This window comes from Eschrichtius robustus, chromosome 12, assembly GCF_028021215.1.
Source record: "Eschrichtius robustus isolate mEscRob2 chromosome 12, mEscRob2.pri, whole genome shotgun sequence".
Taxonomy (NCBI): domain Eukaryota; kingdom Metazoa; phylum Chordata; class Mammalia; order Artiodactyla; family Eschrichtiidae; genus Eschrichtius; species Eschrichtius robustus.
Window position 1 is genome coordinate 52,486,041 of NC_090835.1, and position 271,387 is coordinate 52,757,427.

The window sequence follows — 271,387 nt, forward strand, 5'->3', positions numbered from 1 at the left end:
CCTCCACTGATGGGGTCCTGGGGCAGGGCACCCAAGCACGGGCCCCGCCTGCCTTGCAGTCCCGCCCTGGGACCCACTCCCCACAGGATCCCTGACTTGGGCTCCGCTAATGACCTCACCTGAGAAAACGCTCCAATTTGATTTGCAGCCTGAACCTGGCATCCCAGCCTCAGACAGCTGCTTGGCACCGAATGCCTTACTTACCCACCCAGACATCTTCCCCATCTCAGGAAATGGCAACTCCATCCTTTCCGTGCTTCAGGCCCAAAACCTCGAGGTCACCTCGAGCCTCTCTCTTTTTCCCTCTTATGCTCTACGGCCAATCTGTTAGCAAATCCTATCGGCCCTGCTTTCAAAAAAAATCCGCAATCTGACCACTCCTCACCATGTCTCTCCTGCTACCGCCCGGGGCCGAGCCCGCATCCCCCTTGCCTGGATTTTTGCAGCCATCCCCTAATTGGTATTCCTGCTTCTAGCCTTGCTCGCTTCCAGGTTTCTCACAGGATGGCAGCTGGCGTGCTCCCTGTAAAACGCAAGTCAGCGCAGGCTCCGCTCTGCTCCATAGCTCCCACCCCACTCAGGGCAGAAGCCAGTGGCCTTATGCTGGCCGGCAAGGCTGAGCCATCCACCCTCCCACCCACACACTTATCCTCACCTCCTTCCATTCTGCCCCTGGCCCACGCCTCCCCTGGGCCTCCTTACTGTCCCCGGACCACACAAGCGCATCCCCACAGTTGGGCACTGCACGCTCTGCCCCCTCTGGCCTGGAATGCTCTGCCCTGAGACCCACTTCCCTAGGTCTCTGCTCTGCTGTCACCTTGCTGAGGCTTTCCCTGACCACTCTATTTAAAACTGCAGCCTTGGGACTTCCCTGGCGGTCCAGTGGTGAAGACTCCATGCTTCCACTGCAGGGGGCCCGGGTTTGATCCCTGGTCGGGGAACTGAGATCCCACATGCGCTGCGGCCAAAAAATTCAAAAAACAAAACAAAAACTGCAGCCTCATCTCCAGGCCTCCTTACCCCCTTCCCTGCTTAATTTTTCTCCATAGCAATGATCACCCTCTGATGCCTTGTACGTATTTATTTTTGTTTATCTGTTGTCTGTCTTTCCCTGAAGAATGTAGGCCCCGTGAGGGCAGGGACTTTTTTTTTTCTGTTTTTCTGTGCAGTATCTCCAGTGCCCAGGTAAAAGCCTAGCACGTAGTAGGTGCTCAGTAAATATTTGTTGAAAGAGTGAATGAAACTAGCTTCCCTCTGCTTCCTTCCATTCCCAACTCTGAGACTAACGGCTGAGCACTGTCCTCAGATGGGATCTACCAACCATTGTAAGACTTTGGACATGTGAAAGTGTTGGGCAAAAGCCACATTTCTGTACTCGACCCTGTCTACCCAACTTCTTTTTCAATGGGCGCCAGAGAAAATGCAGGTCAGACCGTGTACAGACCATCATGAGGAGAAGTTTAACCTTTGTCCTCACCATCTTTGCTGGATCAGGGGATGGGGAGAAACAAAACCAAAATGTGGAAAAGCAGAAAGGCTAGAGTAGGTTTTTATAATTATCACCTTTTAGGAGTATTTTTCTTATTTAAAAAATAATACTGATTTTCTGGGAAAAGAAAAAAACTATCCATGGAAAACTGTCCTTCTAACCAAAATGGTGAGAAGGCAGGTATAAAAATGGAGAAGGCAGGTGTGAAGATGGGGGGCAGGTGTGAAGATGGGGAGACAGGTGTGAAGAGGGGGAGACAGGTGTGAAGGGGGGCAGGTGTGAAGGGGGAAGGTGTGAAGATGGGGGGCAGGTGTGAAGGGGGGCAGGTGTGAAGATGGGGGGCAGGTGTGAAGGGGGCAGGTGTGAAGGGGGAAGGTGTGAAGGGGAAAGGTGTGAAGATGGGGGGCAGGTGTGAAGGGGGCAGGTGTGAAGATGGGAAGCAGGTGTGAAGAGGGGGGGCAGGTGTGAAGATGGGGGTCAGGTGTGAAGAGCAGGGGCAGGTGTGAAGGGGGGGGCAGGTATGGACACGTGGAAGGCAGGCTCACCCCTGGTTAGCTGTAGTGAGAGATGGGGGTTTCTCTTTCACTTCACAGAGTAAAGAGAAGGCTCCGAGGTATCAACAACTTGTACTATTAGGAAAAGGAAGACAAAGAATCTGTGTTTCCTGAACATCAAGAGGAAGTCTCTCTGGCTGCTGGGGGCTAGCTGGTCTCCTCCAGCTCCAAGAGGTCATCCACATACTCCACAACCTCTCCCTGTAAGAGACAATAAGACACCTCTGTTAAGCAGGTACCTGACCTTCAAAGTGCTGGTGAGCAGAGACCGTTTCCAAGAGGCAATTGCCAGCCACCCCTAGGCTGGAGCAGCCTTTCTTCCCTCGTGCCCAGAGGATCTGACTTCTCCCTGGGAGGGACCTGGCTTCCACACCATGTGAACTTGGAGTCAAGTGCTCCAAGACCCCCAGATGGCCTGTGTGAACTGGCGGTCCAGCCCCTTCTAAAAGACCCTGTTTAGTGCCCCTTCCTCTGTGCATCCGTCCCCCAGCCCTACTCCCCTCCCATTAGCAGTTACCCCACAGGAAGACTTTCTGTCTGTTCCCTTTCTGCCTTGATCACCAGACCATGAGCTTCTCAAGGACCAGGACCTTCTTCTGCAGAAACTGGCACACACAGGTCTCAGTAAACCTGCTAGGGGATGGCTGACTGCGTGTAGGCGTGTTACTGCTGGTGCAACTGAAGCAATCAGGCCACTCAAACAAGAGATGCTTGGGTGGTACAGGAGCCCACCTGCTCCCTCCTTTTGCAATGAGCCTTAAGCCTCTACCTGAAACAGCCCAGCATACTTTCTGATTTCCTTCTCTGTGTTGATTCCACTCCCACGACACACCTGACCCACCAGCTGATGACACCCATTCCCTTTACTGCAGAGAATGAGTGAATCACCAAGAAGGCCAAGCCCCTTCCCTGAGGTCAGTACAGGCAGCCCCACCGATGGTGACCACCCCCTGCTACAGCCTGGCCCCCCTCACGGAGGCCTCCTTCCCAGGCCAAGAGCCAATTTGCTCCTTTTGATATTTTAACACAGAGAGAGTCATAAAATCTCTCAGCATTTGAGAATAGTTAGAAAATCTATCAAGTACATGAGACACAAAAAGGGGTCTTATTATTTTTATCAAATGCTTCTACACGTAATGCCTGCAATTAGGAACTCAAGTGATGGGAGTGGAAGACCACTGCTTGAATAAACAACATTCTTCAGTTGCTTTCTGGACCCCAAAAGGAAAACAGGGTATGGCAGAGGATTACATATATGGCCATGACATCTGTTCCCAGGGTTACTGTCTCCTGCTGTGTGGCTACTGTGAGGTGGGGATGATAGTATTGTTTGCTTTTAGCTCACTACTAAGTGTCCCCGGCAATAGAGATGAAAGAAACACATCCTCCTATAAGGTCACTGGTGTCGCGCTCAGATCTATCGATATTTTCCAGGCACCCATCCCCCAGCTGCTGGGAGTGTCGTTGCTAATGGCTTATACCTGTCCCTTCTCTGCATGACTGATCTTGGCCAAAATGAGCAGCCCTGCCAGGGAGCTTATACACCACCCCCTCCGGGCTGCCAACAACTAGTGAGGTACTGAGAAAGGGGATGACAAAAGGCAGAAGGAGCTCTGTGATACAATGCATGCTCCAGAGCTCCCCGCAGGATCAGGATAACCTGACTGCAGGTGAGACCACATGTGTGCGTAGCTCCTTCCCCTGCCCCGCACCTCCTTTCCTACCCAAGAGCATCTATTTCAGCTTGCTTTATAAACATTCTGAAACTGTAACAGGGCCTCTGCAAAATTTTTAACCAGTGTGCAAACTTTCAGGAGTTCTTACACACATTTCAAGCCCAGAAAGATATAGGGGCTTCCCTGGTGGCGCAGTGGTTGAGAATCTGCCTGCCAATGCAGGGGACATGGGTTCAAGCCCTGGTCTGGGAAGGTACCACATGCCGCGGAGCAACTAGGCCCGTGAGCCACAATTACTGAGCCTGCGCATCTGGAGCCTGTGCTCCGCAACAAGAGAGGCTGCGATAATGAGAGGCCCGCGCACCGCGATGAAGAGTGGCCCCCACTTGCCACAACTAGAGAAAGCCCTCGCACAGAAACGAAGACCCAACACAGCCATAAAATAAATAAATTAAATAAATAAATAACCCCCCCCAAAAAAATGTTAAAAAAAAAAAGATATAAAGAAGAATACCACAAATATCAGGAGACTGTATTGACGCTTTGTTTCAAAGTAGCATTTTATCCTTTGGAAATTTTTAAGGATTAACTAAGAATTTTATTGTGTTGGTTACAGTTTATTTCAAATTATTACTTGCCATAATTTGATATATAATTTAAAAAATAGCTCATTCTTTAGAAATTCTTTTATAATTCTAAAGCTTTGATTAATAACCTAACTACTTTGGGAACTTCAATGGAGTCCTGTTATCTTGACAGGTCCAAGTCTAAGAATCCTAGGAATTTTAAAGCCTGGAATAAGCTTGGTCTATTCACTAGATGATTACTAAGCAGCCGTGTGACTTTGAGTAAGTCACTCTACCTTTCTGAGTGTGTTTCCTCATCTGTGACATGAGAGAGCTTTACTAAAATCTCATAAAGGGTCTCTTCTTGTTCTAATATTTATGATTTTTTTCTAAATGCATTGCTCTTGTATGTTAAAAGTCTTCAAAGGGTTCATAGCCAGGAATTCCACCTCTGGGAATTTATCCTAAGGAAATGATCAGAGAAGAGGTAAAAGATTTAGTAACTGCTGTGTTATTTATAAAAGCAAAAAGTTGGAAGCAACCTAAATGCCTATAAAAAGAGCTTTATTTAAAAAATCCACACCATGGAATATTAGTCATTACAAAATTGTCTTTATAATGAACATTAACTAACAAGGTTAACAAAAACCACAAAATCATCTCAATAGGTGCAGAAAAAACATTTGGCAAAATTCAACACCAAAGCATTTGAAAAAATTCCTAGTTTGTTGAATGATAAAAAACATTCAACTAAATAGGAATAGAAGAGGAACCTCCTCAACCTGATAAAGGGCCCTACCACAGCTAAGAATGTACTTAATGATGAAACAGAAGGCTTTCCTTCTAAGATTAGGAACAAGACAAGGATTTCCACTCTCTCCATTTCTATTCAACATTGTACTAGAGGTTTTTAGCCAGGGCAATTAGCCAGAAAAATAAACAAAAGACATCCAGACTGGAAAAGAAGTAAAACCATGTCTATTCACAGGTAACATGATCTTGTATACAGAGACTCCTTAGGAATCCATACACATCAAAAAAAAGTTTAGAACTGATAGACAAGTTCAATAAGTTTGCAAGATTACAATATCAACATACAAAAATCAACTGTATTTCTATACACCAGCAACGCACAACTAGAAAATCAAAATAAGAAAAACAATTCCATTTCCAATAGCAGCAAGAATAACAAAACTTGGGAAAATATTATTGAAGGAAGTTAAAGAAGACCTAAATAAGTAGAAAGGTATCCCATATTCATGGATCGGAATATTTAATATTGTTAAGATGTCAGTCAATCTTCAGATTCAGCACAATTCCTATAAAAATCCCAGCTGCCTTTTGCAGAATTTGGCAAGCTGATCCCATATTTCATATGGAAATGCAAGGGGCCCAGAATAGCCAAAACAATCTAGAAGAAGAAGAAAGAAGTTGGAAGACTCACACTTCCCAATCTCAAAATGTAGTACAAAGCTACAGTGTTCAAGACAATGCAGTACTGGCATAAGGATAGAAATCTAGATCAATGGAATAGAATTGAGAGTCCAGAGATAAACCTTCACATTTAAGGTCAATTGATTTCTTACAAGGGTACCCAGACAATTGAATAGGGAAAGAAAGTCTTTTCAACAAATGATGCTGGACAACAGTATTTCCACACACAAAAGAATGAAATTGGATCACTACCTCACATCATATGTTAAATTAACAAAAAAAAAAGATTGTAGACCTAAATGTAAGTGTATAACACTATAAAAACCTTAGAAAAAACCAGTAAATTTTAGTGATCTTGGATTAGACAATATTTTCTTTGATATGACACCAAAAACACAAGCAACAACAGGAAAAATAGATAAGTTGGATTTCATCAAAATTTAAAACTTTTGAGCTTCAAGACACCATTAACATGGCTTCCCTGGTGGCGCAGTGGTTGGGAGTGCCTGCCAATGCAGGGGACACGGGTTCAAGCCCTGGTCTGGGAAGATCCCGCAGGCCACGGAGCAACTAGGCCCGTGAGCCACAACTACTGAGCCTGCGCGTCTGGAGCCTGTGCTCCACAACAAGAGAGGCCGTGATAGTGAGAGGCCCGCGCACCGCGATGAAGAGTGGCCCCCACTTGCCGCAACTAGAGAAAGCCCTTGCACAGAAACGAAGACCCAACACAGCCAAAAATAAATAAATAAATAATAAAAATAAAGGAATTCCTTTAAAAAAAAAAAGTAAAATAAATACCCTTCTTTTAAAAAAAAAAAAAGACACCATTAACAAAGTGAAAAGATAATGCACAGATTGGGAGAAAATTTTTACAATTCATATATCTGACAGGGGACTTATAACCATAATATATAAAGAACTCTTACAACTCAACAATGAAAAGACAAGCAACCCAATTTAAAAATGGGCAAAGGACTTGAATAGAATCAACATTTCTCCAAAGAAGATATACAAATGGCTAATAGCCATATGAAAAGATGCTCAACACCATTAGTCAATAGGGAAATGCAAGTCAAAACCATAATTAGGTACCACTTCACACCCACTAGGATGGCTATAATAAAAAAGACAGACACACACACATACACACACACAAAAAGAAAGACAGACACTATAAGTGTTGAGGAAGATGAAACAGATTAGAACTCTCATACATTGCTGGTGGGAATGTAAAATGATTCAGCCACTCTGGAAAACAGTCTGGCAGTTCTTTAACAAGTTAAACATAGAGTAATAGGACCGAGAAATTCTACTCCTAAATATATACTCCTAGGTATAAGAGAATTAAAAACTTTTGTCCAAACAAAAATTTGTACCCAAATGTCCATAGTATAATTATTCAAAGTAGCCAAAAAGCGGAAACAACCCAAATGTCCATCAACCAAGGAATAAACAACAGGTGGTATATCCATACAGTGGAGTATTATTCAGCAATGAAAAGGAATTTTTACATGTAACGTGATGCATGTTACAACATGGCTAAACCCGGAAAACATTACGCTCAGTGAAAGAAACTAGTCACAAAGACCAAAAACCATGATTCCATTCACATGAAACATCCAGAACAGGCAAATCCAGAGACAGAAAGTAGGTCAGTGGTTGCCAGGGGCTGGGGGAAAGGGTCGGGGTGGGCAGAGGGGAAGGAATGGAAAGTGACTACTAATAGGTTTGGGCTTTCATTTGGTTTTTCTTTTTTTTTTGGCTGCACTGTGCAGCTCGCGGGACCTTAGTTCCCCGACCAGGGATGGAACCCCGGCCCTCGGCAGTGAAAGCACGGAGTTCTAACCACCAGACTGCCAGGGAAGTCCCTGGGCTTTCATTTGGGTGAAGAAAATGTTCTCAAATTTGAATGCACAACTTTATGAATATACTAAAAAAACCCCACTGAATTGTATACTTTAGAAAGGAGAATTGTACAATATGTGAATAATATCTCAATCAAACTGTTCTAGAAAAACATAACCAGGGAAATTGCTCATACTACAGTGTTACATGGAAAAGCCATGATATATAATTACAGTCAAGTTTATAGTGAATATATATTGGAAATATATAGAAAAAACTGGAGACATAAATACCAAAATATCAATAGTAGTTTGCCTCTAGATAATCAGGAACTCTACTGTCCCATTTTTCCTAAATACTTTTTTCTCAGGAATTCCCTGGCGGTCCAGTGGTTAAGACTCCATGCTTCCACTGCCTGGGACATGGGTTCGATCCCTGGTCAGGGAACTAAGATCCCGCATGCCGTGCTGTGCAGCCAATAAATAAATAAGTAAATAAATATATTTTTCTCCACTTTTCAAACCATAGCGGTCAACCTTGTTTGTGTCTGGTCAGCATTCCTTCCTTTTCAGCATCCTTGTAGTCATATCACAGGCTCTGCTTCAAGAGAACCCAAGCCAAGACATATGGCACATGGGTCACTTCCTAGTTTGTAAAGCACTTCGACGTGCAAAGTGGTATTTCATTCTTCCAACCCTGTGAGGTCAATGTTATTAGCCCCATTTTACAGACGAAGGACTGAGGCTCAGGGGAGCTAAATGCATGCTAGTGGTCGATCCATCTCATGCAAATTCATGCACAGAAAACAAATTCCATGATGATGTCTCATTTACAGGTGCTTCACCGAAAACTGGGGCAGTGGAAAGAGCAGACATGGAGGCTCAGGGCTCCCAGGTCTGGCCTAGCAGCTCCCAGAACCTTCCTGTTCCCCAAGCTCCTCAGCTATAAAGTGAAGGGTCAGACGAGAACAAACCCGCAGCTCTCTCCCAGCTCCGATGGCTGGCAAGGCCCCAGCTGTCTTAGAAAGAGTTTGACGGTTTGTTCCAAACACATCTCTCTAAACACTACCCCTAATGATGGCTTTTCTGTGACTAAGCTGCCCCACCACAGAATGACAGCTCCATAACCAGCAGAGTCTCCGCCGTCAATAAAGAAGTCAGCTAAGTAAGACTTAATCAGGAATTTCAAGCAACCCCGGAGAAGGATAAAATGCCTAATTTACAGAAAACAAAACAAAACAAAAAAGCCCAAACTGACAGAAAAATTGGGATGTGGGCTTCCCAGTGTCTTCAGAGTGCTAAAATTCAGTGTGTTTTTATAATGTTAAAAAATGGGGCTTCCCTGGTGGCGCAGTGGTTGAGAATCTGCCTGCCAATGCAGGGCACACGGGTTCGAGCCCTGGTCTGGGAAGATCCCACATGCCACGGAGCAACTGGGCCCGTGAGCCACAACTACTGAGCCTGCGCGTCTGGAGCCTGTGCTCCGCAAAAAGAGAGGCCGCGATAGTGAGAGGCCCGCGCACCGCGATGAAGAGTGGACCCCGCTTGCCGCAACTAAAGAAAGCCCTCGCACAGAAACGAAGACCCAACACAGCCATAAATAAATAAAATAAATAAATTTAAAAAAAAAAACAAAAACAACCATTAAAAAAAAAAAAAATGATGTTGATGCCACACGGTGCAGGAAAAGAAAAAAAAAAAGATGCTCGGACGGCTCCTGTGATGGGTTCCTGGAGGACGGCTCCGTACTCTGTCAGGAAACGTGGTGCTTCAGCCTGGGTTTCCTAGAAAACCCTTCTTGCCCAGGCCAGTGCTCTGACACGTTAAAACGCCCACAGAAACTCTGTTTCCCAAGGCCCCTTCTGTTTCTCATTTCAGGGACGACTCGGCCTTCCAGTGATTTTTAACAAAGCTGTGAGTAATATTTTCTCTTAGCCAGACGTGTGCTAAACAGAAAAACTTACCTCATCATCATCCATTATGTTTTCCTTAGCAAAGTCATGCAGCTCTTTCTGGAGTGTCGTCACGTTAAAGAACTGAACTGCTTCCTGTTCAGACACAAACAGAGAACAGTTTATATGACCAACCTTTTAACGGGAGAACTGGGCTGGTGGCAGGCGGGGGAAGGGTATGAGCTTTCTTTGGGGGGTGATGAAAATGTTTAAAATTAAATAGTTGTAACGGTCACACAGCTCTGTGACTATACTAAGACCACTGAATTGTGCACTTTGAAAGCATGAATTTGACAGTATATGAATTATATCTCAATTTGAAAAAAAGAGTAGCCAATCCTGAGTGAATGAAAGAGAAAGTGTGTGTGTGTGTGTGTGTGTGTGTGTGTGTGTGTGTGTGTGTGTTGGCTGGACAGTGAAGTTGAAGGAAGATGCATGTATGGCAAACCAGGACAGCATGCACAAATCTCAATGAAAATACAAGTTAAGGGCAAATTAGAAAAGATCTTCTGAAAGTGATATATAATCCATAGGTTTCCCTGAACACATGCAAAGCTGAGTGCATCCATCAAGGGAATTAAATGATGATTCATCCATAAACAAGCCTGCCATGGAGTTGTTAAAAAAAAAAAAAAAAAGTAGGTGGTATGGGTGCGACATGGGAAGTGTTCATGATGAAACTGTTAGAAAGACAAAGCAAGTTGCAAAACAGTATGTAAGATCCCATTTTTGTAAAAATTAACAGTTACATGCTGCATATACAGTAAATGCATAGCTATAGGGCAGGATGAGAAAGAGAAAATATGGGATTAAGAAGCAGTCTCAATTCCTAAGTGAATCATTTCTGTAATGTTTAAAATCTGTAGAGTGCTTACTAATTTAGAAATGAGAACAAAGAAGTAAAATGTTAAAAGATAAAAATGCTACCAAAAAAACTGAGTTTCCCTTCATTTCTGAAATAAACCATCTCTTAAGATGCAAAGTTGCTTCCTGAAAGTGGGATGAAGAAGAGAACAGGAAACGCAATGCCTGGTGCACTGGCACGTACTGGTCTGGGCTGGAAATGCTCCTCCAAGAGCCCCCACTTGTCCCTGTGGTACTGATAATACACCAGGTTCTGCTGCATGACCTTATCGTCCTGGTCAAAGAGCAGGTAGCTGACCGCACAGGGGGCTGCGTTCTTCAAGTCGTTCACTGAAGGCGAAGGAAACAAGAACAGGAAATCAGCAAACCTCTCACGACCCACCCTCCATTGAATAACACCTTCAAAAAGAAAAAGATCACCAACAAGCCCCTTCTCCACAGACCCTCCTTCGGAATACCTGCAAAGACAAAAGAAATCTTCCCAGGGTGAAAAGGTCACAGATAGGGTATCCATGGGAATGTGGAGGCCAGTTTGGAAAACAGAAGCAGTTCCTCTTTAGGCAGAGACCTATGCAGAAATGCCTACTATATTCCCCTCACGCCTTGGAGACCTGGGCTGGTGTCACATCCCTGGAACCTAAGCAGGCTTGGGTCCCAAGGCTGGACTGTCCTGAAGCTGAGGGAGCTGGTGAGGACATGCCAGCAAATGAGCCCTCCTTGGACCTGCAGTGCCTGGTCTCCTCTGCATGTGAACCATAATCTCCAAGTCCAGGTAGGCCCTTCAAATGCTAAACCAAGCCTAGTTCACCCAAAAAAGGGTCCACCCTCTGGGCTGGAAGAGTTTTGAAAAGTCACCTGGTCTCCATGTCTCCTGGTGGTGGGGTTCCCACCTCCAACCTCCTGCCTTAGAGTCACCCCACCTATGGACGACAGCGCCCTCAGTGCAGCGGTTTTGCTGGGGCTGGGATTTCTCCGTGGGGTGAAGGGTAAGGGGGAAGAAGGAACGAGACACAAGCCCTTGGGCCTTTCTTCTGGCACACTCCGCTCTCCTTGACAACCCAGGAACACGACTTTCCTAAGGCTCTGGTTGCCCAAGTATCCAAGTTGGGCATGAAGAAATGCTGCCGCCTTGTGGCCGTTTCCCATAACAACGACTTTAAAACCACTGCTGATGGGCACTTCCTAGTCACAAGGCCTGTGGGGTTGGAAATGACACCTGTCCTCAAGAAACGTCCTGGGGTAAGTGATTGAAAAAGAATTCAAAACGGGGCCAAGAGGATTCAAGAGGCCAATTTCAAGATGTAAATTTTACTCACACTGTTTACCTGTAATCCAGAAAGCAAAGATTTCTTGGGGAGCAGCAAGAAAAGCTGAAAGTTTTGGTTTTTTATCCATTATGTCTTTGCCACAGTTTCTGATATTCTGGTTGGTTTTTAGAGTTAGGATTTCAGAGGACCGACCAGTGAGCTTCCAGGGCCTGGAAGTGTCCGGAACACCTCTAAACTCCAGTGTTCTCACGTGTTCCCACTGAACCAAGCCTACTTAGTGGCTGGAAGATCCATGTTTCAATGTCAATTCATGGGGTAGTTTAGTGAAGTGTCAGCACAGCATCTCAGGAAAATGAAAGAGAAACACGGGCTATATTTTCCTCCAACAGAACATCTATAAACTGAATCCAAGATCAGCAATGTGTTGATAAAAGTTGAAAATGGGTGATAGGCACCCTACTGTTCATTATACCAACCTCTCCAACACATGTGTTGTTTTTTTTTATTACCTTGGTTTGTTTTTTTTTAATTTATTTATTTTATTTATTTATTTTTGGCTGTGTTGGGTCTTCACTGCTGCACACATGCTTTTTCTACTTGCGGCCAACCGGGGGCTACTTTTCGTTGAGGTGCACAGGCTTCTCATTGCAGTGGCCTCTCTTGTTGCGGAGCACGGGCTCTAGGTGCGTGGGCTTCGGTAGTTGCGGCACGCGGGTTCCGTAGTTGTGGCTCGTGGGCTCTAGAGCGCAGGCTCAGTAGTTGCGGCGCACGGCCCTAGTTGCTCCGCGGCATGTGGGATCTTCCCGGACCAGGGCTTGAACCCGTGTCCCCTAGCATTGGCAGGTGGATTCTTAACCACTGCGCCACCAGGGAAGCCCCCAATATATGTTTTTAAATTTCCAGAAGTTAAATAAAACATGTACGTAATTTTTTTACAATTCTCATTAAAACAGGGTCCTTCCACGTGTGGCTGAATAAAAGTCAACAGTTAACACTGGGGTTGGGGGGAGAGCAGGGAGGGGGATGGAGATAGGTTGTTTGCTTTTGATGTTTCTCTGTACATCTCTGAGATGTTTGGTTCACTGCAATAAGCTTCTCCTGTAAGCCTTTTTGAAAAAAAGCACTTACATTAAATCAGTTACTTATATTAGAAAAGAGGGCTCTTCATAAGCAAAGACACTGCCTAGTGGAAAACTGTCCCCTCCACACTAGAATGTGGTCAATAAGTATTTGCTGGCACCGTGCTGTGAGCTCAGTGCTGCCTCATAGGAAAGCATGTTCACACATTACATAGAACTAGACTCTTGTCCTCTATGCTGAATAATCCTTTACCAGACAGCTCACGCTGGGGTGACAGTGGCAAATAAAATCTCATCCTTCCCTCCATGAAAGGGGACTTCTGGGAAGGACACCTGTTAAAAACACACCTCAACCTCTTCTTGATCTCAGAAATGTCCCAACCAAGGGACATTTCAGGACATTTCATTGCATCCTTAGATGAGGTTCCGGCCGTTCTAAGATCAGGTTCACTGCTGAGAGAGGCCAGTTACCTCCCTCAGAAAAACATGGTATAAATGTCAGTATCAGAGACTTTTCAGGAACAAAGGAGCCATCTTGATTAACAGCAAAAGTTTAAATATTTTTAATTTAAAAACTAAAAAGAGAGAGAGACGGAGAGAAGGAAAATATTTTTCTTTTCTTTTTTTCCCTTTTTTAACCTTCAGCAGGCAAGGCTTTCAGTGTGTCCTGGAGAGGAGATGAGATGGGATTAAAAGGTAGGCAGGTTAGGTGGCTGCTGGAGCAGAGGGAACCCAACAAAGAACAGGATGAACACAGCAGGGAAGGGGGGCTGTGGAAGACAAGGTCACCTGGCACTCCTCCAGGACATCCCTGAGTCCCCAAGACCAGCTGCCCCTGAGTTTGAAGAGCAGCCTTGGGGAAGCTAGCCAGACACCTGCCAGTGGACCCAGACATTTCATCAGGAGGGTAGAGTTGTTGCTGCTGCAAATGACCCTAGTAACTTCCCGTGCTTGTCACTGAACTGCCAAGGTACATGCTGCTCCCGCGAGTGGCACCCAGCAATCTTGGCTACAGGGAGAGGGGGGAAAGCCAGGAAATTCAGGCTCTGAAGTCTGAACTCCAAGTTCCTTTCTTTCTCCCATGTGTCCCCTTTGTCCACTTGGAAGGTTCTGATTGATAAACTCCAATTTCAGGCCAAGGTAGGACCAACTGCAATGACATTCTAAGACTCTGAAAAGTAAAGCCAATGACGTGGAAGAAGGGAAATAATGATATTTTTTAAAAAAAAGAAAAAAGAAAAAAGGGACTTGCCTGGCGGTCCATTGGTTAGGACTCCGCGCCTCCACTGCAAGGGGGCATGGGTTCGATCCCTGGTCGGGGAACTAAGATCCCGCATGCCATGCAGAGCGGCCAAAAGAACAACAACAACAACAACCAAAAAAACAGTTATATAGAGTTTGCCATGTGCCAGTGTGTGAATTTCCTAAGCATTCCACGTCTATCAACTCATTTAATCCTCAACAATCTTAGGAGGTTAGTACTCTCTACAGATGTGGAAGTTAAGTGTTAGTACCTTGCTCAGATCTCCTAGAAAATGATTACTTACATTTATAATAAGCAAACTGCAAATAATGATACATGGTAGCCACAAATTTCTCGACTGGATATCCTCCTATAACTGGGGTGAGGTTTTCTTCACACTGTATTTTGCATTCCAGAACTTCCACATAATGATCTGAAAGAACACACAAATTTTCAGGCAGTGTATCCATTATTTTCTTAATGCTGCTTCTGCCCCACTGCCCCAAAAGATCAAGGTAAAAGGTAAAAATGATAAATGATAAAATGATAAAAGTAAAATATTCACAACACTTATGATAAAGGGCTAAAATCTTTCATGCACAGTTTCCTAAATCAATAAGAAAAAGACAAATGTCCACTATAAAAATAGCCAAAGGATGTTAATAGAAATTATAAAAAGGGCTAATAAACATTGTGAAAAGATCTTAACCACATTTGAAATTAAGAAATACAATTCTACCTAAAATAATGTAAGCTATTACATTGGCAAAATGTTTAAAATTTGATGATGTCCAGTGATAGGAAAAGAATAGTGAGACTCATGCTCTCATGATCTGTTGGTAGGAGCAAAATAGGAACAAATGTTTTGGAGTACAATTTGGCAAAGTTTATCAAAGTTTAAAATACACATATTCTCGGTAATTCCCAAGCGGTCCAGTGGTTAGGACTCTGCGCTTCCACTGCAGGGGACACAGGTTCGACCCCTTGTCAGGGAACTAGATCCCATATGCATGCCGCAACTAAGAGTTCTCATGCCACAACTAAAGATCCCGAGTGCCGCAACTAAGACCTGGTGCAGCCAAATAAATAAATAAAATAAAATAAAATAAAATTTAAAAAATACCTAAATACAGTCACATAGAAAGATGTCAAAGACTACATTTCCCAGCCTCCTTTGCAGTTAGGTTGGGGCCATGTGACTAAGTGAGCCATGAAATGTGGATGGTAACAACTGATGAATACTACTTCTGGGGCTGGTCCCTAACAACCTCCCAGGTGACCCTTGGCCCCTCCCTTTTCTCCTTTCATGCAGCCAGAAGCGAAAGACTCCAGCATGATGATACACATTTTGCCAGCAAGACTGTGGAGGAACAGGCACTCTCCTACATTGCTGGTAGGAATGCAAAATGGTACCTTAAAATACTAAATAATTTATGTAAACCTTTACTCTGAACTATCAATCCCACTGATGTTGACTTTGCAAACACACTTCCATACTTAGCAAACAACAACAACCCACTAAAATTCCCCATTGCAGTATTAGATGTAAAAGCAAAAGATTGGAACAGGCCAAATATCTATCAGATAGTTGAATAAACTGTAGTACATCACTCCCCCAACCCTCAGTGGAGCACTCGGCAGTAATAAAAAGAATGACACAATCTCTGCGCACTAGTTAGGATATATTGTTAAGTGGAAAAAGCATAAAATAGAATAGTGTTTAACGTATGGTACCTATTCTGTATGAAAGAAGCAGACACAAAAATAAAGGGAAAGTAGTTTTTTTTTTTTTCTTTTTCTTTTTTTTTTTTGGCCGCATTGCGCAGCATGTGGGATCTTAGTTCCCCAACCAGGGATCAAACCCCCGCCCAGTGCAGTGGAAGCGCGAAGTCTTAACCACTGGAACACCAGGGAAATCCCTAGGGAAAGTAGTTTTATATTCACACAACCTTTATAGAAAAAAATGATTCAGGCAAGAATTCTCAACAGTGTGCTAAATCAGTGGGGGTAGGCTGGGGAGGGGGGCAGAGTTTGATGGACAGCAAGTTGTCCTAGTCTGGAAGCACCTGTCCACAAATTATTAATTTAAAAAGGAAAAACAGTAATTATATCGTGGAGAAACTGGAAAGCACCTCAACCAAATGTTTAAAACTTAATGTCACCACTTCCCTGGTGGTCCAGTGGTAAAAAATCCGCCTTCCAATGCAGGGGACGCGGGTTTGATCCCTGGTCGGGGAAGTAAAGATCCCACGTGCCGCGGGGCAACTAAGCCCGTGCGCCACAACTACTGAGCTCACGCACCTCAACAAGAGAGCCCGTGTGCTGCAACTACAGAGCCCACACGCTCTAGAGCCCGGGTGCCACAACTAGAGAGAGAAAACCCGCACGCCACAACTAGAGAGAAGCCCGAATGCCACAACGAAGAGCCCGCTCTCCACAACGAAAGATCCCGCATTCCTCAACGAAGATCCCGTGTGCTACAACTAAGACCTGATGCCACCAAAACAAAAAAGAAATATGACAAATAAATAGGAAATGTGATCCTGGACAAGATCTTAAACCAGGGAAAAAAGTTGCTAGAAAGGACATTATTGTGACAATTGACAAAATTGGAATATGGACTGTAGATTGGATAAAAGTATTGTATTGATGTTGGGACTTCCCTGGCAGTCCAGTGGTTAGGACTCCAAGCTTCCACTGCAGGGTGCCCAGGTTCGATCCCTGGTCTGGGAACTAAGATCCCACATGCCATACGGCCAAAAAAAAGTATTGTATCGATGTTAAGTTGCCTGAATTTAATAACTATCCTGTGGATATGTAGAGAATATTGTTCTTAGGAAATACACTGAAGGATTACGGGGTAAAGTGTCGTGATGTCCGCAACCTACTCTCAAAATGTCCTGAAATAAAAATAACTATATACACACATATACAGAGACAATGATAGTAAATGTGCACAAGGTCAAAAATTGGTGAATCTGGGTAAGGAGTATGTGAGAGTTCTTTGTACTACTTTTGGAACTTCTCTACAGTTTTGAAATTACAGTTGACCCTTGAAAAACACGGGTTTGAACTGCACAGATCCACTTACATGCAGATTTTTTTCAATAGTAAATACTACTGTACCATACAATTCTCGGTTGGTTGAATCCCTGGATGTAGAACCACTAATTTGGAGGAATTATGGATACAGAGGAACAAAGGACATGGTGGACAAACTATTAAGTCATACTCGGATCTCCAACAGCACTGAGGGTCAGTGCCCCTCACAAGCTTAGTTGCCCTGCAGCATGTGGGATCTTATTTCCCCGACCAGGGATCGAACCCGCATCCCCTGCATTGGAAGGTGGATTCTTAACCACTGGACCACCAGGGAAGTCCTGGTGACATTAATTTTTAAGCATTTGGTTAAGGTGCTTTCCAGTGTTCAAAGGTCAACTGTATTTTAAAATAAAACTAAAAAAAATCCCTAAATATCTATCTATCTAAGGTATATCAAAGAAACGAATAAAGAAAGGTTACCTTTGGGGGTAGGTGAGATGAATAGGAGAGATGTGGATGGAAGCAAGATTTCTCTGAGTGTGATTTTTTTAAATAGTTTTCACTCAAACATATGAATATTATATATATTCAAAAAAAAACTAAACAATAAAAAGGAAAAATCAAGCAAGCCTCCAGAACACAACTAAAATAAACCTAGATGTATATCCAATTGGTACCACACAGAGAAAAGAACAGATCACAGTAACTGAATATTCTTATTGGGATACAGTGTAAGGCAGCACAGTCTAACAGAAATACAATGTGAGCCACATATGTAATTGTTAATTTTCTAGTGCAACATTAAAAAAAAAACTAAAAAGAAACAAGTGACATTAATATTAATAACATATTTTTTAACCCAGAAATGTCCAAAATATTATCATTTCAACATGTAATCAATATAAAAAAATTGTTAATGAGATATTCATTATCCTTTTTTTTGTACTAATTCTGCAAAATCCAGTATCTACATCATACTCAGAGCACATCTCAGATTGGACCAGTCACCATTCAAGTGTTCAGTAGCCACAATCAGTTGGTGGCTACCATGCTGGACGGCACAGATCTAAGGACTAAAAGAACTTCAAAGACATCGCAAATGTCACTCAGAAGTTTTATTGTTAATATTTATCTTGCTGTGATACATTTGAAACCATATTATGTTCATTGTAAGAAAAGCAAATAAATATTCTACGTTATAGAGAAGTAAGATTTTCACTGTAAGAAAAAAGTATACAAATACAAAGTGAAAGAGGGAATTCCCCAGTGGTTCAGTGGTTAGGACTCCTCACTTTCACTGCTGAGGGCGTGGGTTCAATCCCTGGTCAGGAAACTAAGATTCCCCAAGCCGCGTGGAGGGGTTAAAAAAAAAAAAAAATTGGGCTTAAAAAAAAAAAAAATACAGAGGACAGAGGACTACGGGATACAACCAGCAAAATCCAGACTGTGGGAATCTCTATAGGACAAACAACACAGTTTCTGCAATAACAAGGAGAAAAAAAAGAATTGGCAGGAGGATTTATAGATTAAGAGATTTAAAAGATAACCAGGGGCTTCCCTGGTGGCGCAGTGGTTAAGAATCCGCCTGCCAATGCAGGGGAAACAGGTTTGAGCCCTGGTCCAGGAAGATCCCACATGCCATGGAGCAACTAAGCTTGTGCGCCACAACTACTGAAGCCCACGTGCCTACAGCCCATGCTCCTCAGCAAGAGAAGCCACTGCAATGAGAAGCCCGCGCACTGCAACGAAGAGCAGCCCCTGCTCGCCGCAACTAGAGAAAGCCCACGCGAAGCGACGAAGACCCAACACAGCCAAAAATAAATAAATAAATAATAATTTTTTTTAAATTAAAAAGATAAAAACCAATTTGCTAGAATATGGATGAACCTTGAGGACATTATGCTAAGTGAAACAGGCCAGTCATAAGAGGACTAATACTGTATGATTCTGCTTATATGAGGTACCCAGAGTAATCAAATTCATAGAGACAGAAAGAAGAATGGTGGTCGCTAGGGACTGGGAAGGAGGAGGATGGGGAGTTAGTGTTTAATGGGTACAGAGTTTCAGTTTGGGAAGATGAAAAGGTTCTGGAGATGGATGGTGGTGATGGCTGCACAACAATGTGAATATACTTACTGCCATGGAACTGTACACTTACACACGGTTAAAATAGTAAAGTTTTGTTCAAAATAAAAATTTAAGAAGATAACCAAATGCAATGTGTGGGACTTATTTTGAACCTGATTCAAACGAATAAACTGGGAATTCCCTGGCAGTCCAGTGGTTAGGACTCCACACTTTCACTGTTGGGGGCCCGGGTTCAATCCCTGGTCGGGTAACTAAGATCCCACAAGTCGCGCAGTGGGACCAAAAAGAAAAAAAGAAAGAAAGAAAACACACAAAAAACCCAACAAATTGTAAATTTAAGGAACACACATTTATGACATTTCTGAGATGACTGGGACACTGGATATTTGATGATGAGATCAAGGAACTGTTGTTAAAATTCTTTTAGGTGTAATGGTTCAGTGGTTGAAAAAAAAAGAGTTCTTATCTTTTAGAGGTGCCTACTGAAACGTTACAAACGAAGTGACACAACATCTGGGATTTGCTTCAAAATAACATGAGGGACTTCCCTGGTGGTCCAGTGGTTAAGACTCCGAGCTCCTGATGCAGGCGCCCCGGATTCGATCCCTGGTCAGGGAACTAAATCCCGCATGCTGCAGCGAAGATCCCGCATGCCACAACTAAGACCTGGCACAGCCAAATAAATAAATAAATATTTTTTAAAAATAATAATAATAATATGAGAGGTAAGTGGGTGGGAATTAGATGACACCCAGTTGACCTTGAGTTGACAATAGTGAAGCTGCATCATGGTGACATGGGGTTTCTTTACACTCTTCTATTTTTTGTATATGTTTGAAATTTTCCACAATAAAAAGGTTTTGTTAAGAGAAATAAAGGTACTCTGTGGAAAAAGAGATCCATGAGCAAAAAAGTGATTAAAAAACAAAAACAAAAACTGTACTGGATTCAATAACTGTAAAAGAGCTGCCTACCCCAGGGTTTCTGGGAGCCATTAACCATCACAGCACACAGAGACTCCAAGAGGCAGACGGTGCTCAGGCCAATCTCAGACCTATCTGACCTGGGTCCCCTTCCTGCAAGGTGCAGTTTGGATGTCCCAAACCACTTAGGGACATCTCTTGGCCATTTCCCATTCTCTGAAGCATCGCTGCCCACTACTGGTTAAGGAGAAACCCTAGGGCTATTTATGTGTTTTCAATTTTTCTCTTCTTTCTTTTTTTTTTTTTTTTTTTGGCCGCACCGTGAGGCATGTGGGAATCTTAGTTCCCCGACCGGGGATTGAACCCACGACCCCTGCAGTGAAAGCACAGAGTCTTAACCGCTGGACCACCAGGGAAGTCCTCAATTTTCTTCGTTCTTTCCTGTGTTTTCTAAACTTCCTATAATAAGCATGAATTATTTTATAGTCAGAAAATTTTTTTCCCGAAAGTTATCTTAGTGATGACTAATTAGAGGTTCATTATACTCTTCATTTTACCTTGATGTGTGCTGAAAAATTGCCATAATCAAAGTTATCTCCCTAAGGTGAGGCATGAGTTGCTTTGGGGCCCATTTTTATTTTTCCAAAAGCCCGTGGGAACCTGTAATCAAGTAGGGCTGATGAGGCAGACCTTCTCTGCTGGCCTGTATCTAGACACCATACTCACTGTTTCTCCAGAAGCTCCCACCAAATCAGAGGCTGATCTATGCATGTGTCAGCCACCCCAGTTACCCTCTCTTATTTAAGCTCAAAAGTTCCTCAGAGGCCACTCAAGTACCTAGAAGGCATGTAGAACCCACAGGGGCAGCTATGCCATTTATGTCGAGGACACAACCCACCACTAACCTGCTATGGAAAGATAGAAATCCTTGAAGTCCTTGATCTCCCGGGAGCCCTCGCAGGCAGCGAGACACTCATAAAAGGCCTTGAAAAAGTCAGGAAGGGCCAGCTCCATGTCCGTGATGCATGTCCTCCAGTTCTCACCGTTGTACCCCCGCACGGCTCGGATGAACAGGCTCTGGAATCATCAGAAAGTCTACAAATAATAAATGCTGGAGAGGGTGTGGAGAAAAGGGAATCCTCCTACACTGTCGGTGGGAATGTAAATTTGTACAGCCACTATGGAGAACAGTAATGAGGTTCCTCAGAAAACTAAAACTAGAGCTACCATATGACCCAGCAACCCCACTCCTGGGCATATATCCAGAGAAAACTCTAATTCAAAAAGATACATGCACCCCTATGTTCATAGCAGCACTATTTACAATAGCCAAGACATGGAAGCAACCTAAGTGTCCATCAACAGGTTGCATGGATAAAGAAGATGGAATATTACTCAGCCATAAAAAAGAGTGAAATAATGCCATTTGCAGCAACATAGATGGACCTAGAGATTATCATACTAAGTGAAGTAAGCCAGACAGAGAAAGACAAATACCATATGATATCACTTATATGTGGAATCTAAAAAATGATGCAAATGAACTTGTATACAAAACAGAAATAGACTCACAAAGTAGGAAAACAAACTTATGGTTACCAAAGGGGAAAGGGGTAGGGGAGGGATAAACTGGGAATTTGGGATTAACAGATACACACTACTATATATAAAATAGATAAGCAACAAGGACCTACTGTATAGCACAGGGAACTATATTTAATAGCTTGTAACAACCTATAATAGAAAAGAATCTGAAAAATAATACATATATATATATATATATATTCTATGTGTAATTGAATCACTCTGCTATACACCTGAAACACTGTAAATCCACTATACTTCAATTAAAAAAACAAACAAACAAACAAACAAACAAACAAAAAGCAGGCTCTGGAAAGCAGAGAGAAGCCAAGGAAGGTCCAGACATGAAGGGAGAGAGATCTGTCCTCCTGAAAGGAATCAGACCATCGTCAAGCTCTACTCTCATTAGCTCTGGAGAAACCATGCTCACTCTTAATTACAAATAGGAAACCAATCAGTAACTTACCTATATCTAGATTTTTCTACCCTGTTCACAGTGGTACACTTATTTTATTTAATTCAAAAAGTAGCAGGTGCAATCCACCAGAGGGCAGACAGCAGAAGCAAGAAGAACTACAATCCTGCAGCCTGTGGAACGAAAACCACATTCACAGAAAGATAGACAAAATGAAAAGGCAGAGGACTATGCACCAGATAAAGGAACAAGATAAAACCGCAGAAAAACAATTAAATGAAGTGGAGATAGGCAACATTCCAGAAAAAGAATTCAGAATAATGATAGTGAAGATGATCCAGGACTTCAGAAAAAGAATGGAGACTGGACTTCCCTGGTGGCGCAGTGGTTAAGAATCCGCCTGCCAATGCAGAGGACACGGGTTTGAGCCCTGGTCCAGGAAGATCCCACATGCTGTGGAGCAACTAAGCCAGTGAGCCACAACTACTGAGCCTGCGTGCCACAACTACTGAAGCCCACGCGCCTAGAGCCCAGGCTCCGCAACAAGAGAAGCCACTGCAGTGAGAAGCCCGCACACCACAACGAAGAGTAGCCCCCACTCGCAGCAACTAGAGAAAGCCCATGCAGCAAGGAAGACCCAATGCAGACAAAAATAAAATAAATAATAAATAAATAAATTTTAACAAACAAACAAACAAAAAAAAGAATGGAGACAAAGATCAAGAAGATGTAAGAAATGTTTAACAAAAATCTAGAAGAATTAAAGAACAAACAGATGAACAATACAATAACTGAAATGAAAAATACACTAGAAGGAATCAATAGCAGAATAACTGAGGCAGAAGAACGGATAAGTGACCTGGAAGACAGAATGGTGGAATTCACTGCTGCAGAACAGAATAAAGAAAAAAGAATGAAAAGAAATGAAGACAGCCTAAGAGACCTCTGGGACAACATTAAACGCACCAACATTCACGTTATAGGGATCCCAGAAGGAGAAGAGAGAGAGAAAGGACCTGAGAAAATGTTTGAAAAGATTATAGTTGAAAACTTCCTTAACATGGGAAAGGAAATAGCCACCCAAGTCCAGGAAGCACAGAGAGCCCCAGGCAGGATAAACCCAGGGAGAAACATGCCAAGACACATAGTAACCAAATTGACAAAAGGTAAAGACAAAGAAAAGTTATTAAAGGCAACAAGGGGAAAATGACAAATAACATTCAAGGAAACTCCCATAATGTTAACAGCTGATTTCTCAGCAGAAACTCTATAAGCCAGAAGGGAGTGACATGATATATTTAAAGTGATGAAAGGGAAGAACCTACAACCAAGATTACTCTACCCGGCAAGGATCTCATTTAGATTTGATGGAGAAATCAAAAGCTTTACAGACAAGCAAAAGCTAAGAGAATTCAGCACCACCAAACCAGCTCTACAACAAATGCTAAAGGAACTTCTCTAAGTGGGAAACACAAGAGAAGAAAAGGACCTATGAAAACAAACCCAAAACAATGAAGAAAATGGTAATAGGAACATACATATTGATAATTACCTTAAATGTGAATGGATTAAATGCTCCAGTCAAAAGACACAGGCTTGCTGAATGGATACAAAAACAAGACCCATATATATGCTGTCTACAAGAGACCCACTTCAGACCTAAGGACACATACAGACTGAAAGTGAGGGGATGGAAAAAGATATTCCATGCAAATGGAAATCAAAAGAAAGCTGGAGTAGCAATACTCATCTCAGATAAAATAGGCTTTAAAATAAAGAATGTTACAAGAGAGAAAGAAGGACACTACCTAAGGATTAATGGATCAATCCAAGAAGAAGATATAACAATTATAAATATATATGCACCCAACATAGGAGCACCTCAATACATAAGGCAAATGTTAACAGCTATAAAAGAGGAAATCGACAGTAACACAATAATTGTGGGGGACTTTAACACCTCACTTACACCAGTGGACAGATAATCCAGAGAGAAAATTAATAAGGAAACACAAGCTTTAAATGACACAATAGACCAGATAGATTTAATTGATATTTATAGGACATTCCATCCGAAAACAGCAGATTACACTTTCTTCTCAAGTGCACACGGGACATTCTCCAGGATAGATCACATCTTGGGTCACACATCAAGCCTTGGTAAACTTAAGAAAATTGAAATCATATCAAGCATCTTTTCCAACCACAATGCTATGAGATTAGAAATAAATTACAGGGGAAGAAATGTAAAAAACACAAACACATGGAGGCTAAACAGTATGTTACTAAATAACCAAGAGATCACTGAAGAAATCAAAGAGGAAATCAAAAAATACCTAGAGACAAATGACAATGAAAACACAACGATCCAAAACCTATGGGATGCTTCTAGCAATACAATCCTACCTTAAGAAACTTGAAAAATCTCAAATAAACAATCTAACCTTACACCTAAAGGAACTAGATAAAGAAGAACAAACAAAACCAAAGTTAGTTGAAGGAAAGAAATCATAAAGATCACAGCAGAAATAAATGAAATAGAAACAAAGAAAACAATAGCAAAGATCAATAAAACTAAAAGCTGGTTCTTTGAGAAGATAAATGAGATTGATAAACCTTTAGCCAGAGTCATCAAGAAAAAGAGGGAGAGGACTCAAATCAATAAAATCAGAAATGAAAAAGGAGAAGTTACAACGGACACCGTAGAAATACAAAGCATCATAAGAGACTACTACAAGCAACTCTATGCCAATAAAATAGACAAGCTGGAAGAAATGGACAAATTCTTAGAAAGATATAACCTTCCAAGACTGAACCAGGAAGAAATAGAAAATATGAACAGACCAATCACAAGTTACGAAATTGAAATTGTGATTAAAAATCTTCAAACAAACAAAAGTCCAGGACCAGATGGATTCACAGGTGAATTCTATCAAACATTTAGAGAAGAGCTAACACCCCATCCTTCTCAAACTCTTCCAAAAAATTGCAGAGGAAGGAAGACTCCCAAACTCATTCCACGAGGCCACCATCACCCTGATACAAAAACCAGACAAAGATACTACAAAAAAAGAAAATTACAGACCAATATCACTGATGAATACAGATGCAAAAATCCCCAACAAAATACTAGCAGACAGAATCCAACAACACATTAAAAGGATCATACAACATGATCAAGTGGGATTTATCCCAGGGATGCAAGGATTCTTCAATATATGCAAATCAATCAATGTGATACACCATATTAACAAACTGAAGAATAAAAACCATATGATCATCTCAATAGATGCAGAAAAAGCTTTTGACAAAATTCAACACCCATTTATGATAAAAACTCTCCAGAAAGTGGGCATAGAGGGAACCTACCTCAACATAATAAAGGCCATATATGACAAACCCACCGCAAACAACATTCTCAATGGTGAAAAACTGAAAGCATTTCCTCTAAGATCAGGAACAAGACAAGATGTCCACTCTCGCCACTATTATTCAACATAGTTTCGGAAGTCGTAGCCACGGCAATCAGAGAAGAAAAAGAAATAAAAGGAATACAAATTGGAAAAGAAGAAGTAAAACTGTCACTGTTTGCAGATGACATGATACTACACATAGAGAATCCTAAAGATGCCACCAGAAAACTACTAGAGCTAATCAATGAATTTGGTAAAGTTGCAGGATACAAAATTAATGCACAGAAATCTCTTGCATTCCTATACACTAATGATGAAAAATCAGAAAGAGAAACTAAGGAAACAATCTCATTCACCACTGCAACAAAAAGAATAAAATACCTCGGAATAAACCTACCTAAAGAGGTAAAACACCTGTACTCAGAAAACTATAAGACACTGATGAAAGAAATCAAAGATGACACAAACAGATGGAGAGATATACTATGTTCTCTCTTTCATTCAGATTATTTTCAAATCACTATTTAGTATTGTGTGTCTTATCTTAATTTAAAAAAAAAAAAAAGTAACAGGCACTTGATAAAAAATCAAGTTTGAATAAAGGAAAAAGAGAAAACTCTAGTGACAGAAACCAGAGCAGTGGCTGTCAGGAGTCAGGGGGTGGGGCAAAGCCTGGACTGCACAGGGGTACAAGGGAACTTTTTAGGGGAGAAGAAAACATTCTACATCATGATTGTGGTGGTACCTTTGACAAAACTCATCGAATTACACACTTAAAATTAGTAAATAAGTTTTAAATAAATTATACCTCAGTAAAGCTGATTCTAAAAATCGATTCAAGGAAAAGATAAAGCTTAAGCAAGTGTCAGATACCCCTCCCCCTAACAGTGAAGTATGAACTAGCAGTGCCATACATCAGTATAAGTTCCTGGGGAGGGCAGCCGCGTGCCAGATAGTGGAAACGTCAAGGACTTTCTGCTAACTGTTGCCTGGAGCAGGTAAAAGAAATGACTAGGGCTGAGGAAGCAGCCTGGTTTCACAAGAAATAAGTAGAGATCTTGGACGCATGCGGAAACCTGCTAAATTGGAGGGGCCAAGACAGGCCTTGAAATACGCATGGGGCTCTCTATTTGTAGTTTTGTTTTCAGTTGCTCTGGAATGGGGGTATTTGAGGGTCACCCCTGGGACCTGAAATTTTCACCCAACTTAAGGCCTCAGGTTAAGAAGGTGGGTCTCCTTATACCTCCTGGGCAGGCAGCATCCCCTGGAAACAAGACAGACAGAGAGCTGAAGGGGCTTTGCCTGGAGATTGGGTAAAAGAGCAGCAACACCAGGCCGCTGGCTCTGCAGAAATGGCAGGGCGGCAGCAGCAAGAAAGCCCTGCAGAGAGAGGAAGTCCCTGGGCACGGTGGGGATGGTGGGGAGGGGGGAGCCCGCCACACCCAGCAGGACTCCAAAGAGGGCAAGAAGGGTGCAGCTGCTTGCAGTGAAGCCCAGTGCACTGGCCGCATGCACTCCGCTCTGCTCCCCAAACCCTACCCAAAAAATGACAGGGAAGGAAGTAAAAAGACTTCAGTCCTTTTATGGGAGAATGGGAAAGGAGCAAGCAGCAGACAAGAGATTTCAACAACTTTTGGAAAGGCAAAAAACCGAATTATCAGAGAGGAGGGACCTCAGAGCAGGTGAGCTATACACTCGTAGGCACCTGCAGGCACCAGGGACCACAGAGGCTGGCACAAGGCATGGGACAGAAAGCAGGGCTGAAAGTCTGAACAGAGCTGTTGGAACCCTGGGTTCCCCCACCAGCGCCCACCTGCTCACCTAAGGGACCACACTTCCCAAAGCCACTCCTTGCCAGAGACTGGTGGTCTATTCTAGAGACTCTACCCATAAAGGCTGAGGGGCCAGGGAGCAGGCATAGCAGAGCCGAGTCGAGGCATGGGCTGAAAACCAGGAAGCAGGTAAGGTCTCCGACTCAGCTGTGAGACCCCCATCCCTCTCCCCAGACTGGCTCTCAGACACCAGTAGAGAAGCACGGACACCCCACCAGCCCTGCAGAAGGCTGGAGAATTCTTCCCTGGAAAACTGAAGGGCTCCAGGAAAGAGACTTCGCCCACTACGTTTGAGGGTCACCACCCGTGAAAAAGTGAGCCTGAGATCTGGTCCCACGATAGGAAACCCTGGAGTCAGACCTTAGGATCTAACGGCTCCCATGGGTACTTTCAACACATCCCTCTGTTTTCAACCCTGCCCACCCTCCACTGGTACCCACACCTCCAGAGCCCGAGCTCGACAGGGCCGGACAACAGTAAGTGCTCAAAGGGCTTAGATTCTTCCTCTTCTGATTGTCCTCATTCATTCTCATCAGAATTCCCCTCTGCAGATGCAGAGACTTAAGTAGCCTCCAATCTGTCAAGTCAGTCCTCCTAGAGCCTCTATTTCCTTTGCAACTTAAGATATAAAGTTGTGTGTGTGTGTGTGTGTATAAATATATATGTTTCCTAGCTTCATCAGAAATGGAGAATTATATTTCTGTTTCTCCTATTCTTGGTCATTTTCAGATGATTTCCAAGACACGTCTTTATTCTACCATCTTATTCTACCGTCACATGACCATATTTCTAAAATGTAGCATTTAAAAAAAAGTGGCTTTAAAATCATCATGGAAAGTAAAATTGCATTCTTAAATGGATCAACTAGGTGTTAAAAAGGCAATCATTTCTATTGTCATAATATTCATTAAATGTCATCAAAAATCACTAGCGGTCCTTTGATGTCAATAGATGTTCACTGAGATACGCTTCTTTGACAACTCGCACTGCAACTAACCACTGTGTAAAAATGCAAATATACCTCATACGACTTGGTTTCCAAGTCTTTAATGTAGTCCTCGGCATCGGGCAGGCTCTTGTAATAAGCCATGTTTCTCTTCATCATTTCATCATCAGGATGCTTCAGTAGAAAGGTGTGAGCAGCTGCAATGGCTTTTGGAAGATTATTTGCCTAAAGTACAAAGAAGAAAGAGAAAAGCTACTCAATGGGTGGTGAGTGTGAACGTCTGTTCTGTCCTTCGGCAACTTTGTGTTTCTACACAGTGTTGGAAGCTAAGGGTTCAGTGATTTCCAAGCCCCAGCAAGACCTGGTCCAGCCACTCTGGAAGAGTGTTCATTCCCTTCAGGTGAGTAGATGGCCTCTGTGTGCCTGTCCCGATCTACGCCCTGCAGTCTCCACCCTACCCTGCCCTGCCCAGGAGGCTGGTGTACAGGCTGTCACAGCGGACTCCCTTGCCCCCTAGCTTCCAGTGGGTTCATCAATGAGGAGCTCCAACAGGAGCCCAACAGGAACCCAACAGGAGACTGAAGGAAGGGAAGAGAATAAGGCTGGGCCGTTAGTGTCCTGGCTCCCTCCCTGCAAGGTCGCTCCCTTAACTGAAGGTCACAGCCCCTCTCAAAGGGGGCCTCTCCTTCCGGTATCTCTCCTTCTGGCTACCAGCAATTGGTCTCTCCCTCGCCCCTTCTGGCCTGGGTGGGGGAGTGTCACACCTCACTGTCACTAGCCCTTGTAAATAACTGCTTTATTAAATGTTCCTCCAATTACCCAGTATGACTATATCACATCTTTTCTGCCAGAACCTTGACAGATGTATCAGTACTCTCCTGAGTCTCTCACAGAATCTCCGCTTCACTGTTCTCAGTGACTCCCACCACCTCCTCACTTACTCATCCATTCACTCAGCAAATACTTGTTGCAAGCCTCCTACATGCCAGGCACTGTTCTAGGAAATGGGTCTGTAACAATGAGCAAAACAGGGGGAAAGAATCCCTGCCTTTACGTACTGGACATGCAGGTGAGCCCCCCCTATTCCCGTAACCTTGATCAAGAGACTCTTTTTTTTTGGTGGGGGGATGTGCCTCCTTATGACCTGTTTATTTCAAGTAATTGACCCAACCTGTAGCAAATGGATTCATTTCCTCTCTCTCTCCTCTATCTATACATATAGATACACACACAAACACACACACACACATCATATACATGGGTCTACAGGTGAATACTTGCAGATAGACATGTTGACATGTAACTTTACTATTTCATGGATATATGTGTACTAATATATTTTATACACTATATAATATATAATGTAATATATGTAATACATTATATTTAAAATGTATATAATTATTTTTGTAAATAAGTTCATTTGTATCTTTTTTCTTAGATTCTGCATATAAGCAATATCATACGATATTTCTCTTTGTCTGACTTACTTCACTCAGTATGACAATCTCTAGGTGCATCCATGTTGCTGCAAATGGCATTATTTCATTCTTTTTTATGGCTGAGTAATATTCCATTGTATATATGTACCACATCTTCTTTATCCATTCATCTGTCAATGGACATTTAGGTTGCTTCCATGTCACAGCTATTGTAAACAATGCTGCAATGAACATTGAGGTGCATGCATCCTTTCGGACCATGTTTTTCTCCAGATATATGCCCAGGAGTGGATTTGTTGGGTCATATGGTAGCTCTATTTTTGGTTTTTTAAGGAACCTCCGTACTGTTCTCCACAGTGGCTCTACCAATTTACATTCCCACTAACAGTATAGGAGGGCTCCCTTCTCTCCACACCCTCTCCAGCATTTATTGTTTGTGAATTTTTTGATGATAGCATCTTTTGTGTCATCCTGTGTTCTGTCTCCCTGCTTTTCACACCTCTTTGTGGTCTCAGCTAATGTGTCTGTCTCCCCCTCCAGACTCTGAGCCTTGAAGGACCCCGCAGTGTCATTCATGTCTGCACTCCTGGTGCCTGGCACAGTTCCTGGGACAAAGCAGGACTTGGTAAGTACCAGTGATTTGGATGTAACATCACCACTGCATAATATTTTCATGAAATTAATTCATGTTTCCCTCTATTTTCCCCTCTCTCTCTTCTCCCCATTAGGTGGTGGTCAGCTGATTCTGAGTTTCACTGCCTCATGGGAGGTAGCTGTCTGGTCAGGACACAGAAACATGACAAAAGCCCCTGTACTCTTTTTTTTTTTTTTTTTTTTTATAAATTTATTTATTTTATTTATATATTTTTGGCTGTATTGGGTCTCCGTTGCTGCGCGCGGGCTTTTTCTAGTTGTGGTGAGAGGGGGCTACTCTTCGTTGCGGTGCACGGGCTTCTCATTGCGGTGGCTTCTCTCGTTGTGGAGCACGGGCTCTAGGCACACGAGCTTCAGTAGTTGTGGCACGCGGGCTCAGTAGTTGTGGCTCGTGGGCTCTAGAGCGCAGCCTCAGGAGTTGTGGCGCACGGGCTTAGTTGCTCCGCGGCATATGGGATCTTCCCGGGCCAGGGCTTGAACCCGTGTCCCCTGCATTGGCAGGCAGATTCTTAACCACTGCGCCACCAGGGAAGCCCAGCGCCTGTACTCTTGAGAGAACTTGGCAAGTATGGGAAGAGGAGGAAATCAGGAGAGGGAGCTGCAGGAAGAAGCTAACTGGCCTGGAAGAAGAAGAGGGAGGAAGAGGAATCCTCTAGGCCAGAAGAAAGTCCCCCTTCGGGTCTGCAGGGGCAGCAAGGTCTGTGGCCCTTGACCTTCAGGTTTGGCACCTGCAGGCGGAGCCCAGTAGAGCAGAAGTCCTTAGAGAGGAATGGGATGCTCTGGGGGCGGGAGGCTCAAGAGGTGGGCAGCCGAGGACAGGGACACTTCCCTGTGTGGACACACGAGCAGCAAACAGAGGGCCCCCCGCGATGTCCTGGCTCCTCGGTCCCCTGGTATCACAGCACAACCTGGTGGGGCGGGGGAGGAGGCCCCCGGATCTCGTGCACAGAGACTCCTTTAGCCAATCTAGAGGGACACTCGGGGGCAAGAATTAGGGAATTCAGTTTGGAGAGAGAAAAATAAAGGGATACTTGGCACACTCTGGATTTCCGAGAAGCAAAGGATAGCACATACCTGTGCAAAATTGCCCCAGAATGGGAGCCCAGTCATTTGAAGACAATGGCAGTGGCTGCCCTGGAGGAGTGATGGGTGGTGATAAGGACAGACTCCCAGAAGTCAGTGCTGATATTTGGGGAATGCCAGGACCTGGAGTGTGACTGCCTTTTTTTTTTTTTTTTGGCTTTGCTGCCGGCTGCTTGTGGGATCTTAGCTCATGGACCAGGGATGGAACTCTGGGCGGGTGGGGGGGGGGGGCCGGATGGGGGATGGGGAAGCACAGAGCCCTAACCACTGGACCACCAGGGAATTCCCAGAACTGCCTCTGAAAGAGTTCTACAGACAGCTTTATTATACTCCTGGCTGGAAAAAGGCCAGTCTGGCAGCCAGAAGGAAGGGAAGAGTATGAATGCAGTCCTTTTTAAAGCATGTGCCAATGAAATTAGATTCTCTGATTCTCAGAAGAGCAGTTAGAAAGAGTGGCACAGAGTGGGATTTTTAAGGCCTCTCACTCAGGACCTGAGTTTTACAGAATGGAATCCCTTCCTGAAGGATGATTTTATTCATTTTTAACTCCAGCTCTGTCAGCTGGAGCATGGGGCCACATCTTGACAGCTAAACCTCTGACAGACCCCAGGCAGGTTTTAGAGAAGGAGGGGGTGGGGGAACCTACCCTGCCATGGGCTCCTGAGAGACAGCCACCTGCACGAGAGGCTCCCAGTCACCTGCCAAACCAGCCACCCCTCAACCAGGTGAGGACAGAGTCCAGGTCCAGGCAAAGAGGGGGTAAGCATGCCTGCGAGGCAGCCAGCTCTGTCAGCTCAGAGTTCAACAGTCATCAAGGATTTGATAAAGCGCTGGGGCCCACCTGTTCCTCGGCCTGTGGGGAAGATGAGCATTTCATGGAGATGGCGGCCACAGAGAGAACCCACAGCTCATGACGTGAACCTAAGTCAGGCTGGGGGCATGAAACCTACCGTGGTTTCAGATCCTGCTAGAGCAGGAAGCACCATCCATCTCCAGTACCTGTCACCAGCCGTCAGGTGCCAGGTAGAATGAATGTGCCTGTCACCAATTATTTCCTCTCTACCCAGAAACAGAGTTTGAAAATATAAACACCATTATGGAAAAAAAAAAAAAATCAGCCATACAATATCATCACCCCAAATCACTTTTTCAGTGATTTTCAGTTGAAGCAATTAAGGGAAGGTTCTGGTTTATTTATAAAATTCTAAACTTCTCCCTGCCCTGTAAGTGATCTCAAAATACTAAGACGGATGGTATTATACTGACTTTTTTTTTTTTTTTTTGGCTGCACCCCGCAGCTTGCAGGATCCTAATTCCCTGACCTGGGATCGAACCCATGCCCCCTGCAGTGGAAGTGCGGAGCCTCCTTAACCACTGGACCGCCAGGGAATTCCCTATACTGACTTTTTTTTTTTTTTTTTTTTTTAATTTATTTTTGGCTGTGTTGGGTCTTCGTTTCTGTGCAAGGGCTTTCTCCAGTTGCGGTGAGCGGGGGCCACTCTTCATCGCGGTGCGCGGGCCTCTCACTGTCGCGGCCTCTCTTGTTGCGGAGCACAGGCTCCAGACGCGCAGGCTCAGTAATTGTGGCTCACGGGCTTAGTTGCTCCGCGGCATGTGGGATCTTCCCAGACCAGGGCTCGAACCTGTGTCCCCTGCATTGGCAGGCAGATTCTCAACCACTGCGCCACCAGGGAAGCCCCCTATACTGACTTTTAAGTAAGTGATTGTTACAAGACCTACAAAGGGTTTTGAGAGAAGCTATGAACTTGCTAACCTTTGAGGATGCCAGGATGGAGGAAACCCCTGCCTTCTGGTCATGTTGTAGCACTGCAGTCCCCTCCTCCCTACAGCACTTGTTTCAAAGTCATCTGTATATTAAAGAAATCAGAGCTTCCACTATTCTCCAGGTTTAAAAATAAAACGTTTTCCCCTTGATTATGTGACTCAAATTTGGCTCAGACTGTATTTGTATTTTGTAGAGCTGTAAAGCTCTACAAAAAAGAGAGGATTAAACGAGTCCTTTTTAGCGTAAAAAATACCGCTTGTATGAGTCAGCCATCACTTCTACATTTCATACATTCTGGAAATGTATTAATCTTATCCCCGTTCTATTTTAAAATTTTTTTTTATTGCCAGGACAAACATTCACAAATCTGATACTTATATAAAGCTGTAACCAGGCATAGAAATAACCCAGTTTTTCTCCTATTTAGGGTTTCTGCTATTTTATGGCTCATATGAATGCAACAGACTCGCAGCTCCGTTTCAGGGAAATATGAAAAACAGATCTTGCAGCGCAAAGACTGAAAGCAAAGTTTAAAAAATCGTTTTCGGTTAGAGAAAGTAGAAACTGGACTTTGAGAGGTCTCTATTGGCAAAACCCGGTGAAGACCCACCAAGCTAAAACCTGTTTATCCAGTAACAGGGAATTCAGCCCTCTTAAAACTTGTGGGTCCCCAGAGTAAGGACTTAAAGGATAGAGACTGCAATTTGTGGCTATTTTTAGCCAGCAATCACAGGCAGAATGTAAGCAGCCACAAAAAGAAGGAAGACAACTGTGTTACATTCTAGATGAAGGACAGCCAGCCCAGAGCGCCAGCCCTGATGAATCACAGCGCTCAGCTTCTTCTCCTCCAGGCAGGGAAGTGTCCTTCCAAGGAGCCCTGCCCTTTCCTGGCCTTAATTTCCTCTTTAAAAGGGACTGGCCGGCTCATCAGGTCCTCTTCAGCCCTATTACTGAAAGGCACCACTCACTTGAGAAATGGGATTTTAATGGCATATACCAAAAAAGGAGTCTGTCTTCAAATAACATTGTGCTAGGCGTTCTATGTACGTTCTCAGCCTCAGAACAACCCTTCAAGAAAAGTATTTTCATCTCTATTGAAGATGAAGAATAGGGGGAACAGGATTTGAAGGCGTCCTTTGGCAGCGCGGGGTGGGAAAGAACTAACTCAAGAAAGAGCGGTGGGACGCGGCCCAGGACCGATGGACACAGCCTGGGCCTAGGGGCGGGGCCTAGGCTTGGGGGCGGGGCGGGGCCTAGGCTTGGGGGCGGGGCGGGGCGGGGCGAGGCGGACTTGCCTTGAAGTAGGCGAACTGCAGGAACTTGTAGGGCTCTCGGCGCTGGAAGTCGGCCAGCACTTCGCGGCTGGGCTGCGACTGGCGGAAGGCCGGCAGGCCCTGCTTGCAGCGTTTGAGGCAGTGCGCGCGGCGCAGCAGGCCCCCGAAGAGGCGCAGCTCCGGGTAGCGCGCGAGGCCGGCGGCGGGCTCGGGCTGCGGCGCCGCGCTGCAGTTGCGGTGGCAGAAGGCCTCGCTGTCGCGTAGCAGGCGGTGCAGCCGCAGGCTGATCTCCAGATAGCCCACGCTCTCCGCCCAGTGCTCGCCGCTGTATTGGTCCAGCGCGTGCCGGTAGGCCGACTCGAGCGGCATCAGCTCGTCCCGAGGGAAGCTGCGGAAGCTGTAGCGCTCGTACTGGGCGCGCCCTGAGCGCAGCGCGCAGCCAGCGCACAGCAGCGCCAGCAGCGCCGCGGCCGCCCGGCGCCCCGGCTCCATAGCTCCCGGCGGAAGGAAGGAAGGAAGGAAGGAGGGGTGCGAGAAGGAAAGGAAGCGGGAGGACTGAGCGACGCGGCGAGCCGAATGCTGGGGAGGCGGGGACGCCAGCCTCCGGCCCGCCCCGTCCGGCTGCCCCTCCCCACCCAATCCGGGGGTCCGGGCGAAGCTGCCAGCGCGGAGCGGGTGTCCTGGGGAGAGGCGCTGCCCTCTAGTTCCTGCACGATCTAACCCGTCATCCCGGGCTCCACTGTTCGCTCCTTTATAGAGGGCGGTCTGCAAGCCAGACGCGGCCCTAATGGATCACAGATCAGCGCTGCTTACACTTCAGAATCTCTTAGAGGACTTGTGAAAACGCAGATTCCTGGACCGTGACCCCAGAGTTTCTCATTCAGCAAGTCTGGTTGAGATGGGGGTCTGAGGATCTGCGACTCTAACCAGCACCCTGATGAGACTGATCCTGCGGGTCCACGGCCTACACTTTGATGGCACTGCGACGACCTTACATTTCAATGAGAAAGACAATGCATTAATAAAATTAATAAGGATGTCAGTGGCGCTTTGTAAACTATTAAGCTAATCAAGTTGGAGATGCACACACCTTATGACTGCCATTCCACTCCTCAGAATACGCTGGCGAGGGAATTCCCTGGCGGTCCAGTGGTTAGCACTTGGCGCTTTCACTACTGAGGGCGCGGGTTCAATCCCTGGTGGGGGAACTAAGATCCCAGGAGCGGTGCGGCCAAAATTTTTTTAAAATTAAAAAAAACCCAATAAATAAAAGAATACCCTCGAGAAACTTGTATGTGTGCATCAAAAGATGCGGATAGAGGGGCTTCCCTGTGGTCCAGTGGCTAAGACTCCGCACGCCCAATGCAGGGAGCCTGGGTTCATTCCCTGGTCAGGGAAATAGATCCCATATGCCGCGACTGAGAGTTCACATGCTGCAACTTAAGATCCTGCACGCTGCAACGAAGATCCTGTGGGCCGCAACTAAGAGCCGGTGCAGCCAAATAAATTAATATTTTTAAAAATAAATAAATAATTTACAGAAAAATTAAAAGGATAGTGGAAACAATTCCTGTATAGCCCTCATCCACATTCACAAATTGCTAAGTTATGCCACATTTCCTTTCTCTATATTTATCTCTATGTTTTTTTCTGAATCATTTGAGAGTACATTGCATACATGAGGTCACTTACCCCTTAATCTTTTAGCATTGATATGTATGTCCTAAGAACTAAACTACAGACAATGATCAAATTCAGGAAACTTAGCATTGATGGAAGACTAATCTATATTCCCTATTCCTGTTTTGTCAACTGTCCTAATAATGTCTTTTACAGCACTTTATCCCCCTGGGCGGTCCAATATCCGGTGTTGAATCTAGCTGTCTCTTTTACCTAGTGTTCTGGAATCTGAACCTTCAGCTTTTCTTGTCATACCATTGACACTGTATAAGAATACAGGCTGAAACAACAATGAGATCCACTACACACCTATTAGAATGGCCAAAATTCAAAATACTGACAACGCCAAATGCTGACAAGGATGTAGAACAACAGGAACTCTTCATTCATTGCTAGTGGGAATACAAAATGATACAGCCACTTTGGAAGACAGTTAGGCAGTTTCTTACCAAACTAAACATACTCTGCCATACCATCCAGCAATTACATTCATTGGTATTTACTGAAATAAATTGAAAACTTATGTCCACACAGAAACCTGCACACAAATATTTATAGCAGCTTTTTACATAATTGCCAAAACTTGGAAGGAAACAAGATGTCTTTCAATAGACGAATGAATAAATAAACTGTGGTACATCCAGACAATGGAATATTACTCAGCACTAAAAATAAATGAGCTATCAAGCTGCAAAAAAGACATAGAGGAAACAAATACATTTTACTAACTAAAAGAAGCCAATATAAAAAGGCTATATACTGTATGATTCCAACTATATGGCATTCTGGAAAAGGCAAAATTTTGAAGACAGTAAAAGGATCAGTGGCTGCCAGGTGTTGGGGGGAGAGAGGGATAAACAGGCACAGCACAGAGGATTTTTAGGGCAGTGAGACTATTCCGTGTGATACTATAATGGTGGATAAATGTCATTATACATTTGTCAAAACCCACAGACTGTGAAATACCAAGAGTGAACCCTAATGTAAGCCATGGATTTTGGGTGATTATGATGTGTCAAAGTAGCCTCATTGGTTGTACTCAATATACCACTCTGGTATGGGATTCTGATAGCGGGGGAGGCTGTGTGTATGTAGTGGTGGAAGGTATGTGGAAAATCTCTGTACCTTTCACTCAGTCTTGCTGCAAACCTAAAACTGCTTTAAAAATTAAAGTCTATTTTAAAAAAGAACACAGTCCAGTTATTTTATAAAAAGCCCTTCACTGGGGTTTCTCTGATGTTTCCTCATGATTAGATTCAGATTAAGCTCTTTGGACTAGAATACCATCCTTCTCGGCTGTCACAGGAGGAACACACTGTCTTACCTTATCACCTTATCGGTGACATTAATTTTGATTACCTTGTTAAGGTCGTATCCATTTTCTCCACTTCATTTTTTTTCTTTTGTAATTAATAAGTGCTTTGGGTATGATACAGCAGCACAGTTCCTAATAGCAGAAAGCAGAAATAACCTGTCTAAAAACAGAAGAGTGGATTTTTTTTTTTTTTTAGAGAGAGAGGATGTGTGCAGAGGAGAATATTTTACAGCAGAGGATAATAAAAGAATTACAGGTACACATAACAACACAGTTCAACCTTAAAAAGAAAAAAAGAATGATTCCACTTGTCTAAAAGTTTAAAAATATGCTAAAGTACACAAAATATTATTTAGGAATGCAAGTAATACAGTCTTATTTCATACAAACACGCAGGGTAAAACTGTAATGAAAAAGGAGCCATAAACAAAAACTTTGGAGAGTGGTTTCCTGTAAGGTGGAAGGAAGGACATGGAATTGGCAGAGGGTCACAGGAGGGAGAGGGGATGCGAGTGAGTATGGGAACATTCACTGCATCATTTTTTTATGCCATACATATATTTTAAAGATATTATTTTACAGTTCTTTGTTATTTTAAAAACAATTTTTAAGGGAAAAAATTGCAATGGTGATGTAAAGAGAATGAAACAAGTGGATGGGATGGGGGAGGGTGGGAGATTGCATGAGGAGGTGATGTCTGAGCAGAGACCTGAATGGGGTCGTGGAGGTGGTGGGGGGAGGTGGGAGTTGGGGGAAGCCTGTGGAGAGAGCTGAGCTGGGACGGGAGTTTACCTGGTCCCCTGGAAACTCCTGCCCAATCTGTGACCATCTTGCTTGGGGCTTGATATCCTTAATGTACGGAGAACATGAAAAAGTCAATACCCCAATTCCAAAACAGACACACAAAGGGGCCAATAAACAGAAAAGAGTTCAGTCCCACTAACAAGAAGTGTACCCTCTTTTTTTCTTCTCATCTGGCTTCCTCTCTTGTCCTTGACGTCAGTTTAAGTCAACCTGGTGTGGTTAATGGAGAGAAACTGTCATACGTGCACTGTGTCCTCTGCTGAAATATCATCTGGTGTTGGTCACCACTAAGGAGTCAACCTCATTATCTTGGCCCAGCCCCTCCAAGTCCATCAGCTCTATGCCACTTCCCGGGCATTCTGCTTTGAGAGTGGGGTTTGGGAAATCTCTGGGAGCTCCCTGAAGCCCAGGCTACCTCCACATATCACAAGCCGGTGGCCCACAGAAGATGGCTCTGGAGGAGGAGACAAGAAGGGTACAAGAGACAGAGAGAAGGCTACTGTGGCCAGAGTATAAAGAGTGGGGGAGGGACTTCCCTGGCGGTCCAGTGGTTAGGACTCTGTGCTTCCATTTCAGGGGGCCCGGGTTCCATCCCTGGCCTGGGAACTAAGACCCCACAAGCCACACGGCACAGCTCCCTGCCACTAAAAAAAAAGAGTTGGGGAGAGACTGTGGGGCAGCAAAGGTTAACTGGAATTGCCTTTGAGGAGACGGTCGTGGGTGAGCAGGTGGAGGTGGAGGGAACAGTTGCTTCCCATGATAATTCAACACAATTTATAAATGGAAGTGAAACCAGACAATGTCTACAGTGGCTGACCCGTGCTTCCGGGGTCTGTTCAGCTTCACTAGAGCTGTGTCCAAGAGTGTCTCCTCCCTAAAAGGAGCCAGCGTCCCCCAGGTGACTTTAATGACAAATTCTCTTTCACATCATGAATTTATTCATTCTTTCAATACACTGTTCAGCATCTACCTTATACCAGGTCCTGCCCTTGCCACTGGAATGCAAACACGAATCAGACATATATCCTCGACTGAAAGGAACTTCCAGTCGAGTAGAGATAAGACATCTATATTTTTTTCATTTGTTCCATTAACCTATAGTGAACCTATAGGCACTGTATTAAATAAATATCACCTCTTTCCTAAGGGAACTCAAAGTCTGGAGAAGACATAAGTAAACCTTCAATTACCCACCACCAGAGCTGGAAAGAGTGCTGTGTGGTTCCAGTGGTTATGACTCCACGCTTCCACTGCTGGGGGCCTGGGTTCAATCCCTGGTCAGGGAACTAAGATCCCACAAGCTGTATGGCGTGCCCCCCCACAAAAAAATTAAATAAATAAAATAAATTAATTAATTAAATAAAATAAAGAAAGATGAGGGCCTGAGTTAAGGCACAGACCATAAAGGGCCATAACACAGAGAAAGATAAATGTCATAAGTTAGATGTAGGTAGAGCGGTGTGGAAATTGTTAGAAGGAAAGAACTCCTTCAGCTAGTGCAAGCACTGATTACTTCATTACAAAAGAGGTATTAAATCTGGGACTTGAATTGGGAATGAGTTGTGACCTATGGTCCTAAAAGCAAAATCTAAGAGGACATCCCCAAAACCCACGGTTAGAGAAAGTTCAAGAAATACATACAGGCAACGGTAGGCTGCAGAGCAATTTCTTCATGTTCAACAAATAATTATCTTATCCTGGGCTAGAAAACGGAGGCTGAGGCAAGAATTAAGTGCTCATTCTTTATTTGGGAGGTAAACCCATGACAGTGGGAGAGAGAGGAGAGGCAAAGAGGGAAAGGAAGGATGAGATGCAACACAAAGTAATGTGTTACCACACTGGCTACGGCTTCAGAACAGCCTTGGCATGTGGACCCACTAGACTACTGGAATGTCTCTGAACAGGCTATACAGAGAAACCACTCCTTGAAATAGTTGATCCGAGGGAAGAAGGGAGAGGTCATCTATTTACTGGCTCTTTTCCTCCTCTGATTTCTGTTGCACTATGGTTCTCTACGGGGGAGTGAACTTGCCTACCCCTCTGGGTTGCACCACCCAGCCTCTGGCAGCCACGTAGGAAGCATGGTGCTTTGTTCCAGTGAGTGCAGAGGTGTGTAGAGGAGCCAGAAACTCCAGACAGTTGGTTTGGGGCAGAAGATGTGCTGCCAGGGCAGCTGGGGGGAACAGGAAGCCTAGAGCTCTGGAGACAAGTGACTAGGGAATCTGAGGCATCACACAGATCATGTTTGATATAGCAGTTAGAGAGGTTGTGATCAAATTACCATGGAAACTCTCTGACCCAGAAGTTGCAAACTTAAATCTCTCATGGGGCCTGCAGGCCATGTCAAAAGAACAGTGGACCAGATGGAGATCGTTGCCAACTGGAAGAACCTACCTGCCTAAAGAATGTCCCAATGCATATCTCTGATCTACTGTTACCCTGGTATGGCCAGACCTTCTGATCTTTGAAGAGAAACTGGAAATCCAGATTATGTAAATTCCCCTGATTAAATATTGACAATTCCATTGATTATATAAAATTTAAGACACCGATGGGCCAACATGGTGACTGTCAAAACAAATAGCCCTCCGGCCATATCTAGTTGTAACCTTCGATTGAGCTAGAAAACTACTGTGATCATTCAGAGACATGAACCACGGCTGCAGATGTGGATATAAAGACAGAGAGGGCTAAATCCGGGGGCCCACACGAAGAAGAAACAACAGGCCTAGATCAAACACGAAGGGGAAAAAAACAACACTGCAAAGAAGCAGCTGGGAGACCCTAGGGAAGCAGATGCTTTTGCCAGATAGTGAAGGCGAAAGAAGATAGGAGAGAGAGTGTTTAAAACAAAGTCATTTTTCCCCCCCACTAAGGCCGGCCTCACTTGGGGCATTTGTTTTTAGATCTCAGACTCCTGAAAGGGATTTCGAGGACATGGTGACAAAGGCATCCTAATGCTCATGACTGTCAAGAGGGATGGGCCAGTCCTGGGACACAGCTGTTAACTTTTATTGGGATTGTGGGGAAACTGTTGTCCAATGATTTCACAATTTTATCTTTTTATTGTTTCATAACCATACCCATCAGTTGGTTGCACAATTTAACCCCAGGATACAGGTCTTGGGACTTACTGTATCAGAAAACTCAAAGACTCGTGAGAAGCATGAGGAATTGCTGCACATCAGAATTGTCCACATCTGTTGGCAGGAGGCTTTATTATTTATTTTTTAAATAACTTTTAATTTTCATATAAGAATTGCTATATGCCCTTTACCTAATTCATCAATTGTTAACATTTTGCCTTATTGCCCTTATTTGCTCCATAATCATGCACATCTAATAATATGTATATTATGTATTATGTATAATTTTATATATAAACATATACATATGATCATTTGAGAGGAAGTTGCAGACATTATGCCCCTTTACCCCTAAATGTTTCAGAGTGTATTACCTTTTTTTGTGTGTGTGTGATTTTTTTTAACAATTTTTTTTTTTTTTTTTTTTTTTTTTTGGCTGTGTTGGGTCGTCGTTGCTGCACGTGGGCTTTCTCTAGTTGCAGTGAACAGGGGCTACTCTTCGTTGTGGTGCACGGGCTTCTCATTGCGGTGTCTTCTCTTGTTGCGGAGCACAGGTACTAGGCGCGCAGGCTTCAGTAGTTGTGGCGCACAGGCTTAGTTGCTCCGTGACATGTGGGATCTTCCCGGACCAGGGATCGAACTGGTGTCCCCTGCATTGGCAGGCGGATTCTTAACCATTGCACCACCAGGGAAGTCCCAGAGTGTATTTTCTAGGAACATAACCACCGTATTGTTATCAAAATTAGAAAATTTAATCTTGATACAATATTATTTTCTAATCCATAGTCTATATTCAACTTTTGTTAATTGTCCCAATAATGTCTCTTGTAGCAATTTTTTTTCCTGGTTCACGATACAATCTGGGATCATGCACTGCATTTAGTTGTCATTTCTTTTTAGTGGAGGCCTTGTTTTTTCCTTGCTTTTAACATCTATCATTTAGTATTCCTAAAACCTATTGCAAATTACAATCATTTTAATAGAACTTTAAAAATATTAGAAATGTAAAGTTAGCTAAATTTTTACACTGAAATACAGATCATAACTGACACTGGGGGACTTCCCTGGAGGTCCAGTGGTTAAGACTCTGAGCTTCCAGTGCAGAAGGCTCGGGTTCGTTCCGTGGTCAGGGAACTAAGATCCCACATGCCAAGCGGTGCAGGCCAGAAAAATAAAAAAAAGAAAGAAAAGAAAAGAACTGACACTGGAACCTGAGGAAAGCTCTGTTAGGACCACAGTGGAAAACAGGTCATTCAAAGGGAGATTGATTCTTGTTCTAAAACTTTATTTACTTATTTATTTTTAATTTTTGTTGGAGTATAGTTGATGTACAATGTTCTGTTAGTTTCTGCTGTACAGCAAAGTGAATCGGTTATACATACACATATATCCACTCTTTTTTTTAGATTCTATTCCCATATAGGTCATAACAGAGTATTGAGTAGAGTTCCCTGGGCTATACAGTAGGTCCTTATTAGTTATCTATTTTATATATAGTATTGTGCATATGTCAATCCCAATCTCCCAATTTATCCTAACTTGTGCAAAGCCCTGTTAGGATAGAAAAACAAAGTTTTTACCTGTTATTGGGCCGCATATGTCTCTTCCGTTCATTGTTCTTAGGCTACTGATGAGGCCTCTGTGCTTCTCAAGCCACCTTTGGTGAAGGATCACTTTTGTTTCTGCGATTATCAGTGCTCTTTCCCATCTTTCAAGGACTGATCTGGTTGTACAAATTTATAACAAAAAATTACTAGAAAAAAGAAATAAAAATAGACATAAAATTCACATCTAATTTTTTCATTATTAGATGCAACAGACAAACTTTCTCAAATTGCTATAAGTTTCCAAATACCTACTCTGAATTTCTGTACTTACCTTATGTCACTGGTCCTCGGACCACACTTAGAGTAGCACTGGTCTATATCAGAGCATGCCGCATATATAGTTGTGTATGTGGACATCTTTCTACTGGAAGTGATTCCCTATGGGGTGATAGCCTTCTCAAGGTCATTTCATATTCCCCACAACCTGGAGCAGGAGGTTTACACACCAGCACACACTCTATATGCACACTTGGACAGGAACTAGAAATAAAGTAGGCACAGAAGCATGGCCTTGTAAAAGTAATTCGGGCTCTAATAAACTATAGTGGAAAAGAATATGAAAAAGAATATATTTTGCTGTACACCGGAAACTAACACAACATTATAAATCAACTATACTTCAATTAAAAGATAAAAATAAAAAATAATTCGGGCTCTAAAGTCAGGCAATGAGGGACTTCCCTGGCTGTCCAGTGGTTAAGACTCCGTGCTCCCAGTGAAGGGGGCTCGGGTTTGATCCCTGGTTGGGGAACTAAGATCCCACATGCTGCACAGCAAGGCCAGAAAAAACCAGAAAGCAACAGAAAACAAGTAAAGGACTAAATGGCGAATATCCTTGTAACCACCCTCTAGTTCAAGAAACAAAACTTTGTTGCCCTTCCATGGGGCCCCTCCCAATCTCAGGCCCTCACCCCCACAAGTAACCACTATTCTTGACTTTTATAATCGTCACTCACAGTGTTAAAATCCAGACTAAGTTTTAAAACGATGCACAAGTTGTAAAAAATAGTGCTAAAGAAAAAAATTATTCTGACACTTGCTAAAATGGTAAGGAAGACTTCCTTCAAGACTTTTTTGTAATAAGGGTCAACTCTACTGCCATAGGTGGGGAGGGATGGGTCTCAATTCTAAGTACAGCAAAGATAGCTGGGGATTTACAGCCAGCAGAGAGAAGGGCTTGTTGGTGAAAAATTATAAGAGGAGATCTCAAGGGATTCTTGCTAAGGGGAGGTCAAGGACTTAGATGTCAAAGAGAGGTGGGGTGGGAATGAGGACCTTGATCAGATAACAAGAATTGGGGGATTGTTCCTAAACTGACTTAGCAGGATTCTTTGCTAAGGCTGGACAATGCAGGGCCGGCAAGGACAGGACAGGCACAGAAGGCCAAGGTCCAGGTCTAGAAGAGTCTAAAAGAGTCTCTAGTCAGAGGAGCCTAATTAAAGTTTAGTCTAGGAGTCTGTCAATAGACTGCATAATTTAACCGTACATTTGTTTTTTTGTTTTGTTTCTGGCTGCGCCCTGAGACTTGTGGGACCTTAGTTCCCCCACCAGGGATCAAACCCAGGCCACCACAGTGAAAGCGCCGAGTCCTAACCACTGGACCACCAGGGAATCCCCTAACCCTACATTTTTATTTTCAAAACTAAGTTAACAATATAAAAGTCGAAAATATTTAAAATGAGTGAATTTTGTGGAATGTTAATTATAACTCAATAAAGCTGGAAAAATACATATATTTGACATCGATTTCCCTAAAGGCTCCTTCCTCTGAGAAAGGGGGGATTTTCAGAGAGTTCGGGGAACTAGGTAGGAAAGACTTAACTTCAGACTCATATCTAGTGGTTAACCAGCGGTCCTGGACACGTTAACTCACAGAGTAGAGACTTCGTTTTCACGAGTGTAAAACTTGGATAAAACTTGTATTTTATGCTCAATTGACAGATCTGCGTCATCGTAGGGATGTTGAGAGGCTCAAGTGCAAAACTGAAAGATGGGAGGTGTTGCTACTCTTATCTCTCAAAACCCAACGATGAGATAAAAATTCCGCAGCCCCTGGTGCTTTGAGGGTTGGCATTCGGAAAGATTTCGCCACAGTTGAAACACACCTCTAAATGTATCAATAACCTGGAAAAGTGGTTCTCAAACTTTAGCATGCATCGGAACTACCGGGAGGGTTTGTAAAAATACAGATTTCTGGATCCCACCCCTAGAATTTCTTGGGCGAGGACCTGCTATTTCCATTTCTAACACGTATCAGAGACAGGATTGGTCTAGGGAACCACACTTTCCAGGCCCCTGGTTTAGTCTTCCGGACAGCCCCGTAGGCAGGGCTGGGAGTCCATCTAGGCCACTTAGGTTTATCTGGCCTCAACTTCCCTTTTCTGTCCTGTCAAGGGAACCAGGGAGCAAGGAGACCCCTGTTAAAGGCCAACCCCGAGGCGCGTTATCAAGCTGCTGACAGCCAGGCCTCCTGAGGGTCTTTGCAAAAGGCCCCTCCCTCCGGCGGAGGCCTGCCGGGGCCAGATAACACCATCCTGTTGTCACGCGGCTGCGCTGGGCCCCAGGCTCCCGCCTCCCTGCGCTCAGGGCTCGGCGGCCGCTGGGCGGGGCGCGGGGCGGAGCCGGCGCGGGGCGGTGCCAGGCCGCGGGTCCTCAGTCAAGTGACACCCGGCGGCTGCCCGGGCGCTGACTGTGGAGCCAGGAGGCCGGAGGGTGGATATGCCGGGGGTTGTTCGCATCCTCTCCCTGCTGCTGGTGCCGCTGCTGCTGGGCTCTGCGCGTGGCTTGCACGTAAGTCCACAGGACCCCCGCGCAGGAATGATGGATAGGGGACAGGCTGGCGGGGGACCGGGCTGGTGCTGCGGCCACCTGGGGTCCCAAAGGGCGGAGGTCCTGGGACCCCAAGGCGCGCCCGGGCCCGCAAGGCAACCGGGGGAGCTCAGGCAGGGGGCTGAGCCGGCAGAGGGCCGGCCGGGCGGGGCGAGCTTCCTTACCGGTAGCTCTGTCGCTCGTGTGTTCCGCCCCTGCCGCCTCTTTTCGCTGGGACCTACTTCCTTATTGGTGCAATGAGGGGCTGAGATGAGGTGCTTTCCAGCTTTGCGGGTTTCCGGGAGGGGGATTCCAAGTAGCGCGCGTTCTTGGAGGGCGCCTTGGGCTCTGGCTTGGCGCGCCCTCCCTTGCCAGCGGTCTGCGGAGCGCTCCGGAAGGAGAAAAATGGGGTCATGAGAGGCCCCCGCAATGGGAACATTGGATTAATTACCTTCGAGGTGTTCTCTTTTCGGACATTTCGTGCCCTTCTCGGCCCTTCCCGCCGCCTACTTTTAAGGCTTGGATTTTACAAACCTTCAGGGTTTGGCGGTGGGCAAGAGGCAGGCTGCAGGTAGCCGCCAGCGTTGCTGGAGGGAGGTCTGGCGGGGCGAGGTGCTGGGCGGTGCGGGGCGTTCACGATTGCGGGAGAAGAACTACAGCCTCAGTCCACCCGGCAGAGCTAAGGCAGGGGCCGAGGGAACTCCGAATCGCTCCTGGGAAGGTCAGCATCACGGCCTTGGAAAGGTGGGGTGGATCTGAGGGGGGAGGGACCGGGGGATTGAAACGGGCGCCTGTCTCTCTACACGTTCAGGGAACCAACTTTGGTTCCTCCAGAGTTCGGGTGGGCTGAGTCTGGGACTTGTTTTATAAGTGGAAAATGGTGAACTTTGACTTGCAAATTACACCTTTGATAAAAGGCTTTCAGTAAAGTGCGTAGGGCAGGGGAAAAAAAAAAAAATATATATATATATATATATACACATATTTATCTTAAACCGAGGTTGAGAATCTTATTTGGAAAACAACTGTTGAAAATATTTTCATTTGGGGTTCTTCTTGGGAAAAGGTCACCTCAAATGACTATTTGCTAACCTTTGTCTACCTGGATCTGTGCTTCCCCTGCCCCAGTTTTTTGTCTGGGAGCCCTGGAGTGGGAACTAGCCAGCTATGAGGGCCACAAGAGAATAGTTCAAGGGTTCAGTGGCAGAGAAAGATGGGGAGAAGGCAGAGCTTAACCAATATCTAGGAGGGTTGTGAGACGGGAGGGTTAAGGATTTATGGAGGAGGAGCTGGGGGACAAGGCAGCCTGCCGTGTCGTGGTTGCTCATTATCCTTGAGCAGCATCAGTCACAGGGGCTGCCCTGTGACTGCCAGGAGGCTGTCTTCACCCCAGGAATCCTTATGTCAGGTGTCTAGGTGTCCCTCCTGGGCCTAGAGCTGAAAAAGATACCAGCCGACTAGCTTTCCATGATTTCCTTCTTTACATTTATTTACAACAGCGGTTCTCAAACATTAACTGTCCTAGAAATTAAAACCGAACATTTAAAAATATTTATTAACTTTTAAGAAATCATAAAATCATTATATGTTAATAAACTTTATATATTTCTTGAAAAATAATATTTCTTCCCAAATTTTAGGGCGAAGAGTGACATTGTACATTTTTTTTTTTTTGACATTGTACATTTTTGCAAATCTCTTTCATGTCTGTCTTAATAGATGATAGTTGGATTCTCATAGCTACTTCTGCATTCAGTCTTGCTATATCACATGTCATGTAGCCTCTGGAAAACTTCACTGTACACTCATGAGAGAATGATTATGGCTTAGTACTGTTTTTGAAAATAGTTTTGACTTAATGGACCCCCTGAAAGGGTCTCCCTGGACCACACTTTGAGAACCGCTGGTTTAGAATAATGTTTTTCTTATTATAAAAGTTCATATGCATTATGGAAATACCTTAAACATACAGAAAACTGTAAGAAAATGAAACTGCCCATCCTGTTATAATCCAGCGTGTTTGTATTTCAATAATAAAATGTAGCAACTGACTGGTATTTGAGTGGCTTGGATTCAAGGTGGGTTGGGCAGGTGTAAGTGGCCTTCAGGTTTTGACTGGGGACAAGGAAGCTCTCATATCCCACAAAGCTGACGCCGGTTCCTGGTTGCAGGCGGAGCTGACCTGGAAACCTGTCCTTGGCCACTGTCCTATCTAAGGAGCTCACCTTCCAGAGCCCGCCTGCACAGAACTGGCAGGGGACCCTCTTAGGAGCAGAGGTGATGGCGATCTTCAGGCAGCTGTCCCTGGGCGCAAAGGCCGCCCTGGCAGCCGGCACTGTCTTCGTGTCCATGGTCATCTCCCGCTCCTACCTGGCGGAGAGCCTCGAGCTCAGGGCCTGGCGGTGGCTGTTCTGCCTGCAGCTCGCCCTGTTTGCCAACTCGCTCATGCTCCTCGGTTCCCTCTACATCTGGCGAAGCACCGTCAGCAACCTCAGCCACTCCCCTGCTGCAGAGTCGGCCTGTTTCCAGCTTTGGAAGATGGCCATTGTGGCCTTCCTGGCCCTGGCCCATTCCAGTTTCTTCACCATGCTCTTTCTAGTGGCCGAGGAGCCCTATCTCTTTTCCCTGGCGGCCTACTCCTGCCTCGGGGCATACATCATCATGGTCTGCTTCCTCTGTACCCTCAGTGGCATGGAGCAGGCCTACCAGCTCCTGGCCTTGCGCGCCGGCAGGGTGGTGGGCAGCCTTGACAAGACAAGGAAGCTGGCACTCAGGCCAGCGCTGGCGGTGCTGGTGACCGCCGTGCTCAGCGTGGTAGGGCTGCTGAACGCTGCCCAGCCCCCAGCTGTGAAAACCGTGGAGGTGCCCATCCATTGGCTGCCCGCCTCCATGGACAACCTCAAGATCGCGCTGCTCTCGGACATCCACTTGGGCCCCACGGTGGGCAGGACCAAGATGGAGATGTTCGTGAAGATGGTGAACACGCTGGAACCGGATGTCACAGTGATTGTGGGTGACCTGTGCGATGCCGAAGCCTCTGTCCTCCGGACGGCCGTCGCTCCTCTGGGCCAGCTTCGTTCACGCCTCGGCACCTACTTCGTCACGGGGAATCACGAGTACTACACATCAGATGTCAGCAACTGGTTTGCGCTGCTGGAATCCCTGAACGTCAAGCCCCTTCACAATCAGAACGTGAAGATTTCTGCCACCCAGGCCCAGCCTGGCGGGGGTGAGGATGATGACTGGATCTGCTTGGCCGGGGTGGACGACATCGAAGCAGACATCCTGCACTACTCTGGCCACGGCATGGATCTCGAGAAGGCTCTGGGGGGCTGCAGCCCAGACCACACCACCATCTTGCTAGCTCATCAGCCCCTGGCTGCCAAGAGAGCTCTCCAGGCTCGGCCAGATATCAACTTGATCCTTTCTGGGCACACTCACGCTGGGCAGATCTTCCCCTTGAATGTGGCAGCCTATCTCCTGAACCCCTTCTTTGCTGGTCTGTACCAAGTGGCCCAGACTACATTTGTTTATGTGAGCCCAGGCACGGCCTACTATGGGATACCCATGCGACTGGGCAGCAGGGCGGAGATTACAGAGCTCATCCTGCAGCGGGTTCCCTGAACCCACCTCTGCCCCGTGCGCCTCCTCATTGCCCTTGCCCTCCGTCCCCGACCCTCTGCAGAGCAGGCTGCCTGCTTTATCCCCTCCAGTCTCTCCTGCCAGCACACGCTTGTCACAAGACTGGCTTGCACCGTGATCAGTGGTGGGGCTGCCTGGCAAGTAAAGTCCAGGCGACTTAACTCTATAGATGGCCATCTGCTTCTTTCTGTGCATTTGTGAGGCCACTAAAATCACATGTGTAGGAACAGGCATCTATTTTCCAGATGATGTGGAGTAAGCCCTCCTCCTCTGCAGAACTCATGGGGATGAACTGAATCAGGGTGTTGCTTGAAGGGGATGCCTGTGGAAAGTGGAGTAGGGAGGGGACTCTTGGTATTTTAAAAGCCTCTTTAGGACTTAAGCAGTTTTCAAAAGCATTGATCCAGAGCTTTCTGGGGAAGGGGCAGAGTGGCTAGGTAATCTGGGAGAACTGGTGAGATGGAGGCCCCTCTGGCTGCTGGAGAAGAAGGTTTTCTTTTCCCCCCTTGGTTCTATCAGAGTCACCTTTACTGAGAGCATCAGCCAAATCGGCTGGAATATAGGGCTCATCCTGTTGCGGGCCTTGAGTGATGCTGTCTGATTGGCTGTGCTCCTGGGCCTTTGGGGTTGGGGGTGGGGTGGAAGGATGGGAACACTGGTAGGTGAATGAAGGTCATAGTGCTGCTGCCTAGGAATTCAGAGGGTGTTTGCCAAACTTGGCTCCTTTTATACAACACCTGGATGAGGTGATTAGGGACAGGCGACTTTCCCCAGCTGCGAGATGAGGGAACCGAGGCAAAGGGAGGTAGAGCACTGACAGCAGCACAAGGGTTATGGGAGATGCCCGCTGGAAGCCAGGTTTTCTGCCTCCCAGGACCAGTGTTCTTCCCACTGCCTGATGGTAAGTAGCTGTACCCTGACAGGCGAGGACAGTGTTCAAACACGAGTAACACTGTAACGAGAACAAGCGAGGGCCTATAACCTGATGCCCTTTTGAAGTGGTCTGCTTGAGGCCGATTTCGGTTCACAGTAACTACGTGAGCCAGACGCGGAAGGGGGTCAGCCAGTTTCAGTGTAGGATGGCTGTTAGCCTGGAGGGACAGTCAGGAAACTGGAGCGCACACCCTCCACCCCAGGTTTGGGTCAGAAACGGAGGTTCGCTCTCTACCGGTAGGGAGGTTGAGGCTTGCATGGCGAGTGTCAGGGCACTGAGCTCCCGCGGGCCCCAAGGCCTTCCCTCCCTGGGACCCCTGGCTCTGGGATGCTGGGCTGTCCTTCCTGCTGGTGGCTCACTGCCCCCTTCCCCCCCACCAGCCTGACCCCATCAGAGCTGTCCTAGCGCTCTGGCCACAGAACCAGATGGCCCTCCCTGAGCTGGACCCTCAGAAAAAGAGGCAGGGGTTACCGTGCCTGGAGCAGGCCCACCCTCGCTGGCCGGCCTCTGTGCCAGAGGTAGGATACCCTTTGACCCTGGGGTAGCAATAAGGCCTGATAGACAAGGCCTCACTGAGAATCTTTCTGCAACAGGGAACTCTGACTGGAGGGCCTCACCCTCCTGTTCTCTTGTCAGGCAGCATCGGGCAAATGACCTCACTGAGCCTCGGTTTCCCTCACCCTGAAGTGGGGATAATTATCTACCTCAAGATTGTTTTGCAGGGAGGGTATTAAGATATGGCGCAGAAGTTGCTTGTGGCTCAGTCACAAGGAAGCACTTGATGTTGCTAATTTTTAAACATCCCGTGGGGCCTGCAAAGGGGCTGCGTTGGTCCCAGGTGCACAGAGAATTTATGGAGCAGCCAATCCTGGGGAACAGGAGTGGGTACCATGCTGCCTGCCGCTGGGGCCCAGTGATTTGTCACAGCAGCAACTGCTGGGGTTGCTTTCCTCTGTCTCTTGCCTGTGTTATTGTCTCCCTGTGCACACTCAGCCTGGCCAGGGTGAGTCTCTCCATTTTCCCCCTTGTCCTCTTGGTTAGTGGAACCCTGGGGGCTCCTGGAGACCACCTTTCTTGTTTCCAGGCAACCAAAATATTGACAGCGGGTCTTCCAGTCAAGTTTAAAATGTATCTTTGAGTTGAGATTTCAGTGGGTTCCTTATTATTTACCCCCTCGTGTTTAGTCATCCTTACAGCCAGGAATAAGTTTGCAGAAAAACTTATCCAGAACCAAGGAAAGGACTCTGGAGAGCCTTTCTTTTAACACATTTTGCGGATGGTGGGGTTATAGGAGGGGGAAGTGCTTTGCCAAGGGCAGCGCCCAGCTCAGCTCAAGTTTCCTGACTGCCTTCTCGGTGGCATCACTCAAGCTCCCCACCTCAGGAAGGTCACTCTTCCAGACCCTCTCACTTTCTCATGCCCTGACCCCAGTTGGAATCACCCCCAGTCTACACTTGTTCTGCCATTTGTCTTCCACCTTTTGGTGCAACAGGTCGTGTGTGTCTCCTGCTCTACCAAGTATTATTTCACTGGTTTCTTGATTTGGGATCTTTCTCATCAGTGCCCTGAGCTGGATGGAATTCGCTTCCATCAGTCCTGCTTTTCATCTTGCACCTTCTTGTCTCTTCTCTTTCCCTGAGTGCCAGCATTTTTCGGTCTTGAGCACCTGTCATCCCTGCTCTGAAGTCCTTGCTTGACTGATTCCTCTCTTAACAGAAACAAGACAGGTCCATCTTCTGTGCCCAAGGAATAGTCAGCAGCACCTTCTCACACTTGGTTTGTGTTCCGTGACGTGGCGGAAGTTTTCCCAGCACAAATTTCTCCATTTGTGTCCAGATATGGTCCTGGTAGGCTGCTCTCCACGGCCCCCTTGGTACCTCTGTTCCCTGTTCTTCACTCATTTACCTTCTTTGATTTGTTTATTTATTGCCGGGGGAGGTGGTGAGAAACATTTACTTGAAGCTTGAAAATGCTTTCAATTTCATTCTAGTTTCTTTTTAAAAATCTGTTAAATGCAAGCTAAAATGAAACATAAAGCTTTCTAAAAATTAACAATAGCCTGTGTACTGTGATACTATTGTTATAAAACCTCAATACATTAATCCTACTGCCATTCATTCCAAACATCCATCCGTCCAACCATCCTTTTTTCCCCTTATTTTGTTTGTTCTTTTGAAAAGCTTTTTATTGTGAAAATTGGGAAGTATTCACAAACTAGAGAGAGCAGCAACAGAATCCCCATCACCCAGCTTCAACATTTGTGACTATTCTACTGTTCTTTCTCATCTACCCCAGCCCTACACTCTTTCTTTTTTGTCTGGAGTATATTAAGGCAAATCTTAGAAAATATAATTTCACCCTCAAATGCTTCAGTATGAATCCTTTTAAAGAAAGCATATCCATAATGCTGTTATAGCCGATGAAATTCACAGTAATTCTTTAATATCATCTTATACCTAGTTAGGAGACTTGGGGCTAGAAGTTAGGTTTTCTACCTCTTAATAAAAGTATTTTTTCCACTGTCTGAGGATTAGGTGGCTGTATCGATTACAGGTAAGTATAGGATTCAAATGCAGTTAACTGTGTAAAGAGTTAGTTTTCAGTTTTTCCTGATTATCTCAATTGTCTTTTTTGTGTGTGTGATAGAAAAACACATAGCATGGAATTTATCATCTTAGTGCTTTTTAAAAAATTAATTATTTATTTATTTATGGCTGTGTTGGGTCTTCGTTTCTGTGCGAGGGCTTTCTCTAGTTGCGGCAAGTGGGGGCCACTCTTGATTGTGGTGCACGGGCCTCTCACTATTGCAGCCTCTCGTTGAGGAGCACAGGCTCCAGACGCGCAGGCTCAGTAATTGTGGCTCGCGGGCCTAGTTGCTCCGCGGCATGTGGGATCTTCCCAGACCAGGGCTCGAACCCATGTCCCCTGCATTGGCAGGCAGATTCTCAACCACTGCGCCACCAGGGAAGCCCATCTTAGTGATTTTTAAGTGTACAGTTCAATGGCGTTAAGTGTATTCACATTGATGTACAACAGATCTCCAGAGCTTTTTCATCTTGCAAATGTAAAACTCTATACCCATTAAACAACAACTCCCCTACCCACCCCCAGCCCCTGGTAACCACTACTTTACATTCTGTTTCTATGAAACTCTGGGTACTTCATACAAGTGGAATTATACTCTGGGTACTCTGGGTACTTCATACAAGTGGAATTATATATTATTTGCCTTTTGTGGCTTATTTCACTTAGCATAATGTCCTCAGTGTTCATCCACATTGTAGCATGTAACAAGACTTCCTTCCTTTTTAAGGCTGAATAATATTCCATTGCATGTATATACCACATTCTGTTTATTCATTCATCCATCAGTGGACATTTGGGTTGCTTTCACCTCTTGCCTATTGTGAATAGTGCTGCTGTGAACATGGGTGTGCAAATATCTCTTTGAGACCCTGCTGTCTATTCTTTTGCATATATACCCAGAAGTGGGATTGCTGGATCATATAGTAGTTCTATTTTTCATTTTTTGAGGAAACTGTATACTGTTTTCCATAGCAGTTGGACCACTTCATAATCCCACCAGCAGTACAGAAGTGTTCCAGTTTCTCTATATCCTCACCAAATCTTACCTTCCATTTTTTTGTTTGTTTTAATAAATTTATTTATTTATTTATTTATTTATTTATTTATTTATTTATGGCTACACTGGGTCTCTGCTCTGTGCGGGCTTTCTCTAGTTGCGGCGAGTGGTGGCTACTCTTCGTTGCGGTGCACGGGCTTCTCACTGCAGTGGCTTCTCTTGTTGCGGAGCACGGGCTCTAGGCGCGCGGCTCAGTAGTTGTGGCTCATGGGCTGTAGAGTACAGGCTCAGTAGTTGTGGCGTATGGGCTTAGTTGCTCCGTGGCATGTGGGATCTTCCCAGACTGGGGATCGAACCCGTGTCCCCTGTATTGACAGGCAGATTCTTTTTTTTTTTTTTTAATTTATTTTTGGCTTCATTGGGTCTTTGTTGCTATGCGCGGGCTTTCTCTAGTTGCGGCAAGTGGGGCTTCTCTTGTTGCGGAGCACGAGCTCTAGGCACTCAGGCTTCAGTAGTTGTGGCACGCGGGCTCAGTAGTTGTGGCTCCCAGGCTCTAGAGCACAGGCTCAGTAGTTGTGGTGCATGGGCTTAGTTGCTCCGCGGCATGTGGGATCTTCCCGGACCAGGGCTCAAACCCGTGTCCCCTGCGTTGGCAGGCAGATTCTTAACCACTGCACCACCAGGGAAGTCCCTGTTTGTTTTTGATAGTCGTGTAGGATGATAAGTTATTGTGGTGTCGATTTGCATTTCTGTGATGATTAGTGATGTTGAGCATCTTTTCATATGCTTGTTGGCTATTTGTATACCATCTTTGGAAGAATGTCTATTCAGGTCTTTTGCCCATTTTAAAATCGTATTATGTGATTTTTTTTGTTGTTGAGTTGTAGGTCTTTATTATTCTGGATATTAACCGCTTATCAGATATATGATTTGCAATTATTATCTGCCATTCCATAGATTGACTTTTCACTGTATTGATTGTATCCCTTGATGCGAAAAAGTTTTTTATATTGATTGTATCCCTTGATGCGAAAAAGTTTTTTAAGTTTTATGTTCCATTTGTCTATTTTTGCTTTTGTTGCCTGTGCTTTTGGTGTCATATCCAAGCAGTCACTGCCAAGCCCAATATCATAAAGCTTTCCCCCTATGTTTTCTTCAAGGAGTTTTAAATTTTGGGTTTTATGTTTTGGTCTTTGATCCATTTTGAGTTATTTTTGTATGTGGTGTAAAGTAAGGATCCAACTTCATTCTTCTGCATGTGGATATCCAGTTTTCCCAACACTTTTTGTTTAAGAGACTGTCCTTTCCCCATTGAGTGGTCTTGGCACCCTTATTGATGACCATGTGAGCATTTGCGTGACAGTTTATTTTCAGGCCCCTCTATTCTATTCCATTGGTGTATTTGTCTGTCTTTATGTCAGTAACTCATTGTTTTTATTACAGTAGTTTTGAAATCAGGAAGTGTGAGTCTCCCAACTTTGTTCTTCTTTTCCAAAATTGTTTTAGCTACTGAGGGTTCCTTGAAATTCTGTATGAATTTTAGGATGAATTTTTCTATTTCTGTAAAGAATGCTGTTGGGGTTTTGATAGAGATTACATTGACTCTGTAGATCACATTGGGTAATATGGACATCTTAACAATACTAAGTATTTCGATCCATTAACATGGGATGTCTTTCCATTTATTTGTGTCTTTTTAAATCTCAGCAGTGTTTTGTAGTTTTCAGTGTATGAGTCTTTCACCTCCTTGGTTAGGTTTATTCCCAAGTATTTTATTCTTTTTGATGCAATTATAATTGGAATTGCTTAATTCCCTTTTTGGATTGTTCATTGTCAGTGTTATAGAAATGCAACTGATTTTTGTATGTTGATTTTGTATCCTGCAACTTTGTTGAATTCATTTATTAGTTCTAACAATTTTGCATGTGCGTGTGTGTGTGTGTGCGTGTGATATCTTTAGTGTGTTCTACATATAAGATCATGTCATCTGTGAATAGAGATAATTTTACTTCTTCCTTTCAAATTGAATGTCTTTTGTTTCTTTTTCTTGCTTGTTGCTCTGGCTAGGACTTCCAATAGTATGTTGAATAGAAGTGGTGAGAGCGAGCATCCTTGCCTTGTTCCTGATCATGGAAGAAAAGCTTGCAGTCTTTCACATTGAGTATGATGTTAACTGTTGGTTTTCATATATGGCCTTCATTGTGTTGAGGTAATTTTCTTCTATTCATAGTTTGTTAAGTGTTTTATCATAAAAAGTTGTGGAATCTTACCAAATAAATTTCTGCCTCAATTGAAATGATCATGTTTTTGTCCTTCATTCTGTTAATGTGCATTCCATTGATTGATTTTCATACGTTGAATCATTCTTGCATTCCGAATCTCACTTGGTCATGGTGTATAATCCTCTTAAAGAGTTGTTGAGGGAATTCCCTGGTGGTCTAGTGGTTAAGACTCAGTGCTTTTACTGCCAAGGGCGCGGGTTCCATCCCTTGTCAAGGAACTAAGATCCCACAAGCCATGCAGCGTGGCCAAAAAAAAAAAAAAGTTGTTGAATTTAGTTTGCTGATATTTGTTGAGGATTTCTGCATCAGTATTAATCAGGAATATTGATATTGGCTTGCAGTTTTCTTTTTTTGTTGTGTCCTGTCTGGCGTTGGTGTTAGGGTTATGTTGTTCTCATAGGATGAGCTTAGAAGTGTTCCCTCCTCTTTAATTTTTTGGAAGAGTTTCAGGAGGATTGGTGTTAGTTCTTCTTTAAATGTTCGGTAGAATTCTCTAGCTAAAGCCATCTGGTCCTTTGTTTTTCTTTGAGATTTTCAATTACTGATTCAATCTTCTTACTAGTTATTGGTCTGTTGAAATTTTCTATTTCTTCATGATTCAGTCTTGGTAGGTTGTATGTTTCTAGACATTTATCTGTTTCTTTAGGTTTCACTATTTATAGGTATACAATTGTTCATAGTAGTCTCATAATCCTTTTTTTGTGTGTGTGCCATCAGTTGTAATATCTTCTCTTTCATTTCTGATTTTGAGTCTTCTCTCTTTTTTTCTTAGTTAATCTAGCTAAAGATTTATCAGTTTTGTTGATCTTTTCAAAAAATGAACTCTTACTCTCATTGATTTTTTTTCTATTCTCTATTTCACTTAATCCCTGCTCTAATTTTCATTACTTCCTCCCTTCTGCTAGCTTTAGGTTTAGTTTTTTTCTTTGATTTCTTGAGGAATTGTGTCACTTCACAGTTCTTTTGTTTGAATCAGGATCTAAAAACAAGGTCCATATATTGCATGTGATATATTTCTTAAGTCTCTCTAAGTCTATAAGATACCCTCTCTTCTTATTTTGTGCCATTTATTTGTTCAAGTTATCTGGATATTATATCTTGGTATTTCCTACATTTTGGATTTATGGTGGTGTTTGACATGTACTATCCTTCATATTTTCTGTAAACTGGTAGAGGTGGACATCTGTTAAAGTTAGAGCTAGAAGCTAGACAGATTCATGTTCAACTTTTCTCCTTTTTTGGTAGGAAGACTTCATTGCTTTCAGTGATGCTGAGATTGACCAGGTGTTGTCAGCTTGGCTCCTCCATTAGAAAGTTCCACATCATCTTTTCATCTAATGTTTCAGCAGTCATTGATGATTGTTGCCTAAAGTCATTAGTCCAGTAGGGATTGTAAAATGGTGATTTTTTTAAAGTTTGATACATTTAATACAGAATTTAGTAGGCCAGAGTACTAAATAGACTTTCTGGGAGTAATTAGTTGGCTTTTATCTATTCAAGAGACAATGGAAACTTCTTCTACCTCAGTTCTGAATTTTGAAGGAGTTTTTGTGGCACTTAGAAGTATAATCCTGGGAATTCACTGGCGGTCCAGTGGTTAAGACTCTGCACTCTTGCTGCCGAGGGCCTGGGTTCAATCCCTGCTTGGGGAACTAAGATCCCACAAGCCACACGGTGTGGCGAAAAAAGAAAAAGAAGTGTAATTCTGCCTTCAGCCCCCAAAACGATGATTTTTAATCTCATTTCTTCTGCATTTACTAGCTGTGGTTCTTCTACAAAGAATTCTCTTCATCAATTGTTTGGTTATTCTGAAAAAGTCTGTAGCAAAGGCAAGATGGATGCTGGATTCTTCCTCTTTATTCATCAGTTTTCAGAATAATGAGTTGATACCCCAGCAAACTTCAGGGATGACCAATAAGCTTTTCTTTTAGGTGGGAAGGAGTATTATGAATTTGGCTATTTTTGCATATCTGACGTGTTTCAATCTAACGAAATGATAAATCTTTTAATGCTCAAAATATCCCATTTTGAGCCAGTTGGAACTCCTTCAGATTGGCTTCTACGTCATTTTGTGTGGCCCTAATAGTTGTTGATTGTTTTAGGCTTATTTTGTATATATTCTGCCCCAGACTTGGATTAAGTAATTTCTTAAGGAGCCCTGGTTCCTTTTTGTGGGAAATATTTAGACACCATAATTTAAGTGCTAGAGGAGCTAAGTGCTACTGGCTAGTGTCATTTCTTAGCTGTTTCTGTGGCTATTGCAGGGAAATAAATATTTTTTTAGAAAGAGAAAAAATTTTAAGTTACATTATTTTTTGGAGCAGTTTTAGGTTCATAGCAAAATTGAGTGGACGGTAGAGATTTCCTGATTGCAGGGCTTTTACTTAACTTTCTTTGATTTTATGTTTGTTTCTATTTTATACTGAAATTTTTGGTTCCTAACAACCCGATGTAATTACTTATTTATCCTGTTATGTATTTTATAGATTCAGAATAGTAATGAAATATTATTAATAGGATGAAATCTACCGGATGCAGGTTTATTTGTTTTAATGCAGTTCAAGATGTATTTTTATCCTTAGTCTAAATATAGTCAAAATACTATTTCAAATTCACTTGAAATGATTCTTTCCTCTATGGACAGTTAGGTCTATTTTTCACTTTTAAGAATTATTTTATATTTTTAAATTTATTTTTTTAAAACTGTGTACTTACCTTTTCTCTGAGATGAGGGAGCAGAATTAAATCTGTAAATGTCTGTGAGTCCTGGAGGATAGGGAACTGATCCTCAACTGTGCTCATTTCTCCTCCATTCTGCCATTTCCCCTTCCTCTTCCATTGAAAGTTGTACTCTTTATCCACAGTCTTTTGGAATGCTGAACAAAAATCTTCTTGGAACAAGGCAGGCATAAGTAAATAAAATTAATAAATCTATAAGCCATAGCAGATCATTCACAAATTCCTCCAGATCCATATTGATTATCACCATTCTTTCCCTGTGGTGGTTTTTCTTCTACAGCCTGTCTGATGTAATGGTGCTTCCATGACATTTGATGTTTGAAAGCCTCTAGCTCTGGCATTATCAATGTGTGTTTTATAGTTGTCTGCAGTATTCCTTCTCTTTCTCTTTGTTCTGTGAACTGAGGGATCTGGGAAGCCCATGTGTGTAAACACCCCTCCACCCCTGTCTTCTCCCCTTCTCTTAATCCCTTTTCCCTCAACACTGGGGTGCTAGCAGCCTGGGATGGTTGGGTCTCTGTCACCCTGGAGCTGAGCAGCTCATGTCAGGAGTTCTCCAGGCTCTTGGGCCTCTGGGGTGAGTTGAGAAGGTATGTAGGGTGCTGGGGATGGAGATCCATGGAATAGGTGCTTACCTGAGTTATTATGAGAGACTTGAAGACGTTAGCATCTTCACGTACTCGGCATGACACATAACCTGTGATAGCACTGAGCTCCTTTTATTTCTTTATTCAGGTTGAGGAATGTGCACAAATAATGCAAATATAATTATTTTTAGTCCTGAGGATTAGGCAACTTGAGGCATGTTCACATTACCTGGTGATGTAAATACCAATGTTACATTGGATTTTTTTTAAAGAAAGGCTTATTCACCACTGAAATAATCTAAACAGTATCATTAACTTTAAAAATGTTGTATTGGACAGCATTAGTTACCTGGTATGTATTTGGTCTGGGGTTATTTCATTTGTACTGTGGTCTTTTTTCTCCAGTGTTATATGCATTATGTATAATACATTGGTTGGGGGTGGGGGCACGGCTTGGAAAGCTGTGGGCTTTGACTTGTTTGGAATTGCTTTTTATTCTGTAAGTTCTGTGACCTCATGCACTGTAAATATTAATGCTAACACACCCGAGCCCATGTGAAATAAAACTGTGGCTCTTCAGTATTTGGTTCCAATGCAAATTAATTAAAAAGGGGTTGGGGGAGTAGGTGTCCAGTAGTTAAGAATCCGCCTGCCAATGCAGAGGACATGGGTTCCATCCCTGGTTGGGGAAGATCCCACAAGAGAAGCCACCGCAATGAGAAGTCCGCACACTGCAATGAAGAGTAGCCCCCGCTCGCCACAACTGGAGAAAGCCCGCGTGCAGCAACGAAGACCCAGTGCAGCCAGAAAAAAGGGGGTGGAATTTGCACACAGGACAAATTTTCCATTATACGTATTTGGGGGAATAAACTCTGAAGGCAGCTTTCCCTCTTTTCTCCTCCCCCCACATTTCTCGATGGCCCTACTTCCATGAGTGGTGCCACAGCTCGGAGATTAAGGAAGCTGGCTCTTTTAGGCTGGGTCCTCTCAGGTCCTTCAACATTGAAAGGGGTCACTTTGGAGCCATGAAGTGGATTTTCCCTGTTTACCTTGGCCATCACAGTCACCCATTAGAGGCTGTCTCTTAGGTGATCCTGCTTCTGCATCTTCTGTTATCATCCCCTCTGCTGCTTTTCTAAGCTTCCGTTTCAGAGACTTGTCACCGCTCCCCAGGTCCAAATAACATGCTGTTGTTTGTATATCAGACCAGTGTGACAGCTCAGGGAGTGTCCTGACAGTCGAGGTGTCTCATGGGAGAGAGCGGGGCAGTTACCAGGTCCCTGGAGCAGGACAAAGAATGTGTCCTGCTGTCCTGACCACTTACAAACCAACTGCTTTTGACCCTTTTTATTGATAGTTTTGAAAAGATTAGCCACAGACCAAATGCCAGAGGCTGTGTTGACTGTCCCACAGCTGCCACTGGGGCTACCACTTGGTTAAACAAGTGGTCCACCATCATCCAGCACGATCTGTTTTTGGCAGGGGCTCACCGGTGATCTGAATGGGGATGTGATGAGGATGTCCACTGAGTCTTTGTGGTGGGGGCACCAGTATCTGCAATTCCAGGAGGAACTGTGGGCTTGTTCAGATGTATCTTGGGTGGAGGTGGGCAGTGGGCAGCTCCAGGACATCTGTTTGGCCCTTCCCTCCACAGTGGCTGTTACTCATGGGGAGGCTTCTGGGGGCTGTTAAGTAAAACCATCCCAGTTTGCACTCAGAAACAGGGACATCACCATAGGGTAGGTCCTCTGACTAGTGAGAAGGACGTGGGCCCTTTCCCGTGGCAACAAGGTGGGGATGGTGGCATTCAGGAGCCCTGGTATACATACCAGCCCAGACTGCATCCAACAGTCCTCACGAGGTCTGGAGGTGTGCTTTCCTTAGGACACAGGTGTCCTAAGTCCCGTTGGGGAAGGAATATTTATTGTGTGTACTTAGGGTGGCATCACAGGGCCCTTCCTCAAGGGGATCCATCCAATCCTTCCTTCCATCAGTTGGCTGTTTGTTGTAGAACCGCCTCAGAGCTGGGAACCAGATGAAGGAGTCATGATTTTCCACTGCAGGGGCTGACCTCAGCCTTTTGCTCACGAGTGATTGATTTTTTTCTTGCGAGACACATCAAGCAGCACCCTCACTGGTTGGCCAACCATCTCACCCTCTAGGAATGCTGTGGTTTCTGAGCCCTTGCCTGAGGTCACCTCTGTCAACACGCCCCAGCTGCCACTCTGGCCTAGCTGGTTGTGGTGGTGATTATGTCCATCTGCGTCTGGCAGTTAAGTGGTACCTCTTTGGTTATGCCAGGATCTCATCACCCTCGAAGACACGAGGGAGCATCTTCTGTCATCCCCTGCCCACAGAGCACAGCCCTCAGGGGACTTCTGGAGGACACCAGGACCCTCTCACTGCTGTGTTCCTTACTGAAGGGTGTGTTCTCTGGCCAGTCCTGGGGAGTGTAGTCAGATGTTGGGGTGTCTGGTCACCATTTTTACTTCCTCACTTCTTGGAGCCATCTCATACCTTCCTCAGGATTCCATGGCAGTCCAGGCACCTCCATCTCATTTTGCTGTAAGTCAATATCATGTCCAAGTTCCTAGGAACTGGGTTCCAACAGCACAGGGACTGGGATGGGCACCTTTACCAAGATGATAGTTCACACATGGGAGAACGCACCATGTCCATACACTCCCCTCTATCTGCCTTGTGTTCTGCCCCCTCAAGATCCCCTCCCAGTGTCCCCCCCCCTCCCCAATTAAGTCCTGGCCTTATCTTTCTGGCAGGAGATGTAGGTCTCTTTAAACATTGCCATGGAAGCCTCTGGCATTCACAGAATGCCCTGAGTGGATGGCTGATTTGAGCCTGTCAACCGGTCTCTTTCTTCAAAGCTTCCAATCTGTTAGTAAAAACCAGCCAACCTCACAGTCCTTATAATTACCAGCACCCATCCCTCAGCCCCATTCCATGGGTAGAGCTAATGCAGATGCCAACTCCCCCCCTCTGCCCGTGCCCCCTCCCAGTCCTGCACAGGTGAGGGCCTTATCGTGTGTGTTTGCATACCATGGGCCGTCACCACCCACTTAGCACCAGCTGTAGGGTTCTTACTGCTGTTTGACGCACAGGAAATGAGAAATCTGGGTATTGACTCACATCCTGAGTAGCTGCTGTTTAGGACAGTTCTGGTACCAAGTGTCTTAATTTGGGTTCCTCTAGAAGTAAAACATGAAACCGGGGCTGGAGTGCAGGTGATCTGGGAAGCGGTCCAAGAGGGACAGATTCTCACTCTGGGCAACAGGATCGTGATTCTGCCAAGGTCTCCTGGAGAGCAGACGCAACGTCTCCCGAATTGCCTGCCTAAAAGAGGAGGGTGCAGTTATCCACTCCCACTGGTTGAGGGCTGCTCCGAGGTGCGTGGACTCCCCCCGACACCTGGGTTCCTGGGTGAGCAGGTGCCCGTGGCGTGTGGGTGGGAAGACACAAAGACTTGACGGGTGAGCTTGAGATGAGACGCTGTCAGCACACTGTACACTGAACTCGCACGAGACTATCCGCAGGAGCGAGACTATCCGCAGGAGCGAGACTATCCACAGGAGCTGACATAGGTGTGTTTTTTTGAGGTTTCGTTTTTTTGTTTGTCTGTTTTTTTAATATTTTGGCCGCACCTCGCGGCATGCGGGATCTTAGTTCCCCGACTGGGGATGGAACCCGCGCCCCCTGCAGTGAAAGTAAGGAGTCTTAACCACTGGACCACCAGGAAGTCCCCAGGTGTGTTTTAAAAAACACCTCTTGACCTTCTCTTTATTCTCTCAGAGATCTTACCACAGTGGCAAGAATAAGTCATTACTCTCAGGATGTACATAATATTTCATCATGTGTGTGTATGTACATTCACATGCAATACACATACCATAGAAACCGTAATTTATTTCATCAGTCCACTTTTTTTTTTAATTAATTTATTATTTATTTATTATTTATTTTTGGCTGTGTTGGGCCCTCGCTTCTGTGCGAGGGCTTTCCCCATTTGCAGCAAGCGGGGGCCGCTCCTCATGGCGATGCGCGGGCCTCTCACTGTCGCGGCCTCTCTTGTTGCGGAGCACAGGCTCCAGACGCGCAGGCTCAGTAGTTGTGGCTCACGGGCCTAGTTGCTCCGCGGCATGTGGGATCTTCCCAGACCAGGGCTCGAACCCGTGTCCCCTGCATTAGCAGGCAGATTCTCAACCACTGCGCCACCAGGGAAGCCCCATCAGTCCACTTTTTAAGTTTAATCTTTTTCCAGTTTTATTGAGAAATAATTGGCATACCTCACTGGATAAATTTAAGGCAAACAGCGTGATTTATTTACATTTTGTGAAATGATTACCACAATAGGTTCAGCTAACACCCATCTTCTCATACAGGTAAAATAAAAAGGAAAGAAAGAAGAAAGGAAAAAATTTTTTTCTCCTTATGGTGAGAACTCTTAGGATCTACTCTCTTAACAGCTTTCCTGTATATCCTATAGCAGTGTTAGCTATAGTCGTCATGTTGTACATTACATCCCTGGTATTTATTTATCTGATAACCGGAAGTTTGTGCCTCTGTTTGTTTGTTTTTTTGGCCGTGCCACGCAGCATGTGCTATCTTAGTGCCCCCACCAGGGATTGAACCTGCACCCCCTGCAGTGGGAGCGCAGAGTCTTAACCACTAGACTGTCAGGGAAGTCCCTGGAAGTTTGTGCCTTTTGACCACCTTTCTCCAATTCTCCCTGCCCCTGACTTTTTAATTTGTGTCAACATTTTACTAGGAAAAATTTTCACACATAAAAATTGAGAGTTGAAAACATTTTATACTCACCTTTCAAATTCTACCATTAACAATTAATTACTATTAATCCATCCTTCCATCCATCAATCCATCTTATTTTTGGGATGTGTTTCAGAGTAAGTTGCAGACATCAGTGTACTTCCCCTCAAATACATCAGCATATAAATCATTAATTAGAGGTCAATATTTGTTTATATGCCTTTTTTTCCCTCTTAAGGTTAACTTTACATACAATGAAATGCACAAATCTTAAGTGCACCGTTTGATGAGTTTTGGCAAATGCATATATCTGGTAATCCAAAACCCTGATTCAGCCCTAGAACATTACCCTTGCCCCCAGAAAGTTCCCTCATATTCCTTCCCAAGCATTGTTATTTTCTAACAATACCCTATTTTGTTTTAATACCATCAGCTTTTCAGAGAAACTCCATCACTGGACTTCTAGAATGTCCCCCATTTCAGGCTTGGCTTATTGCTTCCTTGTGTTGTAGTTAGATTTGGGTTCAGCAGAGATTTAAGTTCCACAATGAGCACTGCTTCGAGGAGAGGCTGTGTCCTTCCTCCTGAATCAAAACATGGGAGTGACGTCTGCTTGCTCCATTTTTATGAGGTTGACACTGAGCAGGGATCACGGAGAATCTGCCTGATCCCTTCTTTATAAAATTCCATCAACCTTGCTGATGGTTTTAGCATCCATTGATGATTATAGCTTAAATCCATTATTTCACTAAGTGTTCAGAAAAGGGTGTTTTTCAGATTCTGTTATTCCATCTGCATTTATTAGCTGGAATTCTGTGAAGAGTTTTCCATTGTCAGCTTTTTGGTTACCCCAAAATACAGTTTTCATGTGAAAGGGAAAGAACCTTTTAGAGTATGGGCAATCTCCAAAGGTGACCAATTAATTCTTTTTTCCCCCTCTGTGTATCATTATTAACTCAGGTGTTAATAGCTTTGCAGCCTTCCCCCACCCCCGCCCCCAGGTCATATGTCTCTTAGGTTTCTCTCTCTTTAAAAAAAAAAAAAAATGCTCAAATTTTTCTACCTGAGGCCAATGGGAGCCTCTTCAGGTTAGTCCCCGTGTTCATCCTGCATCTAACCAACCCCTCCCCCAACCCCCCGCCCCCTGGTCCTGGGGGTTCCATCTCCTGCCCGATGCCCACCTTGCTGCCACCCACCATCGTCCATGACTCTGCTTCCTTTATTGCCATTTCAGGAAAAGACCACAGTGCCAAATATTTGAAAACATGTCTGATCCTATCATTCTTCTGTTTAAGTTGCTCTCTATAGCTCTTGGCATAAAGTCCAGGCCCTTGAACATGGACTTCAGGGCTCATTCAGTCTGGCCCCTGCCTGTCTCCCCTGTTTCAGCTGCCACCATGCTTTATCTGTGTTGAGGTTCCATTGCTCCTTCCCTGCATCCTGTGCCCCCCCCTACCAGGGCTCACAGTTTCCTCTGCCTGTGTCGCCCATCCCCTTGGCTAACTCTTCCTCATCCTGGGGCTCAGCTTAGACCGATTATTCTTAACCCTGGCTGTACATTACACCCTCTGGGCAGTTTTAAGAAATACCAATGCTTGGGCTCCACCCAAGATCAATTAACATCTGAATGTCTGGGCAATGAGGCTTGACTTTGCTATTTTTAAAAGCCTTCGCAGGGGCTTCCCTGGTGGCGCAGTGGTTGAGAATCTGCCTGCCAATGCAGGGGACACGGGTTCAAGCCCTGGTCCGGGAAGATCCCACATGCCGCGGAGCAACTAAGCCCGTGAGCCACAACGAAGACCCAACACAGCCATAAATAAATTAAAAAAAAAAAAGCCTGCTCAGGTGATTCTGATGTGTGGCCAAGGTTGAGAACCACAGTTTGGGGTGTTCCTTCCTCTGGGAAACTTGTCCCCCAGGCCTGGGTTACATGCCATTTATTACTGCTGCAGCTTTCTGCTCTAATCCTGTCCCCCCATCCCCCCAGCTTTACTCAGATATAATTGATGGATAATGCTGTGTACGTTGAAGGTGTACAACCTGGTGGTTTTATCCTCATTTTACTATGTAGGCCTCACTATGTCGACTCTTGGGTTTCTTCCTCGCTAGACAGAAGCTTCATGTGGTCTGTGGCTGCATCTGTGTGGTTCCCCTCTGTTATTACCCAGCACATAGTAGGTGTTTGTAATATTTGCAAGTGCTTGTTAGGTTGATGTTTGGGCTGGATTTTGAGATTGTTTGAATGCAGGGGTGCTCTGCTCTGTGGGACAAAGGCCATATTCCACCATCTGCCCAGATCGTTTCTCTCCAACCTCATCTCCTGCTTCTCCAAATCCCTTCCCTTAGACAAGAGAACTCCAAACAGCCCTTTCCTTTTCCCAGTTCTGCCCGAAGTTGCTCACTCCCTTTCTACCTGTACAAACAATTTTCCCAACATATGGGCCACCTTTGAACTCAAAGAACTTGTGGGAAACCCTTATTTGACATTTAACCATATACATGCTGTGCGATGTTTTTCAAGTCATCCATTGGAGCACCTGGTATAAGAAATCATGTGAGTTTCTTGCTTTTGAGTAGCAATTAAAGCGTTGTTTGGAAATATTAAATTGACACTCTGGCCTTTTGAAAAATGATTCTTAAATTATTTGTTTATTTTTGGTTAGCTTTATTAACTCACATACAGTAAAGGTTTCCAGTTGCCCCTAAGCAGTCTCCTGGCAGCATGCAAGATCTTTAGTTCCCCGACCAGAGACTGAACCCAGGCCCCCTGCAGTGGAAGCTTGGAGTCCTAACCACTGGACCGCCAGGGAATTCCCACAGTCACAATACTTTATATTTGGATTTCAGGCCAAGTGTGATCTAGGACCCTTGCTCTCATGGATGTTTCCAGATATGGCTTCATGGGCAACCCCCAAAGCTCTCATGGACTGTGATGCTGCTATGAAAAAAAGATTAAAAAAAAAAAAAAGCCTAAAGATGCACAAGGAATCTTACCAACAGTGGAGGACACTAATTAAATGGTCTCTTGTAGCCCTTGTCCTGTTGGAACCTGAGATCTATTGCTGCCTTTTTATATCCACCAGGGGGCAGTGTTCTATTCTACCTCACAGTCGGCCTCCCCTTTCAGGTCTCCCCTTTCTTTTCTTTTTCTTTTTTTTTTTTTTTTAATTAAAAAAATTTTTTTGGCCACGCTGCACGGCATGTGGGATTTTAGTTCCCCGACCAGGGATCCAACCCAAGCCCCTGCACTGGAAGCACAGAGTCTTAACCACTGGACCACCAGGGAAGTCCCAGAGGTCTTCCCTTTCAAATCCTAGCATTTCAGCTCCTGAAGTGATCCCCAAACTATGTTTCTCAAACTTTGATTTGACTTCTAGAAATACATCTTACATCTCAACCCCACAGAGACATACATCCGTATGCAACTCTCTATATGTATATATGACAAAATTTCATAAAATGGCACTTGTTTTCATAGAGAACAGACCTGTGGTTGCCAAGGGGGAGGGGGGTTGGGAGAGGGATGGATTGGGAGTCTGAGATTAGCAGATGCAAACTATTATATATAGAATGGATAAACAACAAGGTCCTACTGTGTAACACAGGGAACTATATTCAATATCCTGTGATAAACCATAATGGAAAAGAATATGAAAAAGAATGTATATATGTGTATAACTGAATCACTTTGCTGTACAGCAGAAATTAAGACAACATTGTAAATCAACTATACTTCAATAAAATAAATTTTTAAAAAAACACTTGTCTTTACTATGTGCAATACACTGATATTTCTATTCTCTTTCATTAAGAAAAGTGCCAATCATCACCAAATTGAGTTCATGACCTACAAATTGGGTCGCACATATTGCCTTAGTGTTCATTTAGTCTGGCATCCTGCATATTTATGGATGAGGAGATGCAGGGTTAGAGAGGGATGCTCAGTCACTGTGGGACCCAGAGCAGCACCTAGGATACGGCTTCAGGGCTTCGGACTTCTGATCTGTTGCTTTCAGCACAGCGACATTCCTGTTGAGGGACACCCAGAGCTCCGGCAGGTCACAGCCATGGGGGGCAGGGTGCGTATGTGTGTGTTCCAGCCCCAGCACACTGAGCTTTGCCACACCTTGTGAAGAGTCCCCTGCAGCAGGGTTTTCTCTTTGGGCATGTAACTTCTGCAGCTCACCCACTGATTGTCACATTGGTGCCGGCCTCTGGAATCCTGCACGTGGCTCCTCCTTGCCCTGACTTAGCAGTGGTTTGCTTTATAGCCCAGAATCAAGAACGTACACAAACTAAAAGGGTAGGGAGTCAGTTGCCACTGTTGAAGCGTCTGCTTCTGAAATGCGGAAGGCGGAAGTTCTCATGTGGTTCCGTCCTTGCTCTGTAGAACGCCTCCCAGAGGACTTTCAAGATCGATTACGGCCACAACTGCTTCCTCAAGGATGGCCAGCCCTTCCGCTACATCTCGGGAAGCATTCACTATTTCCGTGTGCCCCGTTTCTACTGGAAGGACCGGCTGCTGAAGATGAAGATGGCTGGGCTGAATGCCATCCAGACGTAAGTAGGAGGGCACTGGCCTCTCACCTGGGCCTGGACACCCACACCTGGAGGGAGGGTCCAGCTGCATCTCTCGGTGCAGCTGTTTCATTGCTCAGAACGGGGAATAGCATGGTCTGGGGTCCCGGGAGAGGCTAGTCATGGGCTTGAGTGTCCCTTCTTTAGACAATTAACTACTTCTTCCAACCTTGAACTTTGTCACCAGAAATCATAAAATGGATATCAGCTTGAAAGGGCAAAGGGAAGTAACAATGGTTGAGCGTTTACTGTGTGCAGGGCACATTACATGGATGATGCCATTTCTCCAAGGTCACCCTTCTTGTTTGCAGCTGGCGAAACTGAAATTTGCCCAGGCACATGTTTTTGGACAGAGGTCCCGCTGAGATTTGAAGATAAGGGTGTTGGTAGGCAACCACAGCTCCTCTCAGCTCCTAGAGGGATATGCCTTGTTGGGTAGATTCCTGAAACCTAGTTTGTCTTTGTGGTTCTGCTGGGGTGATTCTATGGCCCAAGGTTACAGAATTTTACCCCCAAAACTATCTCTCCTTATCTCTTCTGCTGTTGTAAAGTGACTAATTGAGAAGGAAGTTGGGGTGGCTGGCCACTTTGGTTTTTGCATTGCCTATGTGGATTGCTGATAACTCTTCAAAGATAAAGGGTGAGAAAACCCAGCAGCAGATTCCTGGGACAGATAGTTAGGAAGAATCCCACTTGTTATTTTGGTTCTAGGGCCACTGGGACATGTCTGTAGTTTCAACACTAAGTTCTGGGGGACCAAGACTGTTCCAGGGGACCCTGAAACCATGGGATTGTGGGAAAAAAACACAAGCCAGGGGTCATCAAAGACACCTTTGTGATGGCAGTGGGTGACTTCATATTTAAAGTTGTGTCCCAGGGCTTCCCTGGTGGCTCAGTGGTTAAGAATCCACCTGCCAATGCAGGGGATATAGGTTCGAGCCCTGGTCCAGGAAGATCCCACATGCCGCGGAGCAACTAAGCCCGTGTGCCACAACTACTGAGCCTGCGCTCCAGAGCCCACGAGCCACAACTAGTGAAGCCTGCGTGCCTAGAGCCCGTGCTCCACAACAAGAGAAGCCACCGCAAGGAGAAGCCCATGCACCACAATGCAGAGTAACCCCCACTCGCCGCAACTAGAGAAAGCCCGCGCGCATTAATGAAGACCGAACGCAGCCAAAAATTTAATTTAAAAAAATAAAATTTTAAAAATAAATAAATAAATAAGTTTGTGTCCCATGCTGCAGGCAGCCCGAGGAGCTGGTCGGAATTTTATTTTATTTTTTATAAATTTATTTATTTATTTATTTATTTATTTTTGGCTGCATTGGGTCTTCATTGGTGCACGCGGGCTTTCTCTAGTTGTGGCGAGCGGGGGCTACTCTTCATTGTGGTGCGTGTGCTTCTCATTGCAGTGGCTTCTCTTGTTGCGGAGCGTGGGCTCTAGGCACGGGGGCTTCAGTAGCTGTGGCATGCGGGCTCAGTAATTGTGTCACGCAGGCTCTAGAGCGCAGGCTCAGTAGTTGTCGCGCACGGGCTTAGTTGCTCCGCGGCATATGGGATCTTTCCGGACCGGGGCTTGAACCCGTGTCCCCTGCATTGGCAGGCAGATTCTTAACCACTGCGCCACCAGGGAAGTCCCGGAATTTTTGTTATTTTACCTCCTTCGGGCTATTCCTGACAAAATCTTTTGTTAGGAGGACGCAGGGCTTGGAGGTTTTCCCATTTTTATTGAAAAATATTTTTCAAAAAATAAGTATGCCTCTTATTACTTTAGCACAGATATTTTCATTTTTCCTAAGCCCTTACATAGGCATAAGTAATTTTTCCATAGTAGTAATTTGTGTCCATGAACTCTGTATTTTTTTTTAAGTCAAGCATTAAATAGGAATGGGCGTTCTTTGAGGGTCATACACTTAAAAGTGTTCCCCACAAGTTTGATTCTCTTGGTAGCTGCTGTGGAAACTCAAAAGAAGGCTGCTTTTCTGCGAGTCTGCCTTAGGAAGATGTCTGTGTGTCCTGCGGGTTTATAGTTCTGCAGACTGTTCAGAAATTCATGTAGGACACCTAGATTTTTGAGCTATTTCCAGGAAGGGGCTGTGTGTGTCTTGGCAGGTACGTGGCCTGGAACTTCCACGAGCCCCAGCCAGGACGGTACGAGTTCACTGGGGACCATGACGTGGAGCATTTTATTCAGCTGGCACATGAGCTGGGACTGCTGGTCATCCTGAGGCCTGGACCTTATATCTGTGCGGAGTGGGACATGGTGAGTGCGGCTAGACCTGCCCTGCCTGCCTGGTGTGTGGGCAGGTAAGGATCTGGGGGAAAGTGAATTAAAGCAGCGTTGGTAAGTCTCTAATTCCAGGTAACACGGGCCTGTGACTGAGCAAACCCAGTTGTCTTTTACCTTGGGCAGTGCCCAGACAGAGAGGAGCAGGGAGGGGTCAGAAGGCATGGGTCCTCCTCTTGGTGGTCACGTACAGAAGTCAGTTTCCTCATCTGTAAAAAGAAGTTCATGGTGTGGCCTCTGTCTGCCTCACAGGGTAGTTGTGAGGTTAAGTGGAGTAATCTGTAGAAAAGGCTTTGGTTCTCAAAACATTGCATTCATGCAGAGTGATCTTATTTTTATTATGTTTACAATTTCTAATTGCCCTGAAAGTTACAACCCAGAAAGCCCAGCTCAAATACCCCTTCTCCATGACACTTTTCTTCTTTCCCCTCACTGCTAATAGTAATTTCTATCTCTCCTAAGACCTTATCATGGCCTCTTCTTCCTTTTTTTTTTTTTTTTTTTTTTTCCCTCTCCTAGGGAGGATTACCTGCTTGGCTACTAGAGAAAGAATCCATTGTTCTCCGTTCTTGTGATCCAGGTAAGTTGTTACAGATGTCATAAGAGAATTTAAGAAAGCTTAGATAATTTATATCAAAAGAGTTAGGTATTTCGAAGGCTGGGGTACTCCTGGGCAAATGCTTCTGAAAGTTCAGCGGAAGTGTGAGTGTTCGTCACCCTCCTCCAGATACTGAATGTTTTAGGAAAGAAGGATTATTCGAACAACTTGACCAGATCTCGCTGATACCCTGGTAACTCTTTGAATTGGCACTGGGCCCTGTTTGCGGTTGACTGGCTGATTTTAATGCTTTCTCTGCCTCTGTTCTTAGAATACGACATGGCTGGTGATGACTCCCAGCTAATCAGAATGGCAGATGTAGTTTCTGCGGTGGTGTTACTGGATTTCTCAGTGGCTGCAGTGTCTTCAGTTCCTTTGTCTACTTTTACAGAGTTATCTGTAAATGATAGGTATTTTTTCTTGTCTAGCTGTAAACCCTGATCAATCTGCAGGTCCCATTTAGCTGCTATTCTTTTTTTTTTTTTAATTTTTATTGGAGTATAGTTGATTTACAATGTTGTGTTACTTTCTGCTGTACAGCAAAGTGAATCAGCTATACATATACATATCTCAACTCTTTTTTTAGATTCTTTTCCCATATAGGTCATTACAGAGAATTGAGTAGAGTTCTTAGCTGCATTTCTGTCTTCTGAAGGCTTCAGTTTCTCTTGGTGATGAAGCTGGTCATAAGAGCAGCTAACACTGATTAAATTTGCTGTGTAAAAGGCTAGTATATTATGTTCTATATGCATTTCCTTCTTAGTGTACTACCCTCACATTTTACGCTCTTAGTATATTAGTGTTTTTCCACGTTTTATCTCAATTAATCCTTACAGCAACTTTATGACCTATGTACTCTGTTATCCCCATTTGACAATGTAAATGTAGAATTGATTAGAACTTAACTTTAAGAAAACTCAACTGTGACAGAGAGGACACATCACTCAGTCATTCAACAAACATTGGTGGATGCCTCCTACGCTGCAGGCTTTTTGTCCTAATGGCAGGGGCAGATACCAGGCATACTGGTCCTTGTCCTCTCAGAGCTCCGCTGAGGAGACAACTCTGGGCAGGACAACTTTTAGCAGACTTTTAGTGCATGTAGCGCCCCCCATTTCAGAAGGTGGTTGTTGAATCCAGTCTGTTCAATCTCTGCTGCCAGCCCCAGGGTAATAGGCTGCGTTGTGTCTCTTTGTAGAAAAAGGCGTGTGATGGTGTTAAACCTGGTTGTCTTCCAGATTACCTTGCAGCTGTGGACAAGTGGTTGGGAGTCCTTCTGCCCAAGATGAGGCCCCTCCTCTATCAGAATGGAGGGCCAATTATAACAGTGCAGGTAACCGCAGAGAGGAGCCTGGCCGGGTCAGGGGAGGTTTCCATCCATCCACATTATATATGGGAACGAAGCCGACATGAGCCTCATATGTCTATTTCTTTTTTTTTTTTTTCTTTTTAATTTTTAAAATTGAAGTATAATTGATTTGCCATGTTGTGTTAGTTTCAGGTGTACAGCAAAGTGATTCAGTCATATACATATATACGTGTATATATTCTTTTCCAGATTCTTTTCCACTATAAGTTATTACAAGATATTGAATATAGTTCCCTGTGCTATACAGTAGGTCCTTGCTGTTTATCTTCATATGTCTGTTTCTTTAAGAGGCAATGCCACAGATGGTGCTTTGATTTAAATTGCATTTTGGGGAGGCATTACCATTTTTGAATGCTTGCTGCGTGAGACTCTCTGCTGGATGCCCTACAAATGCTATTCAGTTATTCCAACCACCATCTTCAAAGAGGTTAAGTGACTTGGCCAAGGTCACGCAGCTGGCAGATGTTGCAGCCTGGCTCCTCTCCAGTGCCACATTGCCTTCTGGCCACAGGGATGCAGCATGGACTGACCCACTTTGGTGTCTGCACTGCCTAGGCCGTCAGTTTCCATGGGTGTGGAAAGAGGATGCAGTGAATTGGGGCCACTGTGTTTTCTCTCCCACTTCCTGCCCTCACTTTCCTTCTTCCATGTGTTTTTCACTTTGCAGTGACTGGTAGATTGTGAGGTATATCACGTGGCAAGAATTTTCCAAGTGAAAAATCGGTACACTTGACCTGCGATGATTTTTGATGTTTGCAAAAGTACTTAGGTAAAACAAAACCATGTCTGTTGGTCATTTACCAAGGATGCTCTTATTGCAAAGAATACGTTATGTAAAACTGGCTGCATCCCAGACCAGCAAGGGGGTGCGTGCGGCGCTCCCTAGGGGAGCGTGGGCCAGATTTCCTTCTTGTGAACGGCACTGTGGAGTGTTTGCAAGGGACGGTCATTGTGGGGAGGGAGCCTGGCCATTTCCATGCCCTTCAGATATGAGAGGGCTGGGCTGGCCAGGGTGCCCTGCGTGTTGGAGAGAGGCCAGGCTGCTACTCCCAGAGAGGTGTACTGATAGCACTCACTGCCCCTCACCTGTCCTGAGTCTGTACCAGTTAAGCTTACAGGAGCCCATTTTCCTGTATGAAGATTTCAAGGCTGAAACTGGATGTATCTGCATAGCTGGGTCTTCTTCCTTTCTCTTGATCTCAAGTTTTCCTCAATTTCCCTTGCTTTTCAGTCTCTGCTTCTGCCAAAATCACTTTCAATTTTTGCTGACGGCTTTTCTGTACCTTTTGGTTATTGAAATGCACCACAATGTCAACCAATATGAACTGTGCAGGGGAGAGCAAAGTTGACTGTCTTGGGGGGCATTTCCTCCTATGTCCATCCCTGGCAACCTCAGATGACTTGAACTTGACCGTGGATCCTGCCGGAGGACTCAGCTTCCTCCTCTCCCTTACCCGCCTCACATCTCCACCTGCTCAAATCCCACCTAATCCTTTTGCCCTTTGATAATTAGGAGTGGGGGCCTTCCACCCACAAATTTGCTTCATACAATTCATGAGGGATTAGCCCTGTTTATACCTGCTGTTTTGGAAGAGTAACAACTGAAAACGTCTGCAGTGTTTTGTTGCTGTATTAAGGAGCTTACAGGGTGAGATAATTATTCTAGAACAAAGACCTGCAACCTGCAAACCTGGCCCTCTGCCTGTGTTTGTAAATAAAGGCCACTGGCACATGGCCACGCCTGACCATTTATATATTGTCTGGGGCTGCTTGTGAACTGCAATAGCAGAGTTCAGTAGTTGAGACAGAGACATATGGCCAAAAAGCTCCAAATATTTACTCTCTGGCCCTTTATAGAAAAAGTTGGCAAACTCCTACTCTGGAAAAATCAGCGTTCCTCTGAGGCTAACTGCAACTTCGTCTATGAGTCTCAAAGCCCTTTTCTGTGTGTTTCTTCTCTCACCTCCCCCGCCTCCACACACACCTCTTCTTTCCTCTCGTTGGCAATGATAGAGAACTTGACTATACGCTTTATTGCCAGCTTTCTGAGCACTTACCAGGTGCCAGGTATTGTGCAAAAGCCCTATTCGTGTATTGGCTCAGTGAATCCTCATACAACCCAGTGAGGTAGGTACACTCACCTCGTACAGACAAAGAGACATTTTACGGGTGGAGCCACCTGGATAAGAAGAGGCAGAGCTGAGGTTTGCACAGGGACTCTTGGGCCTCTGATGTCTGTGCCTGTGACCGCAGCACTAAACTGTCTTGCGAATGTTGAGCTTTTCTCTTTCTCTAAAAACCTAACCAAATTAGGTATATGCATTTATTACAATCCTGTTTAAAATACAGTCCTGTATTTTATCTTAATACAATGATGATAATGGATAAATAAGATTTGAAAGAGTAAGTGAAAATCAATGACATTGGCTTGGGGCGTGGCCAGAAAAGAACGAGAGGTACAGAGGCTCTGGGCCCTCTTAGTTGCTAAAGCTGACCCTTAAATTTAGCTCTGAACTTCTTGGCAGCCAGATGATGAAGGAAGACACAGCCATTTAAGTAGCTCTTAATTAAAGAGGAGAAAAAAGAAAATGAGGGGGACAGTACCTTGCCAGTATTTGCAAAGCTTTTCTTAAGATTTATTTCAATTATTTCCAAAGGGACTTCTGAGGCACTAATCAGAGTATCAGGATCAGTCATCCAAGGGGAGTTTCCTTTTCTGTGTGAGTGGCAAACACCTATTGCAGGATGGCTTCATGACCTGTGAAGCCCTTGATACTGGCCTACCATTACCTGTTTTGCTGCTTTTTTTTTTAAATTTAATTTATTATTATTATTTTTTTGGCTGCACCTCGCAGCATATGGGATCCTAGTTCCCCGACCAGGGATGGAACCCGCGTCCCCTGCACTGGAAGCGCAGAGTCTTTATCACTGGACCTCCAGAGAAGTCCTTGTTTTGCTTCTTTTTTTTTTTTTTTTTTAATTAATTAATTAATTTAATTTATTTTATTTTTGGTTGTGTTGGGTCTTCGTTGCTGCACATGGGCTTTCTCTAGTTGCGGCGAGCAGGGGCTACTCTTCGTTGCAGAGCATAGGCTCTAGGTGCACAGGCTTCAGTAGTTGTGGCTCGCGGGTTCTAGAGTGCAGGCTCAGTGGTTGTGGCACATGGGCTTAGTTGCTCCGTGACACGTGGGATCTTCCCGGACCAGGGCTTGAACCTGTGTCCCCTGCATTGGTGGGTGGATTCTTAACCACTGCGCCACCAGGGAAGCCCTGTTTTGCTTCTTGAACCCATAACATGAAAGTATAGTCAGAGGGATTCTCGCTGAGAAAACCATCGTGCACTAAACCATTTGGGAGGAGGTGCTTTGCAGATGATGATGATGGTGTCTAGTTCTTCTACATCACTCCCTACTCCCTTCCCACTCCCCGACTCTGTCCATAGGCTTCATGGAGCTACTAGCAATTTTGCCAACAGCATACTCCTTGCAGGAACACTCTCTACCTCTCCCGCTTCCTTGACCAGCGAGTGCCTTTCTGTCTAGAGCTGCCTCGGGTAACCGCTCCGGGGAAGCTTCCTTAGCCATCTCTTCCAGCCACTCTCAGACTGGACACCTCTTTTCTGGGGGCTCACAGTTTCTTATGCTCATGTTCGAAGGCCACGTATCCCTAGGATCACAAAAATTTGTTTGCGTTGTGTGCAGGTAGAAATTGTTATGTGTGGGAAATTTTTAAATTTTTGTAAAATTGTGAAGTATACCACACACACATTAATGTGCAATAATGAAGCATTATGATGAGAACAGCCACAGAATCACCACCCAAGATGGAAAATGGTACGTGGCCAGGACCCTGGAAGCTTCCCAGGTGTCCTTCTTAATCACATCCCACTTCTTCTCACTGTTCTGACTTTCGTAGCCGTCAGCTTCTTGCTTTTCTTTACACTTTTACCAATTATGTGCATACCAAGACTTGATAGTTTGGTTTTGACTGATTTGAATTTTCTATTCGGGAAATTGAATCGTCTGTATTTTTCAGTGTCATGCTTCTTTCACCAACCTCTATACCTCTAAGATTCTTCGGTGTATTGGATTTTTTGGTGTATCTGGTGTATTGGAAATAAATGAAGGTCATTCATTTTTATTGCTTTAGAGCAATGTTGCTTAACCTTTTTTTCATTGTTGCCTATTAAAGATCCTCTCTAGACATATTTTTCTAATTGCCCCCCATGAAATTTTAATACCTGAGATATACTGTATAATTGTACATATATCTGTACTTTATATGAAAAATAAGGTTTTTTGTTTTTTTTTTTTTAACATCTTTATTGAAGTATAATTGCTTCACAATGGTGTGTTAGTTTCTGTTTTATAACAAAGTGAATCAGCTAAAGATATACACACGTTCCCATATCTCCTCCCTCCCGCACCTCCCTCCCTCCCACCCTCCCCATCCCACCCCCCAAGGCGGTCACAAAGCACCGTGCTGATCTCCCTGTGCTATGCGGCTGCTTCCCACTAGCTATCTATTTTACATTTGGTAGTGTATATATGTCCATGACACTCTCTCATCCTGTCACATCTCACCCCTCCCCCTCCCCATATCCTCAAGTCCATTCTTTAGTAGGTCTGTGTCTTTATTCCCATCTTGCCACTAGGTTCTTCATGGCCTTTTTTTTTTTTTCCTTAGATTACATATATATGTGTTAGCATACTGTATTTGTTTTTCTCTTTCTGACTTACTTCACTCTGTATGACGGACTCTAACTCCATCCACCTCATTACAAATACCTCCATTTCATTTCTTTTTATGGCTGAGTAATATTCCATTGTATATATGTGCCACATCTTCTTTATCCATTCATCCGATGATGGACACTTAGGTTGCTTCCATGTCCTGGCTATTGTAAATAGAGCTGCAATGAACATTTTGGTACATGACTCTTTTTGAATTATGGTTTTCTCAGGGTATATGCCCAGTAGTGGGATTGCTGGGTCGTATGGTAGTTCTATTTTTAGTTTTTTAAGGAACCTCCATACTGTTCTCCATAGTGGCTGTATCAATTTACATTCCCACCAACAGTGCAAGAGTGTTCCCTTTTCTCCACACCCTCTCCAGCATTTATTGTTTGTAGATTTTTTGATGATGGCCATTCTGACCGGTGTGAGATGATACCTCATTGTAGTTTTGATTTGCATTTCTCTAATGATTAAGGATGTTGAGCATTCTTTCATGTGTCTGTTGGCCATCTGTATATCTTCTTTGGAGAAATGTCTATTTAGGTCTTCTGCCCATTTTTGGATTGGGTTGTTTGTTTTTTTGTTATTGAGCTGCATGAGCTGCTTGTAAATCTTGGAGATTAATCCTTTGTCAGTTGCTTCATTTGCAAATATTTTCTCCCATTCTGAGGGTTGTCTTTTGGTCTTGTTTATGGTTTCCTTTGCTGTGCAAAAGCTTTTAAGTGTCATTAGGTCCCATTTGTTTATTTGTGTTCTTATTTCCATTTCTCTAGGAGCTGGGTCAAAAAGGATCTTGCTGTGATTTATGTCATAGAGTGTTCTGCCTATGTTTTCCTCTAAGAGTTTGATAGTGTCTGGCCTTACACTTAGGTCTTTAATCCATTTTGAGTTTATTTTTGTGTATGGTTTCAGGGAGTGTTCTAATTTCATACTTTTACATGTACCTGTCCAATTTTCCCAGCACCACTTATTAAAGAGGCTGTCTTTTCTCCACTGTATATGCTTGCCTCCTTTATCAAAGATAAGGTGACCATATGTGCGTGGGTTTATCTCTGGGCTTTCTATCCTGTTCCACTGATCTATATTTCTGTTTTTGTGCCAGTACCAAACTGTCTTGATTACTGTAGCTTTGTAATATAGTCTGAAGTCAGGGAGCCTGATTCCTCCAGCTCCATTTTTCGTTCTCAAGATTGCTTTGGCTATTTGGGGTCTTTTGTGTCTCCATACAAATTGTGAAATTTTTTTGTTCTAGTTCTGTGAAAAATGCCAGTGGTAGTTTGATAGGGTTGTTTTTTTTTTAATCCTGTAAAAATCAGCTCCCACCTCCTTGGGGATGCTCTCCACCTCATTGAGAATGGACACTTCAGAGCAGGGGTTACCACCCTCAGCACTATTGTCATTGTACCCAATAATTCTTTGTTGTGGAAGCTGACAATGCAGGATCTCTAGCAACATCCTTTGGCCTCTACCCACTGAATTAACAGATGATTTTTCCATTTTTCTTCATTTTTTAATATTTCTGCCATGGAAAGTTATTATTTATGTAATGTTTAAAGTATCCGTTACCTATTATAGGGGAGAATATCACTACAATCTGAAAACTAACACATTGGTTGTTTTCCTTATTTCTGGGAGATATTAGAAGGTAGGTTTTTATGCTGAGTTGCTTTTTGGAAAATGAGCTTTGAGGACTGAGTGTAGGAGGTATTTGGGGGGATTACTAAGCCTTGTCATCTCAGAGATGTGCAGGTAGTTTCTCTAAACAAAAGCTTGCCTTCGGACGTTGGAGTCTCCTGATTTCTTTCCCCTCCTCTTTTTATTTTTATTTTATTTTATTTTTTTCCCTCCTCTTTTTAAATTTGCAGGTTGAAAATGAATATGGCAGCTACTATACCTGTGATTACAACTACCTGCGTTTCCTGCAGAAGCGTTTCCAGTACCACCTGGGTGAGGACGTGCTTCTGTTCACCACGGACGGGGTGCATGAGAGGCTCCTGCAGTGCGGGGCATTGCAGGGGCTCTATGCCACCGTGGATTTCGGAGCAGGTTGGTGTCTACAGTCACAGAAACCCAGCTGAGCAGGCAGGTTTGGGCTTTTTACTCCATCGGTCGTTCTAGGCAGCTGTTGTTCAAGTGGCAAGGGCATATCGAGTGAGGTTTCCCAAATTTTCCTGTATCTGGTAACTGGTAACATAGAATACCTGATAATGCACCCCTCCATTGCAGAGATCACTTTATGTCAGCTGAGCTGGCCCTCAGGTCAAGAGCTCCATTTCCAGCCCTGGCGGAGCTGGCTGCAGCCTGGAGTCCTGTTCTCCTAGGGGCTGCCTGCCAGGAGCAGTTCCAGGTTGAGGAGCTCCACCTTTCAGGCTCTGTCTGGGATGTGCTGCTCTTCCCTGCTCCCCCTGTCCCCCGAGTCATGGCTGGATGCTCGGGCTGTCGTGGCCATTGTGAACTCTGAGGCCAGCCCTGGGGTTCCGGGAACTTACCTGGCACTTCCGTTTTCTTTCTACATCAACTCATAACGCTGGGAACTGTGATGGGCCGGAGGTGGTTTGGCAGATGCTACAAAAAATCGTCTTGCCTGATGCATTAGTGCTGTGTAAGCTGCTGAGGTTCCACACATGAAAGGAGGGCTGGGATGCTTCGGGCTGTAATGACATTAAGAAATCTTCATGTAGGTTGAGAGCAGCTTTCATAAAAGGCATGGCAGCTAAATGCAGTGTGTGATCCTGGCCTTTTTTTTTCCGTGTTTTTTTTTTTCTTTTTTTGGTTGTTGTTGTTAATGAAGGACATTATTGAGACAATTGAAATCTTTGAATAAAGCCTTTAGATTAGATAATAGTATTCTATCCATGTTAATTTCCTGTTTTTTATCATTGTATTCTGTTTGTTTAAAGAATGCCCTTGCCCTTAGGGGATACACACTGAAATATCTAGGAGTAAGAGGCCATTCTGTCTGCAAATTATTCTCAAATGGCTCAGAAAAAAATATGTATATTCATATAAAGGGGGAAAACCTGATAAATGTGGTAAAATGTTAACAATTGGGGAACCTGGGTGAAGGGAATATGAGTTCTTTGTACTATTCTCACAGCTTTTCTGTAAGTTTGAAATTATTTCAAAATGAAAAGTTACTGCCCCGCCCAAAAAGACCAGCTCTTCAAGTAGCATAAGGATCCCGCTGTTCTCCCATCTGAGGGATGAGACGTACATCCAGTGTTGCCTTCTCTTGAGAAGGATGTACAGAAAACTGAAGTTGCATTTTTAAAAAGATTCTTCTACACTACCAACAAGGAAATAACTGGCTCTGAGTGAACTGAGTGTTTCTAGAAACATGGTACGTTGCTCAGAGCATTTGGCGATGAAATAACTCATCTACAAAGAGCTGCACAGGAAGTGCCATGCTGGTTTCGTCCGCTTTGGCACACTTCCCAACACAGTGACGAAAAAGCACAGTATTTTTCTGTTGGGAGGAACAAATTGAAGATTATTATGAGTTAGTTGTAAGCATTATTTGTATGTAGGGTGACAGCACATACAAATAATGCTTCTGCTGTGGGTTCAAGGACAGACATTCAAGACCAGTGTACCTAGGGCAGGTGGGGCTGTGGTAGCTTCATTCATTTGTGTGCGAGAGGGGCAGTGCCTGGGGTCAGATCCCAGGAGAGGCGCCTGAGAGCAACATTTAAAGATCTGGAAGCTACCGAATGCTTAACAGTGAGAAATTTACAGCCATAAAATAAATGAGATTCCATTCTTTCTTGATCAGCACGTTCTCTCCTGAAAGCTGGCCTTACAGAGAAGCCCAAGGCTTGTCCAAGAGCAAGGGGTTTTTGGAGACTTGGCTGGTGTCCCTTTCACACTGGGACACCCACTGCGGGAACTGGACTGTGCAGTATGGGGTCAGGGTGTCCTCTGCTCTGGCTGGGAAGCACTGTGCGTGTTCACTGATGTAAAGCAGCCCATTACCTCTCTGGGGAGAAACGCTTTCTCTCTTTAGAGATGGAGGGGAGAACAGAGACGTGGGAAGCAAGATGAGATACAGGCATCCTCATGGAATATTTCAGAAGAAAAAATTGAGTTCGCGAGTGGTCTGGAATGACTGTTGATGTACAAATTAAAATTCAGAGTATACTCCATGATTCAGGGATAAACGTAATTAGAGCACATGTGTCCCTTTGATTTGTTAATTAAGTGGCAGATATTTGTGCCACTATGGTGTGTATGGCGCTGTGGAGCTTACCAGGAAGTATGTTCAAAGCAGGGCTATCCTGTAGGGAGCAGCTAGGTCAACCAGATGTCCGAGTGGAGAGAGAGAGAGAGAGAGAGAGAGAGAGAGAGAGAGAGAGAGAGAGAGAGACACCAGCCGTGTGTCCAGGTGCTGGGGACACAGAGGAAGCACAAAGCCTGTGCCGTGATCTCCCAAAGGAAAGCAGTCAGGAGGGGCCCGGGCACTGTTCACAGAGGAAGCATCATTCTGTGGTCCCCACGGTCCGTCAAATGGATGGTCTGAGTCCCCACCTAAAGCTAGCTTGGAGGTGTGCAAGCCCCTGGGGGTGTGGGGAAGGGCGGGGGCCTCGGGCGCAAGTCCTACGAAGGAATCTTTTTATTTAACTTCTTGTCATTCCCATGGCTGACCGTTCTTCTCCCTCTCATTTTTCAGGTGTCAACATCACAGCTGCTTTCCTAATCCAGAGGAAGAGTGAACCCAAAGGACCCTTGGTAAGAATCAGGCGTGAGGCGTGGGGAGACTGTTTGCTTGTACTAACTTCATTACTGCTGCTGGGAGAGAGCGATTAAGTGCTGTGGAGGGTGGGAATGGATCCTTGATTTCTCTGGGTCTGAGGTCAGCAGCTGATGGGAGTGTAGAGACCCCCTTCTGGACACACGGGAAACAGCAGAAGCAGTGCTGCTACTTGACACTGAGGCCCTGCACTGGAGGGGGGCAGAATGGGGACCAAAGTGAACATCCTGCCTCCATCAGGCTCTGCGCTCTTGCGTACCTCATCGTATTTGGTCCTCGTGCCAGCTCTCATAAGTAGTATCATTGTCTCCATTTTCAATGAAGCTCAGAGACCATGTCACTTGCCCAGGGTCGTACAGCTGGTGAGTGGCAGGGCCAGGATCTGAGTTCAGGTCTGTGTTTCTTGAAAGGTCTTTGTGACAGAGCTTCTCCACCTTTAGTGTGCTTACAAATCACGTGGGACTCTTGCTAAAACACAAACGTTGATCTGTTGGGTCTGGGAGGGGATTGAGATTCTGCATTTCTGACAAGCAACCAGGTGACGTGGGGATGTAGGGTTGCTGACCACTCTGGGAGCCGCGGGGCTCTGTGACATGCTGTGTAGGCGCCTGGGAGGTGGAGACGGCGGCCAGGTCCTGGCGGGTGTGCTCAGCCCATCAATGATGCAGCCCTCTCTGTGCTTCCCTTCTCCTTTCAGTTGTGGCAGTTGTCCTTGTCACTTGGCCCTGTGTAAGGGGGAATATCCTGTGCCTTCCCCGCAGCAAGTCAGGCTGCCCCACCTGTGTACACACCTTTGTACAAAGCAGCCTTTTCTGAACCTGGTCTCTGCTTCGTGAGCCATGCAGAACCCGAGTTCCCAGACTCTGGGTGGAGCTATTTCCTGGAGCCTGAGACAAGAAGGCCCCAGAACACATCCAGATTTCTCTTTCCTTCTATAGATCAAGGGCTTGGCAGGGTCATGCCCAACAGAAACATGAAGTGTTTGGGGCCTGCTTGGCAGAATATTTGGACAAGTCTACCTCACTTTAAAGTCCACCTGAGATCTGAAAATCTGGATTCACACGAAGGGTGAATTTGGAGCTAATTATTTTATAAACATTTTGTCATCTGATTCTTTTGCCCAACAAACTTTCCTACCATATTCAAACTGGGGATTGGTTAACAAGATTTTGATGCAGGTACAACTTTTCAGGGACACCTGTATTGTCTGCACCTGAGACCTGAGTTTAGGCAATGCTATATGGGATGTCCTCATTGGTCCCCCAGCTCCAGGTAAAGCAGTGAATGTCAGCTCCTCTCCCCACCTGTTCCACGGTAGAGAACCTAGGGCAGTAGTTACTGAGAAGTCCAGCATGTAGAAGTCTTAAGTCTATCCTAAGCTCTGTATCCCTTTCTCTTTTCAGGTCAATTCTGAATTCTACACTGGCTGGTTAGACCACTGGGGCCAACCTCACTCAACAGTCAAGACTAAAGTGGTGGCTTCCTCCCTTCATGATATTCTTTCCCGAGGGGCCAGTGTGAACATGTGAGTGTTATTTTTCGGAGGGGAGGCTGTTCTCCGTAGCTGTGGGCTCATGGTGAAGTACCGTCTGTTCTCTTGTTTCCTTGTAGGTACATGTTTATAGGTGGCACCAATTTTGCCTATTGGAATGGTAAGAGCAATTTAACATCTGTTTGTAGAATCTAATCCTAAAATGTTTCTGGTGCTTGATTTTTGGAGGGGTGTGCCTATGGACAACTGTTATTTTCTATTTTTGTTTGTTGTCTCCCAAATTTTCTAATATATAAGAATTGCCTATTTAATTTAAAAAATCATTTTTCTTTTATTTATTAAGAAGAGAAGAGAAATGTTGAATTTACTTTTCTATTAAGAACTGATTTTAAAAAATTGAGTATCTAGGTGTTATGAAATAATCAATGTTATATAAATGAGGAACTGCATTATGATGATTATAAATTACCCTTCTATACTTGTTTTAGATGCTCACAAATTACTTGTTCTTTTAAAATTTAATTCAGAATTTTAATTTAATTTACAAATGTATTATAGAATCATAGAAATGGAATATTCTTCATACGTAAATATGAATCTTTCAAAGTTTTATTTTTTTCTTTTCTTTTTTTATTTTATTGAAGTATAGTTGATTTACAGTGTTGTGGTAGTTTCAGATGTACAGCAAAGTGATTCAGATATACATAGATATAGATGTATAGATATGTATTGTTTTTCAGATTCCTTTCCCTAATAGGTTATTATAAAATATTGAGTATAGTTCTCTGGCTATACAGTAGGTCAAAAAATCATTTTTCCTTAAAAAAAAATTTAAGAGACATAACTTGTACATTTAGAAGCTGTTGTTTTAAATCAAGCTAGTCGGGCAGGTCATAGTCTCTGGCTATAACTTACTTGTTCATATATTCTGGTCTTTTTCTTCTCTTTTTTTTTTGAAAAAAAACACTTTGTTTTGTTGAGATACAATTCACATACCATAAAATTCATGATTTTAGGAATTTCCTGGCTGTCCAGTGGTTAGGACTCCACACTCTCACTGCCGAAGGCCTGGGTTTGATCCTTGGTTGGGAAACTAAGACCCCACAAGCCACATGGTGCAGCCAAAAAAATAAATAAATAGATTCATGATTTTAAAGTACATGATTCAGTGGTGTTTAGTTTATCACAAACTTGTGCAGCCATTATCACCATCTAATTCCAGAACATTTTCATTATCCCAAAAAGAAACCTCGTACCCAAGAAATGCGCCACTCTCCCTCCTCCCAGCCCCTGGCAATCACTAGTCTACTCTCTGTCTTTATGGATTTGCTTATTCTGGACATTTCATACGAAGAGAACCATACAATTTGTGGTCTTTTGTGTTTGAGTTCTTTCATTCAGCGTAATCTTCTCAAGGTTCATCTATATTGTACTGTGTATCAGGACTTCATTCCTTTTTATTGCGGAATAATATTCTATTGTGTGGATATACCACATTTTGTTTATCCATTCATCAACTGATGGACATTTGGGATGTTCCCCCTTTTGAGCCATTATGAATAATGTTCCTATGAACATTGATGTGTAAGTATTTGTTTGAACCCCTGTTTCAATTCTTTTGGCTGTACACCTAGGAGTGGGATTGCTGGTTCATATGGTAACTAACTCTATATTTAGAGTTAGAGGAACTGCCACAGTATTTTCTAAAGCAGCTCCATCATTTTACATTCCTATATGGCCTATATGGTCTTTTTTTTTTAGTAGGAAAAATTATGGTAGAATTCTCTTCATTGCCATTGACTTTTGCAAAGACAAACCATCCTATATTGCTTTTCTCTAAGCCTCATTCCCCACATCTCTCCACATCTGCATTTTCCTCTAGGAGTCATTGAGGATGCTCTACAGTGGAGTTTTGGAAGCCTAACTGGACCTCAGTCTCCTGGTGTTAGTAATTGGACACTATCAGCTCTTAGTGAAGTTTCTTCTTCAAACTGCTATCTTTTGTGCAGGGCAGGATGGTCAAGGAGAAGACTTTGGTTAAAGTATTATTAATATTATTATTAGAGCCAAAAAATGGAGATAATGCAAAGTTCAAGTGTCATTTCTTAAAAGATAGTAGAGTGCCAAGGTTGGTAATTGAAGTTAGATCAGCTCTGTGTCTGTCTTCCCCTTAGAAACACTTCAGACTTTGTGATGCCTTTTGCATTCAGAAAGTAGGGATTCCTCCTAGCTTCCATCCATGGAACCGAGACCAGTCACCAATCCAGGAATAAAGACTGATATTTTTTGAAACTTTACAGTTCATGAAACAATTTTTTATATCCTATTATTTTATTGAAAACAATACATTCTTTTTAAAACTTATTTATTTATTTATTTTTGGGTCTTCGTTGTTGGGTCTTAGTTGCTGAACGCGGGCTTTCCCCAGTTGCGGCGAGCGGGGGCTACTCTTCGTTGCAGTGCACGGGCTTCTCATTGCGGTGGCCTCTCCCGCTGCAGAGCTTGGGCTCTAGGCGCGTGGGCTTCAGTAGTTGTGGCACGTGGGCTCAGTAGTTGTGGCTCGCGGGCTGTAGGGCGCAGGCCCAGTAGTTGTGGCACACTAGCTTAGCTGCTCTGCAGCATGTGGGATCTTCCCAGACCAGGGCTCAAACCCGTGTCCCCTGCATTGGCAGGCAGATTTTCAACCACTGCGCCACCAGGGAAGTCCCAATACATTCTTTTGTAAAATTTACGTATAATAACTGACTCACTTTGCTGTACACCTGAAACTAATACAACATTGTAAATCAACTATACTCCAATAAAAATTTTAAAAATAAATAAAATTTACATGTGTAAAACTACCACTCAGAAGTTGTCCTTAATCCTGTCCCTTGCCCCTGACCCTGCCATAAACAATACAAGGCTCTTTTCTGCCTCTGTTTTCCCATTTAGTCCTCATAGCAGTCTCATCTGGGCTGGGGATTATGGACCCACTTTACAGATAAGAAAAACAGGGTACCAGAAAAGTCCACAAGATTCCCATTCAGTTGGCAGAGAGTGGAGCCTGGGCTCAAACTCAGGCCTTGGAAAGCTGGTCGCCGCTCTTTGGATAACTCCTTGCAGCCTGAAGCCTGTGTTTCCAACCCCCATACCAGCCCCTCTGTGTTTGCGGGCCTCTCTCTCCTGCCCTGTTGCCCGGTCTCTTTGCGGGAGTTGGGCGGGGTGGGTGGGCGGTCTGTGCTCTTGGCTGCTATTCTTCGGGCCGGCTTCCCAGAGGAGAGCAAGGGAGAAAACCTCTGGCTCAGGTGCTCACTGCGTTCCTGCCCACAATAGCTGCCCACGCTGTGCAGATAGGTGCCCACTCTGTGCTCATGTATCCCCACGGAAGCCAGGCTGTCCTCTCCTCCTCACACACCCTGCAAAGCTGAGGAGCGGTACATCCTGCCATTTCTCTTGCCTTCCTACCTCACACTCCCCAGCATGGCCAGAGGAGGCTGAAGTCAGCACTGTTTCCCTAGGACACTGCCCTGTGGGGATCTGAAACATCCAGAGGAAGATTCTGCTGGTAGAACTGCACAGACTTAGTTTTCCAGTCTGTCCTGTAACCCATTGGCCAACTTCCCAGCCTGGGTTCCCTTGGCCCGTAAAGTATGTTTCTGGGTGTTCACACTTGTTGACACTCCTTCACAGAGCTCCTTCTCATGCATGGCTCTGCAAGGGCCTCAGGTAAACGAGGCCATGCCTACCACTAGGATGCCCTTGGTCTAGTGGAGCAAGGTCACTGCCACACTGAGCAAGAGGAGGGACCACAAAGGAGAAGGTGAGCTCCTTGCAGCAAGGGATGTGGTTTTTCTTTTCTTTGCATCTCACAGCAAAGGATGTGTTTTAACATAGGTGTTCCCAGGGGCAGGAGAGTAAAAGTAATATGACTGGATCAATTCAATTGGTTGAGTGGTCCAGGTCTTCCAAAATGTAGATTCTGTGCATAGAACAGATGAGACAGTCTTTGGGAGACGACCTGATCTTCGGCCTCCCTCATCTGTCAACCCCGCCACCAGTAGGATCACCCAGGGCGGCTCCATCATTCATGAGCTGTGGGGTCGCTCCAAGGAATTCATTACTAAATCATAGTGAACTGTCAGATTTTGTGCCTCATTTACTTAAAAATTAGATTGGATATAAGATTATCCTAAAATAACTTTATTCTTTCACACACTTGCATTGCAAAATGCTCTCTGGAGTAGAAGAGAAAGGGGTGGCATGGAGCCTTGCTGGTCTGCAAACGGCAGCGTCAGTGTCACCTGGGAGGCTTACTTAGAAATGCAGAGTCTCAGGTCTGACCCCAGCCCTGCTGAATCAGAATCCCAGGTTGGGCTAAGGAGTGTGTTTTAACGAGCTCTCCACGTGACTCTCAGGCCGGGGCAAGTTGTACTGACGCAGGGTCACTGCCCAAATTTGCAGAGTCTCCTATCTGTGAATATCACCTGTGACAAGGCTGGGGCCCACTGGTCTAGACTGTGCCCCTTGGACAATAATTGCAATGCTGTTTGCTTTTTGCATCGACGGTATTGGGATTATTTATTAGTCTCTGCGGCGGGTCACATTCCCTGGGAAACGGGACTCTGAGATTGCCTGGCACAAGTTTATTGGGGTGTGCTCCCAGCGGCAACACCAGTGAGAGTCAGGATTGGGCAGAAGGAGAAGTTGGGCAGTGACGCAGTCTCAAAAGTGGCTCAGCTGATTCTAGAGGGAGCTCTGGAGCTGGGATGGCCCTTTGAGGCAAGGGAACTGGGTTTTTATATCCCTGCACTGGTCAGTCTTTGGATGTGGGCGATCCCAGGAGGGGTGTAATCTTGGGCAAGGCGGCCCAGCAGAGGTCAAGGACCAGAGAGGGGCACATCTGAGAGCCGTCCTCAGCAAGCACTCCCGGTAACTGGGGGAATGAGTGAGCGCCTGGGCCCTGAAGGTCAATGTGAGAGGCACACCCCCTAACTCTTTGCAGACATTACAAACGCCCAAGGTTACACTTGACTTTCAGTGGGCTGGTGTGTGTCTGCAGTCATCTCCCAGTTTGTTTGGTCTGATAGCCCCTTAGTTGTCTGCTGCTTATCCTGGGCCCAGAAAACTGTGTGTCCACCACGGACCTTTTCTCAGCCACACATGAGGTCATGAACAAGATCACGGCTGCAGGGTTAACGGTCAGACGTAGGGGTCATGCCATAAGCCTTGCTGTTGCTGGTTGTGAGATATCCAGGGGGTTTTGTGGGGAGCGTCAGAGGCCCTGCTTGTCCAGTGACAGGGCTGTCTGCTGGGGTCGCTGAGAGAGTGGATGGGGAAAGTGCTCTGTAGACTCTAAGGAGCGTGGCGAGGGCCACCTGCAGGAAGAAACTCGTTTCTCTAAACCTTGCCTCCTGAGGGCCACCTCTGTGTCACTTAACAGTTGGCTCTAATGTGTTCCTTATTTTCTCCCTCCACAATGCCGAGCCATGAATCCCAAAGAACTTGTCCCAGGGGAAGGCGTTCCGTAGTAGCTAGTGGCACGGTTTTGTCTTCCAGGGGCCAACACGCCCTACCAAGCACAGCCCACCAGCTACGACTATGATGCTCCCCTGAGCGAGGCCGGGGACCTCAGTGAGAAGTATTTTGCTGTGCGGGATGTTATTCAGCAGGTGAGTGCTTTGTACGGGCTGCAGGGGCTGGTCTGGGCCAGAGCCTGCCCGGGACTCACAATGCTCTGTAGACAACTTCCTGGAGCTTTTGTGTTTAAAAGGACGGATGAAGGGAAGCATGAGCAAGACTTGGCCTTGAGTCTTGGTCCCACCCGATTAAGAGTGAGCCTGTCAGCAAGGTACTCCACAGTACATTGTAAGGATTAAAAAGAACACAGGTAAGGCCTCCGGTACAACCCTGACACATCTGTTGTCCAGTAAGTGGTGGCCATTTATACTATTATTCATACTAAACAGAAGAAAATGTGTGTCCACATAAGTAGCTGAAGTATGCAGGAAAGAAAATCCGTGGGCATTCTGAACACGGTACAAACGTGAGCTGTCAGCAATGCTTCATTTTTCTATTTGGGGCAAGTGATTGCTGTTTCCTCCTGGCCTGACACCTGAACACTTAGTCCTGCTAACGTTGTGACCTTTGAGGCATCTAACGCACCCAGGTGGGGTTTCCTGTCTCTGTGTGGCTTTAAAAAAAAACCCACAGTTTTTCTGCTCAGTCACCTGAGTTTTGAAGTTAAAAAACAAAGATTTTCTGCCTATAAATGGTATGGACTTTTTTTTCTGTTAGTTTTAAGTATGCTGTAGTCTCAATCTAAGCCTAAGTGTTATTTATATTATGAAAAATTTTAAACATATTGAAAAATATGATCTATACTTAACTACTCTTAGAGTTTGTCCATTTGATCTACGTTTTCAGATGTGTGGTTAAAATGTTGCTCGTGTGATTTTTACTGTGGGTTTAATCTCTGTAGAATTTAGAGTGATGACTCCCAAGTTCTGTCTTGTACGCTTGTTCTCTGTTTCAAAGCTCTCTATTCCTATCTTTATTATTTCCTTCCTTTATTTGAAGCTTAGCTTTTTATTTTTTTATTTTTTTAAATCTTGCTCTTTTACATACTGTTTTTCTTGTGTTTTGGTTATGTGTTTTTTATTCACAAAGAGATCTAATTTTTTTTTAAATTTTATTTATTTATTTATTTATTTATTTATTTATTTATTTATTTATGGCTGTGTTGGGTCTTCGTTTCTGTGCGAGGGCTTTCTCCAGTTGTGGCAAGCGGGGGCCACTCTTCATCGCGGTGCGCGGGCCTCTCACTATCGCGGCCTCTCTTGTTGCGGAGCACAGGCTCCAGACGCGCAGGCTCAGTAGTTGCGGCTCACGGGCCTAGTTGCTCCGCGGCATGTGGGATCTTCCCAGACCAGGGCTCGAACCCGTGTCCCCTGCATTGGCAGGCAGATTCTCAACCACTGCGCCACCAGGGAAGCCCTAGCTTTTTAAACTGGGCTTTCTTCTTTTCTTTTCTAATATAAATACTCAAGTCTATATATTTCCTTCAAGTACTGCTATGGTGCCATCTCATAAATTTTGATATGTTATATATTATTATTGTTTGCTTTTAAACATGCCTATTTTGATTTCTCTTTGACCCTTCAAACGTTCAGAAGTGAGTTTTTAAATTATTAAACATAAGTATTTTTCTAGCCTGTTGGTGTCTCACATATTTGCATTGTGGTTGGAGAATGTAGTGTGTATGATACCAATCCCTTGAAGTTTGTTGAACCTCTCGGTAGAGCCTGGCCTATACCAGTATGAACAAATATTCTGTGTATTCTCGAAAAGACTTCGTGTTTTATAATTGTTGGCTATAATCTGTATACGTGTTCATTAGATTAAGCTTATTAATGGTGCTGCTGATATCTTTGATATCCTTCCTAAATTTTTTGGTCAGTTTATTCTATTAGTTATTGAGAGAGTTGTGTTTATGTATTTCTTCTTGTAGTTCTGTCAGTTTTTGAGGCCATGTTATTAGTATGTAGATTGAGAATTAAATCTTTTAGTATCATTATATGGAAGTCGTCTATCTCTGATAATGCTTTTTGCCATAAAGTCTTTTTTGTCTGATACTAATACTACCTGCATTCTTTTGGTTAGTATTTATCTGGTATATCTTTCACAATGCTTTAATTTCAACCTTTTTATATCCTTTTTAAAAAAACACGTGTCCCAAAACAGAAGCAGACTCAACGGACGTAGAGAACAGACTTACGGTTGCCAAGGGGGAGGGAGGGATAGATTGGGAGTTTGAGATTAGCAGATGCAAACTATTATATACGGAATGGGTAAACAATAAGGTCCTGCTGTATAGCACGGGGAACTATATTCAATATCCTGTGATAATCCATAATGGAAATGAATATAAAAAAGAATGTATATGTATAACTGAATCACTTTGCTGTACAGCAGAACTTAACACAACATTGTAAATCAACGATACTTCAATTAAAAAAAATAAAAATAAAAACGTGTCCCTCCTAAACAGGATATAGCTGGATTTTTAAAAAATCTAGTTGGAACATTTTTGTCTTTTAACTGGTGCACTTGTTCATTGTCATTCATTATAATTCTTGATACACATCAATTCATTTCAACCATCTTATAATAATCTATTTGTCCAGCTTTTCTGTTTTGTCTTCCCTTATTACTTTCTTTTGAACTGTTTATTTTTGTTTCCTTATTTCATCTCCCTCCCACCCTAGTTTGGATGTTATTCACTATATTTTTATTCTTTTAGTGGTTACCTGTTGAAGTGTGAAATATGTACCCCCCCCAAAAATACAACTCAGTAAAGAACAACGTGAACCCCTGGAACCAACACACAGCCCCCCAAAAGCTCCCCTCATGCTCCTTCTGGTCATTGACCTCCCACTGACCTCTATCACCATAGGTTAGCTGTGCTTGTTTTTGACTTTATATGGATGGGTTCATACAGTATGCACTCCTTTATGTCTGGCTTTCAAAAAACTTTAACGTTCAGTTTTTACTTATAATAATTTAAAATTAATCCATATCTTTACTTCCTTCCTACAACCAGAACTTTATCTCACATTAACTCCAGTTACATCCTTCCTGACTTATATGCTCTGAAAGTCGTGTATTTTAGTTGTGGGCTAGTTGTGGATGTGAATCTTCAAGGGAGATTTGTTTTCTCCCCTATTTATTGCTGTGCAACAAATTACCTACAACTCAGTAGCTTAAAACAACAAATGTGGGACTTCCCTGGGTGGTGCAGTGGTTAAGAATCCGCCTGCCAGTGTAGGGGACACGGGTTCGAGCCCTGGTCTGGGAAGATCCCACATGCCGTGGAGCAACTAAGACCGTGCACCACAAGTACTGAGCCTGCGCTCTAGAGCCCGTGAGCCACAACTACTGAGCCCATGTGCCACAACTACTGAAGCCCGTGCACCTAGAGCCCGTGCTCCACAGCAAGAGAAGCCACCGCAATGAGAAGCCTGCGCACTGCAACGAAGAGTAGCCCCCGCTCGCCGCAACTAGAGAAAGCCCGCGGCAGCAACAAAGACTCAACGCAGCCAAAAATAAAAATTAAATGAACAAATAAATTTTAAAAAACAAAAACAAAAACAAATGTTATGACCTCACACAGCTTCTGAGGGTAAAGAATCTAGGGGTGCCTTAGCTGGATGTTGTAGCTCGTGAATTCTCCTGAGGTTGCACTGAAAGCTGTTGGCGAAGCCGCAGACTCTGAAGACTTACGTGGGGCTGAAGGGTTCATTTCTTTCTTTCTTTTTTTTTTAATATTTATTTATTTATTTGGTAGCACCGGGTCTTAGTTGCAGCTGGTGGACTCCTTATTTGCGGCTCCCTGGCTCCTTAGTTGCAGCACATGGGCTCCTTAGTTGCGGCATGCATGTGGGATCTAGTTCCCTGACCAGGCCCCCTGGATTGGGAGCATGGAGTCTTACCCACTATGCCACCAGGGAAGTCCCTGAAGGGTCCATTTCTTTCTTTACTTTCCTCTTTTTTTTTTTTTAATTGAAGTATAGTTGATTTATAATGTTGTATTAGTTTCTGCTGTACAGCAAAGTGATTCAGTTATACATGTATATATATATTCTTTTCCATTATGCTTTATAACAAGATATTGAATATAGTTGCCTGTGCTATACAGTAGGACCTTGTTGTTCATCTATTTTTTATATAGTAGTTTGTATCTGCTAAATTATCCTTCCCCACCCCTTTCCCCTTTGGTAACCTTAAGTTTGTTTTCTATGTCTGTGAGTCTGTTTCTGTTTCATAAATAAGTTCATTTGTGTCATATTTTAGATTCCACATATAAATGATATCATATGTTATTTGTCTTTGTCTGACTTACTTCACTTAGTATGATCATCTCTAGGTCCATCCATGTTGCTGCCAATGGCATAACTTCCTTTTTTTATGGCTGAGTAATATTCCATTGTATATACATACCACATCTTCTTTACCCATTCATCTGTCGATGGACATTTTGGTTGCTTCCATGTCTTGGCTATTGTGAATAGGGTTGCTATGAACATAGGGGTGCATGTATCTTTTTGAATTATGGTTTTCTCTGGATATATGCCCAGGAGTGGGATTGCAGGATCATATGGCAACTCTATTTTCAGTTTTTTGAGGAACCTCCTTATTCTTCTCCATAGTGGCTGCAACAACCTACATTCCCACCAACAGTGTAGTAGGGTTCCCCTTTGAAGGGTCCATCTCACAGGGCTGTGTGCAGGTCACTAAAGTTCTTTGCCACGTGGGACTCTCCATGAGGCTGCCCATGATGTGGCTTCCCCCACAGTGAATGATCCGTGAGAGAGTGGGCACCTCCAGATGAAAGCTGCAGTCTTTTTATTACCCAAACACAGAATGACATCCCATCCCTTTTTCCATATTCTTTCCACTAGAAGCCAGTTACTAAGTCCGGGCCATATTCAGGGGAATTAAGTTCCACTTATTGAGGGGAAGAGTATCAGAGAATTTGTGGGCATGTCATTAAAACCGCCACATCCCCCTACACTCAGGGCTTTATTTATGACGGGCAATGTTCATTGTAATCACAGGTAGCCTTTGGTTATACCACTAATCAAATAAACAGGTTCATTTATTTCCTTTACTGGTTTTTTATTTTTAGAGGTTGCTTTTTTTCCTTTCTGACCTAAGTTTGTTTAATTATATAAAATTACAAGGTATCAGTATTTTTAGATGTTTTCTCTATGGCTAAGATTTCCAAGAAAGATGTCTTCGAATGTCCTGCCTGGAGTAAGGGGCTGGTTGCCAGCATTCTGCGCCCTGGGGCAGAGTTGGGGCTGGGTGGGGTGGGGGGGTAGTTACTTTTTACTACGTGCATGATCACATTCTCCCCTTTTAAAATGTCCTCGATGCTGCAGGTTAACCATGAAAACAAAGACCATGTTTTCCCCTCTCTGGAGAAAAAATCTCTGGTCCCAGGTGGGAGGGGGCATTGCACAGAGTAGTGTTTCTCAAATACCGGAGCATCAGAACCACCTAAGTACTTGATGGAAATGCAAATTCTACTGAATCAGAAACTCTGTGGATAGGGTCAGCAATCCAAGATTTTACAGACCCCTGGGTGATTCTGACATGCGCTAGAGTTTGAGAACCTTTGGCTTGGAGAAGGGAAAGAAATCTGAGGATCATGCTGCTTTACAAATAGCTTTCACCCAATCCTCCTTATTTAGCACCTGTACCTCCCAGTTCAGAAGGATCTGGTGCTTCCAATTTTGAGCCTTTTGGTAATTTTGCAGTCAGATTGAATTGGTTCTTAGTTTTCTCCCATTCTGGATTAGGATTTGGCTTTCTTACTACTGATTTGCCATTCATTTGTCCATTTTCCAGCTTCCAGAATTTTGTTGCTGTTGTTTCCTCTTCTGTTCTTCAGTTCTGTGTATTTATGTCTTAAACAAAAATCTGTTTACTGAGATGTTTACTGGCATTCTTTTGGGAAAGAATGAAATTAGATGTTATGTTTAGTGTACCATCTTAACCTAAATGATCTCATTCTCTGTAATGGCTACATGCTATTGTGCTATTTAGATTTACTGCCATTTACGTAATCCATTTCTAATTGATGGGCATTTAGATTATTTTCAACTTCTTTTTTTTAAACTCTTTTTTTTTTTTTTTTAATTAATTTATTTATTTATTTATTTTTGGCTGTGTTGGGTCTTCGTTTCTGTGCGAGGGCTTTCTCCAGTTGTGGCAAGCGGGGGCCACTCTTCATCGCGGTGCGTGGGCCTCTCACTGTCGCGGCCTCTCTTGTTGTGGAGCACAGGCTCCAGACGCGCAGGCTCAGTAGTTGCGGCTCACGGGCCTAGTTGCTCCGCGGCATGTGGGATCTTCCCAGACCAGGGCTCGAACCCGTGTCCCCTGCATTGGCAGGCAGATCCTTAACCACTACGCCACCAGGGAAACCCTCAACTTTTAAATGACATCTCATGTACAGTTCAAGGAGAGCTACAGGAAATTTTCTTTTTTCTTTTTCTTTTTTTTTTTTAATATTTATTTATTTATTTGGCTGTGCCAGGTCTTAGTTGCAGCATGTGGGATTTTTAGTTGCAGCATGCGGGATCTAGTTCCCTGACCAGGGATGGAACCTGGGCCCCCTGCATTGGGAGCATGGAGACTTAGCCACTGGACCACCAGGGAAGTCCCCGAAATTTTCTTGAAATATATTACAAATGGCCCTTCAATGAAATTGTATCAGCTGAGTCTTATTTCCCCACACTTTTACCAATACTGTGAATTATCAGACTTTTTGACCTTGCCATTTGATATGTAAAAGGATAGTTTTAAGAGTAAGCACTACATTTCTTTAGTAATGAGTACTTAGAGTTGTACACCCTTTCATGTATAAATTGTCCATTTATGTTACTTTTTCTATGAACTATTTGTTCAGGTTTTTTCATAGTTTTTCTGTTGGGCTATTTGTTCTTTTTGTAATTTGCAAGGGTTTTGTTATTGTGGCATTTTTCATTTTTCACAGTTTGGGGAGGGTTCTTTTTTTTTCCTGTAAAAAATAATCCTGCGTTTTTATGTAGTCAAATATGTTACTTCCCTCCTTTATGGCTGCTTCCCCACTGTAGTAGTATAAATAAATTCTCTTAGTGTGTTGAAAATTGTTATGATTTCATATTTTACATTTAAGTGCTGATGTGCATGGAATTTTTGTTGTTGTTGCTGTTATTAGGAGTGAGTTAGAGACTTAGCTTTATTCATCTCTTAAATGACTAGACAGTTATCCCAGCCCTTTTTATTGACTTATCCATTATTTTGCCACTGGTTTGATGTGCCCATTTTGTCACCTACTTAATTTCCATAAGTATTTGGGTCTATTTTTGAACACTTTCTTTTATGTTATTGATTTTTTTTTTCTCTTTTATCAATACCAAACTGTTTTAATTGTTACCTTTACAATGTTTTATTATCTGGTAGGACTAGTCTTCCATCTTTAGTCTTTCAGTATTTCCCTGGCTATTCCTGCAAGTTTACTTTTCTATGTAAACTTTTGTATTATTCTATCAACTTCAAAACAAAACAAAAACTCGAGATACCTGTTGATGTTTTAAGTTTATACATCAAATTAGGGGTGATATTTACAATATTGAGTCTTAGCTAAGAAAATGCCTTTCTACCTGTTCAAGTCTTCTCTGATGTGCTTCTTGTTTTAAAGTTTTCTTAAAATAGTCCCTGTCCATTTCTTAATATGTTTATTCCCAAATATTCTATGTTTCTAATACTAATATCATTATCAAAGTCGTCTTTTATTTCTTTATGAGAAATATTATGATTATATATTTGTCTTTAAAATATAACCTACTTAAAAAATGTTAAATATATAAAATAATGTCACACACATCCATGTACCTGGTACCTAGATTTAACACAGGTTATTATGAAATCTTTGCTTCTGATTTTTTAAGAAAATAATACATCACAGATAAAGCTGGGTTTATTTCCTGTTTCTTCTCCTCCCTTCTCAGAGGGAGGAGGAGGAATAGTATTTATCCTTCACACACATTTTTGTGATTTTTTACCACAAATGCATGCATCCACATACACTATATTTAATTTTTTGGTCTCTTTAAATTGTACATGAATATTCCATTGTACTTCCCTTTTTAAATTACTGATTTCTTTGATTTTATTGTAGTGCCTGTGGACTTATTTCTTTTACAGTCTGTTGCCTCATCTCACAAACCACTTCAGGTTTGTTTATTTTTAAACAGATTTATTTAGATATAAGTCACATACCATAGACTTCATCCATTTAAAGTACACAATTCAGTGGGATTTGTATGTTAATTTTTTTAATTGTGATAAAATATATATAACATAAAATTTGCCATTTTAACCATTTTTAAGTGTACAATTCAGTGGCATTAATTACATTCATAATGTTGTGTAACCATCACCATTATCTATTTACAAAATCTTTTCATCCACCCAGACAGAAACACTAACTATTATGCAATAACTCCCCATTTCCCCTTCCTTTCAGCCACCGGTAAGCGCTAGTCTACTTTCTGCCTCTGTGAATTTGCATATTGTAGATGTTTCACAAAAGTGGAACCATACAATATTTTCCTTTTGTGTCTGACTTATTTCACTTAGCATAATGTTTTCAAGGTTCATGTTATAGCATGTATCAGAAGTTCATTTCTTTTCATGGGTGAATAATACTTCATTGTATATATACAGGCAGCCCTCCACGTCTGTGGGTCCCACATCCACAGACTCAACCAACTACAGATTGAAAATATTAAAAAAAAAAATTACAGAAAGTTTCAAAAAAGCAAAACTTGAGTCTGTTGCACGCAGGCAGTTTTTTACATAACATTTACATTGTATTTACAACTATTTACATAGCATTTACACTATATTAGGTATTATAAGTAATGTAGGGCTGATGTGAAATATATGAGAGAATGTGCATGGAACATATGCAGATGTACTCAAGTCCCTTGAGCATCCTGGAATGTTGGTATCTGTGGGGGTCCTGAAATCAATAGTCTGCAGATACAGAGGGACGACTTGTATACCACAGTTTGTTTATCTATTCACCTCATGCATCTCTTGATGGACACTTGGGTTGTTTCCATCTTTTGGCTATTTTGAATGATGCTGCATTGAACATTGGGGCACAAGTATCTGTTCAAGTCCCTGCTTTCGATTCCTTTGGGTATATACCTCTCAGTGGTGTTGCTGGCAGGTTTATTTTTAGAATCATTTTCTTTCTGAAATAATGAGCTTTTCTATGCTTAACATAGAAGAAAAATCCAAGTCAAATTTAAAAGCAGATATTTACATGTGCTTTTCTTGCACAAAATATCATCTAATCTTTGGCCTCATCATAACCTCACGTTTTTATTCTCCCATATATTTAGCTACTTCTTTCTGCCCCCTGCCCCACTCCTGTAACCCCTCACATTTTCTTGACCTTCCCTGGCTCTTAGGATTGATGGCTGTTAGAGTCTTTCACCATCACCCTCCGTAGCCCTCTCTGCTGCTGTTCAAGGGCCCCTGCTCCACAATCCACCGGCCTGGACCATTCTGCTGTCACACTCTGGCCCTGAAACCAGGCAGGAGGACTGTGAACTTCAGTGTGCACTGGTTGGAACAGGGATTTGTACTTCCAACCTCAACTGGACCTTTAATTATCTGCACTTCTCTATTTACACCCTGGTCTCTTCTCCCCATCTAGTGGGAACCAACACTGCCATGCTTTCTCCTTAAGGTACAGGTGATGCTATCTCCTCCTTCACCAGGAACATTAATGCTGCTGAATACACCATGTGACATAGTCAGATAGGCATTTCAGAAAGGGTACTGAGTGAGGCACCAAAAGCGAATGTATATTTAAATGAGTAAAAAAAAAAAATCATTACCAACTTACCGTTACCAGGGGATAAGTGGAGGGAGGGATAAATTGGGAGATTGGGATTGACATATACCCACTACTGTATATAATATAGATAACTAATAAGAACCTGCTGTATGGCACAGGGAACTCTACTCAATACTCCGTAATGGCCTATATGGGAAAAGAATCTAAAAAGAAAAAAAGGTGGATATATGTATATGTATAACTGATTCACTTTGCTGTACACCTGAAATTAACACAATATTAATCAACTTTACCCCAATAAAAATTGTTTAAAAATCATTACAAATTTTAAAATTTTTTAAATTAAAATAATTGCAAACATCACAAAACTTAAAAACATATTTTGGCTTTATTAACTGAAACACCTCTGCCATCCTTCTTTCCTTATATTCTTTTGGCTGCATGCTGTTTTATTGTCTCTTCGGATGACAACAATGTTTGTAATCTTCTCTAGAGAGACTGGCAATCTTTCTCAAGTGTGACTGATTGAAATTTGTTTTTTAGTATTGATAGTTTAGAAAAACAGAAAAGCTTCTCATTTTGTTGCTGATAGCATTATATGAATATTTAGGATTGTTATCTAAACTGGGGAAATCTCTCTCAAATTCTTTCATGCATGAGCTGTAATATTTGGAAGAAATTTCTGTAGACAGGTCCTGGCCCCATAACATTTTTTTTTTTTTAACATCTTTATTGGAGTATAACTGCTTTACAATGGTGTGTTAGTTTCTGCTTTATAACAAAGTGAATCAGTTATACATATACATATATCCCCATATCTCTTCCCTCTTGCATCTCCCTCCCTCCCACCCTCTCTATCCCACCCCTCTAGGTGGTCACAAAGCACTGAGCTGATCTCCCTGTGCTATGCGGCTGCTTCCCACTAGCTATCTATTTTACATTTGGTAGTGTATATATGTCCATGCCACTCTCTCACTTTGTCCCAGCTCACCCTTCCCCCTCCCCGTATCCTCAAGTCCATTCTCTAGTAGGTCTGTGTCTTTATTCCCGTCTTGCCCCTAGGTTCTTCATGACCATTTTTGTTTGTTTGTTTTTTAGATTCCATATAAATGTGTTAGCATACGGTATTTGTTTTTCTCTTTCTGACTTACTTCACTCTGTATGACAGACTCTAGGTCCATCCACCTCACTACAAATAACTCAGCTTCGTTTCTTTTTATGGCTGAGTAATATTCCATTGTATATATGTGCCACATCTTCTTTATCCATTCATCTGTTGATGGACACTTAGGTTGCTTCCATGTCCTGGCTATTGTAAATAGAGCTGTAGTGAACATTGTGATACATGACTCTTTTTGAATTATGGTTTTCTCAGGGTATATGCCCAGTAGTTGGATTGCTAGGTTGTATGGTAGTTGTTCTATTTTTAGTTTTTTAAGGAACCTCCATACTGTTCTCCATAGTGGCTGTATCAATTTACGTTCCCAAGAACAGTGCAAGAGGGTTCCCTTTTCTCCACACTCTTTCCAGCATTTATTGTTTGTAGATTTTTTTTTTTTTGTAGATTTTTTGATGATCTGGCCCCATAACATTTTAAACCCTGTTTCCCCTCCACAAACCACATATTTCTGGAGCTGGATGCCTTAGAGCACGATCATATTGCGAGTCAGCATAATCTGTTAGCAATAATTTACCTACTCATAGGAGTGACAGTGAACCTTGTAAATATATTCTACACCCAAATTAAATAAATCCCCACCTCAGCTCTCCTTTGGTTGAATCTCAAAGATGCCTGTAGCCACTCTAAAGCCTCCTGACCCAAGAGGATGTTTAACACAGGAAAGCTGGAGCAGAAAGAGGCGAGGGTCTTAGCCTTTTGTGGTTAAACTGCATTACTTCTGCAAATTTTGCAAAAACCTATGACCATGAGAACGCACTGCTAGGACCCTCCCTTGGGGGCACTTCTGGCTGCAGAAGATGAGTTCAGCAGCTGCTGCAGTAACCTAGGAATTAGATGATGGCAGGGCCAATGGGGAGTGGAGAGGAAGCAGTTGATTTGAAAAATATTCAGGAGGTAAAACTGGTGGAATTTGGCAACTGGCTGAATGCCGGTGTGAGGAAGAATGAGGAGTCATTGATTTGTCCAGGTTACAACCTTGGTTGGATAACTAGATGGGTATTGGGGTCAGCAGCTAACATAGAGGGTTGCAGAGAAGGCGCAGGTGGGAAGGGGGAGGGAGAAGCAAGTTGAGCTCAGGATGCGTCTGAGGACATCCAGGTGGAGGTGTCTGTCTGGCAAGCATCTCACTTAAGAGTGAGAAGCTCCAGGAAGAATCCGTTAGGCACGGATTCTGCAGTCATTGTGGAGGTGGAGGCTGAAGTCCAGGAGAGGTTGAGATTGCACGCAGAAGCTGAGTGAGAAGGGCAGCGGGCCAAGCAAAAGACAAACCCAGAGGATCCCAAGCATTTAACCAGTGGCCACAGTAAAATGAACCCATGAAGGAGACAGAGTCTTCAGAAATTAATGTAATTCAGTAGCTTATGAGAGATTGCAGCTTAACATGTGGTCATCTTTCCCCACTTCTCTTTTTTGATATTTCAGGTTTGGAAGAGAGAAATGAACGACTTTAAAAGTGAGCTCTTTCTTATGAGCCTTTGTAGATGTTCACTTCGATGGTTTGTTAGATGGTATTCAAAGTATTTGTCTGCGTCGAGGAAAAGAAATGGGATCATAAATACCCCCATATATAGCTCTTCCTGCCTCTTTCCTTCACCAAAGGCTTAAAAAGTCAAATGGGTCTCTTCTTTAGTTCATCTCAAGAGTAAGCTGGGTGGGGCTTCCCTGGTGGCGCAGTGGTTAAGAATCCACCTGCTAATGCAGGGGACATGGGTTCGAGCCCTGGTCCGGGAAGATCCCACATTAAAAAAAAAAAAAAGAGTAAGCTGGGTGGAGATGGACAGTCTCTTTCAATTACATGGACTCCCAGAGATGGGAATTTCCCAGCAGGCTGCACAAGCTTGTGCTCAGCGGTGAAGACTCCAAGCAGCCCTTTGCACAGGACTCTTCAAGGCGTGACAAAGCTCGTAACATTTGCATTTTTAAATGTATTCTCTTTGGTGTGGGTAAAACTCAACCAGACATGGTTAACACCTTGACCTCGAGGATGAAGCGTAATACTATAGGGTAGCGCCCTCCTCCTTGGTAGCAATTCCTGAGAGGGGCAGTGGTGAGTTTATTTTTGTATGCTTTTGAATGAATTTCAGACCGATTTTTTAAAGAGTTTTGTTCCAGTTCTTCATAGGGATTCCATCAAAGATGAGTCCAGCTGACTTTCTGAAGATGGGTCATTCTGCAGAAATTAAGTTGTAGTTGAGGACCTTGATGACTGGAGGGGATCTCAGAATTTCATGAGAGTGGTAGTGAGGCTGGGCGGGGACTGGACATGAGAGGATGGCCATCGTGATTTTCAGTACTTCAGAAGCTTAATGAAGTTTGAAACTTGACCCAGGACCAGTCTACACTGGCTGATTGATTGTCCATCTTGGTTTATGGCTGGAATGACATTAGCTCAGTGGGTAGACACAGCTGTCTCTTGATGACCCATGTTGCTGGTGGACACAGTGTTTATGTCTGATTATTAAGGATTTCGATGTGAATATTACTTAATGAATGTTAGTCTTTTTTAAAAAAATTTATTGAAGTATAGTTGATTTACAACGTTGTGTTAATTTCTGCTACAGCAGAAGTGACTCAGTTATACATATATATATATATATATATATATATATATATATATATATATATATATTCTTTTTCATATTCTTTTCCATTATGGTTTATCACAAGATATTGAATATAGTTCCCTGTGCTATACAGTAGGACCTTGTTGTTTATCCATCCTATATATAATAGTTTGCATCTGCTAATCCAAATAGATAGTCTTTTAAAGCGTCACCTGTACTCTTGTGGCATTAGTCTATTCATTTCCTACAGACCTGGCTTTTCTAGTCTGTCTTCCAGAGTGGTTTCTCTGAAATGCTGATCTGGTCAGGATGCCTTCCATGACTCTGCCCCTGTTTTCATCAAGCCTCATCTCTCAATTCTCCCCCTTTTTTTTTGTACCACTTTAAAAATATTGAAGTGTGGTTAATTTACAATGTTGTGTCAGGTTCGGGGTGTACAGCAAAGTGATTCAGTACTTTTTCATTCTTTTTCAGATTCTTTTCCATTATAGGTTATTACAAGATATTGAATATAGTTCCCTGTGCTATTCAATTCTCACTTTCTTGTATGTGAGTCTCTAGCCTTAAAATGAAGGTACATAAAATTCTAGAATTTTACAGGAGGTGCAGTTTACAGCTCCTGACTTCTGCACAAACTGGTCCCTCTGCCCTTATCCATCTGAAAATGAGGACACATCTCATTACCTTCTCTGGGGTTTGTCTTTGATTCGTCTCTCTGAAGATTTAGTCACACTTTGTTTTCTGTCACCACATTATACTGTGGAAATCTTGAAGACACAACTTCTCCTAGTTTGCTAATATAACTTGTTTATACATTCTCACTCTGGACTAGGGGCTGTTATTATCCTTAGTACCAAGCATAAGACCTGACACAAAGTACTTTCCTTTTTTTTGCCGCGGCTTGTGGGATCTTAGTTCCCCAACCAGGGACTGAACCCGGGCCCTGGCAGTAAAAGCGTGGAGTCCTAAACTCTGGCCAGGGAATTCCCCAAAGTACTTTCTAAGAGCTTGTTAGATAAATGAATGAAAACATTAGAGATCTTGGGAAAAGAAAAGTTGGTCACCATTGAAGCTATTGGATTACACTGGGAAAAGAGCAGCTTCCCATGTTGAATTTGTCCATCTAAACAGGTAGGATAAGAAGCAGTGTTTATGACTGCTCTGAAAACTATGATTAAAGTACAAATTACTATGGAGAAATAAAGGTTCAGAAGTATAATATTTTGGCATATTTGTCTACTTCTTTTCTGACATATTAATTAGTTGGACAGAAGATTAGAATTTTGCTGTATGATAATCAATGAAAACTCAATATAAACTGATAATATAAACTCCCTCCCTTCAGAGTCTGTTTTACCATGTACCTTTTTCCTTTTCTCCTCCACTTCAGTATTCTGTTGTCACCTTCATTCTCTCTACTTGTTTTTGCTTTCGGTTTGAAGTCTTTTGTTCTATAATTATTTGAATGGTTCCTGGAGCTTAAAGAACAGACATACAAAGATATACACTTAGATTCTGTTTTGGGGAGAGTTTTTGGTTCCTTTGCCTTTCCAAAAATCACTGGCACTGTTGTTTGGCTCTTTGACCCTCCTTTTGAAACATGAATTGTATAGATATGTTTCTGAGAGTTTAACGGCTGTTTTTCCTTTCTGTCTTTTTCCACTATCGTTTATAGTTTGAAAAAGTACCGGAAGGCCCTATCCCTCCATCCACACCGAAGTTTGCATATGGAAAAGTTGGTCTGAAAAAGGTAAGGAAAAAAAAATGACAGAAACATTGAGAGTGAGGAAGTGGAGTTCAGCAGTTATGAGTGAAAGTGTTATGCTGGGGAATCGGTTCGTTATTTTTCTGTGAACTTGTTTTCTGTGAGACTGATGGGGTGGATGATGTGTCCGGGAAAATGGGGACACGGGAGGTGAGAGACTCTGTGTGCATGTTGACAGGGTGAGCACATGGGGCACGAGCGGGCATTCTTACATCATTTTGGTTCCATTATCCACGTCAAAAACAGCACTAGGAGCCCTTGTGGGAATAACGTGCAGCCTTATTGTTATGGCTGGTGATGTTCTTTTCTATAATTCACCTTTCTCACAGGGGGTTCTCAAAAGCCACAGGCATTAACCCTCAATTATGCACTCCCCTCCATCTCAAAATTATGTCCTCGTGGCTTGTGGCTTATATGGTAATTGGGACATCAGGGGGGAAAGCTAGAAATGAATCATAAATATGAGTGAAGACCATTTTATTCTAGGGAAAGAGACAAAGAAGCGAGGTTTCATTTGATAGGAGTGACGTAAGCCCAAATCAATTTGTTTTAACCATCTGTGTCTTCAAGGTTTTCCCCTCTAATAATCCCTAACTCCTACATGGGTTAACTCACAAGGAAAAAAAAGTTACATATTTCTTAAGAATCTTGATAATTCTAAAATAGCATCATAAGTTTTTATCTTTAAGCAAAATACCAAACATGATTGTATAATTTTTCCATTCATGAAGCCCTTTGATATATTATTGGTTCGTTGAGCTCTTGTAACATTTTCCACCTAGTGTCGGATACGTGTGTTATGATCTACAAAGAATGTGGTCTCTCTGCCTGATAGGAATCTTGCTTTAGATTAACCAAACTTTAATCACACTTGTAAAGGGAGTACCTTCTACTTGTTCATTGCTACTGCTACTTAAGGAAAGGGTTGGTTTGTGTCTTTTTAAAAAATTTTTTTATTTTTAGTTGTGTTGGGTCTTCACTGATGCGCATGAGCTTTCTCTAGTTGTGGCGAGCAGGGGCTACTCTTCGTGGTGGAGCATGGCCTTCTCATTGCGGTGGCTTCTCTTGTTGTGGAGCACGGGCTCTAGGGCGCATGGGCTTCAGTAGTTGTGGTGCACGGGCTTAGTTGCTCCGTGGCATGTGGGATCTTCCTGGACCAGGGATCAAACCTGTGTCCCCTGCATTGGCAGGCAGATTCTTAACCACTGTGCCACCAGGGAAGTCCCGGTTTATGTCTTTATAGAGCTGTGAAAATTTTATTTTTATGCAACAGAAAATAACTGCAAATATTTCAAACAACAACATTGCTAAAACATAGCTACCTTAGTACCAGAGCGCATTTTGTTTACCAGGAAGGAAAATTGTGAGACCAGAAACTAAATATATACAATTGAAGATAGCAAATCGGCATGTAACTAAATGAAGTTTAAGTAGAACATAGTTATATAGGATAAAAGCTTTCACCATGAGTTGAGTTCCTTTAGTTGTCCAAGTGGGAAAGCACCCACTCAGCTGAACTGATGGATTGTACTTAAGACTGTTTTCTTCCATGCTGCCTATTGGCGAGGTAACCATGAAAAGTGTTTATAAAATTCCTGACCAGTACCGTATTAGGGAAAGCCCTGGGTTTGGAGCCAAACCTAACTGCAAATCCTGTCTGCGCCTTGATTCAAGTGAGCTGCTCTGAGCCCCGTTTCTTCTTTCCTGAAAAGGGACAGTAATGCCTGCCTTTCCCGGTGTTGTGAGGATTCAGTGAGGTATGCGGGTAAAGTGATGTCTCCCCTGGAGTTTGGTGAGGCACTTATAGCCATTATCATTGTTATTGCATCAGAATAAACACCATGAGCTGGAAGAATACACAATCATAAGTATTAATTGAGTGTCTACCTTGTGCTGGCATTGGAGGTAAGCACAGTACAGACCCTGCCCTTAAGGAGCTGACGGTCAGCAAGGACAGCAGTGGTATAAACAACTGGAAAGTGATACAGGCGTGGGAAATATGCTGCAGACAAATTCAGAGGAGGGCACAGTCGGAGCTACTTCATTGGGAGTGGTGGGAAGGCTTTACGGAGCTTTGGTTTTCATGCATTTTAAGGGCCTTTCATATACAGGAGGTTGGGTATGCAAATAGGTATGTTGAAACTATTTTTAAGTTTATCATCTGTTAATTTTCATCCAGAGTTAAGGAATAGATGGAATTGATTGAAGGTGACTGGGGGACAGCACTAAGTAAAATTTGAACCATTTCAATTTATTTAGGGGTTTGGTCAATGACGTTATTCTCTACTGTGATTACCAGGGAGGGGTGACAGTGAGTGAATGCTGCTTTTGTTTCTTTTCAGTTAAAGACAGTGGAGGAAGCTCTCAACATACTGTGTCCCTCTGGACCCGTAAAAAGCGTTTATCCCTTGACGTTTATCCAGGTGAAACAGGTAGGCCTTCAAAGGTAATGCTTCACCTTTTTTCTACTTGCAAAAATGTGCTTTCTGCACTGCCTGTTCTGAACACAGAGACCAAAACGGTAAGTAGACAAATCAGACCCCACGTAAATTAACCATGGATCTCCACGCTCTCTTTAGTTCTAAGTACTACACGGTGAGCTGATCTTTCCTGTGTTTTCCCCCCATTTCTTATTATCAGATAGGTAGTAGCTCAACCTGCTTCAGCATAATTCTGTACAAGCTATAAACTGAGTATATTTAGGACATAATTAATCTTTCTTATAAGTTATCAGAGGAAAACCACTATTTTATTACTCAAAAAAGACAATTATTTGTCCTTAGCTCAAAGGTATAAGGACTGTGTTCTTAATAGATTAGGTTATTAGAGATTCTTTTTCCTGCTTTTGAAGAGAACAAGAACAGAGTACATCGTGTGTGTGTGTGTGTGTGTGTGTGTGTCTGTGTGTTTAATCTCCAGGCCACAGCCCCATCTTTATTGTAAAAGTTTTCCCCAACTTTTTATTTTGGAAAACTTGTCAGAATAGTACAACAAACACCCGTAAAGCTTTCACCTAGATTCACCAAGTGTTAACAGTTACTTCACTTGCTTTATCTTTCTCTGTGTGTATACGCAGTCAACTGCTTTTTTTTTCAGCCGTTTGAGGTAGTTGTCAACATCATGACACTTCACCTTTAAATATTACAGCATATACTTTTAAGAAGGACATTATCCTACACGACCATAAATAATGATCACCCTTAAGAAATTTAGCATTGGGACTTCCCTGGTGGCACAGTGGTTAAGAATACGCCTGCCAATGCAGGGGACACGGGTTCGAGCCCTGATCCGGGAAGATCCCACATGCCACGGAGCAACTAAGCCCGCGAGCCACAGCTACTGAGCCCGCGTGCCTAGAGCCTGTGCTCCGCAACGAGAAGCCACCGCAACAAGTCCGCGCACTGCAACAGAGAGTAGCCCCAGCTCACCACAACTAGAGAAAGCCCACGCAGCAACGAAGACCCAACACAGCCAAAATTTAAAATATAAATAAATAAATTTATTTATTTTTTAAAAAAGAAAGAAATTTAGCATTGATACAATCCTATTATCTAATACACATTCCACAGTCAGGTATCCCTGGTCATTCCAACAGTGTCTTTTATAGCTTAACTTTTTTCAGTCCAGTTTCCAGTTCATGATCACACATTGTCTTCTTTCATCTGAAACGGTTCCTGAGTCTTTTTCTCTCTCTCTCTCATGACAGGGACATGTCTGAAGAGCTCAGCCCAGTTTTGTATACGGCCCCTCACTGGTTAGATTCAGTGAAACATTTTTGGCACAAACATGACAGTGGCGATGTGTTCTTCTCAGGGCACCATTTCAGGATGCCCATGAGGTCACTTTTTGCCTTAGGTTCAATGTTCAGTTTGATCACTTAGGATCTCAGCCCCGTTTTTTGAAATGGAAAGTTATCTCGGCCCTCCTTTCTGACTTCCCGGGGAGATCACCTTCTAGAGGGAATAATAGCACATCCGATCTCACTTTAACGTATTTTGCCTCCAGTTACTATTGTTATACTTGTGATTTCACTCCAACAGCACTGCTTTGTGATAAATAAAAATGAATAATTAAGCTCCCCACCCCACACTTTTTTATTAACGTTGGGTAGGTTCTTTCTCTGGTTCTAACACACACTGACTGTACGTCCATGTCTTCCTCTACCTGTCTTCTCCACCTAGTAGGGTCTGAGCACATCAGACAAGACACGACACAGAGCAGTAGGAACCTGGGAAGTGAATCCCAGGTTCATGTGTAGACACCGGCAGCCCTTGTTCTTCCTCAGACCCCTTCTGCTCTCTCCTCTTTGGCCAAGGCAGTGCTCTCGGATCGGGTGGGGCTCCTGGGCCCTGGCTGTTTCAGATCTGGGACAAGCTCATAGAAGATTTATTTCCAGCAAACCCCTTGGCGGGCACAGCTGCAGGGAGTGGGGTGCAGCCCTGGTACCCCTGCAGCTGCCCCCCACCCCATCCCCGGAGGCCTCAGCTTTGCCTTTGCAGGGAGCATCTCAGCTTCTGCTCCCCTCCTGGAAACCCCTGGCTAAGTTTTCCTTGGCCTCTGAACTAGGACACACCACTTTGGTACTTTCAAAAGATAAAAACAAGAGAGAGATGGAGATTTGGGGTCTGGGAGGGAGGCATCCTTGCACTTGAAGGTTTGGCTGGCGACAGCAGTAGCATTTCTTGAGTTCAGCACTTTCCTGCAACACAGGAATGTGTGTTAGCGTTTTCCTTCCACTCCTGCAAGTCACCTCTCCACTTGCCTGGGGTGCACTTTCTTGCTTTTGGGGCCCGAGGAGTAGGGAACTTTGTCTCTGTTCCCTGCTGGATTTCCATTTGGACTCTCTTGTATGACTCAGGATTTATCCACCTCCACCAGCTAATGGCCACAGCAGGAAGCCACGAACCGAGGCTGATGGTTGGGGCCTCTCTTTGGGACCAGGGATCCCAGCTCTCAAAGTACTTTCTGACTTAGCGACAGGTTACACCCCCATCTCTATCGGTTTCCCTCATGCCTCCACTTTAAACAGTTTCTGATTGACTCTTGTTTTGTATGTTAGAGCGGATTTAGCCCAAGAATCTGGAGAACGTTTTACCGAGCATTCTGTTGCCGTTTGCCTTTCTTTTTTTTTTTTTAAATTGAGAGTTATGTTTTATTCGGCGGAGATTTATTATTTTTTTAAATTAATTAATTAATTTTTGGCTGTGTTGGGTCTTCGTTTCTGTGCGAGGGCTTTCTCCAGTTGCGGCAAGCGGGGGCCACTCCTCATCACGGTGCGCGGGCCTCTCACTATCGCGGCCCCTCCCGCTGCAGAGCACAGGCTCCAGATGCGCAGGCTCAGTAGTTGTGGCTCACCGGCCCAGTTGCTCCGCGGCATGTGGGATCCTCCCAGACCAGGGCTCGAACCCGTGTCCCCTGCATTAGCAGGCAGACTCTCAACCACTGCGCACCAGGGAAGCCCGCCGTTTGCCTTTTGTTGTTGTTGTCTTTGGTTCTGGTTTTTGAGGTGACAGAAATAACTTTGGGATATATATGATGTGATCCCCCTGAGTGATTCTGGGCAAATCACTTAACACATTCCAGGATCCAGTTCCCTCTTGTGGGAGGGGAGGTGACGTTTGACAAAACACTCTTCAGTCTTCCTTGCAGCTCGCTGCTGTGATAGCTTTATTCTATGGCCCGAAGATTGAAGCCGGTTCTCTTCTCTCAGCTGGAATTTTTGCCGAGGCTGGGGAAGCATTTCATTCCTCTGGTTTTAGAAATGTCACTTTCACACAGATCGAGGGTGACCAAGTTCTCCTAACATGAATGGCAAGAGTGATGTCTTTTTCTTGCATCCTTCTCTAACCAGTACTTTGGGTTTGTGCTGTACCGAACAACACTTCCTCAAGACTGCAGCGACCCGACACCCCTCTCTTCGCCCTTCAATGGCGTCCACGATCGGGCCTACGTCTCTGTGGATGGGGTAAGAATTCTCTCTATACTTGTGTGTCTGCCCCCATGGGAGAGGGGGTTTGTGGGTTGCACTTGGTAACATGACAATCAAGGCCGTGGCTGCCTTTCCATCCTCAGGCTCTACCCCTCCTCGTGATGCCCCTTAGCTGTGCCCCTTGCTTGCTGACGTAGCCTCACCTGTGCTCCATCTACCTGAGATACACCCCCTCACCCATCCGAACCGCAGGGCTGTGCTTATGGCCCCACCTCCTCGGAAAGCTTCCTGGTTGCCCCAGTCCAGGGCCATCCCCTCTGACTGACCATGTGTGTCACCCATGTCTTCTTTGCTCCTGGAGGGCACGGTCTGTTTTGTACACACCAGATGACTCATTTAACTTTGGGTCTTCATTACACGAGAAATTATATTCTGTAGGATTGTTCATGATAATTAGAGCTAAAGGACACAAAGACTTCGGTTTTGTAGCAAAGTAAAGATAACATTTTAGGATTTCCCTTCCTCTCACTGAACATGTGAGAAAAAACACATGAAGAGATTTTTCGTAACCAAGAAAATTTGTTCAGAAAATTTTAAATGAAAATATTTCCATTCTGTTGTCATTAGCGGCTTTCATTTCAGTGGCAGCAAGTGTCTAAGACATTATGTGTATACTGGCAGCAATTGTTTCTAAAATTCCAATCTGGGGGTTGTCTTAGTGAATTATGGTCACTTTTTTTAAATCTTGCATTTAAAAAAACTAGGAATATGTTGCTGCTAAAATACCTGTTGCTTCCCCTCATTCTATTATTTCATCTTTGTGGTTAATGCATCATATCAGGTATTTTGAAGTGAGACTACTCCACCTAACTTGCTGATTTTATCTCGCTTGTCTGATTTTGTCTCCTCTCTCCATGTTGTTCAGAAGCTACTTTTTGTGACTGCCTTTTTGCCGTGAGAACGTGAAGAGGTTCCTGTATTAGGAATCTTCCCCTGGAATTTTTGCCTCTATCCCCTTTCTGTTAAAAATAGATACACAGGCTACTCAACACTCTGTTATAACCTATATGGGAAAAGAATATGAAAAAGAATGCATATGTACGTATGTATAACTGAACCACTTTGCTGTACACCTAAAACGAACACAATATTGTAAATCAACTACACCCCAATATAAAATAAAAATTAAATTTAAAAAATAAAGGACTTTCCTGATGGTCCAGTGGTTAGGACTCCGAGCTTCCACTGCAGGGGGCGCAGGTTCGATCCCTGGTCAGGGAACTAAGATCCCACGTGCCGTGCAGTGGGGCCAAAAACTAAAAAAACAAAAAATAAGATAAAAATAAAAAATAATAATAAATACAAAATTTAAAAATAGATACACAGCAAAACATCCCAGAGCTAAGGAAACCAGCCTTGCCCCGTCCTTGCTGGGAGCTGAGTCTGCTGACCTTCTTGTGTAGAAAGCAGTGATTTCAGGAATGTGGGCATCTGGCCAGTAACTTGGGCAAAGGAGCCATCAGAGCATTTCCTCCCAAGTCTGGTGACACTTCCAGGCAGGAAAATGAGTGCTGAATTAACTGAGCGGGCTGCCTCTCTGCTGACCCTCCCACCCTAGTTAATTCTCATTTGGCATTGAACCAACAGGTCCCCCACGGAGTCCTTGAGCGAGATATTGTGATCACCCTGAACATAACAGGGAAAGCTGGAGCCACCCTGGACCTCCTGGTGGAGAACATGGGGCGTGTGAACTACGGCAGTTCTATCAACGATTTTAAGGTAGGCCTAGCTTCCCTGTAAGGAGTGAGGTTCAAAGGTTGACCTGTGCCTAAGCCACTAGGGAAGTTTCTGTAAATCCATTTTAAAACTCTCCCACATACACTCTTTCCCTCCAGCCCTGTTCACATAGAAGTAATTTTTAAAAGCACACCCACCTTTCCGTATCTGATGAGTGAACCTACCCTGATTTGTTTTGCAACCTAGAAGTTGGGTTATTTTGAAGAACTGTTTTCCTCTGCAGGTGATGAGAAAGTTGAGCTTTGCAAACAGAAGCCTTCCTTTGTGTTTGAATTCAGTCATCCTTTAGTAAGAAACAGGAGGAGAAAGCCACTGCACCGTGCTTTTCCTTTGCTTAAAAAACCCACCGAGCTCGCAAAAGGCACTCCCTTGCCAACAAAGCCAGCTTAATATTTGGTTTGCTCTGTTTTCTGGATGTGGATGAACCAGGACAAACTCTTGAATTGCAGAGAGCCTTTCCCTTGGTGCACTGCCTCTCACTTCTGTTGGTTAGTCTGTGCCTAGGTGTCTAGTCCAAATACGTTTTTCTAATGTATATTTTGAGAGCATTATTCAGCAAACATTTGTGAAGCTCATACTCTGTGCACATGCTCCATGAGGTGCTTTGGGGGGGTGCAAGGATGTTGAGATATAGGCTACCCCATGGGTAGCTCACCATCTGCTAAAGGAGGGAAGTCTTCACTGAGGGAATGATGGCACCACCTACTCTAGGAGAGGACAGGTGTCTGCGGCTATTTCCTGACCCTCCTGGTGGCACCTCGGAGGCAAGGCAATGACACTCTTAGGGAATAGCCATACAGGGGCCACTTTTGTCTCCAGTAGAAATGTCCCTGTTACAGTCCTTGTGCTCAGGCTGTAATTAGTGGCCTTCCTGCTTGGCTGTCACAGGCCACGCTGACCTATAGAGTGATGGGGACTCTTATGAGGTGTCTAAGTCCCCAGGACCCAGCAAAGAGCCTGGCACACAGCTGCCTTGTTAATGCTTATTGAATTACTAATTGAACAATTGAGGCTTGGTATTGAGAAGTATCCTGCGACTAATTTGGGATCCCACTGGGTTGGAGAAGTTCCCCTCATAAAAGGCTGGGAAGAGGGACTTCCCTGGTGGCACGGTGGTTAAGAATCGGCCTGCCAATGCAGGGGACACAGGTTCGAGCCCTGGTCCGGGAAGATCCCACATGCCGCAGACCAACTTACCCGTGCACCACAACTGCTGAGCCTGCACTCTAGAGCCCGCGAGCCACAACTACTGAGCCCACATGCCACAACTACTGAAGCCCGTGCACCTAGAGCCCGTGCTCCGCAATAAGAGAAGCCACCACAATGAGAAGCCCGCGCACCACAATGAAAAGTAGCCCCCGCTCCCTGCAACTAGAGATAGCCTGCGCACAGCAATGAAGACCCAACACAGCCAAAAAATAATTAATTAATTAATTAATTATTTTTAAAAAAGGCTGGGAAGAGAAAGCCAGATGAACCATGAGCAAAGGCTTCGATGCAGTGGCTGGTGCCATGGACGCCCCAGGCCCCTGCCCCTGCTGGACAAATAGAGCAACTTCAGAAAGTGAGTCTGAGGCTCCCCATCATCATCACGGCCCTTTCTATCCTTTTACAGTGGGCTGGATGTTCTTTTGTATCCCCCCCCTCCACTCACTCTCTCATCCTCAAATTGCATCATTTCCTCCATTCTAGCAACGTCTCTGAACCAAACACTGAAGATTGGGGATTTGGGATCAAAAGCTCTGGCCTCAAGCCAGATCTGTCACTTTGATGTACACACCGTTTGAGTCTGCATGTACTGTTTGTGTGTCATATCCCAGTTTGCTTTTCCCAGGAATTCAGGGCTGGAACACAGAGTCACTTGAAGCCTCCCTCCACCCCCACCCCCAGCTCATTGCTCTGTTTCTCCTTTACAGGGTCTTATTTCTAACCTGACCCTTGCTTCCAAAATCCTCACCGACTGGGAGATCTTCCCACTGGACATGGAGGATGCAGTATGCAACCACCTGGGGACCTGGGATGGCCATGACAGCGGCTGTGCCCACAGCGCATCTGACTACACACTCCCGGCCTTTTATGTGGCTAATTTCTCTGTTCCCAGTGGGATCCCAGACTTGCCCCAGGACACCTTTATCCAGTTTTCCGGATGGACCAAGGTATGTGTCTTCATGGGAAGTGTTTGAATTCAGGCCTCAGACGTCTGGTTTTCAGTCTCTGATCGAGAATCAAAAAGAGCTGCTAATGGGATGCTGTGTGACAGTCTGGGAGTGGAGGGTTTTCTTTGGAAGTTTACCCATTTCTCAGGAGCAGGACCATGGCAGATCTTTGAAGATGCAATGGTCAGCATGAAGGTACACCATCTACCCCTTTTTCATTGACTGACAACTTCCTTTAGAAACTTCCTCCTGCCTCTAAGAAAAATCATCGTCCCCTTGGAAAGTGCCTAGGAGGAGCCCTTCTTCTTTATCCTGAAGAAAATCTGTCCCAGGCAAAGGGGTGAATCTCTGGGGAACCTGTTTTCTCTTGTTCGTGCCTAACTCTGTACTCTCAGAACACCCCCACCTCCGTGTGAAAGTGCCCCTGTGCCCTGGGGGCATCCACCACTGTCTGTACGATCCTCAGCTCTCCCTTGGCCACTTTACTGCCTGCTCACTCTCCTTTATTCTTTGAAGACATCAGCATGTCTTCTTTCACCATTGTCTTCTCCACTTCAAGTCCTGTTTTCATCCTAGATGCCCTTATCATGACTCAGTTATTCACTCAACAAATATTTTAGTGGCCACTGTTACCAAGAGTGGGTCCAGTTGCTTGCTGCTCTAAAGCCAATAAAGAGGCAAGGCTGGTGGAAAGGATAGTTTGCTTTATTTTGGTTGCCAGCAATTGGGGGTGGGGAGGACAGACTCCTGCCCAAAGGCTGACTCCCCCCCGCCCCCAATCAGCAGGCAAGAGCTTTTACAGGTGGACGGAGGGGGCTACATATAGAAACAGCACAGTCAGCCTGACAGTCATATTGAAATTGGTCCTGCGGTGGTCTGACCACCTTCATCTTGATTGTTTTAAGTACAGTTAATCTTCAACTCCAGGGTCGGTTTGTTACCATTTCCTTGAGGCCAATTCTCTGAATTGTGGCAGCTTATGTGATGGCTACAGTCTGGGCCTCATGTAGTTAACTTCTTCCACCTGGTGGGGGATTCAGTATCTATAAGACAGCTCACAGAACATGACTCAGAATATTATCTATAGCCCTTGAGGAGGAACTAAAGTCCTTGACTTCGCTTAATGACTAAACTGTTACTGTTTTGTCCTATTTGATTGTTTTCCTTTGCTTCTGTATTTTCCCACTTCTCTCATTAAACCTATCCTTTGGCTAAAGTTTTTCTATAAGACAAAAGGCAGGTGGAGGACATGGGGAGGGGAAGGGCAATAGGGTCCTGCTCCATTTCAATCCCCCCTTTTCTTTGATACTCCCCAGTCTTGATGAGGGACAGGTATAGAACAAGAAAGGGAATAAAGTTTTGGATAGAGAGGTTAATCATAAACTTGGCAGAGGAACTTGGTTTTAGTTCCATTTCTGTTCCAATTTCCCCCAAATCTTTGAGGGAACGGGGCAGCAACTGCTCTGGCTACTTCCTGTTGAAATGGGGCCTAGTCCTGCCTAATTTGGGGAATGGGCACAGGGTTGGAAATAATTTCGTGTTCCAAGCTTAGCATCAATATTTTGTATTATGAAAACATTGCCTCTGTCTTTGATTGCCTTGTCATAGGACCTGGACAAACATTTGAAAATTAGTAGACATACTTGCAATGAGGGTAATAATCAAGATGTATTTTTTTTTTGAAGATCAGCTTTTTAAATAAATTTATTCATTTTATTTATTTACTTTTGGCTGCGTTGGGTCTTCGTTGCTGCATGCGGGCTTTCTCTAGTCGTGGTGAGTGGGGGCTACTCTTCATTGTGGTGCGTGGGCTTCTCATTGCGGTGGCGCCTCTTGTGGCAGAGCATGGGCTCTAAGCGTGCAGGCTTCAGTAGTTGTGGCACACGGGCTCAGTAGTTGTGGCTCGCAGGCTCTAGAGCACAGGCTCAGTAGTTGTGACCCACGGGCTTAGTTGCTCCGTGGCATGTGGGATCTTCCCAGACCAGGGCTTGAACCCGTGTCCCCTGCATTGGCAGGCAGATTCTTAACCACTGCACCACCAGGGAAGCCCCAAAATGTATTTTTGTACTATTCTCTGAATGTATTTTTTTCCTCAATGGTTAAAGCGGATGTACAGTGTATGTTCAATAGGCCATAAACAGGCTGTTTGGTTAGCCTAAAGTTCAAATTAAATCAGGTATAAGACGGAATGACTTCCCCATACCTCAATATGTGAAAATTTCTTCTATCATTTTCCCCTTTCAATTGTAAATAGAAAACATTGATAATCAATGTATTTTTCCAAGTTGCCATAGTGGCTCAGTTGCCTACTCTGGGTCCATTCATGTCCCTCAGTGCTAGGCCTACTTTTTGTTTATATATTTGTCTAGTCATCTACATTGGGGGAAAACTAATCAGACATAACAAACAAGTACAGAAGAGTATGTTGATGGGGAAACATTTTATAGGCTATACATTTTATCAGTTATACCCAGTCATCACACAAACATTGTACATGTGCTTTAAGCAGTAAACTTAAAGCCAGCAGTGATACACATCATTAGTAGTTATACTCTGTGACAACTTCATTAAACATTTTTTTCCATCCTAAACATTGGGGTCAGACGTATAGTTAGAAGAAAAACAGTAGCTTTCCATTAGAATTCTTCAAATTTCTTATCAATATTTCTCTCTGAGATTCCTCAGGGGCCCTCTGGAAAACTCAAGATTAGATAGATAAAGAAACTTACATCTGTTTTCAAAAGCAGCTCAATATTCCAGGAAAACTTTGTTCTCTTAACAGAGAGAAAGCCAGATTCCCACCTTGTACCAGCTTACTGTCAATAACAAAATTCATTTAGATAATTAAATTCAGTCTAATCTTAATTGATCTTAACAACGTACAAAATTCTTTTCTCAAAGTACCTTTTTTTACCAAAAAAGGATACTTTCTGTATCCATATTAATTTGTCCCTTATTTTTTTCCCATCCAGAAGCAACCGGCTTTAGGACAAAATTATTCTCCTTTTATCCCTCAACAAAGATATCTCCAGGGAATTCGGTGGCAGTCCAGTGATTAGGACTCCACGCTTCCACTAAAGGGGGCATAGGTTCGATCCCTGGTTGGGGAACTAAGATCCTGCATGCCACATGGCATGGCCAAAGGAAAAAAAAAAAACAAAAACAGAAAACAAAAATATCTCCATTCTTGGGCTTCCCTGGTGGCGCAGTGGTTGAGAATCTGCCTGCCAATGCAGGGGACACGGGTTCGAGCCCTGGTCTGGGAAGATCCCACATGCCGCGGAGCAACTAGGCCCGTGAGCCACAATTACTGAGCCTGCGCGTCTGGAGCCTGTGCTCCGCAACAAGAGAGGCCACGATAGTGAGAGGCCCGCGCACCGCGATGAGGAGGGGCCCCCGCTCGCCGCAACTAGAGAAAGCCCTCGCACAGAAACGAAGACCCAACACAGCCAAAAATAAAAATAATAAATAAATTTTTTTTAAAAAGATGTCATCAAAAAAAAAAAAAAAAAGATGTCATCTTTTAAAAAAAAAAAAAAAAACAGAGCTCAGGAAAAAAAAATCTTTAAAAAAAAAAACCAGATATGGTTCGTGCCCTCATGGAACTTAAAGTCTTGTTGGGGCAGCCAACCCAAATCATATAATCACCCAAATTAAATGATAGAACTGCAGCTGCAATGGGTGCTAAGAAGAGATATGGAGGTTGATGATAATTGGGCATTTGACCTTGTCAGGGAGGTCAGGGAAGCCTTACCCGTGGACATGATGCTTGACAGAGATAGGAGTGTTGAATAGGAATTAACGTGGCAGAAAGGGGAGGGAAACATGCTCCAGGCAGAGGAGACAGCATGTGCAAAGGCCATGTGGTTAGAGGGGAAAGTGGCCAGTGTGAGGAACTGATAAAGGACTGAAATGTGTGGAACACAGAGAAAAGGGAGTGTGGTTCAGAGAAGAGGCTAGAAAGCGGGTAGAGACCAGATCAGGACAGGCCAATTAAACCATATTAAGGTTTGGTCTTTCTGTTGAGAGTCACTGAAGCAGCAGAGAGACGTGGCACGATTGTGATGTGATGAGCCTCTGTGACCCCAGGATGGGTTGGTTGAGGGTACATGTGGATTCAGGGAAACTGTCTAGGAGGCTGGACCATAGTTTCATTGAGAGACTGGAATGGTGGGAGCCAAGATAGAGATGACATCAACTATATGAGAGATGTTTGAAGTTAAATCGGGAATTCCCTGGTGGTCCAGGGTTAGGACTCCGCACTTTCACTGCCAAGGGCGTGGGTTCAGTCCCTGGTCGGGGAGCTAAGATCCTGCAAGCCACATGGTGCAGCCAAAAAAAAAAGAATAAAGTTAAATCAATAAGATGTAATGACAGATTGGATATAGGGATTTAAAGAGAAGGACGTATCAGATGACTCTGAGGTTCTAGGCTTGCAGCTGGATAGATGGTACCATTTACTGAAAGAAGAAATTTCAGAAGAGGACTTGGGCTGGAAGAGCAAAATCATGAGTCTGGATGTGGACAGCTGAGTTAGAAATGCCTTGGAGAACAGTGGAAAGAAGGTACACAAGGAGGCTGTTGGATTTATGGGTGGGGATTCAGAGGAGGGATCTGGGCTGGGAACATACATATGAGATCATCTGTGTATGGATGGTTGTGGAAAACATGGGATAGACGAGGTCCTCTAAGGAGAGAGGATGAAGAAGGAAGAAAGGAAGACCTCAGGCTGATCTTTGAGAGACACAAACATGACAGAAAGTGAGGAGGAGAGACCAAAAAATGAGAGGAGAACAACATTTATGCTGCCAAGAGGACAAGTGAGATGAAGACAGAAGCATCTCTGCTGGATTTAGCACCAGGGGGTCATGGGGACCCTCAGTAAGGGCTAAGCCAGCAGAGCGAAGCATTGCAAGCCAGATGGCCTTCTACTGAGGAGTGTAGGGGGAGGACATGAACACATGACTAAATACGGATACTTGAAGATAAACATTCTTCTTGAGAAGTTTGACTCTGAAGGAGAAGAGGAAAAAAATACTGGAAAAAAACTGGAAGAGACGATGCACATGGCATGTGTTTAATAAATGCCCTTTTATAATGTTTGCTTTTTACATGTTTATGGACATATATTTTCATTATCATTCTGTTTGAAATATTTTCTAATTTCCCTTATTATCTCTTCTTTGAACCATGGGTTATTTAGAAGTGTGTTGTTTAATTTTCATATATTTGTGCGTTTTTCAAAGCATATCTTATTTTTGATTTCTAATTTAATTCCTCTATAAAACTTCTGGAAGAAGGAGAAAAATCTTTATGATCTTGGGTGAGGCAAAGATGTCTTATATTTGACACCTAATACATGATCCTTAAAGGAAAAAATGGATAAATTGGACTTCATCAAAATTGAAAATGTTTTCCCTTCAAAAAACATTATTAAGAAAATGAAAATCCAAGCCACAGACTGGCAGAAAATGTTTTCAAATCATATATCTGACAAAGGACTTGATTTTAGAATATATAAAAATTCGTATAACACAATAATAGGAAGACAACCAACCCAATCAAAAAATGGACAAAGGACTTGCATGGATAGTTCACCAAAGAAGATATACAAATGGCTGATAAGTACATGAAAAGATGCTTAATATTCAACATCATTAAGGAAGTACAAATCAACCACAATGAAATACTACTTTATACCCACTAGAATTGCTATAATAGTGAAAGATGGACAAGAACAAATGTTGGCAAGGATGTAGAGAAATGGGAAATCTCCTACATTGCTAGTGGAAATGTAAAATGGTACAAGCACTTTGGAACACAGTTTGGCAATTTCTTCAAGGGTTAAATATAAAATTACCATAGGATTCATCAATTCTACTCCTAGGTAGAGACATAAAACATATGTGCACACAAAGACTTACATGCAAATATTCATAGTAGCATTATCAAAATAACCAAGAATTGGAACTAATTCAAAATGTCCATCAACTGATGAATGGATAAATAAACTGTGCAATATCCATACAATGGAATGGTATTCCACAGTAACAAGGAGCAGACTACTGGTACAGGCTACAACATGGATGAATCTGAAAAACATTATGCTAAGTAAAAGAAGCCAGTCATAGAAGGCCACATATTGTATGATCCCATTTGCGTGAATCGTTCAGAAAAGGCAAATCTGTAGAGACAGAAAGTAAGTGAATGGTCACCTAGGACTGAGGGTGGGAATAGAGAATGACTGCAAATGGGTATGGGATTTCTTTTTGGGGTGATGGAAATGTCCCAAAATTAAATTGTGGTGATGGTTGCAAAATCTTCTTAAGTTTATTGAGACTTGGTTTATGGCCCAAGCATATTGTATTTCTTGATGAATATACCTCCGGAATTTTAAGCTCTACCATCCTCTCTCTGGCCACATATTTCTATCCCTCAAACTCTCATGCCTCCCAAGCCTACTCTTGGATCTTATGGATGACCTGAAGCTCCACCATTAAGGCCGCAGTTCTTCCCTATCCTGCCTAGACATCGTCACCATTTTTTTAAGGGCCATCAATGCACTGACCGCCTTGCCCTTCCACTCTGTCCCCTTGATCATCCTCCACTGGGAGTGGGTCCACCATTGGCCTCTGCTGGTTCACCAGTAACTGAGCAGCCCTGGGGGAGTCACTCTGGCACATTTGTCAGGGGGCCACGTTCCCCTCACTGTCTCCAAACTCTGGAGGTCCCAAGTTGCCCAGCAGTCCTGGGCCTCTCTCTTCCCTGTCCCCAGCTGGCCTTTATGACCCTCATCATCCGCCTTAAACCACCTTCCTCTTCCCCACCCCCTCCGCTGAGGACTCACCCTCCTTGACACTATCAGGTGGAGCTCCTTTGTTCCTCAGCTTCCTGTCAGACTTACCTCTCCGCCTCCACCCTCGCTTCCTGCCCAGTGGCCTCTAGGAGGAAGTCTAAGCTCCAAGTCCCCCTCCCACCTCTTTCCTCCAGGCCGAGATCCTGTTCTCTTTCTCCTCCTGCATTGTGTCAGCCTTTCTGTCTTCTCTGCCAACTCCCGTGTTGCAGCCCAGAAGCGATATCCAGGGCCTCTGCGACCCAGAAACAAAACAAAGCCCCCCCCGGATCTTCCCACTGGAGCACAAGCAGGCTCGTTCTTGTTCTCTTGCTCCCTGCCCACCCCCGGTCCTTCCCCCCTTTTCCCTCTTGGTGTCCTCTGTTCACGCTTTTTCATTCCCTCCCTCTGCCCACCGGGTTCACGACGTCAGGACTGGCATTAACTCCTCTCTGAAACCTTCCTTGACCCTTAGTCCCCCTTGATCCACCTCGTGCCCCGCCTGGACTCAGCTCCGTGACGCTTCATCACTCAGGCTGGCACCCTGGTTTCACCCACTGAGTCATAAGTTTCACGAGGGGCATTTCTTTAAGTGCCCAGTTTATTCTGTGTCCTCCCTAGGTCTGGCTGCTCTGTAACTGCTTTCAGGTGGAAAGGGGGAATTGCCTGTGTTGCTGGGTCCCTTGAAAGAAAGCACGTGCGAGGAGTGTAGGCCCTTGGGCGGTCCTGTTGGTGAAGAGGGGCTTGGCTGGTGCTCTGGGTACAGGGCCAAGGCCAATGAGAAGACCCAGCACAAACCATTGCTCACCAGGTGGTGTCAGTTTAGTGCCTTAAGAGAAACAACCTTCAGGAGATGCAAAGTAGAAAGAGAACATTATCTGTCACAGGGGTTATGAACAGGGCTAGGGGGCTCAGATGGAGCTTGAAACACACCTGAAGGATGGATGGTGCTTCATTGGAATCGGAGGCTTTGTCAGGGAGGGAATTTCAGGTCAAAGAATAGTAGATGCAAAAATGAAGAAATGGAGAAGCATAGGATGTTTTTGAGGTCAAGGGGTTTTGCCTTGGCCAGGTCATAGAAGTGTCATACCCAGGAGTTTTGCTCGGCACTTAAGAGACACTATCTTCATAATCATCAAAGGAGGCCCCTGTGGTAGGATGTCCTGATTGTGTCTCCAGTTTGCAGATGAGCAGGTAGAGGCTCAGAGACCTCAGCATCGTGTGTGAGGTACAGACATGGTGGTGGAAAGGCTCCCCAGCCCCGGGTCTGTCTGACTTGAAGGCCCACACGAAGAGGCAGGCAGCATGTACGGGGCCTCGAAGGCCAGCTGGGAGATTGTGCTAATTATCCAGGCAGAAGCTCTTTACTTATTTAGTCAGTCTGATGGATTTTCTGCGCCGTCATGCTTGAAAAGTACGTGTACACACAATATTTATGAACGTGTCAAGGGGTTTGGAACCCCAGAAGCCCATCTAATTTATATGTCCGATCAAAAACGAGTACACAAATGTTCACAGCAGTAGTATCCAGAATTATCCAAAATCGACCAAAAGGTCGAAAAACCCAAATGCCCATCAGCTAATGAATGCATAAACAAAATCTGGTCTTCTCACATAATGGAAAATTATTTGGCAATAAAAATAAATGAAAATAAATAAATAAATAAATAAATAAATAAATAAATAAATAAATAAATAAATGAATGAATGAAGTACTCATCCATGTTACAACATGGATGAGCCTTGAAAACATGTTCAGTGAAAGAAGCTAGTCACAAACCACACATACAGTACGATTCCATGTATATGAAATGTCCAGAACAGGGACTTTCCTGGCGGTTCAGTGGTTAGGACTCCAAGCTTCCACTGCAGGGGGCACGGGTTCCATCCCTGGTCGCGGAACTAAGATCCCGCATGCCGCACAACACAACCGGAAAAAGAAAAAAGAAAAAAAAGAAATGTCCAGAACAGGCAGATCTCTAGATATGGAAAGATTAGCGGTTGCCTAGAACAAGGAGAAGGGGGTATTGGGGGGAGATGGGGAGTAAATACTAAAGAGTGCAGGGTTTCTCTTCGGAGTGATACTTGGGTAGCTCTGCAGTAAACTAATAACCACTGAATTGTACATTGAAATGAGGGAATTGTATGATATGTGAATTATAACTCAATAAAGCTTTACACACACACCTGCAAGAAGGCCCATCCACAGGCTTTGTGGACCTGGGTTGCACAGGTCTGAAGGTCAGAGGACATAGGTGTATCATACATAGGACAGAGCATGTGTGTTTTCTGTTATTTTCCAGCGAGCAGTGGTCCCTGTTGCCAAGGACAGTCCCGGGCCAGCTCCTGAGGTTCTGAATGTTCAGCAGATGCAGAACAGACAGATCCCACCCCCAACAGGGCATGGAGTTCTGACTTTGGGAGCATGAGCACTTTGGCAGATCTGGGGGTGCGTTGGGGATGGACTACCTGAAGCCTGGGCCGTTTCCAAGACTCTGCCTCCAGGCACTAACCCGCTCCATCCACCTCCAGCAGGAAGGCCCTGTCAGGCCCCTGTCCCAGCCTCTTGACTTATGCTAGTCACTTGCTGTAGAGAAACTACCTTGATGGAGTGAATGAAGTCACTGATAAGGGTGATTCAGGAGATTTAAAAAATCACTTCTGATTACTCGGCCTTACTTAAGTCAGATGTGGCTTTCTGGTTAAATGCCCGAATGTCAACTGGGATTTCAGTGGGAAGCGGTCAGGCATGTTTTGCTCTATCCCAGAGACACAGGCCAGCGCTTTGTCCGCACAGAACTCTCGTCTGATGCAAACTCCCCGCAGGAGGCACTGTTCTTCAGTGCTCCAGCTGGGTCAGATGGGCCAGACCTAAAATGTCGTGCTCTGCCGCTGCAGTGACGTGTGTGCTGTTTATCTCTCCTTCAGATGCGTGTGGATAATCTCACATGAATATCCTGTGTAGCCTTCATGCATTTTTTTACCACTCGCAGTACGTCTGGGTGCCTAGCAAAGCCTGGCAGTGAGAGGGGTGGGATAACTTCCCGCTTTTCCTCTACCAGAATTAAGCTTTGAATGTTAAGAATCAACATAGAATACGGACAAAAAGCAACTTTATTCTTTAAAGGCAAACATTCCCTCTTTGAAGATGTAAAAAAAATCATGAAATAAAAGAATTTATAATAAAGGGCTGACAGAAATCCCTTCTATCTTGAGACTCTTTTTTTGCATCTTGCCTTTGAAATTTCCAGCTCTCTAATCAATTGGTCTTTCTGGTGACCAGTCCTATCTGGAGGCCTGGTCACCAGAAAGATGATGTGATTAGAGGGTTGGAACTTTCCACCCCACCCCCAACCTCTAAAGCCAAGGTGGGGGACTGGAGATGGAATTCTTTTTTTTTTTTAAATAAATTTATTTATTTTATTTATTTATTTTTGGCTGTGTTGGGTCCCCATTGCTGCACGCGGGCGTTCTCTAGTTGCGGGGAGCAGGGGCCACTCCTCGCTGCGGTGCGCGGGCCTCTCATTGTGGTGGCTTCTCTTAGTGCGGAGCACGGGCTCTAGGCGCGCGGGCTTCAGTAGTTGCAGCACGTGGGCTCAGTAGTTGTGGCTCGCGGGCTCTAGAGCACAGGCCCAGCAGTTGTGGCGCACGGGCTCAGTTGCTCCGCGGCACGTGGGATCTTCCCGGACCAGGGCTCGAACCCGCGTCCCCCGCCTTGGCAGGCGGATTCCCAACCACTGCACCACCAGGGAAGCCCTGGAGATGAAATTCTATAAAAACTCTAGAACAACAGGATTCGGGGAGCTTCTGGGTTGGTGAAAACATTCAAGTGCTGGGTGGTACACCTGGGTGGGAGGTGCACCTGGAGAGGGCTGGGAGCTCAGCCACCCTCCTACCTTGCCCTGTGAATCTTTTCCATCTGGCCATTCCTGAGTTGTAGCCTTTATAATAAGCCCATAAATATCAGTAAAATGTTTTTCTGTATTCTGTGAGCCATTCTAGCAAACTATTGAACCTGAGGAGGGGTGCGTGGGAACCCGCAGCTTACAGCTGGTTGTTCAGAAGCAGGATTCCAGAGTTTGGAGCCTACACGACTGGAGGGATGGAGCTGTCAGCCTCTGAGAGGGGCGACTGAGGAGCACAGGAGGGGACCGGAGGCCCTGTGTTGGGCATGTTCAGTCGCAAGTACATCCTGTTCATCCGAGAGGAGCTGTCTGCTCTTGGCCACCAAAGCCTGCAACACAGCAAAAAAGGAAAGCTGCACTCAGTACAATGGAATATTGTCATCTCTGTTTCCAGACCTGATGGCCATCCTCTAGAAGACCTGTCAGTCTTGAGTCTATACGGATAATTCTGTACAAATGGGGAGGTGGGGTACAAAGTAAGTTAAAGGTGTGCTTTCGGTGCCTGTCCCAGGTTTGGGGCTGTTAGGAAAGGACCCAACCTGTAGAACTGACTCCGAGTGGAGGGCGATGGGGAGGAACTCTGCTCCCACACTCCTCGGAAACTGTCCCCACCGAGGCCACCGACACCCACATAGTGACACCCCAGACATTTCTCACTTAACCTCTTGGCAAGTAACGTCTGACATAGGTAACCACTCCCTCCCTTGAAGCTCTCCTGACGTCTGTGACCAAACTTCTGATTTCCCTCCCCGTCTTCGTTCCTCCTCAGGCTTCTCTTTCTGTGTCTGTGTTTCAGTTCTCAGGACTTGATCCTGGGCCCTCTTCTTACATTTTCATGGGAGGTCATCCTCACAGATGTGCTGGTGACACCCAAATTTTCAGCTCCAGCTCACCACTTTTGAGGACCGGGAACACCACATCCAAGCACCAAGGTGGACCAGCTACCGGAGGCCTCAGAGGCACCTCCCACCCGATACATATAAGACAGACCCTTCCTCCTCATTCCCCTGAAACCTGCTCTTCTGCAGAAGTGGTCCAAGGACAAGGAAGGAAGCTGGACTTCAGTGCAGCAGTGGGGGGGTGGGGGGATGGAGAGGGGGCCCAGCTGTGGGAAATAATACCGGCAGCCTCATCATGGAGCACTCCCTGCACACCAGCCGCTGTGCTGAGTGCTCACCTGTGTCCTCTCACTGTCACTTAACAACAACCCTGAGAGAGGCCCAGACACGACAGAGGCAGCCCTAACGGGGTTTGGTGACTGATTAGTGAAAGAGGAACTGACTAGTAGAGGACGATCCTACTCTTGTTAAATCGGGTTCAATGACATCATTTACTTTACTAAAAAGCAGCATGCTACTGTACCTTGAGGCCATGGAGATGCGTATCAGTTAGCTTTTGCTGCTTAACAAACCACCCCAAACTTAGTGGTTCCAAACCAAAACCATTTATTTAGGTCCTGATTTGGAGTGTTGGCAGACTGGGTGGTGGTTCTTCTGCTGGTCTCAGCTGGGCAGGGCCTTCTAGTCAGCGAGGAGGCCCTCCTCCTGGGGGGCTGGCTGTCTGCCTGCTGAGGCCACATAGCGGCCAAGGAGAGATTAAAAAAGAGAGATTGGTCCACATCTCTCTCATCATCCACCAAGCCAGCCCTGGCTTGTTCATATGGTGACTGGCAGGGTTCAAAGAAAGAAGACAGATGTGCAAGGTTTCTGCCTGTGCTTTCCCAATCCTTCATTCCTCTCTCTTGGAAGGGCAACCAAACCATCACAGGCTTCATCGTATGTCCATTCTGTTAAGGACTGAGAGTAGAGGGGAAGTTTGTCCTGAAGACTTTCATAGCTTTGGAGAATTAACCAAAACCAAAGACAATGTAACCCTGGGTTTTGGGAAAGTTGGAGGGAAGGTGCCAGGCAGGATGCCTACATATTGGAGTCACTTGGGCAAGTTAAAAGACAGAGTCCAGGGACTTCCCTGGCAGTCCAGTGATTAAGGCTCCACGCTTTCACTGCAGGGGGCACGAAATTGATCCCTGGTCAGGGAACTAAGATCCCGCACGCCGCGGCGCAGCCAATAAAAGAGAGTCCACGTGGGAGCTGAAGGCTTAAAATAAGCCACAGGTGATAATTTGGGGGAGAAAAGAATAACTAGAACAGATCGTGCAAACTAAGGAGAATCAGGAGAATAACTGTATCACCTTTGATGCGCAGCTAGGAGTGACAATTGGGGGATACATCCGTCGGTCACAGAGTAGTCTGGGAAGTGGGGCCACCACGAGTGTTCGCTAGTGGGAGTTGGACCTTCCAGAAACATGGGGGCAGCTGGAGAAGTGAAAGTTGGAAGAAGGACCAGACAATCAAAGGCAGAAACGCTCATCACCCTCCCGATTTGGTCCAGTCGCCTTCTCTGGGGACTCCCAGAAGCAAGTGGTACCCTGGGAAGCTCACGGGAGGTCTTTGGGGCTGTTGTCTGTGCAGTTACTGCACTGCTGCTTGGCAGGGCAGTGTCTAGGAGGACGAGCTGGACCTGGAGTAGTGGGTGGACCAAGGCTGAGCTGAGCCCACAGGTGCCTGGTTCTGTCAGTTCCTCGTTTAACTGTGAAAACCCCCAGCAGTGCCCCTGCTCCCCTTCCACCTTCCAGTGTCCAGCAAGTTGCTCCTTGCTCGGGGAGCGTTCTGCTCCCAGGGCCCCTGCTTGCTGCACCCTGTCTCCTCGCCCGGGTGAGTTGCATCCCCCAACCCTGGAGGGAGCCAGGGGAGCCTATTTCCACCCTGGGCTCCCAGGTCCCCATAACCAGCACAGGGGGCTCAGGACCCGGTCCCCAGCTTCCAGGTGGACATGCCCGGTGCAGCATGAGGGATGTGAGGGGTAGCATCTTAGAAGGGACTGACTCTCAGCATGGCCGTGGCTGGGATGCAGTGTGGAGCCCGTGGAGCCCAGGCCAGCCCTTGTGTGCTACTCACCGAGCCCTCTCGCACTCCCCCTTGGAGCCCATCGTTCCCCCTCGACCGCAAAAGTCAAGTTCTGCTGTTCTCTAATATTGCGGAAACAGGGTGCTGCCAGATCTTCAACTGATAAAACCTGGTGAGGCTGTCATTGCGTGCACCTTCAGGATGGATCGAGATAGCATATCCCGTGGTAAAAACAAGAATAAAATAATTCTGAGAATTGTGAAACTGCCACCCTTTTTCTAAATGACTTATCCCAACAGACAGGTGGCTTTCCATCACTGGCCTCCTTTCGTGGGCCTGTGGAGGCCAAGGTCTTTTCACTGTGCTGGTGTGAGGGGTGCTGCCACACCGTGCTGACCACGGGCCAGGCACTGCTTCCTCCCGCCCTCACTGTCCCCGAGTACCAGAGTGAGTGCGGAGCTGCCCAAGGTCACACAGCCAGTAAGTGGCAGGAGTAAGGTTTGAACCCAGGTAGGAAGCTGACATTGAGGGGACACCTGGGGTTAACCAGGTGAGAACTGAGTAGTTCTGCAGCTGGGTCAGGGCTGCAGGTGGCAGCCAGGACTGGGCCTCCTCCAGGGTGTCCCCCAATACATTTGGGCCACCGTGGGAGCAATTTTTTTTTTAAGTATTTATTTATTTATTTATGGCTGTGTTAGGTCTTCGTTTCTGTGCGAGGGCTTTCTCTAGTTGTGGTAAGTGGGGGCCAGTCTTCGTCGCGGTGCGCGGGCCTCTCACTATCGCGGCCTCTCTTGTTGCGGAGCACAGGCTCCAGACGCGCAGGCTCAGTAGTTGTGGCTCACGGGCCTAGTTGCTCCGCGACATGTGGGATCTTCCCAGACCAGGGCTCGAACCCATGTCCCCTGCATTGGCAGGCAGACTCTCAACCACTGTGCCACCAGGGAAGCCCGGGAGCAATTTTTATACTTCTTCCTCCCTCCCTTCCTTCTTCCTTCTTCCTTCCTTCCCCCCATCCTCTCCCACGTATTCTCTCTCTCCCCACTTGCTCTGTCATGTGTGTGAGATCTCCCCTCCTTTGCTCTCTTTCTGTGTAACAGAAGGTTCCATCTATTCATCCAACTGCTAAGTCCCACCTGTGAGCAAATCCTAGCTCCTGCCTAGAGGCTGTGCAGACACACCTGCACCTGGTCCCTATTCTTGAGGACTTTCTCCTCCCTCTCAGTTTTGTGTGGAAGCAGCTTCTCCTACTCACGGAAGTCGTCTTTGCAGCTTGTAGGATCCCCTCTGCTCCTTGAAGCAAGTCCCCACCCTCACTCTGATGCTGGTGTGAAAACTGCCAAAACACAGCAGGAACATAGACACCCACCTGGGCGGCCCCCGTCTCTCCCTCCGCGACCTCCACATCCTTCTAGAGGACCTGTGTGTCCCAGGCTGCAGGCCCCGTGCTTATCTCGTGCACAGAGGCAGCGAGGTCACTACCTGCCGGGAGGAGGGGAGAATAAAGAGGGAAAGCTCGTCTCCTTGAGGAGGCAGGGAGGCAGCTGCCTACAGAGGCGGCAGGCAGAGGCTGGTGTGTGCCGACAGGCACCTGACCCCCACCCCGCCCTGGACCCAGGACGAAATCCAGTAACTTGGTGCATCTGCCACAGTGTCATCCAGTGCTGATATGTGTGGTGCTGAAGCCAGTCAAAGGGACCAGACACATCTCTTCCTGAAGCAGTGTGGGTACCAGGGGCAGCTTTTGTGGCTTCTCCCACCCAGCCCCTGCCCGACTTGGCTGGACATCTCGGCAGGATGCTGGATCCCACCCTGGCCTGGCCTGGCTCTGGGCCTGGCCTGTGGCAGGAGAGCGCCTTTCTGGGGACACTGCCCGCCTCCCCGCCCTGGCCCCCTTGCACCAAGGCTCTCGCACTCCCCAGGGTGGTCAGTGCAGCTGGGTTGATGGTTTTCTCTCTCTCCAGGGTCAGGTGTGGATTAATGGCTTTAACCTTGGCCGCTATTGGCCAGCACGGGGCCCCCAGATGACCTTGTTCGTGCCGCAGCACATCCTGGTGACCTCGGCCCCAAACACCATCATCGTGCTGGAGCTAGAGCGTGCGCCCTGTGGGCATGGTGGCCCAGAACTGTGCACCGTGGAGTTCGTGGACAGGCCGGTGATCGGTGCAGTGAAGACCCACAGCCGTGTCCCTGCAGACCAACACCAAGACTCATGGCTGGACCGTGTGTGATGACAAGGACTGTGACCCTTTGGAATTCTAGCCTTGCTCATACCTCACATGCTCCTCGGAAGGTCAGCATTCACTGGAGAGTTTGATTGGAAAATAGATTAGGTGTGTTCTCACCTGAGGTTTCTGACGGTGCCTGACGCACCCCCGTCTGGCTGCGTGGACATAGGGTGAGGGTGGTAGCCCAGCAACACACAGAGGCATCTGCAGAGTTGGAATGGAAGCGTTCAAGGTGTTTCCGATTTTTATTTTGTACAAATCATGTAGTCTTTTTATTAAATAAAATTTGTATTCAGATGATCTTACTGTTTTTAATGTTTAGCAGGTGTTAAATTATAGGTTCTGATTTAAATCATAACTAGACTTGAGTGGGCTGAATAAGCCACTTCACTAACTTGAGGTTGGTTCAAAGGAGTAGAAAATAGTCTTGTTTTGATCTAGTGGACTATTGCTTTTCTGATCTTTATTTGACTTCCTTTTGAATCTCTGTGATATCTACTAGGTGAGCCTTTAAACACAACTCCAAATAATTATGCAAAGGATTGACAGTTGGAGAGCGTAGATAGGATGGTGCATCTGTACAGTAGGAGACCCCAGAGCCACTAAAATGGTGATGCAGACCATGGTAAGTGGTGTTAAAAAAGCAGGTTGCCTTAAGTTGGATCCCATTTTGTGTGTTTAGACATAAGAGCTGCACGTATGCACACATTCAGCCCAGGCCTGTTCAACGTCGGTAGACACGTGAACACACGTGGACATGCAGAGACCAGGCGTTGTGTGAGATGCATGTCCTGCCCGGGGCATCCTGCTCTCAGACGTTGGGCACTGTCCTCCACCACACCCAGTTCTGAGCATACTGTATATTTAATCCACTCATCCCCCACAAGGACTCAGAGGAACATATTGTCCTCTTACCCGATTTACCAAGTCACACGTCTACAAGTGGTAGAGGTACGGTTTGAACCCCGGTTGTCTGGCTCTGGTATCTAGACACACATTGCATTCGTCATATATCGACACATGCTCATGTTCCCACAGGAGGGGACCACAGCAACATAAACAGAATTGTCAGTATGAGCATATCTGGGTGGTGGGTGTTTGAGAGATTGTTTACCTTTTCTTTTTTGCTTACCTGTATTTTAAATCCTGTACAGAGAAGATGTACATTTTTTTAAGGGAGGAAGAAAGGAAAAATTTCTGATGCTAATCTACAGCATCTTTTCACGGGAGTGTGTTTTTCTCTGTCTCCTAGACATCAGTGATGACTGTCTGGGATTCAACAGGGAGTTTGGAAACTCTGGTTGAGCCACTGCAGGAGGCAAGTATGAGTTGAGACAGACCAGAACTTAACTCAGGACTGTCTTCCATAGCATCTTCTGCTGGATGTCCTGCATCCTTTGGATGTTGGGCCGACCACAGGGTGAAGGGGCTGCTACCTGCACACGCAGCCTCACTGCATCACTCTTTCTTCCACTACTAAGTTACTGAAAACTTAGAAAACGATACTCAAGAACTGTGCCCAGTGACACGTTTTGGGAAGATGTGAGACCATTCCTTTTAAAGCCTTACGTACATTGGTACATTGCACGTCCCCTTCCCAGAGATTCCCTGTTGTGGAGTCTCCAGAGGCTCAGGCAGTGGAGTGAAACCACCGCGTCAGAGCGTACATTTCCCTTCCATCCTCTCATCCGATATTCAGAACTGCACTCTACAATAGTCAGCAGTAAACCCACTTCACAGATGAAAATATTTAAATGTCAGCGAGAGCTGGAGTTGGATTCCAATCTGGTGTATCTCTGTCCAAAGCCAGAGTGTTTTGTCTGGTTCATGTGAGGGAATCTTTTGGGGTTTTCACCCTTGTCCAGGATGTCATGTTCTGGAAAACAGAATCTTAATACACAAATGGTACCACCCTGGACTCTACCCAAACCTATCCAACCCTCTGTACTGCCTCTCAGGGGCATACATTTCATCTTCTATAATGTCGTTCTTAAAGTACAATGCCCCTTCCATCATTCCTGATTTCTTAGCTCTGTGGAAGGGTGCTACATCTGAAAATAATAAGGGCAGCACCGTTATTGCCTGCTATGTAAACCTTTTATATTAAATTTATCTTAAGCTGGTTTTAATATGTCAAAGCTTTCTGAGCAGGCCTGAGCTAACCCAACCATAACACTGATGTTCCTGGAACATTACCATATTTTCAGCCATCCTTGTGAACATCATGGCCTTGGCTTAGACGTTCCCCAGATTTGCACAACCTGCAGAACCTCTTGTTTTGAACAGAGTTATTGAAGTGTGATTTACATACCATAAAATTCACTCAGTTTGATGAGTTTTACTAAACTTATATGGGTGTAAACCACCATCACAATACAGTTTTAGAACACTTCTTTCACCCCAGAAGGTTCTCTAGTGCAGAAAATCTTCATTTCCACCCTACTCCAGGGAACCACGAATCTGTTTTCCATCACTGTAATTTTGCCTTTTGTCAGAATTTCATGGAACTGGGATCACAATACGAAGTCTTCCGCGTCTGACTTCTTTCACTCAGCATAATGTGTTTGAGGTTCGCCCATGTTGTAGCGTAATCAGAAATTTCTTCCTTTTTTCTGCTGAGGAGCATTCCACGTGTGGACATCCATTTGTCAGTTATGGGCATTTGGATTGTTTCCAGTTCGGGGCTCTTATGAATAATGCTGATCTGAACATCCATGCACAATTCTTCATGTGGCCAACTGTTTTCCTTTCCCTTGGGTAGGCACCTAGGAGTAGAATTGTTTAGTCACATGAGAAATGTATGTCCAACTTTTTAAGAAACTGCTAAACAATTTCAGAAGATCTTGTCTGAGGCAAGGAAGGGATGAAGAAGGGACAGAGTCGCCCTGGGTGGGACCCTGTGGCCCTGGAGTTTGTGCCCTCTGTCTCTTTACCCTGCTCTGTGTCAGGCTGCTCAGTGTCTCTGTCTTTTTGTCTGTCAGTCAGTCCATTGTTATTTCTCAGCAAATCCAGTTTATTCAGAATGAAATTGTTTCGTGTTCATCCGAGTTTGGGTTTTTTTCATTGTTTCCCCAACAAGCGATAGGTCTTCTGTCAGATGACACACGTAGGAAATGATCTTGTGTGGTCTTTGTTTCTTGCCTCATGAGCATAAAAAAAAAAAAAAAAAAAGGCATTTCCTGAAATCACTTTTTCAGTCAGTGCTCTGAGGGCTTCTGTCTGGTCTGTGGCAGAAGAGACGGCTCGGGTGGCCTAGTAGCTCGTGGGCTGTGAGGGAAGTCCAGTCGGTGTCCAGATACTCGGGCTGAGGCGGTTCTGGGTTAAGCCCAGCCTCTGCTCTTGGTCTGACTGAGCACGTTCCCGGGTTGTCCCCTGCCCTTCAGCCTTTGGGTCCTGAGGTTTGCCAGCTAGACACCCGGCAGCCCTCTGTTGTCTATAAAAGCCCAGGGATGATTCTCAACTGATTCCTCAGCAGACAGCTGCTCTGTACCCCCAGGGGTTTTCCACATGTGAGGAACCCCCCAGGAGCCCAGGCCTCTGAGCCCTCAGGCCGGCAGCACTGTCCCACCCCCCCACCCCGGTGAAACAGGACAGGCTGGGGGCAGAAACGCTGGTGCGTGCTCCCACGCCATCACTCACCATCGACATGGTCTCAAGGAAGTGATTCGCTTATTAAGCCCCCATTTCCTCACCTCCTAAGTGGGGTCGCCACTTGTGGAGTTTTTACATCAAAGGCAATAATCATAAAAGCGCCTCATAGGGCACTTGCCATGGAGCAGGGACTTCCTGAAGGCTAATTGCATTCTTTCCCATCACATTCCTCCACAGAAGCAGGTAACCGATCATCTGGAAACCTGAGGGACGGGCAGGGAAGAAAAGCCACCAGGAGACACCATCCTTTCCCTGGAGCTCCTCGTGTTCAGTTCAACAACTTGGCTCTTCTGACCAGGCGCCGTGCTTGGCTGAAGGATGCAAAGCCAAGGAGACAGTCTAGTATCAAACATGGACCCAGACCAGAAAAGAGGGGGGAGGCTCCACAGAAAGGGTGAAGGTGCTTCATCCATCAGGACCCTCCAGCACTAGCCTGGCCTTGCTGGGAGCAGCCTGTGCCTACAGAAAACACTTGAAATCCAGCGTGGACTTCAGAAACCTCAGTGTAGACCTCAGGGTCCTCCACTTCCTTAAGGCCTCTGTTCACCTGTTCTCAAAACTTAAGCAACTTTCTGGTGCCAACACCTTGAATTCCTAATCCGAAGGGCATTTCCCATCAGTGCGTGCCACGCTGGTTGTGGTCTGTTGCTACACATCAAACTGCTTCAATACATTTGCATGAATGGCATAAAAAACTATTTTGTGATGTACATGATTCCATAGATCAGGAATTGGGACAGGCACAGCAGGATGGCTCGTCTCTTCCATGACACCTGAGACCTCTGCTGGGTCCTGGAATCGTCTGGAGGTTCCTTCGCTCCAGACGGCATCTGGGCTGGGATGTCTGAAGGCTGAGCTCAGCTAGGATTGTCAACCAAAGCTTCCACACGTGGCCTTCTCTATGCCTTCTGTAGCCGGGTTCCAAGAGGGCGTGTTCCAGGAGGGAATTCTAGAGCGTCCTTTTTGTGTATTTACGTCCATCCCACTAAAGTCTGAGAAGCCGGTGAGCATGAATTGAATCCCTTCACCCTTGGTCCGAGGTCCCGTTGGCAGAGCACTGTGCTTGCTCCAGAGTGGGTATGTTTAGCCTGTGTTAATGAGTTGGATTCTTTTGTCTCTTTTGCAGATTACTGGCCTTTAGGGGTCCCACCAGGTATTAACAAAAGGGGAATTGTGACTCTGAACATAGACTAGAAATCCACTGTGTGACCCCTCCACCGGCAAGAGTATATGGCAGGGTGAGGTGATGGGAGTGTATACTGCACTTAAAGTCTGGTTTCCTTCTCTGTTATCTTTGGATGTAGATTTCTGAGCAAGACGTGCACTCTGTCCAATTTACTTCACCTTGGCTTTAATTTTTACTAAGCAATGGGATTTTTAGCTAGGTAATTGGGCCGTTCTGGATCACCTGTCCTCTTTTCCATGGCCTTTGAAGTCATGAAGTGTCCCAAGAAGTGTCATTGAGGACTCCCCGGGGGTTCAGGTCCTGTCCCTTTTAGGGTGGGTGTGCTCTTCACCTTTAACTATGAGTGGAGTGTTTTCATTTATACAATAAATGTTCATTCAGTACTTACTCTGAACCCCATGCTACTGAGTAGGACGTAATTTCTTGCCCCTCAAGGAGCACACAGATGTGTGAATGGACGATGCAGTGTCTGTGGGGAAGACAATTCCAAGGACAAGACCAGCGTGCCGTGAACATTCCGGATCTAGTCCTGGACCTGTTGCAGAGCTGGGATTGGTCAGGGTAAGCCTCCTGGAGTGGAGCCATGTGGAGAATAAGAGAAGGAGAAAGGAATAGAAATGAAGAAAACAGAAGGTACTTCAGGGAGGAAGCAGCAACTACAAAGATCCAACGTCTAGACAGACAATAGAGAATTCCAGAAATACTCAGACCCCAACCAATCTTACTTAACAAGCACCCTTACTTCTCACTAGCTCCAATTCTAATTCTTGATAAACAACTCTCGTAACTGACTGTAACCTTGTGGGTTTTGCCTTTATCAGCCTCCCCTATTTTGTAGTCCAGCGGAACAAATTCAGGTGCTTCTTGAGTCTGTGTCTCCCAGGCTACAGTCCTAACAAACCCCAGATAAACACCTTTTTATTTCAATCAGGTCTCAGTTTCTAAAACTTTTGGTTAAAACTCTTGTTTCATAGTCCAATGAATTCTTCTGTTATAGGAGTCTGCAATACAAGAACTTATTTTCCTCCTCAACTGTTGAAACTTAGATAATTTGTTTTCTTTCTTTCTTCTTTCTTTTCTTGATTGCTGTTATTATGGAAAATGGTAGGGGAGAATTTTTCTTTTCGACTCACACTTGAAGAAAACATGTCCCACACAATCCCTCCATCTCCATCATGTCTCGTAAAATCTATCTTCACACTAAATGTGCTAAGAATCTCATCTGTCTCTTTAAGACAAATGCCCACCTCCAAAAAGAGCCTTTTGTTTTTCGTGCTAACTATAGACATTAAGGCAATTATCTCACCCAAAGGTTTTTGAGATAATGGGCGATTTCCTGTTTTGTTGACACTTGCTGTTAATATTGTACTCTCCCATCACCTTAACTGCAATATGTGGTCATCACGGAGCTTCTGCAGAGTAGTCTTATGCTCATGAAGCAATAGCCAATGATAATAACGATCACAAAAGAAGAGGAACTTCCATCGTTTAATTAGGCAAAGGACACATAAGTAAATATCCTGAGTACTGTGTCAGAAATTCAGACTTGCGGATTAGGACCAGGTTGGCAAACATTCTGTGAGCCTTGGGGGCAGACGAGGAAATGGGAGAGCTAGGTTGCCCTGATAATTATTAGAGGAGGGACTGTTAATCCTTGCTCAGGTTACATCTCCTTCTGTGGGACTTAGCTCATAATATTGTTGTTATTTGTTTACCGCTGACCCGAGAGCCTTCACGACAAGTACCATGTGATTTTCATTCTTGTATCCTTGGTACCCAGTACAGCACATCTAGCCCTCAATCAATGCTTTCTGGATGAAAAAATACTTCTGTGTCTACATTCACAGACTGGGAGTGGGTCCATGTGTTTTCAGTGTTGCTTTAGCCGTGTCTAACACAGATGCTAGCTGAGGTGTCCTTCTCTTTAAAAAATTTAGATGAGATTTGTCTTTAAAACCTTCCCAAGATTTCTGTGAACCCCGGGAGAGCTTCCTTTCTCATGGTTTCCTCTGGCTAGACATTGTGCTTCCACTGAATTAGTTCAATTCATGAACGAGCTCATCATCCCACACAGTCTTTTGCAGTATCTTGACTCAAATGTGGAACTGAGTCCCTTGAGTTTCACCAAAACCTCACCCACATTGGGCCTTTCATCTGTAGAACTTTACAGAAGCTTTAAGGAGATGTGGGCGAGGGACAGTCTACACAGCAACAGCATAAGCTTGATAGTACTGAATATCAGACACTCCAGTTTTTACAAGACATTCTACCATGCTCCATATTGCTTGGCCATCCTTGTTTTATCTTCGCTTCTCTTCTCTTCTTTGTCCACTCCCACCTCTGAGTTTCTAATAACTTAAAAATTAAACATGTCCCATCTGTATTCCTGAAATGACACATTCTCACCTTTCTCCTTCAGGTCCAGTTTCTTAGGAAGGGCCCCTGAGAAGGCTTCCATGCGCTAAGAGAGAGGAGTCAAAAGGAAAGCCAAGTCAGATGCCAGGGAGCATCCCTGGGAAGGGTTCTGGCATGGCCACCTCCCATGGCCAAGCCCCTGGAGTGGGAAACCACAACAGAATCCCCACCAAAGTTTTGAGATCTGAGCAAACGGGGCTTTGCGGGGAGGAAGCAAGATCCCTGAGCTCCCCATCATGACTCAAGTGTGAAGGCAACATGGCATGGGTGTCTGCACGTGGACCAAGGCCCCTTCAAGGGTTCCTATGAGCAAGACATGGAGTGGAGAGCAGAAGGATGGTCTCTTATGCCAGCCAGAGCAGCATGAAGTAGCAAAGCCTCCAGAAAGCCCTGCTAAGTCTTCTGAGGCCACAGAGGAATACAGGAGAAAATGGAGCATTTCCAGTGTTGCAGGAGGAATGCCAAAGGATCAGTGGATCAACTCAGGAGGTCAGTCCATGGGTTGATGGTTGAGGCCCAGACAGGATGAGGTGCATTTCAGCAGGTGCTGACAGCAACAGATGACAAAGACCAGAGTCCCTTTCCCAAAATTGTGACACCGAATGTCACTGAAGGAAGGGGCGTGGGTTAAATGCTGAATTGACTGAGATTAAGTCTCTGCCTTTTGGAGGAACTGGGGTCTCAAAACAGAAGTTAAGTTCAGTTCTAGATGGAAGTTTACTGTTGACACCCACATACATCTCTCTTAACACCTTTGGGTAGGATCAGCCCTATCTGGTGTCGGTAAATGTTTTAGAATCGTTTGTTCTTTGTTAGTAGGTGTTATTGCTTCCTCAGAATGGATCAGCATATTTATGTAGAAGTATTTCCTCCACTATTTTATTATATTGAGTTCATCTCAAGTGAGCTCGTTTGGATTGTTGATCTTGTTCATTGTTGTAGAATTATATTTCTTCCTTGGACTAAGGAGTGTTGGATTGCAGGCTCATTTTGAATGGGAGATTTCCTATTAGTTTGTTTATAAAGATTTGTTTCTCTCTCTCTCTGCTCCTCCATCCCTACATAGGAATTTTGAGGTTGCCTCTGTATTGGAGGCTGTTGGTACCCTACCCAGAGGCCTTTGCCCACTGCTGCACCCCTCCTTTACCTGCTGTGAGTGTTGGTTGTTCTTTTCCCCAGAGAGCTACTCCTGGCTTAATTAGGAAGATGCCTCACTAACATGAGAATACAAAAGGCCATACCCTTTGCCTCAAAATGGGCTTAATTCTGTGAAACAATTCATGCTCCAGAGCCCCTGTGAAATCAAGCCAATGCAGGCAACTTGTAATGGTTAATTTTATGTGTCAACTTGGCTAAGCCACAGACATTTGGTTAAACATTATTCTGGGTGTGTCCGTGAGGGTTTCTGGATGAGATTAAATTTGAATAGAAATATAACTGATTTCTTTATATTGATCTTGTATCATGTAATCTGCTGAACTCATTTATTAGCTCTAAGAGTTTTCCTTATGGATTCCTTAGAATTTTCCACATAAAAGATCGTGTTGTCTGCAGAGAGATGTAGTTTTACTTGTTCTTTGCAATCTGAATCTGGATGCCTTTTTTTCCTTTTTCTTGCCTTTTTTTTTTTTTTCCTGACCAGAACCTCCACTATGATAGAAATGGCGAGAGCAGACATCCTTGTCTTGTTCCTGATCTTAAGGGGAAAGCATTCAGTCTTTCACCATCAAGTATGATGTGGTGAACATTCTTGAACAAGTCTTTTAAGGACTGAGATCTTCCTTTCTATTGAGTAAATACCTCGGAATAGAATTCCTGGATCACAGGGTACGTATATGTTCAACTTTACAAAGAATTGTCAAGCTATTTTCCCAAGTGGCTTTTGTATCCAACCATCTTTTAAATTTTTCTTGTTACATGTTATGTATCATCTCAGTGAGTTTTGGAAACCAGGAAGGCCCCCAAACCGTGGGCTTCTTGTTGCACCTTAACTGGAAGTCTTCTCAGTGATAGACTCAACACATCTGCAACCCTCAAGAAGTTCCCAAGGGGGGACTTCCCTGGTGGCGCAGTGGTTAAGAATCCGCCTGCCAATGCAGGGGACACGGGTTCGAGCCCTGGTCCGGGAAGATCCCACATGCCGCGGAGTAACTAAGCCCGTGTGCCACAACTACTGAGCCTGCGCTCTAGAGCCCGTGAGCCACAACTACTGAAGCCCGCACGCCTAGAGCCCGTGCTCCACAACGAGAGAAGCCACCGCAATGAGAAGCCCACGCACCGCAGCAAAGAGTAGCCCCTGCTCGCCTCAACTAGAGGTAGCCCGTGTGCAACAACGAAGACCCAATGCAGCCAAAAATAAATAAATAAACTAAAAAAAAAAAAAAAGTTTTCAAGGGACAGTTCTTTTATTTTCAACTTAAATCCATTCCCTCATAAGCTCACTCTTTGTCGACTGTACAAACCCTCTCAAACTCCTCCTTAGTCATTCCCCCAAGAGAAGCCCAGCTAGACCACAAAATCTGCTGCTTGAACCACCATTCACTTTATTTGCATGTGAAGTTTTTGTGGCCATGTCATTACAATTAGGAGGAATCCCTCTAACCAAGGCAACCATGGAGAGGTGGTTGTACAGTCCAGTCTTGGTGCAGATCTTTTTCATGCCTGGCAGGGCTCCAGTTATAGCCTTGGCTTATCTCCTGTGTGATCAAAAGAATGCAAACATTCTGCAGGCTCCCACGTGCTATCTTGTAACCATCTCATACCGCAAACTCTGCTTCCCATCCCAGGACTGACAGCATCTTCTTCAAAGCACTGCACATCTCCACAGGCAGGTATATCAGGATGAGCAATCAGCTGCTCACCTCACTTGTGAGCCCTGCTTTTTAGATTCTCTCTCTGCGGTTCATTAGTCAGTTTTCCTTAATCACAAGGTCTCCCTCTTTTTATTTTTCTAAAATGGAGGATATTGATTGTTTCGGCAGAATATGAAAATAATGCATGTTTGCTTAAAGAAATAAAGAAGCCCTGAAATTATAAAGCATAATTCTTCCCTCTATAAAAATGGCTAACATCAATAATATCTCAATAAATCTGGAAACATTTTAAATGACTAATAGTTTGGGGTTGAAGTTTGAGGTTTATCCTTCCAGGTTTTTAAAACGCACTTAAGGGAATTCCCTGGTGGTCCAGTAGTTAGTGGTTAGGACTCAAAGCTATCACTGCCGGGGCCCAGGTTCGATCCCTCAAGCCATAAAAAAAAAAAAAAAAAAAAAGAAGCACTTAATATACATCATGAACATTTCTGCATGGTAGTAAGTTTATAGCTGGACATCATTCTTTTTAATGGCATATTCCATAATATGGATATGCATTAATTAATTAAGTTTTATTATTAAATGTTTTAACCATACAGAAAAGTACTAAGAATAATGTAATAAACATCCATGTGCCACTTAATCATCAGAAAAAAAGTTCAGTCGTGTATACATATTTTCTCCAGTTTGTCATTTGTCTTCTGATTTTTCTTTTGGTGATGTTTCGTCATGTATACTTTTGTATTCACATAGATGAATTTATTACTCATTTCTTTTATGGCTTCTGAATTTTGAGAATGTTCTTGCCTGTGCCAAAATTCTGAAGAAATTCTCCCATGTTTCCATTTAGAACTTTTATTGTTCCAACTTCTACACTTAAATATTTTATCTATTTGTAATTTAACCATGTATGGTGTGAGGTATGAATCAAGCTTCATATTTTTCCCAGATGATGGTCCACTTTGGTCTACTCCTTAAATAAACAATTCATTGTATCCCTCCTTTGATTTAAGATGCCATCTTTTTTTTTTAATTGAAGTATAGTTGATTTACAATATTGTTAGTTTCAGGTGTACAGCAAAGTGATTCAGTTATATATATATAAACATTCTTTTTTAGAAGACGTGGTATATATGTATTATATATATATAATGTGATATCACTCAGCCACAAAAAAGAATGAAATCTTGTCATTTGTGACAACATGGATGAACCTAGAAGGCATTATGCTAAGTGAAATAAGTCAGACAGAGAAGGACAAATACTGTATGTTATCACTTACAGGTGGAATCTAAAAAACAAAATAAATGAACAAAAACAAAACAAATGAACAAATGTAAAAAAAAAACCACACTGTCATAGATACAGAGAACAAACAGGTGGATGTCAGAAGGGAGGGGGTGGCAGATGAGTAACATAGGTGAGGGAGTTTAAGAGGTACATCTTTCTAGTTACAAAATAAATGAGTAACAGGTATGAAATGTACAGGGTGGGAAATATATCCAATAATTATGTAATATCTTTGGTGACATTTTTTCTTTTTCTTTTATTTCATATCTATATGAGATGATGGATGCTCACTAAACTTACGTGATGATCATTTCATGATGCATGTAAGTCAAATCATTATGCTGTGCACCTTAAACTTATACAGTGCTGTGTGCCAATTATATGTCAATAAAACTGGAAGAGGAAAAAAAATAAAATTATGAAGAAAGTACAGAGAGTTCCTATATACCCCATATTCCATTTCCCCTATTACCAATATCTTACCTTAGCATGATGCATTTGTTATACTTGATGAACCAATATTGATGCATTATTATCAACTAATGTCCACATTTTATTCAGATGACCTTAGTTTTTAGCTAATGTCCTTTTCTGATCCACAACTAACTACATTTAATTGTCATGTCTCCTGAGGCTCCTCCTGGCTGGAACAGCTTCTCAGACTTTCCTTGTTTTTGCTGATGTTCACAGTTTTGAGAGGTACTGGTCAGATACTTTGCAGAATGTCCCTCTTTTCCAGTTTTTATACCTCTAATTTATTCCGCTTACAGCAAGGAGCTAGTATCTCCAGCACGATGGCGTGTAGCAGTGATGATAGCAGGCATTCTTGTTGTCTTTTGCTTTTAGCTAAAATACCTCAGGAGTGCCCTGTTAAGCATTTTGAACTGAGATAAATATATTTGATCATGGTAATAAAATATTATATTCCTATACTTCTGTAGTATTCCTATCCTGGTTATAGTCAATATTATTTTTCTTAGTGTCTATCTTTGAATTGTTTTTTTTTTAATTAATTACTTTATTGTTTGTTTTTATTTTGGGCTGTTTTGGGTTGAGCTTCTCATTGTTGTGGCTTCTCTTGTTGCGGAGCGCAGGCTTCAGTAGTTGTGGCACGTGGGCTCAGTAGTTGTGGCTTGCGGGCTCTTGAGTACAGGCTCAGTAGTTGTGGCACACAGGCTTAGTTGCTCCGCAGCATGTGGGATCTTCCCGGACCAGGGCTCGAAACCGTGTCCCCTTCATTGGCCGGCAGATTCTTAACCACTGCGCCACCAGGGAAGCCCTATCTTTGAATTGTTAAATATGATTATATTTGTATTTGTGTGTGTGTGTGTGTGTGTGTGTGTGTTTGGGGCAGGGTGTTGGTAATTTTCCAGGAGGCAAGCTGTTTTCACAACCCAATGACTCTCTTTTACTGCCACAGAGAGAGATTGCCTCCTGCAAATCTGAAATTTAACAAATCTGCCTCGTCTGCTCTTCTGAACCAAACTGGGACTCGGAGGGCTTCTGACTGAAGCCCTTCTCCTGGAGGTGTGCCCCTCCCTTTGGGAAGTGGATTCTTTCAGTGCTTTGTGAGGTCCGTCACTGCTGCACCCTCTCCCCACCCTTCTCTTCACCTTTCCCCACAATTTGTGCCTGATGTCGGCTGCTTTTAGCAGACCTTTCATATATTTCGGAGTCTGAAAAGTATCTCTCTCTCCAAGTTTGACTGAAAATGGAGTTCGTGGGTTTTTTCATTCTTTCTTCTTGCTGTTATTTTACAATTTCCCAGAGAAGATGAAAATGCAGACTTCTGCAGCTCTGTTCATACCAAAAGTCTTAATGAAGTCATTTTTGACCCAAAGACCACAAACTAATTTCTGGAACTGGGAGGCAATTCAATCAACCTTTGAACTCTGTCACACAAAGTTTTATTAGAAACATAATGGGGATTTTGGAGAGAGGACTGGTGAACTTTGTGTAGTGAAATAGAAACTTGAATTGCTAGCATAGAGGACTTAATTAAGAGATAAGGAAATTCACTCATTCACGAAAAAATAATTGAACAACTGCTCTGTGCTAGGCATTTTACTAAGCAGTGAGGTGATGATTATTGTTCGTAGGGTTTGTCTAATTCATCATTAGAATATTGTTTCCCCTGAACTCAGTTGCTTGGGGATAATAAAACCAACCTTATCTACTTTAAGAAGAGGCTGAAATGAGTTTCAATATATGAAAACAGTTGGTGGAGTTCTGATATTCTGAAAGGGGAATTTGGAGCCATTATAAGCTTTTAAGGAGTGAAGTATTTTATTTTTATTTTTATTGAAATTAGTTGATTTACAGTGTTGTCCTGGTTTCTGGTGTACAGCAAAGTGATTCAGTTATACATATATGTATCTGTTCTTGTTCTGATTCTTTTCCATTATAGGTTATTACAAGGTATTGAACATAGTTCCCTGTGCTACAGAGTAGGTCCTTGTTGGTTATCTATTTTATATATAATAGTGTGTATATTTGGATCCCAAGCTCCTAACTTATCCCTTCCCCCCTTCCCCTTTGGTAAACGTAAGTTTGTCTTCTATGTCTGTGAGTCTATTTCTGTTTTATAAATAAGTTCATTTGTATCATTTTTTTAGATTCCACATGTTGCTGCCGATGGCATTATTTTTTTTTTTTTTTGGTGGCTGATTAATATTCCATTGTACATATGTACCACATCTTCTTTATCCATTCATCTGTTGATGGACACTCAGGTTGCTTCCATGTCTTGTCTATTGTAAATAGTGCTGCTGTGAACATTGGGCTGCATGTGTCTTTTTGAGTTAGAGTTTTCTCCAGATACATGCTCAGGAGTGGGATTGCTGGATCATATGGTAGCTCTATTTTTAGTTTTTCAAAGAACCTCCATACTATTTTCCATAGTGGCTACACCAATTTACATTCTCACCAACAGTGTAGGAGGGTTCCCTTTTCTCCACGACCTCCCTAGCATTTTTTTTTTTTTTGATTTGTTGTTGTTGTTGCTGTTGGCTGGGCCACGTGGCTTGTGGGATCTTAGTTCCTTGACCAGGGATTGAACCCAGGCCCTTGGCAGTGAAAGCACGGAGTCCTAACCACTGGACCTCCAGGGAATTCCCTCCAGCATTTATTATTTGTAGACTTTTTGATGATGGCCATTCAGGAGTAAAGTATTGTGACCACAGAAATGGGTGGAGCTTGTGTCTGGTTCATTTGAGCCCAGGAAGCCACCGACCGGTACAGAACAGAGGACGTCAGGTGGCCACAACATGGCCAAGGGTAGAGTTGGCCTATGACTATAATAAAACAGAGTGTAGGGACAATGCCTCAGGGCTTGAGGCAGGCAAATTTTGGCAGCAAAGGTGAGGTTGACTAATGGAATTGCATGAACCAAGAGTCAAATGGGGGCCAGAAGGCAATGAATGGACAGCCCTGATGCAAACTCAGTGCTTCCTCATTTTCCCACAATGGAAATGGGGTCAATTTCCATTTATATTAGGTGCTGATCCAGAAGTCCCCATTTTAGACCTGAGTTCCTGGAAACAGACTCTGAAACCCTGAGATTAGCATACAGGAGGTTTAATGGGGAGTCCTCTTGGGAACAACACCTGTAAGGGCATGAAGAAAGCAGGAGTGGGCAGTAGGAAAAGTTGGTCCACAATGTAGCTGCAACAGAGGCCCCAGCTAATCTTATGGGGAGCTCTGCAGTTGTAATGGCCTATCAGCGTTGTCCCAAATTAAAGCAAGGGGGCAAGTGTCTCTTTCTCCTCAGTATCCAGGTGCTGGATATGAGCTGGCCCAGGAAGGACAGCCCTGAAAGGAGACCAGCTGAGAGCCCCAGATGTCAGGGCTCCTGGTAGATGGTGCAGTGAGCGGCCCTCCATCCCGCATGGGGTGTGTGGACGGCATCCCACAGCACCCACTGACAGTCTCCTCCAGCCCAATGAAGGATGGCCACTGGCTCAGGAGCTCAAAACTGCTGCCTCTTAGGTCTGTAATTTTTCTTTTGTCTCATCTTTTCCTACTTTGCTCCTCTCCCCCACCTGCAACGTTCACTTTAACTACAAAAACCTGCTCATGGTCTTCCCTGGTGGCGCAGTGGTTAAGAATCCTCCTGCCAATGCAGGGGACACGGGTTCGAGCCCTGGTCTGGGAAGATCCCACATGCCGCGGAGCAACAAAGCCCGTGAGCCACAACTACTGAGCCTGCGCGTCTGGAGCCTGTGCTCTGCAACAAGAGAGGCCGCGATAGTGAGAGGCCCGCGCACCGCGATGAAGAGTGGCCCCCGCTCGCCGCAACTAGAGAAAGCCCGCGCACAGAAACGAAGACCTAACACGCCAAAAATAAATAAATTAATTTTAAAAAAAAAAGAATCAGATTTATATAAAAGAAAAAAACCTACTCACCACTACCTGACCACACAGTGTGCTCTTGACACCACACCTGCCTTTTCATGTGTGATTTCATCAGCATAGACTGTCCTTCCTCCCTTCCATTCATCCAAATCATGCTCTACTTATAAAGCCGACTACAAAAGCTACTTATATTATGAAATTTGACATTGAATCGATTTCTCCTTCATCTGGGGTCCTGAAGCATTTTGTTTGTGACTTTGTTATCCTATCTGTCCTGCTTGCACTATAGTCGATCTTGTGCTTGTGTTTTCCCTACTCAGATTATAAATTCCATACATGCAGAGCTCACTCCTTTATCCTATGTTCTATCCATTACCTAGCATCCGGTTTGGCACAAAACAGACTCTCAACAAATAGGAATTAATTGCATCAACTGTCCCAAAGTGTTATGAGAGTTTCTTAGGAATAACCTACTTAAAGATCTGAAGACCTTTGGCCATCACCCTGTATTCTTCCTTCTCATGGGAAGCAGGTAACACATCTATTTAATAGAATTTGAGTACCAACTACGGGACAGATCCTGACAGGGCTATTTCTTATTATTCTTTTTGTTGTTGTTGTTGTTGTTGAGGTAAAATTCACATACTATAAAACTAATCATTTAAAAATGTGCAATTCAGTAGCATTTAGTACATTCACAATGCTATGCAGCCATCACCTCTATCTAGTTCCAAAACATTTACATCACCTCCAAAGCAAACCTGCTTCTTTTGTTCTTAAAGAAATTACACCTAGCCTGTGTTCCCCAGAAGCGAGGCATGTTGCAGCAAGAAAAGGATGGGTCTAATGTCTGAAAACTTATTGTTAAACCCACCTGAAAAAGGGCTTCTGTTGTGAGCGGCACACGTAGGGCAGCTTGCTTGTTCTTTGTGCGGAATCGACATCAAGAGATTTTGGAAGCATAATTTTTTGGTACTTGGGCAGCTGGTGATCATTGGTCCTGATGCCCTCAAAAAAAACCTTTGAGTAGAAATCAAGCTGGCTTGCTTTCTATGTTTCTGTTACTGAAGGGGAAGAAGGAACTTTCTTTTCCGTGTTCTAAGAGGATTACGTTTGGCTATCACTGGAGGTTTTAAATTCCCATCCTGAGGGGACACCCCCCAACTTTGGAACAAGGGAGGCCCTGAGTGACTGGAGGTGATAAGTGACCCTACCTTCAGGTGGAGGGGTGGTAGCTGTGTGGTCTGCACCGCAGCCTTGCTTAGCATTGTATGCGATGGACAATGAAGGGACAGTAAAACCCCTTTGGCCAGTCTTTGTCTTTTTGGTGTCCTTACTTGGGTTTGGGGTTTTTTTTTTTTTTTTTGGCCATGCTGTGTGGCCTGTGGGATCTTAGTTCCCCAACCAGGGATCGAACCCACGCCCCCTGCAGTGGAAGCTCGGAGTCTTAACCACTGGACTGCCAGGGAAGTCCCTCGGTGTCCTTAAATTTCTGTCTCCTTGTGATTAAATGAATGAAATTACAAGCTCCCTCAGGAAAGGGGAGGCAGTCACTGGCTGGGAAGTTCAAAACCACACTTCATCTATGACCAAGGAACATAGATGCTTTCAGTAATCATCTTATTTCTTTTTTCAGTCACTCTGAACTATATTCTCCTTTACAGATGCGAGGAAACTGAGGCTAAGAGAGGAAAGTAATGTGCTCAGACTCACAAGGAAACACAGAGGTAGGATTTGCAGACCCTGCCATATGGTGCGGAGGTTCTCTAAGGAAACACTGCCTAGGAACCCGGCCCACCCCCACTCCTTATCCATTCTAACCTCCAAGCATTGTTGTGACAACACGTAGCGACTCCTTTCCCCATCCCAAGTGGTGATCTTAACAGTGAACCCTTTAATTCTTCCTCTCGGGGACATCCGTCTCGTCTACGACATGTAGCGAAGATGATTAATCGAGACAATGGGAACATTAGTGGCTCAGATTCTCATCCCCATCGGGAGACCAAACACACACATAACCAGGAGAAACCATACACGGGTTTATTTTATTGTATTTTATTGTATTTCTATAAAGGCAACATCAACTTACCCTGTTAAAATCACTTCTGAAAATAAATTTTCTGGAAATGCATTCTTTATAAATGTAAAGCGTGCAATAATGTGTAAATTTACAGAAACATTTTAAACCGGTTAACTCAGGTAATAGTCTGTAAAATAGGTTTTGTTTCTGGAGATATTACAGGTATCCCTAGACTTTGTTAAAGTCTTTACTTAATTCTGATTAAGGCTTTACGAACAGAGATTTATCTTAATGGTGTAAAATGATTAATTACGTAATTAAAATGACTTGTAAGAACTTTTGAGTCATCCAAAAGTTAAAAAGCAGGGCCAATATTTTAAAAGAGAGGATGACACCTTGGAAAGTCATTTTTATGCCACATCAGCAACAACTTTTAGTGGCTTATTCTTGCCTCACTTGACGGCAGGCACTTCAAAATGATTAAGGAAAAATTGTCATACTTGATTAGTCCTCATCATTTTTGGTTTTGAAGGAAATGTTTGTAAATGAGTAAAAGACCCCAAATAAATGTGTCTGGGCCTATGTATTATTTTTTTAATTTGAATATTCATCTGTTATAATTAAAACAAAACATGTCCACAAGCATATGAAACTGTGCTTGAATTTCCACAAGTATGTTTAGATTTGTTAATGCCTTGTATTTCATGTTCGGAAATCAGACCACGCTAATGCCTTTTTCTCCTTATTATTGTAATCAGCATTGAAAGCTTGGCTTCCATTAACAAATAATCCTTTACAATAAAAGAATCAAGATCTAAGTTCATTACTTCACTATTCGTTTCTGCAGACATCTGACTTCATGGAGTATACCATGCTTCAGATATATTCTTAGGAAAACACTGGGACAGCATGCCGAAGTTTTCTATATTGTTTCACAAAAAGCTAGAAGTTAATTAAAGGGCTCATTTTCACAGCAAGAAGTAGCGATTTACTCCCCCAGTCAATTCTCTACAGTCCCCTCTGGAGAATCCCATGAGTTCAGGTTAGAAGGGACTGGTCTTCCCTTTCCAAAATCATCCATCTCCTCATTGAAACACTGCTCAGAATCCTCCTCGGGTTTACTCATCCCTGCAGGAAAGCCTGGTGCGAGGAAGGACACCTTGGTCCGGGTGAACTCTGGCCACACTGAACCTGTACTTGGCAGGAAGAAAAGCTGACTGCAGGGTGAGAAGCCCTACAGTTTTTTGCAGTGGATATAATTCTTCTTCCTGGTACTTGTTCAGGAAACTCTTACTACAATACGGTTTTAAATAAGCTCTTAATTTGGGAAGATTATTAACTCTGCTTTTTGCATTTTCATCTTTTACAGAGCGTCGTGGAGGTCGTGGTCCACCGTGGACTGTGTGTAAGATGAGCTGGGGGTGTCGGGGTAAATCGGGAGGAGCCTACAGTACTGGCAGAGCACCAAAGTGCCCCGGCAGGTTTTGAAGAGCTGTACGATGTACTTGCGAAATTTCTCCCCCAGGAAAAAGTAGATGACCGGATTAAGGCAGCAGTGAACGAAAGCCAGGGTCTCTGTGGCCTGAATGGCATAGTCCAGGTGTCTCTCAAAGGTGCAGTCTTGAAGGACCTCCAGCTCCACCAGGGTGTCCAGGAAGAGCACCACGTTGTAAGGGGTCCAGAACCCCAGGAAGAGGACCACCACGGCAAAGATCATCTTCACTGCCTTGTTCTTCTTCTCATTTTTGCAGTGCTGCAAGGTCCTGATGATCATGGAGTAGCAGAACAGCATGATCCCCACGGGGATCACCATCCCTAGAAGGTTGATCTCCAGGGAGCTCAGAACCTTCCACCTCGTGGAGTTGAAAGAATACTTGGTTTTGCAGTAGGTGTGGTTGCGCTCAGTATGACACGTGCTGAACACAAGGCCTGGGAGGGAGGCGAGCACAGCCACTGCCCACGTGGCCACACTGGTGATGACCCCGTAAGTCAAGGTCCTTGCTCTCAGGGAGAAGACCGCGTGCACAATGGCCAGGTACCTATCGATGCTCATGAGTGTGATGAAGAATATGCCGCTGTAGAAGCCCACCAGGTACATCCAGGAAACGAGCTTGCAGAGGCCGAGCCCGAACACCCACTGGTCTGCGGCATAGTAGCCCCAGAAAGGGAGCGAGAGCACGAAGAGCAGGTCCGAGATGGCGAGGTTGAGCAGGTACACGTCGGTCATGGACTTGAGCCGCTTGTACTTGAACAGGACCAGAACCACCACAGAATTTCCAAGCAGACCAAACAGAAAGACCAAGGAGTAGAGGGGGGGCAGGAAGAGCTCCCCAAATGCCTTGATACCTTCCTTGGTGCAAGGTTTGGGGATGCTTTCATAAAGATAATAATTGTTATAGATGCTTTCATCCAGGGTGGTGTCTGCTATACCCGTGGGGTTCATTTTCAGATGTATAGGCTCCTCACGGCAGGTCTGAGCCCAACCAGAAGAACCTAATGAGTGGAAGAGCCAACAAGATTTCTATCAGAACAAAAGCGAATCAGAACGGTGCTGCGTACAGAGCACAGCTGCTTCGTATTTTGCCCAGATCATCATACACTCTTCCCAACCTTCCCACATGGAAGGGCTCAGGTCCTTGAACTGAAGGGCAGTGCAGCCAAAGTGAAATAATCCTGCCCTTTGGAGGCAGATTCCAAATTACAGCTCTGCCACTTTTCCTACCCCTCTGCTGGGAGCTCTGGTTCTCCCGTTTGTAAGCGGGGGTAGTAAAACCTCCTTATCAACAAGAGGTTTTCCTTTTTTTTTTTAAGATTTCTTTTTCAATATAGGGACCATTTTTAAAGTCTTTATTGAATTTTGTTACAATATTGCTTCTGTTTTATGTTTTTTGGGTTTTTGGCCATGAGGCATGTGGGATTTTAGCTCCCCGACCAGAGATCGAACCCGCATCCCCTGCACCGGAAGGCAAAGTCTTAACCACTGGACTGCCAGGGAAGTCCCAACGATGAGGTGTTTTTCAAAAGTATATTTCTGAAAGCTAGTCTGGCATTACTGAAATCACTCGCAAGAATGACAAGACTAGCTGACGTGCCCAACAGAACTTTACCCAGGGCCTTTCTGACATGAAAGCCAAAAAAAAAAAAATTAAAAAAAGATTTTAAAATCTTTGCATGTTTCCCCTTCAGACTGTAACACCAAAAATTCAGTGATGACTTAGGTAAATCATCAGGCTAGAAGGGAACCAGGTTGGCCTCTTGCCTTTATATAAAAATTCTGGGACTTCTCTGGTGGTCCAGTGGTTAAGAATCTGCCTTCCAATGCAGGGGATGTGGGTTCGATCCCTGGTCAGGGAACTGAGATCCCACATGCCACTGGGCAACTGAGCCTGCGCGCCACAACTAGAGAGCCCACATGCCACAACGAAGCTCCTGCGTGCCACAACTAAGACCCGATGCAGCCAAATAAATAAATAAATAATATTAAAAAAAAAAAAAAAAAAAGAATAAAAGAAAAGGGGGCAAGGACCAAGAAAATATTTCTTTAAAAAAATTCTAATTCCTCCTGTGTGCTTTGTACTTCATAGGATTTCAGAGCATGTTCACTCATATCGTACATTCAATCCCAGTCCTGTGCTCCTGTTCCCACACCCCCCTCCAACAAAAACCTGGTACTCTAAGCCAAATAAGCATACTGAGCCATGGTGTAGATGACTCGTGAAAGACTCAAGAGAAGTTAAATGCCTCCTGAAGGCCACACAGCCATGTAGAGAACTTGTTCCTCGGGCCCCAAGTCCCAGTGATGTGCTGGTGAACCAGGTCTGGGAGGGCAAAGAGGTGCGGGGGATGGCGGGGGGGGGGGGGGGCTCTGATTTATGGCTCTTGCTGGTTTCCGTGGTGTAAATACTCCCACCGTGGCCAAGTTCAAGCCACCAACCGCCTCAAAAATTCCTGAAGATTTTTAACAATCAGCTCCTGAGAGCTGGTGCGGGTGGGCCCTAGCACGCCACAGCCAAGCCCCATGTTCCCTGTGGAGCGCATTCTTAGTTGGAACACACCTAGCCTCCCAGGCTGGGTGACTGGCCACTCCCGGGCCAACCTGACACTAATGCAGCAAATGTGCTTTCCAGGCCCTGTAGAAGGTTGCAGTATTCAGTTGGGTAAATGGAGGGAAATTTTTGCCCTTTTCATCAAAACCACATGTAAAAAAGCAATCTTACACACTGAATCCTATCAGAGTGGGAATTAGCAGGACAGATCTAGAAAAGGCACATCATAGCCAGAAAGAAAATCTCTACCTCGCCAACCACCCTCATTTCTTATCTAAATTGGCAGATGAGGTTAAAACCTTCTTAAAGTTATTCACACGTCCACATGTGAATCGGAGCAATGCAGGAGGCTTTCCGACTCAAGGCCACCTCCTCTGGCATCCTTCTTAGTGGCACCCTGATATTCCTTATCAAAACCCTTTCACATTGTTCGATAATTCACATCTATTCCCCATCTCCCACCCTGACCACCACACACCCAAACACCCAAGCTATGTGTTTCTCAAGAGAGAGGTTTTGGTTTATTCCTGCAAACAGATGCTGAAGACCTGGGGCATCTCAGGGTCTCAAAAAAAAAAAAAAAAAAAAACTGTGTTATATGATTATCAATTCTAGTTAAATGAATAACAATTCTAGCCTTCCTCCATAATTTTACCAGTGAAAATGAAAGGAATAAGAGAGACTGAGGTGTTAGGAAATTATCAGGAGAAGAAACTAAAGTCAACACAGGTGGTAAATGTCTGGAATTATTCTGCAGGCCTTATTTGGCTGGTGTTTCTTGACCTGGGAGTCTCGATAGAAGCCAGAAGTGGAAAAGTGTATATGTTGAATGAAAATTAGCTGTGTGTTCTGAGCCTGTGGCTTAGGTCAGATGTGTGCAGGAGGAGAGCCCTGTATGTATGCGAGAGCCAGTCAGATGAGGGCTGGGAGGGTAGGTTGTGTGAGCTGCAGGACAGGTGCCAACAGAATGACCAGCAGATGACCAGGATGCCTGAGTGATGGGGTTAGCTGTGTGGCTGGGCAGCTTTCAGCGCTTCCAAAGTCCACACACCTGTGGACAAAGCAACGCAGGGCCTGAGGCCCTGGGAACGCGCCCCCTCACCCCCCTGCCACGCCGGCCCCTTACCTTGCGTTTCTGAAAGTGGCTCCAAGGCAGGTCTGCGAGGCAGTGCCTGGCTTGCTCAAGAAGCACGGCGCTAAGAAAGACAGGAGCCTTTGAAGGGCTCGTGGCTTCCTGTGAGCACCAGCTCTGTTCCTCATCCATCTACGCTGAGTTCAAGTGGGGTTTTTTGATAGAAGTAAGAAGCAGAAAATGAGTGACTCTTAGCTTGGGTTCAGGTTAAACTCTTAGTCACTCATTTCCCCAAACTGAAAGCTGGGAAGGTTTGCTCTCTGCAAGATGAGGGAAGTTACGTTTTTCAAGAGAGAAACTTCTAAATGTTTTAAAATGTATTTGTTGGATTTTTAATTTAAATTTTTTCATTTTAGCTGGCTATGTGCAGTAGAAGTGATCTTTATATTCTGGATCAGTGGGCTGTTTGTTATTTCCCCATCATGGATGTACAGTGGCCAGCAATCAGGATATTCAGTGTTGTCTAAACAGTGGGATCTGAGGAGGTCAGAGTGAGAGGCCAGATTTATTCAAGAATAAGGCTAGTCAAGAGGAGAGAAAAGTGTATCCAAACGTGTGTGTCTGGCAGTGACGTGGAGGCCCTAGTCAACCACATTCGATAAACGTCCTCAGCCTGGTGTAAAGTGACATGACCACATAGCTCTAAGCCCCTTTCCCAGCAGGAAGAGCCCTCCCCCAAGCCCCTTCCACTGAGACACAGCAGAGCTTCCCCTGACAGTGCTCCTGGCTGAGAGTTTCTTCAGGTTCATGTACCCATCACAGCCAAGGAGCTGACATCAGTCCTGAGTCTTTTCTATACGGTATCCTGCCAGCTTCTGCCAGCTCCCAGCCATTTCCTTCTATGTGTCCACAGTTGCTTGGCTCTTTGGTTCAGCTTACAAGAGCCACAAATGTCATTTTTCCTGAGGAATTTGCATAAATAAGAACTGAAAAATTGAGCTAGAGCGGTGTTTATCAAGCTTTTTTTTTCCATTATCACCCCTCCCAAGGAGTCTTTTTGGATTTTTTTTTCCTAATCACCTCCCCATGATATATTTTAATACCACAGATAAATAGGGAAGTTCCCTGGTGGTCAAATGGTTAGGATTCAGTGGCCCGGGTTCGATCCGTGGTCTGGGTACTGAGATCTCACAAGCTGTTCGGTGCAGCCAAATTAATAATAATAATAATACCACAGATAAATAGTAAATCTGCTTATGTTTCGTATATATATATGCAAATATATATGCTTTATATATATAAGAGTAAGGTTTGTTTAGGGTGGGGGGAGTTGCTTCTGGCTACTAATGGGAGAAGACCAGAAATGCTGCTTAAAATCCTACCGCACACAGGCCAGCCCTCCACAATACAGTCATCCAGCCCAGAAGGCCAGCAGTGCTGAGGCTGAGGACTCCTCAGCTACAGCAATATTCCCACCTGTGAACTGTGGAGCCAGATTCATAGAAATCCTGTGAAAAGGAAATGGACAAATAACCTTAGAGAATGCTGGGCTTGGATTCAGGTTAAATACAGTTCCTTACGGCAGTGCTTTCCAGTGCTAATAGTATCATGAACTCCGGAAGCAGATGTAGAGTAAAAACGTCCCAGATATATTTTGTTGCCAGAGCTGACACCAGATCCTTGCTCAAAACCCGCCAACCCCTCCCTTGCACAGGAACTAACATATATCTTTAAGTCACAGGGTCTGGAGACAAAAAAGGGGAGTTATAGGAAGAGAAAAACAAAAACCCAGATAGAACCAGCTGGAACCAAGATGAATCTGACCTCCAGCAACCCCTGAGCCTCATTCTATGCTGATTTCACTACATCAGCTGCTAAATGACACCCCTGCTCACGGCCATGACCCAAAGTTGTGCCACGTGGGCGAGAAGCTCATCCGTAAACAAAGTTCCTGCTTCTCCATTCTCAGGCCATTTAATAAAGCTTGCACTGCATCAATCTCAGCTTCGTTTTTGTTTCTGGCTGCACGAACCTGAAACTTCCCTGCTGAGGCAGGGGGCCTCAGCTGGGCTAGGGCCCGAGCAGGGGTCCATACGACCTGATTCAGTAACAATTTGACCAGTAACTCTATGCCCGTTATACAGAGTAACTTATTTTTAGAAATGCAGAACCTGAGGAAGGTTCCACCATGGAATTAGAGGACTTGAGGGACGAGTTACCCTGGGCAAGGCCATCTGAGCATGTTGCCTAAGTCTCCATGGACCCTCCATGGAGGGGGGAGAAGTGGTAAGTTCTAGAACAGATGATATCTGAATGTCCAAATTGTCATCAGTGGTAGTTGGTCATTGTGGGTCTGGAGATGGTCCCTTAAAGCTAGTTGGTGCTCCCTTGACGGACTGGCCATGTGACAGGCACCTGGCCCCATGAGTGGGGATAAGCCCAAGCTCCAGGGTCCATGTTAGCTGAGGGCACTTGCTTTTTGAGTCCTGCTCAGTCTGGGTTTGGATCTCAGGGTCACCATGTACTAGCTATACGAACCTCAATTTTCTCATCTGTAAAAAAGGGTGATAAAGCCTGAGGATTGTGGGAAGATTAATGACCTAATGTTTGTAAAACACTTAGCATGGTGCCTGGTACAGATATGTGCTCAAAATGGCACCAGCTGTGAAAATTAGTAGGATAAATAAAACACACAGGAATAGCTTTCTCTCTTGAAATGGGTGAGCCTGGCATGTTGCCCTTAAGCCATAACTAGGAATCCAGGAAATATTTTGATTTAGACTCAGTGGGCCACAATCAATTTCTGAGTTGCTGTTCGGGTTAAAAGCAGGTTTCAGGGCTTCCCTGATGGCGCAGTGGTTAAGAATCCGCCTGCCAACGCAGGGGACATGGGTTCGAGCCCTGGTCCAGGAAGATCCCACATGCCGCGGAGCAACTAAGCCCGTACGCCACAACTACTGAGCCTGAGCTCTAGAGCCCGCAAGCCACAACTACTGAGCCCACGTGCCACAACTACTGAAGCCCACGTGCCTAGAGCCCGTGCTCTGCAACGAGAGAAGCCACGACAATGAGAAGCCCGCGCACCACAGCGAAGAGTAGCCCCTGCTCACCACAACTAAAGAAAGCTCGTGTGCAGCAACGAAGACCCAACACAGCCAAAAATAAATAAATAAATAAATTAATTAATTAATTAATTTTTTTTAAAAAAAGCAGGTTTCAGATTTCCAAGTTGCAAAGGTTACTGCCCTGGAGAAAGTCGGTCTTCAGGTTTGCAAAGTAATAATGATAGTGTCCTGGAGAAACACTAAATAGGTTTTCCCTCCAGTAAGGGATTCAAAACTAAACAATATTCCCACCCACAAAAAAAAAAAAAAAGACAAAAGGATGAAATTTTAAGAATCCAGAGAAGGGAGGTGGTGCACTCAAGGCAACACAGCCAGAGACACAGTCAGTGTTAATGCCTACCCTCCCGACATTTTCATGGACAATATCTTTTATTGAGCTAAGTTTCTGAAACCTGACCAGAGAGAAGGTGACCAACAAAAAAATACCCAGAGCAAACCCTCCCTCAAAGCAAGGTGGTATGCCATATGCTGCACAGCACAGACTTTCAACAAGAAACAAAGTGATAGTGTGAGCCTACAGCGCCCCCTGGTGGACCAAGCCTTATTTCAAGATCAAAGACATCAAAATACAATCCCCGGGCCACAGGTACCGTAGCCACCCAGCGTGTCTGACACTGGAAGGCAAAAACTCCCAAGGCCTTCAGGAGGAGCTCCATGGACCTCTGCTGCAGAGCAGAGGTGATAAAGCATCCAGGATTTGGTGTCAGACCTGTTAATACAGCTTAAAATGAGAGAAGGCTGTCAGGTAAGCCACACAGGGGTTGGACCCAAGGACAGAGTAACAGCAAGCTAGAGCTGTAGGGGGCAACTTATGTATGGCAAGCAGGGTGGGGTTAGTTAGCTTTCAAGAGTTCTCTGTTGATTGGCTAAGTTGAAAAACTTTGTAGGCTTGGAGCAGAGGAGTTGTCCCTAGTCATCTGGTTCCCAATCCCCAGGACAATTAGGGCTGGTTCCTAGTGATCCCAGAGTACACACAAGAGGCTAATGGGGGAAGTGACTGGGGTATGGACCTAACTCCTCAAAAAGGGGAACTGACCGGGCCTCAAAACTGGGTCAAGAAAGCATTTGAACACACTATATTACGGGGGAGGTCTGAAGAAACAGACAAAACTTTGGAAAGGAAATAAAAGATTGCAAACAATTAAATTACAAATGGGTTGTTTTGTTTTGTTTTTTGATGATAACTAAAAATTACTGCACATTTGAAAACTAGAAAGCACATTTTCATGTAACCTGGATGTCAAAGAAAATACTATAGATAATAGAAAACACTTATAACTGAATGATAATAAAATATCATTTATCCAATATTGTGGTCAGGGACTTCTCTGGCGGTCCAGTGATTAAGACTCCAAGCTTACACTACAGGGGGTGTGGGTGGGGGAACTAAGATCCTGCATGCTGTGCAGTGCGGCCGAAAAAAACAAACAACAACAACAAAAATTGTGGTCGGCAGCTAAAGAGGCTCTTAGAGGAAAATTTAGACCTTAAATGTTTATACCAGAAAAGAAGAAAGGCTACAAATTGGTAAGAAGTGTTTAACTTGAAAAAGAAACTGCAGAAAAAGGAAGAGTAGAAGAAACTCAAAAAGGGTATAAGGAAGGACTTCTCTGGTGGCCTAGTGGTTAGGATTCCAGGCTTTCGTTGAGGTGGCCCAGGTTCAGTCCCTGGTCGGGGAAGATCCTGCAAGCTGTGCGGTGTGGAAAAAAAAAAAAAGAAGAAGAAGAAAAAGAGTATAAGGAAAAAATAATAAACATAAGAGAGAAATTAGTTAAACAGAAATTGAAAGTGGGGCTTCCCTGGTGGCGCAGTTGTTAAGAATCCGCCTGCCAATGCTGGGGACATGGGTTCGATTCCTGGTCCGGGAAGATTCCACATGCCATGGAGCAACTAAGTCTGTGTACCACAACTACTGAGCCTACATGGCACAACTACTGAAGCCCACGTGCCTAGAGCCCACGCTCCACAACAAGAGAAGCCACCGCAATGAGAAGCCTGTGCACCGCAATGAAGAGTAGCCCCCACTCATCACAACTATAGAAAGCCCGCACACAGCGACGAAGACTCAATGCAGCCATAAATAAATAAATAAATGTATTTAAAAAAAAAGAAATTGAAAGTAAAATAGACCCATAAAAGTATTTGAAAACAATAACAAAATTGACAAAACTCTAGGAAGATAAGTAAAGAAAAAATAGGAAACAATCTTGGGAATGTAAAGGGAGAAATAAATACAGAGCAGAGACTTAAAAGATAATAAATAATATGAATGATTTTATTACAATGAATTTGAAAACTTAAATGAAATGGATAAATTCCTAGAAAAATCTACCTACCAAAATTGTCTCAAAAAGAAGTATAGGGCTTCCCTGGTGGCGCAGTGGTTGAGAATCTGCCTGCCAATGCAGGGGACACGGGTTCGAGCCCTGGTCTGGGAAGATCCCACATGCCGCAGAGCAACTGGGCCCGTGAGCCACAACTACTGAGCCTGCGCGTCTGGAGCCTGTGCTCCACAACAAGAGAGGCCGCGATAGTGAGAGGCCCGCGCACCGCAATGAAGAGTGGCCCCCGCTCGCCGCAACTAGAGAAAGCCCATGCACAGAAACGAAGACCCAACACAGCCAAAAATAAATAAATTAATTAATTAATTAAAAAAAAATTAAAGAAGTATAAACCAGTCAAAAATTGAAATAAAAATTGACATAATCACTCAAAAATTGAATCAGTAGTTTAAATGCTTTGCACAAAAACAAAGTTAAAAAAAAAACCAAAAAAACCTCAGGATGGTTTTATAGGAAAATTCTACCAAACATGCAAGGATTTTTTTTTTTTTATTGGCATATAGCTGCTTTACAATGTTGTGTTAGTTTCTGCTGTACAGTAAGGTGAATCAGTTACACATATCCACATATCCCCTGCTTTTTGGATTTCCTTCTCATTTAGGTCACCACAGAGCACTGAGTAGAGTTCCCTGTGTTATACAGTAGGTTCTCATTAGTTATCTATTTTATACATAGTAGTGTATATACGTCAACCCCAATCTCCCGATTCATCCCACCCCCACCCCTTTCCCCCCTTGGTATCCATACGTTTGTTCTCTACATCTGTGTCTCTATATCTGCTTTGCAAGTAGACCCATCTGTACCATTTTTCTAGATTTCACATATATGCATTAATATATAACATCTGTTTTTCTCTGACTTACTTCAGTTAGTATGATAACCTCTAGGTCCATCCATGTTGCTGCAAATAGCATTATTTCATTCTTTTTTATGGCTGAGTAATACTCCATTGTATATATGTACCACCACATCTTCTTTATCCATTCCTCTGTTGATGGACATTTAGGTGCCATGCAAGGATTTTTGTTTCTTTGTTAACTACACATCTCTAGCACCTAAAACAATGTCACACATGGGATATGCTCAAAATTATTCACTGAATGAATATCTTACACAGATTACTTTATATGACATAACCAAGAAACTTAAGACTTCAGTAATGGGCAAAAAGTATAAAAGTAACAATTCACCAAATAGAAAATACAATTAGTAATAAATGATAATGGAATAATGTGCAATCTTCCTAGCCAACAACAACAACAACAAAAGCAAGAGATTTTTTCCTAAGAATTTAAGTTGTGACCAATTCTCCTAGGTGAAAATTCATTCAATGATTCAACAAGATTTCCTGAACATCTCCTACATACTGGACAATGGTGATTTCAAGAGGAAGTGTCCATGTTTCAGGGCACCAGTTCACAATCCAGTGGAGGAGATGACAATGTAAGAAGATAGTTATGATAGAATATTATGTAAAATAAGATTGAACAGAACTGTATAATAAAATAAAGAGATAATTTTATAAAGTATAATACTGAGTAAGTGAGATATGAGCACAAGTCTATAATAGAACAGAAATCATACCTGGATCTGCTTGTTGGAATGAAGGAAGGCTCCTAAGAATAGTTGATATTTGCCAACCATATCTGCCAAATGAAGGCATGACGTAAGGACTGACTGGCAAGGCTAAGGAAACAGTGGGGTCAGAGGCAAGGAATAGAGAGAGGGCAGGAAACCTGTTTGGGATGGTGATGCTCAGTGTAGTAGGCGGGGAGGGACACTAATGGTAACTGAGATCAGACACAGGCTGAAGTCATCACTGGCATCAGCATTCTTTGAAATAAGAGAAACCATGATCTCATCGATGCTCTTCTTTCTAATTGAACGTTAGCTCTACCTCTGAGCACAGTGATGCAGATGTGTCTAAGGCTCCATCCAGTAGGTAGCTCTTGGGAACACCCCATGGGATAGTCACCTTCCACTTCCTTGTTTTCTTTTGAGCTCCTGATGGTTTTCTTCTGCCCCCAAAGCACACCCAGGGCCAGCTTAGCCAGTGTGCAGCACCACTTCTTTGGATTTAACCCTGACAATTTTCCTTCCCGTTAGGTGAGGATAGGAGACTACAGCTTATTTCCTCTTTGCATCCAAGGAACTAAATATAACACACAAGTACTGCCAAATTCTGAATAATAAAATATGCATTATTCTCTTTTTATGAACAAATGTATTAGTGTGAAGTCAAGCGGAGGCCAGTGTTCATGAAGGAACAAATCCAATCATCTCAAACAGATCGATGGTTGATTACACACCTTACTCCTCCCAGGAGTGACGCTTGACGCCAGAAGAGAGCTGGAGTCCAGAGTCCAACGACCTCATTCCCACCCAGCTGGTCCCCATGTTACAGTTAGAGACTCACTGAGGGGAAAAAACTGCCCAGGGTCATTGGCCAGAGGGTATTTCAATCCCCTGAGGTGGATTTTTTTCTGGGTGAGACTCGGACACCTCACAGCCTGCCCCCCAGTGCGAGCCCTCACGCTCTGAGGAGAGTGGGGCCCAGCCCTCCCACCAACCCCTGAGCTTCTGGACCCTAACTTCCGACACCCCTACCCCTATACAAAACCCACCAGTGGCCCAGAGAGGAGAAAGTGAGAGAAATATGGTAGGCAGCGGATAAAGCCTTCACTCCAGCCTGGCTCAGGCTCACAAGGGTCTTGTCTGTAGGGCACAAGGAGGGGTGGTGCCTCACAGCATACCAACCAAGGGAGCAGCATGGGGGCATGGCTTCAGAGGAGTTGGTCATGGCTCCCTGCCCCCTAACTGCTCAACACTGACCAGCAGGAGATGCCAAACACCTACTGCCGCTCCCAGTAGCCGCTTCGGCAACACAGCTCCTCAACCCGTTCCCCTTGCTTCTGCTTGGGAGAGGCTGGAAGAAGCTGTATGGTTGATCTAAGAACCTTGCTCATCTCTTTCCTCAAATTCACACAATAAAGAATGCCAAACACTGGAGCAGGCTGGGGCAACACTCCTGCCTTTTCATCTTTGCTGTACCTAATCAATAGAAACATATATGTAACCATATGATTTATGAGTTTATTTGCTGAATCATCCCTCAGTTATGGAGGCCAATTTCAATGACTTTCTTCCAGAGACAGACTTTTTACATTATTAGGAAGCCCCCCGAATACTGTCTATCACCCCCTCACCCCCCGGCGACTATAGCCCAACTGGTGAAATTGCAGTTATTTGACCCTGAGAAATAGTATAAAAAAAACAATGGGAGACTGTTGATGGGCAGCAGAGTCTCCAGGGAACAGGGCCTAGACTCTAGAGGTCCCTTCCATACTGCTAGATACCAACATGTTCCATCAGTTCTTCAGGACATATACTCCACACAGAGCAACGACCACCCTTCCTCCTCCAGAGCAACTACCACCCAACACACCTACAATCCACCAAATCCTGTCTCTGGAATAACCAACTGCCTCCAATCCTGACTTTCTAGCTGTAAGTCAGCCCTGTGAGGTTCTTCCTCCCATCTTAACCCAAGGTTCTATTCCTTCCTTGTTAAACACAGTTGAAGACACAAAATATAAAATACAGCTCTGCATATTCAAAGAATGTATTTTTATTTTACCATGTAAATAATTTTGGAAATATGACAGTACATTCAATATGAGGAATTTTAATACTGCCATCTTATATGTGAGAGAGGCAGTAGAGAAGAGTATCACGGGCATTTTTACTACAGAGAAACAGTTTACCACAGCCCTCAAGAGGGTACATGAGGAGTCACCATGAGGAAAGAAGTTGGAAAAAAATCTCATTCCTGCAGCTCTGAGAATCCTTGGGTGGGACCTGTGGAGGCAGAAGGTGGCTGTGGAGACTGGAAAACAGACTGCAGGGGTACACCATGGTCTGTTGCTGCCATCTTTTTTTGGTCTAGGGTAAAAAGAGGAGAAAAATCTGTTGGAAAATAATGGCTCCATGATGTGCTAAATAATGAAGCCCTGAACTGCAAAACCCAGGGCTTTCAACAAAGAAAAACAAAACTGCTTAGAAGCAGTTGGGAGAAACCCTGGGCCATATTCCCTTAGGGTTTACTCCCTCCTCAGTGTTCCCAGGTGTCAGACACTGTCTCTCCCATCTCTTAGGAATAGATATCCCTATCCTCCCTCTTCTCTTTCCTCTGGCCTCCTCCGGCCCTGCCATTTCCCTGACACTCCCACGTCAACACTTAGTCCCAGAATCTGCTTAAATATTAGCACCAAGGGTTAAGAGCTGGGATATACCAAGCCTTCCTAAGTGCCAGAAGTCAATGTGGAGAGGGAGATGAAGTAGGAAAGACTGAATATTTACCTTATATCCACATAGCCACTGTGATTCTCTCATGCTATGATATTTGAGAACATTCCAAGATAAGAAGTGATACCTAATATAAGATAAAATGTATTTTTAATCAGAAAACATTTTTCATATATTATCTATGGTACTTAAAAATGTCATGTAGAGAAAATTAACTTTTGCTCTTTTCTGAAAATATTTAAAGTTTATATAATAAAACACAAAATGATACTGTGAATATGTTATCAAACAAGAATGTGTGTGTGTGTTAGCTTGTGTGTGTGTGTCCCTGTATACATACACTTTTGGGTGCAAATATTATATAAGCAGTACTCACACCTACACAATGACATGATGTAATAAAAAGCTCATGTACTAAAATGTATCCACGGTACAATGGTATATCTGCATTACAAAAGCCCTCCTCCCGCATACTTTTTTTGAAACGGGGCTCATTTTACTTCATGGGACATGCACACATTGTTAGCAGTTCCAAGATATATTTATTTGAACGTCTTGGTTTATTTAAGGAAAAAAGGAAGAGATGTTGTGATCAATAACTGAGTGCTGGAAAAGGATCATTCTTGCATATAATTGAGAAGTGGGACTGATTTGGTCAAAAGTGTCAGTCAAGCTACATTAAACATATTTTAACATACAAAACTGATTTTAGAATTATGAGACTGAAACAAAGAAATGCATTTTCCATGTTGAGTGTAACTTACATCATTTATTCATGAGCAAAATATTCTAATCAACTAAGTTTTGCAACTAAGGGAATAACTATAGTATTTAAACTCACCCATTTAATATGTTTTTAAATGCTTTAGCTTCTTTCAGCTTCTCTAAGAGTTTCTGCTTGATGCTTCTATTGAAGCATGCTCCAGAGTTGAATGCCACTCCAAATTCACTGTCACATCCTCATCTGCATACTAGGGCCTCTCATGGGTCATGTGCTATGAGGTAATGTAACCAGTTTTTCAATTCAATCTTATTTTATATCTAACATTTAAATTCAGCTCAGAATTAATTTGGAGGATCCAAAGAATATTATCATTCTTAAACATGTGGAAAATTTACATGTGAAAAAATATCCCTTCTCAAGAAATTGAGAGTTAAGTTTCAGAATTCTTACCTATGAATGTGCTCAAGACGATCATCAACAATATCATTCCCACCCACCTTATGGTTTAGCAGTCATAGTTTATTACAGAGCTTGGAATATTTGGGGCGAAATATTACTGTAGGCTAAAACCTAGAAAAATTCACATAATTAGTTTAATGATAAAGATATTACCCCAGCTGTTATGTCATATGACAGATCTTGACTATTGTTCTTGCACCCAAACTAGGATTCAATGCTTCATTTTGGCAGTTATTTTAAGGGCCACAATCTGATTATATGCATGTGCAGTCTTTTCATCACAGAATTTAGAAAAAAAAGTTAAAAACAGAAATAATGTACTAATTTAAAATATACTGAAAGTCACATACGAAAACTAAATTAAATATAAATATTTAGACTCTTGCCTTCTGAGATGGCCCACACTCTGTCCGTGCAGTGTGTTTTTCCCAGGGCCGCTCTCACTTTTTGAGACGGACCGCATTCTGTCTACGGAATGTGTACCTCTCTAAATAAAGCCACTTCTTACCGATCACTTTGTCTCTCAGTGGATTCTTTCTGTGACAAGGCATAAAGAACCTGAGCTTCAGTAAGTCCTGACACCAGTTCTGCAGGAACTAATAAGGCCCCCACCCAGGTGGAGGATAGAATGGTGATGTTGACCCTCCTGACTTCAACCAACTAAAGCTTGGACTCTGTCGACCTTTGCCCCAATTCTATGCTGAATTCTCCTCAGCTCAAGCCCCCTCCTGAATATGCACGTACCTTTAGTTTAAAACTTCCCCAATTTTGCAGTTCGGGGAGACACCTCTTTGGGAAAATATCCCCGGTGTTCTCCTTACTTGCTGCAAGGAGAATCCCTTCCTTCTCCCCAACCCCCCAAAAATTAATATTTAATTAGATCAAAGATTCCTCAATATATAAGTGATACTGGTAGAAATTTAAAGTGCATTTCAAATAATTCTTCCATCAAAGGATCTATTATGGCAGTACAGTGGTTCTTGGAGTGTGGTCCTTGGACCCCTAAAGGGGCTTCAGGATTGTTTCAAGGGGCCTATGAGGTCAAAACTATTTTTGTAATACTACTACTAATACCAAAGTAAATAATTTTAACTTCTAAATTCTAAAGAATTTCTAGAATTACAGTTGACCCTTGAACAACATCGAGGTTAGAGACACCCACCATCCATGTGGTCAAAAATCTGACTATAAATTAAGCGGGCCCTCCAAGTACGCAGTTCCATGTCCATGGATTCAACCAACCTAGGATCAGATCGTGTAGTAATGTAGCCTTTACTATTGAAAAAAATCCACCTATAAGTGGACCCGTGCAGTTCAAACCCGTGTTGTTCAAGGGTCAACTATGTATCTGTTTTTAATTTTTTTCTTCTATGTCCTAAAGAATGTACAATGAGGGGACTTCCCTGGTGGCACAGTGGTTAAGACTCCGCGCTCCCAATGCAGGGGGCCCGGATATGATCCCTGGTCAGGGAACTAGATCCCACATGTATGCTGCAACTAAGGAGCCCACGTGCCACAACTAAGGCCCGGTGCAACCAAATATATATATATATATATATATATATTTTTTTTTTTTTAATAAAGAATGTACAATGAAATTTCCCAGAGGCTACAATGTGATGATGCTGCCAGTGGTTTTACCTGCCAATGCTTTTGCACCATTAGTGCAAATATCAACACAGTGAAAAAGGCAAATAACATCTTACCATTATTATGAAAATAGTTTTGGACTTGCAAACACTGTAAAAGAATCTCTGGTTCCCACCAGAGGGCGCCACATTCCACACTTTGAAAACTGCAGTATTAGGGTAATGAATCTTGCCAGCAGGTGACAGAAGGTACAGTTTAGTATCTTCAAATTAATCCTAGCCACAAGTTAAGATATTGTGAGTTATCAAATGTAATCCAGGATTAGGCAAAGCCTTCTTAGATATATAACAAAAGCACAACAACAACAAAAAAAGTAAATTAGACTTACAAAAACTTTTATGCTTCAAAGGATACCATCAAGTAAAAAGACAACCCACAAAATGGGAAAAAATATATATATCTGATAAGCGACTTGTATCCAGAATATATAAAAACCCTTACAACTTAATAAGACAAATAACCAAATTTAAAATGAAGAAAGGAGCTGAATAGACATTTCTTCAAAGAAGAGATATAAACAGCTAATAAGCACATGTAAAAATGGTGAACATCATTAACTATCAGGGAAATGTAAATCAAAACCCCAATGATATACAACTTCATATCCACTAGGATGGCTATAACCCAAAAGACAGATAGTAACAAGTGTTGACAAGAACATAAAGAAACTGGAACCCTCACACATTACTGTGGGAATGTAAAATGGTGCAGCCACTTTGGAAAACAGTTTTCCAAAGTGGTGCAGCCACTTTGGAAGACTGATGACTGGATAAACAAAATGTAATATAGCCATACAATGAACTATTATTCAGCTATAAAAAGGAATGAAGTACTAATACATGCTACATCATGGATAAACCTAGGAAACATTATGGTAAGTGAAAGAAACCAGTCACAAAAGACCAGATATTATTTCATTTACATGAGATGCCTGAATAGGCAAATCTATAAAGATAGAAAGTAGATTAATGGTTACATAGGGTTGGGGGAGAGGAGGATGAGAGAATGGTGAGTGACTACTAATGAGTATGGGGTTTCTTTTTGGGGTGATGAAAATGTTCTATAATTGATTATGATAATGGTTGCAAAACTCGGTGAATATACAAAAAGCCACTGGATTGTACCCTTTAAAAAGGTGAATTTTATGGTATGTGAATTATATCTAAATGAAACTGTTACATGTATACATAAGTCAGTTGCCCTTATTATGACTTTAAGACACTACATGATCTACCCTTAATATTCTAACCTCATTTCCTACCATCTCTTCCTTTCTCCCTCAACACTAGCCTTTGCCTCAAAGATGCCACAAGGCATGTTGCCACCTCAGGTCATTTACATTTGGTTTTTCCTCTGCTTTGAATATTCTTCTTTCAGATATGTACAGTAAATTCTCCCATTCCTTTCAAGTTTTTACCAAAAAAATTACTTTCTGAATGAGGTCTTCAACTGTAATCCAAATGAAAATTTCAATACTCTCTGACATATTCTTTTAATCCCCATTCTCCTTTTTTCTCCCTAGCATTTCCTATTACCTAAAATACCAAATATTCTATTTTCTTTTTTCTTTTCTTATATCTTTATTATTTTTTATTCAAAAAGTTGATTTACAATATTTTATTAGTTTCAGGTGTACAGCACAGTGATTCAGCATTTTTCAAGATTATACTCCATTATAAGTTATTACAAGATAATGGCTATAATTCCCTTGCTATACAGTATATCATTGTTGTTTATCTATTTTATACATAGTAGTTTGTATCTGTTAATCCTGTACCCCTAATTTGTCCCTTCTCCCTTTCCTCTCCCGTTTGGTAACCACAAGTTTGTTTTCAATGAGTCTGAAAACATTGGTATTATTTTTTAGATTCCACATATAAGTGATATCATACAGTATTTGTCTTTGTCTGACATTTTGCTAAGCATAATATTCTCTAGGTCCATCCATATTGCTGCAAATGGCAGAATTTCATTCTCTTTTTTAATGGCTGAATAATATTCCATTGTGTATATATGCCACATCTTAGTAATCCAATTGTCTGTTAATGGGCACTTGGATTGCTTCCATGTCTTGGCTATTGTAAATAGTGTGGCTATGAACATTGGGGTGCATGTATCTTTTTGATTTAGCCTTTTTGTTTTTTCTGGATATATAGCCAAGAGTGCAATTTTTAGTTTTTTGGGAACCTCCACACTGTTTTCCAGTGACTGTGCCAATTTACATTCCTACCAACACTGTACAAGGGTTCTCTTTTCACCACATCCTCTCCAACATTTGTTATTTGTAGACTTTTTGATGACAGCCAGTCTGACAGATATGAGGTGATATCTTGTTGTGGTTTTGATTTGCATTTCTCTGATGATTAGCAAAGTTGAGCATCTTTTGATGTGCCTTTTCATGTACCTGTTAGCCATCTTCTTTGCAAAAATGTCTATTTAGGTCTTCTGTTCATTTTTGATTGGGTTGTTTGTGTTTTGATATTGAGTTGTATGAGCTATTTATATATTTTGAATATTAACCCCTTGTTATATCATTTGCAAATATTTTCTCGCATTCCGTAGGTTTTTTTTAATTTTGTCAATGGTTTCCTTTGCTGTGCAAAAGCTTTTAAGTTTAATCAGGTCTCATTCATTTATTTTTGCTTTTATTTCTTTTGCCTTAGAAGACTGATCCAAAAAAATATTGCTATGACTTATGTGAAAGAGTGTTCTACGTTTTCTTCTAGGAGTTTTATGGTTTCTGGTCTTACATGTAGGTCTTTAAATCATTTCGAGTTTATCTTTGTATACAGTATGAGGGACTATTCTAATCTCATTGTTTTACATAGAGCTATCCAGTTTTCCCAGCACCACTTGTTGAAGAGACTGTCTTTTCTCCATTGTATATTCTTGATTCCTTTGTCATAGACAATTGAACATAGGTGTATGGGTTCATTTCTGGACTCTCTATTCTGTTCCATTGACCCATGAGTCTGTTTTTGTGCCAGTACCACACTGTTTTGATTACTGTACATTAGTAGTATAGTCTGAAGTCTAGGAGGATTATACCACCAGCTGTCTGAAGATGGTAAAAGATTTAGTGTGGTAGATCATCATATTAATGGTAATGGATATTAGACATAGGCTGAAGTAATCACGGGCCTTTTCAAATAAGAAAAGCCATAATTCAATCAATCTTATTCTCTCACATGGACATGAGTAAAATGGATAATAAGAGAACTCTAAAAGATGAACTACTGAATGTTTACTTTGTAATATATACTCTACTGAATATATATCTATCCATTGAAATCCTCACAATAACTCTATGAAGTAGATTTTTTCACTATCTTCCATATGTAGATGGGGAAATTGAGATACACACGTATTAGTAGCCATGCCAACATCATAAAGTTGGTAAGTGATGGAGCCTAGATTAATATCCAGTGCTTGAGCTCTGAGCCATCTTTTCCTGACATTAGATCTGGCTAAGAGGAGTCAGCCCATATCACTTCATGGGTCCACAAAGAACCCCAACCTCTCCTAAAAACAAGTGTCAAGCTACACACAAGAACTTGGATGGGGACTTCCCTGGTGGTCCAGTGGCTAAGACTCTGCGCTCCCAATGCAGGGGGCCCGGGTTTGGTCCCTGGTCAGGGAACTAGATCCCACATGCATGTTGCAACTAAGAGTCCTCATGCCACAGCTCAAGATTCCGCATGCCACAGTGAAGATCCTGCATGCAGCAACAAAGATCCCACGTGCCGCAACTAAGACCCGGCGCAGTCAAATAAATAAATAAATATTAAAAAAAAAAAAAAAAAAAAGAACTTGGATGGATTGCAAGGTAATTATGCTGAATGAAAAATGCAATCTCAAAAGGTTACAAACTGTAAGATTCCATTTTTATAACATTCTCGACAAAATTATAGAGATTGAGAACAGATTAGTGGTTGCCAGGTATTGGGTGCAAGGCTTTATCTCATAGGTAAACCTTAGGAACACCCCCATGAGGTGGTCAATTCCCATCTCCTTGCTTTCTTTTGCACCCCAAAGACCAGTCTTCTTTTTCTTTCAAGCTCACTACAACTTCTACAGCTCCTTCCTAAGGCTTAGCCCTGACAATTCTTCCTTCCAATCAGGTGAGGATTGGAGCCACCAGCTAGTTTTCTCTTTTTTGCAAACTCCAAAGAATGAAATATGCATTATTTTCTAATTATGAACAAATGTATCAGTGTGAAGTCAAGAAGAGGCCAACATGTTCATCAAAGAGCAAATCCAGTCATTGCAAAGGGGACTGACGGTTGATGAATCATTTTCGTCCTCCCGGCCCCAGGCGACCCTTCGACGCCAAGTAAGACCTTGGCCCCAACGGCCTGTCCTCACCCCCCAGTCTGTCCCCATGTCACAGAGGCTCACTGAGGGGAGGAAACGGCCCAGGGTCGCCGGCCAGGGGGACTGCTATGCCCTGAGGCAGTTTTGGGGGGGGAGATGGGGCCCGGTCCCCCCACAGCCTGGCCCTCACCTGGGCGGCTCCCCCGCCTTCCAGTGCTCCGAGGTGGGTGAAAGCCGCTGCCCTGGTTCCACAGCCTCCCCTTCCCCACTTCCTGGCGCCTGGTCCCTCCCCCGCTCCCCAGTCAAATTACCTGTCAGGGACCAGCGAGTCTGTAAAGAAACGACATGGCAGCGGAGGGCAGTTAACAGCCGCCCCAGCTCTGAGGTTGTGGCTCAGGGCGTGTCTGAGCATGCGCTTCTCCCAGCCAATCAGAGACAAGGGGGAACTGGCGGGCGCCTCTGAGTGGCTAGCCTGGAGGCGCGAGTCTTGCAGCCAATCAGAGCCAAATGAGCCCAGAGGCTGTGGCTCCAGGGGGTGTGTTCTTTCATTCAAGGCTCAAAGTGTATCCGCGCTCAGGCGGCCTCAAGAGCCCGGTAGGAGTAACCCGTCTAGGGGCGGCCGCCTCTCGGCCAGTCAAGGCAAACAAAAGGACGCATGTCTTGTGGGTCCCTATGGGGCGAGATCCACGGGAACATCTACACGTCTCACTGTTGCGCTGTCAAGGCTCAGCGCTGTAATAGGAGACTGAGATCTACTGAATATCCAAGCCTGAATTCACACTGGTTCCTCTGCCATAAATGCCCTTCTTGCTTTCCTTCCCAGTTGACTTCGGTTCTTCCTTCAGAGGCCGACGCAATGCCATCTTCTCTTCTAAGCCTCCTCCAACCTGGGAGAATCTGATCTCAGGTGGACCGGCCCTGGTCATCCTGCGTTGAGACTGCCCTGCCTTTGTGCCGCCCCCCCACCACTCCGCACCCCACCCCATCAGACTAGGAGCTTGTCTCGCCCCGGGAAGTGGAGGCAGATTGCATAATAACAACTTGCAAGGGCTGAGTCTGAGGCCGAGCTTCACTCACAGCAGGTTTCACAACCCCCAAGCTTTGTGGCCTCAGGGAAGGGAATTAAGCCCTCTGAGATCAACTTTCTCATCTACAAAAGGGAGGAAGATGGAAAAGCCTCCCTTTAAATTGTTGGATGACTTGAACTGTAAGTAAAGGGACAGATAAACCTAGCGCAGGCTCTTGTCATTTACCTAACTAGTTGTCTGAAGAATGTGAGGAGTTCAGGGGCTGAGGAGTGGGAGGGGGATTGGTAGCGCCTTCTGGTACCTAAATTTAGGCTTCTTTAGGAAAAGGCATTTCCAGATTGGAGGCACCTCAGGATGACATCGGCAGAACTGGGCCCAGCAGTTGGAAGCCCCAGGAAAATGGCTTGGCTAGGGGGTGAGGTCCCCCTGCAAGGAGGGGTCCAGCGGGAAGAGGCTGTGTCTGGAGCTGGACCAAAAGACCCCTCAAACTTTATCCCAGCCTCGGAACCTATGACTGAGAAAGGAAGAAGTTCGGCAGCATTTTCCCCTCTGGACCCCAAACCTCCTTGCCTTTAAAATGAGAGGACTGGGACTTCCCTGGTGGAGAGTGGTTAAGAATCCGCCTGCCAATGCAGGGGACAAGGGTTCAAGCCCTGGTCCGGGAGGATCCCACATGCCGCAGAGCAACCAAACCTGTGCGCCACAACTACTGAGCCTGTGCTCTAGAGCCTGCGAGCCACAACTACTGAGCCCATGTGCCACAACTACTGAAGCCCATGCATCTAGAGCCTGTGCTCCACAACTAGAGAAGCCACCGCAATGAGAAGCCCGCGCACTGCAATGAAGAGTAGCCCCCGCTCACCGCAACTAGAGAAAGCCCGTGCGCAGCAACGAAGACCCAACACAGCCAAAAATAAATAATATAAATTAAAAATGAGAGGACTGGGTTGGACATCTCTAGGGTTAGGGAGGGCAGCTCAATCTTGGAAAAAAGCCCACCACCCCGAAACCCTTCCACTGTACATCCTTGACCTCATGACCTTTCATCAGGAATGCCTTCTCCCACCCCACTCCAATATCCTCTACCATGTCTCACAGTGTTTCCTCCACGTTCAACATACTAAGTACTAAATACGAAAATCTGGTCGTCCCCTGAGGACACTGATTTTTCTCTAACGTTCTCTAGAGCAGCTGTTCTTTCTCAAACACTCCTGGTTCTAAAAAGATTTGGAGGAGAAATAGATCAGGAAGGTGCAGTGTCCTAGCACGGAGTAGATGAGAAATGTGAGCCTAAAGGTAAGACAGCTTCACTTGTGAGGAGGCAGCAGCGCCTGAATTAGGGGCCTCTGAAAGCTGGGATTTCTGGTCTGGCGCCCACAGAGGCCTTTCCCCAGGGCTGGATGACAAAATCTGGGGGAGAAGAGAGAGAAGCTCTCCCTTTACTCACCAGAACCAAAATATAGAAAGGTCTTGAGCCTGGGGTTGGAAGCACGCCCTGGGTTTGGGCTCCTGTCTGACACAGGACAAGCCACTGAACCTCTGAATGAACCTCCAATCCCACCTGTCGCCAAGGCTTCCAGGTCTCCACTAACATGTTTTCCCTCAGGTTTTCTTAGCTTCAGCTCTTCCCACCTATTCCCAGTCCCCACTCTGGGCTTGTCTCTTGCTTCTCATCCCTCCCCCTGGCCTCCTGCACCTGCCATAGAACCAGCCCCCCAAGTCTCCGCCATCCTTACACCCATATCATCCTACCCACCAAAGCCAAACCACCGAGCTGAGCTCCAAGGCCCCTCTCCCCTCTGGGCAGTGTGGCGATAGGACACAGGAGGAAATGGGCACCAGGACTGTGAGGCCAGGAGAGTAGAGAGAGCAGGGAGCGAAGAAGCTGTAGTTCTACATGTAAAGGGAGAGGCACAGTGAGAGAGGAAATAAAGAGGAATGGGATCATTTCAGGAGAAATGACAGGAACTAGTGAGAGACTGGAAGCAGGGCACGCAGTATGTGAGCTGCACAAGGGCAGGACTTTGGTCCACGTTGTTCACTGCAGTATCCCCAGCACCTGGAACAGCGCCTGGGTCATAGAGGCGTTCAAGAAATATGTGTTCCAGAGCAGATGATTCATAGAGTGAAGTGATGACTGATGAAACAAAAAACATAATTAGTTGGAATTAATACTGCTTACAAAATTCTAAATACCTTACATAGATCTGTCATTCTTTTTTTTTTTTTTTGCCACACCCACACCGTGGGGCTTGTGGGACCTTAGCTCCCTGACCAGAGATCGAACCCAGGCCCCCGGCAGTGGGAGCACGGAGTCCTAACCACTGGACCACCAGGGAAGTCCCCATTCTTTTTTTTTTAATGTATTTATTTATTTATTTGGTTTTGGCTGTATTAGTTCTTCTTTGCTGCGCGCAGGCTTTCTCTAGTTGTGGCGAGTGGGGGCTACTATTCATTGTGGTGCACGGGCTTCTCACTGCAGTGGCTTCTCTCCTGGCTTCTCTCGTTGCGGAGCACGGGCTCTAGGCGCCCGGGCTTCAGTAGTTGTGGCTTGCAGCCTCTAGAGCACAAGCTCAGCAGTTGAGGCGCACGAGCTTAGTTGCTCCGTGGCATGTGGGATCTTCCCGGACCAGGGCTCGAACCCGTGTCCCCTGCATTGGCAGGCGGATTCTTAACCACTGCGCCACCAGGGAAGTCCCCCATTCATTTTTCAAATATATATTGAGTGTTTATTCCATGCTGGACACTATCTAGGCCCTGGGAATACAACAGCAAGTGAGCTAAACAGAGAGGGAGGAGATAAAAATGACAAGTCAATAAACAAGGTAAGATAAGCTAGTCATAAATGCTAGTAAAAAATGAGAAAGAAAACAAAGAGAGTTGAAATATTTGAATATTTGACTATAGAATATACTAATGAATAAGCGAAAGGGCATTGCCAGAACTCTAGTCTGAGAGTGTGACAACGGAGGTCCTCCTGGCAGGTGTGAGGAAGTTGGTGAAGGAAGCCAGCTGGCAGGGGAGAGACGAGATGGGCTCAGTTTCACAGCTTGTTACGGGTGGTGTTGGCAGAGATTCCTGGAGAACTGACAAATATGAAAATGAACTCTTCGGTTCATAGTCATACTTATACACACACACACACACACACACACACACACACACACACACACCTGCATATCTGATACGATCAAGAATAAAAAGATTTAAGAAAAAAGTATATACATATAAAGAAAAAAAAGAGAATAAAAGAATAAAACTATTTTAAAAATATATACAAAGAAAAAAAGAATAAAAATATTTAAAGCAGAAAGGAACCCAAATGAGTAAGGAGTGGCTCCTTCACACCGAAGAGTGCTACCTGGCCTCTGTCACAAATGGGCAAACTGCCCCACCCACAAAAGGCCAGTCCTCCGTCTCCAGTGGTTTCCTACTCCTCCGAAGTGGGTTTCTGCCTGCATCTCAGTCTCTCTTGCTTTAGGAAGAATGTCCTGGAGGGAGATCTTGTTGGGAGAGAGTATGTTGCTATGTGGAAGGTGCAGCAATACTAGTGGTGCTGGAGTCATGACAGAGCCTGTTTCCTGGGGATTCTGCCGGACTTGGCTGGCAACCTTGACATGCTGGCACCTGCCCAGCCCTCCCCGCATGAGGGCAGTGGGATAGCGTGTTCTGGGTGGATCCCTCCCCCTTTCTCTCCTCATTCCCATCCCAGACCTTAATGTTACAGGCACATTCCTAAACTGAGTTCCCAAACCTGATGAGATCTCTCAGTCCAGATTAGAGGCTGTATTGCAGTCCCCAGCCCACCCCATTCTTACTAAGAATTTGTCCTGGTGCCAGCCCCTCGAAGATAACCCTGGCTCATCTGGGAGAAGGTGGTCCAGGCTGCTGTTGAACTCTCCTCAGGCAGTAGGGTCTCTCCCTGGAAATGGTGAGCTAACTGAGAACACAATGTAAAAAATTAAAAATTTTGGGAATTCCCTGATGGTCCAGTGGTTAGGACTGCACACTTCCACTGCAAGGGGCACGGGTTCGATCCTTGGTCGGGGAACTAAGATCCCGCATGCTGAGCGACGCGGCCGAAAAAAACAAAAAAAGGTTAAAAGTTTCCGATTCAATGATAGTTAGCTCGGTCCAGTGAAAATACTCTGTCTTTAGCCTTTTGTAGCAAGGATAGCACATATTATTAGAAATAGAATTCTGAGTGTTATATATGATAGCCATTTTAAAACATGTTATCAACTACACTTCAATAAAATTTTTTAAAAAATGTTGGGAATGCTTGACTGTAAAAGTTGCCAAGATAAGTCTCCAGTCACTAAAATCAAAGTTGACATCTTTTGAGTAAAACATTAGGAAATTACCCCACCCAAGAAAACAAAGTTGTTGTCAGGCCACCTGTCCCAGCAGGCCCTAGAAGGGCTTGGTTGAGCAGAAAGTACATTCACATCATGGAACCCACTAACAAGGTCATGTTCACATTTGTCAGTCAGTGTTGCAGGAATATTCACCTCCAAACCCAGCTCCAAAACCCACACATCTTCTTCCCCACCAAAGGGCTACATTCCCCACCTCCTCATTTCTTCTAGGAAAGCCTTCATTCCGGCACTAGGCTAGGCATGGGGCATCAAGAGTAAGTGTAAGTCATAACACAACCTTAAAAAAAAAAAAGAAAAAAACACAGTCTTCTTTTTTTCTTTCTTTTTTTTTTTTTCGGCTGTGTCGGGTCTTAGTCGTGGCACATGGGACCTTTTGTTGTGGCGTGTGGGCTCCAGAGCGTGTGGGCTCAGTAGTTGTGGTGCACGGGCTTAGTTGCCCCGCGGCATGTGGGATCTTAGTTCCCCAACCAGGGATGGAACCCACGTCCCCTGCATTGGAAGGCGGATTCTTAACCACTGGACCACCAAGGAAGTCCCAAAATCAGTCTCGTTGGGAAAAAAAAAAAGATCAACAATGGAAATGGTGAGCTATCTGAGAAGACTGTAATTTTTTTTTAAGACAACACATTTAAAAAATTTATTATTGGCTGCGCCACACAGCTTGTGGGATTTTAGTTTCCCGACCAGGGATCAAACCCGTGCCCCCTGCAGTAGAAGTGGAATCCTAACCACTGGACCGCCAGGGAATTCCCTGTAACTGGTTTTAAGTCATCCTAGACAATGCCCAAACTAAACGACCACTCCCTGGATATGAAGAATTAGAAGGAATGAGGCAACACAGCCCAAATCCTTTTGTAGAAGGGAACATGGTCCTTAGTTGTAAGGCTAAAGATGAAAAGAACCATACACCAATATGGTATTTTAGGTAGCAAATTTGTTTTACATAAGACTATGGGTGAAGCATTTCTGAAACTACTATATATGTATTCTAGGACTGGGCAAATAAGTAAGTATATTTTAGATAATGAGTCCCAGGTTTCTCTCTGTGAAGAAACTTACAAATAATGAAAGGAAGGAGACTGGAAGAAAGCCTGTGATGTTGGCTTAGAATCAGAAGTATCAGTATGAAAAAAAAAAAGTATCAGTATGAACTCAAGGTTTTTAGTATATTACAGATAGATATGTCTGTAGGTGCATCTGTGTACATAAATATATTTCCTAGTGCTGTCTGCCGAGAGGGCCTAAGAGCAATGACACTCCAGCAGAAGTGAGTCCACTCTGCACCCAGATTTTTGTTTCTAAACACCAGTTTGCAATACAAGGAACCAGGGTTTCTTGGAGAAATGGCTGTCCCCACCATAATGAGCCATATTGTGGGACTTCCCTGTGGTCCAGTGGTTAAGACTCTGCACTCCCAATGCAGGGGGTCCGGGTTGGATCCCTGGTCAGGGAACTAGATCCCACATGCCGCAACTAAAAATCCCTCATGCCACAACTAAAGATCCCACATGTGACAACGAAGATCCCACGTGCCGCAACTAAAACCCAGCGCAGACAAATAAATAAATTTTTTTTAAATTATTTATTTATTTATCTATCTATGGCTGTGTTGGGTCTTCGTTTCTGTGCGAGGGCTTTCTCCAGCTGCAGCAAGCGGGGGCCACTCTTCATCGCGGTGCGCGGGCCTCTCACCATCGTGGCCTCTCTTGTTGCGGAGCACAGGCTCCAGACGCGCAGGCTCAGCAATTGTGGCTCACGGACTTAGTCGCTCCGCGGCATGTGGGATCCTCCCAGACCATGGCTCGATTCCGTGTCCCCTGCATTGGCAGGCAGACTCTCAACCACTGCACCACCAGGGAATCCCAATAAATATTTTTTTTAAATGAGCCATATTCTTACAATATATGGGTGCTTCAGCCCACATCCTAGCTCCCTACACCCCAATCCTGCAAACAGCCATGCCTTGGCCACACCTGGCTCCGTCTGCCCTAGGAAGGCAGTTCTAGGGAAGGGACCTGTGCAGGCCTTAGAAGCAGCACTAAGGTAATTTGAGCTGAGGCCCCAGGTTTTACAGCATGGTCTAGAAGGGACAGCCCTTGTCACTGGGACTCCTTGCCCAGTGGTGTGGGACACGGCTGGAGGAGAGCCAGAGTGGAGACCGCTGAAGTGTGGGACCCAGGACAGAGGCACCTTTTAAGAGAAAAATAAGTGAATTTAGTATTTCAAAGGATTTGAATTGTATTTTCTTTAATTTTTAGGCCCTAAGGGTCATGTGATGCTCTAGAGAAACGTAACTTAAATTTGACTTACTATTTACTATTGAGTAGGCCCAAGCTATCTCTCTAAAGTTAAATGTTAACTTGGGGAAGAGTGCAAATGACTTCTGTCCAATAGGATAGATAACCCCAAGATCTCACTGCCCTGAAGGACATTAAGTGGATTTGTAACTCACTTTGCAATCCTATGCCAGCATTCCTTTTTCTGCTGACATGTGTTCGCCCCCTTCCTATCCTCTTTTTAAATTTTTTTTTTTAATATTTTATTTATTTATTTATTTATTTTTATTTATGGCTGTGTTGGGTCTTCGCTTCTGTGTGAGGGCTTTCTCCAGTTGCGGCAAGTGGGGGCCACTCTTCATCGCGGTGCGCGGGCCTCTCACTATCGCGGCCTCTCTTCTTGCGGAGCACAGGCTCCAGACACGCAGGCTCAGTAGTTGTGGCTCACGGGCCTAGTTGGTCCGTGGCATGTGGTATCTTCCCAGACCAGGGCTCGAACCCATGTCCCCTGCATTGGCAGGCAGATTCTCAACCACTGTGCCACCAGGGAAGCCCCCTATCCTCTTTTGAACCAGCTTTAACACTGCCATTCCCTCATTGATGAGCTGAACACGTCTCTGACACATGCACACTCTATATTGTGTGCATCATTTTACTTTTTTTTTTTAAACCAAAGTTTTAATTTTTTTTAATAAATTTACTTATTTATTTATTTTTGACTGCATTGGGTCTTCGTTGCAGTGCGCGGGCTTCTCATTGCGGTGGCTTCTCTTGTTGCGCAGCACAGGCTCTAGGTGCGCGAGCTTCAGTGCTTGTGGCTCGCGGGCTCTAGAGCGCAGGCTTAGCAGTTGTGGCGCACGGGCTTAGTTGCTCCACGGCATGTGGGATCTTCCCGGACCAGGGCTCGAACCCATGTCCCCTGCATTGGCAGGCGGATTCTTAACCACTGAGCCACCGGGGAAGCCCCATTTTACTTTTCAAAATTTATACTTGGTAGGTTCATCCTCAAAGAATGTGAAAACAATTTAGGTCACCATCGCCTAAACTATTATTACTCTTGTGGGCCTACCATTAATTCAGAAGTGCTAGTTCTGAATCAAATGACTCTATTTAGGTGACATTTTGAAAGAGGAAAAAAAAAACAAAAAACAAATTAAAAGCCCAGTGACTGGCTGGGCTAAGGGTGCTGTAGAGGTTGACTACAGAGACACTGGAGGAATTTGGGGGGGATGGTACTGGCCTCTATCTTGATTGTGGTGTTGGTTACATGACTATGTACGTTTGTCAAAATTCACAGAAATGTAAACCAAAAAGAGTGAAATTTATTATATGTAAATTATACCTCAATTTTTGAAATTAAAAAAAAAAGTACTAGTATCTAAAATTTGATTTTCTAAATATCCCACCAGATTATATGCTTACTGTGATTTGTTCTCGTGCTCATTATTAAATTTTAATAACTAGTACTGTTGCCTAGGAGACATAAAACTCACTTTTAAGCAAGAGTAAGTCTAGCACTATACACTTAGGGAGAAAGAATAGATGTCAAAGGTAGAGAAAACAAAACTTACAACATGTCTGAGGAGAATGGAGGGGTGGTAGGGAGTCATATATCACTCATGGAAAGGAAATTTCTTAATAGCTATATACCCCATTTTATTTATTTATGTATCTATCTATTTATTTATTTATTTTTGGTTGCATTGGGTCTTAGTTGTGGCACGCAGGATCCTTCGTTGTGGCATGCGGGCCCTTTGTTTCGGCGTGCAGGCTTCTCTCCAGTTGTGCCGCATGGGCTCCAGAGCACGTGGGCTGTGTAGTTGCTGCATGGGGGCTTAGTTGCCCCACGGCATGTGGGATCTTAGTTCCCTCACCAGGGATCGCATTGGAAGGCAGATTCTTAACCACTGGACCACCAGGGAAGTCCCTATATACCACATTTTACCCCATTTTATACCCCATTCTATTCTTTCTAGAAATGCAAAGTTCTGCCATTATTGTTCTCATATTTCTGCTTCTTATTGTCGTGTTTCATGAGCAAGTCAGGATCTACACTGGAGGAAAAGGGAAAACAGAAGTTCTGAGGTTTTCTTCATCTTCTTGGTCACCCTCCATTTTTAGTAACCATAAGGAGATTAGTTGCTTTCAATTTTACAACTCGCTCATCCAGCAAGAAATCCATCTTGTTACCCAGTGGTCCCCAACATTTTTGGCACCAGGGACCGGTTTCGTGGAAGACAACTTTTCCAAGGACCAGGGTGGGGGAGGGGTGGGGTATGGTTCAGGCGGTAATGCGAAAGATGGGGAGCGGCAGATGAAGCTTCGATCACTCGCCCACCACTCACTTCCTGCTGTGCAGCCCAGTTCCTAACAGGCTGCAGACCGGTACCAGTCCGCACCTGGTGGTCCAGGTGTGTTTAGCTGTGTTGGGTCTTTGTTGCTGCACGCGGGCTTTCTCTAGTTGCAGCGAGCGGGGGCTACTCTTCATTGCAGTGCTCAGGCTTCTCATTGTGGTGGCTTCTCTCGTTGCAGAGCACGGGCTCTAGGCACATGGGCTTCAGTAGTTGTTGCATGTGGGCTCAGTAGTTGTGGCACACGGGCTCTAGAGCGCAGGCTCAGTAGTTGTGGTGCACAGGCTTACTTGCTCCATGGCATGTGGGATCTTCCCGGACCCGGGATTGAACGTGTGTGTCCCCTGCATTGGCAGGTGGATTCTTAACCACTGTGCCACCAGGGAAGTCCTATACCCTCTTATACCATTATAGATATCTTCTCCCAGAAGAAAATGCTTTCAATATTTTATGTTGTTCGTTGGATAGATTTTTTTTTTTTGGCCGTGCCATGCAGCATGTGGGATCTTCAGTTCCCCAACCAGGGATCTATCCTGGACAGATTTTTTTCTAAAAATTTTAAAAATAACAACTGTACACATTTTGATCAAATGTACATCCATGGTTGACCGGATGTATCTGCCTCACTCCCAGATACTGGCTGGTGGTGCTGCCTTCCTTAGGATATTGCCTGTGGCCCTGGGAGTGGGACCAGAGCTCAGCAAGGGCTCACCCTGCTGATGAAATGCTCCCGTTAGGAAGTGGCACCATATCACTGCCGCTCATAACCTTTGGGACAGGCTAGTCACATGACCTTCCCAATACAAGTAAAGAAAAGGCAATCAGACTTTTTCATTCAAACAGAAGGGATTTTTGGTTGTTTTTTTTCCTAAGTTTTTCTTTTTTTTTTTGGCCTCGCCGTGCATCTTGTGGTATCTTAGTTCCCAGAGCAGGGATAGAACCCGGGCCCTGGCGGTGAAAGAACTGAGTCCTAACCACTGGACCGCCAGGTATTGATTGATTTGTTTCCTGTGCCTTTTCATATTTAGATTATCCATATACCATAGAATTCACCCACATAGTTGTAAAACCGTCCCCCCACTGCCTAATTTTAGAACATTTCCATCATCCCCAAAAGAAATCCCAGGAGGATGTGGATCACGGGGGATGGTTATGCTTGCTTGTGGAGGCAGGAGGCCTATGGGAAATCTCTGTACCTTCTTCTCAATTTTGCTATGAACTTAAAACTGCTCTTAAAAAGAAAAAAAAGTCTTGGGGATTCCGTGGTGGTCCAGTGGTTAGGACTCGGCATTCTCACTGCTGGGGCCCAGGTTCGATCCCTGGTCTGGTTGGGGAACTAAGATCCTGCAAGCCATACAGTACGGCCAAGAATCAAACAAAAAGAAAAACAAACAAAACAAAAAGTCTTACCAGAAAAAGTAAACTTAATAGCAGTCATTGCCAATTTCCCCCAACCTCCCAGCCCTTGGCAACAACTTCCTGGCTCTATGTATTTGCCTGCTTTGAATATTTCATGTATATGAAATCATGTATTGTACCTGGCTTCTTTCACTTACGTTTTCAAGGTTCACATGTATCACTATTCCATTCCTTTTTGAGGCTGAATAACATTCCACTGTAATAATAATATTTCATTTTGTTTAGTCATCAGTTGAGGGACATTTGGGTTGTTTCCACTTTTTGGCTATTATTGTTACTATGAACATTCATGTACTAGTTTTTGTGAGGACATGTCTTCAGTTTTTGTGGATATATACCTTGAAATGGCATTGCTGTGTCCTGAGGGGCCTTGAAGAACTGCCAGATTGTGTTTCAAAGTGTTTGTAGCACTAGCAATGTATGAGGGTTCCCATTACTCCATATATTCTATTTTGATTACTGGCAGCCCCACGGCCAGCTGCAGAGGGCTGTAGTCACCCTTAGAAGGTTTAGGTCCCTCAAAACTCACCTGAATCTCCTGGAAGAGACTGGAGGAACCAGGGAGGGCTGAAGATCAAGCATTGATTCTTTCTAGAGTTTTCCTTCTCTGCACTTCCCTCGTAAGTGGGTTCTGCCTCATTTTTTTTTTTAATTTGTTTTTATTTTTGGCTGTATTGGGTCTTCGTTGCTGTGCACAGGCCTTCTCCAGCTGCAGTGAGCGGGGGCTACTCTTTACTGCAGTGCGTGGGCTTCTCATTGCAGTGGCTTCTCTTGTTGCGGAGCACAGGCTCTAGGCATGCGGGCTTCAGTAGTTGTGGCACGTGGGCTCAGGAGTTGTGGCTCACGGGCACTAGAGCGCAGGCTCAGTAGGTGTGGCGCACGGGCTGAGTTGCTCCGTGGCATGTAGTATCTTCCCAGACCAGGGCTCGAACCCATGTCCCCTGCATTGGCAGGCGGATTTTTAACCACTGCACCACCAGGGAAGCCCTGCCTCATTTTATTAGCAGCTTCTCCTGGGGCTTTCAGAGGATTAAAGATTTCTTCCATTAAAAAAAAAAAAAAAGCATCCATCCAAATTTCTATGTTCAAAAGTCTCCCATTGTGTTCAGCTAGGAGTAAAAGGGAAATAAAAGTGAGAGGCCTGAAAAAGGAAATGGGGAATGGAGTCCAGAGTTCATTAAGTCATACACCCCCATCTTGAGTCTTTGAGGAAACTGCTACTCAGGATGGGCCACAATTTTGAAGCTGAAGCGACTAGTGAGCAAAAAGCACTTTAAATGCTCAATGCCAACATGGGCTGAAGTGGAGAGGTTCCCTATGCCAGGTGCTGATGCCTGGCACTTTAGGAAGGAGGGTCCTGTACGGTAGGGGTAGGACCTACCACCACTGGAACTTCTGTACACGCTATCACAGCTGGGAAGGGACATACAACAGGGGGAAACGTACAGGGGGTGGGGAGTGGAATCCAGTGTGGTGGCTTGCCAGATGCTCCATTCAGAGGTTAAACCTAAGACTGATCAGACACAGAAAGCAGGTGGGCAAAGTTGGGGAAAATTTCCAGTGAAAAATGAATTTTCCAGTGAAAAATGAGGTCTCCTAGTAAGCTGTGAACACACAGAGCACAAGAGAAGTCTTCATCCTCCTGGCATCTATGTTACCCTGCCAGCAAAGAGGCACTTGGGCAAGTTGCTCAAGTCCCCTTGGCTGGAGTTCACATCCAAGTAGTTCCTCCCACCCCAGGCAGAGGTTATAAGGCCAGTGCCCACCTGGGTGGTGGCATCTGTGGGAAAACAGGGTGGGGGGCTGTGGTAATTGGGAAATCACATACTTGTCCCTCTAAAGGGACATCTGCTACTCAGCTTCTTGGGAGAAGACAGGCCTGTGGCTGCCAGATCTGAAACTTCCCAAGAATCCAAAAGTCCAGATTTTAAGCATTTAAGCTCTTTAACACTTCCTCGTTTAAAATGCTGGTATCCATCTGTTTTGAAAACACTGCATGGACCCAATCTGACCCACTGACCAGAGTACAACTTCTGGGCCATGCATCAGAGACTCCCTTTCATAATGGGCAGTGTACACAACCTTATTTATTCTCAATTAAAGGATGACACAGACACACTCTTTCCATGGAAAAACCCTCTTGTTTATTTGATTAAACAAAAATAAAATAAGCTGCATAGGAACAATTTTAAAGTCCAAAGAGACACCAACTTTGTTTTAAGGCTGCAGTAGCTGATACAGCATCTCCTTGCTACCTTCTCCAGCCTTCTCTGTGGACCAGAGCGATACATTCAGAAGCCTGTTAGCTAACACAGGAGTTTTTGAACACTTTTCCACTGGTTCTTCACCTGCTCATTGCCTGTCATGCCTGAGGCCTGCAGTATATCACTTAAGATTTAAAAGTAAAAATCCAGAGGGCAGGAGAAAAAAAAAAAACCCACCCCAAACAAAAACCTACCTTAAAGGTTTGGGGGAAAAACCTTTGTTTCCCCATTCTCCACTTAATTGATGGGATCCGCACCACCACCACGATGCCCATTTTTAAAAGTGTCAAGAGGCAGTCAGCACCCAGGTGGGCTTGCAGCATGTTTTCTGTGGCCCAGGCAGTTAGTCTGGTGGTGCATATCCCTTACATGTCTGCCTTGGACAAAAAAAAAAAAAAAAAAGTCTTACCTTAGTCATTCTAACATCAAGGCAACATGCCTATGTTAATTTCTCCAATTTTTGCATTTACTTTTCTCACAAAAACAAAAAACCCTCAACCAAGCCATGTATTCTACACTTTAAAATTAAAACATTTTGCTGACCGGGCATGACAGCTAATGGACAGTATTAAGCAAGATTCATTTAAAAAAATACAAACGACCTTCCCACCCACCCGAATATACCTAACATGCTAGTTAAAAACAACAGCCCTTACCCTCCCACCCTCTCACCTGCATTGAATTTAGGGGAAAAGAAGAAAAGAAAGAAATCTTACCGCCCTAGAAACAAGAACACCCCAGAAATGTGAAAAATCCTCCTCTGAAAAGACAACTACACAGACTGCTAGAAACACAAGGAACTATTCCAGAGCTGGTTATTTAAAGAAAGTAAACACTTTGCTACACACATTAACATTCAGTCAGTGTGCTCTGAGATAGAGCCTTAAGAAAAATACTACCTGAGCTTGTAAGTTAATACAATCATTAAAAGGAGGTCTACGACCATGTGGATACACAAAACTTTTAGAACCATTACTGGTTAAATGATGATGGAAAACATCCCACCAGGCTGGCTTGTTAACCCGTAAGATCAGTTTTTAAAATAGGCATCATTGAGGTATTTCTTCACCATGACATTTATAAACCAAATTCACAATAATGACAGTGGTGTTAAGGATGCTCTCTTCCAACCAAAACAAAAATTAAGCGAGGGGGGAAAGAGAGGTGGAGAGGCAATACAGTATATCATGGTAATGTGCTTCTCAACTTTATCAAGTATTTAATAAACAAGCAAAGGAAAAGAATAACCCGTCAAAGAACATGTTACCTTTGGTGGGGGGCGGGGGGGGGGGAGAAATCAAACACAAAAGAGCAACACACACACTTCACCATCACTGCTCAGTAAGACAGTGATTGCTGCAATGCCATGGTGAGGGACATCCTGCTGGGTCCAGAAAGGGTACAAATACAATCACGAGGTCTAAAGGATGTTCGTTCCCTTCCAATAGGTGATATTCCCAACAACTAGACCCTTAGAATTGCTCCTAAAAGGGTGTTATTTTCAGACATTCAAAATACAGATATTTTTTCTCTTGAAGAGAAAAAAAAAAAAAAAAAAAAAGACCTAAAGGTCTTCATTTGCAGATAAGTCCTCAAAAAGGTCAGATGAACCCGTGGTTTCAGAACACTGAACAATGTGGTAACGGTGTGTGTAACTCCTGGTGGGGGGGGCGGGGAAGCCAGATTGGTAAGAAATACTTGGATTTATGACTACATTTGCCTGTATAGGACTATTTGGTTTCAAAGTTCCTTTTCCAAGGTCAATCAAACGCTTCTCCTGTGAGAAGTCAGTTCTGGATTTATGAAAACATTTTCTTCTCGAGGTAGCTCTCCACTCCTACCCACTCCCCGGTGGATTAATACTATTTAGAGACCCGTCAGATACTAACATGAGGTAGATGACTTTCACCAAAAGTGAGGTAGAAACTAAACAAAAGCAGATGGTGTGGGATGGAGTGGCTGGTGTGTGTCCTGTGCCCTGGCCCACAGGCAGCCCAGCCCAGGGAGGCCAGAGCGCCTCAAGAGGGCCAGGCTCCACGATCCCATCACACGCAAGTACAAGACTATGACTTTTATACAGCCCCAGACTGTTGGAAACTCAGCAAGAGTGATGTTTTAAATAAATACTTTTTGGCACCATTGGATTTCTTCTTCTTTTTTTAAACAGAAAAACAAGCCTATAACTTTGGCATATCTTTCACTATCTACCAGAACACAGCAATCTTAGAATCTTCCAAAGAGTAAGACGACACACATACAACAGTATTCTGCTGCTTCAAGCCCAGAAGACCTCCCGCCTCCAATCATTAAGCTTTGGCTTAACTAGAATAAAGCAGACTGAGCCAATCTCATGCTATTCTCTTACAGCCCCATTACAAACTGCCTTCCATCTGGCAACTTTTTTTTGGCCCAGCGTGTAATTTAGATTCCATTTATGGTACCCCTGTATGTGTTTCCCCGATTCCCCAAATAAGTTAGACTTAAAAGGGCATCCATCAATCAAAGAGTTAGTGCACTTGGGGGTACTGTTTGGGCCACTGGGCTCCAGCCAACTTGCATGCCACCTGCCAGCCAGCACACAGCACAGGTTCTCAGACAGCGTTGCTTCTCGTGACCAAATTCACAGAGGAATTACTTAAAAAACAAAAACAAAACCACCACAACAAAAAACAGTAACACTTTTGAAACGTTAAGTTGGTGTCAACCAAAAGTGGCTTGTATCTGTGGGTTATTTAGATTTCCTTTAGCTATCTCAATATCCAAACCTATACATCCAGATCCAATTGGCATCTCAAACCATATACTGACCTTACACCTCACCTCACCCCCTGACCAGATCAGACATACCTGGGGATTACTGTCTCAATATCACATTTTCTCAAGAGAAACATTTTATCCTCTTCCCTCACAGCACCCAGGACCTTATCTTTTCACCACTTTAAAAGATGCCCTCTTTGACCCAATTCCTGCTACCCTAGCATCACCTCATAACGGGCAGGAGATACGCATTGATAAACACTTGTTATCTCTCACACTAGGGAGGTCCAAATGCTGGCTTTCCTCATCTCTGTTCCACACTGTACAAGAAGCACACTCTGGAATGCTTTGCACCAATCCCTGTGGGTCAGGAGTCAATCTGGGGCAGCCACAGATGGCAATATTTTAAAAACAAAAGCTTCCCAAGTGTGACCATGTTTCTCAAATGGCAGTGATGCGCAATTTTGGGTGCAGAAAATGTAAGGAGACGTACCTTTTACGGAGAGTAAAGAGGCAGTATCACCCAGCGACACGTTCATTTCAGGGAGCGGACCTGCTTGCTTTAAAGCAGGCAAATTGAACAGTCTATTTAATTAAGCCCTAATCATTTTAGCCACATGTGGAAACCCTGGCTTTACAACCAGATCCACAAAAAAAAGTTAAATAAGCAGCTTTGGTTGCTGCTACTCACCAAGAAAATTTCACTCAGGTTCCAATATTTCCCCACATATGGGGAAACTGGGAAGGAAAGGCTAAGAGTGAAGATGTTGAAAATGAAGACAGAATAATCAAAGGTATTGACTACCGGAAATAACTTAGCCTAGCCATAATCATGACCTGAGTTTCTGAGAACATTTTAAAGAATTTAAGATACTTTTTTTTTTCAATTAAAAAAAATTTTAATCATTTAAAACCAGTTGTCTTTGGTGTTTAAAGGGGGATTATTTAGGGGGCAGGGGGATTGAGAGGAGGAGATTCAGCACCAAGTTATTCCAAAATAAAAAACAATAAAAATGTTTAATTACATGATCTCTTTACCAGTTAAAACTTAGAACTTAGGGGCAACATAAAAGGCAACTGAATAGGAATTAGAGAGGGATTCACTATTAGAGAGGGAATGACTATTAAATTCTTCAATAAGAGGAGAAACACTTTTACATAACAAGATCCCCTGACACCTCCCCACCCTGAAACACAAAAGCTGGAGGAAAGCAGTTTGAAGCTACTTTCCAGTTTTTGGATCCCTTATTGCATGTAGTTCTCCTTTATGGAACAAGGTTTCCCCCATCTTGGTCACTCAGAAACCCCAGAACTAAAGCAATGGGAAGAGACAGGGGACCACGAAGTGGTAAATTAAATGTCCAAAAGAGCTGGATGGGAAAAGCAGTTTGATTGGCTTGCTACACTGTTCCCCATCATCTCCTTTTTTTTTTGGGGGGGGGGGGGGGCGGAATGACAAAAACAATCGATCGACTTGTTAGTCTGTTCGTTAAAAACTCTATCCATATTGCAAGAGGAATTTCTCTTAAGTACAGGAATAGAAACTGATCTGTTAGTCTTCCCGTTTAAACAAGAGGTGTCCTGGAAGCCACTGCCATCTGAGAGCACCTCTTTCTCCTGTGGTGCTCTCGAATTTGGTTCTCATTTCAGTATTTGAAAGACAGTTAATGCCCAGAAGCACAAGGTTCTGCACCCAAGTCCAGCTTACGACAAACCCACCCTGTAAAGTGACGGATGCCATCCCATGTTTCTGCAGCAGGAGTCTGGCTTAATAAATTTTCATTCTTTGGTACCGAGATACAGGTTGAACAAGAGGTTTCACGTCCTATACGTTTTTCCGGTCGGGGCAATGTGGTTTACAAATCCTTTACATTCAAAGGCCTTTGGGGGGGAAAATTCACGTTTACCATGCTCCATGGCTCGGGAGCAGACCACTCTGTAAAAGTGACCCGAGCAGAGGGTGTGGGGATGGGCTGTTCCCATAAACTTGACTTTAAAACATTCTATTTCCCTGAACTTCCAAAGCAGGAAAAAATTGTGCTTTTAAAACAAAAGTTCATTCCTTTGCCTACTCTTCTTAGGAAAAGAAATGCCTAACATTAAGAGAACAACACTCAACCACAGTCTGGGGGTCCCTTGCCTGTGTCTCATGCTCTCTGCTGACCAACTCAGCACATGCATGCCCACCCACCCACTCAATGTCCACACGTCACATGCCTGAAAATCCTCTTTCTGAGAAGGAGGTTAATTTTCTTCTTCTACTTAATTCTTTATAACCAACAGCAAACTAAAAACACTTAACTTCTGAGAATACTTTCAATCAAAAATCCTGAACTACATCTATTTTTCAGAAACCGAAGTGTGAAAAGAAAAAGTTCTTTGGGAGGTGGTATAGCATTTTCAGTTTTACTATTTTGGTGTAAGGTGGCTTCACACCCACACATACATACACACGCGCACACACACACACCCTCCGTTAGAAGAAACAAAGATTGCATACCCTAAAATAGGAATGGTCTGCTTTTCTTGGCTAGCAAGCCACAGCCACTTCTTCTAGGAATAAGAAAATATACTGATGTTGAACGGGTTGAGAAACACACTGAGGTATAAAAGAACACAGGAAGTTCACTGTTGCAGCATTAAAAAAAAAAAAAAAAAAGATTTTTCCCAAAAAGATCAAGATCACACCACACAGCCTAACCCCATAAACACAGTATTCTCAAGAACACAAATACTCTACAATTAAGCATCTTAAATCCCATTTTTTCACGTTTTATAGTTTTTTTTTTTAACTTAGTAGTTTTCTCGTGTTTGCTTGGCTCAATCTACAGAATGCACCCCACCGCACACATCCAGCACCCTCCCAGCCACAGAGATGCTAGGCTTGTGCATGTCACGCCCCACGGAGGGGAGAGGGGAAACGTGAACTCCACTGAGCGAGGGTGGGAGGGCAGAGGGCCTGTTGGAGAAGGAAATGTAAAGGTTTCTGAGGTAGATAGAGATCATCACTTCACAGGCTCAATCCCTGCAGAAAAGATACGTACATTCATCTGTAAAAAAATAAAGATGAGGTAGGACATAAGCAATGTTGTACTTTTCTTGTTGTCTTTAAACAAAAGAAAAAAAAAAATAAAAAGAAATTTCCCTGAGACGGTTTCTTCTTTGAATTTCAAAAGGGGGAGAGAGAGAGAGATGTACACACACGCACCCCAAACACAGAAGCCTAGGAATGTGATTAGAAGATGAGGATTCGATTGTTGCCAAAGTCCACCACGACAATCATCCCATCCGGCGTGACAGCGATGCCGGAGGGCCGGTCCATCTGCCCAAAGCCACTGCCCTGAGCGCCAAACTTGCACAGGAAGCTGCCGTTGGACTCGAACATCTGCACCCGGTGGTTCCTGGAATCGGCCACGATGATGCGCCCCTCCTGGTCCACGGCCACGCCCTGTGGGCGCAGGAATTGCCCATTGGCGGTGCCCTCTGAGCCCAGGAAGCGGGCCGACTGGCAGTCCGGGTGAATGACCAGGAGCCGGTGGTTGTTGAAGTCGGTGACCACCAAGTGGCCCTCGTGGTTGAAAGCCACCCCCCTCGGGGAGTCAAAGTGCTTCCAGAGAGCCCCCTCGAAGCCATACTTATTCAGGAAGACCCCATCGGGCCCGAACAGCTGGATCCGGTGGTTCCGCGTGTCGGAGACCAGGATCTTGCCCTCGGAATTCACCGCCACATCCCAAGGGTAGTTAAATTGCCCGTTTTTGGTGCCCTTCTCACCGAACTTGAGGAGGAACTGGCCCTCAAAGGTGAAGATCTGGATGCGATGATTGTCCTTGTCGGCCACCACGATCCTGCGGGAGGTGTCACAGGCTACGCCGGCGGGCCGGTCGAACTGCCCGGGCCGGGAGCCCAGAGTGCCGAACTTGTGGTGGAAGGCGCCGCAGGGCTTGAACACCTGGATGCGATTGTTGCTGCGGTCGGCGACCACGATGTAGCCCTCCTTGTCCACGCTCACGCCCCAGGGCCGGCACAGCTTGCCATCGCTGTCGCCCTCACTGCCGAAGCTCAGGCCCGGGAGCCCGATGCCCACGTAGCTGCGGCCGGACTTGACCACCACCTTGAAGGGGCTGTTCTCGATGTGCTGGTTGCACAGGGTGACCGACACCAGGTGCTCGCCCTCCAGCTGCGGCCGGTAGCTCACCACGTATGTCCCGTTCTGCTGGTCGCTCACCTCCGCACCAAACAGGTTGCCGTCAGGGCCCAGGACCACGGCCGACATGAGGTCGCCTCCTGAGAGGCGGGGCTCCCCGTCGTGGTCGTAGCCGATGACAGTGAAGGAGGCCACCTTGCCCTGGAGGGCCCGCTTGAGGCCGTCGCCCGTGGCCTTGGTGAGCGGCGCGAAGGCCCCGCTGCTGACAAAGCCGAAGGACTTGATGGCGAGGTAGAGGGCCTGGTCAGGGGGTGTGAACATGACCCGGTCGTCCTCCTGGGGCTGCAGGAGGCTGCGCACGGTCTTGAGCTCCTGCACCTGCGCCAGCATGCGGTCTCGGGCCAGCAGGATGTCCAGCGCCCGCCCCTCCTCCAGGACCTGCTGCACGGCGCTGATGGTGCTCTCCAGCTTGTTGAGGTTTTGCCGCAGCTTCTCCACCTGCAGGTACAGGGACTTGGCTTTCACCTGGCGGATTTTCTCTACCTGGAGGGAAAGGTGAGAGCCGGGAGAGAGGACACAGAGGCTTAGAACCAAGACAGAAAACAACACATCAGGTGACACACTCATACCGAGGGAAACCTCACACTGAGGGTCTGCAGAAACGTCTGGTCTGCATTCCCCCAAAGTGGCAAAATCCAAAGACAAGGAGGCTGGGGAACTGTCCCTGATCACAGGAGATGACTACAGAGACCTGACAACTAAACGCAACAACTGATCCTGGATCGGGAGGACACTGCTATTAAACACACTATTGGTGGGATGTCCCTGATGGTCCAGTGGTTAGGACTCTGTGCTTCCACTGCAGGGGGCGTGGGTTCGATCCCTGGTCAGGGAACTAAGATCTTAAAAGCCGTGCAGCACGGCCAAAAAAAAAAAAAAAAAACACCAAACCAAACCAAACCAAACCAAACAAAAAAAACCACCAACCCACTATTGGTGAAATGTGACTACAGACTAAGGATTAGATACTGGTGTTATATCAAGATTCGACTTCCTGGTTTTGATTAGCTGTGATTAAGAGAATATCCTTGCTCAGAGGAAATAAACTGAAAACATTTAGGTGTAAAGGGGCAGTGTCTCCAATACTCCAACTTACTGTCAAATCACACACACACACTCACCTATTGAGAGAGAATGATGAAAATGGGGCAAGATGTAAATAATCAGTGAATCTGGGCAAAGGATACATGGGGTTCTTTTATTATTCCTGCAAATTTTCTCTCAGAAATTAAATAGAAGTTAGAAACAGCCATGTAACAAAGAAACGTTTACTGAGCACCTACTCTGCGCCAGGTGCTGGAGGTACATGTGGCCCACAGAAAACATGGGCCCCGCCCGACTGAGCTTAGAGTTTAAAGCAAGAGATACTAAGCAAGCAAAGAAATACTGCAAGACAATTTCAGACAGTGCTAGGGGTTAGAGGATAGAAAAAGAGTGTGACAGACAGTGACGAGGGAGGTCTGATTTAGACAGAGGGTTGTCAGGGACAGGTGGCCTTGAACGTGGAGAGAAAAGTGGCAGAAAGGGGACCAGAGGCAGGATTGACCAACGGACTGTAGTACAAGGCTGGTCATGCACTCCCAACAGACTGAATCGAAAATGCTCCTATGTACAAAGGGCCTGAAGTCTCCTGAAGGATATTTCTCTCTCAGTCTCTCTCTCAGCATAAACACACAAACACACACACACACACACACAATCAGAGACAGAAAGCCTGTGTGTGGAGAGAATAAAATGAAGGATTTGGTGAGGATCACAAACCCTGCTCTTTCCTTGTTCCGTTTTCTCTCTTCACAGGGGTTAGAAATCTTCATCAGGGAGCCTGAGAGGTCCCACACCCCAAATTTGGAGATACCAGCTTTTTAGCAACTGTTGGCCTGTATTATTTCCAAAGGGGCCTCTAAATCTAAAACACCGTGATATGTAAACAGGGGTTCTGACCTGCTTCTGACTCAGCTCACACTATTAGGGAACGTGGGATTTTTGTCTGACTGATCAGTTCTCCATTCTTTTGCAGGAAATAACTCAGTCCTCTAAGTTTAAGTGGTTTCCTCTGAAAAGAACAGATCAGTCGCCCAGCCAGTGCATGCTGTTTTGCAGAGAGAACCATGACTTCTGAGTGCTTGACCGATCTGAAAGCCACAGAAAGTCTACTTCAGAATAAGGGTCCACTGTTGGAAGGGCTGGATTTTAATCCGATTTTCCCGTGGGGGTGGGATAACATGATTTTGGACCTGATTCATGTGTATTCATCTGTCCACTCTGGAAGGACGTGTGTGTGCAGAGAAGCCCACGTGGGGACAGATCAAAGAGAAGCTCTGTCGTTTGGTTTTGCACTGGGCCAAACCTCTTGGCCTCAATTCTGATCCCTCAATGGGATGGTTGCAGCTACCCGCCAAGAGGCAGCCATGTCCACTGGAAATGCACAAGCCACAAGAAAGGACATGCATCCAGATACCTATAACTGGGTCACCGAGCACTCAAGTTATCTCCAATAACCAGGATGCAAGAAAAAAAAAAAACAAAAAAAAACCCACTGTGTAACAAGGAGGTGCCCAGACAGATCCAGGCAAAAGGGAGCAGAAAAATCAGTGATTAGTGAAGAAAAAGGGGGACTCCCACAGGATTTGGGGCGTGGTACCCCAGCAAAAAAGCAAGAACAAATGGGACTGAGGTGTGTCCAGAATGAGCAAGCTGATTTTGGAGTTATCCAAGAATGAGTTTTTAGGCAAGTAAAAACAAAACTGATAACATGAAGAAGAGACTGACTGTCCTTCCCAATTTGCTTCTCCTACGGTAAAAAACATGCTCCCTATTCCTCCTGAAAGAGAACTGCCTTGAGAGAGGTCCTCAGCCCCACCGGAGGGAGGGTAACTAAGGTGAGATCTGCAGAAACCCCTGCACACAAAGGCCTTTTCATCAGCAGATCCAGAAGAGCAAGTTTGTGGCAGAGTTCACCACAGAGCTCTCAGGTTGCAAGAAGGGGGCCCCTTTCAGTTATAATTAACATTCGTGGGTGGCATGGGACTGGCAGACCTTGGGGACATCGGAGGGTCTGAAAACTGTGTCAGGCCCACAAAGGTGCCTGAATAAATCATGTGAATTAAATCTTGGACTGTTTCCATCCAAGGACTCTTCTCTTCTGTCAAAAGGCAGTAGAGAGTCAGAAGCAGCAGAAAGCAGCTAGGTACAGAGCTAACTCAAAGGAAGAGGCAATGCAAAAGCCCACACAGCCTTCCCAAAGGCCAATACAATTTACTCTTTCAGGGGACAGGAAATTGGCAAGGACCACTTTCAGAAATCGACATGCGGTCCCCACCATCATACAGTTTGCAATGAGCCAAACAAGCACCACACACCCAAACACACCCGTTCACATCAGCTCTGTATAGTCTTGTTCCTGTGTTCAGAGAAGGTGATCCCAGTTGAACTGGCGTGAGGTACTGGCCCCTCTTAGGCACGTTGCCCTCTTCTACCTGAGTGAGAGCGCAAGATCAGAGAAGAAAATGCTGCAGGGGACGTGGGCGGGGCGAGTCATCTCTCCAGATGATTTTATCTAAACAGCACACAGGCGTGCTCAGCGCTCTTTCCGGCTCCAACAGGAAGAAAGGGCACACACTCACTGCCCCCACAAGTGGAAAACTGGTTTTCCACAAGGGGTCAGGAAGTCCAACCAGCCGGGACACCAAAACTAAGGACGAGTGTTAGCAGCCTGCTTTCCTAACAGCAGTCTCCATTGTACTCCCTTCTTTCTGCTTCCACCTGAGTGCCTGCGATAGAAAACTTGAGACTCTGTCCAGTCTCGGGGACCTGACTGCTTCTGAAAAGGCTTCTTGTCGTCTTATTACTCGGAGGGGGACCCCTGCATCTTTCTGCAGACAAACTTAGGGGAAAACTACCAAGTGTTCTAAACTCAGAGAAGGGATCCAGGGTGTGACATCAGCATGCTGTCACCCTGCTGTGGTTCAGAGGCCGTGCCGGCCACCAAGGAGCCCCAGGGTGGGGTGGGCGTGCAAACCCCTCCCACGTTACCTTCCACAGCAGCTCACACTCCCGCTCCTCCAGGGCCTTCTTGTGTCTCGCAGTCACGGCTTTGACCTCCGACTGTACCACTTTTGCCTTCATCTCCACCTGCTCTGCCACTGTCTGGGCCTGCTCGATGCTCAGCTGGAAAACCAAAAACAATCTCAGAGCATGAGAAGTACCTTCCCTCCTCACACACAACACTTAAGGCTGCTTTCTTCAGCCCCGAAAAGCTAACGCCTTAGGCCCCCAACCCAGACCTCGAGGTCCACGTCCTTGGAGAGAAAGCAGGCACTGGGGGAGAGAAGGGCATCTGTTTGAAATGTAACTGAAGGAGCTGCTTGGCAAGGGCTGCATTTCTTTGTATGAGAAATAGCACCTACACAGTGAATGTCAGGACTATTAAGAGATAGTTTGACACAGTGAAACCAGTGTAGCTAGGTCACAGCCCAAAACAGACTGGGGATCAGATGTGAAATGTACTACTGCAGGTGCATGAGCAACTTCCCACAGACTTTCCGGCCAGGCTCCCTACCTGGGGAAAACCTCACAGGCTGGGCACATCCCTCGGGAGAAGGTGTGCAACAGGCTGCAGCCCAGCTCAGAACCAACGCCAAGTGCAAACTGGGAAACAGTGTCTGATGCACCTGAGAAGCCATGCCTATGGCCAGAGACCACCTCTGCACCCCCATGCCCCCAACCTGTACCACCAGCCCCCGTAAATCTGCCCGTTTAATCAGACGTATGATTGTTCATAAAAAATTAATCCAGACAGAGGCCTGGTGTTTTCATGAATATTACATGATATGCCTTGAAAAGCCGCAAGGATTGGAGATACTGAGGTATTAAATCAGGGAACCCAAACTGACTGCTGATGTTGCAACAGGCTTTAGAGCAGGTGTCCCAGATCAGGAGGGACCCAGGGAAGCCTCAAGGGTTTAGAACCTGCCTGGGTTCAGGAATCAGCTACAGGTGACCAGTCATCTGTGTGCCCTGCAGAGAACGGTTTGTGGGACACGAAACACATCTAAAGCTGGCACAGTCCTGGACAAGCCAGGCTGGTCATCCTAGGGCTCAGGAAACCCAGGTTCAAATCCTAGCTCCACCTCCTACTGGTTCAGACAAGCTCCTGGCCTTCTCCAACTTCGGAGTGAAAGTGAGAAAAATGCAGGACAATATGTGGGAAGAGCTGAGTCCAGCCCCTGGTCCAGAGTCAAATACTGCTCTTATTAATAGCACTCAGCTGATAAACCCCTGAGACAAAGGCTCAACCATCCTCCCCCCTCATCCTACTTAGCTCGCATCATACAGGTAGGCCTAGTCACACTTCCTACCTTGTTTTGTTTTTAAACTGTAGTAAAATACATGCAGCATAAAATGTCCCACGAGTTACATTCAGCACATGCAATGTGGTGCAGTCACCACCACTATCTGGTTCCAGAACACCTTCCTTACCCAAAATGAAGCTTCCACACCCATGAAGCAGTCATTCCCCATCTCCCCTCCCTCTCCCCCATGGCATCCATAACCTACAGTCTCTACAGACTTGTCTATCCTGGATATTTCACACAAATGGAATCAAACAATACATGACCAGCCTTATTTTCATGAATATGCTCCCAGCTAATCAGCTATGACTCATTCAGTCACTTACAACTGGGACCCCTAACTGACCACCTTTCATGCTCTCAGCCTGATGACACATTAATGGCACGGCTGACACGGTTAACCGCCCACTGCACTCCCTGCCCCCATCCCCGTGAGGCCTAAGGATCCACTGAGCGGATCGGAGCTGGCACGTGGCCAATCTGGGTGGCTCACGGGCTGGCTATCCATGCCTTGGGATGCCTTTCTCTTCCAAAGTCACCCTAAAATTTCAAAACCCAGCTCAGATGCCGCTTCTTCTCTAAAATCGGAAGTAAAGGACACCTATCCACAGTGTTTCTGCTCCATCTTTACTATCCTGTCCCAAGTGTCATTACAGATTGAACTAAGGTGGGGCCAGGTACACAGTGCACGGTACTTAGCACTGGGTTCTAACAGGAATAATCTATACATTTTATACTTGCTCGTGTCAATGGCCATGACCGTGTTTTATCAAAGCACTACATAACTGCACTGGGTTAAATATCGTCCTGCCAAAATTCAGGTGTGCCTGCAACTTCAGAACGTGGTTAAGATGAGGTCGTATTGGACTAGGGTAAGTCCTAAATGCGGTGACTGGTATCCCATAGGGCCATGTGAGGATGGAGGCAGAAACTGGAAGTAAGGCAGGTACAAGCCAAGATGTGCAGACCACGACCTGCAGGAAGAAGCAAGGGAAGGTTCTTCCTTAGAGCCTTCACATGGAGCACAGCCCTGCTGACACCTTGATTTCTGACTTCTATCCTCCAGAACCGTGAGAAAATAAATTCCTATTGTTTTAAGTTACCCGGTTTATAGCAGCCCTAGGAAACTAATACAGTAGCCAACAAGTTGAAATAGATGGCTGTATCCAAATTACCCGAAACACAAAAAGTTAGACTGACGGATCAAATAAGTGTGCATGTAAGCAGATACCATAACAGGGTGTCTCGGGCTGTCTGTCAGGATTGATTCAGAAAAAGAGAAACCTCACTAGACATTTAAGCAGAGACGATTTAATATAGGGAATTTGGTTCAACGGGAAGCGGGGAACTGCTAATGCAAAGGGCACCCTGAGGATTAAGACAGACAGTAACTGCAGTCAGTAGCTACCACCCCTTGGGCTCAGAGAACGTAGAAAGTAGGGGTTACCAGGACCCAGAAGTATGGGGGAGGGACACCCCAGGCCCAGCTCATTCTGGGAGTGGCAAAAGCTGGAAACTGGAACCAACTTCTGCTGCTAGGGTAAAAAAAAAAATACTACTGATAAAAGAACAGGAAGTCAAAAGGAAGAAGCAAGTCCCTTCTCCCCACTTCCAGACACGTGGTTTGAAATGAACACTGTAGCCCCAGCCTCACACGGCACGACTGTTAAAGGGTAGGTTGGTAGGTTATTAACCGGTACACCCTGTTTTCAGATGTGTTGGTTATTAATTAGCACAGAGCTGGTATCCACACCAATATCTGACTGAGGCAACCAAGCCTATGTCCATAACGTTTCTTTAATGCTTCCTCAATGGAAAGCAAAGGCAGCAAACTGCCTTCTATTTATATTAACATCATATTACTTAACCAAACTGAGTTTCCATTAAAATCAGAAGATATGGAAATAACAGGTCCACATTCCTACAAGGCAAAAACTGGCCCGAGAGCAATGACCACCCCCTCCGCATGCACAGTAAGTGTCTGCTCGCTGCCCACCCTCTTAGCCAGGCTGCTCCCAGTGTTTCCTCCCAGGTCCCTAGCAGGCCCTTGGGTTAACTCCCATCCTAGGACAGGAGCTATTTCTTCCATTTTCCAAATAGGTCAAAGGGGAGCAAAGCTCTGGCTATAATTTGAGTCATCCCCATTCCTAGAGTCATAAAAGTCCTATGTGAAGAGACCAAATGGATCTTTCCTCTCCAAATCCTACACAACACCCCGGCAAGCATTGCATTCCAAGATGTGCAGACCAGGACCTGCTTAACTAGTTCCCATTATCTAAGCAGGGCATATTTGAAGGACGCCAAGAGGCAGGTGGGTTGGGGGAAATGGCAGTGGGTAAAAGGGCTGGGGAAGCTCTGAAAACAGAAACACGCACTTGAAAGAAAGAAAGAAAGAAAAAGAAAGGAGGAAGGAAAGAAAGGAAGGAAAAAGGGAGGGAGGGAGGGAGGCAGGGAGGGGGGAAGGGTGGGTCACCTAACAAGCATGGGGGCTTGAGAAAAAATGTTAACTTCAAATGTTAACAGATTCAATCAAACACTCGAAGTTGAGGCAAGTCAGTGATGCCAGCTGACTGCTGAGTGGTGGCCACTTAGTACTGAGGAAGAGTCTGAGGCCAAATCTGGGTTTCACAGGGAAGGGTGCAGAAAGTGATTAGTGATGTCTGCCATGGAGAACAGTGGTGGCCTGATGACAGGTATTTAAAGTGTCCTGATAGAAGATAATAGAGAATGCAAGTGTCACCCATAAGCTCAAAGGCCACCATACCGGTACCAGATGGGGGAATTACTGTAGTTCACTCTAAAATGTAATTTTTATCACATTTAATATCTTTGAAACTATGATTCATCTTAACACTGTCAGTGGGTTTTTTCCCTTTGTTAGTTGTATATAAAATAAATGTGCATCTTACAGTTAATGGCATCTTAAATGTGATGAAAGAAATAAAAGTAACGAATCAAGGCTGTCTTACATGGAGAGCAACTATATTCCTGATCCAAACTCTGGATGTCCCCCAGGGAATCTGTGCACCTTTATGAAATCCTCTAATTACATAAGTGACCAAAATGTTGTACTTTCATGAAGAGTGAAAGTGACTTGGATATCAGATTACTTGACTCATCAGAAAGATCACTTCAGTATCACACATAGGAATGCTAATAGCTGCTGAGAAAGTTATTAAAATCCTAAACCATCTGCCCGCCCTAGAACACACGACTGATTCTTTACCATTTCCAAAAAAAGGTCTTGTGTTAAAAATAATTCATGTATTCAAATACTCGTTCTAAACAGTTTCCTATTCAATTACTTTTTAAAATATTTATCTATCTATCTATTTATGGCTGTGTTGGGTCTTCATTGCTGTGCGCAGGCTTTCTCTAGTTGCGGCGAGTGGGGGCTACGCTTCATTGTGGTGCGTGAGCTTCTCATTGCAGTGGCTTCTCTTGTTGCGGAGCACGGGCTTCAGTAGTTGTGGCACGTGGGCTCAGTAGTTGTGGCTTGCGGGCTCCAGAGCACAGGCTCAGTAGTTGTGGCACATGGGCTTAGTTGCTCCACAGCATGTGGGATCTTCCCGGACCAGGGCTCGAACCCGTGTCCCCTGCACTGGTAGGCGGATTCTTAACCACTGCACCACCAGGGAAGTCCTCCTATTCAATTTCCGCTGGAAGATTAGCAATGTTTCTTTCCCTCCCCATAAATGTATTTATTTATTTATTTATTTATTATTGGCTGTCTTCACTGCTGTGCGTGGGTTTTCTCTAGCTGCGGCGAGCAGGGGCTACTCTTGGCTGTGGTGTGCGGGCTTCTCATTGTGGTGGCTTCTCTTGTTGTGGAGCACAGGCTCTAGGTGTGCAGGCTTCAGTAGTTGTGGCACACAGGCTCAGCAGTTGTGGCTCACAGGCTCTAGAGCGCAGGCTCAGCAGTTATGACGCACAGGCTTAGCTGCTCCGCGGCATGTGGGATCTTCCTGAACCAGGGCTTGAACCCGTGTCCCCTGCACTGGCAGGTGGATTCTTAACCACTGCGCCACCAGAAAGTCCTAGCAATGTTTCTTGACTTTCAAGCTTATCCTACCAGGTGAGGGAAACAACCTACGATTTTTTTGTTTTTCCTAAAACCTTGTCACCTGGATCAGGCAAGAAGATTCAAAAATTAAGGCACACTATTACCTGCCTATGTAAGAGAACTTCACTATATCTCAGAGTTAACACATGTCCCTTCCTAGCCCCAAAGGGATGGGAATTCAACAGAAACAAGGGTCTAAATTACCAGGACGTCTAATGCTTCCAACAGAACAGAAGAGAATAGCATGGCATAGCATAGCAATAACTAATGCTGCCAATAAAATAAAATTAAAAATAAATAAGTAAATAACCACGGCATGACCTTTATTTATCAGCCAGGAAAGAGTCTGAGATTCAACCTTAAATAAAATTTCCCGTGCTCACTTATTTCTCACCTATAAACAAATCTGAGTAGCAAGGTGAGCACCCAGTCTTTCTATAGTCCTGACTGAACACCCTAATGTCCACTTGGATTTGGGGAGGCGGCTGGATGGCAAACAGGCAGCTGATGTGAAGGGGTCCAGCCAGGGTATCTGGAAGAAGCCCTGACCAGCCAGTAACTCCAGCCACATCACTGTCATCTTCACCAGACTGTGAGGTCTCCGTGCACTGCCCGCCCCCATGTGATTGCTGCTGCACGGGTGTCACATGGGCTCATCTGGGTCTTTGTCCCATGGCCTCCAGACACTGGTGTCTGCCCAATAATCTACACACGCCATCTGAAAGGGAGTGGGAAAGGTTTTATATGCAAGAAAGAACCAGGGAAACAGGTGACGGGTGCGGAGGGACTGACCTGGATGGCCTGGCGGCCCTGCTGGGCATCAGCCAGCAGTTGGATGGTGAGCGCCCGTGAGTCCTGCAGCGCCTCCTGGAGGTAGACGAAGCTGTGGCCGCCGTGCCGGCCCACAGTACACTCTCGGCAGATGGGCACTGAGCACGTGTCACAGTACAGGTGCAGCACCTGGGGACCAGAGAGGGCCAGGTGTTAATGACAAGGGGGTGGGTGGCGGGGTGCTCTGCATCCCAGGACCCCACAATAAACAAGCACACCCCATAGGGAGCGGGAGCCCTGCAGGCAACTGTGAGGACAACTTGCTCCCCCCATCCCCACCCAAAGAAAAAACAACCAACACCCCCTCGTTTTACTCCAGTTCCATTCACAACCACAACTGAGACACCGCAAAGGCAAAGATGAAACAAAATGATCCTCCAGGGACTTCCCTGGGGGTCCAGTGCTTAAGACTCTGCGCTTCCACTACAGGGGGCACGGGTTCGATCCCTGCTTGGGGAACTAAGATTCCGCATGCCGCACAGTGTGGCCAAAAAAAATAAATAAAAAATTTTTAAAAATGTGGTGCTCATCAATTGACCTTAGTAATTGACAATAATTATACAGTCATATGAATAAAACTATTTAAAACAAAAACAAAAGAAAACAATCATCCTCCATAAGAGATTTCCATGTATCTGAGATTAATTACCCAGAAAGGTTCCAAGATTGATTGTCTCCTTGGTCTGAGATTGGTGGCTGGAAAGAAAGGATAAATCGACAAGTTCCTCTTGCCACCCCACGCTCTGGGGTGGAAACCAGGCTGGGGGCCAGGATCAATCCCCCTCACACGGCAGTTGGCTGCCACCGTCCCCCCATCAAGGACACGAGCGCACCCAAGGCACTCAAGCAAGGTGCGGGCTTAAGCTTCCGGAACAGAGGCCAAAGGCTAATGGTAAAGTCAGCCAGCTTCTTGTCTTTCTTCTTCCTGCCAAGTTGTTCCAAGGGGCTGACCCTGGGAGGCAGCCGGTGCTGAGAGCGCCGCTTTATTGGATGCTCTGTGCCTCCCTGGGGCCCTGCGTGCTGTGGGGGGGGGGAGCAGCTTGGCACCACCTCCACCTGCTGATAAACCTGCTGAGAGCCGAGCTCTCAGGAGCCAAAGCTCCTTGGCACAGAACGGGGCCAGTCCCGTTGCATCCCTCCCCAGAGCCGGCACTTAGGGCCACTGTCTATAAATGTTTGCTGGCTTGCTTTCAAGAGCAGAGCTTCAGTTTGCCTCTGGTACACCTGGGGTGAAGGAAAGCGAGCCAACACTCGACAGGCAGGGAAGGGAGCATGTGTGTGTGTCGGGGGGTGGGGGGGTGTCTTTCACATACACAAGCACTCATCTCGAGGTGAAGAGGCTGCACAGGGAGCAAGGGCTGGTCCCAACGCATGGAGGCTGGTTACCCTGTCCAAAGCACAAAGCACAGAGACCCAGAAAGTTCGTTCCTATTAGGCTGAAAGTCCCACACAGAAAGGGCCTGGGGCAGAGCGAGAACGCGGCTCCTCTCATTCTCCAGAGACCAAAGTCTCGGCGTAGTGCGCGTCCACGAGGAAATGACTGTCAGCCAAACAGGCTGCTCCACGTAGGGGGTGTGTGAGCCAGCAGGGGTTAGGTTGCTTCTCTGGGAACTCTGGGATCCAGGAATGGAAAAAGGAAAGACTTAGGATATCACGTTCCTACTTTGAAGAAACGGTTGTGATACGGCAAGTTTTCTGGACCTTATTTTACAGGAGGGAAACGTGATCGGGTTTGTAACTTTAGTGCCGATTTTTGTCCCGTGCTGTATGTTTCCAGCAGCCGTGGGAGACGGAACCCAGGAGGCATCTGCCTTCTTTTGTGAAGGCTAATCACTCTTTGAAGAAGGTCCACCATTTAGAGACTATCTAATCTCTCTCATTTGATGAATCTAAAATTCCGAAGCCAGCCTTAGATACTAACCGAAAAATGCTAAACTGGATAAATGTGGGGAAATTCCCCGACACTCATTTTACGACATGGTGCTAAAGCAATTCTCCAGCCAGTTTCCACGACTCAACCACATCCCTCCCCTCTGCTCCCTCCATTTGTCACGGGAATAAAGGGATCACTCCTGCTAATGTGAAGTGTGAAAATCTCCTGGCAGAAGGCTCCCTGCTCTTACCAAACAGCTAAGCAATCTTCTCTTTACCTCTGCTCAGGAGTTACCTTTTCTTGGACAAGGGTGTGGACTGACTAGTGTCCCCCTGCTTTAGGAGTCTGTGGGCTCCTGCGAGTGGGGAAGAACCTTAGGCTGCAGGCCCCCGCATGTCCAGCCTGGAGAGCCCAGGTATCTCTAAAATGGGTAAACGGGGGTCCTGGGATGTGACCCCACCTGACAGTGTTTCACATGGGACTGACGCAGCTCTAAGCGCCTAGAACACCCTGTGATCTTGGAAGTGCCAGTGCTTCTGCCGTTCCAGGCTGACGATAGGACCACAGGGGTGGGGATGGGGGTGACAGTATAAGTGGGTAAAAGCAGAGCCTCAGTGGTGCTTTTAATTAACTGTTGATTTTTTTAAAAAGAACACACTGTCTAAAACCTGAAAATGAGATCACATTTTGTAAATTTTTTTTTTGGCCGCTCCATTCGGCACGTGGGACCATAGTTTCCCCGACCAGGGATCAAACCTGGGCCCCTTGCAGTGGAAGCATGGAGTTTTAACCACTGGACCACCTGGGAAGTCCCACATTTTGGAAACTTTCTAGTGAAATATCAGAGTAAAACTTTGGGAAGATGTCACATTCCATTTAGAAGCTCCACATCTCACTCACCTGGCAATTTCTAAGGTCAAAAACTTACAATTTTAGAGCTTATGAAACTCGGTGAATAGGCAAAGGTGCACACGGGTGTGCATGGGTGCAACTCTCTCTGAACCAGCTTACTTAAGGTTATTTTAAAAGAATAAACTGGATGACTGTTCAGAGGGCCCACCGCCAGAAAGAAATGTGGCAGAGGCCATGAACTGTGGCTCTGGGAAGGAGCAATCCTCTGGCGGCAGGAATTCCAAGGCCTGAGCTGCCCGTTTGGGGCTTCCCGGGCAGATGTGTGGACACGCCCCCTCCCCCCCACATGGCGACAATCTGGCTGCCCAGCTGAATGGGGCAGGCCTGACCTCTGACCTTGCAAGTGACCACCCTCTCCCCTGCCCCCAGCTTCCAGAACACGCCCCACCCACTGCCTTCCTCTCCCAAAATTTCTAAAATACCAGGCGGAGACAAAGACCTAGGAATGTGAGCCCAGCAGGAGAGGAATGGGGGTGGGGGGTGGGGGGGTGGGGTAGAGGAAATAAATAAATAAATAAAAATACCAAGCAGGCAGGTTTACCTTAGCCAGGGCTTAAATAAAGTGCTCTGTTAATGAACAAGAATGTTCTACGTTTTATATTATTGATACGTGTGATCCAACAAGGAACACACACACACACACACACACTCACTCACATTGGAGCACCAGGTTAAAATACAACTATCCACATCAGTGAGAAGTGTAAACAGAAAAGTATGGAGGGGGCCTCTCATTGTCAAGATCCCCCAACTGAAATAATAAATATTAACTGCTATAAACTTATTTTTTGAGATTTCTTTGACATCCCTTAAAATGACTGGGGACATGTGTCCTCCCACAAACTCAGGCCTAGACAGAAGGAGGTCTCCACCCACCACTACAGACACGAAGGGGAGGTGGGCTGGTGACAAACAGAAGCCTTATCTGTATGTAACGCTCGGTAGGCTCTCCTATTAAAATATGGTAAACCAAATTCAAGGAGTAAAGTCCAGCCACGCAACTAAGTCTATCCAACAACACCAAAACCAAGCTTTACTTGATTTAGGGAAAATACATTGAATGCCGGTGTTCTCAAACTCGCAGAAGCCCTCCTACATCTCTGGCCATGTGCTGCCACAGAGCTGTGGTCTTGGGGGGCCTGGGAAGAGGTGAAAGAAAGGGATCGGGACCCTCCTTCTTACACAATCACCACCAGCTCAAGACAGCAGAGTCCAGCTGTGGACAAGTTACTTCTTTCTGGGGGAAAGGAGTCAGAAACTTTTTAAGACAAGTTAGGGAACACACATGCATTTTTAATGCAAGAAGATACACAGGTGCAAGTCGTTTTCTAAAAAATCTGCCCCAGGGACTTCCCTGGTGGCACAGTGGTTAAGAATCCACCTGCCAATGCAGGGGACACAGGTTCTATCCCTGGTCCAGGAAGATCCCACATGCCTCAGAGCAACTAAGCCCGTGCGCCACAACTACGGAGCCCAGGTGCTGCAACTACTGAAGCCCCTGTGTCTAGAGCCCATGCTCCACAACAAGAGAAGCCACGGCAATGAGAAGCCCGTGGAAGAGTAGCCCCCACTCGCTGCAACTAGACAAAGCTTGCGTGCAGCAATGAAGACCCAACGCAGACATAAATTAATTAATTAATTAATTAAAAGAAAAATCTGCCCCAATTTTTCAGTTGTTTCTACTTTTTAACGTAATCATCCAAAAATATGCTATATTCTATACATAGGTGAACTTTTTAAAGACACAAATAGGAGAGCATTATACTAGACCTTTTCACTTAATTATATTAACTGGGAGAATGTTTTGAGTTGGGCTGCCTGTTTTATGAGTGGCTGCATGGTATGTCGCCTGAAGATGATAGGATTTTAATGTTGTTCCCTGATTTTTGAAAACTCACAAGCAATGCCGCAGTGAATATCCTTTTATATTGTTCTTTACAAAGCCCAGAATTGTCAATTTGATAATATATTCAACTGCTACATCATTTGATGAATCAGAAGAAAAAAATCTACTTGCATGTGTGGACAGTAAGGCTTCTCAAATTTAATAACTCGATGTCAGGTCAACCTCCATTCATGTGAAGAACAAAGGTTGTCAAGTGCCAATTTCTGTTCCCAAACAAGATCAGACCTACACGAAAGGCCGGCATGGGGACGCCAGGGAGCCGGGCAATGTGGGACTGGGAGTCCAGGTCCACTCTGCTTGGCTGGAAGGTGGAAGGTGGAGGCTGAGACTGAAAAGAAGCCCCAGAGGAGCAGCAAGAAAGCAAGGCTTGTGTTTTGTGTGCTCAGGATTGGCTGCTAGATTTTCCAAAACACAAGGGTAGAGGCGAGTGGGCCCGCGTGTTGGGATGATTCCAGAGTTGGACAGTGAGGGTGGTCTCAGGCAGTGTAAAGGAAGAGGGGAGTCCCAGAGGGTATCATTCAAACACCCAGTGAAACAAACATGGGCAGCCCCATACAAGCCCAGAACCCCGTTCTGCAATCCCCAAATTCAACAGATCTGGAGACCAAAAGTGTTTACACAAGCTGTTTGGCAGCAAAACCTGAACTGGTGTGAAAATGATCTCAAATTTTTATCTATACCATTTAGTGTGAGTTTTCATATATTTCACTGAAGAACTGCTAATATTCATTATTTTGTGGTGCTGTTTCACAGTATAAACTTCCAAAATCATAAACGTTGAATGTCAAGGCACATCTAATCCCAAAGGCTAGGGTTAAAGACCTGCCAGGCCAGCTAGCTGAACAAGAGTCATTCCTGGGCTCAACAGGCAAGAGAAGGAGTTAAGACTACCGGGTGGTAGAGTGGGATGGGGGTGTACATGTGGGTGTACAAGTGGGGTCAGAGCACTTCTAGGCCAAATTTTTTGTCTCCTGTGGACAAGGCAAATTTGAAAAGGAAGGGTTGGAAACAGGAATGCTATCAGCTCGAACAACTTTTTTTGTTTTTGGCTGCGCTGAGCCGCGTGGCTTGCAGGATTTTAGTTCCCCAACCAGGGATCGAACCCAGGCCACAGCAGTGACAGTGCCGAGTCCTAACCACTGGACCGCCAGGGAACTCCCAGCTCTTAACAACTTTAGACTCAATGTGGTTGCTGGTACCAAGGGAAGGCATAGTTCAATGATGACTGAACGTCCCATGCTGTTCCCCGGAGGTTTTTGTGCCACTCCGAAAGCCACATCATGATCCCTTTCCTATTTTTCAGAAGAAAATTTTCACACTGCCAATGACAACTGCTTCCCAACACCGACCAACCACCACGTACCACCCAGCAAGGCCCAGCTCCTCCAGTGCCTCCCCCTGTTGTGGGAACAGGTCCCAACACCCCAGAGCCAGGCACACAGGATCCCCACTTTATATTCCAGCAGTATTTATATCTTATACTTTATATTCCCTGTCTCAGGGCCCTCCTCCAGGAATAACCCTCCCTGGGCACACAGCTTCTAATATTAACATGTGCAAAAAGCAGAACCATTGCCTTTTTATAAAAAGCCACAGGTAATTAAAGGAGTAAGTTCTGTTTCTACAGTTAAATGACTGAATTTGGCTAAGCTCACTTGCAGATTTGGTACAAGAGAAAAAAAAAAAAACCTCAATTTTTGGCTCAGAAAACTGTCAGAATTATTAAAAAGCATAAAAATGAGTTCATCCTAGAAAGGAAACCACTTCCCCTGTAGCACTGAAGCCCCAGAGAACAATGACACACACCGCCTTCCTCCAGTGTTGCCAGAGTCATAGACAAAAGAGCCTTACAAATATTTCTTACCATAGCTCCCCTCCTAAAACTGAGGCTGCAGCAGTAAATCTGACTCAAATACGGCCTTTAGGAGGCAAGGAAGGACATACAACCGAGGTGTGTGTGTTTTTCTGGGATGCTGACGATACTCGGGGACTGTGCAGCTGGGTTTTCAGGGCAGGAGAATCCTCCAAGGGAGCTCTAAGGGCAGAGGTCGAGGTGACGAGGAGGGTAGGAAAAAGAGCAGGCAGAAGACAGCGCTTCCCACGTGGAGCTACAGTCAGCACTTCTCAGAGCCTTTGTAAAGTCCCCCAAAGAAGCATGTTTTATAAAGGTATAATCAGGATGTCACAAAATACTCAGTGTGGGACAATACACATGGGAACTCCAGAGATGAGCTATGTCTCTGTCCCTTCACTTCGAGTACCCTGAGTGCCCTCCTTATGCCAGCCGGCTATACTCAGGCCCCCGGCAGCCGCGCTGGCATCACTGAGAGCCTCCTCATGGGCCTGTATCCATCCTGCTCCCTCCCCAGATGCTGATAAACAAGTTCTCCATCCAAACCTCTGGGGGGACCCAACCTGCAAGAGCTCCTTCGCTCTTTGGACTATTCATTTGCCTGCTGGTCGGATTCTGGTTTTCAGGCTGGAGTCTTGGTATCTTTGCCCAACCACACAGCTTTGAGGCACAGTCATGGCTGGCCACCACCACCAAGGCCACCAGGGTTGACTGCCCACAGCCTGCAGTCTCTCTCCTTCCTGGAAGGCTTTAACAATGGCCCACACAAAAGAGCAGGTAACACCCCTGTGCTGCGGGGTTTCCTCCAAGAGATCCAAGTTACATGACATTCAGTGACACTCTGGAACATACCAGAACTGTGTTTGGGGTTACTGCCTACCAAACGGTTTTTCACAAATAAACTTGTTGACTTAAATAAAATGTGGGTGCTTAAAAATTCTTCCAGTTCAAAAATAAAAACCAAACTTCCCTATCAACAGAGAAACAGACAGGTATATACGTCCACACAATAGAATACTTTTAGCAATGAGAACAAATTACTGATTTTGTGCTATCACACAGATGCTTGATGGAAAAATAAGAATCAAAAAAGCATATACTGCATAATTCTATTTCTATGAAGGCAAAACTAAGGTGAAAAAAAATCAAAGAAGTTGCAGGTGGAAACGGGTGACTGGAAGGAACTCAAGGGAGATGGGAGATGTTCCGGAGCCATGGATGTGTCGTTATGTTGTCTTGGTGGAAGGAGTAGGTACACAGGTGTATAGAATTGTCAAAATGGGGAACTCCCCGGCGGTCCAGTGGTTAAGACTCAGCGCTTCCATGGCGGCAGCGGGGACATCTCAGGTTTGATCCCTGGTGGGGGAACTAAGATCCCGCAAGATGTGCAGCATGACCAAAAAATTTTAAAAGAATTGTCAAAACGTATACTTTTTATTTATGTAAATTATACCTAAAAAATAATATGTGAGGGGGAAACCCTCCCAGCGACCACCTAGTGGTGGTGGGGTGAGGCTTGGAGCCCAGCCTCAGCACGGGTTCCTCACAGCTAAAGACCTTACTCTTTGAGCCCATAAATGAGTTACTCCAATGGCCCCACATAATTTACTTCTAATAGGTCACTACCATTCTTCCCACAATGTTCCCATTAGGTATTATTTTTCCTTTGCCCTCCACTATAAATATTATCTTAAGTTTAATCTCACAAGAGGCAAGTCGGACTAACTCCCTGGAGGTTTTGATAAAAATTAGAACCCCGAGTCCGATTTACAGCCCCACAGGCAGCCAGCGGTCACACAAAGCCCTACGAAATCATTAGTGTCTCAGCTGCCGCCCAGGCTTGCACCTGACCTCTGATGTACTAATGAGTGGTCCAGGCAGCTTCCAGCAGCAAATAAAAGAGATTTGTTCCAACACGGAGATCACCGCCTACGTAAATTACAGACTTTCAAATCAGGCACGAAAAGATGGATTTTGACACAGATACACAGTTTTCCTGTCGCAAAAGCAAGGCCCAGTTTTAATCTGTTGTGTTCTAGACCAGAATCGGTGGTGCTGAGAGGCTGACTGTAAAAAATGGCCAGACTGTAGGTGGCCACGTAACTCAGTCCTCACCTCTTAAACAGTGGGCGACACCGTGCACCCGAAACCTTTCGCCACCCCCCCTGAAGTAGCAAAGAGGGTCTCAGTGGCCTGCATGGCTGAGATCATGTGGACAGGTGGATGTAAAGCAAGGGAAAGCACTCACCTGGAGAAGGGAAGCAGAAATAAAGACTCAGGTAAGAAAAGAAAATTCATAACAAAAAAGGTTTTGAAATATTACTAGCCATATATTATACCTCCAGCACAACCCAATATAATTGTTCCTTTCTCTCTCTCCCCAATTTGGCAAGTTCTATAATCCCGAGTAACTGGGCGCCTCCGTTACTCAGCTGTCCGCTGCCTTGGGCAACACAGGTCCAACACTGGCCTTCCCCGATGGCCCCGTGTGACACTGTCACACCCGGTGACAATTTTAAGAGCCAGCTAACCTTACCAAGCACTGCCTCCAAATCAGGAGGTGATTTAATGCTGTAGGAATCTTATTCACAGGCAGGAATGATTTAAATTGGGGAGGGGGCCCATCAAGGAAGCAGTAGATGGACTCTGTGAATTCTCTCAATGCCAGTAAGGGCCGCCCCTCGGCGTGGGGCTGGGGCAAGGGCTCCCCGTGTGTCTGTGGAGCCCCAAGCCTAGGCTCTCTGGTGGCACTCCTCAAAACTGCTGCCATCAAGGAGAGCATCAAACAGAGAGCAGACACACACAGTCCTCTATCCCCCGTGACACCTCAGGAATCACCAGAGCCTTTCTCAACAGTTTCCTCTGTGACCAAGAGCAGAAGGGCCTCAAACCACAGCTCCAGTGCAGCAGCTGAGGGTGAAAGCAAAAGCCTCAGTCTTATCAAGAAAGGGATTTCTTTTTAAAACCCTTTTCAAGTTAGCACTTCGTTAGGCAATTAATTTAAATCACACCCTCCTTCAACTCCAACAACAGGAAACTTAATCCCACGGACACCCCTACAAATGAAACAGAGCCAGGCCAGGCCGGGAGACCAGCTTTATTTAAAGAGTCACCTGTCACCCATGCTGGGCTGGGCAACACGGGGAGGAATAGGAGCCCCCGGGGCCGGTCCTGTGGTCCAGGCAGTCTACAGGGTGGGTCTTACTCCCTCCCCCCCCACCCCCCCGTCCCAAGGGGAAAAAAATCCAAACTGCAGCGAGCAGTGGAGACCTCAGGCTAGCAATGAAGCCCTGAACCCTTGGAGCTCACCCACCCCTCCGCCCACCAGTGTGCACAGATCCTGACAGCTGCGGTCCTAAAGCACTAATTACAGCAGGATTTGGCAAGGAGTCAGGGAACCCCAACACCGGGCCAGCAGTGCGATTTCAGGCGGGGAAATGCCAACTAACCAGGAATAAGATACAATCTGAAAAAAGATCAACGTCTGGGGACACTACGGGTAAAACCACTGGAGTCAAACTCCTGTTTAGAAGCCTGAATTCCCAGGACCACTCATCATGCATGAATGAAGGTGCGATGAGAAAATAATGCTAATGAGAAAAAATTCAGGTCTCAGATATGGGTGGAGCTTCGTCAGAAATCCCACTTCATTCCAACAAAGGAAGCCTGAGCTTCACCTCTTTGCACTGCACCTGCGTGCTGTTCAATAGAACTTGACAGCCTGCTGACCCTGACCCAGCAGGTAATGCAACCAGGAGACGCAGGAGGGGAGGGGCAGAACCTCCCCAGCACCCCCCAAGCCGATACTCAAGGATAAACTCCAGTTCAAAGGCTAGACCTGACAGGGTGGGGAAAGAAAATGTACAAGCTCTGAGCTGGGAAACAATCAGGTGGAGTGTTACGTAAGCGAAAGTTCAAGGCGGATGATAAAGGAACAGCCCTTAACTTGGTCTCTCCTTGGGTTTTTTAACTTCTGACCTGCTTCGTTTGGCTCTCTGTGGGAGAGGGAGCGGGGAGTCGCCTTTACTTTGGCTGGCACCTAACCAGGAACGGTGAGATGCAAGGCCAGGGAGATGCAGACGTTTGTCTGTGATGGATCCTCAAATTGCTGTATTTTGAAGTTCTGGCCCCAGATGGCTCTTCCACAGTCCTTCTACACATGAACCCACTGCACCTCGAACTCCAAGGGCCTTCCCCAAGCAAGAGGCCCACTGGGAGTCTCGGGCTGGCCTGTCCACTTCTGGGTCAGCCGCGGGGAACCTCCTGGCTCTCCCAACCTTTTTGCCTCCTGGATGTTAACTTCATCTATTTTAGAGACAGCTTTAATACAGGTTGTAGTCTCTGAGGCCATGATGTCCTTAACAAGTATGCGGTGTTTGCAGATTTTTTGAACAACATTTTTCTTTATTTTCAGCAACTTGTTTTCCTTCAATACACCTAAACTTAGGCACTTGTAGATCTATTTATAAAACATAGAGAATAAACCATAGTGGAAAAGAATATAAAAAAAGAATGTATATATGTGTATAACTGAGTCACTTTGCTGCACAGCAGAAATCAGCGTAACACTGTAAATCAACCACACTTCAACAACAACAACAAAAAAACCAACATAGAGGGAAAGCTGTCCTAGTAAAGATACATTGCAACATTTGCTGATTTTTTAAAACCGTTTACACCGGACTCAAGGCTTTCAAGCTAAAAGCCTTGGGAGGTTTAAAAAACAACTCAAGAAGTTTCCAATCTCCTACAAGTCTTGGGTGGTCAGTTTGGGGAAGTCCAGTCTGTTCTTGTTGTCTAAGCATAATTATTAACAACACCCTCCTTCACTCTCAAAAATGACCCAGTTTGGAAACCCACTGGACAGAATCAGTAAGACAAATGGGGAACTAACCAAAATACATGAGGGCAGATAGGAAAAACTGCCACCCAGAGAAGTACCAAATCCCTTCATAGGACTTACTGTGGTTGCATGGCCTGGGGGTGGGGCAGATAAGTCAGAAATGGCTTCTTAGAAAGAATGGCATAACGGGATTTTTTTTTTTTTTTAAAGGCTGGGATGGAAGATTTACAAGTCCAAACAAAAGGAACACCTCCAGCAGAGAAGCACACTGTTCTTGGTCCAAGTGCAGGGAAGAATCTGGAGTAGACTGGAGGGGAAAATTAGCTGGGAGCTCAAGGGCGGGGGGGACGAGGGAGTTGCGGGTAGGTGGCCTCTAGGGGACGACATGGAAGGAGACCAGGGCACAGCCTGGGGTCACCTTTTTTGTTAAGTCAAAAAACCTGGGCTCAGATATTGATGTGGTCCTTCCTTCTCCAGCTCTTTTGGTTAAGTGGGCTCACTGAGCTGTTTCCACCCATAAAATGGGGAGAACACACTTCGTCTCGTGGGCGGTGGTGAAGAATTCATAAGAGAAGTGCGTGAAATGCAAATGCTGACCAGCAGTTCCAGCAGCAAAGAGGGGGGTGGCGGCCTGCCTGTGAGGGCTCCAGCTTGGTAAGTGGCCAGGCAAGTTAAATCAACTCCAGGAACCTGTTTGCAGGGCTGGATATGTTTGCAAGGCAGGACTGATAAGGGCTATAAAGTCACTCCAATGGCCTTTGGGGCTGGTGTTCACCAGAGCTGTGACTTTCTTTGCCCACTGAATGGAATGTTGAGAGACTCCATAAATACGCTTGGAAAAGGCATACTGGAAGACCACCTCTGACTTGTACATGTCTCCAACCTCCTATGCAGCCACCCTGCCTGCCCCTCCACTCTCATCAGTCAGATCAGCCTCTCTCAGGCCCTACCAACAGATGTCATATGTTCAACATGAATCCCCAAGGCAGGCACATTTCCTTACTGCACCCGCTCCTGGCACCAGGCCCTTCCCCTCAAAGAGGTGACAGTCCACCAGGAGGGATGATGAGTAAGGCCAACAAGTTCAGGGCTGGGGGAAGAAAGCTAACACTGGGGCTTCGATGTAAATCTCAGCACATTTCCTGGAGGAAGGGAAGCCCGAGTTTAGTCTAAAAGTGCAAACAGGAATGGGTGGGATAAAAGGTCCAGACAAGGAAGACTCTGGCAGGGAAACGCAAGACATCTTCTCACTCTGCCTGAGATTCCACCGTCGCTGCCCTACAGTCAGTCTCTTCTCCACGGGGAGAGCACCTTTTAAAGTCAGAGACAGCACCCCCTCCTTGAAGCCCTCCAGTGGCTCCCATCGTGCCACTGTTTGGATGGGTCACCCCGGATGCCACCTGTCCTGGACTCCACCTGCTCTTCCCTTTGCCTGAGAACTGTGCCCACCACCACCACCCCGCCGCCCATCCATATAAGGCTCCCTTCCCCAGTTCATTCAAGTCTCAGTATCACTTCCTCAGGAAGACACTTCCCCTGACCACTGGCTTCCCCTGCTGAATTTTCTTTGTAGCACTTTTCACTACCTGAAAGTATCTATTCACTGGTTCATGGTCTGTCTCCTCACTGGAATTTAGGCACTGCAAACGCTGCGAATTCTGTCTTGTTCAACGCTTCCTTCCCAGCCCCTGCATGTCTGGCACATGGATGCTCAGTAAACAATTGAGTAACTCTACTTAGGTGAGGGGTTGGTGCTATATCCACCAGAACACACAGAAAAGGGGTGACGGCCAGCACTTCTGCAGCAGGTCCCCAGATGAACTGAGATGTTCTGGCCACCTGTTTGACCTTGTTTAGCCATCTCACTAACTGCTGATGAAAAACACCCCACTTCAAAACAAAAAACAAGGAAAGTGGAAGGGGAAGGAGACGGTGGGAGATTCGTTGCAAGGTGTGCAGGTCTAAAATGTGAACAGAAATCTAGGTTAGGATAGGGAAATCCAGCTCCCATCACTAGCAGGTAGTATCTGGGTGAATTTATGAACTTTTCCAGGAAAAGCCACTCGTGTGCAACTGCAGATGGTTGCACATGTTTTGCTATATACCTCTCATCAAAATATAAAATCTACTTCCCCTCTGCTTGAATTGGGGCTGGTCTTGCAACTTCCCTTGCCCAGTCAGAGGCGTGGTGGTCACGCTATAAGCCTTGATGTGCTTGGTTGGAGCACTCACTCTCAGAGCCCAGCAGCCGTGCCCTGAGAAACCCAGGCCACAGGGAGAACCCAGGCACCCCTGGCTGCCAGCCTTAGCAGACCACCAGCCAGGGGAGCCAGCCCCCTTGGACCTTTCAGACCAGCTGACTTTCCACCTTCAATAACAAGGACAAAAGGCACACTGCGGAGTCATGAGAAACAATCAATAATCAAAACACCATTTCGATCTTATCCATGAGAAAAGATAAAATAGTTTTTCACTGAAAATAACGCCTTCTTCCCTTCTCCAGTAAGGCCTAGGGATAGAATAAGATAGCCAAGGTTCCTTCCCAGCTCTGCCCACAGCTAATTCCATCAAAATTCAATTCGTGGGTTCCATTCCAGACCCTGATCAGGCAGCAGCCGCAGAGGGAGAGCCTGAAGAAAATGCAGATTCTTAAAACCCCAAGAGCTGGTCACAACCTCTCAGAGCCACAACAGCCTAAGCCCACCCAGAAGCATCTTTCCATGTCTGAGACAAGGTCTATGAACAGGTGGTTCTCCAGAAATAACTACCCAGAACATGGTAGAAAACCATTAAAGTGGGGGAAAGGAGAGTGAAAATCCCCAGTAAGCTTCCAAAATGATGTTTTTCCAGGGGTCATCCCTAAGCCACTGTCTCCCACACACTTCTGACAAAACCAAACTCCAGATCTGACACTCCTGTGGGTCTAGAGCTATAATCCTATTTCTCAACCTGGCTCACTGTGGTTCTCAGGAAAAGCCTTAATCTCCATTTCTTCTCAGGAAAAAGAGAGGGCATACTTATCACTCCTCCAGCAACAAGAACCTTTACAAGCTTTATATTCAAGCTATCCAGCTAGGAATTCGGTACTTCCTTGAAAAAAAGATGATTTTTATAGCACCATGTTTGAGATTGGAAGCAAACTAAATGTCCACCAATAGGAGACTAGTTAAACAACTAAATAGATTAATTACTGGGCAACCATGCAAAAGAATATGATCCATGGAATGAACTCCAAAATACACTACTGAGGAGAAAATAAGGAAGGAGTAGTGCGCTACTATTCGAGTGAAGGAAGAAAATAGGTTCAAGAATTCAGGAGTACCTGAATGTGCTTAGATGCCATAGGATACTATTGTGTAGTATTTTTCACCCCAAGCCCAACTGCAGTGTGTTGATGTAGTTATTTATTTATTCTTAATTAATTAATTTATTTTTGGCTGCGTCGGGTGTTCGTTGCTGCGTGTGGGCTTTCTCTAGTTGTGGCGAGTGGGGGCTACTCTTCGATGTGGTGCACAGGCTTCTCATTGCGGTGGCTTCTCTTGTTGCAGAGCACTGGCTCTAGGCGCGCGGGCTTCCATAGCCTGTGGCATGCAGGGTCACTAGTTGTGGCACACAGGCTTAGTTGCTCCGCGGCATGTGGGATCTTCCCAGACCAGGGCTCGAACCTGTGTCCCTTGCATTGCCAGGTGGACGCTTAACCACTGTGCCACCAGGAAAGTCCCAATGTAGTTATTTAGAACCTAATGAACTTGTAAATACTTTTTGCTATTCCCTCATATTCCTAAAATCTTTGCTGAGATAAGCTACACGTTTAATTAGTTTACACTAAATAAATAACTAATATCAGATATTAACATGATATAATGTGAAGTGAAAAACAGAATACAAATAGTATGCACAGTATGATCTTCATAGGGGAATGGAGGGGTGCCCACTTTCTTTTAAGCCATAAAATCAAGAATGATATAAACCAGGGAGTTCCCTAGTGGTCCAGTGGTGAAGACTTGGTACTGTCACCGCCGTGGGCCCGGGTTCAATCCCTGGTCAGGGAACTAAGATCCCACAAGCCCCACGGCATGGCAGAAAAAAAATGATATAAACCAAACTGCTAACTCTAGGTTAGGATGACCAGCCACTTAGTTTTCTATATTTTTTTGTTTCCACATAGGGCATCTATTAGGGGGCTCGAATGAAGCATAGGGCTCTCCCCTGAGGTTCATTTACCCAAGCACCGTCAGAGCCAGAAGGAATTTAATAACGGCAAACACGTCTCGAAGTGTTTACTGGGGTCAGTCCCTAGACCAGATGCTGTACACACATAAACTTGTTTAATCATCATCACAGCCTTATGGGTTAGCGAGTAGTATTAGTATCCATTTTACAGATGAAGAAACTGAGGCATAGATAGTGACTTGCCCAAGGACACAAGTAGAAAGTGGCAGAGCCTGGCTCCAGAGTCAATGTAGAAACCACAGGGGTTTGCCGCCTCTATTAACGGTGACAACACTCCCTCCCCCACAGCCTTGGAAAACTCACCTCTGTGATCGCCCACCACCCATCTAGGGTTTAGTAATACTGTGGCACAGGCAACCTGCGTGCCAACAACCACTGCTAACATCAATCCTCCGACTCAATTTTTTTTTTTTTTTCATGAATCCCCAACTCAACAAAACCCTTGATGGCTCCCCACTGCCTATGGGTCAAGAGTAAACTCAAGTTGAACACGTCTTACTTTAACAGCATATTCCCCAGACACCCTAAAATGAACTCAGGAAGACGAAACCTCTCTGGGCAGAGGTTTTTGTCTTGCTTTGGCCTCTGCTCCTAACCGCTCGCCTCTGAGGGCCCCACCCTCCCCCTAGCTCTTATGGAGCCCCTTACCCTCTTACAGAGGGTTTATCCCAACCACTCATCAAATTTCTACACAACCCCCACCCTCAGGCATAACCTAGTGAACAGGCAGCAGAGCTTGAAGAACCTATTCATCAACCTCCCAGCCCTCACAGCCCTGTGGTCCGAGGGAAGGAGCACGGCCCTCAACGTCCTTGTCCAGGATGTGCCCCAGGGCTCCAGTTCAAGCCACAACACTGCCCCTAATTTCACTCAGGCCCCACAGTCCAAAAGGCTACCCGCCCCCCAAGGGGATCTGTGATCAATTTGGTCCAAGGCTTACGGCCAATCATAAAATAGCTGGGTCCAAGATGGCGGCTGGTCCAATACGGAGCCTTTGTTCCTAGCGACTCCCTCGGAGTCACAATCTCCCTCCCGCCCTGCAAGAGGGAAGTTGACAGAAAATTCCTTCCCCACCTCCCCCCCAAGAGACAGTTGTTTATGCCTGGATGGTGAAACGAGGTTTCCTTTCTTTCTCTTTTGCAACTTCAATACTTGCCACCCTGAAATCGTTAAGCTCCAAAAAGGAAACTTCTAGGATTGTCACACAGGAGGTAATTACTTCAAACCCGAATCGCCCCATCCCTCTCAAAGCTGCCAGCTCTAACATCGTTACCAGTCAGAAGAAAAGGTGTAGGTAACAGCGACTAAGAGACTTCAAACAACTCTCTGCTAGCCGAGTGAATTCAGTGGAGGAGGAGGAAGGCCTACAATCAAAGTCAACTCTGCACACGCTTCTTATTTATGGACTCAGCTCTTCTGCTAATTGTTTGCATTCAACTAGTACCAACTGCATTCATCTATCAACTGAATTCACTTTCTTTGCTTACTGTAGGCTGAAATTTAAATTTCAGGATTTGGGATTTTTTTTTTTTTAAGTAGGAGCGGGGGTGGGGATGGAATTAAAACCAACGCCTATCAAAAAAGAACACACTTTTCCCAATTCCCCCGAAGAAAAACTGTCAAACAGGTTTTAAAATGCAGGAGTTGAACTAGGGACGTTTCCAGTCACATTTCGGGAAAGGGAGCTTTTTTAATGGCCTGTTCATGAAAGTCCTAAAACAACAGGAAGATGGAGAAGGTTGTTTTTAAAAACTAATAATGTTTTTCTCATCTTGTGTATTTTGACAAGTAACTTTTTCTATTCAAACCCCTCCCCCTCTCTCCCCCTCAGGTTTTCTAATGTGAATGGGGTTGCTGGTGGGGGTGGAGAAATGACTTGAGATTTCGGGATTTGATCAATGCAACATGTTAGGGGCAGAGCACAAGGTCAAAAGGAAATGATTAATCCCACAAGAGAAACAGGCGGATGGGGCAGGGAATGGCTCCCCTACAAAAGCCTCACTAATAAATAGGTCAAAAGATTAAAAAAAAAAAACCTCTGGTGAGCAAGGTTTCCTCCCCAACTCAGACTCAGCAGTTCATCCTAAAATAGTTTCTAGAATCCAAAGAACATTAGTCGACACAAGCCAGTTTTCCTTCGGGTTATTTTTATTGGCTGATTACATTCCAGCTGTTGCCAAAGGGGGTCCAGAATCGGGGGAGAATAACCCCAGTCATCTGGATGACTAGACACTCTATGACAATTTCCATTACTGGAGGGAACCATGCTGTCATTAATGGAGACGGGGATATTTCAGGCCTACTTAAAAGAAGTTAGCAGTCCAGACATACAATATCCCTTTGAAATGCTATGACATCAACACTCTGAAAGTACATAAATAGGTCAAACACAAGGAGTGGGGAGGGAAATGCCTTACAAAAATCCTCTGGGAGACAATTTTCCTCTTAGCTTTTTTCACCCTCCCTAATGCTTGCTTGCTTTTAGAGCATCACATGCAAAAATTCATATTTCTAATTAATGACGCGCATTTTCACCCTCTAATCACCACATTCTCCTGTTCAAACAAACCCCATATTGGCCACAGGGCTGGCACTGTAGACAAGCAGAGTCTGGCCTCAACACCCTTCTGCTCCCTTTACCTACCTCATCCCCCAAAGAACCCAGAGACTGGAAGGCTTCCTCACCAAGGGCCTCAGGGGCTCAATCCTGACACTGTCCCGGCTGGGTGGGGTTCCGTTCCACTTTTAAAATTTCATGGTAACAGATGACTATCTCGATTGAAAGGCACTCAAGACATCCCCTAAGAATGCTTTGAGCCACAAAATCTTTTTTTTTTGTTTTGTTTTGTTTTGTTTCTGGCCGCGTGGCATGTGGGATCTTAGTTCCCCGACTAGGGATCGAACCCTCACCCCCTGCATTGGCAGCACAGTCTTAACCACTGGACCACCAGGGAAGTCCCTGAGCCATAAAATCTTACACATTACAGGGGAGCAGCCCTCAATTTGCATCCACAATTGTGAGGGTGCACGGTGTCAGATTCTCAGAAGTCCCTGACTATTAAAAAGAAAAAGGTAGGACTTCCCTGGTGGCTCAGTGGTTAAGAACTGGCCTGCCAACACAGGAGGCGTGGACTCGAGCCCTGATCTGGGAAGATCCTATGTGCCGCGAAGCAACTAAGCCCGTGCACCACAACTACTGAGCCTGCGAGCCACAACTACTGAGCCCTCGTGCCACAACTACTGAAGCCTGTGCACCTAGAGCCCGTGCTCTGCAACAAGAGAAGCCACCGCAGTGAGAAGCCCACGCACTACAATGAAGAGTAGCCCCCGCTCGCCGCCAACTAGAGAAAGCCCGCACGCAGCAACAAATACCCAACGCAGCCAAAAATATAAATAAGTAAATTTACAGAAAAAGGAATCCAGTTAATGCACTCAACTCTGCCCCTTCCATGAGACAAAAAAGCGGAGTGGAAGGAGGCTTGTTTGTCCAGGTAAACAAGCGTGGTTAATACAGCAATAAGGATCAGAACTCAGTCCTCCAGGGCCCCCGATCCAGGCTCCTTTCTCTAGCCAGGATGCTTACAAATCCATCCTAGTAGGGGATCCATCCCAATGCCAGGTTTATAGTCCAAAGCCAACCAGAGGACTCAGCTCTACCTTCCCTCAGCCCCACAAGAAAAGATCTGTTTGCTACCTTCTGACCTGATCCGTCCAAACCGAGGCCCATTTCCCAAAGCACAGCTTTTAACTTTAAATTGCAGTCACTGTGCCCATCCCCCCAACTCTCTGCTTAAGGCCCCCCGCTGACCTCCCAGGGCCAGGATCCCCAGGATCCCATTTCCTAAAACAAGAGAATCCTTGAAATTTTTAAAATAGTGTCTTAACCCTCCCCCAACCCCGGACACCGAGGCTGCAGGGAGCCCGCTGGCTGAGGTGGAGGTGGGGGGCGTTGGGGGGTGTGGGTCCCGGGTGGCAGGGCCGTGGCTCCTCCGGCGGAGCTCGGCCAGGGTCAGGGAAGGAACAGCAACCCATCCACCACTGCGAGCTGTAGCCACAGGATGCTTTGCTTGGCTTCCTGGGTTTTCCTGCCACCTTGAGTCCCAGCTGCTCCTCCACTGGCTCCACCGCAGCCTGGCTACTGGCCCAGGCTTCAGCCAGCTGCCAGGACTGGTGGCCAAAGGGTAAAAATGAAGAACACACAGCATTGTTTAAATGCCCGGCAAAGGGAAAGTAACCTCATACTCCTGTTCACGGATGCAGTATACTGTATTTCTGAGCCTCATTTCCCAAAAGGAGCATGAAAAGAAGCAATCCTTAGGAATATGAAATGATGAAGAGGGGGCAAAGCATCAGCAAAAACCATCTCCGTGTGTCTTCAGAGAGACATTTCCAACAATCCGATGCCCCGATGACTCAGGGCCCCATGCCCCCCCGGGGCAGAGGGGTAGTACCAGGATAGCAGTGAGGAAACCAGCTGACTTCTGCAGAAACGTAACAGCAGATGGGCCAGACCTGTGGAACTCCCTTGGCAGGATTCCTCGCCCCATAGGACCAAGAGGGAGAGAAACGCACCCTACCCCGAGGTGCACAACTGTCAAAACTCAAACATTTCAGATTGTGCATACAGGAATGCACCTACCCTGATCCCTACTCAACAAATAAGGAAACCGGGGCAAAGGGAGAGAGGAACGACCCTGCACAGGGTCACACAGTTGTAGGTGGCGCTTTGCCACTTTCACATAAAGGACACCCAAACACATTCCTTCCACGATGTGTCCTATCACAACTAAAAAGAAAAGAGCAGAGCCCCATATGGAGAGCCACCTGAGCTGAGACTCAGAGGCTGTGGGGAAGGGGCAGACCCTAAGGCAGATCTGTCTGGTTATTAGCACATTCCTCTGCCACATGAGGAAGGGGCTGCATTTAACGGAGCACAGATACTCGGTGGATACTTGCCAACTCGATGGACATAGTAAGTCAGGCGCTGGGCTGGATGCTGCCCTGCCTCAACAGGTTTAAAAAGCACAACTCATGAGCCATGACCCACCCCATCTCCATTTTACAGATGGTGGAAACTGATGTTTGGCCCAGGTCACATGGCTGGTATGCAATGTGACCCAGAAACTGCATGAAAGACACCAAGGGGCTTTATTTTTATTCCCTCACGGGGCTGGGCATGTTAATATTATTAATCCACAATATGCACAACTGGTTTGTGATGGCATGTAAAGCTCAAGTTACCTAGTGCCCACTGCTTTAAGGTCTGTATGTATAACCCTAAATAAACAACTGCCTACAACCCTGCTAGAGTGTGCCAAAGGCACAAATATCGGTTTATAAAAGAGCTAACTGCTTTGTAGGCAAGACTTAAAAAGAAAGGAATGATGAAATGAAGGAAGGAGGGAGGGAGGGAGGGAGGGAGGAAGCCACCCCTGGAGTAGTAGCAGGAGCCGCTCAGACAGATGAAGGACATGGGGACTGAAAACTAGCTGTGAGCAGAGCAGCCAGCAGCTGCATTCTTCCATCCTCTGTGCCCCTAGGGAATCCTAGGTTTTTCCGCAAGATCTTTGTAGGTCTAGTTCTGTATCAGGAGCAGGGTATGGGCCACTATCTCCCAGTCTCCACCCAAGCAGTGGAATTCACAGTGGGCAGTAAATGGCAGCCCTGGGGGCGGGTCTGGGGGACACGTCCACAAGCTCAACGTTTCAGCCTTGTCTTAAAAATCACTGTACTCCCTCCATGGCACAGCGGTGGCTGCTTTAATACAATCTTCAAATGAAAGGGACACTTGGGGAAGATGTGTCCTGTTTATTAGCACATTCCTCCCTGCACTCGTCAAAGACTCCTCTCCTGGGGGTGGGCGGCAGTGGATGAATTCAATCAAGGTGGCCTTTGCCACTGTAAAGAGTCTGGATGAAACAACTAGACAGAGGAGGGAAAAAAGAGAAGAGCTTTACTTACTGACTTGGTCTTTTGACACAACATGGAATTTTAAAAAACTGGGATACAGTATAATATTAACAGATCAATTTCCCAAGGAAGAGCAGTGCAGCTCTAAAAGAATGATTATCTCTTAACCCAAAATGAAAGCTGAATGTGCAGCACCCCCCGCCAAAGGGGCGGTGGGGGAGGGGGGGGAAGGCCCGGGCTTTCTCGGGGCTGCTACATGGTCTCCCCGACTGGGCACGGGGTGATGGCCCTTACTCTGCCCGACAAGCCGCCCTGAGATGCTCCTGCGGCCTCCTCGCAGCCTAAGTGCCTGCCAGGCCCCGCGGGCCCCGTGCCTGTCAGACAGGTACCTGGAAGGCCTCCAGGTGGCTCCCATGCGGCTCTATTTAGACAGAGGAGGTGCCAACTGGCAGCAGGAGTAGCAGCTGAAGACCTGGCAACAGACGCAGCCTCGCCCTGGACGGCTGTGCGGACACCGAGACTCTGGCCCTGGCGCCCCGTCCCAGAGGGGCTAACCTAGTTCCAGCTGCTTTTGTCCCTAGCAGTTCCGCAGTTCCGCGGGCAGCAACTGTGGGGCATTTCACTCCAACACAGGCCAAAGCGCTTCGTTAATCTGCCGAAATTGGATTTTCATCCCGATGTCAGTAAGACTGGAGAACTTTGGGGATATGAAGTAATGGACCCCTTGACCCTCTTTTCAAAAGTGGCTCAGAGGAGGGGACAGTAATGTCATAGCTTGAAGTGAAACACCAGATAGTATGTTAGAGCATCATTTTTATCAAGGGCTGCTGAAATCAGGGCATCCTTTGATAAACAGGTGTATTGACAATTGGGGTTAAAATGCTAATGCAAAAAACAAAAGTGTGCCTGGGGTTCTGCTGTGACCTTAAATCTCCTCTCCTAGGGCACCACTTAAAACCTCTCTCTCAAAGGGGCCACCTGCATTAGAACCCCAAGGTGCTAGCTAAAAATGCAAATTGGAACCCCACCCCAGTTTTAAAGAATCAGAATCTCTGTGGGGTAGGGAGCCCTGGGGTTAATCAACTCCAGTCGTTGTTAAACTGGAAAAGGCCGATTTAAACAAGAATGAAATGAGAAATGTAAGCGAGCTCATAGTAGGCAGTCATTAAAAATGCTCTTTGCATAAAATACTTTAATTCTTCTGCTCCTGCTCCAATAGTTGAGGACACTTTTTTATTTATTTCACCTCCAGGCACCTTAACAGAAAAAGTACATTATCTGATGTTATTTGCATAACATTAAATCCAGGAGCGCCTCCACAAAGGAGGGCTGGTGTTCTGTGTTACTGTGGGCAGAGTCCACACCCTGGTTGCTTTCTGGTTTGGCTCTGCACCTTCCCAAGAGGGAGCAAGACAGTTTTCAGGGAGGTTCTAACCGCCCTTGGGCAAAAGGACTCCTTCCCTGAATGTTTCTTGTCCTTGGCTAGGCTGGAACAGAAAATCCAGCAGGTAACGGGATAAGCATGCAGGCGGCAGGGCAGCCTGCTTCCCAAGGAAGACTAAACACAGTTCATTAAAACCCTGCAGAATGGGAGGCAGGGGATTAGTTCGTAGGGGGAAAGGGGGTACCTGCTAGCAGGAGAGGTGATGCCTGCCTACGCAGAGCTCTCTCCCTAATCAAGATCCAGTGTGCACCCCACCAGCCATCACTCCATTTGACAAGACCCAGCATCCTTTACTTAAAGTCCACTCTGTAAAGCCTGTCCCAAGAGCTGGGCAACCTCAAATGCTTTCTTCATCAAAAATGAAGCTTACTGAGGAGTTAACTGCTTTATCTTAAAATGCTTAAGAATTTAAAAAAGGTGGGGAGGGATCCTCTGAAATGTAATAATCACTCAGCCCTTCCCATCTCTCCCCGCCCCACCCCGTCCCGCCCGCCAGGATTCCCCTGCTGTCCCAGCCAGTCACACCTAGCTCCAGCACCCAGGGGGCCCTTGCTCGGTCACAAACTTTCCAGCCCGGGCCCCGATGGGAAGGGCTCAAGCCACCACCCCAGTAATCCTAAAAGGTTTCCCACTCCACCTCCCAATTACAGAAAACCAAGGGCATCACCATCAAAAAGCATTTATTAAGCACCTAACTGCCTAAAGCCCGGGCAAAGATTCACAGGAGCCTGGCCCCTGCCCTGGGAGAGGGTCATTTATGACCATTAAGACCAGAGTAAGGCAGGCTCCCAGAGGCCCATAAAACTCCCAGGGGAGGAAGTGGGGATTAACCACTTCCTCCCACCCCTCAAGAAGGGGTTTCAAGCTCTACCAAATTGCAGAATAGAAGGATTCCCAGGGTGGGAGAAACGGGGGATGTGGGTCAGAAGATCCCATACCCGGGCCACGGCCTCTACCAGGGGACACGACTAACCCTGGGGTCTCTCAAGTTGCTTTGATTTTTACAGATGAGGGCTTCTGAGGTCCTGTTGCCCCTGCAGTTCCGTGGGGCACATTCTAGCAAGTCTCCTCACCGCCCCTCGGCACGGGTCTGGACTCTGTCCAGGGAGGGACAGGGAGTACCCGAGGATTACGTGTTTATTTGACAAGTACTATGCTGGTACAATGGCTTAATTCTTTTACATACACATCAGCCAGATTTATTGGGTTGAAAACTGTCCCTATCCTGGGCAGTTTACAACCCCCTCATCTTTCACTCAATTTTTATTGAAACTTATTTCAGCAACTCTTACCCAAATCTAAGAAGAGCAGCTTACAAAGAAAGCCAACAACATGCAGAACCAAGCTTGAGTCAGCAAAGGAGAAGCATGTCAATGAGCTGTCCTGCACTGAAACCAGGAGTTTGGCTCTGAGCTTCCTGGCAGTCAGAGCAAAATGGGCAACATGCCACAACTATGTCATTGTCAAACCATCCACTTGAGAGGGCCAATAGTTCTCCTGACAGCAGATTCAGACACAGCAGCGAGCCTGTAAATCCCCCCTCCTCCGGGAAACACTTTAAGGTCTGTACATGTAACAAATACACAGCTGGAAACACACTCATGTAACCTGCTCTCTGGGCTTCCTTCTCCCGAGTTACAGAAATCCCTGCTGAAATCCTCCAGGGACAGTCTTTCTTTTTCTTGCTAGAGAAAAGCAGGTACAGGAGAGCTTCCCCAAAAATCCTCTTCTAGAAATCTCAAAAACTACTCTTCCCAAACTACCGCCCAAACCCTTCAAACAGGAGTGCAATCTACCCCAGCCCCATGACGGCCTGCGGGGGGGTGGGGGTGGGGGTGGTCACTAAGACCTCAGAGTGTTTGGCAACAATGGACCAGGAGTGGGGGAAAGGGCCAAGCTTTCTCCCACCTCTGCGCTGGCATTGGGTTTCCAAGCTAAGTTTCCATCTCCCCACCCCATTTTAGCCAGGACCCCCTTCCTTTGCCAGAACCTGCAGTGACTGGGGTGGGGGTGAGGAGGTCAGAGGGATCCTGTTCTAGGTATTCTGTCCTGTGAAAAACCAGTCACCTATGAGGAACTCTGCAACAAAAGGGTCTGTAGGACCCAAATGCAGAGTTGGGGAGGGGTGGATCCTGCAGGGGGTAGGGGGAAGCCTTTCAGGTTGTGGATTTCATCCCCTCAGTAGCTTTAAGGAGTGTCAGGAGAACTGCCATATAAACTACAGCACTACAGCCCAGTTAAATTTTAAATTCTAACAAGACACTTTTTTGTATAAGTGTGTCCCAAATACTGTATGAGACATACTTATACTAAAAAATTGCTTACTGTTTATGAACTAGGCATCCTGGGCGGGGTGCCTAGGAGGGAGCTAGAGCTGGCAATCCTGGTCAGGAGGCTTCCTGCTGAGTTATGGGGCGGGGGGGAGTCCCAGTGGAGTGAGGCAAATCTCTTGCCAGAACTTTGAGATTACTCCTCATTGGCTTTGTAACAAGGTTTTTTTGTTTGTTTTTATTTTGTTTTATTTTTTAATGAGGGGAGGGGTCTTTAGTTTGACTGTGGTTAGGACTAAAGCTGGGGCACTTAATCCAGCCCAGGGGTGACTAAGCTGGGAGATGCAAACCTCACCCCACCCCCCCCACCCCCCCCACCCCCGCCCAAGAGCAGAGACAGAGGCTTCAATGGTGCTGGCCACTCAGCCAAAGCATCAACATTCCAGGAGGCAGCATTCCCGCCCTTCAGGAGGAACAAAGGGCCTGGGGAGGAATTCCTGCTGCCCCAAGCATGGGGGTGGGGTAGTATCCAAACAAAACTGGGCAGAAAAAAGTGCCCCCAGCAAGAGGCGCTAGGAAGAAGCCCATTCCCTCCAAGAGGAATGAGAAGGCCCAAGGAAAGGCTCCAGCACGGATATTAAAATTCAGCCTTACAAACACGGAATGCAATCTGGGGGCTAAGTCTCTATCCGCGATGGAGTAAAGTTCAAGAGAGAAAAACCTCTAAAGGAAACAGTCCAAAAGCTCCGAATTTAATCATTAACTTTACCTTGAGGGTCTTCTTTGTATTCTTGCTACTGGCTGGCTTTTACTTAAAGTAACCAATGCGAACATTTCACTGTCCTTCAAAGAGGGTGGGATTCGCGGGTTTGTTTTTTAAACTACAGCTCCTGTGTCACCCACAGATGATCTCCCAGGCAGATTCTAATCGCAGATCCCCAGCACAAAGGACCTTCGGAAGGAGGGGAGCAGGTGCCGGTGAGAACTGGGGGAATCGGCTTCGTCTCTGGCCCACGTGCGGGGGGCACCCACCTCTGGGGACCACAGTGGACAGGATCTTCAAACAGCTTGAGGGGAGATGAGAGACTTGGGCACTCCAGGGCCTCGGTAAAGAAGGCTGGGGACAGACTGACGACTGCGAGGTTATCTTTTGCTTTGAGGGCAGAGGTGTTTCCAAGGGTGACACCGCTCCCGTGGAAGTCCCCTTTCACCATCCCCAACCACAGGTTTTAAAGGGGGCCCAACAGCTCCCTGGAGCCTGTCTGAATTAACACTAGTTGAACATTTGCTTTGCAGATAAAGTTCTAATCACCAAGGGGTCCTCAGCAAAGTGCTTCCCAGTTTTTCAGATGCCCTCAAAGGCTCCCAGGCCTTTCTTCCTGGAGACCACGACTGGTCCTCGCCCTCCACCTGAGTCCCCTCCCCACCCTCACCTCACTCTCGCTGCAAAAAAAAAAAAAAATCATTTTCACGCCTTGTAGCCGGTTCTCACAGTATCCAATCCTCACTCCGTCCCAGCTACAGCTCAGCAACCTACTACTTCCTTCAGCAGCCCAGTTCTCACTGGGGGCAGACGCCAAACACCAGGAAAGAGGAGGAAGAGGGCAGAAACCAACTCTGGATCCTGACGGAGTCAGGCGGTCAAGGACCCCTCCCCCCACAGCAGCACTCAATGATCAAAGGACTCAGCAGTTCTGCACACGGGAAACAGCCTAAAACCAGGGGAAGGTGGTTCTGAATGACACTTACAACAGCTGGTTCAGGGCAAGGAACTGCCCCCACCCCTAACCCCTAAGTGAAGGGTCCTCTGGGAACAACTCAAAGTTTCTAAGAAGCTCAAAACCAAAATTTTCTGAAAAGGAAGGGTCTTTGGGAATGGAAGCCACCAACCTGTCACCTCCAGTTGAGTTGGCAGGCCTGGGAAGCTATGAAGTTTCTCAGAAATGCTCAGGACCACAGGCCTAGACTCAAGAATAAGAACCCTCTGAAGCACACCCAGGACGCTGGCACTCTGCTGGTAGGACTTCACTCCTCTACCGAGTTACCCTTTCCTGAGCCCTGGAATTTTTTTTTTTTTTAACACATAAGCATGTAATACCTAATCAAAAACAATTTAGTACTTTACATGAACATCATTCACCAGAATACCCCCAAATCCCCGGGCACTCTATTTCCCTGTATAGTGATGTAAGGGTCCCCAGAAGGCAATCTCTGTTCTGGTCCTTTGTGTCCTCAAACACCCGGAGAGAGCAGGCACATGGCTGGTGTTCAATGAGAAGTGTGTTGATTGAACGGAATTCACTTCCACATTTTCCGAGCAATCCTTGAGGAATTTGCCTCCCAGCAGGCAAGTGCTTGCTGGAAAACAATGTTCCCTGACCATTTGCATTGTGGCCCTGAAACAGCAAATGTTTAAAACAGGAAAAGAAGGGGGGGGGAGGGGTGAAATCTGGGCCTTTGCAGAGGCCAAAATGCCTCAAAGGTAAAGATTTTAGGGCGTTTTACAGCTACCTCCACCTCAGCAATAAACCAGGACATCAGACATGGCAACTTTCCATCATCAGAGACTCATTCACATCCGAAAGCCCATGTCTCACTCTAGTTTCCATAAATCCTCCCCAACACCCATGACCAGAGCAGCAGACCAAATTCTCCAGAGATTAGCACTGAAAGGTACTAAAGCAAGGGAACTTTCTAGGGTGTCTTGATTATGATGGTGGTAGTATAGATGTATAACTTTGTCAGAACTCACCATCAAAATGCATGCTTAAAAATGAGTGCATTTGATTGTGCCTACACTACACCTCAATAAAGATGATAATGAATGAACAAACTGTATATTGTCATGCAAGGATGTGCTAGACTATCAGATTTAAAAAAACAAAGCAAGATGTAGAACTATAGATGCAGTATACAAATATTTCCCAACAACTTCATTAACATCAGTGTGCGCACAATTAAAGATTAAATAATAGGGACTTCCCTGGTGGTCCAGTGGCTAAGACTCCACGCTCCCAATGCAGGGGACCTGGGCTCAATCCCTGGTCGGGGAACTAGATCCCGCATGCCACAACGAAGATCCCTTACTCAGCAATGAAGACCCCACGTGCCACAACTAACACCCAGTGCAGCCAAATAAATAAATATTTTTTTAAACGTTAAAAAAAAAAGATTATTAAATGATAAATACAGTCATAAAGATAATGTTGCAGAAGCATAGGAAATGAGACCAATGATACACTCCAACCCCTTACCAGTAGTTACATCTGGGGAGTGGAATCAGCAAGTTGTGTATTTTTAGCTACTTAGCACTTGCCTGTGTTAAAATGACTACTTACTTCTCTTCCAGTTAAAAAGCCCAATGAAGATAAAAACCAAGGGGAGAAGCGGCAGGTCTGTAGGGCCCTGCCCAATAACTGGTACACAGTAGGCAACAGAGCAACACATGCTTAAACACTGACTGATGTGTAACAGGCCTACACCAAATCAAGCATTGCCACTTATCTGTTATCTATTTCCTTAATAGCCACCAAACATCAAAGAGATTTTTCAGAGATCACCGGTATATGACCACAAAGCATGAACACTCAATATACATACATTAAACTGCAACCCAGTCGGCATTCACTGAGTACAGGCCTTAACACACCCTTCTCTTCACCCCCAGCTGACAGCTATATTCATAACTGTTTCCCAGAATTGTACGGGTTCAGAGAAAAAGGGGAAATGAGACCATTCACTAACAGTCAGGACACCAGGCTCATCATTTGTTCTAGATAAAATTAGACCCCACCTCCTATGATACACTAAGAATGTATTCTAAGGTAGGATTAAAGACACAATATGTAGAGACAGTAGAAGACGATCATCAGTCACAGTAAAATTTAAAATGTATACCAAGTTAAATTAAACTGAGGCAAGCCAAGGACTCTGAGAAATCCACTGCAAGAAAGAGCCAGTACTCAATATTTTGGATAAAATGCCTACAAATTGATTTTTTAAAAACCCAGGAGGGAGAGGCCCGGGAACCAAGGCAATCTGAGGAGGAAACCCAAATGGTCAATAAACAAAAAGACGCCCACCCCACAGTCATCACAGAAATGCAAAGTAAGCCAACAGGACGAGCCACTTTTCTCCCATTAGATTGATGGCAACAAGGCCGGGTGGGGTGGGAGGAAATGTGGCTGGCTAGGAGGCAAATTAACATTTCAAATGTGCCTCTCCAGCATCTTAGCAAGTCCCCGGCTGTGGGAGAAGGGGGAGAAAGGGGACCTTCCCTCCGGAAGCAACAAGGACACAAATTGATGGCAATGGTCAATGTAGAGAAAATCTCACATAAGGGAACAGCTAAGTAAATTTCACACCATGAATACCAAGTTTGGAGCAGTAATGACTAGCAAAGTAAGTACAGGAAAATGTCTACATGTTTTTAAAGATTGTATGTCTATACTCGTGTGTGTGTGTGTGTGTGTGAATGGCTGTTAAGGTTTGGAAGAAAACACACCCAGACCACACACTTTGGGAAGAAGTAGGACTGGGGGTACACTTTAAAAATTTTTTTACAGATAATCTGAACAAAGATATTTATTACTTGCATAATTAAATAAGGATTAGAGTTAAGTGGTCCAAGTTACTTCCTGGGAGGGAATACAGGTAGCCCTGAGAAAAATCTCAATTTTCCATTCATCCAGCAACTACAAGCTGAGGATGGTGAAGGAAGGAAGGAAAGGTCAAATATAAAGTCACAGAGACATACATATTCAGAAAAATTACTACCCAAAATGACAACTGCTGTGAAGTCTAAACAAAAGACAGTCAAGGAAAAAACAAAAGTCAGTTAAGGAAAAAAAAACTTCTCAATGTTGTTAAAAGAACACAAATTTAAAACAAAATTGCTACCTCTTCCCCCTTTATAGCCCCTGTCAAGTGTTTGCAAATGTTCTATGGTTTGTATTAAGCACTCATTCATCTGTGTTCCTCTTTTGTGTTCACTGTGGCAAACCTATCTCCATTTAGCACCAAGAAGGGGTGAGACCCTCCCACAGTGAGTGACAACATTTACAAGTGCCAACTGAAAGTCGAGGAGCCGAAATAAGAAGGGCCTGGCAGACAGGACAGGGATACCTCCCCCAGGTAGTTTTTTAGATTTTTTTTTTCTTAATCTGCTGAAACCACAGAATGTTATGCTCTGGATACTCTGGCTCCCCCCATGCAACACCCCCTCCACCATGCTTTACAAGCCAACATCGAGGACTCAGAAGAGCCTGAAACTCAATCCTTTCTCCCAAACCAAGGCCAAATATCCCCTCCTCATCTTCATCATTTGATTTTATATGCTTCTTAGATTTTATTCCCATTTATTTATCTACTGCTTTTCATGCGTTTTTGTTGTTGTTGTTTTGTTTTGTTTTTGGTGGAGAAAAGAATTGGTTTTGCATCCCAACAAGCAAAGAAATGGAAAAAACCTTGAAAATAAATTCTGTGGGGCTAGAACAAATAGGCACTGATGAACATTAAGTTCAGACAAATTCTGTGCTTGGTTCTGCAGTAAACACGATACAACCAATACAGGAAAAAAAAAAGGACCACTAATATGAATGCTGAAAACAGCAAATGTGAACACCATCCGTCCTTTTATGAGCAAGGGAAATGTTTGCTTTCCAACTTCAAAACTAGCTGCACTAGAAGCATTTTCACAGTCTGAGATGCCCAGATATAATAAGTGCCTTTCTTTGCATGTTTCTGTATGTTACTAACATTTCAATGTAATTAACAACTATACCTCAGTTTTTGGATCTCAAGGTACATCTGTCTTTTTACTGCACAATATACTTAAGGATGAATAAGATTACAAAATTAATAGCTGTTGTGAACCCCAAATGTTGTCCACAATTAACCGCTATCTCTTGCTAAGAGAGGATTTTGCTACGTCTCCATAACTTGGTTTCCACTCATCACCATAAATACAAACTCAAACACGAAACCCCCTTTTCCCCTACTAACCTTCAGTTTAAAGTGGAGACACAAACCTAACTTCATTTACACTCCCTGGAGGCGATTCTTTCCAAGATTCCCTCAAAGCTCCAGATATTTGGGTTGGTCCATCGCTGATGAGAGCTATGCTTTTTTTATTTATTTGCACCCATGTGGCTTTTTAAAAATCTGGTTAAATTGGTAAAATAAATTTTCCTCTTCGCATATTCCTCTAAATCTCTGAAAGCTCTGATAAAGGTAACAACAACAACAAAAAGGGAAATAAAAAACAAAGGGGGGCTTCCCTGGTGGCACAGTGGTTTGGTTAAGAATCCACCTGCCAGTGCAGGGGACACGGGTTCGAGCCCTGGTCTGGGAGGATCCCACATGCTGCGGAGCAACTAAGCCCGTGCGCCACAACTGCGGAGCCTGCGCTCTGGAGCCCGTGAGCCACAACTACTGAAGCCTGTGCGCCTAGGCCCGTGCTCAGCAACAGGAGAGGCCGCCGCAATGAGAAGCCCGCGCACCGCAAGGAAGACTAGCCCCCACTCACCGCAACTAGAGAAGGCCCACGCGCAGCAACGAAGACCCAACGCAGCCAAAAATAAATGTAAATAAAATAAATAAATTTAAAACCGAAGGGAATTTTTCTGAGAAGTTATTAAAAATAAAGGGCAGGACTGGTGGCTGGCTGGCAGGTGCTTCCACTGCCCCCTGCAGCACTGCCCCCAAAGCGATTCCTTCACTTTGAATTTCTGTCTTCACTTATATTTATTACTTTAGAAATTCTTTTATTGAAGTAGGGTTGATTTACAGTATCGTGTTAGTTTCAGGTATACAGCACAAGGATTCAGTTATATATGTATATATACTCCTTTTCAGATTCTTTTCCCTTACAGGTTATTACAAAATATTGAGTATAGTTCCCTGTGCTATACAGTAGGTCCTTGTTGTTCACTTATATTTATACATAGCACACACTGCAATTTTTCATCAGAAAATACCTCATTTGATTCTCAAACAAAAAAAGACAGCCCTAGGCAGACGAATGCAAATGTTACCATCCTATAGAGTGATGAGGAAAACAGGAGGCACAAAGCCACACACTTCTGCTGACAAATGATCAAAATGGAGGCTCCAGCAGAAGACAGTGACCAACACTCAACACAGCACTGCTCATATTCCAGGCATTAACATAAACAGTCGCCATCGCCAAAAACAGGAAACACGAGTGCCCTCCAACTGGCGAATGTATAAACTGTGGTACAGTCATACAACAGAAAACTACTCAGCAACAAATAGGGAGGCACCACTGATTCCAGCAAACGCAGCTTGGCAAGTGGAAAAAGCCCGACTCAAAGAGTCAACACTGTCAGATTCATGATCTTCTGGAGAAGACAAAACCATAGGACTGGAGAACAGGTAGAGGGCTGCCTGAGGCTGGGGGTCGGAGCATTTGGGGTGATGGGATGCTCTGAACTGAGCATGGTGGTGACTGCACTCTATGCTCTTGTCAAAAGGTGCAGAATTGTACACGAAAAAAAGGTGAATCTTACAATGTGCGTATCTACCTCAATACACAAAAACAAATACCAAAAAATCAAAATAGGAAATCACCAGACTTAGTAAGTAAGAAGTGAGGCCTTCCCTCTCAGCCTAAGGTTCTGCAGCACAAACTGCCCCCTGAACTGCAGGACAAAGCCAGGGGGGTGGGGTGGGGGCAGGTCGTCCCAAAGGCCGAGGAGAGGAAGGGGAAGCAGGGAACGGAGCTCCTTCCTGCAGGGCCGAGGCTCCTCCCCTCACTCAAGATTATAACCATAATGGGCTGCACGGGTCTAGCTCACACCAGGGAGGTACCCACGGATGCCCCGGTGCACCAGCCTTTGGGGGAGGCAAGGAGAATCCCCCAATCCCAAACTGGTTGTGTAAGCTCCACAAAGAAAGGGATTCGGGGCTATTTTGCTCACTGCTCTTTCCCCAGGGCCTCCTGCTTTACACCAAATCCGATTTCATAGAAATTCAGGTCTGCTTACCTAGAAATTATCTGCACTTGTTTCATTTTTACTTAAACTGTGTAATTACACAAACAAGTACGAAGAACATACATAAGTCTGGGAACAAAAGCAGCAGCCTCTCTTGGTAAGCACATACATGACTCAGAGAGCTGGAAGCAGGGCGTGGGCTGTCCGTGGCTGGTGCAGCCTGCTGGCAAGTCAACAGCAAGCTGGGTTAGTCGAGACTGGAAACACACTGACAGGAACGGCACTGTTAACTTTGGATACGTTCTGGTCCTCCTTAGCCTGAGGTCTCCCCCCATATTTTCATGAAATTTTCAAATGGAATCAAGCACCAAGTAGTGCTGCCGGAAGGAGCGGCCCAAGTGCGATTCCATCTTCCCAGCTGTGCTGCTTACTGAATTCTTATGGTCTCTCAGCTCGAACCCACCCTCCTGAGTAGACCACATTTCTGCTTTGCCCGCTGAATCCCTGTGACTCAGACAATAGGGGATGTGAGGGGGAGAAAGGCTTCGCTCTCTACTGTCCCGCTTCCTGGGTGGTACCCTCAACAGACTTCTTACTCCAGCGTCATGGGCCCCTGGCCAGACCCATAGGTACCCTCCTATGTCTTAACAACTCCAACCTTTTCTCTTCTGATCTCCCAGCCCTTGGGTGGGAGCTGCTTCCCACAGCTGCTACTTCCCAGGTACCCGAGTGCTCTCTCCTTGCACTGCAGCTTCTCAGTTAACTCAAATAACACTAACAATTCTTTACATTAAATGACCTGTTAAAGTAACTAAAGTGGCTCTGGCTCCAGACTGATATTTATTTCTTCTACGTATCAGTAACCACCCCCGCTAAGAAGGATAAAAAAGGAGGGGATCCCTAAAAAACAGAACTACCAAATGACCCAGCAATTCCACTCCTGGGTAGATATTTGGAAAAAATGAAAACGCTAATTCGAAAAGATATGTCCACCCTTATGTTCACAGCAGCACTATTTACAATACCCAAGATACGGAAGCAACCTAAGTGTCTGTCAACAGATGAATGGATAAAGATGTGGAATAAATATATAATGGAATACTACTCAGCCACAAAAAATAATGAAATTTTGCCACTTGTAGCAACTTGGACCTAGAGAATACTATGCTTAGTGAAATAAGTCAGACAAAGACATCCGTTATTCGTGGAATCTAAAATATAAAACAAATGAATAGCAAAAGAGAAACAGACTTACAGACATAGAACACAAACTAGGTACTTCCCTGGCCGGTCCAATGGTTAGAGACTCCATGCTTCCACTGCAGGGGGCACAAGTTCGATCCCTGGTGGGGCAACTAAGATCCCTCCCACAGCAGTGAGGCAAAAAAAAAAACAACAACAAAAAACACAAACTAGTGGTTACCTGTAGGGAGAGGGAAGTGGGTAGGGGGACGATAGGGGCATGGGATTAAGAGGTACAAACTACTATGTATAAAATGGATAAGCAACAAGGATATACTGTACAGCAGAGAGAATTATAGCCTTTATTTTGCAATAACTTTTAATGGAATATAACCTAAAATACTGAATCACTATACTATACACCTGAAACTAATATAATATTGTAAATCAACTATCCTTCAATTTAAAAGGGGGTGAGGGGACCCTAACACCTTTCTTGGGGATGCTGAAAGGAAAAATTAGATAAAAGATCAAGACTACACACCCTCCTCTAGAGTCAATCCAATGCAGGCTCCTTGAAACCACTCCTGCCTTTCTTCCATCTTCTACCTAAATCCCACCATTCTCCAAGATTCATCTTAAACTCCTCTCTTTCAACCCAAACTCATCTCCCAGTCAGAACCTCTGTTTAGATGCCACGAGCTTTTAACACTTATTATTTCCTCTGGTAATGTAAATGAGACCACATATAAAGTAGCCACCCAGGAAGGTAAGAATCCCCCTTCCCCATCAACTACTTTCTTCCAGTTCTGTCTTCCCAGTAGACTAACTGCAAGGCTCCAGCATCCTCAGCAAGGAGCATAATTCCTAGCAGAAAACAGACATTCAAATATTTTGATGACAAATCTTAACACATCAAGTCCTGTCAGCAATGAGAAACCGCCCAAATTATTTCATGGTATCAAATATCGCTTGGCCATCAACCACGAAGTATTTTTTTAAGAAGGATAAGCAACATATTTAATTTGACGAAGAAGGAATTTTACCCATTTGGCTGCAACTTGCGGAAAAAATTGAAGCCAAATTTTTTTTTCAGGAGACTCACACAGTTATTTACATGTATATTGAAACAAATTTTTCTAACTCCTTCTTCAAAGCATCTTCGTATAAATCATAACTCCCCTCCACAAATAGGTCTCTAAAACTACTACCATTTCCACCTAAAAGGTTAAGTGACTTGTCCAAGGTCACACAGCTACTTCCGCGTAACACCAGGCTGTGAACCCAGGTCTTCTTACTCTAAAGCTCATGCTCTTGTCTTTACACCAAGAAGCTACAAGCATTTTCCCATTTACTGTTCCCCTTCTAATCCCCCAACTACATAATGTGAGAGAGAACATTTTCAGGGCATTCTGTGGCTTGAAAAGGAAGAGGTCTCCTTTGTTTCTGGCAAAGGGATCATGGCAGCATCACGAGCATATTCTGATTAAACCCAACTTGCATCACCACTGAGAACCAGCAACCTGGCAACATCTTTCACGAATTGGTCCTTAAGTCCACTAACATCAACCAAGGCCAGATCTGGTGTAAGAGCCCCACCAGTGCCAGAGTAGTTGCTCTGAAGTGCTGGGGCCACAGGGCGAGAGTAACTGGGGCAAGGGCGGGTGGGGGTCTCCACTGCCTGAGATCACGGAAGAACAGGCCTATGTTAGAGGTTGGTTGACAGAGAAAGCACCCTTCTCACTTTGATACTGTAGAGATCTACTGAGACAGACATTTGAGACTAATTAAAACTCAAGGCCTCGGACTTCCCTGGTGGTGCAGTGGTGAAGAATCCGCCTGCCAATGCAGGGGACACAGGTTCGAGCCCTGGTCTGGGAAGATCCTACATGCCACGGAGCAACTAAGCCCATGAGCCGCAACTCCTGAGCCTGCGCTCTAGAGCCCGCGAGCCACAACTACTGAAGCCGGCACCCCTGAGAGCCCATGTTCTGCAACGAGAAGCCACCACAATGAGAAGCCCGTGCACCGCAACAAAGAGTAGCCCCTGCTCACCACAACCAGAGAAAGCCCGTGCGCAGCAACAAAGACCCAACGTAGCCAAATAAGTAAATATATAAATATATCAAAAAAACAAAAACAAAAAACTCAAGGCCTCTTCCTTGCTAAATCATTGTTCTGATAATACTTCGCATTAAGTTCATTCTGGAAGGAAAAGTAGTCACGGTAATGACGGTCACACTCACTTTTGCCAAGAGACCATACTGTGGCCCATTTGTAATTACCTGTGTGCTATTTTTCTCCTTAATAACTTAAAAAGACCAAAAACAAGATAAAACACAAGAAGCTAAAGATTCAAGCAAGAAATTTAATATTAAAAATCAGACTTCGGCTTCCCTGGTGGCGCAGTGGTTAAGAATCTGCCTGCCAATGCAGGGGACACGGGTTCAAGCCCTGGTCCAGGAAGTTCCCACATGCCGCAGAGCAACAAAGCCCGTGCACCACAACTACTGACGCCCACGTGACTAGAGCCCGTGCTCCGCAATGAAGAGTAGCTCCCGCTCGCCGCAATAGAGAAAGCCTGCGTGCAGCAAGGAAGACCCAACGCAGCCAAAAATAAATAAATAAAAATAAATTAATTTTTTAAAAAAATCAGACTTTTATGGACTAGTTTCAAAAAAAACAATAAATCTGCCAAATATTGTATATATTGTGGGAGTTCCCTGGTGGTCTAGTAATTAGGATTCCAGGCTTTCACTGCCATGGCCTGGGTTCAATCCCTGGTCGGGGAACTGAGATTCCACAAGCTGCATAGCACAGCCAAAAAAAATTTTTGTTTTAATTTTTAATTAAAAATTAAAAAAAAAAAACTAGCAGTGTGAAAAGAGTGCTAGACTAGACAAGTTCCTGCTTAAGTCATTTCATCACCCCCCAGCCTGTCTCCCCATTTGTAAAGTAGCAGTTTTTCTATGATGATTTAAGGCCTTTCTTGTGATAACTGAAGTTTCCTCTTCAGGAACACCTAAACACACACCTGACAACACCGTGAAATTAAAGCTTATAAAATATTCCAGTCCCTGAAATCAGACTGTTCCCTTGAGCAAGTTGATCCATTTCCTTGAAATGTCATGGTGCCAAAAAAGATCAAGTCTTTAAAGATTAATGGTTGTCAAATACATCATATAAAATGTGAACAGAAACAGTGGCCTTCCATCTCTAAAAAAAAAAAGCTGAGGGCATTGATGTAGCCTCTAAACACAGCTGTGCCCATCTTTTCCCATAGGCTCGGGGAGCCCTATAACCCTAAGATGGTCTAGACCAGAAGTTAAAGTTGAGGTCCAGTTTTTCTAAGGTGAAACAAGTTTTATGCGTGTTTCTCCAGCTCACTTTGCATCACCTGAAAGAATCACTACATCCTTCTGTTTAGATCATAGTAAACTGACAGAAGCCACAATTTCCAACACTGACATTAGTTTTCTACAGCATCCGCTCTAGGGGAAAGAGGGGTGGGGTGGGGAGTCTGCTGCAATACTCAACAGTTTATTAATAAAAGCTATTACAAACAACTAGGTCCTACTGTATAGCACAGAGAACCATATTCAGTATCCCATGATAAACCATAATGGAAAATACATTAAAAAAAAGAATATATACATATATATATATAACTGAATCACTTGGCTGTACAGCAAAAATTAACACAACGTTGTAAATCAACTATACTTCAATAAAAAAAATTCTTAATTAAAAAAAAAACCTGGGACTTCTGTGGTGGCGCACTGGTTAAGAATCCGCCTGCCAATGTAGGGGACACGGGTTCAAGCCCTGGTCCCGGAAGATGTCACATGCCACGGAGCAACTAAGCCCGTGCGCCACAACTACTGAAGCCGGTGTGCCTAGAGCCTGTGCTCCGTAACAAGAGAAGCCACGGCAATGAGAAAACTGTGCACCGCAACAAAGAGTAGCCCCTGCTCGACGCAACGAGAGAGAGCCCAACACAGTCAAAGATAAATAAATAAAATAAATTTATAATAAAACAAAACAAAACAAAGCTATTACAAGTGTTTACAATTGGCTTCTACTGTGCTACAGACTCTTTAAATATGTTAACTGGAATCCTTAACACTGCAAAGTGTTACAGATGAGAAAATGAACACAGAGCAAGAAATCTCAACCTAAAACCACATTGCCTAAATGCTTAAGTAAAAATAAAGCTAAATAAACAGACAGCTTTAATAAGAAATATCACAAAAACATTATCCCAATTCCTACTAAAACTTCCTTTACCATATCCTCTTTTCTGCTCAACACTTACCCAGTACAAGCCTACAGATGATCCTAAGAGAAAGATCTCCCTCTGACATTGATCTCAAAGAGAGGCAGAGGGCACAGAACAATATCTGCGGATGTGGTCTATGTAAACACACCATCATCATGACTGCTGACGCCACCTATTCACAATTCTCATTTTTTAAACACCTGTGCTGAAGATGTTCTATCGGATCCATATTTAGCAGCAAAATCTCCATGTGCAGATTTTTTAGTAGAAGAACATCTTTATAACTATCCCAATTAGTCAAAAACATTAAAGAAGTCTGCAAACTCCACTGGCATTTCAACAAGGCTAGATAGAAGGAAATGGCTGCCCGAACATTCCAGAAACAACAATAACAACTAAGGATACAGTTGCTGACAGATGTTTGACAGAGGCTGGGCAGGGGGGTTTCCAAAGCCCACTCAGGGACCCTCAAAATTCACAAGATGTGGGAGCCATGAGGGGAGCCCTCAGTCTACACAACTGACCTGACCCACTTCATTGTCTTGTGCACACTGCTCGGTTTCATTCAAATCCCATTAATATTAAAAAAAAAAAAATCCCATTAACGATGACAAAATGTGCAATTTTGCACAAGCCTGTCAGATAAACAATCACAATCAAGAAAAGCCTGTCAGATAATAATCACAATCAAGAATTGCACCCTTGGGACTTCCCTGGTGGCGCAGTGGTTAAGAATCCGCTTGCCAATGCAGGGGACACGGGTTCGAGCCCTGGTCTGGGAAGATCCCACATGCCATGGAGCAACTAAGCCCGTGCGCCACAACTACTGAGCCTGCGCTCTAGAGCCCGCGAGCCACAACTACTGAGGCCCCATGACACAACTACTGAAGCCCACGCGCCTAGAGCCCATCTTGCAACAAGAGAAGCCACTGCAATGAGAAGCCCACGCACCGCAACAGAGTAGCCCCCGCTCACCACAACTAAAAAAAGCCCACTCGCAGCAAGGAAGACCCAACGCAGCCAAAAATAAATTAATTAATTAATTTTTAAAAATTGGCCTGATGTCTTCGGATTAAATATGAATCTCTCAAAATTTCAGTTGGGTGTTAGTGGGAGATTAAACCCAGGCATTAGGGGTCTTCACCTGTTTGATTCCACTATACCTTCAAAGCCAACTGTAAGCCAACTATCTAAAACATGAAGGAAACTGGAGATGCAATCTGAAGAGGCAAAGAAACGCTGGAATAGGGTTTAAGCCAAAGTTTCAGATGTAAATTGCCCACGCTCATCCCCCCCACCCCTCCCAATTTTTCTGTTAACAAGCCAGAGTCTTGTCAATCAAAACAGTCAATCTGGTTTCAGTCAACTAGGTTTGTGGGTACAGACAAAACCTCAAAGGGAGAGGAATAATTTAGTATTGAAGAAGCAGGAGGTCACATCAACTGAAGAGGAAAGATGGCTCAAGCCTCCTCCTGCAAGTCACAAAGCTTGGAAGGTCAAAGAACGAGGAACAGAGTGGGCTGCAGTGGTGGCATCTTTTGCTCCCTTTAGGCAACTGTAATTCTTTATCAGTATTTTTCCCCTCTCTTCCAAAATAAGAGAGATGGCACAACAGCCTTAGTGAGTCAAGCCTTCAACTCTTTGTCAGTGTTATGGGGAAAAGGGGGAGGAAACACTACTTTGAAACTGCCTGCATGGTAGAATTCTTCTCAACCTTTTGCTTAAGTGTCATGAAGAATGACATCAAAATGGTCCTTTATTAACTAGGAATGAATACATCTGAAATAAACCTTGCCCTGTGTGAGGAGCTGGCGAGTAAGCAACCCATGTGACTTCAGTTAGCACCAAAGGAAATAAAATTTGGAGGGGATTAAATTTCAGAGCTATATAGAATTATCAAGTAAATTAAAATTCCTCATAATCAGAAAAACTTATAAAACCCTTTCTTCTGGCAAACTACCTCAACAACAAAAGCATTTGAACCATTTCACCTCCTCATTTAAGGCTTCCTCCAAAACTAACTCCCTTTCTATATATACACAGAATTTTTTAAATGAAAACATAAAAAGCCAAACAGTTGTGCTCAAAATTTTACATGTTAGGAGAAATTAGAAAACTACACATTTTAATGTTGGTTTTAGTGACCTGAAATATGTTTTAAAATTACATGTGTGTGCATTTTCTTCTTCTTTTTTTTTTTAATTGGCTATGCCTCGCAGCTTGTGGGATCTTAGTTCCCCAACCAGGGATTGAATCTGGGCCCTCAACAGTGAGAGCATGGAGTCCTAACCACTGGACTGCCAGGGAATTCCCCATTCATCAAGCATTTTCTTAATTCAACAGATTTCAATCTACAAATATCCACCTGCTGAACTAGATTCAAAGCAGGAACCTCCAATTATTTCCAAGGTATGGAAAGTTTGGTTTTCTGGTGACTAGGTGAGATGTGTGTGCTATGCAGACACACATCTACCTAGTCCTATAGAACGGGTTGAAGATGGGGCACAGAAACAACTAGAATCACATTTCTACTCACTTTTTCTCTCTTGTCCTTAAAAAAAAAAAGCCTCTTGCTATAAATTTTACAATGTACGAAACACACGCATATTATTTTAAAACATACACTAAGTATGCATGCCTGAAAAAGCTTAGACTCTGGGAATGCGAAATAAAATACATTGGTGCCAATACTGGTACAATCACCATTTACAGGAGCTTATTCAAACTAAGATACAAGAATTCATTCCACAACCAGTTATTTTAGGCAGCAAACCGTCTTCCTCAAAGTGGTTTGAGGCTGATTTTTTGAGAGTGGTTTCCTGGGGAAAGATAGTCCCCCCACAAGCCTAGGATAGCTCAATACTTAGGGTCACACTGCATTGGCATTCTAGAACCTATATTTCCAGGGAGTGAAAATAAATTACATCAGCACCTACACCCCATTTTCCATCCAGGAGACTCAGGAAAATCCACTCTCACCCCCGCCTTCATAACGGGGAACAATACTGCCATCCTCGAGCTATAATATATCCCTCGGCTCAAGATGGCAACTGGGTCACCACCGCCCCCCCCGCCCCCCCCCCCCACAGTGACAGGGCCTTTCCCGGGGACCGGAACAGGCTCAGACCCCACTCGGCTTCTCGCCATTTACAGAATCCTACCGCCCGAGCTCTGAACACACTCACACACCCTTTCAGCTTCCAGTGTCGCCTCCAAAGCAGCCAAGGGCTCACATCCCACGTGCAATTAACACATTAAAAGGCACCTCGTGAAGGTGGGAGCAGCGCGCTCCAGTCCCACTCAACTCCCTAACTCTCCCCCCCAGATGCGTGCAGACCCCGTCTCGGCCCCGCCGCCTCCCGCTCGCCGAGGCGGGCTCCGGGCCGGCCGGGCTGGGGCTGGCCCACCGCCGCGGCGCCTCCGCCCGCGTCTCCCAGGCCCCGCGGGAGGCGCGCGGCCAGCGGTCAGTAGCGCGGGCCCCCAATTCCCGGCCTGGCTAACCGCCGGCCTCGGCGCCTGCAGGCCTTTCGGACTGACCACCAAGGCGAAAACCCCAAACTGTTTTTTAAATGGACCAAATACAGAGTGGGAGCAAACAACCCTCATCATTCCGTTGGAAAACCCAGCTCCCTCCTTTTAGATTTTAAAATTAAGTTTCAAACCAGTGCTCAGAACACCACCTTGTCAGTCCTGAGGGGCCGTTTCCGGGGGGGGTGCGGGGAATGCTTAAGGAAAGCAGTCTGGGAAGAGACCCTACCGGCTGCTTCCCGCACCCCTAGGTGGCCGTCGGAGGCACCCTCCTTAAAATTAAAGGGGAAGAGTCAGGCGTCGGGGCCCTCTTCCCAAGGTCAGGTGGCATTAGTCACCATCAGGCAAGGGCGCCCTGAATTATTTAATGGAGCCTGTTGACCCGGGAGGCAACTCAGTAAAGGAGCACGTTTCAAAAACTGAAGTACACTATACCTACTGTAAAACACATGGATTTAGGCATCCAGTCCGTCACAATCAAATAGAGGACAGGACGATCGTCCTCCACAGTGCCTTCAGTCTCCTTTTCCCAATCCGAAGAATGGTTTTTTAAAGGAACAATACTACTAAACTGTGAAGGATCACTCCCTTGGAAGGAAACGAAGAATTTAGGCCGTGGGTGGGATCCCCTCTGTGAACCTGGTGCTTTCCCTCCCAACACTTGACTTCTCCATTCACAGCATTGGTCTGTCCCTTTAAACTTAAATTCCCTAACATTCCAAATCCAGGAACGATTAAAGAGATCTAACAACTGTTTTCCAAGTTTTCTTCTTTTAATGAAAAACCAAGAAGGGGAAGTAGAATTTTGCTCAAAACTGAGCAAATGTCATGTTTTAAAAGGATAGTTGGTCTAACAGTGTAATATCTTAGTGCCTTTGCCAAACAACTTCAACCTAGTATTGCACACGTTAAAAAAAAATCTAAATGTTCAGGGCATCCAGGTACCTCCCAGGGTGAGGGGAGCGACACTTCGCACGCTCCCATACCTTTTGAATGGTTTAATAATTTAAAAAGTGTATAAACCTTTTACAAGTCTGGCAACACTGAGCATCTACTGTTTTAACCCAAATAAAACGTATGTGGATCTTTAACTGGGAATATAAATAAAACCTGACATTTAAACTCAACTGCTGGGAGGGAGGGTTCAATCAACGCCCCTGCCAGGAGGGAAACTGTGGCGGATTCAAGGCGCCCTCTCCCTCCCCCCCCTTCCCCTCCCCCTCGACGCTAATCTTCCCGGCGAATTGGCTCCCTCTTTCCATTCCCGGGATTCGGATCGGTATTTAACTCAATCCATTTTTGAAAGAACCTACTAGAAACATTCAGCCATGAATGTGGGAAAACTTTAAAGATGAGTCCATTCAAAGCTTAAAAAAGGAAGGAAAAGAATAGCTGCCCCTTACGCTTCATACCGAGAAAGAAACTTTTAAAATGAGGCGTCCACAACAAGTAGATTAGAATTTCAACTTTTTTCCAATAGGAGAAGCCGGCTTAAGGCCAGCAGGCAATAGCTCCGCCCTCCTCCCCAAATAACAGGTTAGGCGTGGAAAAGGCTGCGCTCGGCAAGCCTCAGCCGCGTTCGGAACCAGCACGCCCACTCCACCTAACACGCAGCCAACTCGCACCAGGAGCCGTCTCCTGCCCGCGTCCAAGGCAAGACTAGCACCAAGTCTCACCAAGGGGCTACAGGTAGATCGCATTAAGTCACCGACCCTCTCAGCAGAGGCTGCGCCTCAAAACTTCTGGCCCCTTCCTCCAATGGGTTCGGGTGAGTGGAAGGTGGCACAAGATGTGAAAAATAAGCAAGAAAGGTTTATTCAACAAACAGCCAATAGAGCCAAACAAGCTCAAAGGCTGCAGTGCAGCCCTCGGACTCTGCGCACCCGGTTCGAGCCGCGTGCAGCCTGGGTCGGCTTGTTTTCCATTGAGAAGTCGAGCCCCAGGTTGAACGGGGTGGGGACACCTCCCAACCAGGGAAACCGGTTCCCGTAGAGATCGAAGCCGGGGCAGGCGGGGGGCGGCCCAAGGACTTCCAGCTGGGTGAGGGCAATGGGCAAGGCCCCCCGATTCCGCTGCTCCCGGTGCAGCGGTGGGCCCACGAGGCCGAAGGGCGATTCCATACAAGGGAGGTTCAGGGGCCAGAACACGCTTTTTCCACCGTGCGGGAACAGAACCGCGGAAGGCTGTTCTTACTCCACACAAGGAGGCAACGACTGCTACGGTGTCCCAACAAAAAGCACAGTCCTCCCCTCACAAGCGCGCACGTGGAAACCAGGTCTACACGCGCAAGCGCACCCCACACTCACCCACACGACCATCTCCTCCTGGCTCATGCCCTACTTAAAAGCAACAATCGATGAGTTTTACAAACAAAAACAATGTTGGGAAAAAAAGCTAAAGGAGAGCCCTCAGCATGCTGGGAGACCTCTGGTGTGCCCGCACAAGGAGACCACGTCTACACACACACACGTTTCCATCTCGTGTCTTACTTAAAACAATAGCCTGCACGCTTTGTCAAACAGGAATGAGGAAACCAAAGTCCCTAAAGAAGAGGGGGTGTCTCGAACCTCGGGAACCGTCGGAGGACAGAGGAGGGACCCTCGCACACGGAGACCAGGTCTACACAGTCGCACACAACTACCTCTTCCCAGCTCATGCCTAACTGGAGACAGCAGCTGCCACATTTTGCCGCACAAAAAATTAGATATGGAAGCAGGGGACTCTGCGTTTTGGGACCCCTCGCAGCCCGCACACAGAGGCCAGGTCTTCTCCACACACACTCCCCAGGTCAGCATCTGCTTGGGGCAGCGACTGCCGCGTAGCCAAAAGAAAAACGAGAAATCCGGAAGGGAGAGAACCCCCTCCCCTTGGCTCGGGGACCTGCCCGGATGCCCGCGCGAGCACCCACGCGGCTCCCCGGGTGCCAGACCCGCGCCCCACGCCGCCCGGCCGCAGCCCCCGCGGGAGCGGCCCCCGAACTCACCTCGTCGTCGTGGTGCTGGCAGAAGCCGAGGCGCTCGGGGAAGACCGAAAGGATGGAGAAGGGCGCGCCGGGGAAGGTCGGCCCGAGCCCGAGCTGCTGCGCCGCGGCGGCGGCGGCGGCGGCGGCTGTGGGGCCGGGCGGGCCGCGCTCGATGTAGTGGTCCTTGGTGAGGCGCACGCGCTGGTGCGCGCGGACGCAGTTGTCGCACAGGTGCTCCTGGCAGTCGAGGCAGCGCGACGAGGCCGCGTTGCCCTCGTCGCAGGAGCTGCAGCCGTGAGGCCGGCGCAGCAGCAGCGCCGACGGGGAAGCCGCAGGGCCGCCGGGCGCTGAGCGGGGCGGCGCGGGCGGCGGCGGCGCTGGCGGGAGCGGCGGCGGCGCCGAAGCAGAAGCGCGCGGGTGCGCGTGGTGCGCGTGGTGCCGGTGGTTGCTGTGGCCGCCCGCGCCGGCCGCGGCGCCGGCCCGCCCGTTCTTGGGCGGCGGCTCGTCGGCCGTGGCCACCACGGCGTCGAGCAGGTTACTGAGCAGGAAGGCGGACGAGGGCAGCGCGTCCATGCCCGCCGCCTCGGCCAGCACGACCTTCTGGTCGCACACAGGGCAGCGCAGCTTGAGCGGCTCTCCCGGCGCGCCGCCGCCCGCCGCCGGCAGCCGGTGCGCCTCGAGGCACGGGCGGCAGAAGGCGTGCAGGCAGGGCAGGACGTGCAGGCGGCGCGCCGCAGCCCCGGGGCCCCCGCCGCCGCCCCCCGACGACGTGGACGTCTGCGAGGACGACGACGACGCCGACGAGTTGGAGGAGAGCGGCGCCGGCGAGCCGCACATCTCCTTGCACAGCAGGCAGATCTGGAAGTCGGTCTCGGAGAACGAAGCCATTTGCAACCAAGCCCGGAGGAGGGAGGAGACCAGAGAGGAAGAGGAGGAGAGGAGAGCGCGGACGAGGTGGGTGGGGGAGCCGCCGACTCACTCAGAAAAAGGCATCAATTAGGCCTGCGATCCAGGAGCCGGCACCAGAGCGGCGCGGCCCGCTCGGCCTCGCCGCGTCCGGCCCGCGCGCTGCCACCCCCGACGCTGCGGGCATTAAATGCCACTCTCCGGAGGCGACACAGATTCCTCCCGGAAAAGGACGCGGGGGCCGCGTTCTTTCCCGAAGCGGGAGCGCCGTAACAAGTCCCGACACGCGAGGGGCGAGCGGGGGCAGGGAGGTCAGAGGACTCCCTGGAGCAGCTGTAGCTTAGCTTCTCGCCAGCCGAGGGGAGTACCCCCAAGTCGAGTCTGCTGTGCAATCCCAGTCCCGGCGGGAGAAGCAGAATTTGGTTCGACGAGTATTTGGTGCGTGGCTTTTCTTTAAACGGATTTAGTCTCTTCTTGGGACAGGAAGGCTCCCCAAACTAGTAAAGGCGGGAGCGGCGCGACGCCGAGCCCGTGTCCCCCCGCGCGACGCCGACCGCCCCGCCGCATGACGCGGCGGCCAGGGGCTCCTGGGTGGCCCGGCGTGCGGCGCTCCGGGCTTGCGCACGGCCCGGCGCGGCCTCCCTGCAGGGCGGTCGGCCCCGCCGCAGCTGCAGCTAGTGGGAGCCCGCTGCGGCCGCACGCGTGTAGTACGCACGCGCACCCCACGCGCCTCGAGTCTCCCGCGCGCCCGCCGAGCCCGGCCGCGCTGCCGGCGCTTAACACGCACGCGCGCCCCACGCGGCCCTGGGCTCTCTTGCACCCGCCTCGCCGGGCCTGGGCGCCTCCAGCGAGCTCCTTCTCCGGTTTAGCCGCGCCGTAACGCGGGACCACAGGTCCCCGCGGGCCGTCGTGAATTATTCATCGGCAGGAAGATATTAGATGTACCCGCTGCCCGCTCCGCGCGAGCCGTCGTGCAATGCTATCCGAGCTCCGCGCGCGCCCCGCGCCCCTCCTCCTCCTCGCGTCCGTCCTCTCTGAAACCTTGGCAGCGAAGGGGGATCACATTTCCTTTGTCATCGGGCCATTTCGCCCTCGCGTTGGTCCCCCCCCTCCGATCCCGAGCCGCGGGGACGGAGCCTCCACCGGGGCGCGCCGGAATCAGTGGAACCGGCAATGGCCCAGCGCGGTGAGCTCGGGAGCCGCGTGGTCAACGCCGCCGGCCCGCTCCCGCGTCATCTTCTTTCTGAAACGAGTCGCCGAGCAAGACTCGGGTGGCCCCGGCAGCGCTGCTGCGCCTACCGGGCTTTGCTCGCGCCTTGCGCCCTGGCCTCCTGGGGCTTTGAACAACTCCCCAATTCGGGTTGCCTGCGTGCACGCGCGCGCGTGCCCCCTCTTTCTCTGCTTTACCGCCTCTTCCTCCTCCTCCTCTCAGTACGCTGGATATTGGGACTGATCGGAATTCGGAATCCTTTTAATCTCCAAAGGAGCAAACTCACTTCCGCCCGAGTGCTGGGAGGGGGCTGGGGGAGGGGACACAGGGGAGGGGGTTCCAGGCAAACAGGAAACATTAGCCCTCTCGGCACGGCTCGCTTTTGTGTGCTCCCTCCCTCCTCCCTCCAACCTCCTCCCTTCTCCGGGCCGCAGGGGAGATGAACGCCCCCGGGCTTCAGTGTGACGACCTTTGAAACCTTCCGAGCGAGGAGTGGAGAGCGACTCTTCCGTTTATTTAAAAAAGAAAAGATTTCATTCTGAATCCCGGTTCTGCAGAGGCTGATATCCACTGCCCGTGAGATCTGGGGTCCCCCCCAACCAAGACCTTTTTTTTTTTTTTTTTTCCTTTTTACGTTTTCTTAAAGACTGCATATCTGTGATCAACACCAAAACATCACGCAGTTGGAATTAAACGAATCTGAATTTTGATCTGCGGAGGGGCCGGTTTCTTTTTTGAGTTTTACTGGGGGGACGTGGGGGGCAGAGGGCAGCTGTTCTGGGGAGGTTCCCGGTGAAGGCCCCGCGGCCATCTGGGTGGTGCCCGAGGCTGCCTGGGCGGTTCTGGGAAAGGAACTCGCTGGGCCCTGGAGAGAGACTAACTTGGAAGAGTGGAGAGGGCCACATACCAGGATTTAGAGGGTATTTGGTGTGGAGGCCAGCGGGTGGAACAATTGTCCCCGTCTTAACACCATCAAGCTGTGACTGACATCTTGGGTCCCACTTCTACAAGCAACAACCTGGATGAATCTCAAAAACATCATGTTAGAAGAAAGGAGCCAAACACAAGTTCGTAGTGTGTGATTTCATATACAGGAAATTCTAGAACAGGCAAAACTAAGCTTTGAGGATAGGAAAAGAACGCTTGGGGGTGAGGGAGTATTGACTGGGAAGGGGAATAGGAGAGAACCTTAAAGGGTCGTGAAGTAGAAATATATTTGTGTGTACATTTGTCAAAACTTACAGATCTGCCATTTAAGATCTGTGCAAAATTTCACTGTATGTAAATTATACTTAAATTGAAAAAAAAATAACTTGGTGTCCAACCTAATAACCATGCCTGTATCATAAAAGTGAAAGAAAAAAGAAAAAACACTTTATACACAATTCCAGCTCCTCCTCTGAATTTGCTCACCAGAATTCAGGGAGGTTTCTGAGGAAATATCAGCCTGGAAAGAACCCTTAGATCAACCTGCTGGACAAACATGCTGAAGGCCCCAGGCTGCAGAAACACCACACTAAAGGGAGAAAGCCATTGTGGGGCCCGGTGCTGTCCTGAGATGGTAAGAATTCTAGGACAAGCTAGCAGCCAAAGTCCTCAGCTGCTGTCAGGAGGGCTCTCCTCAGCACCTGGAGCAAATCTAAGCTCAGTGAACATTCACCGAAATGCGTGAGGAGTGCAAAAATTATTATCGAATAAACGCAGAACATGTCAATTGTATCTCAGTAAAACTGGGGGGGAAAAGAACAGATTTCCTTCTTTGACCAATGAAAGAGAAGTAAACACTTTATACTTTAAATGTTAGAACTAACACAACATTGTACATCAACTGTACTCCAATATAAAATAAAAATTTAAATAAATATTAGGAGCTTTTCACGCAACTATTACCAATATATGTTTGTGTTTCTTCCACAGTTTGAGACGAGCGTGTAAACGCGTACATGCTTACACATGAATTTTCCTACAGAATTTTGTATCATGCTGGCCTTGCTTCAGCAGAGGTGTTGTATGTATTCTTTGGTTTTGTTTCTTTTCCTTTCTTTGATTGTTTTTAATTTCTTTCCTTTTCTTTCTTTCTTTCTTTTTTTTTTAAACAAAAACAAGAGGAAAACAGATGGGGGAAGAGAATTGCCAGAAGGAAGATGGCCCCAGAGGGTCAGAAAAGGGATGGGCCAGACCTGCTGTCTCCCTCTTGGTTGGCCCCACCCACCAGCATCTAAAAAGGTTTAAAAAAGATGACCAGAGAGGGGGAGGGGAGAATTAGCAGTCCTCCTGGTCCTATGACTCTCAATATCTTGCAAGTGGATGGCAGAGATGGAAAGTCAGCTGAGACATTGTGGAGGAGCAGGAAGGCTGTAACTCCAGAAAGAGGAATCAAACTCGACAGCAGTTGGTGGGTTAGTTTCCTGGGGACAATTGCTCAGAATAAGCCAAAAAGAAAAGAAAAAAAGAAAGAGGAGGAGAAAAAAAGGTCTTGATTTCTATTCATGAAGTAGCTTCCCCTTCCTTTCTTGAATTGACAGGACATTGCCAGGAAACAGAGCTGCAGTGTAAATTGTTAAATTAGCACTTTTCTAATTTCCATTAAGACTTAATTTACCATAGGTGGGAAAGAGGGAAATTTTTAAAGCAACTAATTTAATCCCAATTGTATAGAATTACAGTTATGATTTTTTAAAATATGGTATAGTGATAAAAAACAAATTAGGATGAGATTTTAATAAGACCATAGCTTATCCATGAGAGGAACAGGAGCCGTATATCCAGATGAAAGGCCAAAGACAGTCCCCTGCTGTAAACTAGTATTAGATTTTTCACTGCCATCCTAGCTAATAAACACCCTTTCTTAGCAAGGGAGGAGCAAGCAGCCGTCCAGTTTTCCCTAACATTAGAAAGAGAGTATGTATATATCTTTCCTAATCCTGAAAATAAATCATTTGTATTCTAATCAGTAACTACTTATCAAAAGAAACCAGCCCTAAAATGATGTAGGCAGTAAATTTGCAGTCTTTCTCGAATTCATCCATAACCATATTTGTTTTTCAAAGATGACACTGAAAAAAAAAAAAAAAAAAAAAAGATGACACTGGCCCCTGCTGCTCCCTCAGGCCTGGGGCTGGGGTTCCACCACATTTCCATCGAAGTGAATCTGCATCTGCTTTTTGCATCTGATCCTTTAATTAAATATTTGATGCACCCGCTTGTTTTGATGTCAAAGTTGCACCTTTCACCATCATCCTAAGGGTGCTTTCACGTAATTTTTAAATACATAAATCACCAGAGTATTCTTTTTAAACATTAAACACACATTATATCACAATAACTCTTTTAAACCAGTGGGGGTTAGGGCCAGGGGGTACCAGCCGAATAGACTACCCGTGAATCATTGTCTGCGTTCTGCCAGCTGAAGGGGAATGGCGTTCGACACACCAGGCCAACTCTTAACTCTGCCCTGACTCCGGCCTTGGGGTCATTATGAGAAGTGTGTCAGCTGCTTTCAACAACCCAGAGTTCAGAATAGCAACAAGTAAGAGGATATCATGTAAGCTCTAGTCACCTAGAACTTCATAGACTATAGTAAAGAAGCTTGAATTGCACATAGGACAGGTAAAAGTCAACATCCAGCTTGGTTAGTTAAATTAGTTCAGAGCTCAGCCAGGCTTATATCCCAGCTCAACACTCTTTAACTGTGTGACCTTGGGCAAGTTACTTAACCTCTCTGTGCCTCCAATTTCTCATGCGTATAGCAGGAGACTGGTGCAAGTACCTAGCCCATCAGGGTTAAATGAGCTACTAAATGTACAGGGCTTAATATAGTACAGATCACGTGTAACTGCTCAAGCACACAGTTAAATATTAGCTTTCTGTTTTCTTTATGGTTATTCAGCAGAGTGGTTTACTGCCTGCCTACCCCTTAAATTTGTCATTGCCTAATCACTACCCTCCCCTGGACCTCAGAATTTCAGGCAACCAATCATGTCCTCTTTCCCCTCCATAATAGAGAGTTGTGGTCTCATCTCCTGTCACTCACAGCTCAAGACCTCGCAGTGGCTGCCTGTGGCCCGCCACGTTTAAGCTAAGCTCTCAGCCTACATTTTCTTTTTTTTGGCCTCACGGTGTGGCATGTGGGATCTTAGTTCCCCGACCAGGGATTGAACCTGTGCCCCCTGCATTGGAAGTGCAGAGTCTTAACCTCTGGACCACCAGGGAAGTCCCTCAGCCTACATTTTCTAAAATGAAATGTGTATCTTTCATAATAAAGGGCAAAAAACTATAAAAGTTGTTTTTTAAATAAATATAGCAGAAAATCAAAAGCTACATAAATCAGTACATACTGTTAAGCCCGACTATTCCTTCTCATTCCTTCTGGAGAGACCCCGTGGAGGGTCCTGAGTCTACATGGAAAGGGAAAGGGGCCCATTTTAGCCCAGCCTCCCAGCCATCCCCACCAAGGTACCAGGCATGTGAGTGAAGCCACCTTGGATCCCCTAGACAATCCCAGCCTGAATATAACCCAGTTGGTTCCACAAGGCTTCACTCAACTGAGCCAGTCTAAATTCCTGACCCACAAAATTGTGAAATACAATAAAATGGTTGTTGTTTTAAGCCACTAAATTTTGGGGTCATTTGTTACACAGCAATAATTGGTACACTCCACCCCCACCTGCCCCATATTTTCTGCCAGATTAACATCCCTAAGTTTCTTTTTTCTTTCTCTCTCTCTCTCTTTCTCCCCTTCCCTCCCTCCCTCCCTTCCTTCTCTCCTTCCTTTCTTTCAAAACAGCTTTAGGGAATTCCCTGGCAATCCAGTGGTTAGCGCTCTGCACTTTCACTGCCGAGGGCCTGGCTTCGATCCCTGTCAGGGAACTAAGATCCCACAAGCCCCTTGGCCAAAAATTTAAAAATAAAATAAATAAAACAGCTTTGGACTTCCCTGGTGGCGCAGTGGTTAAGAATCCGCCTGCCAATGCAGGAGACACGGTTCGATCCCTGGTCTGGGAAGATCCCACATGGCATGGAGCAACTAGGCCCGTGAGCCACAACTACTGAGCCCACGCACCACAGCTGCTGAAGCCTGCGTGCTGCAACAACTGAAGCCTGTGTGCCGAGAGCCCGTGCTCCACAACAAGAGGAGCCACCGCAATGAGAAGCCCGCACACCGCAACAAAGAGTAGCCCCCACTCACTGCAACTAGAGAAAGCCCGCGTGCAGCAACGAAGACCCAACGCAGCCTAAATAAATAAAACAGTTTAATTGAGGTACAATTGACATACAATAAATAAACTACACGCATTTAAAGTATACAGTTTGAGGGCTTCCCTGGTGGCGCAGTGGTTAAGAATCCACCTGCTAATGCAGGGGACACGGGTTCGAGCCCTGGTCCGGGAAGATCCCACATAAAAAAAAAAAAAAAAAGAATCCACCTGCCAATGCAGGAGACATGAGTTCGAGCCCTGGTCCAGGAAGATTCCACATGCCACGGAGCAACTAAGCCTGCGCACCACAACTACTGAGCCTGTGCTCTAGCGCCCGCGAGCCACAACTACTGAGCCTGCGTGCCGCAACTACTGAAGCCCACGCGCCTAGAGCCTGTGCTCTGCAACAAGAGAAGCCACCGCAATGAGAAGCCCGCGCACCACAACGAAGAGTAGCCCCCACTTGCCGCAACTAGAGAAAGCCCACATGTAGCAACGAAGACCCAACGCAGCCAAAAATAAATAAATAAATAAATAAATAAATAAATAAATAAATTAAAAAGTATACAGTTTGATAAGTTTGGATATATGGCTATCACCACACCAAGAGAATGAATACATCTCACCCCCAAAAGTTTTCTTGGACGCCCTGAAAAACCCTCCATGTAACCTCTCCCCAGGCAACTGCTCATTGCTTTCTGTCACTATAGATCAGTTTGCATTTTCTAGAGTTTTGCATAAATGGAACTATATAATACGTATTCTTTTGTACAATTTGTACTTTTTTTCAGGTGGTGGGGCTCTGGCTTCTTTCACACAGCATAATTACTTTGTGATTAATCCATGATGTTGCGTGGAGCAGTAATTCCTTTCTTCATATTGCTGAGTAGTATTCCATGGTATGGATGTACTGCAATTTGCTGATTTACCTGTTTGAGGGATCATTTGGGTTGATGGGTCATTTGGGTTTGTTTTCAAGTTTTGGCTATTACAGATAAGGTTGCTCTGGGACTTCCCTGGTGGTCCCGTGGTTAAGACTTCGCCTTCCAATGCAGTGGGTGTGGGTTTGATCCCTGGTCGGGAACTGAGATTCCACATGCCTTGCAGCCGAAAAACCAAAACATAAAACAGAAGCAATATTGTAACAAATTCAATAAAGATTTAAAAAAATAAGTTGCTCTGAACATTCATGTACAAATCTTTCTTTGGACACATATATCTTTTCTCTTGGAAAAATACCTATTCATGAAATGGCTGGATCACATGGCAGGTGTGGTTTTAAATAGTGGTTGTACCATTTTACATTCCTACTAGCAGTGTATGAGAGTTCAGTTTTGTCTACATCCTCACCAAACTTTGTATAGTCAGTTATTTTTTTAATTTAATTTTAGCCATTCTTATAGGTGTATAGTGGTATCTCACTGTGGTTTTAATTTTCATTTCTCTGATGTCTAACCTTCTTTTCATGTGTTTATTTACAAATCATAGATCTTCTTTGATGTAGTGTCTTTTTTAAAAATATTTATTTATTTATTTATTTGGCTGCATTGGGTCTTAGTTGCGGCAGGCGGGATCTTTCTTGCAGCGCACGGGCTTCTCTCTAGTTGTGACACGTGGGCTCCAGAGTGCCCGGGCTTAGTTGCCCTGCAGCGTGTGGGATCTTAGTTCCCTGACCAGGGATCGAAACCGTATCCCCTGCATTGGAAGGAGGATTTTTAACCACTGGACCACCAGGGAAGTCCTTGGTGCAGTGTCTGTTCATAGATTTTGTGTCTTTTTTAAATTGGGTTGTTTGCTGTCTTACTATTTGAGAGTTCTTTATATATTTTGGATATGAGTCCTTTTTCAGATACATGCTGTGCAAAGATTTTTCTCTCAGTCTGTAGCCTGTGTTTTCATTTCCTTTTGAATGAATTTTATATTTTGATGAAGTTCAGTTTATCAATTTATTGTTTTTTAACAGTTTTCACAGCAAAATTTATTAAAAGAAGAGTGGTTTTGAAAAGTCTAGCATCCGGTGAGAACTACCATCCACAACATTATAGCTGGGAATTTTTCTCCAAAATGTCACGGTCAAGTAACACAATGGAACCATTAAATCTTACACATGCACCAAAAAACTAGCACATTTGACATACAGAGCAAAAAAGGGGACCTCATGGATTAAAGTTTTATGTGTTCATCACATACATTAAGACACAGCTTATTTTATTTTTTATTTTTAATTTTTAAAAATAAATTTATTTATTTATTTATTTTTGGCTGTGTTGGGTCTTCGTTGCTGCGCACGGGCTTTCTTTTAGTTGCGGCGAGCGGGGGCTACTCTTCGTTACAGTGCGCAGGCTTCTCATTGTCATGGCTTCTCTTGTTGCAGAGCATGGGCTCTAGGTGCACAGGCTTCAGTAGTTGTGGCACGTAGGCTCAGTAGTTGTGGCGCACGGGCTTTGTTGCTTTGAGGCATGTGGGATCTTCCCGGGCCAGGGCTGGAACCCATGTCCCTTGCATTTGGCAGGCAGATTCTTAACCACTGCCCCACCAGGGAAGCCTGAGAATTCCCTTTAGATGTAAGCTATCAAATATTAAAGGGGAAGAAGAATCTGTTTTGTTAACCACAGATAGTTCTGCAGAAAACCAAAGGAGTTTTAAAGAATAAAGCCCTCTAGCAGACAAGTCTTAACATTAAAGATGCAAAGGGTTAAAACACTGGAATTAAAAAAAAAAAACAAAACAAAACACTGGAATTAGAACACATCGGAAGAAACTTGTCACTGAGGACTTCAAGGCTACAAAATATGCTGACAAAACTGTCTGCGATATGTAGACTAAGACTCTTGCTAATTTTTTGACATTTACTTACTCATGTTACAGCATCAACTTTGGCAGAATCACTACTAATAAACTCAGAGCATTCCTGGCCCAACTGTTCCATCACAGTGGCCAGCGCACAGAATTCTCTAAAGACACTGTGTAAACTAGAACATTGAGGTCAGACACCCAAGGACCAGTGCTTGAATTTAGCAGTAGAATGCTGAAGAAGCCAGAGCCATGTCAGTTTATTCTTCTAGGGATTGTGCTTTTGTTATTGTATCTAAAAAGTCTTTCTCTAGGCCTTGTTTTCCTTTTCTATAAAATTGGGATAAAAATAGATGCTAATAAATTGGGAATTTGGGATTAACAGATACAACTTTATATAAAATAAACAACAAGGTCCTACGGTTATAGCACAGGGAACTATATTCAATATCTTGTAATAATCTATAATGGAAATGAATCTGAAAAAGAATATATAAAAAGAATATATATATATATATATATATATATATATATATATATATATATATATATATCTGAATCACTTTGCTGTACACCTGAAACTAACACAACATTGTGACAAGACCTTGCTCAGTGGGACACTCACCCCTGAAACCCTGAGCTGCTGTAATAGAGGTGCCATGTGGAGAGGTCCTGAACATTTGTAATGATGGATGGAGAGACAGACAGATAGGTAGACAGATGGTAGATGATAGATAGATAGATGGATGGATAGATAGACAGACAGATAGATGGTAGATGATGAATAGATAGATAGCTGGATGGATGGATAGATAGATAGATATCCAGAGAGCTCCAACTATTCATGTCATCCCAGCCAAGGAACAAGACACGTGTGTGAAGTCATCTCTAGATGATTCTACCCTCAAACCCTTAGAGTCACCCCAGCCATTCAGGTCTTCCCAGCTGAGATTTCAGGCATCGTGAAGCTGACACAAACAACCTCTGCTGTGCCTTGTCTGAATTCCAGACCCCCGTAATCTGTGAGCATAGTAAAATGGTCGTTGTTTACACAACTACATTTTGGAATCATTTGTAAAGCAGCAGTGGATAACTGGAGCATATACCATTATTACCATATGAAAAAATGTGCCTATTCAAATTAATGAAATACACTGTATTTTGAAAGTAGAGCCAGTAAGATGTGCTGATGGCTTGGATGAGAGAATGATAAAAATCAAGAGGTGGGAGTGGGGATGATTCCAAAGTTTTTGGCCTGGGCAGTTGCATACATGGTGATACCATTTCTTGAACTACAGAATGCTGGGGGATTGAATGAGTTTATGCTGATCATGGCACTAAAATTGTGCAACTTACGTGTAGGACAGAAAACAATTCCTGGAGAAGTCCTGACTGGGCTGCTTTGGGACCTGTGTGCCCTCAGATCTGTTCCCTGCCCTTTCCAGCTCCGTTCTGAGTCGCAGAGGGCCTGATCCTTGCAGCCCTACTCCCCAGGTTCCTGAGTCAGCTGGCTTCTGGCTAGGTTTGGCCAATAGGAGGCTGGCAGCTGATTAGAGAACCGGAAGAAGGGAAAGGCCAGGGCTTTCTCCCCATCACCCTCTCTGCCTTGGGTGGCAACTCCAGTCTCCAGCCATGATTGCATCTCTTCCTGGCTCCATCTCCAGGCCTGCTGTGATTTCAGCTTCTAGCAGGGGACCCCTGGGTTCTGATAGCTCCATCCCCTCCTTTGATCCTCCACCCAGCAGAGGTGTGGTAGCAGCTTCCTGCTCTAGCTGACCTCTGGGTTCTACCACCTGTCCTATCAAACCTCTCCATTCAATTCCCTCTGTTATAAATATGTAAAGCCATTTCTGTTTTGCTGGGTTGCCCCTGACCGTGGCACTCTAGGCTGAGGACTCAAGTGCAAGTGTGCAGGCTCCAGTGAGCGGCAAACACCTTGCCCAGCCCCACCTGGGGCAGACTCCCAGGCTCCAAGGTGTTTACCAGACCTTCACCTTGGGATTTGCTCATTCCTGACCTCTGCACTTTTGTACCAGACATTCCCCCCATCTGTGTGCAAAATGTGGTTTCTGCATATCCGAGGCAATCCCTGCTCCAACCCCAGCTCAGAACCCGTGGCCTCCTCTAAGCCTGTCACCAATGACTCACCTGTCCAGCCTCCAGCCTGTGGCCTTGGCTCAATGAATAATCACTTGCTGACAAATCGCTCAGTATTGCATCCTGTCTCCCACCTGTGTGCTCAGCAGACTGGCCCCTCTACCATTGCTCCCAACTTCCCTTTACTGAAAAATTCCTACTCAGTCTTCAAAACCTACTTCAAGTGTCCCACCCGCCTGGGGAGTAAGTAATTTCTGGCTGGTTTTCTCCCCAGACCGAGAAGCAAGCTTCCACATTCCTGCTGCTGTCCCGGTTCCTGGCAAACCACACTGCAGTCATTTTACATGTCTGTCTCCCATATACAACTGCTAGCTCCTTGGAGGCGGAGCTAAGTCATCAGCTCTGGTCTGGGCACCGGTGGCCCTCAGGGACTCTTGGTTGAATGCTGGCTCTGGATGCATGGTTGACCATGGATTTTCAGTGATTGTAGGCAAATGCCTTCAGTCTTCCCAGTCTGGTTACAAGCTTCTCTTAGGAGGTTCCTATTTCTTGTGCAGCCTGTTGGTACCTATTTTAGGGCTTTTTTCAGGCAGGAGGAAACCAATAAATGTTGCCATCAGACATGAACATTTTGTCTATTTCCTTTAGTACCACACCTTTTCTTCCTTCCTTCCTTCTTTTCCTCTCTCCCTTCCTTCCTTCCTTTCTTTCTTAGCTTTTATCTCTTCTTAATTTATTTAGTTTTACTGATTTGTATTTTTGCTAACTTTGTATTTTGAAATAATTTTAAATGTAGAGAAAAATTACAATAATACAAAGAACTCCCATCTATTCTTCTAAAGGTTAACCTTTTCCCCATTTTCATGATCACTCCCTCTCTTCCTCACCATATATATGTATTATTATATACATATAATATGTATATAGTACATAATATATAGGTATTATATATGTATATATGTTCTATGTGTAGCTATGTATAAAATACAGATATCTATAAAATAAAATACGTATATAGATTAAAAATTGTTTTTCTGAACCATTTGGGAGGGGGTACGATGCCCTTCTCTATTCCTAATCACTTCCTGTGCCTTTCCTAAGAATACAAACATTATCTTATGTAACCAAAGTACAGTATCTAAATCAGGAAGTTTAGCATTGCTACAAGACTACTATCTAATCCACAGACTGTATTCACATTTCACCAGTTGTCTCAATTATGTCCTTTCCAGGCACATTTGTTTTTCCCTTCCCAGGACCCAGTCTGGGATCACAGGCCGCCGTCCATGGTCCTGTCTCTCCAATCCTCTTTAATCAGGGCAGACCCCTAGCCCTCCTTTGTTTTTCGGGACCTGACTTTTTTTCTTTTTCTTTTTTTTGGCCATGCCATGCAGCATGGGGGATCTTAGTTCCCCGACCAGGGATCGAACCCATACCCCCTGCAATGGAAACCCAGAGTCCTAACCAATGGACTGCCAGGTATTCCTAGGACCTGACATTTTTGAAGCATTCAGGCCAGTTGTTTGGTTTCCTCACAGGTTTCAAAATGCCCCCTAAGATTTCACCTCTCACCACATTGTTACCCAACCCTCTTCTTGTCCAGACTCAGGGGAGGACTCTTTGCAGGGCCTTGTAAAACCTTAAATAAACGACACAACAAATTCCACTTTGACCGCTATCTTGTTAAAATTCCTCAAAAAAGTTAACTCATTGGCCCCAAAGTATCTTAACAAAAGCCAGGCTGTACTTGTATTCCCCCTTCCTCAAAGGGTTTTATGTGCTGTTTAATGATTTTTCACAAATTGTCTTTCTTGCCCTTAAAGTTGGATTAATTGAATTTTAATTCAGTAGGATCACCCTCTAAAAAGAGCGACACTGGCTCTGCAGGTCAAGTTAGGGCCGCTCGACCTAATTAAGGCCTTTCTTGAGCGGAGTGGGATTCTGAAGGTTAGAAAGTCCAGCCATGCAGCACCCTAAACTCATCTCTATTTTGGATCATAATGAAGAAATCCCTTAAGAATTCCCCGGCGGTCCAGTGGTTAGGACTCCGTGCTTCCACGGCTTGGGGGCATGGGTTGGATCCCTGGTTGGGGAAACAAGATCCTGTAGGCTGTGCAGCGCGGCCAAGAAAAAAAAAAAGGAAAGAAAAAGAAAATGAAATTCCCTTTTCCTTCTCAGCTAAGGAAAACCTGGATGGCCTACGAAGGGAAGCCAACCACCAGGGCTTTCTGGGCTCCATCTGCTTGCCTCTCATATTTAAGGCTCCCGCCTTCAATGGGCAGGGGGGGCTCCTCTTATTAGTCCCCTTGCTTCCTTTAAAAATTTTTTTGAACAACTAAACATAGTTGAAATTTCCAAAATACAAAAGACTATAACAAGAAAAGTCTAGACTTTCTCTCCCGAATTCTGGCCTCAATCCCAACCGTCCATAGCTGTTTCTGGCTCAAGCCGGTTTCCAGAGGACTCGAACCCGTTTGCTGTATGAATTTTACTGCATGAATCCATGGATGAGGGACCAAAGCTTGTCCCCAGAAGCTTCCTCTCAGAAGAATCCTGCCCACTGTTTTCCTCATCAGCCTGGTCTGGACTTGAGTTAAAGATAGATAGATACATAGATAGATGAATAGACAGACAGACAGATGGGTAAGACAACCCATACTCAGAGTTCTATAAAACACTGTGACATCAAGCGGAGAGGACAATTATCACAGATGTAGCAGGCTAGCCAACAGCCACTCCGCTTCTGTGGCCTCTGAGGGGCTGACTGAGGCCAAATGAGGGGCTGCTAGTGACCTCAGATTCCTGATCCACAAAGCCACTCTATTCTTTTTGTTTTCGTTTTTTGCCATGCCACGCAGCTTGTGGGATCTTGGGTCCCCGACCAGGGGTCCAACCCGGGGAACAGCAGTGAAAGCGCTGAGTCCTAACCACTGGACCACCAGGGAATTCCTAGCCGCTGTTGGGTTTTTCAGGGGTTTTCACACTGTTCTTGGGAAAGACCAGAAAGGAAGAAAACACCTATTTCCTTCTCTGAGAGAGAAGGCCTGGAAAAGTCAGAGGCTCCAAGCAAGGGGCAGCCAGGTGAGGCCCTTTCCCTGAAAGGCAGGGAGGTCCTAAACCGGAGCAGGACCCTATGATCCTTGCCCCCCATGTCCTCAGCCTGCCTTTTTTTTTTTTTTTTTTTGGCTGCACTGCGCAGCGTGTGGGATCTTAGTTCCCTGACCAGTGACTGAACCTGCACCCCCTGCATTGGAAGCACGGAGTCCTAACCACTGGACCGCCAGGGAATTCCCCAGCCTGCCTTTTGTCTATGGAAAAACTTTAGCCAAAGAATAGGTTTAATCTGAGAAGTGAGAAAATGCAGAGAATAAGTTTAATCTGAGAAGTGAGAAAATGCAGAAACAAAGGAAAACAGTCCAGCAAGACTAAATAATAATAGATTAGTCATTAAGCAGAGTCAAGGACCTTTAGTTCCTTCTCAAGGGGCTATAGATAATATTCTGAGCCATATCTATAAGAAACGGCTCAGAATATTATCTATAGCCGTCTTATAGATACTGAAACTCCCACCAGGTGGAAGAAGCTAACTACATGATGACTAGACTGTAGCCATGACATAAGCTGCCACAATTCCAAGAATTGGCCTCAAGGAAATGGTAACAAACCGACCCTGGAGCTGAAAATTAGCTGTACTTAAAACAATCAAGATGATGGTGATCAGTGCACCTATGGTCAACTAATCTATGACAAAGGAGGCAAGGATATACAATGGAGAAAAGACAGTCTCTTCAATAAGTAGTGCTGGGAAAACTGGACAGCTACATGTAACAGAATGAAATTAGAACACTCCCTAACACCATACATAAAAATAAACTCAAAATGGATTAGAGACCTAAATGTAAGACCAGACACTATAAAACTCTTAGAGGAAAACATAGGAAGGACACTCTTTGACAAATCACAGCAATATCTTTTTTGACCCACCTCCTAGAGTAATGGAAATAAAAACAAAAATAAACAAATGGGACCTAATGAAACTTAAAAGCTTTTGCACAGCAAAGGAAACTATAATCAAGACGAAAAGACAACCTTCAGAATGGGAGAAAATATTTGCAAACGAATCAACGGACAAAGGATTAATCTCCAAAATATATAAACAGCTCATGCAGCTCAATATGAAAAAAACAAACAATCCAATCCAAAAATGGGCAGAAGACCTAAATAGACATTTCTCCAAAGAAGAATACAGATGGCCAAGAAGCACATGAAAAGCTGCTCAACATCACTAATTATTAGAGAAATGCAAATCAAAACTACAATAAGGTATCACCTCACACCGGTTAGAATGGGCATCATCAGAAAATCTACAAACAACAAATGCTGAAGAGGGTGTGAAGAAAAGGAAACCCTCTTGCACTGTTGGTGGGAATGTAAATTGATACAGTCACTATGGAGAACAGTATGGAGGTTCCTTAAAAAACTAAAAATAGAATTCCATATGACCCAGCAATCCCACTACTGGGCATATACCCAGAGAAAACCATAATTCAAAAAGACACATGCACCCCAATGTTCACTGCAGCACTATTTACAATAGCCAGGTCATGGAAGCAACCTAAATGCCCATCAACAGACGAATGGATAAAGAAGATGTGGTACACATATACAATGGAATATTACTCAGCCATAAAAAGGAACGAAACTGGGCCATTTGTAGAGACGTGGATGGATCTAGAGACTGTCATACAGAGTGAAGTAAGTCAGAAAGAGAAAAACAAATATCGTATATTAACGCATATATGTGGAAACTAGAAAAATGGTACAGATGAACCGGTTTGCAGGGCAGAAATAGAGACACAGGTGTAGAGAACAAATGTATGGACACCAAGGGGGGAGAGGGGTGGGGGTGGGGTGGTGGTGGGATGAATTGGGAGATGGGGATTGACATATATACACTAATATATATAAAATAGATAACTAATAAGAACCTGCTGTATTAAAAATAAATAAAATAAAATTCAAAAATTCAAAAAAAAAAAAAGATGATGGTGGTCAGACCACGGATGACCAATTTCAAGATGGCGGTCAGAGCTGACTGTGCTGTTTCTGCATGTAACCCCCTCTCTCTCGCTCTATAAAAGCTCTTGCCCACTGATTGTCAGTGGGGGGAGCGGCCTTTGGACAGGAGTCCGCCTATCCCCCTAGGTTTCCGGCCTCCAAAATAAAGCAAGCTTTCCTTTCCACCAGCCTTGCCTCTTTATTGGCTTTTGGGCAGCAGGCAGCTGGACCCACTTTTGCTAACAGATTTTGGTTCCCAGCGTGAGGCTGGGCTCTCGCGATATCTGGCTCCCGGGTTTTCCTGAATAGGGCCGCTGCCATGAAGACGCGTTGGGATGGCTGCGAGGAGCTTCCTGGTCGTGGCTCACTGGACCTGCCCTGAGAGCGGTTTGGCGGGGACATTCCTAGTAGCTGCCCAAACCATTTGTTTCGGAGCTCCTCCCTGTTTCTCCCCTGCTCGGCACTGGCTGCCAATGTACGCTTTTCCTTGGTGGAACGGAAAGATGCCTCCGAACGAGCTGACGAGCTCCAAGACCAAGTAAGTCCAGTGGTGTGCACCCGGCAAACTTCTCTTTTGAGCACCAAGTGCTATTTGGGCATTTTGCCAATTGGTTCTGATGTGTGTCTGACGTTGAGGACCGTTTGTGTTGGGAAGTGCACTTAGAGAAAGCTAGCTTGATAAAATACTGTTTTCAGAATTCTGACCCTGAGAGAACAAAAATATGCCTAGGAGAAAGCTTGAAGTTAACTCTCATCATGTCCTTAGAATACAAACAAAGCCCACTTTGCCTGACTGAGACTTAAGCCTTGGGTTAATTAGTAGAATTTCAAAAGATGTTTGGGTTTATTAAATATGTATCTTGTACCACATTAAAGAGAAATTATGATATGAGAAAAATGTAAGTTTTTAGAGGTTATAGAATATATTCATAAGTTTGCCAGTCAGTAAATGCTGATATCATAGTTCAATTACTTGTTTCTTGGTTTTGTTAAGGCTTTTAAGGGTTAAAAATTGTAATATGTAATTAAAGCTACTAAAAATAAGGGAAGTGTGTAAAGCAAGTAGGATATGTGTCGTCGGTGAGGGAAGGTATAAAGAATGGAGATATTTTTGTTGAGGAAAATGATGATAATAATTTTGTCCTAGAGCTGTTTGTTTCTGGATGGGGGAAAAATAAGGGATAAATCATATGGATACAAAACGTGATTAAACATTTGTGAAAAAAGGGAACTTTGAGAAAAGAATTTTATAAGTTGTCAGGAGCGATTAAGATTAGATTGGATTTAATTAGGTAAATAAACTTTGTTACTAATAGTAAACTGGTACAAGACTGGAATTTGTGTTTGTTTGTTTTTTCTTGTACACGCAGGCCCCTTGGCCCTACTACTGACTGTAGCAACAGGAGCCACGAGGTCCAAGGACTGAAAGGAGGCTTCTTTCTTTCTACCCCTCCCACCCATGCCAGTTCTAAAAGCCCTATGTGAGCTGGAGGTCCCCAAAGACCTGTCCCCACCTGCAGATGGATTAACCCCCAACTCAGGACTGCTGTCCACCCTGTGTTTCACCATATGCGGGTCAGGCATGAACAGCCATGGCCAACCCCTTCTTTTTTTTTTCTCTCTCTTTTCAACTCACTTATTTACTTGTTTGCTTGTTTATTTATTTATTTATTATTTTTGGCCACGTTGGGTCTTTGTTGCTGCATGCGGGCTTTCTCTAGTTGCGGCGAGCAGGGGCTACTCTTTTCGTTGTAGTGCGCGGGCTTCTCATTGCAGTGGCTTCTCGTTGCGGAGCACGGGCTCTAGGCATGCGGGCTTCAGTAGTTGTGGCACACGGGCTTAGTTGCTCTGCAGCATGTGGGATCTTCCCAGACCAGCGCTCGAACCTGTGTCCCCTGCATTGGCAGGCAGATTCTTAACCACTGCGGGAAGCCGGGCCAACCCCTTCTTACCACCGTGGTGCTTCTTCTGATTCCAGTAGGTTTCCTCCAACCAGCGTCTTGGCCACGGCCCTGGGTCTGCAACCACTTCCCATACCTCCCAGATCCTTCCCTTTCCAGTGCTCAGTGCTAATGAAAGCCACAATCATTAAACAGCAATACAAAGTTGAGTTTCTCAATCCAGGAAGAGTGCCATTTTTAGAAAGGGAAATTTGGATGTCTTGGTGCTTTCCTTTTTGGGTTGTTTTGGGCGTGGTGTAAGGATAGGGGTGTTGGAATCTCAACAGACAGGGTAGCAAGAGCAGAACATTTAAGAAACCAGGGTCTAGGCTTCTGAGGAGAGGTCCTTCAGTTGGGGGGAGGAGGAGTCAGGAACGGAAGCAATGGGCCCCCTCCTCATAAAGATGCATGTAGTCATCAAAAAATAATCAGATAAATCCAGATGGAGGAAACTTCTCGAAGACCGTGGCCTGGAACCCTCAAAGCCATCAATGTCATGAGTGACCATAAAGGTTGGGGGAATGTTCTGAATTAAAGAGGACTTAGGACAACCAAATGAAATGCAGGATCCTGACGTGGAAAAACAGCAACAAAGGGCATTTTGAGGACAACTGAGAAAATTGAAATATGTACTGTGTCTTATTAAGGACAATTATTATAATAAAATTATTATGGTTTTGCAGAGAATGGCCCTCTTCTTAGAGATACAGGCTTAAGTATTCAATGGTGAAGTATCATCATGTCTGCAGTTTACTCTCAAAAGTTCATTTGAAAAATAGAGAGAGAGGGAGACAGAGAGGAGAGAGAGAGAGAGAGAGAGAGGGGAGAGGTGTATGTGTGTGTGTAGTGTGTGTAGGGGAGAGAGAGAAAGAGAGAGGAAGAAAGCTAAAGCAAATGTTAGCAAAGTGCTAACTGGTGAATCTAGGGTATAAAGGTGTTCACTAAACCACTTTTTCATCTTTTCCATAAATTTAATCTTTTTCAGAATAAAAGGTTGAGGGATGATAAGGTGAAAATTCAGAAATGCAATTCGTAGTGCTTTCCAGACAATTAATAGCAAATAAATAGTGACTCATTCTCCCCTTCTCTGAAATTACATACACCATATGCACAGGGTCTTTGGGGGTGGGTGGGTCACAAGCGCTATGACCTCCATGGAACCCAAAGAACCATAGTGTCTGAGAGCTGAGACTTCCCTGACAAATGCCCCTTGCCTTCCTCAAATTACAGACCACTCTCCCTCTAGCAGCTGAGACCCACCGCAGTGTGACAGGAAAAAAGAAAAAAAAACACACACCATAGGAACCTCTTTCCTAGTTTTATCTGTAACATGCCCCCTATGGTCCAGTCACCTGTAGTTGTCTCCTGCCCCTCTACCTGCCCACCTGAAGTGACACTTCCTCCATGAAGTTTGTTCGAATTCTTGGGTCCTTGTCCCCCATCCTCATGTTGGCTTGGAGCTCTAGAGGCAGCTATCCAGAGAAGGTACCTTGATGGAGTTTAAATATTTGATTGACTGGACATGCAACGAGCGTTTCACATTGTGTCAACTGGAGAAATATTTATTAATGGCTTTTGGTGAACACATTTCCCTGGTCCAATTATGACATCAAACCTTGTCCCTGACTTTAAGGTGCTTCCAATTTAGTTCTGGAGATTAGACAAACACCTTGAATAATTAGCTGAGATTGTATTTATTTTCACTATTTCTCAAAACTCAGAGGCAGGAAAATACATAAACCTTAGAATAGGATGAAAAAGTTTTCCCTTCCACCACAAATAAAGTAAAAATAAGAAAGTAAAAACAAATGAAATGAATCAATGAGATAAAATGAATAAAATAAAATAATAGAGAATATAAAAACAAAGCAAAATAAATGAAATTAAGTAATGAAATAAAAGTAGTAAACCAAAATGAATATGAAATGAAATAATCAAGTAAAATAACGAAGTGGAATAAGTGAAATAAAAACGAAATAAAAGGAAATAAATAAAAATAAATAAAGCTAACACAATAAATATAAGAAAATTAGTAAAATTTAAAGGAATGTAATTAAAGAAACACCGTAGCGATCGGAGGAAACAGTATGTTGGGCAGGATCTCGTTTTTCCGCCTGCATCTCTGGGGCCCCGGGTGTCGGCCAGAGCTAACGCGCGGCGCCCTCGGGTGGGGTGGCTTTCCGAGCTGGTAAACGTGGAGTCTCGCCGGGGACGAGGGGTCCCCCGGGTCGGCACTGTCTCAGCTCCTCGGGGGCTGGTTCACCGCGCCGACACTGCTACCGGCAGGTGGCGCTCTGGGCCCCGAGGCCCGCCCGCGGGACCACCGGCCCCGCTTAACCCTTTGGACTCTTCCCTCCCCCCGCCACCTGAGGGCTCTCGGCTGCTCCCTCGGAGGATGAGCCGCGTAATGGTTACTTTGGAGCCCATGCAGTGTCACATCAAACGCAGGGTTCTTGCCACAAGAACATTAGTGTGAAACGGGACTGTAGGATGGTTCATGCAACGCCTTGATCTTCCTCGATGGAATAAATTGTGTCATATAAAATAAAGTGTAAAATAACATCTTGAAATTGGAGTAAAAAAATTCACCTGCCTGGTGCCTCAGGGGAAAGGATAGTCATTCAGAAAATTCCAGAATAGCTACCTGTGGCTTTAGCGGGGACTCAGTGATAGCAGAGGACGTTTGCAGGCGGCCTTCCCTCACCCTCAGTCTCAGAAGCCCCCAGGAAAGCCGCGCTGCGGGGAGGGGAGGGGAGCGTTGGGGGTGGGGACGGGGACCGGGGCGCCCACATGCAAATGCAGCAGTGACAATCCGGTCGGGCGCCTCCGTACCTCCGGGAGGCCGAGGCTGGAACAAAGCGTTAGCATTTTCTACATGTGAAAAGCCCGCATTCCTGGGCGGGGAGGCCGCGAGGGCGCCGCCCCCCTCTCCCCATTCACCCTCCGGACCACACAGAGCGGCTCTCGCGCCAATTGCTCGAAGGTTCGCTCCAGCTTTTCTTTTGACTAGGGCGATGCATACGAAATGTAGATATTTCCCTAAACGCCGGCTTTGACATTTAATGCGATCCTAAGTAGCCAGAAATGTGGACGGGATTAGGAGGAGGCTTGGGGCCCACAGGGACACTTGGCCAAATCCGCCTAAATCCTCCAGGACGATTGTTTGTCACCACACGGATCCCCTTTGCCCCAAATGAGGGGACTAATGAACTTCGCTGCCTCCCCCACTCTGGGGGACTCCCACTCCCACCCCAGGGCCTGCACGTTGGCCCGGTTCTTCCCAGGGAGGAAGGGAAGCTGAGTGTGTAAACTGCTTGCTGTGTGTAGGTATAGGTTTGGTTACTTTAGGCTGGGCCAGCTGAGTCTGACCAGTAACCCACCCATCCTGGGTCAGTATTTAACTCACTTGATGAGGCTCAGAGGGTCAAGAATGCTGAGGCCCCGTGAACCCTGGGATTATGTTAATAAGCCATCCCCACCTTGAAAGAAGTAGTTCCTGTGACACTGCCAGACCTAGAAAGAAAGCACCCAAAATTCTGTTCTGCAGACTTTGTTTATCTAGAACAATCCACACACTGTATAATGCACAGCCCTGTCTTCAAAGTACTCACAATCCAGGAAGGGGAAGGAAACATGACAAAGAACAGAACATAGACTGAGCCTGAAGATCTGCCAGGTTACCACGGGGCTCCGTGAAAAGCTCACCAACCTGGAACACGCCTCCAGTAAGCACATGTGGAATGAATGAAGACTTGGGATATAACAGGTATCTCCTTGGGAGTTAGTGTGAGACAGCCAGGATGTGTACACACTGAAACTGGAACGAAGTTCTAGGGAGTGGAAGAGACTGAAGCAAAGTCCTAGGGATGGGAAATGGTGACCACTTTTGGGAGACAGCAGATTCCAGTTTGGATAACACATGGGGTGTAAGGGAGGGATCAACAGAAGCTCAGTAGGAAGAGGGGAGCAGTTACCATGAAGAGGGCCCCAGCGGGAGTCAGGGCTGTGCTGCAGGCAGTCACAGGCCACAGGCCGAGGTGAGGAGGAAAGGGTGGGGAAGAGACCTCTTGTCATCCAAGGATGAGGGTCTGGGTGAGGCAGGTAAGAATGGGATGAGAACACAGGATGCCAGTATCTACTGAACAACTCCTACAGCCCAGACACTGGACGTATCCAGAGTGAAGGAGACAGCCATTTACCTGGAGGAGTCCCCCTGCTCTCTACCACCCAACTCCACAGTGTCAGTGGCTCAGAAAACAGTTTCTGCTTTGGTTATCCCTTATATTACACAGTAAAAAATTATAGAGTTCCCCTTTGTACATTTGGAGTTCATATCCAGCAACAACAATGTCCAGGACCTTAAACCTCATTCCAAGCCTGTGCGGTAGGTACTGTCAGTGTCCTCCTTTTACAGATGAAGAAACTGAGGCACAAAGAAGCAAAATAACTTGTTCCAGATCAAGCTTGTCCCAGTGAGAGAGCTGAGATTTGAAGCCAGTCCAAGAATCTGGCTCCAGGGTCCACAATGTCGTCGGTCACCTTTCTCCAGGTGGCTTCCAAGAAGGGGGCTGGATGGGAGCCTGAGAGAGGCAAGGCTGAAAGGAAGGCAGTGTCAGTGTCGAGGGTGACTGGGCTGAGCAGGTCCTTTGGGCAACAGGAGGGTAAGTGAACTCACCTGTAGTGAATGCCCACCCGGTGCCCTTTGCATTCATCATCTCGTCTTAATCTTCACACTAGGCCCTGAGGAAAGTTAGCCTCGTTGTGCAAACCCATCAAAAGCCTCGAGAGCGATCAAGTCATTTGGGCTGGGTAAGGGGCAGAGCTCCCAGCTTTAGTCGATAAGGGGTTCTGCGTGGTGGGAACAGCAGGTGTGTTGTTCTGAAAGTGGGGTTGGGGTGCAGGTGGGGCAGGAGAGGCCCCTGAAGGCGCTGGCTCCGCAGGGGTGTCGTCTTGTGGGGTAAGGGCCTGGGCAAAATGAAAGACTACTCCAGCTCTTCTGAGGGTTCATGCCTTGCAGTTCTGGGGACACTCACAATCACGTTCTCTCTGGGTCTCTGAAGGGACCCATGCAGTGAATTTTGCCCCATTTTGCTGGTGATGGAGCTGAACAGAAGCTAACGAGGCTCGTCTCAGAATTCACAACCCCATCAGATATGACACCACCCTTTGAGCACCTGCACCTGTTAAACTACAGAATACCATATACCATAGAAGAAAAGGTATGATCAAGGGACACAAAGGCGGGGGAGAAACTGGGACAGCTAGGAAACACTTCAGAGACATGGCACCTAAAACTTCTCAGCACAGTTAGGATTATCTCCATTAGCAGACGTGGTGCTAACGGATTGGGGCAGGAAAAACAGGTGGGAGAAGCCATCTGGCTGATGGACTCCATATGACAAGTCACAGAGGTGAAGAGCTTACATGTACTGTGCCCAGATCTGCCAAGGGCCACTGTGGAAGGCAAAGCTGGGCTGCTGGGATCATAATTTGACAACACATCATATATAGAGTTCTCCAGTTGGGAAAACACTTCACTGGCTTCCCCGTAAGATGTGCAGGGCTGTCCCAGCACCGGCAGCTAA

The 271,387-nt window shown here is 45.1% G+C and overlaps 5 protein-coding genes, 1 long non-coding RNA gene, 1 other non-coding gene and 1 pseudogene across 14 annotated transcripts; 4 read left to right on the top strand and 4 right to left on the bottom strand.

Moving 5' to 3' along the window:
* Positions 1-1,533: 1,533 nt before the first annotated feature.
* Positions 1,534-35,029, bottom strand: CRTAP (cartilage associated protein). The gene is made up of 7 exons (XM_068557606.1): positions 34,473-35,029; positions 28,288-28,437; positions 20,928-21,099; positions 14,274-14,402; positions 10,564-10,709; positions 9,528-9,611; positions 1,534-2,244 (listed from the first exon to the last, which is right to left on the bottom strand). Exons 1-7 carry the CDS (start codon positions 34,941-34,943, stop codon positions 2,191-2,193), a joined length of 1,206 nt encoding a protein of 401 aa, XP_068413707.1. The 5' UTR covers positions 34,944-35,029; the 3' UTR covers positions 1,534-2,190.
* A 6,322-nt stretch (positions 35,030-41,351) lies between these two features.
* On the bottom strand, positions 41,352-46,124 carry LOC137773466 (uncharacterized). 2 transcript variants are annotated; one of them, XR_011075678.1, is made up of 3 exons: positions 45,937-46,124; positions 42,917-43,059; positions 41,352-42,046 (listed from the first exon to the last, which is right to left on the bottom strand). It is a non-coding gene; the product is annotated as an uncharacterized lncRNA (long non-coding RNA). The 2 variants fall into 2 exon arrangements; XR_011075677.1 differs by having other exon boundaries at positions 42,917-43,089.
* GLB1 (galactosidase beta 1) lies at positions 45,577-131,063 on the top strand. Its single transcript, XM_068558153.1, has 16 exons — positions 45,577-45,733; positions 68,688-68,857; positions 70,988-71,138; positions 71,682-71,742; positions 72,999-73,093; positions 79,731-79,911; positions 82,532-82,590; positions 84,016-84,137; positions 84,224-84,264; positions 89,643-89,755; positions 104,924-104,998; positions 107,356-107,445; positions 110,865-110,978; positions 112,590-112,721; positions 114,656-114,895; positions 130,500-131,063. The coding sequence occupies exons 1-16, from the start codon at positions 45,662-45,664 to the stop codon at positions 130,764-130,766; spliced, it is 1,983 nt and encodes a 660-aa protein (XP_068414254.1). The 5' UTR covers positions 45,577-45,661; the 3' UTR covers positions 130,767-131,063.
* On the top strand, positions 46,422-52,999 carry TMPPE (transmembrane protein with metallophosphoesterase domain). The gene is made up of 2 exons (XM_068557834.1): positions 46,422-46,472; positions 47,923-52,999. The coding sequence occupies exon 2, from the start codon at positions 48,032-48,034 to the stop codon at positions 49,373-49,375; it is 1,344 nt and encodes a 447-aa protein (XP_068413935.1). The 5' UTR covers positions 46,422-46,472; positions 47,923-48,031; the 3' UTR covers positions 49,376-52,999.
* A 16,285-nt stretch (positions 131,064-147,348) lies between the features above and the next one.
* On the top strand, positions 147,349-147,482 carry LOC137774326 (U11 spliceosomal RNA). Its single transcript, XR_011075851.1, has one exon. It is a non-coding gene; the product is annotated as a U11 spliceosomal RNA (small nuclear RNA).
* Positions 147,483-148,551: 1,069 nt separating this feature from the next.
* Positions 148,552-170,926, bottom strand: CCR4 (C-C motif chemokine receptor 4). 7 transcript variants are annotated; one of them, XR_011075753.1, is made up of 6 exons: positions 170,840-170,914; positions 166,271-166,429; positions 164,556-164,675; positions 164,223-164,376; positions 163,436-163,508; positions 162,722-163,018 (listed from the first exon to the last, which is right to left on the bottom strand). XR_011075753.1 is itself a non-coding variant. In XM_068559014.1 (2 exons), the coding sequence occupies exon 2, from the start codon at positions 150,932-150,934 to the stop codon at positions 149,855-149,857; it is 1,080 nt and encodes a 359-aa protein (XP_068415115.1). In that variant the 5' UTR covers positions 150,935-150,984; positions 170,840-170,914; the 3' UTR covers positions 148,552-149,854. The 7 variants fall into 7 exon arrangements, 1 of the variants encoding a protein (XP_068415115.1); XR_011075752.1 differs by lacking the exon at positions 166,271-166,429; XR_011075754.1 differs by lacking the exon at positions 164,556-164,675.
* A 19,311-nt stretch (positions 170,927-190,237) lies between these two features.
* On the bottom strand, positions 190,238-247,488 carry TRIM71 (tripartite motif containing 71). Its single transcript, XM_068557115.1, has 4 exons — positions 246,622-247,488; positions 201,413-201,580; positions 195,239-195,373; positions 190,238-191,689 (listed from the first exon to the last, which is right to left on the bottom strand). The coding sequence occupies exons 1-4, from the start codon at positions 247,486-247,488 to the stop codon at positions 190,238-190,240; spliced, it is 2,622 nt and encodes an 873-aa protein (XP_068413216.1).
* A 583-nt stretch (positions 247,489-248,071) lies between these two features.
* Positions 248,072-248,959, top strand: LOC137774039 (uncharacterized; annotated as a pseudogene).
* The last annotated feature ends 22,428 nt before the right edge of the window (positions 248,960-271,387 follow it).

Excerpts from the sequence above, each read along its gene's own strand:
- CRTAP (XM_068557606.1), bottom strand. The coding sequence starts at position 34,943 with ATGGAGCCGGGGCGCCGGGCGGCCGCGGCGCTGCTGGCGCTGCTGTGC. Across the intron at positions 10,710-14,273 it reads GCAGTTTGCTTATTATAAAT|TGAACGACTTGAAGAACGCA; the intron begins GTAAGTAATCAT and ends CTTCGCCTTCAG. Across the intron at positions 2,245-9,527 it reads ACATAATGGATGATGATGAG|GGAGAGGTTGTGGAGTATGT; the intron begins GTAAGTTTTTCT and ends TGTCTCTTACAG.
- GLB1 (XM_068558153.1), top strand. The coding sequence starts at position 45,662 with ATGCCGGGGGTTGTTCGCATCCTCTCCCTGCTGCTGGTGCCGCTGCTG. Across the intron at positions 79,912-82,531 it reads CACCGTGGATTTCGGAGCAG|GTGTCAACATCACAGCTGCT; the intron begins GTTGGTGTCTAC and ends CTCATTTTTCAG. Across the intron at positions 110,979-112,589 it reads CCTACGTCTCTGTGGATGGG|GTCCCCCACGGAGTCCTTGA; the intron begins GTAAGAATTCTC and ends TTGAACCAACAG.
- TMPPE (XM_068557834.1), top strand. The coding sequence starts at position 48,032 with ATGGCGATCTTCAGGCAGCTGTCCCTGGGCGCAAAGGCCGCCCTGGCA.
- CCR4 (XM_068559014.1), bottom strand. The coding sequence starts at position 150,934 with ATGAACCCCACGGGTATAGCAGACACCACCCTGGATGAAAGCATCTAT.
- TRIM71 (XM_068557115.1), bottom strand. The coding sequence starts at position 247,488 with ATGGCTTCGTTCTCCGAGACCGACTTCCAGATCTGCCTGCTGTGCAAG. Across the intron at positions 195,374-201,412 it reads AGGGCCGCCAGGCCATCCAG|CTGAGCATCGAGCAGGCCCA; the intron begins GTCAGTCCCTCC and ends TTGGTTTTCCAG. Across the intron at positions 191,690-195,238 it reads AGTGTGAGCTGCTGTGGAAG|GTAGAGAAAATCCGCCAGGT; the intron begins GTAACGTGGGAG and ends CTTTCCCTCCAG.